Here is a 278,903-nt window from a genome sequence, read left to right as displayed (position 1 = left end):
TAACCGATTGAATTATTAAATGTGGAGCATTATTATAAAGATTAACATCCCTGTCAATTAACATGTGAAAGAAAGTATGGATGGGGATTTTTTTAAGGAAATAAAGTACGCATGATTATTCCTGAGGACAGGTACTTTTCTCTATGTTGATTATGTCATACTCTAAATAGCATGAACCGAGTGGAATAAATTGGGGTTTTTTTAATTTATTTAATTTTTACTTTTTGTTTGAGAATGCTAATGTTGAAAAGAAAAGAACGTGGGAATTGAAATTGGGTATGAAAAAAAGATTGATTTGAAACATCAACATCATTCCATTATTGATGAAATTATTCAAGAAAAGAGATCCCCACCGAGCATTGATTAGTGGGGTTATTTTGAATTTAAATGTTGTATGATGAAGAAATGTATGCATAAATGGTAGAGTCCTGTTGTATAAGTTAGGATGTAGGCGAGCATGTGGAGATGGGGTACTTTTGAGTCTGTCCCTAAAGAAATAGGTGTATTTAATTATTCTATACATTAAATAATTATTATTTATAAAATATTATATTGTGGAAATTTGAAGAGGCACTAGGGCCACTCCTAGGGTGCAAGTTGTATGATATTACAATACGTGAGGCGAGGAAACCCCACAGTGACTTACACTCTTCACCATAATATGTATATTCCAAAACCTCCTTCATTTTCTTATCTTACCCAAACGCTCCTCACATGCCCTAGCCCAGGCCCACCACTTCCTACCTCCCAACTCTCCTTTTTTAGATCTTTAGACCAACACCAATTTTTCTATATCTATTTTTTATTTTCTTATATATATATATATATATATTTTTAAAACATTCAAATTCAAATATAATTTCACCTCCAAAAACTTCTCTGTCAGATCACATTTATATTCTGTTTACTTATTATGTTATAGTTTCATCATGTGTTTAATGAATGTCAAATCTAAAATAACAATAAATTAAATAATTACCATGGTAATAATAATATCCATGATTTTTCACTATTTAATCAATCATTTTGAAAATACAAGAAAAATTTATTAAATGTGATTATTCAAAAAATTATCAAAAAGTTTACCTAACAAATAATTTCAAACTTTTTTTTTATCTGATTTCTTCTTTTATACAAAGTAAACACTTGAATGATTGACTTTTTTTTTATCTTCCCTTGTTTTTTTTTTATGATCAGATTTCTTAGTCATGATTACTTTTATAAAAACAATTTAAGAATATCATTCCAGAGGGAACTACAGATTAATAAAATAATATGACTAATAAACAACACTCGAGGTTTTGAAGAGAAAACATAGCACAAACTCTGGCATAAATAAATTATACACACGTACTAAAGATACGCAACGAGGAAATTAATATATTTATTACTATAACAGAAAAATAATAGATTATCCATTATGAAAATAAGTTTAACTATTTGTCTTCATCAATCATACTGTTAAGTGAGTTTTTAATCCTGATTAACAATAGATATACGTCACTTTCAGTGCACATGGGACGATGTAAATTGAAAAAACTAGATAATGAACTACAATAATTAATAGATATACATTTTATTTCTCTTTTGTTTCATTTTTTTCTCTGCTATACATTAACACTCTGATAAATTTATATTACTAGTTAACGTATTATGGTCCTCTTCCTCTCTTTTTCTTTAAATGAAAAAAATATAATAACAAGGCCACTCTTAAATAAACTTGTTTGTTTTTAGAACCAAAACAATACAGAAATTTATATTAAACCAAGTTGGACAAAACAGGACATCAAATATTGAAAACACAAAAATACTAAAACCGATAAAAAAAGTATTAATACGAAAATAAGTGTTATATATATATATATATATATATATATATATATATATATTATATAACTTAAGTGTGTGTGTTTTATATATTATATTGGATTGTTAGAATTTTACTAAGGATTATTTTTCAGTTCTCTCAAATCTAGAAGCATGTCTTCAAGTAATTATAAAAATATTACATTATTTTTCATCAAATAAATGTGTGCATTTGGTGTAACGAGAAAAATGTAGAAAATACAAACAGAAAAAAATAGCCAGATAAATGGATATTTTAAAATTAGTTAAGGGAAAACATTTACTAAACCAGATGTATAAAGAAAAAGAATAAAGAAGCATGTACCTCCATTTTGTCTTATATATATAAAAATTGTTCTTTTAAGCACTTTCTTTTTACTTTGGGAAAAATAAGATTGTTGTGGGCCTCAACTAAACTTGTTCATTACGTGAGGAAGGGAACCAAATGGTAAAAGCACATTATTCCACACTTTTCACTCCGTTTTTTTCCTCTATTTTCAACTGTAGAAATACCCTTTTACGGCTTACTGCTCTTTATTATAAGACTAAAGTAAAATAAAACACTAAGGAAATAAATAGAATTAATTATTCTTTTGTTTAATTATTCACAATTTTAATATAAAATAAATAATAATAATAATTTACTTCTAATTGGTATAAAAACATTTTATTTTATTTATTTATTTATTTATTTTAATCTTTTACTCGTCTAAACAAGTGAATACTTTTTTTATAAAGAACTTTTAACTCTTATTTTCATCTATAGTAAACAAGTCTTCTTTTGAACTCTATATTTCTATTTTCTTTACTTCATTCATAAATTATATAAAGCATTATAATTTGTTTAGCAGGTTAAAGATAAAGAAGAAAAGGAAAAGAGAGAAATTAAAAGATTATTGTTGATTCAATGAAGAAATATTTTTTTTTAAAATTACATTAAAATAATATACTTTATGTCTTTAACTGGCTATGATGTTCCATCATTGCTTAAGAATAGTTTATTCAGTAATCCTCGCTTTGTTATAAGGATTCATTACGATTATATGGTATGATATTTGTTCCACCAAGTACATTAAATCAATTTATCTGAATAAAGAATACGCTACAATACATAACTATTAACATTGAAGATAGTAGGAGTAGTAATGCAATCCATTAATGACAATAATTTAAATATAACCTTTTAAATTTATTTTCATTCATAGACAATAATTTCTTAATTTGAAAAATAGCAATAAGAAAACACAATTGAAAAACATCAATATCAACAAATGAAAGAAAATTTCAGTGAGTACATATTTTAATGAACCAAGAATAAAATATAACCTTATTTTATAAAAAACAAGGAGCTTTAACTAATTTATATGTGTAAATGTCATAACACCAACTATCATTCCATATATTAATACAATCACCCTTATTCAGTGTTTAAAAAATGTTTTCAAAAACAAAATCATATGCTTAAGAAATCGAATATGCTTGAGTTGAGTCAAAATCATTTTTTCATGAGCAAACTTTCAAATTAAACATAATAGATAGACTTTGTTTTCTAACTAAATATTAATATTCCACAAACCACCATCCATAATATAATTACACAAGATAGAGTGAACAATCTTTATTTTTTATATCTTTAATCTAAACAAAATTTCAATTTCATTGTTCCATCTGCATACAAAACTTAATAGGTCATCTGTAAATAAAAAAACGACAAGTAAATCCAAACGATAAGACAATAAATCATTTTTTTATTTAATTAAAAAAATTCAATTTCTATTTAATTTAAATAAGTTTAAGATATTTATAGAATAAACTATACCATTTTAATTTAAGTCCTGTAAAAATATTTAGTTATGTATGATTTTTATAAATTTTATTTTGCTCCGTGTACTTATTTTTTACATATAATACAATATGCACGTTATACCTTTCATTAATATTTCGTATTATATGAGATATATTTCAACTTAAAAATACATTATATGGAAACATAAAATAAAAGACATAATGAAAAATATTTAACTTGTTAGGTCAAGAATTAATAGATACCATAAACAAATAAATCATGTGAGGACATAAATCTCATCTCAACTCTTTATTTTATCTGTACTTCTTATGCTGTTATTTTGATTTTAATTCAGTCGATTTCTCTTTTATCTATAAAATCTAACACACCAACCAAAGAGAGGTTGAAAAGTGTATATACAAAAAAGTTGAATTTTCATTATATAGCATTTTATTATATGTTTTTATTGAGAGTTGTATTTTTGTTTTGGTTTTTAAAGATTGGATGGTTGTTGAGATAGGGAAATAGAGTGAAGTACACTGCAATGCAAAGCCTCGGCTACAGCTCTACCACCATAGGTGGGACTACTCTTGTCAGGGGAATCACAACTAATTATAATTTCAATTTTTCTCTTCCACATTTATTCACACAATAATTTTCAAATTTACTATTATTAATGCATTCTTTTGTATTTTGCAATACAATCCTATCAACATCTAAAAACAATACTTATCTCAAATATTATCAAAATCATCTTCTAAGTAAAAAACCGGTTTCTTTCCAAACGTAGAAATAAATTTTATATATTTTAATAGAAATCATTTCCATTCACATCACTGGAAAAATCTGAGTTCTAAGAAAAAAAATGATTTTTTCAAAGTATAACATTTGAAAATGATTTATTTATTTTCTTCAATTGGAAAAACAAGAGTTAAGAGGGGCAAAGTTTATTGACAATTTCTTGAATTTGTGATAGATGTACCATGTTCGGCTGTGTGACGCTCATACGGTCAATCAAATTCTACCTTTCTCTTTCTTTTTCATTCAGAATCTTACAGAGAATATAAAAATACAATTTTCTTTTGCTATTCTTTGATCATGGTCAATGCATGTCAATGTGATATAGTCAAAATTTCAATTATACCTATGTTAAGTGATGATATTATTTTGATAATATTTAAAATTTGTTAGATATAAGGTTTAACGTAAAATTGAACAGGTGTAGTGTTTAATTGAATGAAAGCATTTTTTATTGATGTTGAGAAATGAAAAAAAAAAGAGAAAAACATTAAAAGTAAATGAAAAAGTTGTACTAAGTTGTGTGATCTTATAAATAGATTGACAGTTGATAATTTATGATATGACGTTGTATTTTCCATTTTATTGGGTTGAGTTGGCCCACCCTGGAATCTGAGTTTTTCACCGAATTGGTTTGAGGAACTGGTCCCTCCCAGTGGCTGTGGCACTTGTATTGTTATGTTGTTAAATTTTTCTGAGAAACAGAATATGTCGTTTTCAATGGTCTGGTTGAGCTTTTGCAGTCATCAGAATTATAATTATTAATTTGTGTGTTGTGGAACTTGAGTAGTCTACGTCACACGCATGTCTCACTACCACCTATGATCATAGTCTCTGTCTCCCTCCCTTCTTTCTAACCCATGGACCATGCAAACAAATTATTCATTGCTATCTCTTCTTTTCTTTTCTATTTTTCATTTTCTTACACATTCTCTTCATCCTCCTCGATAAACTAACTCCATGCATATGCATATGCTTAACTCTTAAAAGAAAAAACTCTCTCTCTCTCTCTCTCTCTCTCTCTCCATCTGCACAATGCAAAATCACTTTTAAAACTTCGAAATGTAGGTCACTTCCATGGTCCATTTAGCCCAAACTCAAACCCACAACACCCACCAGGCCCATAATGAGTACCACTAGAGAACCAACTCGGTGTAAAAGGAGTTCATTTCGTTTTTATAACTAATAATGCAGTATTGTGTTTTTTTTTAATAAATGCCTTATTTTAAGGTGTGTATAAATAAAAAAAATAAAATAAAAATCAACACCAGTGTTTTTTCAAGACCCGTTTGGTGAGAGTTTGGCTATATTAATGAAGATTTATATAATATTTCTAACATCTTTCGTATTATTAAACTTATACATAACTTCACACAAAGGTATATGATAAGAACTGTTTTTTTTCTTCTAAAACATAAAGCTGGAGCGCGAATATAAACAAAATCTCGTATATATAAAACGAGATATTAACCTCAGTTTATATACACAAGATATTTTTTTATTAAAATTTTTTCAAACTGTATCAAAACTAAGAGTAATAATATCATGACACACTTTTACATTCATTTGACACAGATTACAAAGATAAAATGATAAAAAAATATAAACTTTTGTATTATTTTAAGAAAGAAGAGAATAAAAAGTAAGTAAATATAATATCAAAGGAATATAAAATATTTAGACGTATTAAAAAATCTTTACTCCAAAGATAAATATGTGAAAACTTAATTCAAAACTGATAATATCCTGGTGCACCTTTTAAATAACGTAGTGTTGATTTAATACGAACAACAATTATATTTTATTAAGGGAACTGCGTGAATCTGTTATCTAAATATCACATATTTAAGGAAGAAAATAATTTACCAATGGTGAGATGGTATATGTAAAACTTAAGCTTAACACAAGTTGTACAGTAAGACGCAGCAGACAGGCTAATCTATTTCCATTTTTGGCCAAACACAAGAAAAAAGTTGCAGAATTTGCATACATCATTTATGATGGCAGTTTTCTTATTGAATTGCGTGCAAGCAAGAAAGTCAGTGGCGCTAATCACTTGCCACAGAATGAGGCATCCAGCAGCTCCCACACGCTAATGTCATTCACAATTACAAGTCAAAAATATAACTTTGCTTGTAAGACAAATATTCTTGCTTTTTCATCACACTAATTACAGTTATTAAAGAAAAAACACTTAATTGCGTGTATAAGTTTAGATTAGGAGTGGACAAAATACATATTTAAAAGCACAATATTTTAACTATTTGATGTTTCTAATTAAACACCTATAATTAACTTGTATATTTACTCTCTTTTTTTCATTTCACTTTTACTATATTCTTCATTTATCTCTTTTTATTTTTCATCACATCCTTTTTTTTTGTGTCTCTCAATCTTGTGAAACTTAACCAATTTTGTATCATTGAAAAGCTTATAATTTTAAAAAAAAACTTAAACTAAAAGATCTATAAATTCTTTTAAAATATTAAACAAAAGTTTGTAATCTTACTTAAAAGAATTATATGAGAAAATTCACAATTTTTTGTACAAGGGAATTTAGATTTTTCTTTTGGCAGAAAAATTGTATAAAAAGATTTTGCAGTTTGATTAAATTGATTTGATACATCTCATTGAATTTATGTGTCATTGGTTGAAAGCATAGGGGTAGTCCTTCACAAGTTAAAGCCCCTCTTTGGCATCTGAATCTGGGTTCCCTGAGACACATTAGGGTGCAATGGCCTTGCATTAGAGTCAAGATAATTGAGGACAAGCACCATGGCCAGTGAGGAAATAAACATAGGTATTGGTCCAAAGAACCAAAGTAGGAAATCAAGAGCAAAATAGAGGGCTCGAAGACCGAGTGACCAGAAATCACCTCCCCTTATGACAGCTATTTCCACACTACTCACAGGGACAAAACTATCTGGAGTGCTTATCAAATAGTTTGCATGAACAAAATGTCTTGTTGATTGAACAAAGCTTGAGAAAGCTAGAAGGAAGCATGTTAGCAGGCAAATGTACTTGATAGTAATGGTTGTTGGTCTAGTGTCACCATAGATCAATTGACGCTGGAAGAAAATGTTGGAAGTGTTGCCAATCCAAGCTCCAATAAGTGAACTTAGAGTCAAAGAGACTGAGGCCAAGAATGTAGCAGCTGTGGTGTTTGATTGAATTACAGACAGAGCCGTGCTAACATCCCTTTTGTCTGCCTGATCATTACAATGTTAAAACAATGAAAATAATCACAAGGGTTTTCAATCAAATAAAGAAAAGGGTCATAAGGATTAATAACTTGCCTGCATAATTCTTTCAACCCAGATTCTTTTGTCATTGTTCTCAAATCCCATGACTGTGGTGTGAGGCTGATTGATATATTTGTAAAGCAGGAAGAGGTGATAAGCAAACATGATTAGCAAACCTGAAGGGACCAAAATTAAATCCAGGTACTCCTTATGGAACTTCATGATTAGCAAACCTGATTGAGGAATGGTGGAGGATTGAAGTTTTATTACCAAAATCTTCAGCTATAAACTACAAAACTAGGAGGAATTCCTTGGTGTCATCCTTCCAATAATTAACTAGGATTATTGACCTTTCGTGATTTGACAACCTATGGCAACTTGATAAATTTTCCAACCTTATCTTATAGCGAATTATTGATTAGTACAACACCAATGAATGGAAGAAAGAAAATGGGTTAGGGGAAACAGAAGCTGTTGCCAAGAAGAAACAGATTTGGTACTCCAAAATGTTGGAACCTGAAAGGGACAAACAATTGACCTTAACAAGGGTAACCTAAATAGCTGAGGCAAAATACAATATGTTCTTAAATTAAATATATTATTACCGGTATATATTGTATAATATATATATATATATATATATATATATATATATATATATATATATATATATATATATGTATATATATATATATGTATATATATATATATATATATATGTATGTATATTAGATTACTAACTTCAATTATTTTTCGCGAGATTAACTTCATTAATTATTTTTCTTTTTTCAGAATAACTTCATCAATTCCTCTACGTAGGTGGTATTTGCAATTTTTTTAAACGCGGGCAAAAAAATTTACTTTACTTAAATTAAGAATGGAGTGGTTAAAAAACTGGGTAAAATAATTTTGAATAACACTGTATCCTATATAAATAGTAAAAGCATTTAATTATGCTATAATAGAATACACGATTGATTTTATTTTCTGTTAAGGGAGAATTCATTATAAAGAAATTACATACATGTTAGCCGAGTCTCTCTCACATAAAAGATTAACTTCATTTTCAATCAAAAATTTAAAAAGAAAAAGGAATTTATTAGTTTTTTTTTATATAATATTTAACTCTCTTGTTTTGACGTGACTTAACTCACTTAAATTTTCTTGTATATATTAATTAATTAATAAATCAAGTAGCCCTTGTCGAAACCTCAATCAATTCACTCATACGTTAATTATAGAATTTTAATACAAATTCAATCGTTCCCGGTAAATCTTCCGGGGATATTTAAAATAATCCGTGAGAAAGGATGCAGTAGAGGAAGGGAGACGGAAGACACTGACATTCCAACATTTGATTCATCAACCATATGCTATTTGCAGGAACGGCTTAGCAAGACACAACAAACTGGAGTTGGCTTTGCACACAAGCACAATTGGCATGATTATGTTACACATACATTGTCGTTCACATTTTACGTAGTTCTAATAATTTCTTATCAGGATGTACATGCCAATGGGACAAAGAGAGTTGTAAAGAGGTTGTCCATGAACTGAGCAACAGTCTCAGGAGATCAAAACTGAAGTTCAGTTTAAAAACAAAGAAGTCTCAGTACAACTCTTGTAAGACATTTGGCAGTGACATTCAGCAAAAGGTGAAACTCTTGATTTATGAGTTCATGCCAAAGAGAAGCTTGGTCTACCTTATTTTGGCTCTTTTTCTTAACCATTCTAATTCATGGTTGTCTTTTGACAACTACAATCATGTACATTTCGAGCTAAACTTCGATGTTATTGACATCTCAGATGATGTAGCAGCAAATTAATAGATCGGACTACAGCTTCGAAATTATTAGAAGGATAGCCCATGACCTAGTTTTAAAGAAAAGCAAAGTCTTTTGGATTTCTTTTTATAACTCAGTCGGAAGCCTTCCGTCTAACCAAGCCATGCAAATTAAGTCCATTCATCTTAGCAGCGAGAATAAAATCATTCTGGGTCAGCCCACCTGCATAAACACGGATTCATATATGGATATAAACAAATGAATTACGATGTAAAAAATCAAGAAAATTAGGACTAGATTACACCGAAAAGGAAACTTGGGACAAAGTTAAACAGCGTTGGAAAGAAGCAATGATATTGTCCAAGCTAAAGTGTACTATACATGATATCTAATAATTTCTTATCAGGATGTACATGCCAATGGGACAAAGAGAGTTGTAAAGAGGTTGTCCATGAACTGAGCAACAGTCTCAGGAGATCAAAACTGAAGTTCAGTTTAAAAACAAAGAAGTCTCAGTACAACTCTTGTAAGACATTTGGCAGTGACATTCAGCAAAAGGTGAAACTCTTGATTTATGAGTTCATGCCAAAGAGAAGCTTGGTCTACCTTATTTTGGCTCTTTTTCTTAACCATTCTAATTCATGGTTGTCTTTTGACAACTACAATCATGTACATTTCGAGCTAAACTTCGATGTTATTGACATCTCAGATGATGTAGCAGCAAATTAATAGATCGGACTACAGCTTCGAAATTATTAGAAGGATAGCCCATGACCTAGTTTTAAAGAAAAGCAAAGTCTTTTGGATTTCTTTTTATAACTCAGTCGGAAGCCTTCCGTCTAACCAAGCCATGCAAATTAAGTCCATTCATCTTAGCAGCGAGAATAAAATCATTCTGGGTCAGCCCACCTGCATAAACACGGATTCATATATGGATATAAACAAATGAATTACGATGTAAAAAATCAAGAAAATTAGGACTAGATTACACCGAAAAGGAAACTTGGGACAAAGTTAAACAGCGTTGGAAAGAAGCAATGATATTGTCCAAGCTAAAGTGTACTATACATGCTCTACTAATATTACAGATGCAAGTTGAATATGTATGTGGCGAAGCCCTTTTATTAAAAGAATTTCAAGATATGTAAGCTTATAGGCAACTAAGAAAATGTAATATGGCCAAACAAAACGACTATATGATGAAGTAATTACGTGTTTAATTAAAGTTTTAACTTGCATGGATACACAAACAAACACACCCAGAGAAAGAGAATATTTGTATTTTCAAAATTTCTCTCGAGTTAACCTAAAGATAAAACGTAAGACAACCACTCCTCGTCTGCACTTCTTTTCCTTGCAGTATCACAATACTACTATGTTGGAGGTGGAGGCTACTCGACGGATCGTGTGACAAACATAAAATCCAAATGTAATTTTAAAGGTAGCCAAGGAGCATACAGTTTTTCCTTCTCTCCAAATAGGTAGAAAATAAAAATTATTGGCTTTCCAGAGAAGCAAATTAGTAACATCGCAACCAGGAATTATTTTCTTTTCTTTAACCCTTAAATATATCGGTTAAAATGTACTCTATATAGAGCTTAATTTGATACATGGTGCATATGACAAATAAATAGGAATCAATCTGGACAAAAATCATATCACTGGTAGCCAGCGTTGTGCCTGTGCCGCGGGTTTCATTAAATATATCTTCATTACACTGGGTTCCAATTGTTTAGAAGTATTACATATCAGGTCATAGAAAGAAAAAATTAAAGAATCAAAGAAAAGATTAATGAGTTTTGAGAGAGAAAGGTGAAAATGATTTCATCCATACTCTGATTAGCGACTAAAAGACATTTAGACATTCAGTGAACCTAACAAACTGCTAAAAACATTTAGCTGTATCAAACTGTCTAAAAAAATGACTAAGCTACCCGTAACGGTCACTCTCAAATTGAATGTTTCGAAGGAAGAAACAGCGAGTTTAGACATGAAATGACCACACTGAGACTTGGACATAGCTTTGCGGAGAAAATCAGCTACTTGAAATTGAGAGGGAAGATGAATGACCCTCACTGCTGTATAACTTTTTCAAGAACAAAGTGAAGATCCAATTCAAAGTTTTTAGTGCAAGAATGGAGTGTAGGAGCTTAAATAGCAACTTGCAGTTCAGTTAGAAGGGACTGAAACCACAATAGATCAGTGGTTACGGCAGCAAGGCAGCTGTATCCAGCCTAAGTGCTGCTGCAAGACATAACAAATTGCTTCTTAGAAGACCAGGATACCAGATTGAGCCAAAGAAAATAAAATAACCTGTGAAGATTTCTAGTCATGAGAATGGTCAGAGTCACAGAATGCTTGAAACTGCAGGTCATGAGATTTAGGAAGACCACACGAATACATGAATTGGCATACTTTGTAACACAAAACAATAAGTCAGGTCAAGTGATAGTAACATATTCGAAAGCACCATCTATAGTTCAGTAAATAGAAGGACTGGGTTACTTATATTAAGCTGTAAGCTTGTTGAGGCAAATGAAAAATGTTTTGGTCTGAGATAGTATTAGACCAAAGGAACTACCTCAATAATACCCTAGTGTAAAGACCCAAAGGTACTTTGTTGTGAATTTCGAAAGGAGCTGAGATAAATTGACAGATTTCAGAACTGGAATTTACAGTTACAATCTTGTCAACATAAAATGAGTGTCATGAATGTAGAGATGGATAGGATGAAAAGAAAAGGGTCACTCTTGGCTGCAATAAAAGCCAAAAGAATGAAGAGCACAAAACAGTTCTTGAAAACAAGATCCAGAGACTTGTTTTAGCCTATAGATATAGAGAGCTTTTCATTATAGGTCAGTCTTGCCTAAACAAAATCTTCTAATATTATATTTCTCAGAAACCAGAATTGATTAAATAATTTGAACAATGACATATTCATACCCACGGAATGTGTCCAAATCTCTATGGTAACATTATTCCAGCCAACAAGATGAAGATCAGGATGATGACCTACATAATAAAACATCATTGTTAAACTTTCTATTTCTCTCATAACATCAATACATTCGGGAGTAGAGGAGGAGGGAAGTAGAAAGCGGCAGAAAATAATACCTTCAGCTTCAGCAAGATCACCTATTATCCTGAAAAATTCCAATCCTTTGGTAAAAGTCTTCACTTTCCATGATCTCCTCAATTTCAATACACCATCCTCGTTTACCAAATCCCAATCGACAACCTGATCACTTAATGTTAATAACAAATACATTGATACTTAATTGACGTAAGTTGAATCAAGGTGTTAAATAGTGCGCCAAAGCGTTGTAGCGGGGAGGTCGTAGCTGACCAAATAACGAGCTGAATAGAGGCGTTGATTAAAAAAGACCTCTAAACGTATGAATGCATTAATTTTGAGAAATTTTTATCATTTTTGAAACATATGCACACAAAGTGTACATTATATGAAATTTGTGAAATCAAGTTCAAAGTAACGGGTATCCAATAATCCCATAGCGTTTTCGAGTTGAACATTTTTAACAACACAATCTACACAAACCTGTGGAAGCAGAGTGCGTGCTTCATCCTGGGTCATGGGCTGCAAGTCCTTTGTATTGCAGGGTGCACACTTCTTAGCTGACAAGTCTGAAATAAAAAAGCAAAAATTGATGATCGGAACGTGTTATTATGAAACGCCTAAAGGGTAAGTTATATAAGTAGATAGAGCAGGCAAACACACCTTTGTTGGTAATGCAAAATGTAGCGGTTGTGAGAGGTGAAGAGGCTCCATGACAAATTTCAGAATTCATTCTAAACGCAACAGAGTGAAATCAGAGCATGTAGAACACATTGTTAAAAAACGAAGAAAGAGATTCAGATGAAATTACCCTCTCCGTGTGTATGAATAATAGATTTGGGAAAAGGGTTGTAATGATAACTTGGCGGCGGCAACAGATAAAGGTAGAAGAGGGTGGCGAAGAAGAAGAAGAAGGCGATTCATTTGGTAGAAGCAGCACAGAGGCTCAATACGAAGTTTTCAGTTCCATCCTCTTACGTTTTCAGGGCGTAGGCGTTCAGAAAGCAATTCAGTTGTTTCACATTTTCTGTTTTTATTTCCTCTTTTGCCCTCTCTCAGAAGGAATAAGTACAAGAAAAAAAAGTAATGAAGGAAGTACCGTTTTTGCCCCCCTGAAAATATTATCTCATTGGGCTTTGTGATTATTTCAGTAACATGAACAAAACTTCCAGATAGGTTTTATCTCAACTCAAGACTAAATAATAAATAAAACGGGAAGTGTAAATGTATTTTCTTAAGAAAAAAACGAAATTTGTAACGTTATTTTAATTATTTTGGTTATAATATGAAATACGATGTTATCTTTTAGTAGAAAATGTTCTCAAAATAAATCATAATTTATTTTAATTTTTAATAATTTTTATATTGTATGTTAGTATAAACTTAATTAAGGAAAAGAACATGACTTAAAAGATTAAGTTGGCAACGAAAAAAACCTTAAGAAATTAAAGTGTTACAACAAAATTTTAAATAACAAATTAGAAAACACCTCTGAATTTTAAGAACGCTATCAGTAAAAAAATAGCACACTTTTCTAACAATTTCTAATACTTACGTAGCTATTTATTTAATGTTTTTCTCTCCTAATTTTATGAGCAGCGGTACTTTGATACAAGAAACTTTGATACAAGAAAACAATAAACACGACACGGCTAAATAATAATATTTTAATTATAATTATATATTATTTTTTTAATTTAAAATCATAATTATATTATTAAAAATCGTGTCAAGAAATTTTTTTAAAGCCGTATTAAACTAACTTTTACTAATTTTATATATGTTTTGATAAACTATAACGAATTGTCTTAAAAGAAATATATTTCTAGTGTCTAATAATACAATAAACGTTTCAAAAATCAGCTTTTAGAAAGTATTATAACATTATAGATTTTCGTTTTTGGAATGTTATAAAATTAAGAGAAAACTGTCGAAATTACAAATTATTAAATCTGTTGATAATTATAAGAATTAGTTTAAAAACTTATAAAAAATAATCCAAAACTCGTGAAAAAATAATAATTAGTTTAAAAATCATATATATTTATGATGAGATAATAATATACGAGAGAAATTTTCTTATCTGTAGCATATTTCCTCCATTTATATCAGTATGTTGTTTAGATCAACCACAGATGAAGCCTGTGTTGTTTTCAATTTCATGTGCAGTGATCAATCCTATCATACACAACTTTTGACTAGTCCGTGCCTTCAGAATGTAGGCCCTAAGGTTTGTTCGATCGTTCTTAAAACAGTCAGTGGAGTAAAAGAAGTTGAGACTTAGTCAAAATAATACAACTCTGCCATGAAATTAAGCTTTCACACCCACAAAGAAAAGAGAGAGAAAATACTGAGTTTCAATTAAACATAGTTACACACTGCAACCAAACATAGCTAAGTAGAGTTGTCACATCACAATTGAGAAGATCAGCAGAAACTAGGACACAACAGTGCAACATATGAATACAGATTATCAGAGTAATTCAAGGATAAACTTCAATGAGTGATCTCATACCAAAGATGTTTGTTATCTTGTAATGACTGAATCCAGCTTCCAAGAAGAGTTTCTCCCATTCTTTTTCTTCTCTCTCTCTCCCCGTGACCACAACCATCGTAATCATATCAAAAAACAGCTTTGCTTCTGTTAATTCATGATTTTCATTCTTTTGACCAACTACTATGTCTATGATAATTACTTTCCCTGTCTTCCCCTTCTTTGAAACAGCTTCTTTGCATTTCTTCAGTACCTTAATGCATTCTTCATCACTATAAGCATGCAACACTAACTGCGACATGCATATTAACCAACTTAAAATATCTTCAAATCCAACTTAACATATGGTTTTGTAAAGATGAACAAGTTGCATACCTTGAGAAGAACCGCATCTGCTGGAGGAATGGACTGAAACATGTCACCTCCAACAAACTTCAAATTGGTACTGTCAGGCAAATTTTCAACAACATGTGGAAGATCAAGCACGGTCCATTGCAAATTAGGCAGTGACTCACAAACGATCCTACCCACACCTCCTTTACCGCCACCAACATCAACCAAGGAATTCAGTCCCTCAAAAACAGATTTACAGTTTTTCATAACCAAATTCACCATCCCGGAATCACTGACCATTGCTTCATTGAAGAGGCCGTTAAACTCTTGGTTTTGACTCAAATACTCCCAGAAACTCATCCCAAACGCAGTGTCACAGGGTGTGGTCTCGTTTCTGTGAAACCACTCTGGCAATGATTCTGATGAGTGAACTATAGCTGGATGAAACATTGCTCGAACAAAAGGAGACAAGGTTGGAACGTTGTCTTTAAGGAGTAGCCTTGAAGAAGGTGTGAGATCATACCCCACTTCTTCTTTATCATCTTTCACAACCTTGGTTGTTGCAAAGAAGCCAGCATGCACCAGCAAGCGCATGAGTCTATATACATGACCAGATTTTGTTGGTTGAATCTGAAGTGCCAAGACCAACTCAGAGAGAGTAATAGGTTTGCCATTCTTGAAGATTGCGTCTGGTATTCCCAAGTTAACTGCACTTTTGAGGCACATGGAAGCAACGAAACTGTAAGTATACTTGTATAAATGAGTCTGAGCCTGAAACAACTCTTCAACATCCATCTTTTCCAGAATTCTTTGCTTGGCTAAAAATCCTTATGCTTTTATGAGAAAATACATGAAATTTGTGGTCTGAATCAATTGACTGTTGGTTTCTAGTATTCATGATGTATTTGACTTCTGTGACATCTAGAAAAGAAAAAAAAAATGTTGCTTTCTTTTGTTTTTATCTCTTTGAATTCTCTATCTAGAATAGCGAAAAGATTGTCACTCTCTTCGCTCATATTTGAGTCATGGAGATTAAAAAAGGGTGTATTAACACTTAATATACATTTAAAAAATGAAAATAATAAATTTATAGAATATGTAAAAGAAAAATAAAAACAGAAAAAATACATAATAAATATAAATAAAATTAAAATATCTATCAATATTTTCCTTTAATTTTTTTCGTTGTTGTTTTATGACTATCTTTCTGAGTCACTTCTTACTTTCCTATAAATAGAACAAGTGTCCATGGAAAATCTAGAATAAATAATTTCTACCAAATTAAATTAATTCCAACAAACTCCGGTCGAACTAGTTTGGTGTTAGTGTAACACCCAAATAATTTAAAGGGTATTACTAGTAGTAAAGACTAAATTAATTTGATATCTGATATAAGCAATCAAACTTTATTTCAATTCTTCCAAAGTACAATTCCAAACTTACAAACTTTAAACATTATAGTCTTCACCACTTAACATAAATTCGAAATTAAACTTATAAGTCTTACACAACATATTTTTCCACTGCAAATTTATTCTTTTTACAAAAATCCCTGAAAGTTTTTCCCCGCATCTCTCTCATCATCTCTAAGCTTTTTCAACCGCATCTGCAACATTATTTGCTCACATATAACATGAGTTATATGATCATAGCACAAACAAATAAGGGTAAGCCAACCATATCATACAATCATTAAACTTACTTATAATATAAATGTTTCAATCATGTATTTCCGCAATTTATAAATACCATTATCCCGATGTCATTAATCCATTTTTTTTAACTTCTTCAAAATCCTCTTTCTCATATTCATAAACCTTACAAGTATACCATGCTTACTCACAAAGCCTTATGGTCAGACCGCTCTCTGCCTGCTTCCTTAAGCCTTACCTGTATACTATGTCTTACTTTCTGAAGCCTTATGGCCAGACCTCTCTCTGCCTGCTTTTATAAAACTTACGAATCATATATTTATGTCAAAGCCTTATGGTCATACCACTTTCTGCCTGCTTTCATAAACCTCGGGTGTTACTTTGCTCATATCAAGCTCTTATGGTATAAACCGAACATGCTACTCCCAGTAGTAAACATCATTTCATAAGTAATGATTTCTTATATTCACTCCAACATTTCATAAAATCAACAATTCAAATCCTCTTATCCACCTAACTCAATCATGTTCATTCTTTAATCATAAATTGACAATAACCCGTTTTGGTGTCAATAAATTAAACATATTGCCAGATATCATACTTCATATTATAAACTCATTTTTTCCCATAACGAGTATAACTCAACATATTTTCACCAATCAAAGGTCATAGATCAGCCAAAATATATCAACATATCTTAGGAACTACATATTAAAGTTTGGGCTCAATGTAACGATAAATGAAATATATATGAAGTTTTTACCATGATAACTTAAGAACAAAAATATAGTGTTCATCATACTTTTCAAAATTTCGAAATTTATTTCTCAACACATAGACTTCTAATTACAAATCCGAACGGTCAAATTATAGTAATATATCTTAGGAATCATACATCAAATTTTCAGGTTGATCTAACGTTCAAATAAAACAAAATCTATATTTTACCGAGAGGACTCAGTAACACAATAACGGAGTAATTAATTTACTCAAACATGTAGAACTTATTTCTCCAAGTACACACTCTTAATTAATGATCCGAACGGTCCAAATGAAAAAAATAGGTCTTAGGATTCATATATTAAAATTTTAGCTAAATCCAACGGTAAAAACAATTAAAAGGAATGTTTTACCACAATAACTCGAAAATTATAATCATGAAAACTAAATTTACACAAGTGAATAGATAACTACCATTATCAAAATTTTAACATGTTCATAACTCATATTCATGATCATAATATGTATAAATATCATATGTAAGAAAGGATTAGCTCCCCTACCATCAAAATAATCTTAATATAAAAATTCAGGGGAAACAAGAAGTTGAATCTGGCAGAGCCGGTTAGACAACTTCCCATCCTTCCAGAAAGATGCAATAAAAAAAATAGATAAAACAATAAAATTTCTGGGGAAACAAGAAGTTGAATCTGGCAGAGCCGGTTAGACAACTTCTCATCCTTCCAAAAATACAATATAAATAAGAAATAAAAGGTCTGGGAAACAAGAAGTTGAATCTGGCAGAGCCGGTTAGACAACTTCTCGTCCTTCCAAAAATGTAAAGAGATAAGGAACAATAAGAGCTCTGCGGAAACAAGAAGTTGAACCTGGCAGAGCCGGTTAGACAACTTCTCGTCCTTCCAACAATACAAAAGAAACAAATAAATGTTATGAGTAACAATAACGTACAATTAGCATAACATAATCAATATCACGTTTTACAACTATCAAACTTGGTCTCATCACAGAAATATGTTCTCATTCAAAATTCAAGATTATCCAGAAATAAAATACTCCATATTCAAGATTTAAGATTAGACAAAAGCAAAGTATTGTATACTCAAGATTCAAGAGTAGCTTCCCTTACTTGATTCTCCCTCCTTTCTGAATGAAGAACACTTTTTCAGAAGCTCTCGCTACCTTCTCTGCAACTCAGATTATATTCCTAATATCTCCTTATTTTTTACAAAAGTCTTACTCAATTTCGCTCTCATCCTCTAAAACTTCATTTTTCACCCCTTTTTATAGTTGAAGTTAGGGGTTACTGTAGTAGTATTGTAGCAGTACTGTAGCAGTACTGTAGCTGTACTACAAGTACTGTAGCTGTACTACTATTCACTGTAGCAGTACTGTAGCTTGTACTACATTTTTCCTGTAGCAGTACTGTAGCAACACATGATTCACGAAATATTTTTACTGTAGCACTGTACATATTTTACTGTAGCACTGTACATATTTTACTGTAGCATTTATACATAAAATTATTTTTTTATTTCAAAAATATCTACTATCTTAATTTCAACAAATTTCAAGGGTCTTACAGTTAGTAATAAAAGTGTTCTTAACTGCGTCGGCGTTAGAATAAATGTATTTTTTAATACTGAATAGATAAAGTTCTTTTTCCAAAACTAAATTAAAATTCATAGAAAATAACTTTCGCAAAGAAAAATATTTTTTCATCAAGAAAATATAAATATCAGTCATTTTGTTTTGCAGCTCTCAATCACACAGCTAAAAATGAAAAATAAACTTATGCGGTTAGATATAGACTTTGATCTTAAACTATTGTCTATAGTTACGTGAATATTTCAAAAAATATCACTGTATAATTATAGGTTTCGTTTTTTCTTAGAAGCGAAACATAATAGACAATATCAAATCTTGTTTTTGTATTATTGAATATCAACTCGTTAAAAATGTGATTGCATCATTAAAAACTTTATTTCTTTAAAAAATGTCATAGTACCCATGCGGTCATGATTTAAATAAACTTTGATTATCTCAAAGTATTGTTTATAGTTATGTAAATATTTTAAAAAATTATATTGCATAATTATAAGCTTTGTTTTTTTAGAAGCGAAACCTGTTAGACAATATTAAATCTTATTTTTTCATTATTGAATGTCAACTCGTCACATTAATAAAATTTGTAATATTCAGTTAGATTATGTATGACTAGAACAAATTTATTAAATGAAGTGTAATTAGATATACCAAGTGTATAACTTTTTATTGTAAAAATTAATAAATAGTTTTCTATAGTAATTTCTAATAATTACATAATCGTTTTAAAAATTATCTTTTAGAAGGTATTAAAATTATAGATTTTTGAAATGTTATTAAAATTATGTGAAAATAGGTTAGGAATCATAGTATAAAACAATTGTATGCAATCTTCAAACACTACAAATTATTAATTTTGTTGATGCTTATAATAATTAGTTTAAAATCTTAAATAATTTATTTGAAAATTCGTGAAAAAATAATTAATTTAAAAATTATATGAATAGATAAATACTCATCAAGTATTGGTATACTTTATTTTTAGCATAGTAAAGAAAATTAAAGTATTTTTGGTTTTTAAGCTGGTATCCAGCCAAGTTCGACTAATATGAAGAAATGATCAGTAGAAAAATATTAAAAATAAGAGTTAGTTTGAGATTTGTTATCGTGATTGAATGAGTCTTTTGGTTTTATCAAGAACTTGATAGTTGAATATCAGGGTTTGCGATTTTTTTGAAAAAAAATTGTATAGAAAGATTTTATGTTTTTGCTAAAAGAATTGCACAAGATAGTTTACAGTTTTTGGGAGAAAAATTACCGTATAACTTAGTTAAAAAAAAATGAATAATTGATTTAACAGCTGTCATAAAAATTCATTAAGTTCTTTGTCGGGTGTATGGAGGATTAGAACAGTGTTGTATTATTAGAATTTTGTTGGAAAAAATTATATAAGAAGGTCTGTAACTGTTGTTAGAAAAAAATGTATAGAAAAGTTTCCACTCTTTTGCAAAAAAAATGTTTATAATTTTTTTTTTAGAAAAATTATATGTTAAGTAATAATGTTTTTAAGATTAATTACATATTAATATTAATTTTTTCTCTCTTTGTGATAATTAGTAAAAATAAAAGAGATTTACAGTTTTTGATAACCAAATTCACCATCTCGTAATCACCGATGACCTATTCATTTCACTAAAATGTGATTTAAGACTTAAAAAAACTTTTGCACATTCTTATCACATATTTTCATGCCAATTTTTTTTTTATCGTTCACGAGGTCTATTGGTTTCATATGAAACTAATAATTAACTTGTTAGTTTCTTAACAAAAAAACATTATAACAAATTTATTTATTTTTAAATATATTTTTATTGACATTTTGATACATTATTACTAGTGTAACCGACCTTCTAAAATATGTAATAATGCAAATTCTGTATAATTTAGATACTTGAATATGAAATAACGAGAGTTTGATTTTTGAGTTTGCATTTGCAGAGGGGTGAGGGGAAGCAAAGAGTGCGCGAAGTGTGAATAATCAACGAAATGCTGCCATTGACTTGAACGCGTTGCGTTCTTGCTCTTCAAGAAAACCAACACCTTAAAACAACTCCAATAGTATTTAGCATTTGGTGTGTGTATGATTCATCGTTTGATTTGAATTGATTAGGTTAAAGTTTAGGTATGGTGCTCCCACTTTTGAAACTCGGAACGCTGGCATTGAAAACCCTAAGCAAACCCGTCGCTAGTAGATTGAAGCAGCAGGCGGCTTTTCACCCCAGGTTTCGCCAACTCATCGTTAACATGGCTCAGGTTCCTTACATTCCCTCCAAATTTAATTCTTAATCAACTTTCCCACTCATTCGTTCTTCAGTTATTGATTTACGATTTTGGGGATCAGACAAATCATCAAATCACCACGAGGATGCAACGGCGCATCTATGGTCACGCCACCGATGTTGAGATTCGGCCCTTGAATGAGGAAAAGGCTGTTCAGGCTGCGGTTGACCTTATCGGAGAACTCTTTGTCTTCTCGGTCAGTGATTTTAATCTTGCATTTTTCTAAACAGTTTGTAGCTATTATGATGTTCAATTTACCCATGATTTCACTCTGGAAACAGAGTTTTGATCAATTTTTGTTGATTACTTGTGTTGAGTTGCCCATTTTATGAACATTCTCAGAAGTATGAATCTATTAGTATTCTTTTGTTCTGTTTTCACAAAATACAGAATAGTTGTTCAGTCAAGTATTGAATTATATGTTAATTCTATTTCTTCGAATAGGATTGTTATTCCAACAAAGTGATTTTAAGTTTAACTCCACCATACAAATTGACTGTCTGTAGAAATGGGATCACCAACACCTCTCTCTTGATTACAATTACAGAGACATTTTGAACGTGAGATATCATCTTAAAAAGTGGATTTAGACTTAACTTAATCTTACAAAACTGAGATGAGATTTGCACTACTTGTATACCAATACCATAATTTGTCATATCTGTAACGAGTTCTCCAACAGTTCTAAATTTGGAATTTGGAGCGTCCAATATTGGTATGCTCATTTTTACTTGTGTTTGAGTTGAGATTACAAGGCTTTTGGAATTTAGCAAAACTCTAGAATTTGATATAGGTACTATGATACTTTGTTTTGATGATTTTCAGAGGGACAAACCCAATTATGCTATGCAGAAAAGCTATAAGAACAATTGATACAAGTTGTCGACTTTCAATTTAGTGCTACTTTGTTCTCAGTTGTTGGATTATATTGAGTTATGACTGTTCCCCCAAAAATAAAAGGGGTCGAGTAATGTCTGTTCAATATTCAGATAAATGGTTAAAAGAATTGCATCTAATTTTAGAGAATGGCAGAAAATGGTTACAGGAAGTATTCCAAAAGAAGACATGTAGGCAGAGAGGAAGAAGAGAGGATTTATAGATATAGGAAATTGATTACTGAAGTATTTTTTTAATAATAATTAAACAAAGATTCTTACAAACTTGAAATAAGAATGTGCTCATGATCAAAGGGCCAGATAAAATGCTTCTGAGTTGTGATCTTTCAAGCTAAATGTTTTCATCTTAGTTTAAAGATTCTTTCTCTAGAATTCTGCTTTGCAAACCAGAGCATTATAAATAGTCTTTTAAGGACACAAGACCTTTGGGGCTCGTTTTTGGTTAGTTATCTTGTTAAAACAAGCAAAGATCACGATGATCACCACTACAACAAAACAAAAAGAAACCCTGTTGTTGGGAATATTTTTCCTCTCAAACACAGGATAGGAGTACGTGAATAATTTTGTTATGTTAATAATATGTACTCTCAGGTATTGCATTTATTGTTTGCTGATTTGGCTATGTACTATACTCATAGGTTGCAGGAGTTCTCTTGATCTTTGAGGTACAAAGAAGTTCTAGATCTGAGGCAAGAAAGGAGGAGCTACGAAAACAAGAGCTTGAGGTAATTTCAAATAATAATCTCATGCAAATAGTTTTAACATTATGTGATTCCTTTGGTTTCAAATATGTCAAGTTCACTTTTTCTTAATTTAAGTTGCTATTTATTTATTTTAGTCTTTTTTTTTCAAATTATTTTATTCTTTTGTTTATGTCATTTCGCCCTATTTTTAATTTCCTATCATGGTTCCTGAGTTCATATGCTAAACATATTGCATGTTTTATCTGCTTCCTTTTTCCAATATAAAGGAGGATTTTATACCAATACCATATCATCTTGTGATATTATAGTTCTTTGCTTGATCACGGTTTTTACTGAAATCAAACAACTTGATCAAATTGAATACATGATTAATTTCATCTAGTGGTGTTGCTATTATTGAAGAATTATTCCCACTTTATGCTGAAGATTTTAAAAAGAAGCTAGTGGCTTGTGTATTCTCATGTTTAGTTTTAACTTAATAATAATTAATCTTTCAGATAAACAACTAACAATTGCTGGTATTTCAAACCTATCTGTTTACTTATATAACCTAGGTAGGAGCAGCTGAACTGTTTCACCAATATCACTTTGTGAGTCATAATAAAAGTTCTAGAGGGCTGAGAGGAACCTATGATAGGTTACTATACACAGGTTTCCATATTTGAAGATGTCTAGATACACAATTTCAAACTTCTCATTTTTTTATTGATTCAAATCCTACATTTCTCTGTTGGTGCGTCTATCATTCTTGCCCAAAGGTTGCCTTAATGTCTCGTGATGTGTATTTTATTTAAAAGCTTTATTTGGCATGGCTAAGTCGACAGTCATTCTAAACTTGAGAAGGATGTTCATAAGTGGCTTGTACTAGGCCTTTTTGTGAAAACTCTAAAAGAGGACAATATCAATGTTGGAGTGGATATTCTGAAAAGTCTGAATTGTATAAAACAAGGATAGTTTTTTTGGCTAAGCAGTTTATTTATTTCAATAATTCACGGCAATTTGTCCTTCGTCTTGCTCTAGAATATACAACCACGCTAAACTCATTGTATTCACTGACATTGGTCCCAATTCAGGCTAACTGGAAGAAGTTATTTAATTGTCAAAATTTCATATTTAACATTCTCTAAACGTTTGTTTTACTTTAGGCTGTGAGGCAAAAAAATGAGAACTTGGCAGAAGAAGTGGAACTTCTTAAGCAAAGAATTCAAGAACTGGAACAGATGGCCAGGGGACGAGGACTGACTGGCATTCTAAACTTCAGACAAGGTAATACAGAAATTGGAAAGGCGGAGAAAATTGCTTGAGCTGATGTTCTGATAAACAGAATAATTATTTATGACATTTTTTTCATTCGTCTTCGCGATGAATGTCAAGCTTAATCTCTGATTCATTTGAGGGTCTCTTCAAGAGGAGCCTATTTTTTAAACATTCATTTGCTTCTAATGAAAGAGTTCAATTATCTTGCTTTGTTGGGGATAACTCGCAGATTGAAATTGTATTGTCCCAAATAAGTGGCAGATAATTCATAGAGACTAAGAGGTGACGCACTCAATTGAGCATAAAATGTGTCATCTCAAATATACCCTTTGCCTTCTCAATCCACTTGTTATTATTCTTTAAAAAGAAAAGAACATTCGCTCTTCATGAATTCACTTTCTCTCATTCACCACAAATGATCAATTGACCTTTTAGCTGTGGTGTGTTTGGATTTATCTGCAAAATGACAAGGACATCATCATGTCCTGATTAGTTTAAACATGCTGTAGTGTTAGAATTATTGTATTTGTATTTAGATGTGAGTTGTGAGTGTGCTGTATGTGAGTGTGTGTGAGGTGTGTACCACTCACTTACTCCTATAAGTATAGGATTAAGTGAAGGGGTGTAATAGGTAAGAGAATCATTTCATTCAATACAATACCATTTTCACATGGTATCAGAGCAGGTTCTCTGATCTACCTCTAGGGTCTCTACTGTCTGCCGGCGGCCGGCCGCCATGGCCGCCGGCAGCCCCTACAGTTTCCGGTGACAGCCCTCAAATTCCATTTTCTCTTCTTCTCTGCGCACCCGTTCAGACCGAGTGTGCCACTGCTGTCGCCGCCACTTTCCGCTGCCATCGCTGCTGACTCCGTCGCCACCGCCGCCGCCGCTGCCGCCGCCGCCGCCGGCCACCGTCACAGTTTCGACGGGTGACCATCGGATCTGGACCGTCTCCTTGAGCGACGGCCAACCCTACCGGAGACAGGACCAGAATCCTCCGAACGCGCCGCCACGGAGCTCTTCTTTCCGGCCAGTCCGCCGCCGGCCGTCACCGTTTCGACCGGTGACCAGCAGATCTGGAGCGTCTCCTCGAGCGACGGCCAACCCCGCCAGAGACAACACCAGATTCCTCTCAACGCGCCTCCACGCGGCTCCTCTTTCCGGTAGATCTCGGACGCGTATAGCCACGCGCCGCCTTGTCGCCGGCCACCGTCACCGTTCCGACCAGCGACCACTGGATCTGGCTCGCCTCTTCACGCGACGACCAACCCCACCGGTGCCGGCGTCCGAAACCTCCGCACCAGCTGTCACGCGCCGCTTCTTCTCGGCCAGTCTCGGCCGCGTGTTCTGCACGCGCCGCCTTCCCGGTGCCGGAGTTTCCCCGCGACACCTCCATAGCCGTCGTCGGAGCTCCCTCTCTTTGTTTCGACCATCAGAGCAGCCGTTGCTGCCATCTTCGTCTCTGCCGTTGGTGTCCAGGCGCCGTTTTGCAACTGTCCGACGCCGTGTGCCGCTGACCAGGCGCCGTTTGCCACTGTCCAGTCATTGTTTGCCGCTGTCCGCGCCGTCTGCTGCTGTCCAGGTGCCGTTTCCGCTGTCCGCGCGGTCTGTCGCTGTCCGCGCGGTATGCCGCTGTCCACGCGCCGTTTTTCTGCTTTCCGATACCGTTTGTCGCTGTCCAGGCCCCTTTTGACCACTGTCCAGCCACTATTGACCGCTGTCCAGGTGCCGTTTCCGCTGTCCAGCGCCGTTTTGTCGTTGTCCAAGCGAAGTTTGCCGATGTTCTTGCACTATTTGCTGCTGTTCGGCACAGCCGCGGTTCGGTGCTAGAGTTAGCCCGATCTTCTTGCACAGTTTGCCGCTGTTCGGTGCTAGAGTTAGCCCGATCTTCTTGTGATACACTGCTACGTATCACCACTTGGGAGTTGTCCAGCAAAGAATTTTGGACCTCCAATTTGGATCTTTGATGCCTTTGTTTCAGTATTATAGCTTAATATTTTGTTTCTATTTTTAGTGGTCCAGCAACTGTGATATTCCACATTTCCGCCGTTCACACTAAGGGGGAGTACGTTTCCAAGACACTGCAAGTCACATGTATATGGGTGTAGTCCCTGCAGTTTTGTAGATTTCAGCTACTACTGTTGATCCCGTCACCCAGCCATCATTGATGAGGATTTAGTGTAGTCCCTGCAGTTTTGTAGCTCTTAGCTTTCAGCTACCACTGTTGATCCCGTCACTCATCCATCATTGATTGGAGAATCAGTCCTTGCAGTTTGTCATTGGCCACCAATGCTTTCCTTCATCCACTTTTGAAGTTGAAGTTTCACAAGCTGCTGTTGTCCATCTATGTTTGCCTCACACTCTTGAAGACAAATCATCTAGTTCAACACCGAGTTCATCTATTCCAAGCTTAGTACATACAATATGTATGCTCTAGCTTGAGGGGGAGTGTTAGAATTATTGTATTTGTATTTAGATGTGAGTTGTGAGTGTGCTGTATGTGAGTGTGTGTGAGGTGTGTACCACTCACTTACTCCTATAAGTATAGGATTAAGTGAAGGGGTGTAATAGGTAAGAGAATCATTTCATTCAATACAATACCATTTTCACATGTAGAATTTATTTCAGCAATATATATGTGTTCGAGTTGAAGTTTGGTGACAAGATACACATCCAATGCATTTGATTGTCAAATTGATTGCGAGCACAACCACCCACTCCACTATACCCTCTTCTATCAATGTTTGGTTTGGGAAAATAGAGGGTTATGGACATGACATGTGGATGGATGGTCCGACCGAATGATAAACCATGGGATGCAGGTGGATATGGTATCCATTCAGCAGTGCCCCTGTAAAGCTCTTCCATTAAGAGAGGCATCAAAACAGGAATATGTTGGACGGTAGTGGAGGAGCACTTTATTCTTTCCTTACCCTCATTTCTTTCACCCATTCACCCAATCGAAGATTTTCGTCTTAATTTGTATTATTTGCCAAGAAAAGAGGAATCTCTGTTTTGTCTTTAATTTTTTGTACAGTTTGCCATTCTTCTCTCCCTTTTTATACCATATCCTTGAAACCAATAGTTGCAGGAAATTAAAAAACATTATGAAAAACCAACGGGGAAATTTGAATAAAGAATAAAAAGGAAAACTTGTTTGGTGAGCCAATTCCCTTTTCATTAATGAGACCAAAAGTCCTTTTATTCTTCATACGTTAATTATTATTGTTGTACACAAAAAGAAGTTTGATTTACGTTGTTGCATATGTTTTTCATGACTCGCGACTAAGAAAATAAAGCAATATATAAATCCGTTAATTGCATCAACTTGGTAACAATCAATTTATGGACCACTTTCTGTATGATCTATGCTATCTAACTTGGTGAGTGACAATATTGGGGTAGTTATGGGACAACGACATCCCGTATAGCAAGAGAAAAACATCTTTTTGTACCTTTAAAAGGTCCTTTTTAATTTTACGGTAAGCATTATGTTTTATATTAATTTTGGAAAAATATGTTTTACGTTTTTATAAAATTTCAAATAAATCAAATACTTTATCCCATTTTTTTTTTATTATAGTCGTTTCTTTAAAATTTTAACATGTCTTTTTTGGATGGAAAGTTAGTGATGACTTTGACATGCAAACTTTGTTGTTAAAGTGAATTTGGTTAGAAGAAAATCTAATACTAACGGTAAATTTTTAATATATTGTTATTATTAATAAAATTATACAAAATGTGCAAAATTTTGTAGATCTAAATATATATTTAATGTTTCGAAGGAAAAAAAAATAATACAATTTTTTAAATAACGTATTTAATATTTTAAGAATTTTACATGGATTCAAGACGTTATTATCCTAAATTTTATACTTCTTTTTGTTATGTTATTTTTTGCGACAATTGATACCGTTTTACTTATTAATAAATTTTTTAATATATGTAACATAGTAGTACTTGTCAATAACTATTATGACTATTTGGCACCAAATTATTAGCCTAGTTCCATTAGTACAATTGAAATATATTAAAAATATATCACAAGGTAAATATCTTTACCATATCTTCCTAAAAAAGTATATCTTAGTTTAAATAAAAGATGTGCAAATTATATTTCTGAATCCAGCTCATGGATAGAAAAATTTATGAAAGTTTTTCCTTTGTAACTATAAAAATACAAAATAATGGAGGTTATAACCGTTATTTTGGGTAAGACATTGGGTATATTTAATATTATATATTCAGCAACATATATTCCTCCATCTTCAATTCACTGTAACTGCAATGTCCCTATGCTTTTTTCTGTTTTGTGATTATCCCCTTTCACACGCTGATCTCATCAGTTGAGAGAGGGAGGAAAATGGAGTTTCTCTCTCTTCTCCCTTTCCATCTCTTTATATGAGTTTCTCACCTTAAATCTTATTCTGAAGTGAGAGAGTATTGAACCTTAAGAGTTCTATCTTTAATAGAAAATTTGGAGTCTCAGGTGAGTGTGCATGAATTTTCTTTTTCTGAATCGGGTCTGGGTCTCTTGGCTGAAACTGCGACCATGACATTGGTTGGTTTTGCTTTCCAGCATTTAGTTGTGTATTCCTGTTCATTCGTACTAATAGTCTTTTTGCTTTGGAGATTGATATTGTTTTATGATGCCTTGTTCAATGTTTTTTTATTGGTTTTGATTAATCTTTTTTATTTCCTTATTTCCAATTGTTCAAGTTGTTTCTAGATAATTTTGATTATTTGATCTCTATTTATGCTTTTGTTTTCATCAGAATATGAGCTCGTGATCCTGCCATTTTGATTTTAGTTAATAAATTGAAAATGGGGGGTGAATCCTTTACTATGATTTGATTTAACTTTGTGATGTGGATGTTAGAATCTTGGTTTTAGAATCTCTGGACTTTTGGGGTGGGGTGTGTGAGCTGGAATATGCTCCTGATCAATGACAGTGATCATGATAAACTTGGAAGTTGTTTGCATCTTTTAATTTTCTCTCTTTCTCCGGTTTTTGTGTGGTAGACTGAAACTTGGTTATATAGGTGATCTCAGGGTCTTAAAGGAAGGAATTGAAGTTTTGTGATGAAGAAAATTTCCAAGAGCAGCTGCAAGTCCGCATCACACAGGCTCTTTAAAGACAAGGCAAGAAACCATGTTGATGATCTACAGGTCATGTTCTTGGATCTGCAGTTTGCCAGAAAGGAGAGCCGAACGATTGATGTGGCACTCCTTGAGGAGCAACTCCATCAAATGCTTCGTGAGTGGAAGGCCGAGCTCAATGAGCCTTCTCCAGCTTCTTCTCTGCAACAAGTAAGTTTTTCCAATTGTGAATTTGTGGCTGACACGTGTGAACTTTGAATGACAATATTCATGGTGAGGAATGATGAGTTGTTGTATGGTTGACTATAGGGTGGTAGTCTTGGTTCATTCTCGACCGATGTCTATAGGCTATTGCAGCTCTGTGAGGAGGAAGATGATGCCACTAGTCCATTAGTTGCACCTAAGCCTGAACCTAATGATCAGACTATGCAGCCTGGAGCTAGGGTGATAGTTCAAGAGGTGTGTGTCCTCTTCCTTTTGGGATCATTCATCCATTTTGGCCATAATTCATTTATTTTTAGCCTTATTTAAAATTTGTAGATAGAATAGTGTGTGCTTCAGAATGGTTGATCTCTTCTAAGGCAAAGTAAAAATAAAAGATTATAACTTGACATCTTCTCCTTCACGTGGTAGGCTTTTCTTTTAATGTATTTTTCTAATATTCCCTTTTCAAATGACAGAAGAGTGGCTTTGATTATTTAGTCCTTTGTTAGAATTAAGACAGTTCACCCCTAGAACTCTAAGTCCAATTTTCGTTCGTATAGTACTACGCTTTCAATGCCTGTCCGCATTTTGGCTATCGGCCATAGTTGTCATGAATTTCTTGGGTTAACTGAAATCAGGGCCAGCATGAACAAGAATTTCTATTACTTAAAGAATGCAAACACTCCGCAGTAGGAGTTCCCAACATGGAAGCTAACAACTTGGACGGACCTGCTTTAGAACTTCATCAATTTGAATTCAATAAGGACTTGGATCACAGCTTTTATGCCGGTACAGGATTTTGTGAGGAAGGTGGTGTTCCTCATATATCTAGCTATCTTCCAAGTGCGTGTCCTCCTCCTTCTGCTTTCTTAGGTCCAAAATGCGCACTTTGGGACTGTCCAAGACCTGTTCAAGGGTTGGACTGGTGTCAAGATTATTGCAGTAGCTTTCATGCTGCTCTTGCTTTAAATGAAGGACCACCAGGCATGACCCCAGTTCTAAGACCTGGGGGAATTGGACTCAAGGATAATTTACTTTTCGCAGCTCTTAGTGCAAAGGCACACGGAAAAGTTGTTGGCATCCCAGAATGTGAGGGAGCAGCAACTGCAAAATCTCCATGGAATGCACCTGGTAATTTAAAGTTGATGTCTCATTATCACAAACAATTTACTTAGGATCACCAATCGTGTATATCATTCCATCATAACATTATATATGATAAGATTGTTGACTCTTGAAATGATTGGTCTAAAGACTATGTGCAATATCAATATAAAGAGTTTTTTCGAAGTCATTCTGTCAAAAATAGCCATGTATATTAAGTTTGTTGATTATTATAGTTACCTTGAAAGTCATGTCCCACATGATTTCTGATTGATTGGCCATGCAACAACACTTTACACTCTCAACTCAAAAACTAAATTGTATTTTAAAGGTTATATACTTTGTGTGATTTGTGACGCTGCAAAAAAAAGTTGAGAATAACATTGCTGTTGTTAAGTACTTAAATAATTTCTTATTCGCTTGCAGAACTCTTTGATATTTGTGTCCTGGAGGGTGAGACTATTAGGGAGTGGCTTTTCTTTGATAAGCCTAGAAGGGCTTTTGAGAGTGGGAACAGAAAGCAGAGGTCCCTGCCGGATTACAGCGGGCGTGGATGGCATGAATCTAGAAAACAAGTGATGAATGAGTTTGGAGGGCTGAAGAGATCCTATTACATGGACCCTCAGCCTCTGAACCTTTTTGAGTGGCACCTTTACGAGTATGAAATTAGCATGTGTGATGCATGTGCCTTATATCGGTTAGAACTTAAGCTTGTTGATGGGAAAAAGAGCTCAAAGGCAAAGATAGTAACAGGTGATTCGGTTGCTGATCTGCAGAAGCACATGGGAAGCCTCTCTGCTGAGTTTCCCGATAGTAACAAACGGTCTGCCAAAGGTAGTAGAACCAAGCTTGGCATAGGAGGTGGTGTTTATTCAGCTTCTAACAGAGCTGCTCTACTAAATGCACCTTATCAATACGGCTTAACTGCACCATATGACTTTGTTGTTGACAACACAAGTGACTATATGTGACATCATTGATCTTACATAACTTTGCCTTTTTTTTTCCTTTTTCTTCTTAGGAACAACAAGACAAGGGGGTTTTTTTTCCTTGTCAAAACATTGTGAATAGTTCATTCTCACAGGAGTACTGCATTATAGAGGCTGCTGGATACAAAATTCTAACTTGGAAAGATCACCAACAATTGGTGAGTGCTAGAAATCATCAGCACAGCGTTGCAGTAATTCAGTATGGAAGAATTAGATGCAGTCTGCAGGACAGACTTTCTAGGGCACATAACATTGGCTATGTAATAATGTTTCTTTCCCTTGATGAAAATCTATCTTTAACTCAGAAAGGGAAAATTAATCTCCAAAAGTCGACATAGATAATCATCTGCTTTGTTTTATATGTCCTTGCTACAAAGTGACTTCTATCTCTACATACAGCATTGGGCATCTGATATGGTTGTGATTGTTGCAAATATAGTAATTATATTTTCAGTTTCTCAAATTTATTTACTTTTATTCTTATAATGTTGGTCATCAACTGTTTAGGAGTATTTATGTATGTACTTATTGGAAGTGCACTTTACAAGCATGCTAAAAATTATTTAGGGATTTAGGTTGGTCTTCCTTTGGGATAAGCACAATACGAGTCTCCAGAAGTAATAGCTACTGCAATAATTTTATCTTAATAACTATTTTCACTTCAATTGCATATATAAAGGGTAATATTTTTTAATATGCATTGACAATAGAAATAATTAAACCAAACATCTTACATGAACTTGAAAAACCTGACTGAAAGAATCGATTTTGGGTGAGCTAACATATATATATATATATATATATATATATAAAGACATGGAAAGAAAATATGTATCAAATCAAAACCTGATATCGAACAAATCATTATTTGGAGTTAAAAAGTCCAAACTATAAATGCTGTGAAGCCGAATACTAATTACAACAAGGGTATGATACACATTTGCGACAATTTGTTTTTTCAAATTTAAAATATGATACATATATAAAATATTGATGAATAAAGAAATTTGATCATTTCTTTTTTAATTCGTGAAAATAATTCTGAAACCTTTTCCCAGAACGTTTCTCTTAAAATGTCTAAAATAAAAGGTAAAAGAATTCATATATTAAAAATTTTATTAAAAAATCAGAATTTGATGTAAAATAATTTAAAAAATATATTTGCAAGTTTTCAATGATATGAATTACCAATAACCTTTCAAAACAAAATGAAACAAAGAATTATTTTTCTCTTATTTACACATAATCAAAACACCCAATACAAAAAAAAATTAAACTTTGTGACTCAACATTTTCCGACAGGTCAAAATTATGTTTGTAACCTCTTCCTAATTCTCAAAATCATGTTAATAATATATAGTGACGTTCAGTCCAAATAAAAAAAAGATTAATATAGAATTAAGCACATAAATGTCACACACACCAACACATTCATTTAATTAACTCATGCACTGATATTTTTATCTCAAATGTGTCTGGTATTTTTATATAAAACATTTCCGTATAAAATAGTTTAGAATACATGCTAAAAGAAGATTTTTATAAATGGATAAGATCCCACTAAAAAAAGATTTTATAAACTACTTTTAACTATAAAAAATCTAACAGGAAACACTTGTCACTTGAGATAGTATAATTAGTGATTGTTGTTCCTTATCTCACTAATAAATGAGAAGTTCCTCACTAGAAAATTATATAAAGTAAGGTACAAAGACCATAAAAACTGTTTAAACTCACATCCACACCCAATAAAGTATGAATGAAAGAAACATGCAAGAAAACATACTCTACTCGTTGTATATATCAAATAATCAATTTTAACTTAATTTTTATGTTGTTGTATATTAAATGATTAACCTTAAATAAGATTTTAGATTATTGAGAGATTTCTTATATCTTCAAAACACACGTAAAACATAAGGTTTTTGTAATTTATAGCCACCTTAGAACAAATCACAAGAACTCACAGAGTACAACATTCCATAACTCAACATGTGTAAGTTTATTAACACAAATTATAATAGACATCATACCATTCACTTCTAACATTTCAAGATATATATTTTTGCATGCATACACACACATTCGGAAGTTTACATATGAAAACTCATCACTACATCTTTTAAGTTTTTTATTTTACCTTGTTTATTTTCTTTTATATATGAAAAGTCATCCCTACATCTTTTAAGTCTTTTAAGTTTTTTTATTTTATCTTGCTTATTTTCTTTTATACTTTTATGATCTTTATAGAATTTAAATGTAATATATAGATTTATATTGACTATATCAAGAATATTAGTATCTTATTTTGAAATTTAATACAATATCTACTTTTATATTGACCTTAAACCTAGTTTAATTAGTTATTATTTCTAGAATAATAAAGAATATAAATTTTATTTTAATTCTCGCAGTTTAGCCTCTGATCACTAATAGTAACATAACTGAGTCATAAATATCGTTTCTGAATCAAACAAGCATCATCAGTTAGATAACATTTAGAGTTATAAATTTTATGAAGATCGATTTTTCTAATATTGTACAAAAACATGTTTAAATATATCATAATTAAGCGAAATACATTCTCCACCCATGATCGAAGATACACCCATAAAAAGATCTCCAGTAAAATTCATCTCTAATATCTTGAACACTATATATAACTTTCTACAAGCCCTAATTAATATATTCAATTAATTATCAAACCCCCACCCACAATTACAATTTAATGAAATATGACCAACTCTTAGTGTCCTAGTCCATAAAATATACACACACAAAAATTAAGTAAAAGAGTTCTTTTATTTCTTTTATTGAAAAGGGTGAGTAGGAATTCATTAACTTTTATTGAATCCAAATCCAAGTCCATCAAGCTACATATTAGCCCCAGTCTTCCAAGTCATTCCAAAGGGCCTAAATTACACACTTTAGATATGCAACCAGCATACATCTTTACATATTACAAACTATCTTCCAATCAAGGTGACTTCATCTAAACAGGACAATTATTCCCATGCTCTTGAACATAATATTACAGAACTCAATTATTACCAGTGCTCACATCAGGAACTGACTAAATACAGGTTGGAAATGTAAAATAGGCCAGTTACTCCGTCAGGATCAGCGATCGGAACATAGCTAAGCATCATCATCCACAGTGTTCACCCTTTCACATTCATCAATCCACTCACTGTATCTGCATAATTGGAAACAAAATACTTGAGTCAGGAATGACACTGTACACAGGAATGGAGATAGAGAAATGTTTCCCGCATATTGATTTAACTTACATGTCTATTGGCTCTGATAAAGCTGCAAACACGAAAAAAATAGTTACTAACTACATTTGTAATGTGTATGGTCTCCGCAGATACATACAATTGTGTCAACATTTCAAATCTCATCAAAGAAAAGGACATGCATTTTTTTTAAATTGAGTATGAAGAGGGAAGTTCACTTCATTTTCTTCCGGAAATAACCACAAAGAAGAACGTTATAAGCGGAGTTAAATTTATCCAGAATGTTCTGCCCAAAACTACCAAAAATGACAATTCACCATCGGTAGGAACAAATTATTTTCTTCTCTTCTTGCATTTAAAGAATGTGATGGGGAAGAGGTCTAATGTGTGAATAAGGGATTTTACAATATAGACAACCCTGTTTTGTTGTGGTATGTAAGTGTAGGAATGTTGGAAAGTGGTACCTTGTGTAAAAGAATCTCACATAGAAAAAGAATTTCCCTTCGATTGTCAACCCAAATATTGGCTATAGTGGTATTAAATTGGGTTTTGACAAAAGAGAAAATTGGCAAGAAGATGTTGGGTTTCACTTTTATGGTGTATGAAAAAAACCCAAGTAAAGAGAGAAAAGTCATCCACAATAGTCAAAAAATACCTAGCACCAGAAAGAGAAGGAATTTTATATGATCCCCAAATATCACAATATTCAAAAAGGGTTAATGGAAGAAAATGAAGTATTTGGAAAAGGAAGTTGTGTCTGTTACACAAGAGTACAAACATCACAAGTTTTATTTGACTCTAAAGAGAGATTTAACAAAGTTTTAGACATGAAGTCTAATCTAGATGGAGATAGATGTCCTAGTCGTCGATGCCATAAGGTAGAAGAAGTGTTTAAAGGAGATGACTAGGTAGAAGAAGTGTTTAAAGGAAATGACCGTGACATGAACTGCTATCGATTGAATGGGAGTTTGCAACTTATTTGATGTCATTGCAACCAAGTCATAGAGTCCGCCTTGTTGTTTACCCAAACCATTTGTCATCTTCATCATCAAATCCTACAAAATACACCCAGAAGGAAAAAAGGTTGTTGAATAATTTAAATCTCTTGTGACTCAACTTGCTGACATCAAATCTACTTTGTAAGATGGCACCCAAAGCACATTTTTTAAATAAACAATTGCACTCAAAGGTAAAGTTCCAGTAGAGATAATTGGAGCCTATCACCATTTGGCATAACAATTGGTGGTAAACAAGTGTTTTCTTTATTGTTGACAAGGTTGGTGAAAATAATGAGATCGGTGAACCCACTATCAATTATAAGTTTGGGTGGTGACAAACCTAAAGAAACATTGGCATTGTTGGCCTTAGGGTTATTTAACTTAGATGATTCATTACCCCATATAATAGACAACATCGATTGGAATTGTAATTCAGTTAATCCATTCATTGCAGACTGCATCTGTTGCATTATCGGATTCACTGTGACAATATTAACTGAAGATTGACTACTACCATTGTGCTTAGAATAAGCATTCTTAGTTGCTCCATGCTTTGGGTGTTCAGAAGGATAATCATGTAACTTCCAGCCTGTTTCTTTTGTATGATCTCTATCACAATGAGAACAATGTAATGACTTTCGGTGAGATGAATTAGGACAAGAAGAAGGGCCTTGTTTGCATTAAACAACAAGGTCTGCTGGTTTTGAACAACCATGGTTGAAGCTTCTATTGAGTCAAGTGTGGTGCCCAAATGTCACTGTTTTTCTTCTTGAATGATTGAAGAATAAGCTTGTGTAACATCAGGCAATGGATTCATTAAGAGAAGTTAGCCACAAATAGCACTATAAGAGTCATTCAACTCCATAAGAAACTGCAGCAATTTGCACCTTTTATTATGTACCCCACAAGTGCAGGTTGCATTACTATAGGAGCCTAACTTCCATAAATTTTTTAACTTCGTGTAATAGGCTTCGACTATCATTTGATCTTGAGCCAAACAGCAATGACTTTCTCAATCTGAAAAATCCAATATCAGGTGTTAAAGAATTAGAGATCCAAGATAACACCATGTCATTGCATTTTTTCCATGTTGTATATTCTTCTGGTTTGGCCCCGGCAGAAGGTGCCTTGAGTGTTCCATCAACAAAACCCAATTTGGATTTTGCATTCAAAGAGATGACCATGGCTCTACACGAAGTTGAATAGTTGTCTCCATCTAGAGATTTGGAAACAAGGACCATTCTAAGATGATCATAATGATGGAGAGAATAAGAACTATTGGAATTTGGTGCATTTCCATAGTTAGCCATGGAAACAAGGACAGGGAAAAAAAGGAATGTTTGAACAGAGGATTGTTCCTGCTCTGATACCATGTAAAAAGAGGACAAATATTGAATGAAAATATCAGAAATATATACAAGAAGAGAGAGTATCCATAATTATTCTATTTTATTCCTATAATTATACTAATATGTTCCTCTAATAATGCAAGACTATTCCTGTAAATAAGTTATTTTAATACAGACAATTATAACAATATCTTCTCTCAATAATCTTAGGAATAATCTTGGGATATCATTTATTTTTTAACAATCATCAATGTCACTAATGCCAAACACGGACCATTGATACAAACCTGTGATGGTAGTGCTAAAGCTCTCTTGGCATATTCCACAAGTAGCTTCCCCGATCAAATTCTTCATGTCACTGACAAAAGAAATCCAAAGATGAGCTCCAAACCAATAAGTAAGATCCATCTATATCATGATCATATCCCTTACAAGTAATAAGAAGTGCTTACATGCGGCATTCAACACTGCTGCCATGATTGCAGAAAGGGCAGCTGAAGACAGTATCAAGCTTATCCATTCTTTTCTTTGGAGCAGGCTTTGCCTTTGCCTTCCTTTTCCCCATAGCTTAACCCTGCTTCCAAAATAAAAATAAAAACAATACAGTGAAATGAAAACTTCTCCAGATTCCACAGTTTGAAAATACATATATGACTCATTAGGAAAAACAACCACAGAACCACAAAAAAGTTAAACTTTTCCAGCAATCAACCCAGGGAGCAAATCTTTTTTCCTGTTTTTCAAGGTCGAACACAAATTATAAACCTATAGATAAAATTGATTTGAAACCTATCAAAATTTGATCAGACGCATAAAAAAAAGAAAAAAATAATATCTAAAGGATTCTTTCTTAAAGAAAAAAAAATAATATCTAAAGGATTCTCTCTTGAATCGGCGACATAAAAACTCAGTAAGGCATTGGTTTAGATGAATTTAAAAATAAAAAAAATTGTTACCCTAATGAAAAGAAACACAAAATCTTCGGCAAGTTTCTTAAGCAACCAAACAACATAAAGAATAAAGGGAAATCAATCCACATAAAAGACTAAAGACTAAGGGAACCAAAAAAATTGAAGGGAAAAGAAAGAACAAGAAATACCTTGACGGAACGGAACCCTAGAGAGGATGCGTGAGAGACAGAACAATGGTGAAAGAGGGAGAAAAAGTAAAAACCAAATGCATTGAACCTCTTTCTTCCTTATATATATATATAACATTCAGTCGGTCCACTACATGTAGGTATGGAAAATTCCATTACATGTCTCTTTTATATGGTCACATTAATACAAATACTGTTATTCGTCATGATTATTGTCAAATATTTCTTAGTATTAGTAGTATTAGTTTGGTCACTTCTCATTATATAATTTTTTTTATGGTAAATTATATCATTAATACTTTTATTATTATTTTTATTATGTTATTATTAGTATAAACATTTGCTAGTGTATTATTATTATTATAAAATGTCTTTATTTTTTATGATGATAAAAAATAATAATAATATTATTATTAATATAATTAATTAAATCTAAATAATTTTTATTTATTGTATAGCTAGTTTTATAATTAAAAAAATCATTTAATTTAGAAAAAGAAAATCATGGTTAAATTTAATGAAAAGCTACTTAAAATTGATAAAATAATCATTTTAGTTTAAAAAATATTATTTAAAGAGCAACCAATATGAATACTAAAGAGGAAAATCTTTTATACATAGACTAGAGAAAATACACTATTCACTTTTTTATAATAGAAAATAATAAAATTATAATTATAAAAATAGATATAAATAATTTTTACATTTTTAAATTTTAATTACTTTTTATTTATTTTAAATTTGATTTTATTTATTTAATTTTAAAATGTAGTTAAATTTAAAAAATAAACAGTTTAGTTTAAAAATTTTATTAAATTTAAACAAAATGATAACTTGAAAAATAAAAGTAAACACAAAAAAGATAATTCCTTTTTTATATAAGTATAAATAAGTATAAATATAGATTAAAATATACTTATAAAAATTAATAGAAAACATAATTATAAAACTTAAATGAAAAATTTGGTAATAATAATGTGGGCACCAAAAATATTATCAAATAATTAAAAAATCAATTATTTTTATATATAACTAGTGAAAGGTCCATGTGTATGTTTTTCTACCCTAAAAGTAATAATAAAATTTTTATAATTATAAAAGTATATTTAAATAATTTTTATATTTTACTGTATTTTATTTTAGATTTTTTTAATAATTTTATTGTAAATATTAATTTTAGTTTAGAAAATACTTAAGTTTTAGAAAAAAACGGTTAATTAGAAAAAAATAGTTAATCTTAAAATAAAAAATTAGTAAAATAATTATTTTAATTTAAAAAAAAAATTGTAAACCAATACACCCAAAAAGATAATTTTCTTTATATAATAATATAGATTGTAGAAGATTATTATTACTATCATACGATAATTAATACGACAATTACCAATATCTTAACTAATATTTCCACTGCTATTATTATTTTATTATCCTTTCCTAGGGTACATCAAATATTATATAAAATTAATATTTATCTTGTTATCATACTATCATATTCTTTTTCTCTTTAATGTGAAGTATTAATAATTATTTTCATAACCTTTATGATTAATTTCATATTTATTATTATTTTTTATTGAAGTATGTTAATACAACCATAATTAATAATATTGTACTAAATAACAAAAGAATATATATATATATATATATATATATATATATATATATATATATATATATATAACTCCTAAACTAAATTTTAAGTTTTTAAAAAACTAATTATATAACATTCTAATTATCTGTTATCAGTTATAATATTATATAACTGGAGTAAACTATATACAAATACATATATGTGTATAAACATAATAATTATAATAATTAAAAAAAACATATACAGATGTCAATCAAATTATATTTCCACAGTAAAAGTTATTATAACAAATTACACTTGAATAACTTCTATCTAAGAATAATCAAATATTTAACCATGTTTCAATTATTCAAATTATTTTGTCATTGATATTTTTCAAATACCTTATGACATATCTAACAAAACATTAAAAATTCATCTTTAAAATTATTTTTTTATTATTTGCTGCACCGATATATAATAATACGCTGGACAAATTTATTATTTTCTCACCACTTTGATGTTTTGATTTACGTGATTTAGATTATAATGAGACTATATTCTTTTCACGATAAACTTTGTTTTTAATATTATAACTCTGTGGATTACGGTATAATCTCAAATACTTCTCATCACACACTTATTAAAGAACCATTATACCATAAAAAGATCGATACATTATAATCTAGTTATCTTCTTGAACTATATCAATATAAAAACACAAATTTCACCAATACATGATACAACACTTCTCAATTCTTCCGTCAGTAGGTTTTTTTTATAACAGATGCTAATACAACTTTAGTTTTCATTTGAATTTTGTTTTTACTTTTTATAATAAAGTCGTGGTTTTTATAAATACTTTATCATAACTTTACTCTTTTAATATTTAAGATTTTAATTAATTTCATTTAATATAGTTATTTATATTAGTATAATTAATAATTGAAAAAAAATTATTAGAATAAGACTAAATTAATTCTATAACTCTTACATGATATAAAAAATTTAATAGAGTGGAAAAATAAATATTACAAAGTGATACATAGTAGACAATTTCTTAATGTGAATTTTGTTATGACAGCAAAAGTATTTTTTTTTTTCATTCTCAATTAATTAATATGCTTTAGGTTTTGAATAAAGTTGAAACCAGTACAGGTTGATCAATAATCATACTTTCATACATAATGAAATTGAATTTTGTAAGTTTTGTAAATATTTTCTGTACATAAGGTCAACAAATATTACTAGTTGTAAGTGTCAATAAGAACAAATTACAATAACATGAGGATATGGTTTGAAAATTTTCATAATCACACTCTCACTCATTTAACTTAATTACATATGACATTAGTCTATAAGACAATTAGGCATTCATTATCTCCTAGTCATCAAACACAAATTGTTGATCATACCAGTAGACATGACACACGATCTAAATATATTCATCTTTATTTATTATTTTGATTGTAACGATGATAAGATAATTCATCTTCTAAGTTATAAAACACGAGTTATGTTAATGTGTTGCATATTTTGAATAATATTTGAAAGAATCAAATCAATACTTCTTTCAACAATTGCAAAGGCTAAAGAAAATATGTTGCAATAATTAAAACATTTAGTGCAAGGTTTAAAAGTCCATGTCAACACAGGCTCAAAATGTAACAAGAGGTGTCTTGTACACCATGACAATAATCAGAAAATCAATACTTTACAATTGTTCTAAAGCTTCATTTGTCTCTCCTTCAACAATTATGAATACCATAGAAAATGTGTTGTAATAATTAAAAACTTAACTATGGTCAAATTGACGATAATATTAAACAACAACTTATCATGTCAATTGCAAAAACATCACAATTATCTATCCAATATAAAATACAAATAAAATTTAAAAGATAACATAGAAGGTCACCTGCTACTCTAATTCCTACAAAATAAATATTTATATTATGATTATTATTTGATAACATTTTTTCATTTTAGATATTCTAATTCAAATATTTTAAATTTTCCTCAATTTTTTTAAATATAAATCTCTACAAATTATTCGATTAAAATTTTAAAAAGTAAAAAGATACAATAAAGTATCTATCAAACTGTTCAATTAATTAAATAAAAACAATAAATAAATATCATTCTTACAAATTAAACATAACAGAATAAAATAAAAATAAAATCAGAATTTGTTTTGTGTTAAAAAAACTTCAAATGAAACTAAAGTTGATAAGCAAACATGACTTCAACTATAATAGAACAAAAAAACCTTCTTAGACGAAGCAATGACACATATGAGGACTTCATTAAAAAAAACAAAGCTGAAGTTATGTTCTCTCGTACAACTTCAACTGTGTAATAGAAAAACAAAAATTATAACCAAAGTCATATGCATGTACCACGACTTCACTAATACAACTTTATGTAAGACAAAATTATTCTCACGCTAAACCTGAAATCGTTTTAGGTGATATGATTTTACACTCAAAAAAATCATATTATGAGAGGAGTCACGACTTCACTCAATCTTGTATTATTTAAAAAATTTACTCTTTCATTGTATAATTATGAAAGCAAAATGATTCTTTTGACAAATAATTTTTTTTTCTACATGGATTGAAATCTACATACACTGACAACATATTTTTATAAAAACACATAACTCCAAACTTCAAAATTTTAGAAATTTTTTAAAAGGAAACAAAACATTAGAAGACATTTTTATGATAAAATAACAAATGAACATTCACATTATATTTATAAATTTGTCATTTTTTATCTATCCTGCAATTTATTTAGAAGGAAAAGCAAAATGTCTTATCACCATGATCCATCCTCCATTTTTTTTCCTTCGTTATTTTTGGACATTAAATAAAATAACCATTGCAAAAGAGATTGAAATATCACGAGTTGATTAAGACAAATTATATTATGCAACAAATTTACGGGTGTTTATTTCTGCACCCCACTTTTTTTCGTTTTGCACTCCCATAAAACTTGTAATCCCAAAAATATCCTTTATTAAAATTGTAATAAAAGTCCCTACACCACCTTGGTTTTAATTATTTTTCAGATTCGATGTTATGTTCTAGATCAGTAAGTAAATGTTTCCAAAACACTCAATTCAATTCGAGAAGTACAAAAAAATATATTATGAATTGGATATTTCGAAAAGTATTTCCAAATTTAAAAATATCTTCATATTTTTAAATCTATAAATATCTTTCAAAATACTCTTCCTAAAATTTTCTTTTGTATTTCATAATGCATTTCGTAAAAATGAATCCAAAACATTAAAAAATGTGATTTCAAATCCAAAATACGGAATTGAAATCAAGCTGCAAACCACTGAATCTGGTATGTTACCTAAACATAGATGAAGAAGAAGAACATTGAGGTGCAAGTTAGGGTTTTAAATTTGAAATCCGAAAAATGTGAGGGGGTGGGTCCATGAGTGAGTTTATTAAGAGAGAGAAAAGTTAAAAAAAATTACCTACTAAGATAATTTTTTTTTTCTAGAACTTTTTGAAAAATTAGAGGTGCAGAAAGAAGCTTGTTAGAGATGTTGGGAGAAACACTCATTTTGTTTGGGCCAAGGGGATCCAACTTCTGAAGACGTGGCCCAATAGTCCATTCCGTAGTATTACGTGAATCACGATAAGAGGGAAAAGAGACGACGACCATCGTCACTGACGCGATGACAATGGCAATGGCCGCTTCCTCACTGTTTTCACCTGTTCTTCCCCACACCGAATTCTCATCAACTCTGCACTTCACCAAATCCAAAAATTCTATCTTTTCCCTCTCTTGCTCTTCTCCCAAAAGCATTCCGGTGACGGAACAGCAAGTGCTCCAAGCCATAGCGGACTCCGACGGCAAGAACCTCCCATGCGTCAGAACCTACGAAAACGACCTGTCTCAGCTCACTGTCGTCGGAATCGTCGATTTCCAGCAAGCTTTGACTGCGTCGGCCGCCGACGGCGGACAAGTTGCCTCCGACCACATCGACGCCGGCTTGGAGGCCATGGTCGTCGAAACTGTGTTCCCTGTTCCTTCAAGCGACCGCGCCACTGTCTCCACTCGGCTGGTTCGTTCAGTCTTATTTTCTGCACTTCGTTTCGTGAAATTTGAAAAGGGGAGAGATAAATGTTTTGTCAGAAAGAAATGAACAGTGGTTTCTGTCAAAGAACACTGTTATTTTCTTTTGGATTTTATTAATCGATTTGTGTTTTAAAAAACTGTGTATTGTGTGTTCTGTTTCGTGCAATTGGTGCGCGTAGGAGAGAGCATGACTCAATTGGAAATGAAACTCTGTTCGTTACAGCATAATGTGATGGTTGTACTTAGGTTCCGTGACTTGGTCATAATTGTCTACAAAAGAGAAAAGCAAAGAAGGCAAGACCAATAATTTATCTCCCAAGGTAAAATCAGCTTATGTAGTTCAACTTGTAGATAAGTTAGACGATATAACGTCTATATATGTTTAGTGCAAAGTTCATTTGAGTCTGGTTGGACAAATTTCTCCACAAACACTTATTGAGAGAAAGATAAGAAGAAAAAAATGAAATGAGTTTTTTCATAAGTTAAAGTTAGCGCATGCTTTAGTTGAAAATGAGAAGTTAAAGAAGTTATATGGGAGGGCTTCTATAAATTAACTAATACATAATTTTAGTTTATGGAGAGAGAATCTTTTCATTTTTCTTTTTATATTTTTCTCCTAGAAGTGCTTTTGGAGAAATATTTTCAAACACTCATGTTACTTTCTTATTTTATTCTTCTACAAGCATTTAAGGAAAAATTTATCCAGAAATAGACAAAATTTTGTATATATCGAGCAACGAGTGCATCAGGGATGAAACCGGGCGTATGTTATATCACCATTGTAAAGCACAGTTGGTATTCACCAGAGGTTTCTTAAGCATGCAGATCCTGTGTATAGCAAAGATTTTGTTTGGAGATGTAATAGAACCCAATTCAGCGATCTCTACCTCTTGGGGAATTAGTCTCAGCTTGTGGCCATGGAGATACCTTTCTTTAAGCAAAAAAAGTAGTAAATGTTGTAACCAGGAAACTGTGATGTGGACATGTTTGAGGTGCTTATATATGTTAAGCTTCAATTGCGGGATATTTTTTGTTTTTTTGAAATGTTTTGGTGTGAATTATGTATGTTGTCTTTGGTGGGAGCTTGTGGGAATGAAATTTGAGGATTGAATTTCAAAGCTTGTTGTTTTGACAGTTCTTACCTGCTAGGAAAGTCAAAGAAAAAGCTGCTAAGCTCAGGAAGTCTTTTCCTAGAGATGTATTTTCTGGCTCTGGGTCTAAGAATGTACTTGCTATGACCTTTCGGCAAGTAGTTTTGCAGCAGATTTGGAGCTATGACCTGAATGTCTTTCAACCAGGAGAGGAACGGAAGATGGAGGATCTTGAAACACCAAGAGAGGTTTGTAAATTATCGTTTCTTTGGAATCTTTTAAGTTTTGGTATATCTGTTCCTTTTGTAAATTGTAATGTCATATTATAATGTCTGTACTGCAGGTGGACCTGATACTGATGTGTTGAGTTCTTTTATGCATTTCATATGAGCAGGTTCCTGCATCTTTTTCTCTCAGCTCATCTAATGACTATCTTATCTCTGTGCTTGCGGAAGCTATTTGCATGTCTGCACTTCAAAGCACTCAATCACAATTTCTTGATAAAACACTAGGTGGTAATAGAAGTGGCTTCATTCACTGGTTTCGAAAACCTGAAAGTGTTCAGTCAAAAGATTCAGCAGTTATTTTATCCAGATTATTTGAAGACGAGATAGTTGAAAATGCTCGGAGTCTACTGGATAATTATAATTCAATGAAGGATGGCTTCAAGACTGTGAAAATCAAATCGGGGCATTGGTGGAGGCCATCATGTTATGAAAAGTTAGAGAAAATTGGTGGTTCTGGTTTCAGTGCTTGGGCAAGTGAGTATGTACCTGCATATCGGTTAGAAATTGACACCAAGATAATGGGAGATGCCAAAATTGAAGGCTGGAAGAAGTCTGCAGCAGGGAATAGGTGGGAAGTTGTTTTGACCCACTCCCAAATGGTATTGTTTCTTTTCCTTATTTTTAGTGTTTATTTTTATTTTTAAATATAGGGACTCTAGTCTCTGCTATTTAAGAAAACTTTAGCAGTGGGCTTTATTTTTTCTTCAGTTTTATTAAAAAGACGGGAAAAGAGGATTGTAACATCTTTCGCTCAATATACTTGTTTGAGTGGTGGGTAGCCTCCTCCCATCTCGCTTCAAGTTGTTAGATAGACAAAGGATAGTAAGTCTTAGCCACTTAAAACCAGGCCGTTGGCTAAAATTGAACCGAAGGGGTCAAAGTAAGTTCTTACAATATATCACATAAAAACCACTAAAACCTAAGTATACCTTCATCAGAATTTTCTCTTTAAATTATTATTCTTTTAAATCCAACTGCAACAATTTGTTGGGAAAAGAAAAGTAATAGGCAAACAAACACAAGCAAAGAATTACAAATGGTTAAAATTAAATATCGAAGAAAAGTTGAAAAGAGTGAAAGGGAGGGAAACTGAGAACCCGTCAGTCTCTTTACAACCGACAACATTTGATTCTATAAGATTTAGTTGATATATAGAGGAACATGGACAATTAGTTGATCCTTGTTCAGACTTTTAAATTATATAAAGGGATTTCTAATAAGACGCATGGACAAGAAAGTTCTATATAGACGGGGCCCTTTACTTCTGCCAATTTCTGTTTTCTTTGCTAAGTTTGAGTATGGTGTCTTTAGTTCAATACTTATCACTGTTTATTGCAAATACATCTTCAGTATAGAAAGGGTTGTTCTTGGGTGGTTTTAAGTTTGTCGTAACCGTGTCATTAATATCATGCATAGATGTAATCAGTTATAAGTTGAACAAAATTGCAGGTTCAGTTGGCTGAAACTCTAGATATCTACTATGTAGATCCTTATTCACTACCTGATAAGCAATTATCCTGTGGTATGGCTGCTAAGTTTGCCAATGTGCCCAATAAAACGGTAATCTATTGTACCTTTTTCTTCTTAAAATTCTCCAATTTATCATTTACAAGACTTGACCTTTTGTGTTATGTTAAAATCTATTGGAACTCTCTGGGTTTTGTCTCTGCCAAACTTGCCAAAGGGTTCAATAAAAGGGTAACAAATTGTTGGAGAGTAAAAAGAAACTACATGATAATGTCTTTCTATATATAAAGTTACTCTTCCAATAACATCCTTGTTCAATATCATGCAGAGTGTTCCAATTGTGAACAGGAGAATATATTGTTTTCCAATTCCTGTATTTTTTTTTTAAAAAAGAACCATATTTAGTGGCTTCCATTTTTGAGGACCAAAAGAAGGAAATGTCATATTTTCTTTATAGGAAGAACTGTTGAAACTTAACCAATTAATGATGCTGAAGATATAGTTTTCTTGTACGCATATATAAACAAGTAAACAAGGATAGTTCACATTGATTTTTTTTTTCCTGTTAGTTATATTTTATGCTTACTAATTCGTTTTTTGAATGATTGTCAAACAGAGTACACTATTTAATTGATTTTTATTTATTTATTTTTGTGTAGGGGAATTCTTTTCCTAAATTGTTGTCAGTCACCCTTGCAAGTGGTATATTTCTTGTAGCAATTAGTGTTTTCGGTCAATTTTGTTTGCCTTGGTTATGCAAGGAAAGGAAACAATCAGTAGAATATAGATCTCTCCCATCATCTGATGTCAAGGTTTCAGTGCATGACTTTTTGGATGCAACAAAGGTGTGCAATCTATCATTTTCTTTTTCTTATATTATTTTATGTATTTATATATAGCCTGCATACCATGTTTGACACAATGAAAACACAGAATGAAAAAAGACTTGTCATTGGAAATCGATTGATCTCTATAAGTTACAATATTGAAAAGCCGTCGGCATTTTTCCACTGGCTTTGTGCCCTATTGTTATATTTGAAACTGTTTACGTTCCAATATTGCAACACTGAATCTTTACTACAAAGGTTGTAGGCAATTTTTTAGCTATTTTCTGAGTTTCTCCTAGCATATTGGTATTGTTTATACATCTTTCTAAGAATCCCTTCTTTGGATCTCTTTCATGGATAGTTGGGAGAGTATTGCGTGTTAGCTATTACTAAAGTAAAAAGCACTTTTGGCTGGTCGGATGAAATTAAGGTTGAAGATGATTTTGGTGTCTGGATTGGAGAATTGCCAGCTTACTTGAGAGTTGAAGGTGTTGATACTCTTTCTACTTCTTCAGAGAATATAAACGCAGATGCAAAAGTGTCCATACAGGACATTGCCAGTTACCAGGTACCCCAGAATTTCTGAGTATTATAATTAATAATCTTCTCCTTTGGCTTGCATGTTTTTTAGTTCAAAGGCATGACTAATGATTAGAATTTAATTTCATTAACTACTGGGGTCTCCTGAACACGGAGGAATAATTGCGTTATGTCATGTTTGGTTTGTATTATTCAATCTAGTCTTGATATTTGCAATTTTGTCTAGAAACCCTTCATACTGCATTAATTGATGTTTTTCCCATGCAATTGTTTGAAATTTAGGTGGTTTTCTCAAGCGAGGGGAAGATAGTTGGCTTTCAACCTTTGAGCCGGGTGGCTGTCAATCATTGGGCTGCTAATCCTTTAGCAAAGGAGCTGTATAGAGGAAAAAGGCTTTCCCCAAGTAAATATCAGTCGCTCTTCTTACTTTATGTTTAAGCCTAACCTGCTATTGAAGCGCTAACCGTTCTCCTGGATTTTCCGAAGCAGGTATCATTGAACCAGGTCTCAAGGTGTCCCTCCCAGAAAAGGTTATCGTAGTAGAGTTATTGATGTCGATAAATCCAGATGCATATTTTGCTCTAGCCAGGCCATTCCGGTGATCTTTTCTTGGTGTAGTTGTAATGTTAGATAGGTAGGCCTACTGGTTGACTAACCGATCCGAACATTGTAGTTAACGTTATATTTCCCAATGTGAAATTTTTGAGGCATTAGAAGCTGTGCCCTGAGTTTTTTTAGTTTTTTTTTTTTTTAAATTAGACATTCTGAATATTTTAGCATTTTGTTTGCGTTAAATTGAAAAGAAACCCCACCACGTTGTTTCAAAATAGTTCATAAACCCTTTCTGAATATGAATATACTTGGCATACCATTTGTGCATTGATTGACTGACACAAGATATAGGCAAATATGATAGAAATTAAGAGGTGAAGATATTAAAGAAAATCAGAAAGTGAACCATTGTTGGGATGAGCGGAAATGAAGAAGGGTAAAAATTGAAAAAATCTGTTTGGTTAAATAACTAGAAGACTGTTGACAAAAAAAATGAAGATAATGTAGATATAAGTATTTTAACCTTAATGTAAGGAAAAAAAATGAGGGAAATTGAGGGTAAAAATAACGTCGATGTTGTATCAATTATGTGAAATTGATTTTTTTTTATTTGTTTTTATTACTCGATTTCCATGAACTCTATCTTCTACTTTTGACTAAAACAGGCACATCATAATGGCTGATATCGTTACCATTCGTGTGGTATTGATTTCTGAGTTCCTGACCATTAGACGTCCTTTGTTCTGTTTTAGAAGCTTTTACAGCATCTTTGTTTAGTAGCAGTCTTTTTGTAGTTTTGCTGATTTTTGAACTTTTATGCAGCAATACAGATTCTGTAAATTAAACCAAAAAAAAATGTCAGTTTATCTGAACTAGACTTTGTAGTAATTTGATTTTAAGTTGAGTAGAATTGATTTTGAATTAACTGTTTAATATGCGAGTATAAATGATTTTAAATCATGTACACTTTTTTAATAACATTTTTAGACGATTTTTAACTTATTTATACATTTTTTTTGGGTTTAACATATTAATATTAATTTTTTTTAGACTCATGTTGTATCTTTAAATTTGATAAAAAATCTCGAGCAAATTCTTAGCATGACTAAGATTTTACTATCATGTCATTGACATAGATGTTTACGCTTCTTTCTATATGATCTTGAAAGATCTTACTCATTAAGCACTTATAGGTTGTATTTGCATTCTTTTATATCCCGAATAAGTATTTAGAAAATTCAACACTTGGCGGTCTGACGCTTCATTTACATATCGAAGAAAAAAATATGCATCCTTAGAACATGTTTTGCTCAAATAAACGAAGTCACTACAGATTGACCATTAACCACTCAACTTCTTCATCAGGACAACGTTGGAAAACCAAAAAGTGTACTCACATTTCAGATGAATCCTCTTTCGTTCAACTTTTTTCACAATTAGAAGTATTATTAAATTATTTTGTGTTTTTATATTAAAATTTTAAAAGAGTAAAAAGAAACGATGAAAAATAGACCAGTGTTATAATCGATTAAAATAAACTAGGCCTTGTAGTTCTCGAGAGATCAGTGGGAATATCATAGATTGAATTATTTGAAATATATATATATATATATATATATATATATATATATATATATATATATATATATATTTCCGTTAAGACAATAAATGTTAATAAATAAATAAAAAGTTACTTACCTGAAGTGAACAAAGAATTGCGGAATATAAAAGTTATTTTTACGATTTATATTTTCATTTATATTAGTTTTAGAACTAAATTGAAACCGAGTATACTTTTAACTACTGAATTAACCATTCTATCAAAATATTATGTAAGTATTTATACATTCCTTAAAAATATTGAAGTTGTGTTTTCATTGCAATAAGTTCTCTTATTTTTCCGATTAAATGCTAATTTTTAAAAATTAAATAATTTCACATTAACAATAATAGTTCCATATAAATGTATTACTAATGAAAGCAAGTTTGACCTCCGTACATAGGAAAAACACTTTAGGATTTGGGAATAATAATTTAGGAGATTTTTTTTTAAAAAAAACTAAGGTGTTATTAAGTGAATTATTTATACACTTTAAAGTAGAACACTTTGAAAAGAAAAATAAAATAATGTTAAAAATATGGATATTGTCGTTAAAAATAAAATAATGTTAGTGCGACACAAACATAATTTTCTAATGGAGAAATGATGGACAATCCGTTGCATTCATGTTCGACAGGGGAAAAATCGTGTCTATACTTACATCATAGTTAGGTGATGTTTGATATACGGAATCTTTTATTTTCAAACAAATCACTTTCACGTGAAGGAGATCATTAGAAATATGATTCCTAGAAAAAATATATTATAAAATGGTATTATTTATACTCCTTAGATTTTACCTTTTCTTTAAAATCTTTAAATGAAAATAATAGTACTAAGTAAACCGATATTTTTTATTTATTTTTAAGAAAGAATTATATTTGATATGTGGTTAGACATAAAATGTTACTAGTGGAAGTTTTAATCTTAATTAAGATCTAAAAAGCCAAGTACAATGCCATAGCAGATGATGAATATGAGGTTTCAACCAAAGCACAACAAAACCTTGATTTTAAAGAACCATGTAAGTGATATTACACCTATATAATTGCATACAGGGCAATAGATAACTCGAATTTTTGCACGTCACTACATATTTGGTTTGTTATTCTATTTTCCTCACTTATTATTGGAACTGGCTTGGTAACAATAAGAGCTAAGAGTCTTATGAGAGAATAAATATTGATGATATATTCTTTTGGTGCATAAGCTGAATTCGACTTGACAGTGTACAAAAATCATATTCTGCTGCAGGAAACTTATCCTACCATATAAATGACACAAAATCCATATTTTCCTCCATTGTCAATCATGGGATGTTATGCAAGATTAAAGTATGGTAATTCTTAACCTTCTCTAAAACTTCTAAACAGACACAGATAATGCCAGATAATAGAGAGCCGATCAAAGAACAAATTAAAATAGGCATATTGCAGATGGTTGTTTCAGACAAGATTTATACTAAGAAACTAAACAATCACTAGATACCGTTGTTCAATTCAAACTAGCAATTTCACCCTTCAACATAAGCATCAGGCTAACCTAGTGCCCAGCAATAAATTTCCTCGTAATATGCAAAAGAGTCGACAAAGATCTCTAGTTTGAATTTGCATTAATAAACCCACAAGCAAATATCAACTGCTAAAGACATCACATGATATGAAACATTTCTGCAGATTAACTAGACATGTTGAATGCTACAAAAGAACCTGATTGAGAGTATACCACCAATATACCTGTTATTCTCTTCCAAAATGAAAAGCCAAAGTTCCTTCTGCCCACTGAAATTGTTATTTTTCATTGGCCGCTTGATTTTCTAGACCAAAGCGGCGTCTGAACTTAGCAATCTGTCCTAAACTCTCGGCCATTTGACGCTTAGCCCGGAAGTGGTAGACTTTTCCAACAGGGTGTATCTTTGTCATCATCACATGCATCAACCTACCTGTTTGTGTAACGTAGGATATCCATTGCTTCTGTGGATGAACACCCTTTTTCATCTTCTTCCAATCTGCAACCTCACCACCTGCAAACACATTTCATCAAACATTTTATATGCAAAGGTCAGATAATTGAAAGACCATGAATGTAAAATCGACAATAACTCACAGGGTAAAGATACAGAAGTCTAAAAAGTCAGCAAATTTTTTGGCAACCACCACCACCTTCAAATTTAAAAATACAAATTCCCCCTTTTCATGTAAAATTACAATTAAACCAAAAAAACCGAACTTCTAAATCAATTTAAAGAGAAAAGTTTTTGCACTTACTAGGTAAAGAAATTCAATTCAATTCCCGAGCTTCGATGCTTGTTGGAATCGATTCACTGATAGAGTCGCAGAAAGAGAGAAGAAGGGGCTTTAGGGTTTAGGTTGAAGATCATGGTTCTGTAGCTATTGGGCCCAAATGGCCCATTTAGATTAACCAAAATAAAAAATTGAGTGTTTCATCCTACACCTCCAACATCTCATCCTGCACCTTTAAAAATTCCAATTTTAACCTTCTGACATCCTACACCTCCAACCTTTTTAAAAATTTCATTTTTATCTTTCTTCTCTTTCTACTTAAAAGACATTTTATTTTCTTCTCTTTTTTATTAAAGACACTCTACACCACCTTAATAATAATTCTAATTTAATTTAAAATTTAAATATTATTTAATATAATTTTATATTTTAATAATTATTAAAATATGATTCATATTATAATAATAACTATATTAAAAAAATAAAAATAAAATAATTAAAATAAAAAAAAATAATAATAATAATATAAAATTTGACTTAATATATTCAAATATATTAAATTATATTAAAATATTAAAATAAATTAAACAATTATTAAATTGTAAATAAAAACAAAAAATTTTAAAAATTTGTTATCGAAAATCAGTTTTGCTTTTTATTTAAAATTTAATCAATATTTAATTTAATTAAAGTTATAGCATTATTTATTATATTTTTATATCTTAATAATTATTAAAATATGATTTATATTTTTATAATAGTTTTATTAAAAAATAAAAGTAATAATAACTAAAATAAGAGTAAAAGTAATAAAAGTAAAAATTATATTAAAAATTACATTTAATATATTTAAATATATTAAATCATATCAAAATATTAAATTAAATTAAATAATTATTAAAATTTAAATAAAAAATAAAATTTTAGAAACGTTAGTCGGATTTTGACGTGCGATAAATTTATAATCGGATATGGATATCCGATAAATAAATTTTTCTAAAATTTTGATTTTTATTTCAATTTAATAATTATTTAATTTATTTTAATATTTTAATATAATTTAATATAATTAAATATATTAAATGTGATTTTTAATATTATTTTAGTTATTTTTATTTTTAATTTTTAATAAAACTATTATAAAAATATAAATTATATTTTAATAATTATTAAAATATAAAAATATAATAAATAATGCTATAATATTTAGTTAAAATAAATATTGATTAAATTTTAAATAAAAAACAAAACTGATTTTCGATAACAAGTTTTTAAAATTTTTTGTTTTTATTTAGAATTTAATAATTGTTTAATTTATTTTAATATTTTAATATAATTTAATATATTTAAATATATTAAGTCAAATTTTATATTATTATTATTTTATTTTTATTTTTATTTTTATGATTTTATTCTTATTTTTTTAATATAGTTATTATTGTAATATAAATCATATTTTAATAATTATTAAAATATAAAATTATATTAAATAATATTTAAATTTTAAATTAAATTAGAATTATTATTAAGGTGGTGTAGAGTGTCTTTAATAGAAAAAGAAAAGAAAATAAAATGTCTTTTAAGTAGAAAGAGAAAAAAGATAAAAATGAAATTTTTAAAAAGGTTGGAGGTACAGGATGTCAGAAGGTTAAAATTGGAATTTTTGGAGGTGTAGGATGAGATGTTGGAGGTGTAGGATGAAACACTCTAAAAAATTCTATCAATGGGTCAACTCCTATATTTTCTCAAAAAAAAAAAAAGATTACGGACCTAAAAATAAGGCAAGCGGACAAAAAATTAAAATAAATAAAAAGTCAATAGTTTAAATTCGTATTTTTAATATATATAATATCTTACATAATTTATGTGGAGTTTAACTAGGGTTTTTGGAATTTGGAATAAAGGGGGAGAGTGCATCTTCCTTTTGTTGTTGTCAAACTTTAATCTCATAATATAGCAGAAGGAAGAAGAATTTGATTCGAAAATTGTAGCGTAGCGTGGGTGCAATTGAACGATAAGATGGGAAGAGGAAAATACAAAAGCAAGCCCACCGGTCGCCGCCAGTTCTCCACCCCGGAAGATCTCCGTGAGTCCCTTTTCCCTTTTCCTGCAAAAAGATTACGCCTTTGGCCCTTAAAGTGGAATTTTTATAACCTTGATGAAATAGTTATTTTTTGTTGTGAAATATGCTTGTGAACTATTAGGGGTTATTTTCTTGTTGTTTTTATGTAGAGCGGGATGTGGGTGGTGCATGAATGTTTTGATGTGGAAATGGAATTTGTTGGGATTGTTAGATCTGGAGAGACTCCCCGGTTGGGTACTCTGGATATCTGTTTTTGTTTGAAATGAATTTCTATTACTGTTCATTTGTTTGGATTAATAACTGTTGAGTACCGTGCTGCTTGGTTTGATTTTCCCCATAAACTTTGAAGTGACTACAGCTGTAAATAAACGCGAGTCAGGGCCTTTGATGATCAGGGAAAATTGTATGTCTATATGATGGAGAGGGAACGGTAACCACTGTTTCATGAATGCTAATGGAGAAAATAAGTACTAATGACCGTTTTAATTTGCTGAGATTGTCATTTTTGGTGTGTTTCAGTGAGTTTATATTTGGGCCACTCCAAATGAGGAAATTGTCACTCTCCTTATTGTGGACTATAACTTGCAGATATCTTTGTGGAGTTGTCTTGCGATTTCGTTTTCTTTTTAGATTTTGTTGAATTTGCATTTATGAAGTGGATATTGTGAAGAAAAGGTTTGGATCGTAGATGTGGAACTGAGACATCGGGCAGATAAAGGATTTTATCTTAGAAAGCTCTAGAATTTTGCACTGTTTGAGGGTTTGCATAATACTTGCAGTTGAAGAAATTGATATTAGTTGAACCCTGTGATTGCTTGTAAAATAATATCTCAGTTCAATACCATGCGCTTTTTGTTTCTAGTATCTTTTTTGTATGGGGTAGTCACATATTATCGCATGCTGGGAAATTAAATGCTTTATTGTTGGGATTTACTGTCATTGTATTTATGCTCCAGTATGCTAATATTTTGTGGAGGCATCACTAGTTTTTAAATTCTATTCCAATTCCTTTATTTTGAAACTTTGCTGAAAATATTCTTGTTGATGCCACCGCTCTTTTGGCCCCCTACCCCTCATAAAAAAAGAAACAGAAAAATGATATTTCGTAATGATAGACTAAGAAAACACCTTCAGAAACTTAAATTTTGTTTTTGACTACTGCAGTTGCTGGAACCTCTAACCGGCCTCGAACTTTTAAACAGGTTTTCTTCTGCATCCATTCCTCTTCATTTTGCACCTCTCTCTCATAGCACAGACACATGTGATCACTAGCACACTAATGTTTTTCTTTCCGTAGACCATCTATGGCAACAATTAATTTTTATATATACATGATATGAATTAATTTGTTCTCCATGTTCTTTATAACTTTTTTTTTCATAATCTTTACAACTTATTAGAAAGAAGCTGAACACGTAGAGGAAGAATCTGAGGAAGCATCTGGGGATGAATCTGGAGAAGAATCTGAAGAAGAATCTTCGGTTAGTATTTTGCAGCAATTACTAATATAGATGGATTGAATTTTTAATTTTTTTAAGCGAGGACTTGTTTCTTTATATGATCTGCTGCCATCCTAACTATGTTAACTTCATCGATATGTAATATATGCAGAAGAAAAAAGGAACTCAAGGGATTATTGAGATTGAAAATCCTAACTTGGTAAAGCCAAAGAGTGTGAAGGCCAGAGATGTTGATGTGAGTTCAATTTTCTGTTTTCGGTCTTCCCATGTAGACATTTTTCTGGAAGTTGGAAGAATAATGCTATTTTCTTGTGTTACAGGTTGGAAAAACAACAGAACTTTCAAGGCGTGAAAGGTTAGCTACTTTTGCCTTTTGTTTATACCATTTGAAAATTAACCGCAAAGTCAAAAAACGTTAGAATTAAGTTGAAAAGGGATAGGGTTTTGACTACTGGTCATTAACTCAGAATGTAAACTAAACTTATTATGACATAAAGCCACAAGACGAACACTCCAATATTGCAACAAAAACATCCCAAGCCTCCATCATTGATCTTTAACAGGGCCCCAACAGATAACCTCCCTAAGCCACCACCCCAAGTGAAATAAGAGATAATAATGAGCATAGTATTTCAGGGATATATAGCTGTTAACAAACAGAATAGTGATGAGCTTGAACTGAAAGCCCAATTCACTGAGAGCAGAGTAAATGCTTCCCTTGAAGTTGAAACAAGAGAGAAAACAGAGATATGGATTCAAAATGAAGTAAAAATATGGGAGAAAAGCCATTACCATGATGTGGAGTAGAGTAGATTTGGGGAACTCCTAACTCACTTTCTCACTTCCACATTGTACAACCTGACCTGCAGGGCAGTTTACAGAATATCAGGAATATCTCGATTTCATAATCTTCCCTAGTGATCTTGCTACGAATCCACAATTCCACCACCCTGTATGTAATGGAACACAGAAGGGAGACAAAACTTGTAGTATTGTATAATTCTTAGTATCATCAATGAGTGTATTGCTTATTATTAAACAGGGTGCAGAACATTATTACGTCTAGTTGTTTCAATTCCTATCTTTGTGGGAATATTGAAAGTGAAACTTCTGAAACATTTTTTCTTAACATATTTAAATTTCACATCTGTTTTCAGAGAGGAGCTGGAGAAACAGAGAGCCCATGAGCGCTACATGAGGCTGCAAGAGCAAGGGAAAACAGAACAAGCAAAGAAAGATTTAGGTACCAGTAGCATTTGAAACAGTCAACGATTGTTTCTGAAAGATTCGTTCGTCCTTTTCTGTTTAAGTTCTTGTCTTTGATTGTTGGTATTATCATTAATTTTATTATGACTTATGTAAACTATTGATTGATATGGTACTTTGTGAGCTCTATGAGTTCTGTAAAATAAAATATGCTTTGCAGATTGAAGTGGTTGTTTTGTGAGGGCTATTGTATTGTTTCCCAATGATTTATGGTTAGTTTGTCTGTCTTGTAGAACGTTTAGCTCTTATACGTCAGCAAAGGGCAGAGGCTGCTAAAAAGAGAGAAGAAGAGAAAGCTGGTTAGCTCTTAAGTCTCTGAATACTGTTTCTTCTGCTAACTCTATTTCGATATCCAAAAGCTTGAAACTAATAAGTAAATTTGTTTCAGCTAAAGAGCAGAAGAAGGCTGAAGCGCGAAAGTAGAGAATGTAATGAGGCCAACTGTACTCCAATTAGTTGGAGGAATATGTCAGCAAATTCCTCTTGCTACACTTCAACATTATGTCCATTTACCTTTTTATATTGTTATTACCATACCAATCTGGTAACATGTAATGCAATTATTTTCCTATTCTGTGGTTTAAAATCGTGATTATACATATATAGACTTCTTAAATGTTACCTAATCACAGCTGAGTTAATTACTTTTGTTGCATTCTTTTAGTCCTAACAACACTTGAGCTTTTCATCAACTACACACAGAGCTGTGTTTTTTCACTCTCAAAAAAGCCTTCATTCGTGGTCCTCTTACATGTTCTTTGTAAATTTTGAGCTGGCAACTTAAATGCCCTTTTAAATAAAAGTGAATCAAAACGCAAAGGTCTTCGGTCAGTGAAGTAATTTTTGTTAAGGATATGTCTATCCTTCTCCAATGCAAATTAAGTTACTATTTCGAAACAGTTGGATCCAGATGCTTAATTTGAGTAGTCTTTGGAGTGCGGAGAAAAAAACTGGGCCATAAACTGTTCAGCATTCATTGGAAAAAAATACAATCAGTTTCCTCTCTTCTATCTATATTCTTAGTTCCTTGCCCTGTTACACATTGAGTCAATTGTTCCCACCTGCAACACCAAATAATTTGCTTGCTTGCAATGATACGGTTCTGCAAGTATGGGAGAATTCCGTTCAAAGAGCACATGAAATCATGAACAACCTTCTCAATCTAAGGTGATTTGTTAATTCAAACTCCGACCTTATTATTAATCAATTGTCATGGCCTGTTTTTGTTTTTTTTACCATTTTTCCAACTAAAATACTTACCAACTAACACTTATTTATAATTTTAATAACTTGTTTTTGTTAGAAGAGCCATTGCTTTTCCAATACTTTTTTGTTTAAATATGATTTTCGTTGTAAAATTGGAATTTATTTTTATTTACATTTTGGTATTTAAACTTTAAAAATAAATGATATATTTTTAGAATCTTACGACGTTGCAAACTGACACAAAGTTTGAATATCAAAATTTGAAACATCAAATTTAAATTTTAAATTAAAGTTTAGGAATTAAAAATATATTTAACCTAATATTTTTCATAATAATATTATTTATTTGTAGATTTAATATTATTTTTATAATATTTTTTACAATGAAGATAATTTTAATGATATATCATAATATACTATTTTTATTTATTATAATTTTAATAGTTTTCTTTATATTTGAAAGTTGTACTATCATTTTAGTAAGGTTGCTCTCACAAATAATACAAGACTTTCATCTCTGGTACACTTTAAATTATTTAACATTTGACTTGAAAATTATTTTGGATGTAAAATAATGGAAGACGACCACCATATTATGCAATGAATTTTTGTGGATACCTTGTAACAAACTGATAAAGAACCATTTACATTCTCAAAGAAGTAATACGGTTGTTGTAACTTGGGCGTTCCACGTACTAGTGCATTAAAAAACATTTTTTATTTTTATTTTATTCTTTCTAATACAAAATATTATAATAGTACATTTTATAATTATTTTGAGAATTTAATATTATATTTTATCTGTGAGAGGTGATATTATCTTTTTGAAATATTATGTGTTAAATAATGACCTGATATAAAGAAGAAAAGAAAATGGGCGTTGCTTCCTCCGTCATCACCTCTAACTCTTTCCACCTCTCGAATTTATTTATTTCTAAAACTATCCTTCTTTTATTAAATACGTGAGAGATGTGGTGGGGTGCAGCTGCTACACAAGTGAATAAGTGAATAAAATTAAGATTTTAAAATATATTAAAAAATCTTAAATAGTAAAAGTAAAAAAGTTTTAACCTAAGCATACAATTGGAATTAAAATAATATGGGAAAACGGAGGAAGCAGGGAGCAACACCCAGAGAAAATAGGGGATGAAAATGGCCCAATTTAGTGGGCCTAGTAAATTTCCCTCAGTGGACATTGTTCGAAGTCCAAATTATAAGAACTGAATCGGGCTACCACAGTTAATCGGGTTTTGCGGGTTTTATTTGAATCTCTTTTGGTCCTACAGTTTCGTGGGATCTATATTGTTCAGAACTTCAAATTCAAATTAACTCTGCAGTTTGTGCGCGCAATGGAGGTTCTCTACACGAAGCTCTATGACAAGTACACCGAAGTCAAGGTAATTTTCTTCTGCAATTCACCTTTCTTTCATCACCAACTAGAAACAGGTTATCAGGCGTTTTTACTGATTCTTTGTATTATTTCTCCTTTTAGACTAAGAAATTATCTGATTTGGAACACCTTAACGAAGAACAACAGCTTAAATTCATCAATTGCTTGTCCGGTACGTTTCTTCTCCATCCATTGTTTCCTTTCCCCGTCACTTCTTTCTCCCTGAAACAACCAACGAGTTGTGAATTTCGAGTGTTGCAGCTGCAGAAGAGGTCATAGAGCATTTGAAGACCGAGAAGGAAGAGCTTCTTGGACAAGTCAATGACTTGAGAGTCGAGCTCGCTTCGCTAAGGTATGTTTCCCATATTGAATTTTTTTCAATTTTTTTTTTGGATTTCTTTCGTTTGTTTACGAAATGTGTACGTCAGGGCTGCCAAAGACAACCAGTTAGCGGACTATCAGATGCTTTTGATGGAGGAAAGCCACAAAAGTGAGACTCTCCGTCCTCTCTCTGCTTCTTCAAATTAAATTTAACTGCTTGTTAAGTAATTGTAGTACACGTTTTTCTTTTTCTTTTATTTCATGATGCAGACGGGTATTAATAATACCAGTGTAGTTGTTGAAAATAACACTTTTTACATTGTCCTTAATTATCGTATGTTTTCCTGTGTTGGAGATCTCATATAGGCTAGAGATAAGACCACAAACCTCACCTTGCCGAGTCAATCTTGTAGAGTTGAATTAGACTTAAGTCATTAGACTATATTCTAGTCGAGATTTAAGCCTATCATGTCATGCACTATCAAGCCCTTCTCGATTCCCATGCTCAATATTCTCAGTGTGAGGAGTGTGTTGAAATCCCACACCAATTAGAGATAGGCCAAATTATAGTATATATGTTGGGTGAAACCTCACCTTACTGAATTGGTCTTGTAAAGTTGAGTAACGTTGTTTTAGCATATTGCTTTGAGTCTGGAACTTCTCTAATTACTTTTCATAATTTTCTGATTAATTCCTCGTTTGAAATAGAAAACAAGGTTTGTTGTTTACCACCATGTGGTTAATCTTTTGCTTTGCAACTTTTGTGGGAATCTATATTCAATGTTGGAGTTTGATGGTGATTCTAATTCATCTTTTGTGAATTTAAGTTCATCATTCTGTTTCCTTATGTCTATCCTTAAATGTATGTCTATTTCATTTATTCTTCTCTATTAATGATTTGGGTGTGAACTTTTGGAAGATAAAGCTCTTTCTGAAGAAGTGGAGAAATTGCAGCAGCTTCGCCAGGAAGGAGCATCTCATGATTTAAATAATAGCAGTAGGATCATAGCTGTAGATGATCAGTTTAAGGATAACTCTAACAGATCATCTGTAAGAATGACTAGAAAACGTAAAAAACAGAATGCTTTGAAGGACGAAGCAAGGTTTATATCTTTTGAAAACGATCAAGTTAATTCCGTTGAGAGAGAGTCAATGCACAATGCCTGCAAGGAGACAGCATCTGGAACGGTGAGCATTTAGAGCCTTAAAAATGGAATACACACTCACATATGTATGTATATGTATATGTAAGTGTGTTTATTTTTTTATGAATGAATAATCACACACACACATGCATTCTGTACGAATTTAATTTGTTTGAGTGCAAAATGTAATCACCATAATATGCTGACATTTTGTTGTGAAATAGCCGTTGGAGTGTTGTAGCGAGGCTAATGTTCAATCAGGTTGGTGTTAGCAATTGTTGTTCATGCTTTATGTGTGAATTCTTTGGCTGGAATTTTGGGGTATATTATATATCCTTCATTGCATTTTACAGGCATTGATTTACAGGAAACTGGCCATGGTGACCGGCTTATTCCAGTTCTTTTTGAATATGCACTGGGAATGAAGTTTTCCACTTACTGTCAAACTGGACGGATATGCCTTTCTGCACTGCATCTATCAAGTGGTAATTAATAATTTTGGATTAAATGATTTCGTATATGATGTTTGAGTTACAGTTAGTTGGAATGTGAACAATAAATATGCTTAACTATAAGGTTTCTATCTAGATATAGTTTTTGGAATTCTGTTGTTTGATAGTCAATATATATGATAACGAAGGATAGGATAAGAGAGACAGACAAAAGTAGAAAAGGAAGCAAACATGATTAGCTCTTATTCTATAAGTGTGTAAGCACACTAAATAACCAAATACACAGAAATACAAATTACGTGAAAATAACAAAAATACCCTTATAAAAAGGTACAAGTAGGGAGGGAAGGTAACTGTCTCTTTATTTATTATTTTTAAATAAAAATGTCATGAAAATGGATACACAGATAATAGATGCTCATTGGGCCTAGAAACGGTGTGAAGAGATCAAGTGAAGGGTGAAGATACTGAAGAGCAGGTGATTTTAGGTGTTGAATAGAGTTTGAGACTCTCTTTTGCAAAGAGCAGTAGACAGTCTAATGCTTGATCATCTATAGGTATGAGGATATACAAGATTTGTATTAAGTCCACTAGAACCAATCACAATTACAACTCTAAGTACACAATATCACTCTTAACAAACTCAAGTTGATAAAGTCACTCCTAGATATCAGATCCTAATATCTTCCTATGATTAAGAATTACAAGTATTCTTTATAGTCACTTTTGACTGGAAAACAATAGTAAAGGGTAAGGAAAGGAATAACTCTCAGAGAGAAGATAACTATAAAAGGGCTCCTTACAGAAAATAAATTCACAAAGTGAAAGATATTACAATGATTTTCTCACTACTAGACAGAACTACAATATTAGCAGAATGAGTATGAACAATAGGCTTGTAAGATTGTTGTGTGTTGCAGTTGTGTCTTCTGCATTCGCCATTCATGTCTTTTATAGGCTCTCAAGAGTATGTATGTGCTAGAACAATCTGTACCTCTGACAGGTCTTAACAGGGGTCTTAACAGATAATTTGCACATTATTTGTACCTTAAGACAGAGAATGGGGCTGACCTAACAAGATGTTACGGGATACCTTTGCCAGTTAAATTTTCCTTCCATCTCACAATTTATCTTTAAATATAAAATATTTATTTCCTCTGGGCTGGGTGGCGGTGGTAAACAAACAATAGTGAGTTTTAGAAAGTAGTTGATTTTATATGGGAATTCAATTTATTTTATTTTATTCTCAGTTCAGTAAGACCTTTGTTTCATATGTTGATCTCATTCTTTGACAAAGCTGCTTTTGGTCTCATTTTTTCAGAGTATTATTGCGGCTTGTTCTTTAAATAAAGTTGTTGCCATTTAACATTTCGCAGAATGCAGATAAGTAAATTCTTGATTAACAACTTATTTCTTGTATTGCAACAATGATAGGCTACTCCTTTAGTTTATCATGGATTTGCAAAGCCCCCGAAGAGGAAGCAGAGCTGATGTACCATGTTTTATCTCTCGGTACATTTGAAAGAGTGGCGCCAGAATGGATGAAAGAGGACATCGTGTTCAGCCCTAGCATGTGCCCCATATTCTTTGAAAGGGTATCTCGTGTTATAAAGTTGAACCACTAACTTTTTTTACCATTAATTCCATTTCCGCCCTCCCGCATTCTTTTACTGTACATATTTCCTGTTTAATTTTCATTTGCAGAATATTAAGTTATGCTGTACGATTGAACTTGCTTGTTTCTCCCAAAACCCATTTCATATGTCATCTGCAAAAAGAATTTGTAAAAGGTATTCGGAAGAGCATTTTTACATGCTTGTTAAAATTGTAATTACCAGACATTTATTTGTTAAAATTGTGATTACAAGACATCGTTTTTCTTTAATGATAAATGTGTTGTGTACTTTTTGAATGCACGAATGCCTTTTTCGAAAATACTAAGCAGCTTAACTTTGTTATTGACTTTTTGGATGCATGGCTGTCCCAGGCATTTTGACTTACCTAACGTTTTATCTGCCTGAGTGATATTTCCCTTTCAAAACTACCGACTTCCTCAGTGATGATTGATTTAACTGGTTGTGATATTGGCTTGGAGCATATTCGGCTAGAGGGGGGAAGTATTACTATATTATTTACTTAAACCATTACATTATTTAAAATTAATTTGGTTGCACAATATTTAATTTGATTTACTGTGGTAGAAGTTAATATCTTTTTGGTTAATTGATGTAAGATCTCTAAATGACACAATACTTGACTATATACCAGGGTGCTTTGAATAGCTGGTGCATTTATGTAGGTTTAGTTTATTTTTAGAAGAATGTTGCTAAATGTATCAAGCAACCCACATGGATGGATCTTTATGTGACCTTGATAGAAAGTGTTACTAAGGACAGGAAAAAGGTCCACACTGCAGCTTGGGAGGAGGTTTGCCAACCCAAATCTTCAGTAGGATTGGGAATTAAACTTTCACATGAAAATGAATACTTCCTTTCTTATGAAAGACAAGATGGGATATTTGTGTGAAACAGGAGTTACCCAGGGTGAATATTATTAGAAGTAAATATTTTTTCTGGAGATTCATCTTTGCTTCCGGTTAGAGAGAAGAAGAATGCTTGGAATTTGCAAATGTTGGTTATTTTGAGATTAACAATACTTTGAGGTTCGTGATTGGTAAAAACATCTAGTTTGGACAGACCTGTGGCTGTCAAATGAGGGAAAGCTGGTAAATGATAAACATTACAATTCTGGTATGATTAGTTTCAATGCAAACTGTGCTGATTAGAAGGGATGTTGATACCTGAATTTCATTTCTCATATCCTCCGATTAGTAGATTATCCATAAAATTTGGCCTGTGTTTACCCCTTGGGGTAATATCCATTTTGGCCTGTATAACTGGTATCTACTTTGTAGCTTCAGCTTATGAAAGCATAAGGGCTAACCGCTTAACACCCCAGATGCAGCATTTTCAATCTTATCGGACAGTGAGAAAGCCTTGTGGAAATTGATTACAAATGTGTTACTAGCCAATGATCTCAGATCAGGCCTTGAATCCCAATTTGTCCAAAAGGTAGCAACTCTGCTGAAACTTCCCTTCACGTGTTCAGAAATTGAATCTTTCTTAGGTCCTTGTGGAAAATTGGGTGGCACATAAGATTGCGGCATGCACGTCTTATTAAGTAGTAAATGGAATGTACTTTTGATGTTACAATAAATGTTTCGTGGAGAATGAGAAATGATCGATCTTATTATCGTGAATAAGAATATTCTGTTCACGAGGCTCTGGTATATTAAGAAAGCTATGTTGGATATCTCTCTGGCCAAGCAAATGAAGTGTGGAAGACTCAAAGCTCATTACACAGCATCGAGATCAATCATACTAGCTGGCCTTGCTCAGCACTCTCTTGGGGATCATGTTCATTCCTTAGTTTAGTCTTTCTCTCTTCCTGCCAGTTAGGTTTTGTGATACCCTACATCCACTGGCTGAGAAAAAAGATGTAAGTATCAAATCTTTAGAGATAAATAAAATATAAAGCCTTAGTAGACCGTCTTCAACAATTCAATTTAATATTTATCTTGGTGCAGTCAAGAATTTGCCATTTGTTCGACGAATACATGCCACTTTAAAATGTGGTATTAATGTATTGTCGTGGGCGTTCATTATTGAAAATCATAGAACACTAATGAAACCTCAGGTTGCTGGCCGGTAATAGGAACGAAGGCCGGCATGTATAAATAGTTTGGAAGAAAAGAGTCACATGGTTGTATTCAATTCAATGAATAGCTAGCTGCTATTGATGATGACGATGGATTATTAATTAATAGCAAAATGTTATTTAATAGATTTTCCTTCAATGAATCCGCGATCCCATGAAGATTTGCGGTTTGTTGGAGTTATAATCTTAGCTGATTGTTTCATTAAAATGATGTTTCTCTGACATCAAGCCCTCTTTGAACGTTACTGCATAATCTTTTAACAACTGAGTTGTACTATTTTTTTGACGTTTGCTCTTAGTGTATTCAAGTCACCTAATAATCGATTTTGATACTATACCACTGAGGGAATCTCTGATAAAAAGAAACACTAGACTACACTCAATATAAAAACTTTAAAATATTAGCTTTAGGATCACTTATATGTTTCCATTTTCATCTTATTATTATTATTTTGTGAATAAACACTCATCTTCTATATAAAAAGATAGATAAGTCTCCCCTTGTCATCTGTGTTTGCTATACATGCATTTTTTTTTCTCTATTATTGAAAAGCAGATATGTAACGGATTTATGGGTTATTTAGATCAAGACAGAATAAAATATAACTAAAATGAAGTTTACCTAATTTCACTTTATCAAATGCCTTTACTTTCTTTCTTGACCTTGGAAGTTAAGTGATTATTTCCGGAAAAAAAATTACTGAATCCGTTCCCTCAAATAACGACTTTCATATTTTAACATTATTACTTTTAATTATACCTTAATTGTAATGAAATATTAAGAGTATAACAAATAAATAAATATAAAATAGTAGAATATGATTTAATAAATATGAAAGACTAGAACATGATATACTATTAAAAATACTATCATTGTAAAAAGTTGTTAAGAAAACTAGCACTAAATAATAGTTCTGCAAAAAAAATGTCAATAAATTTAAAAAACATTACAGAAATATATAATAATATTCTAACCTAAACATAATTGAAACTGGTAATATTAAAATATGAATATGAAATATGTTTATTAACAATTAGCATTAATCATTTGCAAAATCCCTTAGACAACGTGTTTCATATTCTTCAATTTTAGTTCCTTTTCCATAGTTTCATATTTCTAGAATTACTTCTCGATATTCTTGAGAAGTTATCATATAATTAATTAGGTCATCTTGAGATTTATCTTACCGTAGACAAACAACGCAGAAAAACTAATTCTTTCAATAGTTTATTCTTAAATAACTGGGAAAAAAAATATTTATATCACTGATATATTTTAATTAAATTTATAATTATTTACAATATCCTCTCAAAATCCTATTTTTATAAAAAACAATAATGATTTACTAAGATAACTTAAGTCAAGTTTAACAAATAATGGACACCAACAAAAGTAATAATATTCATATACACATACATATCCATCAAATTCAATAGTAATTACATTAATACAGAAGGTCAATTGCGATACGGAAATTTGGATAAACGGCATCACATTAAAAATATTACATGTGTTCATGTTGTCAATGGGATAAACATCGTGTTTACGCTGTATAAATTACTTAGTCCTTGTGTCTGACTAAAACAGATTTATCAGAAACGAAATAATATCTCTGAGAAATCAATAGAATACACAAGTAAACATGGGAAATACACATTACGAATAAATCAAACTCTTGAATCAAAATCGTTCCCGAGAAAAAAATTATAAGAACACGGCTCCTAATATATAATTTAGATAATTTATTAAAGAATTGAGAGAATTTTTTATCCTTATAATTTATACAACGAGTGAGTTTAGTTTAATACTTAATTTCTCATTCAAAACCCTCATCTCTTTAATTGTACTTTTCTTTTACTTCTATCATTTTCACTTTTTTCTCAAATATTTTTTCCTCTTTATTATACTTCTAATTCATACATAGGATCAGTTTTACAACAGCAGCTCTGAATTATTTCCTTTAAGGCAGAGAAGCACAAGGATATCTGATCAAACCCAAGATATCAAATCTCAAGCACCAAACCAAGTGAACAATGACAGTCTGGTTGTTGTTATCACTCATTTTATTCTCCCAACAATATATATTAGACAAAATTAAAGACAGATATCATATTATTGGAAGAATAATGGCCAAAATTACAAATATATTAGACTATAATTTTTCATGTTTTTAAAAAAGGTAAGAAAAAATTTAATATTTTTAAGTTAAAAAAATGGGAATTGGATGGGTAAAGCAACTTGCAGAATTTATTTAGTAAATTCAGAGAAGAATCTACTTAAATTATATAAAGTTAAAAACTGGGTCACAAGTGGTTTATAGAAGAGAAAACAAAAAAATTGGAGAGGTTTAAAAAATAGGTTACTAGGTTTGACCGCCTCCTAACCCAACAAGTTTGTAAGAATTAAGAATTGATATTACCGTCAAAATAAAACAGAAGACCACTTATAGAATTAATTAAATTATTAGATTAGGTTTACACAACACAACTAATGCCCTTGTTTTCCCTCCTGTTACACCCTGTCTCTTTCCATAGCTAACCAATAACCAAAACTCACAAAAGTCAACTTTCCCACTTTCTTCCACGAATTAGGGTTCTAAATTTAATTCAATTCCATTACATAAACATGCCATATTCTTTAGATTATATTTCTGTTTAATTTGTCACACTTCATTTGAATGGGAGAAAAATAATATCTAAAAACCAACTTGGAAGTAGCCATGACAATTTGACAAAAATGTTTTTTATAAGATTTTTGGTAACTTTTCCAAGTTGGATATCTATACATATTTTACTATTCGATTTTGCATCTAAAAGTCGTCCCCTCAAAAGCTCCAACGGTGAAACTCCTTTAATTTGAATTGAACCATTACATGTAATAAAACCTTTATTTTCAATGTTTTGCATAAATGTACATCTAAAACCTAAATTCGAAATCCATGTCAAATAATTTTGTTCCAATCTATGATTCTTTGTTTTATCTGTGCAACATTGTTTTCCCATATAATATTATACAATCTCAAGTGTACATAAGAAATAGCACCGTTTTATTTCTCAGCTAACCTATAAGACTATGTGACAGCTATCATAGTTTAAAAAACATTAATTTTTGTTGCCATAAAAAACAGAAAACCTACGTTTAACTGTTAGAATTTGTTGGAGTACAAGACTGCATCTTTCTCCTGCCTCCTTAGATTCCCAATCCAATTATGACATAATAAGACTATATAGTTTCTAAGCAAAATTTTTACACTGTCAAAACATTGCTATGTTCGTTAGACAGATATACCTTGTATAGCAATAACTCTAAAAGCTATAGTAAAAATGTTTTTTAATTAATATATGGTAAAATATTTGTATTTACGTTATATATATATATATATATATCTTCGTGACATTGATAAAAATGTATCCATTAGCTCAAACAATTCTTTCTTCCCCTACAAAACATGAAATTACGATTTTATTTAAAAAAATAATATCTAATTTTTCTTAGATTAATAAATTTTTTTATAGTTTTTCATTTGTGAAGCTTTTTAAAGACAAATTTAATAATGATAATAATGAAAAAACATTATTATTGTCACCGTTATCAATTTAATACATTATTAGTGCCACCATTATATTTTCATGGACGGCAACTTTGGTAGCGACTTGTTTTATAGTGCAATACCATTTAATTTTGGTTTTGTAATGAATCAAGAAGCTGAAGAGGTGTTTGTGGATGAAGCAAGACCCTATTCTGAAGGCAATCTACTGTACTAAAAACATGCATGAATCTGTTCCTTGTTCATTCCCTCTTTGCATCATATTTAAACTAGTACAAACTACCTCGACTTTTTAGCTATATTTAATGTTGAAAGGGTGCTGATTGAAGCAGTAAAATAAGGCATTCTCTTGGTGGTTGTTTATTCCATCACTTCATCTTTTCTTGAAGCTTTCTTCCTTAGAATATTTGGCGATAGACTCTATCCAAAGTTCCTTTATGTTTTGTTCCATTCTTGTATAAATATATTTAAGAATGTGATGAAAGTTGGTGATGATGATGATGATGATGGTTGGTGGCCACCGTGTGTCAATATTTTATTTTTATGTTTTGGGACTTAATCCCATTCTAACCGTTGAAAAATGAATGCAAAAGTCATTGACTAAGTAAAATGTATTAGTTAACCTTAGCCATCTCGAGGCCGCGTTTGGTCTTCCATCGTTTGTTGATTCAGTTTTGTCATCCTATGAAGCCTTTGCTTTCTCATTAAACCATGATTGCTATAGATTGATCTTCTTTGGTTATTGGTCATCATTGCTTCCACCCAAAACTTTCATCATTCCATTTCTGATCCAACACAAGAGAAACATTGAGTAATGGACCAACGGCATAAAGTGATTCTTCTTCAGCTGCTTCTTTTCCAAGTTCTGCTTGTTGCATCGCAGACAGACAGTCGAGATTGTAAGTTCAATTCTACTTTTTTCGCGTTTTGCACTGTCTTTGACATCTCATGAAAAAAGTGAGGAATATTATCTAACTTTTTTGGGGGGCGTTCTTCCATATGCCGAGAAGTGGCTAAACTCTTAAAAGTTTGAAACTTTGCCTCAGTTCTATGCGAAGAGCACATCACAAATTACAGTGGACACAAGACAGAGAAATTAAATATGTAGAAAAAGGCTGTACAATTTTTTTTTCAACCAAACGTGAAATAAGATGGATGGTGAGATGGAGAGCGAGGAAAAAAATTAACTTTAAAACGGTGTTTAAAGAATTTACTGAAGGAATAATATAATTCAAGAAAATACTGATATTGGGTTGTCTTGTCTTCTCTCAATCTGAATGTGATGTGAGAAAAAGATTGTTTGCTTTATGTATTAAAATTAAAAACATTTCGGTGTGATATTCATTTGATTTCTGAAGTAGGAGAAGGATTTGACTACAAAGGTTGCTTTCTATAGTATTCACTTTTCATGGTAAATTGTGGTCTAAAGCATGTGCAATCACTGAGAGAGGAGATAGATTAATGAACACTAGGAATTTATGTAGTTTAGTTCGAAAATTCAATTTCCTTTTGACAATTTTTAATGTAAATGGTATGGCTGTAGATTCTGCACTAAATTCCCTTGCACAATCCTGGAGTAACAAGCCACAAAGTTGGGTGGGTCAAGATCCTTGCAGTGGCTGGGATGGAATTCGTTGCAGCAATACAAGAATTACCCAATTGTTAGTTCTTGGGTTCTTTAGCTTTTCCAAATTGATATATATGAAAGCTTGTATCATACATTCTATTCTTTAAATATAAAATATATCTGAATTGATTGCTATTATTTTCAGGAGAGTTCCAGGCTTGAATATCGGTGGCCAACTGTCTTCGGCAATTGAGTCTTTATCCGAACTAGATACTCTGTGCGTACTTCTTATACAAGTTGAACAGCCATTGAACTGATACCATTATGCCTGTGTTTCTGAACTGGTGGTGATTTGTTGAATAACATTCTTCTAAACTGAACTTATTGTTGGATACTTCACCGTAGTCAAAATTGAAGTATATGAATCCAATACAATTCTTATTTTACTAACTGGTTTTTAGAACTGAATTAGATTCAAAGTTATATTTAAAGTGAAAACGGTATATGTTGTTTCTCTGGAAGCTCACATAATAATATGTTGTTTCTGTTCATGTAGGGATCTTTCTTACAACACGCGTTTGACGGGAACAATTCCAGAAGCAATTGGAAATATGAAAAACCTAAAATCCCTGTAAGTTAGGCAGTTTATTTTCAATCAAATGATTCTTATACAGACCGAAATTTTCCCTTACAAAATTTAGGATGATTTTTTAACTCTCCCTCTTTAACTGTTTTTCAGATCATTGGTTGGTTGTGGTTTCTCTGGTCCGATTCCGGATTCAATAGGGTCTCTAACGCAGCTGACCTTTCTGTAAGGATTTCTTCCATCTTAACAATTGTGCTCATTCCTTTAGGAGAAGGTTTACTTGCATAAAGAAAATATTAAAGTTCATCTTATTATTCGATTGTATCCAAAAATGATGCTTCATATAAAAATATGGAACATGTTATGCTAGGTGTGCAGCCTTGATATAATGTTCAGTTCCTAAAAGTATCTAACTTTGTCTCGAAGTTTAATGTTACTTTAATGGACTAATTCATGGTAAATTATGTGTTGCTTTTCATGCAGAGCATTGAACTCTAACAGGTTCAGTGGAAATATACCACGCTCCCTTGGCAATCTAACAAATATCAATTGGCTTGATCTTGCTGAAAACGAGCTTGAAGGGACTATCCCTGTCTCTGATGACCATGGACGACCAGGCCTTGACCTGCTCCTTAAGGCACAACACTTGTATGTCAATTCTCACTGTTAATTTTCACTTCATATCAACACATAACGTGGTTGGATATTTTCCAGTTCCCTGAATGACCTAACATCATGTTCACTGATTGCAGTCATATGGGGAGCAATAAGCTCTCTGGTACAATACCAGAAAAACTTTTCAACTCCAGTATGATTCTGGAACACGTGTAAGCTTCATTACATCTTGTACAATTTCTACTTTTACAACTATATAATGGAGAGTTAAGATGACTTAAGTGAATTTTCCTAAGAGGACTTAGAGTCTATTTAATTTAGATTTTTATATAACTAATTTTGGATCGTGGTTTAGACAATCATTCAAATTAATTTCAGGCACCTATTATATATTATAATGTGTCATGAAATATTGTCTATGGTTATAAACCAACTGGACTCTTAATCACCCCTTGTACTCTTTTTGCCAGGCTTTTTGACCACAATCAACTAGAGGGCAGTGTTCCTAGTTCCATTAGTTCTGTGGGGACATTGGAAGTTCTGTAAGTATATTTTAGACCGTGTCCAATGGCTACGTTCACAAAACTATGCTATCTATGACTTTCTCTTTGACTTCTTTTATTTATATTTAATATTTTCTTTGGATCGCAGGCGCTTAGACAAGAATGGATTAACAGGGGGCGTGCCGGCAAACTTAAACAGACTCGGAAAACTAAGCGAAATGTAAGAAAATTAAAGAAACATGCACTATTTAACTTCATGTTTATATGCAAAAATGTCTAAGTTTTCCTAAAGAATAAACTTTGCTAAGGCGTGGCATGGACTTTATTTTTGCAGCTATTTATCTCACAATAAGCTAAATGGAAGTCTGCCTGATTTTACTGGAATGAATAGTCTCACATACGTGTAAGTACAAAATAGTGACACTTTTATTCAATTTATTTCAACAAAAGTTTAACTCAGTTTGTAAACTTTAATCATGTTGACAAAAAATATTTTCTCTGCACTCAAATTATACAACAGCATTCTACACTTGAGCATATGATTCATACATGATATAATGATTTTTTACTTTGCGTCTTTTATGGAAAACTATCTGCAGGGACATGAGCGACAATGCTTTCAATGCCTCTAATGTACCTTCATGGGTTTCAAGTCTGCCAGAACTGACAACAGTGTATGTTGTTCATTGTTGCTTCCCACATTACGTGTTTCTGATTCTTTCCAATGACATTACTTCTTGAATAAGATGCTCTGTGAAAAAAAAAATAGAAACAGGATTTCATTTTAGCCGTGAAGAAAACGAATGACATGTTCCTAAAAAGTTATGCTTGTGCAAATAATGATTATGATTATTGAAATATGTAACAGGATACTTGGGCAGAACCAGCTCGGTGGCATGCTAAATCTCAGTAGCTATAGCAAAAGTCTGCAACTCATAAATTTGGAGAGTAATGACATAACAGAGATTGAACCGCGAAACAATCTACCAAGTTTTGAAATAAGGCAAGCCTCATGATATCCTTTTTTCTCTATAAAAAAATGTTCAGTCATTTGCATGGATTCAAAACTGAGGCGGTTGTTTTATGCTTTTGCAGACTAGCTAACAACCCAGTTTGTCGTGAAAGTGGATCTTCTGAGAATAGTTACTGCAAAGAAGCAGTACGAAATCCCTCGTCTTATTCAACACCACCAAATAATTGTTCTCTTCCACCTTGCAGTTCTGATCAGATTGCCAGCCCAAATTGTATATGTGCATATCCCTATACTGGACTTCTTATATCGAGAGCTCTTAGTTTCTCAAACTTCAGTGACGCAAGTTACTATAGGGAGCTTGAGCAGTCTCTGATGGATACTTTCCGAAACCAAAGCATTCCAGTGGATTCAGTTGCTCTTAGTAACCCCATGATAAATTCTACTTCTGATAACTTTGAATTGACTCTTCAATGCTTCCCCTCGCAAAGCGATCGTTTCAATTCAACTGGAGTTTTAACCATTGCTTTTCTGCTTAGTAACCAAATTTATAAGCCCCCAGAGTTCTTCTCCCCATACGTCTTCAAGGGTGCTAATTATGATTACACAGGAGGTGAGATGAACTAGAAATACTGAACGCCTTGTCAGTCCTATTTTACGGTGCCCTTTCTCCCTCTAACTCTCATTCTTTACGTCAATTAGGAGAACCAAATGGATCAAAGTCATCACATACCGGGGTTATTGTTGGTGCTGTAGTTGCTGTTGTGGTCTTTATTGTACTGGCATCCCTTGCAGGGATGTATGCCATTCGCCAGAAAAGAAGAGCAGAAAGATCTGCAGGGTTGAACCCTTTTGGTAAGCGTGATTGCTGCAGCCTTGACTGAATTTTGTTCCTTGCAAGGACTTCACAAGTAGTCTTTTATTTATTCGTTGTCATCATAAATGCAGCTAATTGGGATCAGAATAAGAATAGTGGCACTGCTCCTCAGTTGAAAGGAGGACGATGGTTTTCTTTTGATGACCTAAGGAAGTACACCAACAACTTCTCAGAAACCAATACTATTGGATCTGGAGGCTATGGACAGGTTTTTTCTAATGGCATCTAGTGACTTTCCTTTTTTTATTTATTTAAAAACATCTTATTGGACATATTTTCACTCTAGGTGTCGGAAATAACCAAGTATTTTCCCAAATAGTTATCTTCTTGTTTACTTATCTGCAAGATCTAATTAGTCCTCTTTCTCAAGGTTTACCAAGGAACACTTCCCTCTGGGGAGTTGGTTGCTATCAAACGGGCTGCAAAAGAATCTATGCAGGGTGCTGTTGAGTTTAAAACCGAGATTGAACTTCTATCAAGGGTCCATCACAAGAATCTCGTTAGTCTTGTGGGTTTCTGTTTTGAGAAGGGTGAACAAATGCTGGTGTATGAGTACATTCCCAATGGCACTTTAATGGATAGTCTCTCAGGTACTTTCAATTCCTTCACCACTTCGGATATTCCGTGCTGTATGACACTCAAATGTATGATGGGGATGACGTGACTACAAATTTTCATCTGTTAATTTATATTTCATTTCTTGACTATTAACAGTAGACTACTCATTTGCCCATTTCATTATGAATCACCACAGTTGGTCTTTGTGCCAACAGTTTAGCATTCGGTGGTCAATTTTAAGCCTCGTCTAACCAGTTTCAATTACCAGATCAGAAAGAAATCATTCATAATAAACTGGACCTGTTAAGATCCTGATTTTAATTCAAACTTAGAGATAAATAACAGTGAACTTAATCCAATTTGAAGACTAGAAATCAGTGTCACGGAGACTGATAAGAATTTACTGCGTTACCTTCTGCTGAACTGCAACTATTTACAACCTAAGGATTTGGGCTTTTGTTACACGAATATACTGTTATAACAACCAATTAAAAAATTCAATTAAGCCAAAGTCCATCAAGTTGCCTGTTTCATTACTTAACTAATTTTCTTCATTTGACTTTACCAATACAGGAAAGTCTGGGATCTGGATGGATTGGATAAGGAGACTTAAAGTAGCATTAGGTGCAGCCAGGGGTCTAGCTTATCTTCATGAACTTGCTAACCCACCAATCATACACAGGGACATCAAATCTGGCAATATCTTACTTGATCATCACCTCAATGCAAAAGTTGCTGATTTTGGTCTCTCCAAACTTCTTGTTGATAGTGAAAGGGGCCATGTCACTACTCAAGTCAAAGGGACAATGGTTTGTATAGAATGCTTTCACTCCTACTTTATGAAGCTGCACACATCTTAGTTTAGAATAGATAATAAATTTATAAGTTGCGAAACTTTTAATAGTTTGAATGCTTCTCCAAAAGAAGTGAGGGTTGTTTCCACTTTTATATTTTATTTTGGCCATGTCTTTTAGTTGATGTTGGATGTCCAATAACCACCTTTAAAATTTCAGTCATAAAATCAGCCTTTGCTTCACAGTCTAAACAATTTCTCACAGGGAAATAAAGTAAACAAGTTTTTGAGATGATGTCAGGAAAAGCTTAGGCACAAGACAATTATTACACCTTCACCTCTCTTGTGTTTTCAGGTTGATGATGACTTTTTCTAAAGTGTGATTGGCATAATGCTTAGAAAATAAGCAAACTTGACACCTTTTAGAGAATGTATCATTTCAATAAAGTAGAAATCGAATCAATAATTTGCGGGGAGTTAGCTTTAAACTTAAAATTTATCAGAGGTATATCTGATGCAAGCTTATTTCCTTGTTATTCTCCCAGGGATACTTGGATCCTGAATATTACATGACCCAGCAGTTGACAGAAAAGAGTGATGTATATAGCTATGGAGTGCTAATGCTGGAACTAGCAACAGCAAGAAGGCCAATAGAGCAAGGAAAGTATATTGTAAGAGAAGTAATGAGGGTAATGGACACTTCAAAAGATTTATACAACCTTCATTCCATTCTAGATCCAACCATAATGAAAACAAAACCAAAAGGTTTAGAAAAGTTTGTAACGTTGGCAATGAGGTGTGTCAAAGAATATGCAGCTGAGAGGCCTACAATGGCTGAGGTTGTAAAAGAGATTGAGAGCATAATCGAGCTTGTTGGATTGAACCCGAATTCTGAATCAGCTACAACATCAGAAACTTACGAGGAAGCAGGTGGAGGAAATGCCCAACATCCTTACAGGGAAGAAGATTTTAGCTATAGTGGAATGTTTCCATCAACAAGGGTAGAACCTCAATAGGCTTCGGTATATTTTTCTTTTGTAATTTTTTCCTCTCTCCAGATCCATTGCCTGAGATCTGCTGGTGCCAATTTTGGATTCGAATCCTTATATAGCAGGTGCTTTACAAAAACTTGCTTTGTAGAGAATGAAGGTTCAAGTTGAATTTTTAAATTGATTCTTGGAAGCTTGTATTTATATCTTTGTTCTTGTCATGTAACATAGTTTGTGAATTGTGAATTGCAGTAATATTTGAATGAATGTAAGTATTGAAGTATGATATTCAACAACAGCACACATCTGTTTTTCTTTCCTTTTTTCAGCAATTTCATTACTGTGAACAAAACTCAAATTGATGCAGGAAGAACTCACCTTGTTTAAAAACAAGTTCATTTCAGTACCTCGTGATTTAATCTTCTCTCTCAAAATTTCTTTCATTTTTCATGTTTCAAATGGTGTAATATTTAAGTCATTAATTTGGTCGGAAAAAAATTGCTTACAGAAACAGTAATTTATTAACCAAACCATTACATTACCTTATCTATTTAATGTGAAATTGTCTAGCTTCTTTCAAGTAAAAGTGGCTTAAATAATTTAATCAAAAATCAATTGGGGCAATTAATACGTACTAGAATCTTACTAATAATTTGAATGAAAGTGTTAAGTTAATTAAATATTAAATAAAATATAATTAATAAATGTGTTTACAGATGGAAAAAAAATAAATCGATTTGACTACTTGAGAAATATTAGAATCAGAATCACATCAATCGTGAGAGACTGAAAGTATAATCTAATCGTAAAATAAAAATAATGAATAACTTATTATACACACACTTAATATTAATTTTTGTGCTTAACATTCAAAACTACTCAATATCGGAAAGTATTTGATTAATTTTTTTTAATTGAATATACATACAAAATATTTTATTTATAATAAAAATAATAAAGATTAAGACCAAAATATAAATAATAATAATAAATTAACTAAAGATAATATATTTAATAATGATATTATTAAATTTTAAACCTAATTTAATATCATAAAATTGATTTATAAATTAAATTTGTATTTATTTATAATTTTATTTTTAGTCAAGTGAAATTTTTAACATACCTCTTATATTAAAATATATGCAATTTGTACGTGGAATCAAATATTAATGAACACTCTTTGTATCAAAATATATACTGTATGTGAAATCAAATATTAATGAGTGACCAAAAAGTAAATAAAAAAATATGTCTAATAAATAATAAATTTTGATAGATATAATATTTAATTATATATAATGATTAAATATCATGTTAAATAATGTAATATAAGTTATATGTAAAATTAATCTCTTTTATATTAAATATACATCTATAATATTTTATTTATAATAAAAAAATATGAAATAAATCTTAAATACAAATTAGAAGAAGATAATATATATGAAAAATTCTTTTTTAACAACTATTTTAGAATCGGTGTTACGCTCTTGATTAATCTGTTTTAAATATATAGATCAATAAAATAATAATAAGTAATCTATTGTTAAGAAATTATTAAAAAAAATTGTTAAGATAACCATATATATATATATATATATATATATATATATATAAAAGAAAAAGAAACTACGAAGGTAAATGCTTTTTATGTTTCACGGTTTGAAGTTGAGATTATCTATGATGTAAAGTGCATTTGAGACGCAAAGTGAAAGGAAAACATTGGAGTCACACCACAAGATGACTGAGAATGAACCAAAAACGCATCACCCTTCTCCTTCTCCTCCTTCTTCAGGTGGGATTCCCACTTCTAGCGATGATGGTCCAAAAAAGTTTTCGGGGCTGAAGAGCCATATCAACCCACCAGAGAAAGAGATTCCAGATGCTGCCACTCTGAGGGATCAATGGAGGTATGCCATCAGGCAGTACAGTAAATGGTACTCTCACGCTTGGGGCACTGCCATTCTTGCTGGCACTGCCTTCTTTGCCCTTGGCTGGATCATCAAGGGAGAAAATCCCATACCCTCTTTCAACACCAACAACCCCTCCTCCTCTCAGAACGACAAAGACAACAATACTTCCCCATGACGTCCCTTACCTGCTTTTCAGGTCACTTCTCGACTTCCGTAAATTTTCTGTTTCAAGCTCTCATTTTATTTTTCATTCTTCTTCGTGTGCTTTTTTAGGACCCCTTTAATTTTATTTTTTAATTGATATTTTGGATGTTGGGAATTGTCGATAGAAGCTGAATTGGGAGAGTGGGAAAATTATTACAGTTTCTCTTTTAATCTGCTTCCATGGTTCAATTACGAGGGTTTTTGGTTGAATTAGCTCTACTGGTGTGATGTTAGGGCTAGTGAATTTGTGTAATACTTTGATGGCACTAAAGTGTTGATTTTCCCCTATTGTCGGTAGAAAGTGAATTCGGAGTCATGTCCGCCAATGCTTCTGATTTAAAGTGTCACTAGTCGTGGTTTTTTGTTGTGGTCTATGGAGATAAAGGTTGTAACTGATGTTAAAAACTCAAATCCAGTTATTCAAGAAAGCTTTTTGTTTATGACACTGTATTGATTGATGAACTATTGCACCTTAGCTCTCATGGGTGTAATACTGTTGCAAACATGTCCCTCGAAGAGTATCCTGCGGTTTCTAGCTTTATCCATCAATCACCATAACATATAACATTGTCGCTTAATTAAAGATGGCTTTGGAAGATTTCATTCTTTAGCCATGCTTGGTTAGACTTAAATTTAGCTAGTGAGAAATGATTGTGTATAAGGCAATAAAAAAGCCTAAAACACTTCTCTTCGCCCTTTTGGTGCATTAATGAAATGACTGTGTTGTACGCTATTTTGCTATCTCCTTTAGAAACTTTCTCTACTTTGTGTTTTGTGTGTTACATGGATTGAGTTTTGTGTTTTGCTCCTCTGATGTTTCCGGGGTCTTTTGAAATGCAAATTTTTCATCATATTCTGACACTTTTAATGTACAATATCACATAATTTGCAGACTGTAGTCAATTTTGTTTCCTGTTATTCTTGGGCTGATTGAACTTGGCGGCATATTGTTTGCTGCATATATATTCTGGCTGGAATTGAGCTCAATTATTAATATTTCATAAATATTTTCATACTTTTAGTACAACTGTTTATCCCTCTGATGAAATCTGTATGAACTGTTACGTGTATCCTTGGAGCAAGTTTTTGGTACTTCTATACGTACTCCCTTTGTAGTATTATTATTCTTAATTGGCCACTTTTTTTTTTTTTTATTTCTACGCATACAATTAAAATAGGATTACATGTTAGGAGTGTTAAAAGATTTGCCCTTGTTTAACAGGTACGTTATAGAATAGAATGGAATAATGAACAGGAGAAATTGATAGACCATTGTTCTTCCTGTCTTACTGGATTATGACAGTCTTCACCTCACTAGGCGTGTCCCATTTTAACCAAATGTTCGAATTGAAAACAGTTGTTCAATTAGAAGCCTGAAATACAGTGAATAAGAATTCAGATTGATGAATCGATAATGCAGGGAAATTTTGGGTTTTCGCTTCCTTGCTTTCATGTTCATTAGATTAACTGCTCTTTGCATTCATAAAACAAATTTGTCGACATCTTCCCAATATCACATCCTTCATTTGTTCATGAAAACATCCAACTGCAGGCACCAATCACTGGAATCAAGCCACGCAAGAACCGCATTTAGTTAGCAATACCCTGACACCTTGCTTCCAATGGTCTAATAAGGAAGTTTGATGTTTATAATCACGTCTCTTATTTTGCTTCTCTTAAAGTAGTTTTTGCCCGTTTTGATATGGATGTAAGGCAAAAGATTATGTATATTGAAATGCTTTAGGCATGTAATTAATGTGAGGAAAAAGATTGTGCATATTCAATGCTTCATCCCGATTTGAAATTTACGGGTGATTATGGTCTGATTACTGCGAGGTTTTTGGAGGAGAGATTTGACGTTTAAGAGTTTTGTACAAATTTATATATAAGAAATTAGAATATTATTTTCAACCTAAAATCTTAAAGAAATAGGTTTATGGATTCTTATGCTTATTATATGTTGTTCAATTCGGAATACATTTGGATTCAGGATTAGGTAATCCAGTAATGCATTTTTTGTTTTGTACTACTCTAGAGTACAAAAATTGAGAGGGTGTCAACTTGAAATTATGGAGGTGCAGGAAGAAATGGCCTTCTTGCAAGCCTTGTAACCTGAAAAATCCGGTTCAACTTTAAGTTTTGAAGAAACAATGTGCAAATCACATTACTTGAAAATCATTTCCATCGTTGCTGCTACTGCGGGGGAAAAAAAAAAGAGGAAGAGAAAAACTTGTTTCAAAAGCTCTTTTAGAAACACATTTCATGTAGGAGTGTTACGAAAACTTGTTCTATATATGTTTCGAAAAATTTGTTTCAGAAATTTTATTCTCGAATGTATTTCAAGCGTTTCGAAAATCTCATTTTAGAAATCATATTTAAAAAATTTCAGAAAATTTGTTCCGAAAAATTTTCGGATGTCATTTTTCAGGGGGTGCGTGAAGAAATTGGGGGTGTAGCAAATAAAATCCCTTGAAAATTCAGAATTTAACTTCGAAAAAATGTCAAGATAAATTTGGAAAGCTGAATCTGCAGTCATAGATAAGATAATACCTTAATGAATCAACAACCAAAATAGGCATAAAGGAAAATATAAGTGCATGTTTCCTTAACATTTGACACTCAATGAACAGATTTCTCTACTTAGCAAAGTAGAAAGTTGAGATTGCAATTTTCTCTGGACAACCATTTTTAAGGCTGGACTCTACATAGGTTTAAAGTAAAAATACAGAGGCTTTTGCTGCATGGTCAAGTAGAACAGCATCCATTCTGCTTCTCATCTGATACATAATAATAACGAGACCCAACATTTATGGTCTGTCCTTTTGGTAATGCTGCTGGATCATCGCCGATTTCAAGGGCTTTCGTGCTTACAACATGGTAGATCTGTGTGAGCAGTTCTGTGAAGGCATTTTCAACGTTCGTGGAGTCGAGGGCAGAGGTTTCCATGAAAAAAGTTCTTTCCCGTGCTGCAAAAGTTCTAGCATCTTCGGCGGAAACGGCTCGCAGATGGTTCAAGTCTGCTTTGTTCCCAACAACCATAACAACAATTTTGTTATCCGTGTGATCTCTGAGCTCCTTGAACCATCTCTCCACATTCTCAAATGTAGCATGCCTGGTAACATCATATACTAACAGTGCACCAACAGCTCCTCGATAATATGCACTTGTGATCGATCGGTACCTGAGTAAAGAAAAATTAAATAAAGTTGCCTTACTTTAAAATTTCATCAGCAATGTCTAACTGTTCATCATGTTGCTATACATTTTCGCAACCCAATACAAATTTTTACAATGGAAAAAATCTTCAATGCAAGAACTTCATAAGTCATTTAGATATAAGAAGCTAATTTAGAGCCCAATGATAACACCGTAACAGAGATATAATAATCCCTTCGCAAACCCCAGGATGTAAAAGAGAAGTTCATAAAAGTATTCACCTTTCCTGGCCAGCAGTGTCCCAAATCTGAGCTTTGAGAACCTTATCATCCACCCTAATGCTTCTGGTTGCAAACTCAACCCCAATCGTAGACTTTGATAGAACGCAGAATTCATTCTTGGTGAACCTCGACAAAATGTTGGATTTTCCAACGCCAGAGTCCCCAATCAGAACAATCTTGAATAGGTAATCGTAATCCTCATCGGCTCTATACGTCCCCATTAGCACTACACGCAAACCCTTTTTTCTCTTTGGGGTTTGCTGCAGACTAAATCAAGGGAAAATAAACTGATTTTGGTACGCCCCTTCTATCAGATATTCAAATGGGTTGCGGCGAATCTATATTTATTATCAAAGAAAGATACTTTGTTTTAAAATCCAGATTTGCAACAACTATTGGTAACAAGATCATTGTTGCGAAGCTGGAAATGTGGGTTTCTTTCTTGGCAGATTGTTTAAAGGGAATGATGACAGTCTGGTTAACTGTAAAATGACAAACACAATTAACTCCATTTTTCCAACTGTTTTTTTTTAATCCTAGTTGCTACACTGTCATTCTTATATTAATTTCTTTTTATCTGTAGACCGTTTTGTTTAAATAGTATTTTTCTCTATTTTGATGACTAATTTGCTGTCAAACTTTTAATGGAAAAAAAGTGTCTTTTTATCATCTTCAATGACAGAGTTATATAAGTGCATGAATATGATTAGTTAATTGTTTTATATTATATAAGAGTTTATATGGTCAAATAATCTCATCATTCAATTTAATTTAAATAGATTAAATTGAGATTTTACTCAATCTCATCCAATATTTTAAGAATTATGTATTGGACGAGTTTTGTAAATTGAATTCAAGCTTTAACTTAAGTAGACCAAAATTATGAAATAATAATAATAAAAATAATAATCACATTTTTATATTATTTTATTGATTAAATGACTGTTTAAAAATGTTAAATAATGTAATCCACTTTTTAAAAATTATTCCAAAATAACGAAAAATATTTTAAAAATACAAATTTTAGAAAAAATAAATAAAAATAATTATTACTCAATTGACCTCAGAATTTTTTTTCATTAGATTCAATGATAAGTTTGTCTAAATTCACCTCAATTTAACTTGTATACTCCTTGTTATAGAGAAATGTTTGTCTCATGAAAATGCAATTGATATAGTATTTTTCAAGTTTTTTTTAATATAAACAAATTAAAGGACAAATTATAGTAAAATAACGATGATAACAAAGTGAATAAAAAGTTTGTTACTTAAGCATTGTAAAGATGATATACAAGTTTTAAATTTTTCAGTTAAATAAATTTTTAATTAGATAGGTTACAATTGAGCTCGTTTATCCTATTAAACAGTCAAATAACTAAATATTTTTTAATACATAATCAAATAACTTAATAGTGTTACAACGAAAAGCAGAACATTTTTTTTTTCATTTATTTATATAAGAGTAATTTTACAACTTCTTTGTTAATCATACTTCATTCTTATAAACAAATGTAAATATGTTATACTATAGGCATATAAATCTATGGACTAATATACTTTTAGCCTCTTCAAATATGCTTTTATATAGAAATATGCCTTTGCAAAAAGTTACTACATTAAAATAAAATGTCACAAAAGAGTGTTTTTATTATAGATTACCAATTTTAGACTAAGTAAAGCATATCAAACAACACACCATCATGATCATACTCAAAAAAAATTTAACAGTTATTCAATCAACAAATTCAGTAATTTCAATCAATCACACACTGTCAAGCATGCACACACAATTCTAACTATATCAGAATTTGAGAATAATAATATTTAATTTCCCTTATTTATTAGAAGCTCAAATTGTACTATGAAATCTAGAATAACTCTATCAACTCATGGAACTCTATCTTTTCCTATAAACCAGAAAATAATGATCAGGACATATTGTTAATACCATTGATTAGTATAGATTCTTATAAAAGACTCATATGACACATGCAATAGAACATTACTCACATACATGAAAAAATGTACAAACTCACGAAAAAAGCCTAAACTATCTTACTCTTTTACAAGAACTGGTAAGATAAATTTAAAGACTTTGTCTCAATGATCACTTAGACACTCCCTGATCTTTAGACAAATGAACAATGAATGAGAAGACTTAGAAAGATGGTATAAAATCCTTAGAAAAGAGTTTTAAAGAGATAATATTTTTTTAGATAATGAAACTTGTTAATTGAAATTTTACTTATGCTTTGAACTTTTAATATTAAAATAAGTGAGTCTCATTATTTAGAACATCTTATTACGTTATGAGAAGATTCGAGAGTAAATTGTGTAATTTTTTTTTGGAGATTTGGAGATGATTGAGAATGGATTTAAAAGTAAAATTTGTGAAAAATTATGTAAAATTTTACTGATGTGATATATTGAAAAAAATATTTTAATAGATAGAACTTAAAAATTACCAAATTGTCCTTAATAATATTTATGAATAACATTTTTTTGTTTAAAATAATTTTAAATAGTAAAAAAAAATATTTAATACAATTTTTTTAAATGAATTTTTTTTTTGTTTAAATAATATTTTTTCTTACAATATAATTTAGCCATATGAGACAGTAAACACTGTTTTAATAGAAATCGAAATGAAACTATATTCAATATAAACTTAATTTCAGTTTTGTTGACGTACAAAACATGGCAACGTAATTAACCAAATTTCCAACTGTGACTTATACATATCCTGATATTGAGTTAAGACAGTGCACATAAGGGATTCTTGATAACTACATATTACTTTCATAACCATGAATAAATAATATTAAAATACACAATCCAAGTATTTTAATATATATAGGAGAAATGAGGCACCTTGCATCCCTCCGTATTTTAATATATATATTGATGGATGAATTCAAGTTAGAACCACAATAAATCAAAGCATAGAAAGGAGTTTCTTATCTCAAAGAATGAGAGACAAAATCAGACAAATAATATGCTCATAATCCACAACAAAGATAAAGTGCGACAGCAGAAGACAACGAGAAGAACCCAAGAGTACTACTTATGTCAGAATAAGCTAGCATAGAAAGGTAACAATTGGAGCTTTTTATTGAAATTCAATCAACTAATAAACAAAAGAGAGTTTTATATTCTAAATTTCAAGAATACAACTTCATATATCATTTAGAACCAAAGTAAGAAATTATGTTTTTGAAAATGTTTTTCACCATCAAATTATAAATTACAGTAAAACATTTTTTATTAATAGAATGAAGAATCTCTCTCAACTCATCTAAATCAATTTTCCTTTACTATAATTTGAATAATTTGTTTGCTCAAACTGGACTCAAATTGACCAATGTAAAACCATAAATTATGAATTTACTTTGGATTTTTCACTCCCAACACGATCTTGCTTTTACATACTGCTGCTAATTTTTATACAAAGGTATCGTATATCTGAAAGAGATGCGTCACCACTTTGATTCCAAATTTAACTCCTTTGAAATAAAAAGAAAATATATAAAGTAAAAGGTAAAATCTTACCATTCACTGGAATAAAAATAACTATTTTGAATATATAATACACACATACTCTCATTTTATTATTTTTCATGATAATATCTAATTTTGGGATTTTTTTTGTCTAATAAATCAGAAATTAATGTCTCAACATAGTCTATATTTGAATTTTCTTTTCAAAATAGTACAGTTTTTAATAAAAAAATTGATATATTATTCACGATATTTATTCAAATAACATTGTTTACTTTTCATGATCATAATCAGAATTTGATGAAATTCTTATCATTGTCCGTAAAATTTTTACAAATGACGCATTATTTATAATATTTATTAAAAGAGTACTGTTTACTACTTTTGATCAAAAGTTGGTTCAAGCCTTTATGCTTAACCCAGCATATTCTTTTGAATATAATACATAGAGAGATATTTACCTCTGGTGAATCATCTGTATTGGACTGGTGTAAAATTAGGTTTTTGGGTTGATGTGTTGGACATGAAGTGATGTTAGGATCATTTTGAAGGATTGAGATTTGAGTTTTTATAATATGGGTTGATGTTTTAGTGAACCAAAATATTATATGAAAAAATGGACGTCCTAAAATAGGGATAACACTTTATTCCATGGCAATTTTATCATAAGATGAGAAATTATATGTTTAATTACGTAGTGTAGTAAAGCATTTATGAGATGATATTATTAAACAAGTGATGATAAGAAAGGAAAGAAAAATCTTCATGACTGGCTTTTAAGATATACGTACGAGTGTTTTTGAAGAAGAAGAAAGCAGTCGAGGGATGAAGTTAAAAAGTGATAGCAAGTTCCAAGCAAAGTGATGATTGAGTCCAAAGAGAGAGGAGTTTAAGATGAAGTTGAAGAAATGAATGGAAGGGAGACGAAGAATCGAATCAGAGTGAGTGAAGTGAAGGAAGCAAAGTGACTGTTTGTTTACCTAACACCCTGGTATGGTTGGGGATATAGCTGCACCAAGTACAACATAAAGTCACTCTTTTCTTCATATTAGGCTCCACCACACACCAATATGCTCATTTCTGTACCATATCCAAACCAAACATCACCTCCATGTTACCATCACAAACTCTATCTCTGCCACCCAAAAGCTCTCACATGCTTCTTCTTATAATTTCCTCAACCATGCTTCCTAATCAAACTAAACACACACAATCAGAAATACCGTTCACATCACACTAGCAAAGTAGCCACAAGTCATCGTGCTAATCATTACAACTTTGTGATCATCATTCAATTCAGTTCATTCGTATACCATACAGAAATACATAGATATGCAGGAAATTGACATAGCATAGCATAAGATTAGATGATATATAGGAGAAAAGATAGGAAGAAAAGAAAAGGGATGTTGGGGTGTGACATAGCATAGCATAGCGTAGCGTAGCATAGCATAATGAGGAAGATTAATTGGAGGTGAAGAAAGAGAGAGAGAGTGGAGTGCAGAGACATATCGAAATCGGTGTGTCAAATCGAGGCATCAAAACATGAGAGGAAACACTGTTGTGTTGGAAGAACACGTAAACCAATCTGTGACTGTACAAGCTCTGAGTTGTGACCTCTCGTCAACAACCACTCTCCTGTTAATTTGATGAGATGTGCTTCAATATACATATTATAGGAAGAAAGAAAAGAACAGTGAGTGAGTTGAAGACATGTTTTTGCAGTGTTTGTAGGTTCTTTCTTGGTTAGGTAGGTGGGTGGAGACAAAATTCAATTTGGCAGTTTGTGTGAAAACGTTGGTAGCATTCCGTTTCGGGTCAGACCTTTCTGATTCGTGTAAACAAGATGCGCTTTTATATGCCATACACTCAGCTTACCTCCTTTTTTCCAAGACCAACCATTTTTTCTTCTAAAATCAATAGTATTATAATACATTTTTACGTTCGTTTAATACTGAGTATAAAAATAAAATAGTTATAAAAATATAAATTTTTGTATACTTTTGAAAAAAAAAAATAAGAATAATATCAAATGTGTCAAAGAATCTTGGCACAAATATCTCCGAGTATCTCCAAATACTTTTCCCCTACTCATAAACTTACATGTTTAATGCTCTTTCTTTATCATAAACTCTACATGTATTCTATAGTTTAAACATTTGCCTAACTTCGTACCTCAAGTAAATTTATAAAAACAAATACATGATAATTTACTTTTTGAGATATATAAATATTTTAGCACGCTAAATAATTGGAGAGATTTTAAGAAAAAATAAAGCTATACTTCTTAATATATTTTTTGGTGAATTTATATTTTTTATCAATTTTTTTCTCAAACATTAACATAATTACCAGAGAAAGAAAAAAATCATTAACTAAACTTTATGTTTCTTTTCTTTCTTTAAAAGATCTTTATGAGTTCGGGTTTTGCTTATTTATCATGCGAGTTTCTGTTTCTTTTCTATCTTTTAAAGATTTTTATGAGTTTCGATGCAAGAGAAAGTATTTGTTAATGTGGATGAATTTAATTATATATTTTAAATTATTTTAATATTATATTAAGAAATAAATTATAAATTTAATTTAACTTGTGATTTGTGTGATAAGATTTATATCTAAATTGATTTTATCTTTAATTAATTTAGGATTTTAAACTATTTTAAAATATTTTTTATCTTAACTATTGGACATATGATTATATTTCCAAAATTGTTTAAAATTACACTACAACGGTCTTGAATTCCCATAGAAAAAAAGTATCATAGAACTGATAAAACAACTTCATGGTTTAAAACATTCAAATTAAGAAATCATTATTTCCCAATCTTAGAAAAGAAGAGACTTCTGCTAACACATAGACAGGGTAGGACTCAATGAAAAGAAAAAAAGAAAAATCTAATATTAGGCAAACAAATTTCCATTATCAATTAATAAAAAAAATTATTGACGAGACTTTAAAAGTAATTTTTATAAAACTAATATAAACTTAACAAAATTGTAATTAAATAACAGTATAAAAATAATTAACTTTGTAATATATATATATATATATATATATATATACCTCTTTTATTTTAATAAAGTGTCATTATTGGAATAGATTAGCATTGTCAAAATGATTTAAAATATAATTTTATTGACGTATATATCTTTCTTTCTCAATTCTTGAACGATTTCAGAGTCAGGCTACCAAACTTAACAGTTGTTCATAGTTCTCATTTGCATTAAACCACTGTCGAGAGCATTCGTGATTTTTATGAAAGGAAACTGAATCTAGGACTTTGTTCATTCTTTAAGGGAAGGTAATTAATTTCTGTGCTAACTTTCTAGCAAAAACTAGCCCTGGAGTTTCTCAGTTGGAATCTCCACCGTTGTGCTAATCTTTTTGAGATTGTAATCCATTTCATTTGCTATTTCTTCTCTACAATTACCCAAATATTCTAAGTCAAAATAGATAAGCACAAAAAGACGACTCACTATATCAATCCAAAATCCTGAAATGCCATTTTGTAATTTAGGAAATAAACTCTCAAATTAAGTAGTCTTCAAGAAATTACAACTTATTGGCCAAATTAAATGAAATTCTTGTTATAATAAAAGATTTAATATTTGACCAAAAAATTCAAAAGTTCCAAGTTGTAAACAATTATGGAATAAAGTTAAATGCAAGGAAAAACACCACTGTACTTGGAAATAAACATTTTTCTTCCATTTCAAAATTAGTGAGTTTTCCTTGACTAACGAAAGAGCCCGTGGACCTTAAATATGCCTATGGCAACGATAATTCCAAACAAAACCAGTTTTGTATTTTCGTGAGATGTAACATGTTAGTCCAAAAAAGCTGCGTCATGAACTAATAATTGTAACTTCTTGATTATTCACACGCAACCCCCAAGCAAAAACGTATCAGAACATCACCATCTATCTCAACACTTGTTCAAATTCTAATAGTTAACTGTATCGTCTATGCAGATTAAACCATACGGTTCCTTACTTCATTTTCGGATCACCAGTAACTTTTTCTGATTGTCAATAATAGCATAAGGAGTAAAACACATCAATAACAATAACCCAAATATAACATGATATATAGGTATTAACCATGATTTGCTTTAAACTAAATTAGGAGAAAAGTTACACATGATCAGGTCAACAAAGTCATAACATCCATACTTTAACTCATAAAGCAGTGTCTAGAAACCCCTATTAATAACCCTAATAGTAATACACACGTAGAGATAGATAAGAACAGAAAAAAAGGACAGAACGATCGAAACAGACAGAAAAAACACCATATCTAAAACCTTTCCCATGCATCATCATTTAGCTTTCTCTTCCTATATCTGCATAATGATGAAATATATATGTCAATGATAATAATAATAATAAAAAAGTTATGATCACATAAAATGAAGAAAAAGTTATTGCAACAGAAGCAGGTCTAATGTGCGCACCAAATAATAACATGCACCATGCTGGAGTGAATGAAGAGTGACACCCCATTGGTTTGTTAGCACAGGTTGACCAGTGGCGTGGATGAGCACAGCATCATCTCCAAAAGCTTCACGCACATTGAAAGGACCCACCGCTACCTCGAATGCCACATCGTTAATGAACACCGTTGATCTCGCCGCAGCAGCTGGATCTCCCATGCCTGTGATACACACAGATATCTCTCATGTGCAAGTCGAAACACAAGCTACCACAAGTCAACTATAGGCTAAGGCCAATTAAAGCCATGCACACGTGACCCAAAATCCATGCTACCCATCATCTTCAACCTAATCATTTTAAAACTTACATATATTTTTTTATCTTATCAATCCATTTATTCTGTATTTTCCTCTTTTTTTCTCCTTTTATATAAAACATTTTACAAAAGATACTCTTCTTACTCCTGTGGTACACACTACTCATCCTGTCATCCATAACTATTCTTTTATATATATTGAAAGTAACAAGCAACCAAGCTCCATTAAGAATGTCACACTGTATATTTGTTACCCAGTGGTTCAGGGCATGGGGAAAAATGAATTGTTCAAGTCATTTCTGCAAATCGTAATGCAAACCAAATTTAATAATGAACTAACTTGTAGTAATGTTATGTTCTCTTTCTGATACCTTTTTTTTTCATTAATTTTTCGTGTTTTAAACTAATTTTTGAAAACATAAAAATAATTTTTTCATACTGTATTAAAAGAAATATATCCAAAGAGAATGAAAAATTCTAAATAAAATTACCTTGAACTTGAGCAATGACGGGGGATAGAACAGTGGTGGTTGAGGTAGTGATTGGAGGTACAGCTGAGGCAGTAGTAGGAGCTGTTGTTGTGGGAGTGACACAGAAATTAAACAGTGAGGGCTGGTGCATTATTTTCAGACTCTTGTCTTGTTCCAGATCTTTCTTTGAAGCAGCACCACCGTGGCCTACGATTTCACTGAGCAAGAGACTGGTGCAAGGACCAACGTTGTGTTGAGGAGGTGACTGAAGTTGAACAACATTGGACAGCTCCGAGAAGCAAAACCCTTGAGATGCCACCGTACTAGGTGGTACTCCCTGCCCATGATGTTGCACTGGGAAGAAGAAACCCCCAGTTTGTGCGGCAGCAGCAGCAGGTGGGGGTGGAAGCATGGAAGACTCGTTGTGAGTCTGAAAATAGGTCTGGTTCACAGAAGTAGTCGGAGAATTAGGTACCACATCGGTGACGTTAGAGAATCCGATGGAAAATACCTTGGTAGGTATTAATTCTTTTGGAGAGGATTTCTCAGATGAGGAAGACGAGGATGATGGTGCAGTGATTTGAGGGAGAGATGTGGGGTTTTGTTGAGCTTCAAGGTTCTGGTTTTTCGTGTTTTGGAGATGGCGAAGCTTGTGTTTGCTCCTTGATTTGCGGTTCTGAAACCAATAGAATACGTTTGCATCACCCACTTGGCCATACTCTTGTAACTGTGCCCTTATCTTTCTTATTTCATCCCTAGGAGGATTCACCATTCCTGAGTTGAATATAGCTTCCAGAATCCGAATTTGCTCAGGTTTTGGATTCCACCTTGGCTTTGGCTCCGGACTTCTCTCTTCACAACCCGTACCTGTAGTGGTAAAGAAAGAAACAAACAAAAAGAATAGGGAAAATAAAACACATAATGTTAAGAAATTTACACATAAAATTAAATAACAATGTAAATCATGATATCTACCAATATTTTATGTATATAAAGAATATGAAAATCAACTTGGAAGTAAAAGCGAAGTGCATGATACATATATTTCTGGGTTGTAAATGTTGTAACGTAAGAGGGTATTATGATAGGTAAAGTGATTGAACTTTGGGTTCAGAATGGGAAAGGGTTTTGAAAGTGTGGCAAACCTGAAGTGTAAGGGCTTCTGTGGCAACCAGTTGAGATGAGGGAGGAGTTGATGTCATGCTGCCATTGGTGGTGAGGGTTGCAGGGCTTAGACTTGAACATGCTCGGCCAGTGTCTGTTAGAAGAAGCCATGATGATGGTGGAAAAATACTGAAGTGAAAGTTATTAGATATGAAAAACGGCCAACAAGAAGAGAAAAAAAAATCCAGAGGCAGCAGTAGTTTTTGTTGGTGTTGCTTTTGGGTCTGAACTGAACTCAAAGGGCCAACACAACGTGGCTTCTTATATAGGGTCTTCACCTACCCTAGCCTGTGTGTAACTGTGCATCTCACCGATGTTATGATAATGTTAATATAAGAGGTTGGGATCTAGTACAAAGAAAAGGTACAAAATTATTCACATATATCGGAAGTTAACACAATAAAATGAAAGAAAAAAGGGTATTAAAGAAAATATATAAAAAAGGAGGAAAGGGAAAGAGGAATCGGGTGTGAGAAAGATGAACTAGAAAGGAAAGGGAAATAAATAAAAGGGAATGACGAGTACCATGTATCCCATCCCCTGCTATATAGGTAGCTTTTGCATAGAAAGAACTTTTGCATTAATAGTGTGAAGAAAAAAAGGGTTTAGTGAGTGTGGAGGTTCTTTAAAGTACAAGGAAATTCCCCCGGACGAGAAGCAAATGGAACATGGAAAGGAATAGATGCTGGGGACTTAATTAGGAATCTTGTTGTCTGAGAGATGACAGGGAAAAGGGTCTTAATGCTAGGGCTTTCATGAGTGAGAGAGAAGGGTAAGGGGAAGGGTGGGCTTCTGATCACTTTGTCTCTTTCTTTTACCACATTTCTTTGGGGGAAAGGAAAGGAGAGTGTTGGTGACTTGGGAGTGCTAGCAGTGTATTAATAATGACTGGGGGAAGAAATAAGTGTTGGATTATTCTAATGGAAGAGGTTGTTGTGGAAATAAATTCGCTGTTTCAAAGTCAAGAACCTTATACCATCTTCTCTTTGATTGGAAAGCGGTGGTGGCTTAGTAATTGCAACCTTTTACGCTTATTCTTGCCAAACAATGGATCAAGAGCTTTGGATTGACTCGAGGGACCATATTTATCGTCATTTTTACATTTTTTTTTCAATTATATGAATTCTTTTCCAACTCTTCGATTACACACCCAGAACAACATCCAACCCAACTTCATCCAACAAATTACTACATTAATTATCAATTCAAACTATTAAGAATTTCTCTTTGAGTTTTTTTATACTCTTCATTGCTCCTATTTAATTCTGAAAAAAATAAATATCCAGAAGTGACTTTTAACTTTTATAAATTTAGTTTCTAAAATATTGATTCTATTCTACAGAAGATTAATCACTTTGTAATTGAACTATTTCTGAATTTTCTTTCAAATTTAATTTAAAAACAAACACTTTCGGAACTAAATTTCAGAAAGTCTAGTTCTTGATTTAGGAGGAACAAAAATGAACAATGACTTGAAAATTTTGGAGAAAGAATCTTATACATACCCCTCTTTTTTAAATAAGAATAAGTTTGAAATATAAGAACAAGAGATAATTCCATTTAATTAGAAAAGGAAGGTATTATAATAAACTCGTTTCTGATATATGTATCAGACATAATTCATTTCGTTTATAAAACTAATCAGCCATTTAAGATTGAATTTGAGGTGGTCCGTTTTTAACAAGATATCAGAAACCTTGTTCAAGATATAATTAATAAAACCAAAATTGAAAGACACATCCAAACTGAATGGATCTAAAACTTATAAAATGTCTAGAAAAATAAGTAAAATCTATGACTTGATATTATAAATTAAAAAAAAACAAATCGATTAAACTTACACGAGTGTGAGAGAACAAATTGACATATTAAAACAGGTTTATAAACAAAGATAATAAAATTAATGTATGAAAACATTTGTAAAGAAATAATTAAATTACTTCACTCATCCGGTCTAGACAAGACCATTCACAATTCTACAATAACGGCTTTCAATACGCAAAACTATATCAGGGGTTCAGTGCTTTCTGATAGTTTAGCAACAGTAATGCATTTCCTGTTATCCAATTATCACTGTCTTCTCATATACGTCCTCATCTTAAACAGTCTACTCATAAAATCTACCAATACTTTCCCAACAACATATACAAGTATCCAAAATTTCATTGCAGTTTTTGAGTCACTGTTTTCTAATTAATCCTATTCAAATTTGCACTGTCCATTTTTTCATACAAGTAAAGAAAAGTAACTCATGAAATATGCTGTATAAATAAAAACATATCCACTGGAGTGAACATATCAGGACCAAACACAACCAAAAGGAGAGAGAACACGTGACAGATGTGATATGACGTAGACTAGAAAAAATGTCCAGATTTCATATTGGTTTGTCCAAATTCAAAATATATAGTAAGAATATTCGAAAATAAACACATTTAATTTGTTAGATTCTAAGATAACATGGTCGTCGAGAAGCAAAGCAACAAGAAAATAAGTAAATGTGAAGCAGAAAGTACACCAACAAACAAGAAACAACAAAGAACAAATAGTACGTAATTAGATTGATGAATTTAAATATTGAAAGAAGGTGTGTTATATATCACAGCACGTAAAAAGTTTGTATTTTTTGAATAGATGGCTATGACGAGTATAGTTGTGGTTTGACTATGGGAATGAGTGAATGGGTTTGGTTGTGCTGTGTGGTAGAAAAAGAAGGAAATATGATACAAGGTTGCGATTCAGCTGTCATTCTGAATGACCACACACTGCCTTCGGAAGATGCATGCATAGGTAGGTTGAGACCCTATATATACTCTTTCTTCTCTTTATGCAAATCCTGCCATGGAAATGGAATAGACTGTCAAGAAAACAATCACCACGACTATGAAATCATACATATTGCTTCTCTCTTCTCTTTCTTTTTCTTTCTTATCATGGAAACCAGATTCATTAACTTACCCTCAACTAAACTTCACCCTTTAATCAATACATATACTATTCACTCAGGACGTCATATTAATCATTAGGCAAAATGTGTTTGAATAAAACTCTCAAATGTGTTCTTAAGAATTCTATAATTCATATTTTTTAATTTCAAGACACCAGAAAGAAAAGTTCGTCACTTTGAAAGTCAAAATGATTTTTACCTATCCACCTATCACCATCAAACTTACACTGTTACATTTCTGCATCAGATTATTTCCTATGTTTGTCTGGACTATCATCAACACTTTTAAATCACCTTCTTTTTTCTTTTTTTTTTTTAAGAAACTTATTATATAGTGCAGGAGTTCAAATTGGCATAAATTATATCTTTCAAACAGATGTTATATTTTCTCCTTTTCTTTGTTACTTAAACAAAGATTATGTAGTATATGTAAATATAGAAATGTTGTACTCTAATTAATATCGTAAATGAAAACATATAGTTTTAACTTTCTATCTCAGTTAGATAATGAGAATATCCTTGTTCTCCTTGATTTATAAGTACATTTCACGTCGCAACTAGTTAGCAGAATTCTTTCAACTATTCTAAATTACATTTTTTAACTATATTTTTCAGTTTACACCCATACATCTCTGTCTGCATATTAATTTCTAAAGTAAATTTTAGTAGTCTTTTTAAGTTGTCAAGTATTAAAAAAAACACGTATTATAATTTAAATTGTTTATCGTAAATCTAAAATATATTTTATAATTTTAAAAATCTGTTTATTATAAACTTAAAGCATAATGTTATATATGTACTACTGACATTTATTTATTATGAATTTTAATTCCATATAAATAAATATTTATCCTCGAGAATACTTGTCCAATTACATCCTTTAACCCCGTCTTCTGACAAACCAGTGCCTTTAAAATCTAAAGTGAAGATAATCAGTTTACCGAAAAACGACTAGTACTCTTTGTCATAGATCAATTAGTATATATAAACAAATATCTTAAACTTTGCTTTTGGTTGTACTTTTTGATTAATTGGAAGTTCTGATTCTAACTCGGTCTAGCTCCCAGTACAACCACATTTGATCTGTCTTTATCTGTATGAATTAGAACAACATAAACCAGTGCGAACTAAAGGCATCCACGTTCGTGTATGTTGTAAAAATATTATTTAAAAAATACTGTGCTTATAACTAGCTAGTGTAATCCCATAAACGAACTGACATTCAAACAAGTTTAAGTAACATAGGAAAGTGGATACAAGCTTACCCAAACAGAACGAAATTGGTTTAGTTAGTTCCTTGGTGTTATGAATTTTTGTAGTTGGGTGATTCATTGCAGAATCTGATTTCATGCAAGGAAGAAAATGGCATTGAACAAGCTAGCTGAAAGGCATAATATATAAAGATGTTGAGGGATTAGGGATAAAGAAGGGATATAGGTGTGGCATTATTATGTATGTGAGTGAGAATGGCATGCATTAAATATAAAAGTTAGATGAGCAGAAAGTAAGAAAAAGTATATATTTTCTTAGTATCTACATAAATCTTTTGATAGGTTCTGACATATGAAAGGGGCAGGGGACCATGCATGGCGAAGTCTCTTTTGTTTCTGTGAATCTCTGATCTCTCTCATGGCTCTCTGTTTGGGGGAGACAGACAGGAAACTAGGCAGAAAATTGGGACTACAATCGCATCAAACAACTTTAGCAACTGAAGTAGACCTTCCTGAGAGGTAGCATTACTATAGTTGTTCTTGATTAGTGTAGTGGCTCCAACTTTTGGAACCCCATTTGGCGTTTTGGCCATAACTCCACTAAAACTTTTTTATTTATTAATATAAACCTAGCAAAGTGCAAAACGTGCGCAAGCAAGCGTACCCTGTGAGCAATTATGAAGCAAAATGAAGCTATATATATATAGTAAGTATATCCGTACCATATTCCATATAGATAGAGGCATTGCAGAATGCAGATACCCCATTCCTTACCTGCTATTTTTCTCTATAATGGCATTAATTATATCTCTTTGATTTGCACTTGTAGTTGTAGGGGTTGATTCTCTGCACCAGTGTCCACGTATGTATGTATGTATGTATCTATCTATCTACATATTAATTTATTGCTTTCCTTTCTAATCATCTTTCCCTTTTTCTGTTCCCACCGTTCTGTCTGCACCAAAAATGAGATGAAAATCAGTAAGTAATCTCTTCCTGGACCACCTCTGTAGCTCTCTAACTTGTGTTGAAGTCTCCTCTCTCTGACAACTCACTGTTCTGATGGGAGCTGTGTTACAAAAAGCTTCCTCCGTGTACCTTTCTTACTGCTGGGATAACCATGTTTATAGTTTCAGTATCACACAAATACACCTTCTAAATGATTGGAGACAAACTTTCAACTTCGCAACTCACTCATTATTATTATTATTATTATTATTATATCTCCTTCCCACCTCCAACAATTAACCCAATCGCTTCTAATTAACACCAAGTTATGCATTCTTTTGGTATAGCAAAAAGGCTGAAAACAAAATACGGTGCTTTATTTAGTCAGACAAAAAGGGAAACACTGTTAAATTTGTATGCAAAATGACACAAACATGGTTAAGAAAGAAAACAATAGGAAAAGGGAAAAATAAAGATAACTTAGTTTTTTCATAAAAGAAAAAAAGGAAAAATCATTGCCCACACTCTTCTGTTATGTAGGCCTACCTCTGTTTGTGGAGAGATAAATGACCACAAGTATTATAACATTATAAACTAAAAATTAAAAAACACCAACAAAAATAAAACATGGTAAAAAAATGACACAAAACAATAATTGATATATGCCACAAAAACATGTTTTAATTTCCCCAGTCAATAGCATAAAATAAAAACGAAAAATAGGAATTGCATTTTTGGGAGAAGAAGCGTACAATGTAGAGGGAAAGAAAGCGTCCCATGTTCCCCACGTTTCTACCATAACATGTTATGCGAATAGACAGGAGAGATATACTATTTTTTACGTATGATTTGTCCATATAAATATTATATCATGTAATACAAAACTTTAAGGTTTATGGATAACATTTTATTCATATGTCACTGATTTTTTTTCATTTTTAGGAATATTCATCTCATGCTTGAATTACTAATGTATTCATTCACACATGAAAAATATAAAATAAGATATTAAATAACCATTGTATAAAAGTTAAATATTATGTATCTTAGAAATAAGTTATGAAATTAAGGACTAAATAAAAGTTAATATGAGTTTTTTAATTTTTAATATTTTAATAATTTAAACTTATGTGTTGTGAAATAATTACTTAATCGAGAATAAATGATAAATAGATTTGGACGTGTCGTCATAGTTAAAATATCAAAAATTATAATAATATTTAACATGAATCTATTGAAGATGATTATTAGAGCATATATAAGAACTGAGATAAAACAAATATGTGTACAACATCTTCGTCTAGTATCTAATTTAAAAAATCAAATATTATTTATATTTACACTATTTTCTATTCAAATAAAAACTAATTCAAACATTATCTATGAAAGTAATTCATTTGTCGTTCCTGAGAGAAAGAGTAAGGTTTTAGATTTGTGAAAATCAAAAATGGGCGGTCTTAGATAAAAGGCATGCAAATGGACCCCTTTTCAGGTTGAACCCATTAAGCTTGTAGTGTAGTTTCATTAAAGTTCTCAAACCAAACTCTTTTGGAACTTTATTTTTCTGAATTTTGAGCATTTATTATATTTTATCAACTGTGCCTTTTTAATTTATATAACTAAATTTAAATGTGCATATAAGAGATTAAAACCACCTGACATAATTTTATATTTTTTTAATAATTTTTTATTATGCCAATTAATATAATATATAAATATTAAATAGAATTCAAAGTGTTAATTGACGTGATAAGAAGGAGATATTTAATAAAATTTTCAATTATTATTAAACTTCTTCACTTTTCTGTGGCCGTTATTTGTAATTGTTTTTTCTTTTTCACTTTTTTGTGGCCATTATTTGTAATTGTTTTTTCTTTTTTCTTTTATGGTGTGTTTACTTTAGAGGAAGGATTTGGAGGAGAGTGAGTGAATGAATTTGAGAAGATTTGAAGGTGAGTTAATTGTTGTTTATTTGAGTGAATTTGAAGATAATTGAAAATGGATTTGGAAGTAGATTTGGAAGTAAAGTTTCTGAGAATTAGTGTAGGATTTGATTGATGTGACAGATAAAAAAAATTTGTTCAATTGATAGAAATTGAAAATTACCAAAATGTCTCTACTTATTAAAGTAATATAAAATGATAATAATTGTTAATGTTATATTTAATTGTAAAAATGTTTATAAAGATTAAAAAATTAACACAAATTATTAAAATTAATTTTTAAAATGTAAAAAAATTATAATTTAGTAAAATAAATTTATTTTTAAATGTAATATTTTTTGTAATATAATTTACTACCAAGTGGTATGATTTTATTTAATTGTAAAAATGTAAAGAAATTGCAATTTAATTATTTCTTTTAAACTTCACCCAAAAAATAATAATTGCAAATAAACTTCACTTACATAAAACACCATTATAACAATTTTATTAGACTCAAATATAAATTTTTGAATTATAAAAATGCATAATTTATAACAGTTAACGAAAAATAAGTTGAAGTATTGTTTGGGGTTTGTTTTCTTCACTCCTAAACTAACGATGAAAAAAAACAGATTAATTGGATGATGGAACAATTTTATGAGTGGTGAAAGAGGTGTATGAATATGTGATTTACTGGTGCTGTGCTGGAATACGTGTGGAACAGTGAAAATTGAATGAGGGCAAACGAGATTATTCATCAAAAGTTGTTTTAAATCCGTACAAATGCACGCAAAGAGTGAAGATTGAAATTTTTACTAATCCTGCAAATCAGCGCAGTGCATCGCTTCTGAATCAATGAAAACCAATGCAATTTATTTTGTAATTCCGTCTTCACAGATCTAAATAAACAGTAGTATCTATTCATGTGAATACAATTTTAATAATGAGACAATGAATTCTGTTTTACTTTTAATGATTTATTATTCTCTCTTTTCTTTTACATTTGTTTTAATTCTGGGGAAATTTTCTTCTATTTTTATTTTTGTTGTATCTTTTAAACTTTAAATAATTTTCATATTCATTTACTATGTAGATGAAAAAAAAGGTAAAATAAGAAATTAGTTAACTATTTAATTCAAATAAAAAAATTGTTATTTTAATGTTTGTTTAACTTGTAAATATTATTTTAAAAGAAGCACTTAGATTTCCTTTGAATGAAAAAGTCTAATTGAAAAATATAATTGAAAATTGGTTAAAATGAAATTAAAATCCAATATGACTTTTACGTTGGATTTTGTTGTAACCATAGTTTGTTTATGTCTAGAGCTAAATTTTTTTATTGTTTTATTTATATCTAATTTGTAAAACATTTTTCAATAATTAGATACCATTAAATAGCAAATATATTTCATCATGTAAATATGTAAAAAGGATAGAACACAAGAGATATGAAAGATTGTCTATTACATAAAAATAACTACAAAAAATTTAGATACATTACTTCCAATTCCAATAAAATTGAGTTTAGCTACTCATATACATCTATAACACTGGAGTGGAATACTTCAACCTTCACCTGCATTCTAACATAAAAAAAATATTTTTTTGGTAAACTTTCGACACTTTAAAGGATCATAAAAAAAAATGTCTTCTCACTGGATCACCAAATCTTCCCACTGTGTGAGAGGTAAATTTTCAAATACTTGATTTTTTCCAGTTCGCTGAACCTTTTAATGACATTTTTAGAATTAGATCATTTAGATGGTCTAAATTTAATCAAATAGACATATAATACATTATTTCATATATCAGTATATTGTATATTTAAGCAGGTTAGGACCCACACACTCTTCTCCATCCCAATATGTTTATGTTTGAAGTAACCCTCTTTCTTTATTTATATGTAATTCAACCCATATTTTCGTATGCATGCACGGTGTACACACTTGCTTAAATCAAAAGATTAAGACATTTTATGTTTCTTCAAATGGTTTTAAACCTACGCATATTTAATATAAACCCAACTGCACTTAACAATCTTGTATTGTTTCGTGTAGCCCATCGTTTGTGCATTTTATTAGTTAATTTAATCCCTCGTGTAGTTTTATTTTGACAGAGACCAAGTTAGTGGACAATAATAAAAAACGAACAACTAAATTTATCTCATCGTAATAATATAAATGTCCAATTTTAGTCTGACACGAACTAACGACTTTTAAATCAGCGACTACAACAAACCTCTTTTCATGATTCTTTTTTCATTATTAAATTATTTCGATATTTAAGGATAGGTATTTTATTGGCTTGAAGACCTACTTATTTTGTAGATTCTGTTTCTGATTTGACTCCAAAATTAATGGTCCGAAATACTTTAATTTGACATTTTAAAATGCCTTTGTACATATTGGTGAAATTTAAAAAATCTGAATTCAATATATATTCAAACTAACTACCTTTGTTCAGTCTTTCCCCTCATGCTCCACTGGGTTAAACATTTTTTCAGGCTCCTAGTCCAACTTTGAAGAACTGCAACCAGAACCCAACTTTGAATTGATTACGTTCAGAAAGAGAAAAGCCTTTGAAGACTTTTTATAATCAAACAAATTCAATATCAAACTTTGGTTTGTCTTCCTCTCAATACTGTTCTATAAACACCCAACAATAACATCAATAAACCAAACATGAATGAGTGTGAAATAGGAAAAGTTGTCGTACATAAAAAAAATGATAAATTTGTACATTACTTTCTTTTCAACACCCATGCTTATATTTTCTAATAAAAAAATACACGAGTTAAACGAAAAAGTTATTTTTCTTAACGTCATAGGTGTTCTCCACTTATATTTTTTATTTTAAGCCCTCCAAAGAAAGATAAGAGAAGAATGTTCTGACTGGGTGACCACTGTAACATGTTATTTAATGATATACTAAAAAGCTTCGTTAATTATTTTTCTACCTAAAATATCTTGTAAACAAAAGTCCTTACAAAGTCAAAGATTTAATGGGCACCAAACTATTCATATAAAAAAAAGTGATTTAGAAAAAAAAGAAAAAAGAAAAAAGAAAAGTAGCTGAAAAGTCAGAAACAAAGACTAGTATAAGACTTCTAGTAACTGAGGGACCCACCTATTTTATCTACATACCCTTTCATATGATGCTTACGTCATATACAATGGAATTTTTCCAAATGTTCCAGAAAGCCTACGTCATCAAAGAGAAGATGACGGCACAGGTGACGTCATTACCAAATTGGAATGAGTTTGGAATATGTTGAGCTGTCATGGCTCCTTTTCTTTGCCATCGCTTTCCCTTTAAATTGCGAAATTACCCCTCCCGATTTTGAGGTTTTTTCATTTACGTTTTCTGCCGAGAAATTGATTGAGCTTCAATTTTGTAAAGTTGGATGACCTTTATTCTCGTAAAATAACTTTACCAACTCAGTATAACTTAACTTAAATTTAATATAACTATTATATTTAAAATTTAATAATTAAATCGTTATTTTATTAATTTATCTGTTTTGTTTCTGTTATTGTTAAGAAAAATGCTTTTATATAATCTGCTAATCTTAACTTAATCAATGACTCAAAAGATGTCTCGATCATGATTTTGATACCGTGTGCCAGATGGACATATTGGGGCTTGATCGATTTTCCAGATAAAATTGTTATGTCATTAATACAAAATTCTTATTAGTCAAATACGTTTTACACACTATAATGTATTATAATAGTCTTTTCCGATTAGTTAAACAGTGAAAAAACAATTTGGCACTCTCTCCAAAAGGATCATTATTATAGTTGAAAATTAGCTGCCCAAAGCGAAATTCCACCATCCGTTAATATTTAATTTATGGTTTTATCTCGTGTTACTTTTTTCATCAGTTATGAATATACATTATAAAAATTGTCGTGTTACTTACACATTGATACTATTTAATTATAATATTAGCATTGTTTATTACCACCATAATAAAAAAATATTCTTTTAACAACTTTTCTTTAACAGTGATTGATCAATTTCAAATAATTTAAAAAAAGATAAATTCAAACAGAACAATAAAATAATAACATGTGCTGTTATCAAAAAATTATTAAAAAAGTTATCAACATTCCAATAAAAAAAGTATACATGTAAAAGAATACATTAATTATCAACTTATTATCTAATATGTCAACACAATTTGTTAATATCTGATGAAAAATTAGAAAAGAAAATGAAATTATATATCTATAATTTTGTAAAGAATTTATTTACTCCTGTAAAATTTCAAAACCAAAATCACACTGTTACAAACAATAGAGTAAAATTTCAATGGAACCTTCACAATAATATAGCTGCTGCTTATATGAAAGACATTAAAAAAAGGAAAAGCTCCAAATAGAGCGATTAGATTGGCAGTCAAAGGTTGTAAATTTTCTGTCAAAGATCTGGTTCTCTTTACATGCCTAAACCTTAACAACCGAAAAGGTAACATCACACTAAATTGTCTATTCATTCATTTAAGAAAAGCTGGTATTAATCATCCGTACAAGACTTTGTGTTATACTGTATGGATGGGTTTCCACGAAAAATATAGCAGTTTGTAAATGTTCTATAGCGGTAAATAAACATCAAGAATGAGATCGTTTATGTGGATTCGTTGTTAAGAGAACTGCGAATCAGTTGTGGTTGTATGTGTTCAGAGAAAAAAATTATGAACTTATTTATAATTTATTTTTATTTATATAAAATTTCATCCAAGGCAAAATAGAAGTACTTAAGCTTTCAAAATAGAAACGAACAATAATGATTGTTGCGGCCAACTCCGAAAGCTATTTGTCTTCACTCTCATATTCAATTATCGAAGCAACCCACAAACACTATAAATGTGTGGAATAATTAAGTGGAAGAAATATTATTGAATAATAATTATGCAAATTAATTTTGAAGGGAAGAAGTGCAATATTGTAATTAAGAAGTAGAAGTGATGGCGATAGTAGGGCAAGGGCACGAGGGAAAGAGGAAGTAGGAAAGAAAGTGAGTCCCAAAACCCTTTCTCATCTGCCACAAAATATTCTATGCCTTCGCCTTTTCCCATTTATTCCATAGATATATGCCAAGTCCAAAACCACTTGACACACCTTTGCCAACTTCTCCTCTCTTCAAAAACCAGACAAACGCAGAGGAAACAAAAACAGAGACTCGCTCAAACAAACATGGGAACCAACAAAAACTACGAGGAACAGAGCAGGCTCTCCTTTTCTCAATTCCAAACAGAGTTCTTACCCTTCAACGAGAACGACCCTCAGGACATGGTCATATACCAAGTTCTCAACGAGGCCAATGCTCTCTCCAACACATTCCACCCTCACCAACGACTCCACCAACCGCAATTGGGCCTCGAGCCCACCAGAAACATCGCCAAAAAACACTACAGAGGAGTTCGCCGCCGACCCTGGGGGAAGTACGCCGCCGAGATTCGGGACTCCGCACGCCACGGCGCCAGAATATGGCTCGGCACCTTCCAGACCGCCGAAGAGGCCGCCATGGCTTACGACCGCGCCGCCTTCAAGATGAGAGGCGCCAAGGCTTTGCTGAATTTCCCAGCCGAAATCGTGGCTGCGGCCTCGGAGTCATCGTTCAATAATAATAATAATAATAATAATAACAACGATGCTGTTTCTGATTGTAGTGGTGGAAGCTCTTGCACCACGAACAATTCCACTCAGGTAAATGGGTCTCGGTCAGAAAGCACAAGTAGCACTAGTTAGGGGTTGCACAAATGTAGAAATTTATTTTTATTTTTTCTTTCTGGAATGGGTTGGTTTATCATGGTTTGGTTTAATTATTACCACTACAAATTATTTGTATCTGTCTGTCATTACTGGAAGACAATAATTAATTAATTAATTAATTAATTAATTAATTAAATAGATACCATGATCGTGAACGGGTTCAGTTCATATGGTTCTGGATTAAGTGGTCCTTTGTTTTTACCTTTGCTATGGGTTTCAGAGTGTGTATAAAGATTGTTTGAAGTGATTGGAAAGTGAGCACGTATATATCATCACAGTCACTTGTAGTGCTGCTTTTGTTAATTGCTCCTAAAAGCCCCGTTTCAATCGATGTTGCATTGCACTGCCTTTTCTTAAATATCGGATTATTATTTTATTATATTGCCAAAATGAAAACCACTGTTATCTAACTTAATCACAGTCAAGGAAAATTTGTTTTCCGTTTCTCCACGTGGATCTCCTGCTTTGAATTTCAATTCTATCCAACAAAAATGGTGTAACTCTCCAAGACAATTTCATCACGGCTTCAAATGCTCCTAAGGAAACGTATATGGTAGTTTGTCATGAATTAAATGTTCTTTTTTCGCTAATTGGAAAGGTAAGGTGTCAAAATGCGTATTTATTTAGATATACATTGAAACTGTGTAATTAAAAAAATGGAGAACCAAATTCTCTGAATTATGTAGTCTCATATATATATTATTATAACGCATTGGAAAATGTATTTTTACATCTTGTAAAGTATCAATTCAATATGTCTTCGTATAGTTTAAAAAATATGTTTGAATATAGAGATATTAATTATGTTTGGAATGTATTTTAGTTCGTTTTTAGTTTTATTTAATATATAAAAAGGCTTTTTGGAACCCTCTTTTATGCAGGTTGTAAGTAATAGATTTAGTACGAATGAAGTCACGCTTAATTTTGTACTTGTGTTACAGATAAGTTATATTATGTTTTTTTTTATATCTTTAATTAATTTATATAGACTTATTATAACGTTACTTATTGACTTGTTATTTATCTACTAAATTTGATTAATTTTATTTTTATTGTATTATGTTTTGGATTAAATTTTATAAAATGTTATGTTATTTGTTATCCAGATTGATACTTTAAAATTATATCTTTTTTTAAAAAGTTAGATTTTTCAAAAATTTTAATGTTTAATTTAATTCAACTCGTTCGGGACTGAATTGAGCTTAATTGAATTTAATATAACAAACTATAAAAATTCAACTAAATCTAATATGATATTCTTTAGTGGATTGAACAATGAGTATATATATATATATATATATATATATATATATATATATATATATATATATATATATATATATATATATATATAAATCTTGATTAACTCAACTCAACCTTAAATCACTCCAAATAATTTGAAGGTTTAAACATATTGTAATTAATAATTAAAATGCATTAGAAAGTGAATTAAGAAGGGTGTTTCTTTGTAATGGCGTGGCGGATATGATTCATCGAGAATCCATAAATTAATAAATTATATAGAAAGAAGAATGTTTAAAAGCGTTGGAAGATAAAATAAAGGCTGAAGTTTTGTTTGTGTTTGCATGATGACGAGGAAATAGTAAAAGCTACTTTTATTTTGACACCTAACAAAATTTTAGACATACTCTACATTTAATATTTTATTTTTTAATTTTTTTATAAATATAAAATCGAATTTTTTTAATAACTAAAATTTCTCTAAAACGAGTTTTCAAATGGTAAACCTAATGTGAAAAAAACATTTTACAAAAGTAAAGTGGGTCATGTTGGTTGGTTCTTCATTTAAATGAAAGACAGTGCACGGGCCTCAGGCCTTAGGCCTTACACAGTCCAATTCCAATCACTTTTTCTGTTTATATATTTCTTCTGCCCACCTTTACCATTTCTTCCTTTTTTTCTTCTTCAATAAACTTCGATTCAATAAAATAAAATAATACAAAATAAAGTCTATATTCATTTATGTCCATTAATATGAATAATATGACTCAGTTTGATTGGTATGCGACCATTCTTGCGTGAACTTGTTATGCAAGAGCTTAAATCACAGCCAAACAAATTTAGAATATAGTTTTGAGCTAACAAGGAAACAAACATCAAGTGGAAAAACTCTGTATAGATCAATCGTTATCATCTTAAACATTTTTTCTGCCAAACCATTAGGTTTTAAGTTTGATGCCAAATACAGCAAAAGATATGCAAAATATGACAGAAATAATGACTATAATATTTCTGCATATGAATGTGACCACCAAAGACTAATGAACAGTATGAATCAATGTCAAAAAGAGGACAGCAAACTGTCCAAGTAATCACTTCCTAGATCCTGAAATACAAAAACACCTAGTTCATTTTCTACCATGCATTCCAACTTTTTTCTTGCAGGTTCTTCATTCATCGTATCATCATCAAACACTTCCCTCTTCCTAGACTTGATCAAACTTTCCTTCTTGTCACATCCTAAAGCCTTTGCAACCCTCTCAAGTGGGAAATTAAGGTATGCCTTTGGACCCCTAATCCTCAAAGCGGCCTTGTCATAAGCCAAAGCAGCTTCTTCAGCTGTTTCAAATGTTCCAAGCCAAACTCTTGCACCTTTCTTCGATGAGTCTCTTATCTCTGCAGCATATTTACCCCAAGGTCTTCTCCTAACTCCTCTGTACTGTTTTCTAACTTCCTTCTCCATTCTCACACCACCTTCCACCTTGTTATTACATTCACCAGCACTTCCAATTTCAATGTTGTTATCGCTACAGTATTCTGTATTGCTTGTGTTAGGTAGAACAATACCATCTAAAACTTCTTCCCAGAAATCAGCTCCCATTGATATCCACCTCCCTAAACTTGGAAGTCTTTGTAGAATTTCCATGGACCCTTCTCTTCCATCAAGGTGAGGAAGTTCTTCCCAAGAGTTACAAGACTCTGCAGCGTCACCTTTTCTTCCATCTGCTTTATCGCTGCTCATAATTTTGGCCCATACATTCTCAAGAATCCCTTCAGAAGTTGCACCGTGATTACTATGAATATCCATGTTGGTAATGAAGGGGGTGTGTGATATTATGGGTGAAGATATATAAAGCAAAACATGCAATGCGAAAAGGCTGTTTGACAGCTCATGAGATTTGCTTAATTGCTTTAATATGATAAATGAATGGAAACCCAATTGGAAAACTTGAGCATTAATGCATTTACCAGCTATTTTCAAGGAGGATTTCAGGATTTTCAACACCATGACACGCTTAATGAAAATGAAAACTTTAGTTTATTGCTTTCTTATTGACTTGTGTACTTGTTCAATCATTTGGGACTTCATCCATTGCTGATTTTGTATACTTTGTGCGTTGTATTGGAATGCGTTCCTTATATTCATGGATAAAACATTACGAAACAGAGAGGCATAAGCATTTGAAAGCTGGCAAGGGTTGACTTTGTTGCCTTTTGCTGAGGTTGGAAGCATTGTAAGTTTGGTTGAACAAATTTAATGTTTTCTCAGTCAAACCAATATGGTTGCTCCAATCTAGTTCACAAGGGATACAAATTAAACAAAGAATACCAAAAGGCTCGATGTGGCAAATAGTAACACTGGTCCTTCTATTGAAATCATGACATAATTTACCAAAAATTGCTCCATATCAGGGAAAAAGTAAAGGGATGAAATGAAATGGCTAAGTCATTTCTAAGTATATATTTAACTTTGACAACATGATGTCCATTGCAAAATCAGTGTCTTTTTTTAATATATAAGACTTAAATTATTAAGAATCTAATTTATGAGAAAAGTGGTTGAAAATAATAAATCTGTCTTAAATTTGTTGTTTTCAAAAGGTGGCGTGAAGGAATCCACGACGAGAAATTCTTGGGGCGTAAGAATAGGAAGTTTATTAGGGAAGTGATGGATTAATGGAAGGTTGATTAAAATAAACAACACGAAACCATGCACACGGTTGGGCCTTAAAAAATTGCTCTTCATTCCATGAACCAAACGCCGCAGGTGTTTTCCAGATTTCTGTGTTTGCTTAAACAATTTTCTCATTGCGGGATTTCACATTACAAGAGTGTTTCATCTAAACTCCAACATTATATTTTTAACTTTATAACATTTAATCCTTATCTTGCACCTTCAACTTTCTTAAAAATTTCATTTTTAACTTTAAAAATATCTTTTTATTTTCTTCTTTTTCTTATTAAAAACACTTTACACCACCAAAATAATAATTAAATTTAAAATTTAAATATTATTTAATATAATTTTATATTTTAATAATTATTAAAATATGATTTATATTATAATACTAGTTATATTAAAAGTATAAAAATAAAATAATTAAAATAAAAATAATAACAATAAAAATAAAATTATATTAAATAAAATATTTAATATATTTAAATATATTAAATTATAATAAAAAACTAAAATAAATTAAATAATTATTAAAATTTAAATAAAAATAAAAATTTAAAAACAATTATTTACTTAAAATCAAATAAATTTATATTAAATAAAACATTTAAATACATTTAAATTATATTAAAATATTAAATTAAAATAAATAATTTTGAAAATTTAAATAAAAAATAAATTTTTAAAAACATTTATTCATCGGATATGGATATCCGAAGGGTTAAATATGTTTTTAGTCTCTTAACTATCAAGCGATTTTGTTTTTCGTCCCTATTTCAAACTTTGTACGATTTAATCCCTCACCTTAAGGAAATCATAATTTTTGGTCCTCCAAAACAAACGGCGTTAAAAATCAGGTGAGGTGGATAACGGTGCTGTGCCACGTGATATTTTCATGCTTCTCTCCTCTCGACCTCTTTGATATTCAGCCGCTCAACACTCAAAATGCTTAAACACTCATCCAGAGCGTCCCTCTGAACATCTGCTTCTCTCCCTTCTCACCGACACTGTCTCTTTCCTTACATCTTCGTCACCGTCCACCGAAGATCTGAACATCAAGCTTCCTTATAGACCCTTTGAAGACCAGGAAAAATATCTCTCCTCCCTCCAAGAAAAAGAAAAACATATACCACGAATGTATATTACTTGCGGATGGTGATACTAAGGTCAATGATGCCTTTTCCTTGTTGAATAAATTTCCAATATAATAAATGTGTTTGGCATTCCTGTAATTATATTTGTCATTATGAGGAAAGGGCGGAAAAGGGATTTGGGGTTACCTTGCCTTTGTGGCAGGAAAAGAGGAAGAATCTATAGAAACATAAACAAATTGAAAGAAAAGCTGGAAAGGTAAGGGGGAGAAAATTCATCAAGTAATTATTGTCTTCTATTATCTTGTTAGTGATTCTGATATGTAATTGGGTTCCATCCGGATGTCTCTGTAAATGGTTTCCTTGCCGTCTCCACCAACCGATGTGGTGTTGAAGAATAGTACAGTGGTGGCATGGGAAGATAGGGACGGGAGGAGGGTTGAGAGGTTGGATTCGTAGGTGCTGTTTGGAGCGAAGGTTTTGTTGCTTGAACAACTGTGATTCAGGTAGTAAATTTCAATGGCGTTGTAATATGCGTGAATGGGTTTCTTCTCTGGAGCACGATTTAGGGTTGAGTTTTGTCATGGTTGGCGATGGCGGCTTGCACGAGAGGTTGGTGGTGGCGGGCTTGCGTGAGGAAGGTGGTGGTGAGGAGGAGAGAAGGAGAAGAGGGTGGTGAATAATGGCACACCCGTGGTACAAGATTACTGGGAAAGCTGGTATCATGTGTGGCAGACCGTTAGCCACGTCAGATTAAATTTAACGCCGTTTGTTTTGGAGGACCAAAAATTATGATTTCCTTAAGGTGAGGGATTAAATCGTACAAAGTTTGAAATAGGGACGAAAAACAAAATCGCTTGATAGTTGAGGGACTAAAAACATATTTAATCCATATCCGAAATATTACTTATCGGATATCTGTATCGATTAACATATCTTTTCAAAATTTTGTTTTTTTTTAACTTTAATAATTATTGAAATTAATTTAATATTTTAATACAATTTAATATATTTAAATACATTATATATGAAATATTATTTTTATTTTTATTGTTATTATTCTTATTTTTATTATTATTATTTTAATTCTTTTAATAAAATTATTATAAAAATATAAATCATATGTTAATAATTATTAAAATATAAAAATATAATAAATAATATTATAATTTTTATTTAAATTCAAAATTTGGTAAATTTTAAATAAAAAGCAAAATTGTTAGCGTAATTTTAATATCTGATAAACAAGTTTTTAACATTTTGGTTTTTAATTAAAATTTAATAATTATTTAATTTAATTTAATATTTTAATATATTTATATTAAATCAAATTTATTATTACTATTTATTTTTATTATTTTATTTTTATGTTTTTAATATAACTATTATTATAATATAAATCATATTTTAATAATTATTAAAATATTAAATTATATTAAATAATATTTAAATTTTAAATTAAATTAAATTAAATTATTATTAAAGTGGTGAATAATGCTTTTAATAAGAAAGAAAAGAAAATGAAAAAATATTTATTAAAGTTGAAATAAAAATTTTAGAAAAATTGGAGGTGTAGGATGAGATGTTAGAAGGTTAAAAATGTAAGTTTTGGAGGTGCAGGGTGAGATATTGAAGGTGTAGGATAAAACACTCTAATATTAATGCCTATCTCAATTGCTAATGGACTTGGGCTGGGCTTGTCATGTGTCGGCCCTTTGTATCTCTACCCAGTGGGAAACAGCTGTTATTCCTGAACCTCTATAATTTAACACTTTACTTTTTAGTTAGGATTTTCATTATGAGTTCCTGAACCTCTAAACATAAAGATTGTATGTCTATAAATGAAAATGTAACATTACTTATATTTTGATAGAAAATAGAAAAAGAAAGAAAGAGAGAAATAAATAAATAATATTTTGAATAAAATTATATTAATAAATTTTTATTATTATTTTATTTTATTCCACTATTTGTATTTCACAATTTTTACTATAAAAAATATAAGAAAGTATATATATATATATATATATGTTATTCTATTTTATTTTATCGAAATTAAATTTTTGTAATGTTTTTTTATTTATTCTACATATTGATATGTGTATTATTTATTATTTCTTTTAAATTTTAGATATTATTTAGAATATTTAACTTAAATTAAGTTCATTATAAAAAAATTATAATTATTTTATAAAGAATAAAACTTGTTGTAATATCCCATTTTTAATAGTATAATTCTATTAAAATAAAACGTTACATAAAAAATAATAAAACAATTATATAAAATTAAAGCTTCCACAAGGACAAGATCTATACTTATAGTACCATCTTACTTCTCATCTATAATACCCTTACCTCTCATTGGAGTAACTGAAAAGAACGTTTTCCTAAGCTCACAACATTTAGGTGATCATCACAAAAGAGAAACATACATAGAGATAGACAACACAAAAGCAAGGGTAAACTATTGTACAAATAAAGCATGATATAATAATTAACAATTTACAACATTCAAGAACGAGAATTTTATACAACCCCAAGACCACTAAACTCACTTATCCGGATGTGATGCTGATATAGACTACTGAAAGCATGCACTCATAGTAGTATTTATACTCTACAGAGTTATAAACAAAGGCAACTCAACCTACTACCCATGAGGTAAATCTTCCACTCATAAAACCTAGAGGGCTAGGGTAAAGACCTACTGTCATTCTCTCTGTCACCCTATTCAACTTTACATGAGTTAATGGTTGGTAGAATATTAGGATTACCCTTTTAATACAGCCTCTCTATCAAGCATGTGTCACAACTTGCCTGAATGTAGAATCTCTCCTTGAAATTCTTACATAACACATTTTTCTCATTCTCATATCACATTTCACATATATACAAAGTACTGAGAACAATAGCAAGAAAACAGGTTAATATAACTCATAAACCAAGAAACTAGAAAGACACTTTAAAATCACAACTTTGGAAGAATTGATGTCAATGCAAAGTTGAAACCAGAGAGTTCCACAACTTAGCCGTTAATGTTTTCACAACCTGTGGATTTGTCTTGAGAGAAACAAATTAAAAACCAACAAGTTCAACAACTAAGTTGTGAAGTACAAGAGGTATGAAAACAACAGATTTAAAATATTAATTCCTAATATATATATGAAAACGAATAAGCTTCTCTTACCTCACATCGACGATACAAAGCTCTAAGAACATCTTGATTATTTCTCGCACAAGAATTTTTAGAAACACCACCAAATTGAAAAAGGAAAAAGTCCTTAGGACGATAGATTTACCAAGAAGCTCAAAGAACAACACAAGACACATGCAATGGAAACTTTCATGCATTGACTAGATGAAAGAGCGAAGAGCAAAAAGGAGTTGAAACTTACTTGCTTTATTGCAGAAACTGATAGGATAGGAATGTAAACCTCGTAGCCTGGTCCTTCCTGATCGTCAAAGAGATGACTCAGGAATTAGAACTCTTAGACAAAAGGTAGAAAACTCTAGAAAGGTGGTTTGTTAAAGATGACATGTTTTAAACCATTTAATATTAAAATATTCAAGTCTCACTATTTTTAAACTATCACCACTTTTAAAATATCATTTTCTGGGATTTTATACATGTTAGTTTATATATAAAATACTAATAATAATAATAATAATTATTATTATTATTATATATATTAAAAATATTTGTTTTATAAATTTTGAAAGGTTAAATATGTTTTATTTTCTTAACTTTTATATGAAATAAGATTCCGTTCCTATCTTAAATTTTGAATAATTTTTATTTTTAAATCTTACTAATAAATAAATATAATTTTGATGACTACCAATTTTTGTTAATTTCGTTTGATCATAAGAATTAAATTAATTTATGAATAAAGTTTAAAATAAAAATATTCATAAAAATTAAAAAATTAAAAAAATATTTCATTTTAAATAATAAAAGAAGACTTATAGTTGTTATAGTTATTAGTATGTTGAGACATGTCTCTAACCCCGAAATTCCTAAATTTTAGAGATTAAATAAGGCGAATCAGAATAGTGGATTAAAAATTTCAACTCGTTTCATTAAATTTTGATTGATTGATGGGGTAGCTTGCTTACATGGTATTTAGTAACTATCATACAAGTATAATAATAAAAAATTATAAACATTATTTTATTTACAAATTAAAGAATATTTTAAAAGAATTAATACAAGGTAGTTTTTAAAAATCAATTTTAAAAGAATACCTCTCTTGTTCTCATTTTAAAGGACAGACGTCTCTTTCAAGTGGCAACGTTTATATATGTTCCACACACATTTTCCGGCTCATAAAAGTTATACAAGGAGATAAACAATGGTACACTGTTTTATTTATTTCTTCTCTCGTTTAATCTTTCTCGCGGGTCACATGAGTTGTTGGGTCAATGGGTATCTCTATTAATTTTTGATGTACATAAGACAACAAGGTAACATACCTAATTATTTTTTCCACCTTTCTCTCTCTCTTTGCCTCCAATAATTTTCCACCTTATATACCACAATTCATTCTTTTGCAATATCATTTCTTTCAACATTTGCAAATTCAGTATTGTCGTCCAATATTTGTGTTTTATGACTAAAGACATTGCTCAATCCTATCTAACTATTCTTCAAATCGTCCTTTTGCCAGAACATTTTTATATATAAAAGCTCTGTGATCTGTCTCCACCTATTTGTCACTATGATATGCTTGATTAAAATAACACCGGTAGTTAAGAGGTTGTAACATTATTAACCGAAGGAATGGTTTTTTGATTTGATTTCTCAACCAAAGCACACAATAAATTCATATGAAAAAAGTTACAGAAAACATCATATTTCACAGGGTTATTTTGGTCATGAATGTAGTTGTACTTCACCAATAACTCTATATATTAAGAGCCATTGATCTCACTCTTGCAAGTTCCAAGTCCATATTTCAAAAAAAGTTCAAACACATCTTCGGCTCTCATCGGTTGGCATGGGAACTTGTGATACACACTTTTTTCTGTCTCTTATGCAGATTTTCATTCCGTGCTTGCTATGTATCATGGCCAAAGTTGAAGCTTTAAACGTAACAATCTCAGGCTTTTATGTGTTTGGAGACTCCACGGTAGACCCTGGAAACAATAACTACATCAAAACACCTTTCAAGAGCAATTTTCCACCTTATGGATTGGATTTTTCCAACCAGGTTCCAACAGGGAGATTTACCAATGGGAAGCTTGCCACCGATTACATCGGTAATTACTTATCATATTTTCATGTTCATCATACTCACTCATATATATATAGTAATAAACTTAATAACTTACACTGTGTGATGAACATTATGCTGATGTGTGTAAAATCCACTGCAGTTTCATACACAGGTCTGAAGAAAGAGCTTCTTCCACCTTATCTGGATCCAAGCCTCACCAATGTGGAAGAGCTAATGACAGGAGTCAGTTTTGCCTCTGCCGGTTCTGGCTTTGACCCACTTACACCAACCATCACTGTATTTCTCTTTCTTTCTTTGTATGAGTTATATTGCTGGCCCAAAAATAGTCTCTACTCCTTTCTCTGTCTCGATCTGATTTGGAAAATCATCAATATATATATATTTCCTCATAACCAATGCTAAAAGAGATAAGTGAACACGTGATACATTATATGAAGTGGTAAGAGGAAAATAGAAAAAAAATTACTACAGTTAACCAGGTGTCTGATATACTGAAATGTGTATATATTCCTGTTAGTTTGCATAACAGAGAAAGTAGCATTTTGCATGTTTATGCATCTCTATATGTGTTTGGTACGAAACTCATAAGGTGAAATTCTGTATTAATTTCAGAATGTAATTCCAATAGAAAAGCAGTTGGAATATTTCAGAGAATGCAAAAAGAGGATGGAGGATGCGATGGGGAAGCAAAGAATTGAAGATCATGTGAAGAAGGCTGCGTACTTCATCAGTGCTGGTACAAATGATTTCGTTCTTAATTATTTTTCTCTACCAGTACGAAGAAAGAGCTACACTCTCCAAGAGTATCAAAACTTCTTAATCCAACGCATCACAGATTTTATACAGGTCAGTTCAATTTCTCCCATGATTTAGCATCCATCGTTAATCTCTTCTTTACGGTTACATTAACTTAATTTTTAAAGAACAGCAAAGCAAGAAGTTTCATAAACCATTTCTGAAGGTTAATTAGAATGCATGTTGAGTGTAATTCATAATCCAATGATCATATATTGTCTTGTATGGTTAAACTACTGACATTTGTAATAATTAATTTAATAACAAGTATGAGTATGTAAATTAGTTTTTAATTTTTAATTGGTTGATAATATAAAATAATTACACTGTGAAATGTGGTTGAACCGGATATTTTTTGTTGTTGATGAGAGTGGACTGGTAAAATTGAATTGCTCTCCATCAATCACCTGCTATTCTTCCTCTTTTTGGAAATGTTTGGTTGGCATCAAATGTCTTACACTTGCTCGATTCTACTGACAAATGATAAAGAGAGAAAAGAGAATGTTTCAGTGGAAGCAAAAAGAAATGTCAAAATGAAAAGACGTGAAAACATAGTAACTTTTGTTGCATGTGGAGAAAGGCATGCTGAAAATTGTAATATAAGTCCGAAAGATGAAACTTTCTAAGTGCAAAAGACAAATTAAAAGTGTTTTTTTTTTTATCATTGTAGGTGGAAAGCATTAACCTTGATCTAACAGTGGTTTGAATATACTGATTAAGAAATTGACAGTAGATAAATTGGATGATTTTTTATATTTAAAATTGTTTGACAGTATATTCTGAAAACATTCTTCTGGTGTAGCCGAGTAATAAAAGTTTTTGACAGCTTATTTGGAGCAATTGAATAGGTTTGGATATTTTAAGAAGAGGAAGGAAAGTGAATAGTGAAGAAGGTAGTTTTATGAAAGAAAAAGAATGAGTAATAAGTAAAAGTAGAAAGAGGAACAAAAAGAGAGTGAGAGAGAATTGAATGGTAACGAAGAAAGAGGCTAGCTGGATATGAACATTAATAAAGACTGAACCCCACAAACCCTATAAAACACCTTAATTACAATAACAAACAGATAAATAAAACACTGAAACAAATTGCTTCTTTTAATGTTCACAAATGTTTGGCGGATACTGCTTCGTGTGTTCAAACTAATTAAGACACAAACAAATCATTTAATTCTTTTTTAATGTAATTTTCCATTCTTTTTTAATATAATTAAGAATGAATAAGAAAGTAATTGTGAAAGAAAATAAATCAGGAAGTTTCTACAAAAACTAAATTCATAATTCTCTTAGAGTATATGCACTTATACAAAAATCATAATATGTTTATTTTTTTAATTCAATTAAAATTCCTTTTTTTTTACTTTGTTTGTTCTACTTTTCTCATTCTTTTTAAAATACTAAAAGATTTATAAAATATTTATTCTTTTCATTTGTTAATATTTTTACCAGTAAAACGTAAAATATTGGAAAAACTTATAAAAGTTTGGAGAAAAGGATAACGATTTTTTTCATTAAAACAGATAAGATTTTCCACTTTTCTTGACACTGACATCCATACATGAAAGGTCTAATTTGTCCCGTTTTGTATTGGGCTGGTTAAGGTCACACCAAATTATTTATATAAGATTTATGGAATACAAATGTTTTTGGTTCATCCCATATTATTACATGTATTTGCAGATAGATCGAGTTGCCCAAATTTACAAAAATGAATAGAGTAAGTTATTGATCTTTTCTAATTTTAAATTTAAGTATCTAAAAAAATAGAATTTAGTGTGTAAGTATATGGTCAATAAAGAAACTTATAACTAATTACTATAACAAAATAAATAAATATACTGTAAGAAAATATATTAACGTAATTATTATTTAAATTTATAATTGTAAATGTATATAGTATTAATAAAATAATATATAAAGAATAAAATAATATTTAAAAAATAAACAATTGTATATAGTAATTATAATAAAAAGAATTAAAAAGAAAAACAAAAATATACTATCACATGTGTTCACTTATTGATCCGTGCAAACTAATTGATGTATACAGCTGGGTCGACTTAAATTTTCAATTTATCTCACGTTTTTTAATTGGACTTTGAACCCTGCTCCGATTTATGATTTATTTAAAAATAAGTTTTATTGTATAAAAACTGAATTGTTATTGTCACACGTGTGATTTGGCTAAAAGTGAAGATTTGGAATGACAGGTTTGAATCTCGCTCCTTTGCAAAACTCTGTATTGCTATAATTTGAACTAAAATGATACAACATTTTAGGGTAATTTTGGTTTTATAATTATTAGAATGGTATAGTTTTAAAAATGAAAAAGTGTTGTGAACTTAATATGATTTTATTAAGAGAGAAACATGTGTTAACTTGATGCAAATTTAACTTACTAAAGTAAAGTTATATCAAATTTACATGATTTTAATTAATTTTTTTTAAATTATAATACATTCAAATCATATCAAACTGATAAAATTTTAGTTTATATCATTACACTAAAATCGTATTAAATAAGCACAACTTCAATTAAAATTTAAAAATAATTATAACAACCGAAAGGTATGATTTATTTATAATGAATATAAAAAGAAGCCATATCAAATTTATAAAACTTGTATTTTTATTTGTTTTTTAAAAATTTATACTATTTTTATAATTTTAAAAACAAAATTACATCATTTTTATAGATTTTGTGATAACAATGTCTCTATTTTATTAGAGAAAATTAAACTGTAAGAATAATATTAAGACATTATGCTATTAAAATATTGTTTGAAAAATAAAATACACTCTTTTTGTTTTTAAAATTTTTATTTTTTTCATGACAATAAATACATACATAAGATAATTCAATTTAGGTGAAATAATAAAAATATAAATAATAGAATAATGATTATTATTTTCCTGAATTTTATAAATAACAATTAAAGTGAAAAATAGAAAGAAAGTACTATTTAACAAATTTGTAATTGAGGAATTAGATATATTTCTGTTTATTTAATTCACTGTATGCATACCTGACCACCAACACCAACCCTTCAACTGTGCTATCTGACTTTCGGTACACATATTAATTAACGATGATGTACCTTACAAAAACGTTATTCCCTAAAAACCTAAAAACCTAAAAACCCACGTGTCCATGTTTTTTTCACTTTCGTGTATTGTTATGTATGAAATTTTTTCAGCTAGAAATAATTATAGATATTGCTTTTACAGTAATTATTCCAAAGGTAAAATTCTCCTGCATCCATCTAAAATAATCATAAATCTAAAAATATGATTTGATCTAGTATTAAAATAAAATCCGATAAATTGTTTAATTGGTGAAAAAATTGTTCAGAATTTGTTGGCAGAAGGTGGTAGAAAGATTGTAGTAGCTGGAATACCTCCAATGGGATGTCTACCGTTGATGATCACCATGAATTCTCCCGATGCCTTGTTCCAACGTGATTGCATTGAGAAATACTCTTCTATCGCAAGAGATTACAATCTGCTCCTTCAACAAGAATTACGCAAAATGCAATTGCACCTTATAAATTCCTCTGCTTCAAATGCTAAGATCTATTATGTCGACATATATAAACCCATTGCGGATATGATCCAATCTCGTAAGAGATTTGGTTAGTAATAATACCTTTTTCTTCTCTTCTCTCTGTGAGGAAATATTAGTCATGAATTCACTGATAATAATTTAGTTTTGTTTGAATTTGGTAGGATTTGAAGAGGTTGACAGTGGGTGCTGTGGAAGTGGGTTGATCGAAGCATCGATATTGTGTAACAAGATTTCAGATGTGTGTGTTGATCCATCAAAGTACGTATTCTGGGATTCGATTCACCCAACTCAGAAGGCATATCACAACATCTTCTTGAGCAGCATCTCTACCATTGACTTCATCATCAATAACTAGAATAACTTAATAGCTTTAGGTATCATCTATTTCTTGTTAACTCTTGCAAATCTACTCAATTATGTAAGTAGTAGTAAGATTACAAATTTAGAAGTTCCTAAGATTTGAATTCAAAATGTTTGAAAGAATTAAAAACTTATATGGTATTGATCAGGTTGGATTTCATAAATTCCCTGTTATATATTTTTATTTTCCTTAACAAAAAGTGAAGAATGCATATCATCACATGTGTGTGAAGTATGATAATTTAATAATTATGGTATTTATTAATTTATTTTTGTTTCAGAATCTGGAATTTGATCCTGAAATAAGTTGGCATAATTAAGTGAAGTTAAGAAGTGAAGTACTATTTCCAAAGCTAACGCTGAAAAGGGAGAACTCATTAATTTGACGTTATCACGTAAGACAACAACAGCTAGGAAGGAGGACCACACTGAGGCATCAAATTCTTATACTGAATTCAAGTTTTTGGCTTTATATAAAAGTGGTTTATATAAAATTATGAAAGCATTTATTTACAGTTCTGATGAAATAATATCTTATCTCTATCTCATCTTATAAAATATTTTCTCCATTTTTTTTTAGTTTTCGGGTTTTAATAAAAAAATGTTTTTTAATGATATTAATATGGTGTGATTAATAGCACTTTATTGTTGGTGCTGTTTTCGGTAGGGACCTATCGTCCCGGGGCCTGGGCTTCCTGACACACAGGCCCATTTCAATGCAGAAAAAAAATGTAACCCCATGTATGTGCCAACAAAATTAAATGCAAAAAAAAGTTGTAAAGTAGGAGTCAATGGAATCAAAGCAAAAGAATGCTAGAAAGCTACAAGCTACAAGTGTAAGAGTTTGTTAGGTAAGAAATTTTAGTTTGTTTTTTTACTAGTTCGAAAACATGTTGGACGATATCAGTAATGATTTATAAATAAACTTTTTTTTATGTAAATGCAGTATTGTTGAAATACTAATGGTTGAAATAGTATTTTAGTTTTATTTTTTTTAAAAAAATTGATTAGTATTTATTATATTTGATTTTTGTCCTATCTAAACATTGTAGGATTTTATTATTCATTTTTTCTATTTTTGGTTTCAATTATTGTGCTATTATTTCCTTTATCTATTTTATCATTTTAGCAGTGCATTTCAAAATATTCTTAGATTTTCATTTTCGTGTATTGGTAATATAAATTTTTTACACTCTCAATTAATTGAAATTTATTTTTAGATCAAATTAGTAATTTTTTTTATCTTGTGATTTATTATAAATGAAGCATATATATTCTTAACATTATTAATGTATTTTAATTAAATTTCCATACTTATACATAGAAAAGGATGTGAATTCTCTAGTGAAAGCAAAGGAGAAGTATTCTTTTTAAAATATGAACATATTAAAGGGGCTTGGATTTTACTATCACATCCATTTTATTGTTCAAGTTCGCATTTCAAGTTTTTATAAAAATATTTTCTAACAAAAAAACAAAAAAGGTTTATTGTGTATGTCAAAGTTAAATACCATAATTAAATAATAAAAATATACTTGTGGTGCATATTTGAACCTGATATATCTAGATGTACGATAAAGTATGTTTATTATTTATATTTCACAAAGTTTACCGTGATATAAAACGGAAATTTCATCAAGAATATTTTTGTTATTTCGCAAAGTGTAACATTAATTTGGCCTTAACCCACCAAGAGGGAAGCTCAATAAATTTAATATTTGATGGAAATGATTAATTTAATCATAGTTAATGTTAAATACATTTTAAAAATAAGATGAGTTTACAATAAATCTTATTTTACAAATTGATTTTAATTTTGTAAAATAAAATAAAATTTATTTGAAAATAATATTAAAATCAATTAATACTAATATGATGTGTAATTTGTTGTTATTATCTAATATTCATGCGTTGACAACATGAAAAATTATATAAGTAAGTAATTTGTAAGGTTAAATTAAGTTTAAATTCATTTTTTTAAGAGTTAGATAGATTATCAATAAATATTAAGTTAATAAATTTGCATGATTAACTGAGTTAGATACATATGCATGGGACTAAATAGTAAATCATGCACTTCGTTTCTCCTCTTTGATTTTCGGTCATTTCCGACCCTTTTTTTTTCCAAAACTTTCTAATTCATGATGCTAGATGAATTTTCAAACTTTCAAGACTCATCTTCTGTTTAGAGATGATGCGAGATTTCTTATACTTAATCCTTGTTAACAAAATCTGGTTACATGATCTGTGAATCAGAAAGAATCCATCACTATTGCACTAACCAAGACCTCTTGAATTTCTGACACAAGGTCACATTAAACCACGAAAGATGACGTTCGATACCAAGTACACTTCTGCCTTTGTAAATCAAAAAGGAAAATGTTATTTGGACAACAAAAGTTTGACACAATTTTGACAACGGCGACGTGGCAGCTGTGCATTGGCTCAGTGAACCGGGGTGAGGGGTATTTTGGGTTTTTTCTGGTTTGTTTTCAATTCACTGAGCCAATGCACAGCTGCCACGTCGCCGTTGTCAAAATTGTGTCAAACTTTTGTTGTCCAAATAACATTTTCCAATCAAAAATTGCTTTCAGATTCAGTGACACAAACAAGAAGATAAGTATCACCAACTAAACCTTCCCCTTTGGCAACTCTTGAGCTTCTTACTTTCCCAAATATTGCTGCTGAAAGTATTTTCCATACACAGTGAAACAGTACTCAAGAAGGAGCCTTAAGCCATGAACCTAACTTAGTTCAGTTTTCCAACTATATGTGACACTTTCCAACGTTGTGTCAGGTTAAACCGCACTCCAATAATTGAAGCATGCTTTGTAGTAAGACGTTCCCATGCTCAAACTCCTAACTCACATTGATTTCATTGTTTCATTGTTATCATCAAAGCCAACAACTAAGAATGAAGACCCTTCTGGACCCTACCCTAAACTTTTCTGTGTTTTAGGCTTTTCATCAAAGTCACACCTAATTAATAACTCAAAATAATAATATTTTAATTATATTTTATAATATCTGACTGGTAATTTTAAGATTTATAGAGATATAGATCTTTGACTAGTATATTTTTTGCATGGTTACATAAGTTAATTATCAACACTCGTAGGAATATTATATGGTTGTATTATATTTCTAAAACGAAAAATCAAATAACAAATATTTCTTCTAAGATTTAATATAACAAAATTAATTGTAAACTAAATTACATTGCGCGGCCTGCAGTTTCAAATTGAATAGTTTATTTGAAACCACAGGGGGTCTTTTTGAACATTGATGTTTGACACAGGCATCATATATATAAATAGACATCACTGTCAAAAGAAATTAGTAACAAAAGATGCAATGGCCTCTTCAGCTATTAACTTGTACATTTTCTGCGTTGGATGAACAGCATCCCAGAATACATATTTGTCTGCATCCGAACAACTATTCACCCCTTTGCATGAATCTCCATATTCTATTGTCCCTGTTCCAACACATCCTTTCGAACCTTCGACAAATCCTGCACTCAACCAACAAGAGGAAAGTACATGAAAGAAAGAACTCGGTCACGCTTAGTAAAACAAAAAAAGCATTATTTTATAGGTCATAGATGACAAGCATTTGCGATTAAAAGTAACTTCAAAAGGGACATAATTCACGACTAACCATATTTTTTAGGATTGGTGACTGCACGTTGGATCATGTCATAAACATCAACCAAAGCAGTTCTTAAGCCCAGCTTTGTCTTCAGGATGTTTAATTGCTGTAATAATTTTGCATTGAATGCATGAGCAACACTATTTAAACTTTTATCACAGCCTTCCGCACTTCTAAGTGTCTTGATAAGTGGAATGCATCCCAGAGGGAGGACTCCTACAATGATTACCCTCCTTGCCCCAAGTCTATGCATTTCCTGTAACCAGCAAGTATATATTAACTCATACTTCGAATGTTCCGTTTCGAACACTCAATGTAAATATATATATATATAATCTTAAATTTTAATAATTCAAAAAATATTTTTTTTTTCTAAATTCTTAATTGAAAGGTATTGTTTTGTTAGTGAGACATTGAATAGTTTTGAATAATAGGTTTCTTCCGTTATTACAAAGAGAAGATAAAAAGATTGAAAGGGACGGACCCTTGAACATGAAACTTATCGGAAAGGGATAAGCATGTTAAACTATTTGAGACTGACTGATTTTTCGATAGTTAAGGAAGGATATTTCGACAAGTAATGTTTAACCAATAAAAACCCTACGAAAAATATAATACGATGCCTACTATTTTGTTCTTATTTTCTTATGCTACATAAGTTAATTAATTCCATTAGACTTATATAGTTTTGTTTATCCTCGTGTTAAACTGCTAACCTCACATGATAGGCCAGAAATGAATGTGGTGTGATTGATAGCACTTTATTGTTGGTGTTATTTTCTGTGGGATTATCACCCCGGGGCCTAGAGTTTCCTACATATATGGTCCATCCAATGCAAGAAAATATAATATCTCTGCACCAACAAAATTAAATGCAAAACTGTGAAGTAGTGCAGAGATATTAAAGTCATGCAATTAAGTTCCTAGCCTCAGAGAACTGCATTTGATCATCTGATAAAATCAAACAAAAATCATATTTAAATAGAAATAATTTTGAATTATTTTATTTTTTAATTATATTTAAATTATAAAAACCAAAATTCTAGATCCAAAACCAAACCGTATGAATTCAAAGAATTTAACGAACAGTTTCTTAGTTCTATTTTTTTATCAGTTGGGAAGTATGATTTAAAAATATTAATAGTATTTGGCCAAAACAATCTCAGTTGTTACTAATTATTTTTGAAACGTTAATTCAAACAGTATTTTAGTTTATATTTTTTAGTTTTTATATTTATTTTCTGTTTATTCTTAAAACATTGATTAAAACTATAGAGTTTATAATCCTTTATAAATTTGATATGGCTTTATTATTTATTTTACATACAATTAGTTTTTTAATAATGACTTACGTTGCGTATTTTAATTGTTATACAATCATTCCTGACATTTATGTTTACCAGTTACTTTGATAAACATCAGTAAATTAATAAGGTAACTTCACAGTTTCATCTATGTAAAGTTTTGGATTTCAATTTTGGAGGAACTTTTTAAATAATTTTAACATGGATAAAATGCAAGAATTGATTGTATAGATGGAGAAAGAGTGAACCTTAACGTCCTTGGCGAAGCGAGAGAGCAAGAAATTCTCGAATTCTTCCAAGCTGAATTGCTTAGGGCGTGTAGGTTCCAAGAAATAATTCTGAAGGAAATCGTTTGTACCCATACTGATAATATACAAGGCATTTCTTGTAATGAATTCTGCTCTTTCTTCGCCCACCTCTCTTCTCAAATGGATCTTGTAATGCGCAAAATACTCCAATTGTTTTGAAACAGACAAAACATTCTGCACCACACCACAGTTAGCTAACTAATCACAAAAACATTCAAATACCTATTATCAAGTTTTTCACAGAATTATGTACCGAAACTTCTGCTGTGTAATCATCAAAACCTGTGGCTGCTGATGCAAAACTGACACCATACTCAAGATCTTCCGGCTTCAAATTAGGGTCCAGAAACGGTGGAATCACCTTTCTATACCCCACTGCTTCAGCTGCACATGTGTTAAATGGAAACACTAATACTCAGTAATTACATACAATAAAATAGGCTTCTTCTAACATCATATAAAAAAACACTTAGAAACATGCGACTTGAATACAATGTTTTAATTGTATTTTTAATATATTAGGTTGGAGAAACTCATGCTCTGAGATCAATGTTTTAATTGTACCAGTCATGTTGTGCTTACGTCTTTTTAGATTAAAGCTTCTGAACTTCCATTTACCATATCAGGGTTAAGTCCTAAGATATTTTTGGATGGTTTTAGTGTACTATGATATAAAATGAGAATGATACATGGTCATTTTTTGAGACTGTAAAAAAAAATAATATAAATATGAATATAATAAAAGATACATGATAAGATGTGAATGAGGAGAGTATTGAATTGATGTTTGTATTAAAAAAAGGTATTCATAGATCATTTAACCAATATAGAAATGAATAGCTCTGATGATCTTATTCATCAGCGGCGTATTAATAGCATATCAGGTGTCTTCACCTAACAGCCTATTTTTTTGACATGGTATGGAAAACCTTTATGACAAGTAATCTAAAATTCTATCCTTGTCATTATTCTTTTAACTAAAGCTTGTTGAATTTCAGGTATGGTAGGCAAGTCAAGTCGGTGCATTATTTGTTCATATGTTTTCTTTTTTTAGGTAATTTTGTGAGGACTAAGAAACTCATTTTCTTCTCCGTTATAACTTGTTTCTTTCTGAAAGTAACTTATTATGGTGACTTAATAATTAATCTTTTAGTAAAACCAATTCAAGGGTTAGGTTTTTCAAATATTACAGACAAACTCATATAAGAAACTTTCAACTCATTGAATTGTCAATAGCATCAAACAAGAAAATAGAAATATAAAAAGAAAAGAAAAAGGGAATTGAATATTTTTACCAACAAAGTCTGTTGCAAGTCTTCCATTGCTAAACCGTCCTGTTGGGCGGCTGTCAAAGAAGTCCTTGCCGTAGGGAAGAAAGTTGCTTTTCATTGTGGTGTGAAGGGCATTGTTGTTGCCAGAATCAACACTTGAATCTCCAAAAACCAGTATGCAAGACACATTATACTTTGAAGCCACTTGTCTCACTAGAGGAATTTCCGCAGCAAGTGAATAGAATGGAATTGTGGCCAGTATCATGATTTTCACTACCAAGTACTCCATTGCCTCACCAAGGCCTTGAAATTACAACTGCAACTGCTGAGAGTTCTGAAATGGGGACCCTTTTTCCCAACAGTGAGAAGTTAAACACGAGCATTGAACAATGCCATGCATCTTTATTTAAATGCAGCACGTAAGGATCCTGTATGGTGAGTGGTTGCTGGAGCATTTAAAAAACGGTCCCTAAATTAATTACAGCATTTAAGGCTTAAAACTACTACTCCCTCTCCTGGCCTCCACTTTAATTGGAGAAGGAGAACACAGCAATGAACTGTACTTCGTTAGCTCCAAAAGTAACTCTGAGAGAGACTTCTTACAAAAATATCATGTGCATTGGTCCACTTTTGTTTCCTTCACTGTACCAAAATCAACTCTCCATCATATTTTATTAACTTCTAATTTATATATCATTATATTCATAATTACCTCGTATACCTTTGTCTGTTGGAACATGATAGTATAACATGTAATCAATATTCTTCAGGTCTAGATGTTTAGATAAAGAAGAAATAGAACACATATAATTACTAATAATGTTAACAATCATCTCGAGGTTTTTTCCATTACATTGAAAATAATAAAACTATCTTTTTTTTAACAATTTTACTAAAATAATCTCTTTCTTTTAAATAAATATATATTACTCTGATTGAGAAAGAAAGAATAATTAATTTAAAAAATAAGTTAGGAATTAAAAAAATATTGATTTCATTGAAATGTACAAAATAACAATAGATTTAAACATTTCTAGAAAACTAAAAGTATATCATCGTGAGATGGAAAAGTTCTTTTGTTATAATTCTTATTTTATTTTTCTTTCTTAAAAAAATGTCTAAGTTGAGTACACTTATCCACATTAATTTTGGTGTTATTCCTGATCAATAGAATTGTTAAAATACACTTTATTTCTTTATTTCTTTATATATATATTTCGATGTTTTAAAATATATTAAAAAAATTATATATTGAATATTGTATTTTGAAGACTATAGTAGAGAGTCCATGTAAGTCCCTAATTTTATAATTTGTTTAGCACTTAGAGTTCAATTAGGTCTCTCACTAACTAATTGAAACTTGTTTTCATACTTATAAAATCTTGCGTTGAATTAGAAAAATAAGACCATTGATTTGAAAGAAGTTTAAAAAGGAAAATATAAAAGTTTGAGTTTCAGTATAAAAAGAAGAATATGAGAATGAGAGATGTATTTGAGGTTGAGTTAAATGTTAGTAATTATTTTCAACATCATGTTATTTTAACAGCGTTTTTCAATCCTCTTATCCCTTTCATTCTATTTTTAAGTATTTTTAGATTCTATTTTGAAAACTAAAATTATAATATTTTTTACTTTAATAAAATGTTTACAAGAATTTTTATTTTAATATTTTTCTTTTTATAGTATAATAAATATACTAATTAGAAAATAAGTGAAGAAAATATAAATAATAAAAAATAATCAATTTTATTTTAAATTTGTAAAAATAACAGTTAAATAAATTACTTTTTTCAAGTTACTTTTACCTTGTTTGCTCAAATAAAATTAGATTTACCTTTGTTTTACTCAAATTTCCGCATGTTGTTCACTCAACATTTTGTGTAAGAGTCAAAATTGATTTACTCAGTTGAGTTTGATTTGTAAAACAATTAAATATTTAAATCTGACTTATTCTTTTAAGTAAATTTAATTAAATTTTGAACTCAAGTTTATTAGTTTTATTTTTTTTTTATAGATGATTATCACGATTCTTTTTTGTATCATCAATATAGTATTTAAAAAATATTGTAATATCATACAATTGTTTAATAAAAAAAATATGTAACATATAGTACGTGAAATTTAAAAAAATTATATGACTAATTTTTTTTATAACTTATTATATGAAAATTATAACAACCCATTTATAGCATTTTATTAATTACTAATAAAAGAGAAATTACATCATTATATTATGGCATGAGTATAAACAAAATCCGTAAGATAATGTAAATTATCTACCTGTGAATAAAATCACAATAGTATTTTAAAAAGAAATCAACTGAAATCAAAATTAGTATATCAAAATATAAGCTCTATTATACAAAATTTATAAACGGATATTAATTATTGCTCCTCCAAATCAACCTACATTATAGACTTAAAATTTTGTACAATGATATGTATAAATATATGCAGGAAAAAAATTTACAGGTTATTCAATTGACCCTTCTTTGGAACTCGTTATTATGTTCTAAATTAGTAATTGATATAAAAATATGTATTTAAACTGTACTATTAAGTTAATGACTCAAACATCAATATCTTTAAACAATTTCTCACTAAATTATCACATTTCAATATATATCAAACAACAACAAACCAAAACCTCCAAATTTTACATATTTAACACACTTTACTTAATCAATTTCACTAATTGTACTTAAAAATTCAAAAACATTAATGTCCAACCAGAACCATTTACTTAAGCAATTATACAATGTCAAATTAAACTAACTTTCCTTAACCCTCTTAACAAAAACCTAGACTCTTATTCTTACAACAACTCTAAAAACACAAACAAACTTTTTGATTTAATGATCTAACATATATTTGAAATTATAGAAGATAAAAAAAATTCGAGAAAGTTTGTTAGTGCCACATGCAACCCCTTTGCTCACATGCACGCCAATTACAATAATTCTCAATAAATAAAATAAAAAAACTAATTCAAAATTTTAGAAAGAAGTAAAAGGATTCCTAAAGAGATATTCTAAGGAAATCTAAATATTCATAAATTTAACGAATAGTTAATGAGTGAAATCTAAATATTCATAAATGGTTTTATTCGTAAACAGGTATCATCAATTTTATTTTTTTCCGTAAAAAATATAAATTGATGTTATGGAATTTAATAGCACTGACTACCTCCTGGGGCCTGCAATGAATGAATGCAGTTAGTTGGTTTCTCTAATGTAAATAGATTCATCCATGTTGCTTTTATTCAATAGCATCTCCAATTTAACACATCTAAAATATCACTTCAAATATCTTCTATATACACAATTGTTATTTAATTTCGTAATGCAAAAAGTCATTTAATTTTTATTAATTTAATGTCCATATAAAATAATTATAAACATGTCAACAATCGAAACTTGAAAATAGAATATTTAAAACATTTTAAAAAAAGACATGAAACAAATTACGACGTATCTTTTGAAAGTTTCATATCGACTTATATAAGACTAAATTATAATATATAAGTAAGATCCAAATTTTATTTTATAAACCGATTTGTGAAGTTGAATTAGACTTAAAATCATTTTTTAATATTATAATATTTACATTCTTATGTAAATAAAGAAAAAAAATGTTTTAGCCTAAAATTGTTATTATTGTAGCTACATATAGTCCAGGTTTTGATACAAGTATTTACTAAAACAATTTAATGGAAGGATCACACTGTACATCTCACCCAACATATTATTTAATATATTCATAACTTTGAACTTAAAATTATAAAATAACTCATAATTAAATTATTTTCTCATATTTGTTGTTATATTTGAACTAAATTGGATATTTTTTGTTTACTATGTTGTTATTAAGATGTTCACCATTCAATTAAAACGTTAGTTATAATTGTACTTCTTTTACAGAAGTAACTATGTACTTATAGAATTCAACATCAATGTTGCAACTAACATCCAATGTTTGGAGTTAAATTTGAATATTTATACCAAAAGAAGTTATAACTCAACTAGTTTTATGCTAGTTCAATAACTGAATTATATATTTTAAATAAACGGCTAAAGCCAATTTTTTTGTAATAAAAAATATATTACTAAAAGTTTTTTTTTTATTAAAAAGGAGTTGTTTTTGCACATTTTTCAACAATAACATAAAAATCCATTTTGTGGTAGAAGATGGTTTAGTTTAAATAACGAGTGTGAATTATTGTACATTCGTAATATTTGTGTTCATTTTTTACAAGTAAAAGTTACTTCTTTCATATAATAAATTTAAATAAGTTATACACAAGTTATTTAATTTGTGCAACTAATTATCATTACGTTAAGCAATGAGATCAAAGAAAAGTTAATTAAGAACATATTTTTATAGAAGAAAACACACACATATTTTACTGCTATATATCTATTCAAAGTTCAAACTATCTCAATAGTCTTTTTTATACAAACTTTAACTTAGGTGTTACAGAAAAATAAATCTATAAAATTAAGTCGTACAGACTCCATAATTGAATCAATGATTTAGTTAAGTTGTACAAGTGTCTATATGCAAAGATTAAAATAGTTTTCCATTTTGTCTTAGTATAAAATATTTTTAACGAAGGTGCTCGTAACAATAAAATTACATAATTTTATTAATTTAAAGAAAATTTTCAATTAAAATAATTAACTTTATGAAAGTACTAATTCGAAAAATAAAAAACTAGAAATTGTTAAACTAACGAAAGAAAACGAATTTATTAATTTTAATAAGTAAATCATGTACCAAGTGTTCCGTTGTAGTCTAGTTGGTCAGGATATTCGGCTCTCACCCGAAAGACCCGGGTTCAAGTCCCGGCAACGGAAGTGTTAATCCTTTTTAACAAATCATTAATTGTTTCAATGATAGATTTTGTTTTTAGTTTTTTCTTAATAGATAAGTGATTTATTTTATTTTACTAATTATTACATCTTTCCAACAGAGGAAGTATTCATATATTATTCTGATAATTTTTTTCTCATATAGTTTTATCATGTAATGTCATGTGAATCTTTTTTATAAGTGAAATGAACAGCATGTATCGATGTCAACACTTACAGCTTGTGTACACCAATTATAGAATTCCATTTGACAATTGATGATGATGTTGTTTTTCCACCAAAAAACGTGGCTATAGTGTTAGCAGCTTTTCAGAAATTGGGATTCATTCAGCATTGGACTTTCTTGCATATAATTGCCCTAGTCAACATTTTAGAGAGCTACTAATCGTCCATTGAAATTTTGAAATGAACAAGAAAAAGTAGAAGAACAGTTCAACTTGACAATGATTTTTATATTAATGGCCTTGAATTATTTTAGAGTTAAGGAATTAAATGAAATGCGATTATAAAAGGCAAAATTTACACTGTAATCAAAATATTAAAACTTTTACCACATGTATTATTTATAGAATATTATTGATAATACATGATAAATAAATATTTGTAGATATATTTTTAAATATAAAAAATTTACATTTTTTTATAAGTATATTATTTTTATAATAGATGTGAAATAAAAACATGTCATTTTATCCTTATCCGAAATAAATAGACAGAGCGAAAGAAAACATTAAAAGGTTGTGCCAGAATTGTGAGAGGTTGCATCAACCATGAGATTTTATGAAGTTAATGAAAGAGTTTCACATGGAAGAGGGTCCATCTGAAGAAACAGACCAGGCGCCACTACCTCCAGCTCACACCCACCAAATCATTCTCAGTTTGATCAACAACTTCACTCTGCACAACTCTCTTTCTGCACACAAATTCATTTTGCAATATTAATTTTTCATACTTGTTGTTGGGATGTCCCTCTCTAGCATTCATTCACACACCTTTTCTTTTCTATTTTTAACACCAAAAATTTATATATCACACCCAACTTGTTCCAGCATACACACGTAATTTTCTAGCCGTCCCATTATTCACCGATACTTCTTTAAAAAGTTTTTTTTTTTTAAATATAGGTACTCAGTATCAAGGATGTATGATAAAAAAACCTCTGAATTTCAATCAAGTTATCTAAAAAGTATTCTTAAGTATTTTTTTAGTATCCGTTAAAACAAATTTAATTCCACAAATATATAAATAAATTATAACAGAATCTTCCATTTTTTTTTTAAAAATTTTGTCAAGATTTTCACTTTGATTACTTGATACATATATTATATGATCTTTGACAAACTTTCCTGTAAGCACTGATATACAAGCCGAGAATAGCAAGTTTGACCACGAAAAATATGTAAAGAACTTGAAGAAACCAAAGGAGAAATACTGGTATGATATCATGTTATATCAATCTATTACATCTATACAGTTTCGAAGTTGCAAATATTGGTGGGAAGACTATTCTTCATTCACTCCATCACTTTCTTCTTAGAAAATTCTTACTCCTTCATTAACCACTTCAATTTGAGAGAATATAAATTAGAAAATGTTTTATCGTCTTGATTAATTAATATTTGTCCTCCCTCTATATATGTATAATTATGCGCTTATTATATTACATGAACAATATCTTATTTTAAAATAGAACTTTTAAGCAAGAAATAAATTAATTCCTTAATAACCTTTTAAATCTATTTTTGTATATAGATTAACTCCGTAGCCAGACACATATTTTAAATAAATTATAATATTGAGTATAAGTTAATAATAGTAAAAACAATACCACTAATAAATAATTAAATGAACCAGTCATTACACTTAAAAGACTTTTTGAATAGCTTAAATTCTAACCTTTTTATCAAATAAAAATTTATAAAAGTCTTGTGGTTTATTTAGGGGCTGTTTGAAAACACAAATTAAGCCATTACCGTAGCCAATTGTTTTCAACTATTGTTTCTAAGAAAAATATAACCATTAACAGTTGTCACGCTGAAATTATAAACTGTTTCCTTGTAGGTCACATCTTCCCTCTGACGAGGTGCTTTCGCAGCAATATAATTAAACTCCGGGGCCAAAACTTGTCGGAAATTAGGTACAACGAACTAGTAAGTAATCACAGCAAAAAGTGTTGAAAACGTCAGTTATAAATCATGAGCTTATTTGGATACCTAGAAATATTTCTTATAATTACTTATTAAAAAAAATTAATAAAAGAAAAAACCTTTCTGATTAGTATAAAAATAGACCCTTGGCATATGGCCACTGGATCTCAAAACAGGTAACCGATTAGTAGTCATCTGATATAGTATTAGTTTGTTTTGTCCAAAAATGATTCTTTAAGGCAGGAGGGACAGGGACAATCGAACTCTAAGGCATTCTTTAAACTAAATAATGTTACAAAATGGGATCACTGCATTGGGGGAGACAAAACTTCAAATACAATGAACAAAACTATAATGCCTTACAATTTGATCATTAATTCAACCTCAATTTCGTAAAGCCAGATCGGTCACTGATTAAGACTCTGTTGCATCAACGGTATTCCTGGATTATGTGAATTGTTAATGAAATTCTAAAAACAGAAAGGACAAACATCTCAGGTTCAGAATTAAAGTAACATCATCAACTTACTTGGATGTTTGTGAATCAAGCTGCATGGTGACTGGTCCATCATTGACCAGATTTACCTGCTCCCCATTACAAATGAGAGGATTGTTAACACAGACATCATTACAAATTGTCAATCAACTAAGAGACCTGCACGGTGATTGAGTGGCATATTTTTTACCTTCATCATTGCTCCAAATACACCATCTGCATTTCAAATTGAAAGGAGCTTAAGATAGGGTTTCACCAGATCTTGTATGAATAAATACAAAGCAACAAATACAACTAAAACTCCCAGCAACAAACACAAAGACACATAAAGAAACTAATTATTAGGCCAAGGGAATCAAATTGTACAGCCAGCATGATCTTAGGTATTCAGAAAATTATGTTTTACTATAATTTAATTAGCCATCAGCATAAAGACTTGACTGTTATAACGATGATAAGAATGAATGAGGGAATTGGACATTGCATGTCAAACAAATTTCTGAATTAACAATAACTTCATTTAATAGAGTGCACGAAAAGATTCTACTGTAATTCGTCTTGATGACCAATACACAACCTGTTAATATTAGTTCCACTGCTTTGTCATGGAAGAGAGAAAAGTTAAAATAATTAATGGCAAGTTCATAAATACCCTGAATCCTTGCAAAGGAAAACGTGTACGACATTTCAATCCAACTCACTATATGTACTATTGTACATTCTATAGCATGCTATATTAAGTTCTAACCACATTAAATACTTAAAAGTTGTAACCTGTATATTTAATATATTAATGGAAAAAAAACGAATAGCTATTTCAATTTATCACTGAAAGATGAGACAAAACAACGAATGAGAGTGAATTGCAAGAAGGTAATTTTTAGGGTTTGGTAATGCATATATGTTTTGAATGCACTTTAAATCTATAAAAAAATTGAACAAATAGCGTGAAATTTCATCGGCAAAATTAGTTGAAAGAAGAAAAAAGTATTCTGTTTATTGACATTCGTGATTCATTCCCTAAAGCGCCCTAGACGTAGATTTTTATAAGCTCTTTCAATTGAAATAAAATTCATTAAAACATACAATGTCAATTGCTTAAAAGTGATCTTACCTAATAAGATCTATTTCAACTGGAATAAAATCCTTATAAAACTCTTGCAGTATAGGTATTATTTTATAATTTAAAAAAAAAACTTAACACGTGAGGATATTATTTAAAAAAAAAAAACTTAATGTGGAAAGATAATACAAGCATATCATCACTATATGAAGGGAAAATTGATAATGTAACATGTATTTACAAACCATGTATGTTATGTATATGTTGTTAGTATACTCCTTTAAGAATTACCATAATCAATTCCACATACCAATGATCTAGGAAAGCTGCAAAAAGGATTAAAGCAATTTTTAAATAAATATATATTTTTCTCTCTCTTTATTTTTCCAACCATACAACTTCCCAATTATATTTTCACTCAATTCTTTTCCTATTTTCTTTCTACCAGAGAAGAAATCGCATTTTCTTTCTCTGTTCAAATAAAAGTAAAAGTCATTTTAACAATTATTTCTAATTAATTAACCAACTAATATTGTTTAAAATGACGGAAATTAAATTCCATAAACTAACATATTAATTACAAAAGGAGAAGAGAAAGTATCAAGAAACGTATAGATACCATACCCTTGATTGCGTCAGAATTATAGGCGCTTCTAAACCTGTCAACCAAAGAGGCATAGAATGGTTTGGCTCTCTGAGGCGCCATCGCAACGTGAAAATCCGGCTTGTTACCCTTCAAGAATCCATACAACGTAAACTGACTCACTGTTAAAAAGACAAAATCAATAAATAAATCATTAGTCAGCAAATAAATAAGTAAATTTTTACATTCCATAACTGAGATTGAAAATGCTAGCACGGATCACTCACTCACCCAACAAAACCTGATAATTTTTCTGCATCACGCTGTGGTCCCACGCTTTACCCGAATTTTCATTAGGGAACAGTCTCATATTCAAGACCTTTCGGCATCTGTTAAAAGAGCAAAACTAATTTGAGTAACGGGAATTTGAAATTGGAATGAAAGGGGCGAAGAAATGAAGATGACATGTAATCGGCGTCCGCCTCGGAATCGGTGTCGTGGATTCCGACGAGGACTAGAAGGCCGGGGCCAATCTCGGAGACTATGCGGCCTTCGACCTCGACGGAGGCAGAGGCCACGCGCTGAACCACCGCTCGCATTGCCTTCACTGTTTTTCTTCTCACTCTGGCGCTCCCAATTCGTATTCCTCTGCTTACGCCTCCTGCTCCCACACGTGGAACCCTACACCTAAACGGCCACACCAATTGCAGTTCCATCTTTTATCTATCTTGTTGGGTTAATTTTTTTCCTATGCTTAAATATTTTTCCTTTTTATTACGTGTATTTATTTTCAGTATTTGGTCCAATTTTACAAAATTTATAATTTTTGTTTCTATTTTTTAATTTAGTATTTTTTTTATTACACTTACTTTTAGCCTCTGATTTTTTTAAATTTTTTTTAATTTGTTAGTATTTAATTGCTACCAATTTTAGTCATATAAAAAAATGATAAATATTATGTATTTTCTTTCAGTTGTATCATATATAATTTATCTTTACCATTAATCCGAAAATTATATGTTCTAGTTACACAGACTTTTGCTCCTTCTGTAAACATAATTTTCCGGGAATGTTAGCATCTCTGCAGTGGAGTATCTTAATTAATAATTTTGAAACTAAAATAATGTATTTAAGTTAAGTCTAATTTTAATGTCTAATGTTTATATAAGAGAATTTATTTTCTACCAATTATAAAATAGTTCCCCCACTTTTATTTTGTACACAAAAAAATAATATAGAACAATTATATTTTATTTAATTACCATCAACACTAAGATTTAATTCTTGTTTTAAAGGAAAAATTTCGAAAATAATAGATCTGGTGAGAGGAATAGGGCTGAAAAGAAACTCCGGCACTGAACGTATCTTTCATACATATTGATGAAGTTCGTAACTATGGCTACATTTTTGGTAGTCTCAGTTAGAATAGTCGCCAACGCAGCTTCTTGAACGATTCTTTTTACCACATTGGGAGAATTAAAGAGCCAGTTATGAACTATCGAAGTTGTTATTCGAGAAAAGTCTATTTACATGTTGCCAATTCACGAGGCACTCACATATGTTTTGCTAACAGAAAATGTTTAAAAGTAAAAGAAAAAGCAACTACTTTGAAGTGTTGGTGATTCCTATGTCTGTGTTGTCATGTGTAACCCTGGTGATGGAGAAGGGAGCATTGAATTTTCAGGCACTGGGGAACCGGTCATGCTCTCGTGACCCTGTCTGGAAGAAAATCAGTAACAACCTGTGTCCGTGTCTCTCTTGAATTATTGATCTTTTTGTTGTAAATCTGCTTTACATGTGCAATCACCTTTTCCCACACATTTTGATAATCTGGGGTGTCATTGCCTTCTGGTGCCACGCGTTGGCGTTGCTGAGTTGATTTTACCAGAGATTGGATGGTTGATAGTAGCAGACAAATGGTGGAAGTAGCACCAGAGATGACATATAAAATCCATAAACTTCTTAGCTTCAAACTTTCCGGGTTGTTGGTGTCGGAGGTCGTGTTGGAGCACTTGCCGGAGCTAATCAACCACTTCTCCTCCAACCTCTTCAGCTCTGCATTCTCTGACATATGTAATATAGCTTTTGACACATCTCTGGCCACCGGCGATCCTTTCTGGAACATCTGTGCTAAGTTATTTGAAAACTGTCATAACTGGAAGAGTAATACTAGATAGACATCCATAAAAAAATTTACTCTATATTTTGACTGAGTTAGATGGTTATAAAGATAATTATGTGCAATTGTCTCTTAAAATCTAATGGGAAAAGTCTGATTCTCTAACATTTTTCAAATAGAAAACCATAGCTCAAGCAACAAAGAAAAACTGCATAAACACTCACACTAAGAAATTGAATTCGTGTAATGATGAATGGAATGAAATGAAATGAAATGCACTAGTATTATCACTTACAAAGCCCAGTCCTCCAAATCTGGTTCTGGGAGTGGAACCGGTGTATTTGTTACAGTATTCAGTGATGAATACCTTTTCGTATGGGAGTTCAAGAAAGGCAGCTGCTATGCTGTTATTTTGAAAAAAACCATCATACGTGTATTCGTCAGTGATATTTTTTATGTTCCCAGGCGGGAACCCTTCTACTTTCTCTAGGAACGACCTAACAAATGAGTCACCATCGCAACCAATTGTCTTGTTGTTCCTCTTCAACAGCTGAATATCTGGGACATTCAGTTCCAGTTGTTTAACCGTGAGCATTGAAGAAAGGTTAGCAGTGTAGGATGAGTTAAGGATCAGAACTAGCAAGAGCCATGAGACCATCACGATGCGAGTTAAGTTGCTCTGCATTTTTTCCCCTGCATGACGAAAATCACCACTACTTGAGTTTAACTCATTACTGGTTCTCATGCTTAATTCTATTGAAAATAAAAATTGCTTGGAACTCTAACGTTGATACTCACTGTGAGCGAAAAACAAAGAGGAGAAGGTAAACCAAAGAGCTGTGCTGATTTGGCTGCCCCAATTGCCATGAAACTCGGGATTGAATTCCCTCTCAAGGTACCAAACTGCTAACATTGTGTAAATCAAGATGCCACCCGTAACCATCCACATTTCCCAGGTAAAGGGCTTTGTGAACATCCATGCCGACTCTTTAGACTTTGATGGAACTACCATTGTCAACCCTGATTCTGCATATGGCACTGTAAAATCCACATACTGCATTCTTTCTTCTAGTATGGTCATGTCCCCAACTACGGCATCATAACTCTTCCATCATTATTTAACCAAGGGGCAACAAAAAAAAGTAGTCCAAATCAATAAAGCAGGGACGAAATGATACTCTAAATTTAAAATAACGAAGTAGTATTTAGTACAAATTATAATTATGACGACCAACCAAATTTTCAATTGAAATGCAGTTTAGCCAAATTGGAGCAATATGATATCTTACAAAATGATAAGAATGTCACTTCAAAGAAAAGTAGAAAACTAAAGATGATGAAAGAAATAATATTAGTCTGTCTATCGGAGTTCGGAAAAATGGAAAGAATTTAATACCTTGTTATAGACAAGCTGAACCAAATCATTATAGGTTCCATCAATAGGATAATAATCGTATGGCAAGTCATACCCCAAAAGGTCGAGCACACCCTGAAAAATATCGATACAAAATCCACTATATGTTGCAGGAGCGCCCTCATGTTCATAATCAACCTTGACAAACTTGGAAAAAGAGGTTCTGCTTCGGACTGCAATTTTCATAGGATTTTGTTTAGTAGGCATATTCCAGCCTTTTGGATCCCTTTTCAGATTCCCAGGCCACCGAACAGCACTGAAACATTCTGTATTACCAGCGCCAGAATGTCCACCTTTTCCTGTAGGGAGGTCTTTGGTGAACCCATATTGTTCACTCCAAAAGCATAGTTCCTTGTAACTCTTCCCGGCCACATTTACCATCCTTAAAATAGAAGTCTGCTGGAGTTTCCCGTCTTCGAATTGAATACGACCGCTTAAACCGAGAAAACTGCTACGCAGTATTTCTCCAAGTAAATTCTTTGGGCTCCTAGTGTTTCTATTGGTCATTCTGTCTACTGCTTGGGTCACAATTTTAATGCCATCATAAGCTTGCAATGCATAAAATCCGGGGTAGCGGTTATCTTCCTCGACATTCTTGGACCAAAATGTTCTCCAGAATTCAGCCTCAAAATCTCGGTACTCGGGGCTCATTTCGGAGTAGTACGTTTTGATTCCTAAAGCTCCATCCATATAGGAAATAGCAGACTTGTTGACAGAGTCCAGCACATTTGTTATGCTCTCTGGAAGTATCCATGCTGATTCTGTGTCCACGAATCCCATTTTTGAGGCTTCTTTAAACAAATGGATAGCCATTTCTAATGAAGATCTCAGCACAATGAAAACGCGAGATTGGGTTTGCAACAACTTCAACAGTTTTTCACGTATAAACCCTCCTGGTTCATGCAGAGAAGAAATAGGTGGAAGAACTAAGTGATAATCAATCGATGAACTCACATCCCGGAGGGCCTCAGATAGCAGTGCTAGCATGCCATAGTCACCTCCATATGCATCATCTTCATAGATAGCTACTACTCTCTGCCAACCAAAAGCTGTCACTATATCTACAATGCATTTGATATATGATAAATCACTCCTAGTCATTCTCACCAAAAAAGGCCACCTATTACTCATCAACGGCGGGGTAACGGTGGGTTCTGCAAATGCTATAATAGGAACTTGAGTTTGGCTTCCTATTTCAGCCACTAGAGCTGCTTCTGACCATCTGTGCATCCCGATAATCACTTCCACCTTTTGCTTATCAATCATCTCTTCAGCTGCAAGAAAGGGTCTCAAATTCTTCAGTGTACATATTTAAGGAAAGGCAACCTGTGTTTTTAACTCTCGTCAAAGCTAATTTTTGTTCCTGCATTCTAATAATAATCATTTTGGTTCTCACATTTCCAAAACAAGATGGGTTCGTCCTTGGTTAAGTCAAAATGAAGTACACAAGATCAGAAAAAAAAATCCACCACCTTTTATAAATAGAGACTAAATCACCAATTTAAAATAGAAAGACTAAAACAAATTTTGATTGAACCTTGAAGAATCTAAAATAGATTTTTCCCTTTGAAAAAGTTTACCCGAAGGCATATAAAGTTGAAATTTTTACTTGGCCAACGGTAGATATACTAACCAAGAGTGATGGCTTTAAGAGGATTGTCGGTGGAGTTCCGGAAATAGAGAGCCAACTTGTAGGTCTTTGAAGTGCTATTGTAACTTCGAGCTGCAATGTCCATGGCCATTTGCTGTTCTTTCCCAATGCGAGAATTCACATCAATGATTGCCCCAACAGATATAACTTGGTTGTCTATTGTTGTAGCTTCATCTTGGTAGCCATTAATAAGAACAAGGGAGATGAGTACATAAAAGAAGAGAAAATTCATTATTATTCCTTGAGGATTAGTTGAAAGGAAATGCATTTTGCTTCTATATGTTTTGCTCACATGATATATTAACCTTTAGCTGAAAATTTGGGGTGTAGGCTGCCTCGGTCTTATTACATATCATATATAAGTGAAAATTCGAGGAAAAGAAGGCAGTAAGCAGCGAAATTATTAGTACTTGAATGCTAAGAATTCTGGTGGGGACCTGGAAAATCTTTGACAGTTACAGGGATGTTGACTCCATACATAAAGACAAATATAAGAATCTTGTCACCAAAATAAGGAAGGGATATTCGTGTAGTTCCAACTTGCGTGGAAGAATTGGTGAGGAGGACTAGCTTGTAGATAGGATTAGTCTTGTATTTGGACAAACCTGGTAGAAAACAAAATAAAGGAAAGTTTGTATCAATACCATATAGCAGCAAGCAGAAGTTGCAGATCGAAATATATGATTAGTTTGAGTTAAACTACTTTCATTCCAAATGTGAATCCACTGTTCAATCATGCCCAACACTCTTTCGTCCTAACATGTCAGATAACAAGGGTAATGAACATTAGTGAAACACATGCTAATGGTGTTTGACTTCTTGAATTGCTAGAGTTGTCTTTTGATGAATTATAGTTACAGAAATCATGTTTTTTCTAGATGATAATAATAAAAGAGAAAAGAATGATACTATCAGTATTACACAGAAATTTGATCATGCTTCAAAGTTATGTAGAGTCTATGCTTGTTTTAAGGATTTCTACCATAGCAATTATGTAGTTGGAATCATGATTTAACAAATTTTATACTTCTTTGTTATGATTGTAAGACACCGTTTGTAAATTGTGATAATGGTAATTATGAATTACTAAGATGACATCACTTTCCTTTTTATATATTAATATTCTTTATTTATATAAATTATTTTATAATTTTTTTTAATGTATTCATGTTTACATCCTAAATCTAAAAAAAGTGTTATTTAGAAATTTATATAGTCAAGAATTTAAGTTTGAACTCCCTACATTGAGTAATAATAGCTAAGATGAATAACATATAAAAATCATAAATCCATTATCTAAATTTTTTTAATAAAAGTATTAAGAAGTGGGCTTTAAGCCTAACTCAACCTAACAAAATCAATTTGTAATAAAAGGTTTGCACCCAACTTATATATTATAATTTAGTCTTATTTTTAGTCGATGTGTGACTTCCAACCCATTCCTTCACGTCGAGGTATAGACATCTCGAGCGTGACAGTAGAAATGGATGGTTCGATAGTGGCCCGACGGGTGGAATAGAAATGCCCAATAAACAAGAAATATCGCTAGGATAATGATTCTAATACTATATTAAGAAGTGGACTTTATGCCTAATTCTCTAGTCAACGTGGGACTTAAAAAAATACTCTAAAAGTGTGGTTTTAAAGTTTCCATGTTGAGGATTGGACGGAGCACGCAGGAATTTTTTATTTTGAATGATCGAAGGCGTCCAATACACTCCAAACAGATACCGACAGAACATTCATATCCACTAGTTTGCAAGAGTAGACTTGTAGAAACGTAGAATACGTTGGGATAATTGTTCTGATTTTCGGAGAAACATGAGATGTAACATTTGCCAAAAGACATTTCTTGGAAGGAGTAAGTCGGATGGGACCTAGAACATGTGGACAACAAGAGCAGTTCACCCCAAACTTAAAATCAGCTTTACCTCCACCACAAAACAGACATACCAAGCAAATCAGAAGTCGGTCTTCGCCCATACAGCATTTACCATTTAACATTTAGCATTTGACATTTAGAGTATGACATTATAAGATTTGGACTCCCTTGGATGCAGGGAAATGGGAATTTAATTATGTTGGCCAACGTAACTACTACAAATATGAAAAGTCAGGTAATATAAAATATTACAAAATATATAACTGAAATTGAAATATTAAAACATGATGTGTGGCAATGATTCTGCTGCAATATCACCTTATGTTTTCCGTGGACTTTCGCAATGGACTTTGTTATAGTACTTACAGAATAAAAACTATATGTTTTTCTACTATTGTTTATACACATTCTAAAGCATACAAAATAAATTAAAATCCAGTCAATCTTGTATCTTATAATTATTTTAAATTCATTATTCTGAAAAACTCTAATGCATTTTTTTGTTACTAAACTAACATTTTTACAATAATTTAAAACAGAAGGAAACATTGTTTCCACCACTAGAGATTACAGAAAAGTTGGGTACAGGCTTCTGAAAGCATTTATGATATTCTTTTGTACCATTATTATTTGTCATTTTAATACTTCTATATTTAAAACTAATTTTGTAACCTATTAGAAAAATAAATTGCATGTAGGTATTTTATCAAGCCTTAACTGAAGCAGAATTTGATAAGAGAAAATCTTGAAAGATTATTGTTGTTATTCTCACTAATATCAACTTCCGTGACCATTTACACTGAACTAAACCATAACAGTCAAGACATGCTTTTGGAAAATAAGCTTCCGGAAAACATGTTCGAAGATTTTCAATTTCACGTTTCACATATATCAACATTTTGAATTATTTTAGAAATATCATTTTATAATGAAATATTAATGATAGAATAATGCAGAATAATTAATGTTAAAAAACAGTTTCAAATTACATATTTTGGAATTTTCATTCCGAAATATACGTTTTCCCTCTTTCAGAATATGTAATTCAAAAACATTTTAATATATTTTAAGTTGTATATTTCAAAATTTTAAAAGTCATCTATGTCATTACATTGTAATGGGAGCGTGGTTAAAGAAAATATACAGAATTTAGAAAACAATTCTTACCTCATGTATCTATTACGTGGATTGTTATTTTCTTTATCTACTTTTATTGTAAAGCAATAAAATAGTTGTCCAATAGAATGAAACTTTTCTTAAACACAAAAAACTATGTTGCTTTCTCAACGTCCACTCTTGGAGCAATGAAGAAAAAAATCTCTTGCTAGTCAGTTATTTCGTGAAATTCTTTGAAATTAAACCTCAGAAGACATGTAAGACAATGTTTATGGAAAAAACACCGCCACTACCTTAAGTCCATAACTAAACATTAGATGCTAGACATGAAGATTGAATTATGTTCACGTGTTTATGAAATAAGGTTATTTCTCAACCGTGTCACATCATTCTAGTAATCTGCAACTTATGTTTGGCTGCTGACAGACAGCACCAAGCAGATGGTGCATATGAAAGCACACATGACATAGAGAATCCAGAAGTTGGGGAGGGTCAGGCCCTCAGTTTCTGGAGAACGGTTTGAGTTTGAGCATTGCGGAGGAGTCAACCATTGCTCTTCCAAAGATTTTAGTTTTCCATTTTCTGCTAGTTCTAAAATGGCTTCAGAGAACTCTTTAGCCATGGGAGATCCTTTTTGAAATACCTGCATATATTAGCAAAACCAATTTTCAGTTCAATGTCTAACAAGTTTGATATGTTAGAATGAGTAATGAGATGTGAGTCTTGTCTTCCCATAAACCACTCTACTTTCTCATTTCTCTCCAATGTGGGACTTAAACTCACACTTGGATTCCAACAATCTCCCCCTCAAGGGTCTTTAACCACGAGTTAGCCCTCTATATCGCCGTTCATCTTAACGGGTCACAAATCTCCCCCTCAAGGGTCTTTAACCACGAGTTAGCCCTCTATATCGCCGTTCATCTTAACGGGTCACACAGACTTTCGATATAGGGGTCATTACCCTCGTCAAACCGGGAAGTCAATGAGTAATGAGATGTGAGTCCAACCTTATAAGTAGTTGACACCACTCTTCACCCAAAACCTTAAGGCAATGAGTTAATGTGTCTTCCCACTTATAAACCACTCTACTTTCTCATTTCTCTCCAATGTGGGACTTAAACTCACACTTGGATTCCAACATGATATCATAGTATGGAACAGAACTTGAGGGTGAAAAATGCATGACTAAGGTTGGAGACGGAGTTGTAAGCACTTACAAAGCCAAGTCCTCCAAATTTATAGGCAGCTGTAATTGCAGTGTAATCCCTGGGGTACTTGTTCAAGAAAACCCTCTCATACGGGCTTTCAAAAAAGAGAGCATGCATTTTTTTGCTTTTGAATTTATCTACAATGTCATGTTCTCCATGAACGTTTATTATTTGATTTGGATGGAACTTATACACATCTATCATGTAGTTCTTTACAAAGGAACTGCGGTTTTCACAGCCAACTGAGAAATTGTTTTGCTTTAGCCACTCAATATCTCTTCGTGACCATCGTTTGACAGTTAGCATTGAGGAAAAGTTGGCAGTGTAGCTTGAGTTTATAACAAACACAAGAAAAAGCCATGCAGCAACTGCTACTCGTGCAGAGTTGCTTCTTATTCTCTCCCCTGAGGCACATTGAAGAAAAAATCTAGAAATCACTAATCATATAACGAAAAAGAATGTGATAGAGTTTTCATTATTTGCATATTTATACTTACTGTGAGCAAAAAATAGAGAAGAAAAGGCAAACCACAGTGTGGTGCTGATCTGATTTTCCAATGGACCACCAAAATCTGGATTGAACTCATGCTCCAGGAACCATACGGTGAACGTTGTGTAGATGAGAATGCAAATAGTAGCAAGCCACATTTCCCAGCTAAAGGGTTGCATAAACAACCACATCGATCCTTCAGTCTCTATTGGAAATATAACTGATAAGCTCGAATCAGTGTATGGTTGAGTGAACGACACATCCTTTGATCGGTTGGCGAGTATTGTTAAATCTCCGACAATAGCATGGTGGGACTGCAGTTATTCAATTTTCTATGAGGGTTCTGTGTTAATCAATTGGTCATGAAACAAATAATCACGAAAGTCTAAAAGGAGGACACAATTTAAACTTCAAAGAATACTAGAAAGCATTTTGTGTTGAGAAATTTGAACAATAGGCATTACCTTGTTTATTACATTCAGTAGAAGTTTATCATAGGATTCATTGAAGGACTCAAATACATAGGGAATGTCACCATACTTGTAACTCAGAATTTTTATTGTCTCGAGGAAAAGACGAATACAGAAACCATCATATTTCTTTGGAGGGTCTTCCTTCAGGAAATTTTCGAAAGCAGGGTTTATAGGAATTGCCACTTTTAAAGGTTCTGCGTAAGTCGGCAGTTTCCATCCCTTAGGAGCAGTAGAAGTTAGGCCTCCTGGCCAAACCACTGGACCAAGTGAGATATTTGTAGCATAATCACCTTTTGTTTCTCTGTCTTTCAGTATTTTAAGAGATTTACCGAACTTCAATTTCGGGGTCCAAAAATCTAATTCCTTGTATTCCTTGTTAACCACGTTTATCACTCTCAACACCGGAGTGTTGAATAGATGACCATCTTTGAATCTTATATTACCACTTAAACCATTGAAATCGCTAGATAACAATTTTTCCAAGAACACCATTGAATTACTAGATTTCCCATTCATTCTCTCCAAGGCCTTTGTGATTAATGTAACGCTATCATAAGCTTGTAATGCATCTGATCCTGGTTTTGCATGCTCAGGTTGGAAATCATCCTGCAATTGCTTATAAGAAAGAGAACTTGTAGAATAATAGGCTTTGATTCCTAAAGCACCTTCCATAGAGGACAAAACAGATTTGTTTGCAAAGTCTAACATACTTGTGATTCCCTCGTTCATTATCCAAGCTGAATCTTTCCCCAACAATCCAATTTTCTTAGCTTCTCTGAACAAATGGGTTATCATTGGGAATGTTGCTTGAAGTACAACAAAAACACGAGATTGCAGTGGCAAAAGCTCAAGCAATTCGTTCAGAACAAACCCTTTCGGATCAGATAAAGAAGTGAACGATGGAAGAACTAACCGGTTCTCTATCTGTGAGTCACCCTTTTGGAGAGCCTCAGAGAAGAGGCTTAACATTCCAGAATCACCACTGTAAGGGTTGTCTTCGTATATAGCTATAACCTTCCGCCAATTGAACTCATGGATAATATCTGCAATGCAGTTTATTTGTGCAGCCTGATCTTTTGCCATTTGAATCAGAAAGGGCCAACGATGTTGCATTGAATCAGGAGGGATCATTGGGGGAGAAGAAAATGAAATAATTGGAATTTGAGCACTGTTTCCCTGGTCAGCAACTAGAGTTGCTTCTTGCCATGTCCCCATGACAAGAATGACTTCAACTTTTTTCTTAATGATTAGTTCTTCAGCTGGAAAGCAGAAGAAGGAATATATCTTATACGTGATTAAGTGAAAAGAAGTTTAACACCGAAAAATTCATCATCAAATAGTGCTCACCAGATGAAGCTGCTTGTAATGGAATTCCACCAGAGTCGCGGAAGAAAAGTTTTATATAGTGGTTCTGTGAATCATTGTTGAAACGTTGAGCTGCAATTTGCATGGCCATTCTCTGTTGTTCTCCTGTCTTTGAATTGACATCAATGAGCACGCCAACAATTGTATTTTGGAAACTGTAGGCAACCTGAGCGCCAATGAAGAGAAGCAAAATTGTTAGAAAATGCCGAAGCAAAACATTTGATACTGCTTTGGAAGTTTGGGTATGAAAATTCATGTTGGCTACTGACACAAATTAAGTATCTTCAGTGTTGTTATATTTATGTAATGAAATACAGAGTGTAGGGGCTGGCTATGAAAACCTCGTAAAACCTCTTTTGTGATAATTATAACACAAGTTAAAACTGGGTGGCAGAAAAAGTTTACATCTAGGCATGCTATTGGTTGGGAAGTCGAAAATTTTCTACCAAGCCCTTTGCTCATAAATACGAAATACGAATCTTCAAACATCCTCGTCATTCAAGATACTTTGAAGTAAGAGTTATGAGTGCATTCTCCTATTATAAAGGCAAATTTTAAAAACGGGGGTATTTTACCACGTATTTTATATAAATTGGGTAGTTAGACTTTTTTTTCTTTATTTTTTTTTACATATTTAGAGTAAGTACGTAGAGTTACGATGACTTTTCAATTTAACTCGTCATGAATTTTAGGACTTTTTCATAAAATTTTGAAAAAAAATGTTCTTTTAAGGAATATAGCTAGAATGGATGACTATTTTCAATTTGAATCAAAGTCGTCATGATTTATAACAATTTTAATTGTTTGAAAAAAAGTTTAATAAATTGAAGTTGTTATAAATTACGACGATTTTTTTTTAATTTGAAATTCATTAAAAGTTCTAATGACTTTTTCATAAATTTTTGAAAATGTAAAATTGTTATGATCCATGATAATCACCTATGACCATTTCTAATTAAAACCAAAGTCATCATGTATGATAATTTCAGTTGTTTGAGAAAAAATTCAATATAACTGACGGTCTCATGCAACTTTAGTTCATTATAAATAGAAAATTGTTACCAATTGTAAAAACTTTAATTCAAATTAATAAATAGAAAATTATTACCAATTATAAAAACTTTAATTCAAATTAATAATCGTCATGAGTTCTAATAATTTTCACTCAACGAATTTATAAATAAGTTATTATAAATAACGATGATTTCACTTTTTTATAATTTTAGGACAAAATTGTTAAGATTCATGATGACTTCAATTAAAAAACTTTAGGAGTCATGCCAATTTATCAAAAATTTGTAAAACCTTTTATAATTTACCAAATACAGTATCTAGCTTTGAAAATTTGGTCACATTATAAATACAAAGTATATGCCTTTATACTTTATAACTTTTAGGAGTAAGTTAGACGTTAATTACGTGAGTAGAACTCTTCAGCCTCATACATAATACTTGTAATTTTTTTTTTAAATATGGAAAATATCTTATTTTCAAACAACTCTCTCTCGGTTTTTCTCTATCTTTTTATCATTTTGTTTTGAGTTTCTTTATGTGAAAGTTTTGCAACATTTATTTTTGTAGGAAAATGATATTAGTAGCTCAAATATGGGAGCAGATCATGTTAAAAATTTAAATATAAATTAAAAGTCTTAACATTAAATGAAAAAAAAAGTTGACTAACATGTAAAAAGAAAGACATGATAACATTAAATTTTGCAGTTATATTAAAAATAATGTGTATTTTCTAATATGACCAACTAATGTTTCGTTGGTAATAAATCTCCTACAAAAGTTAGATGAATTAAATCAGATTCAAATTGTAAATAGAAAGATTTACATTCGGTCTATAAATCATAATTTTTCCTTAGGGATAAAAATATAATAAAGAAGTAATCAATATGCTGAAGAAATATACAACAACATAAGAATAAAAAAAAAGAGGGATTTGAAGAAAAAAAAAGAGATAAAGATTTAAGTCTAGAGAAGACAAGAAAATATTATGTTTTGTTGACGGGAGCAAGGAGCATTTCGAGAGGAGGTGAGAGAAGTTGCTTGGAAAGTTACGTAAGTTACGAAAGTTTTGAAGTTAGGTGTGTTTTAAAACTCCCTAATTAATTATTGACTTTAAATGTTCTTTCCACTTTGTCCTAATAGGGACCGATTTACTTCTAAAAAGCATGGATAGAAATTATTGGCCCTAGTCGAAAAATGAGATTTAATAACGATGACGGTTCTAATTCAACTGAATCGAGCGTAGATTTCTTTCCATGGTAACGAGGAAGGGAAAATTAGAAAATTAAATTTATATGCTTCACGAAGACACTTTGCCTCTACAGTAGATTCATCTCAGGCAAGTTTTAGACAAACTAGGCTTAGCCATATTAGTGAAGGAAAGGACAATGTTGAAACAATGGACTTTTCTGAACATTATTCATTTACATATGTACTTGTTAACTGTCACTTTATTAAGATATTTTTAACTTTCCATCTGAAAATAAATCTAACATTTATTTAAGTTGTTTTTAGCTCATCTCATGAAAATAAAAAGCTTTCGTTAAGCTATATAATTTTTTTTTTATATATCTCGTATAAGCTTATGAAAATTCATTATAAGACATGTTTTGCAAATAAATTTGTTCGTCTTGTATTTATAAAACTTATATTTAGAAAATATATAATTAAAATATAATTTAAGTTAACTCATGTGATACATTTTAAAATTAGAATCAAAACTATTATTTATTTAAACGTGACTAGACAAAAACAATATATCTGTGTTCTATTTCTTTTTAAAAAGTTTCATTGTATTTTCGGGTTAAGTTGAAGTATAATTTGTATTATTATAGTGTCCTAAGTAAATTTCAAAATAATTTTGACGTTTATTTTTTTTATATTACGTTTAATTCATATAATTAGTTTGTTTTGTAATTTTTTATATTAACATAAAATCAAAGTGAAAAAAAATAAATAAAATGGATAAAATTAAACCAATTCTAGAATAAACTTATATTAGTAGTTGAGACTTGAATCGTACAAGCAAATTCATTGCAAAGAAAACCTTAAGTATTAAATATGAAGCTAAGTGATGAAGACTTTGGTATATGAAATGTGACATTTACCAGTTGAACCCAAAACGTACAGCTTAAGTCTTAAAAAAGACAGTTTGGAAAGATTTGAAATAAAATCTTTGTGGTTCAAGTGCCAAAGCTAAAATTGAGCATTGCTCTAAATAGATTATAAATATAGATGTCATGTCCTCGTTCTATGCATTGAATAGAGGATCAAATATGTAGTAGTAGAGAAGGAATGAGTTTGTATCTAAATGTTGTTGGGGTTGCATTGCAATATTCTATGAGTAGATGAACTATCTATTGTCAAGGTTAGATGTAATCAATTCTAATTGTTTGTATTTCTACTTGGATATTTATTTGTACTTTTATTATATTTGTTTGTGAATTAGTTTGTGCTTGTTGTTGAATGAACTGATTACTCATCTTATTTCACTTACTTGAGATTGAGTGGAAATTGGCTCCAAGTTGTGGTCTAACTAATTATCCTCAAAGTTTTATATACAAGGAATATATGTAAGGCTCTAATTGATTAGAGTCTTGATCTTAATGTAAGTGATTCATTTAAGCAGTTATTGAAGAATCATATTCAAGTTTGATGATCTTAGGCTCTAGGTGTCAAAAGTTGATATAGAGTTACATTTAAATAGCACTTCCAAGACAATGAATGATTTGTCTAAGTATATAAGTAAGATGAATAGTTGTGCATTGGAAGAGGATGAGATGAAATCTACTTATAACCTCCACTCCACTCAATCTATATAATATATACTATTATAAACATTTTTCAAATATAAAAACCTAAAAAACAAACTACCAATATATTTGTTAAATCCTTATGAAGATGTACCTTCCATTTGATTATACTACAAATACCTTATGCACTTGTCAATAGGTCATATAATTAAATAAATCTCTTAAAATATGACAATGTGTGATGTTAGGAATTTTGGAACTTAAACCTAATAAACATAAAAATCACAATCCAAGTTTACTCTCATCACTAACCCTACATAATATTCTAAAAATTCAAAAATAAAAATTATAAACTTTTAGTCAATATGTTTTTTTATAATTTTTTTCTTACGAGTATAAAATATTTATTATTTTGTTAATGATTTATATTTGCGGTATAAAGATCCCTCTTTCTTATATTTTTTTTTATTTACATGACTTAAATATAAAAATTTGCTCAAGACATTTGAGTATAGTTCTACTCAAATTAAGAATTAATTGGTATAGTTTCTATATAATTATGGCATTCTGTTGGTAAAAAAAAGTTTACCACAGAAATCTTCACCATCAAATAATTTGTTTGAAGTTATATACTGTAAAAATAATAGAACGTCTTTCAGACATTTGTTTCAGAAAAATGATGAATACTTTTAGCCAATTCAATCATCATTCGGGCCGCGCTTGGGCCGAATGTATTTGGGCCCTCTGATGTAAAATGATCCAGGAGTAGATTTTTACTTTGAAGGATCGGGGGATTGGCCGTGCTTTGGGGTGGTGAACAATTGAACATGTCGCAGTTCTGGAAACCAGGGACGGAGAGGCCACAGGGTCGCGTAGTCGACGATGAAGAAGGTGGTCTTCTCTTCTTGTTTGGTTCTCACCATTCCTCTTCCGCAAAACATGGCTACGCCAGCATCGAGAAGCAACGCCAGCGATTGCCTGTGTTCAAGTACCGCACCGCCATTCTCTACCTTGTCGAGACTCACGCCACCACCATCATCGTTGGCGAAACCGGCAGCGGAAAAACCACTCAAATTCCTCAGGTCACCTTCCTCCAAATTCAAATTCTAATTCTAATTCTAATTCTTATTCACACTACTCACAATTTGAACTGCATTTCAGTACCTGAAAGAAGCAGGTTGGGCCACCGGTGGCAGACTCATTGCTTGCACTCAACCTAGAAGACTTGCCGTTCAGGTCACAACTCTTTTTAATTACAAGTCAATTATTCTTCAATTCATCATTCACGTAACTCTCTCATCTCTTTTGCGTTTAACAGGCTGTTGCTTCCAGAGTTGCCGAAGAGATGGGAGTAAAGCTCGGTGAAGAAGTTGGCTACACGATAAGGTTTGAAGATGTAACGAAACCGGTGAGCATCTCTCTTCAATTATCTTTTATTTGCATCTTATGTTGTCAGGCTTACTTTTACTCACATTCACACACACACACACACACACATGTGTGTGTGTCTGTATATAATATGCTGATAGAATAAGAGAGTTGCTTGGATAGTGACGAGTGGAGTGGTTCCGTCGTTTATTTTCGTTTTGTGGCAGGACAGGATGTAACGGTACTTAAATTTTTAACTGATGGAGTGCTCCTAAGGGAAATGATGGACGATCCTCTTTTGACCAAATATAGGTATTTGTTATCCCTCGTCTTGGGTGGAATGGACTTCAAATGTTTACACTCATAAATTACCTTTATAATTTTTCTTAAAGTGATACATTATATCTACACTGTACACAACTGGCGAAAAAGACATCAAAGAACCTGGATGAGCATGGACTAGGGAAACTGTGGTTGTATGATGGCAGTGTAGCATTCTTATCTTTATGTGCTGTTTTAAAACTTCGAGACTAATAATGTTTTTTTCCTTCTTTGTGAAGTTGCCATCAGATTTAGAGAACCTTTCTTCTGGTCCTTGTGTATCTTTGGGGGCTCTTGTGTACCTTTGGGGGCCATCAGATTGTAACCCTCCCCAGACTGATATTTTTTTTTTAATTAAATAAAATTAAAGCCGAGTTGCCACAGAACTTTTCAGGGTAGACCAGTCTAGCTTTTATACAAAACAAGTAATTAACTTTTGAGACTTTCAATGTTGTCCATGCAAACATTACTTATTAAATGGTTATATAAATGGTGTTATTTTTACATGTTTTGTGGCTGTGGGAGATAGCAAAGACTTATAGTTGTTTCTATGAAAGAATGCGATATTCCAAATTCATTTTCCTGTTCTGTACTCCTTTTACCCTGACCTTTGTGAATACTTGTTTCAGTGTTATAATGGTGGATGAGGCTCATGAAAGATCAATATCAACAGACATTTTGCTTGGACTATTGAAAAAGGTTTTAAATGGAGGGGCTATCCATATGTATAAGAATAAAATGCTGTTCATTTTGTAGTAGTTAAAAATAGTTTCATTATATTTACAATTTTTCAATCTAATAATTTGTATGAATTCTGTTTCTACTTTCCTAGATTCAACGTCGTCGACTAGAGTTGCGGTTGATTATCTCATCTGCTACTATTGAAGCAAAGTCGATGTCTGACTTCTTCCAAATGAGGTTTTCTTCTACCCTTGCTAAGTTTCAATTGTTCAGACTTTTACTTACGCATCAACATTTTCCTGGAAGCTTTGTTCGTAGAACCTGTCTTCATAAAAATGTCACATGATTTTTTTTAGGAAAATAGCTGATCTGATTGTAAGATTCACCTTAATCGTAAAAATCCTACAAAAAGAAAAAGGTTTCTCTATTAGAGTCCAAATTATCCATACACGTATACACCTGTGTCTGTTGGCATTAAGTTGTTTGTAATGCTAATACTGTTAGTTAGATAAACACATGGAACAGAGAGACACAAAAGAAAGGGAGGAAAACAAAGAATTTGTATAGTATCATTGCTATGAAGAACAGTACAACTGTTTATATGCACCAAGAGAAGAAATATAATTCCAATACAGCTGTTACAACTAACAACACAAAACGGCTGTAATTGACCTAAATAGCTTTGACTGTTTTCTCATCTGATAAATATTCTTTCAAAGAAATGACTTTGTGATGCTGGATCATTGTCTAACCAGTAGTTTCAAACTATCACTCATTAATTCACTTCCTCTCCGCTGCACCTACAAAAGCACACTATATATGTAACCTATACAATATAATATTATCTGGTATATATCACCACAGTACTAAGATGTTTAAAATTGAAAGTGTTGTGAGCTTTTGTGCTGAACATTCAGATATTGATTGCCACCCGAAAAAGCAGCCACTTACTCAACAATGTGTTCTATTAACAGAAAGAAGCGCCGAGAGACTGAAAACAAGGATCATGGACCACAAGTGGAACCTGCAATCTTGTCAGTTGAGGTACTATTTAGTAGTAAAACTCCTGCTTTTGTGTCTACTGTTTTCAGAGTGAATTTCTTTGAAGAAAAACACGGGCACACTTAAGGTTACTTGAATCTGTAGCATATTACAATGAACATCTGGTAGCACATAATGACCACCTATTACAATGATTAATATGAAACCATTATACAACACTTCAAAGAAAAGGATGATTCTGTCTTGTTAACGTTTGATTCAATCCAAACTACAAAACAACAATAAAACATAAGGAAGTTTGAACTTGCAGTGAGATATTTGAGTGCTGCAACTTGTGATGAGAGCTTGGGTGTGTTTGTGTCTTACAACCCACACAGAGATAAGGAGAGATGTATTGAAATTACAGTGAGTGAAAGAGATTAAATAGGGGGATTAATTTCACAAATGTGGTTAGGAGCGGTAGTTTTTTCTTTATTGGTAAAGGGAAAGTTATTCTAATTTTTGGTCAAAATGGGTGCGGGTGTATTTTGACCTTATAAGGAACAAAAAATTTGAGCTTCAAATTTGTATTTTTTGGAGTGAAGCATGTTAAGGGTTACAAAACTGGTTTGCAATCCCGACCATCAAACTAACCTAGAAAGGCAGTAGCCAGAAGTTCCAGTCTGCTGCAAGTTGGAATCTTTAATGACAAAACTGGCAATTTATCAATCTACAGTAGATGAAAACTCAGAAACAAGGGAGAAGATCATGATAGCCTTACATGTCAAACTGTGATTTTGACTACAATGGTTATTATTGTTTAATTTTTCCTGCCTGTTCATATTATCACCCTTGTTTTTTTGTTTTCCATTTTATATTAATTTGACAAAGCAACAACTTTTCAGAAACTGAACTACACTATAATTTGGAAATGCTTTAATTAAGTGGGGCATTACTATGACTGTGGTTTCCAGGTTAAAGTTTTCATCATACAAATACATCATGCTTTATGATTTTCAGGGTAGAGGATTCAATGTACAAATTAATTATGCTGAGGAACCTGTCCAAGACTACGTTCAGGCTGCTGTTTCAACGACACTCTTGATCCATGAGCGGGTATTTTAATCTCTTATAATGAGATGGGATACAACTAATGCATTTTATATTTGAGGCATTTCAATCACTTCAGTTTAGTTACATGTTTTGGTGCTGAGTGATTACATTAGACTTGATCATGGATTTTAAAATATGAGTGTTTATTTGATACATATCATAGTAACTGTAATAGAAATTTTTGCAGTCCTCCAACAGCAACATACAAATAAATTCTAGACATTCCTGCTGTTGCTGAAGTAAGCAGAAAATCATATTTATCTAAATAGTTAAAACAACAGCAAAATGGACTGAAATTATGGTTTTGATCTTTTTTGTTATAGAGAGAATTGCTTGTACTTGTGTGATCTGTACACACACGAGTACTACTATTTATAATGAAGAAGAGATATAACAATAAGGAATCAAATCAATGCCTAATAATGGGAAATATTTGGTAAGACATTTCCTTGTCAAGTTATATCATATCTTCCTATTAAATGTAATTAAATTATAAAGTAAAGATAAAAGAAGGGAAAGAGAACAATAAATCAGATACCATGTAGAGAATACTGCTTGTAATTGTGGGATCTGTATACACAACAAGTACTCTTATTTATGATGAAGTAGAGATATAATAATAAGGAACAAAATGAATACTTAATAATGTGATAAAATCATATGATATCATATCTCCCTATTTAATGTAATAAAATCACATATCTAATACTTATCTTTCCTTAGGAGTCGGCAGGAGACGTTCTAGTGTTCCTTACTGGCCAAGATGACATCGATGCAGCTGTTCAGTTACTCACTGACCAAGTTCAAACTACTGGAAAACACTCTTCTGGTACATACTCGAATAGTTATGATTTTTGGACTGCTTTTTGTTGTCTTGAACTACTAAACAACACTTTTTTTTAAAACATCATTGACAGTATGTATAAATTTTTTTCCATACATAATGAAAAAATGATTTCATATTTTTTGTCTTCAATGAGATGCATCTAATGCATGGAATTTTCCTTTGTTCCAGGATTAATTGTTTTGCCTCTGTATTCAGGGCTTCCACGTGCTGATCAGGTTAGAAATACATCCGTGTGTTTTATGTTTATTTATTTTAATTTTAATGTGGTAATATTTGTTTTACATTCTCTCAGGAGTTAGTGTTTTCTCCAGCTCCTCGTGGAAAGAGGAAAGTAGTAATTTCTACTAATATAGCAGAAACATCACTCACATTAGAGGTATCATCCCATTCACAATAAGTTTGACTATGTCTATGGGTTAGAGATGAGTCCTCCTTATTATTTCTTATTTTTCTAATCATGCAGGGAATTGTCTATGTTGTTGACAGTGGGTTTTCTAAACAGCGGTTCTACAATCCGGTAATCACTTTTTGTTATTTCTATTGAAGAGATACAGTAATGAGCCCTGTAATGATTATTTCTTGTTTGGTTTATAAATGTAACATTTGGTCTATCTTTACTTATATTCAAGTTTCTTTTTTGCTTTCCAGTTTTTAGTTAACATTGTTCCACTGCAGAGGCATTATCCTCATTTTCTACATGGGCCTTTGTATTTTCTCAAAATGTTAGAGAAGTTTCATCAATTTTAATGTCACTTATTGTCTTTTTTTAAATTTTATACAAGTTGTTGTTGGTTTATGAAGGATTTAAAACATTAAAATTTTCAATATTTATTGGGTTGACAGTTTCCTAGTCATGGTACTCTGTGAATTTTAAATTAACATTAATTTTGTATTTTCTTCATTATTTCAGTTTATTAGAATTTTCCTAGTCATTGTGGTTGATTCTAGCTGCCATCCTAGTAATTTTATACCATTCCCTTCACTCTTGTTTTCCACCTTACGCTGATTTCTTAGATGTCTTCAACTGTAATTTTCTTTCATGCTTTGTAACAGATTTCTGATATTGAAAATCTGGTTGTGGCTCCAATATCTAGGGCTTCTGCTAGACAAAGAGCTGGTAGGGCTGGGCGAGTTCGACCTGGAAAGTGTTACAGGTGTTGTTTCAGCCATGTAATAAAAATGTTTTACTTACAAAATATGATTTGTTATTCTACTTGCCTGTCGCTTCGGAGATAAGAGATTGACTCTTATTTCGAGTTATCTTGGAAAGAACCAAAATTATTTACATGTAGAATAATTTGTTTCATGTTATGGATGGATTTTTGCTTATGATTAGCTCATGGAAGGTGACCCTGTTGATCTATAAACATCTTTTGATCTGTGTAATGACAGCATGCTTTACAACATTCACCTTTTAAAACATTCTTTATATGAATTTATGCTGCTGAGAACAAGTATGCTCCTCTTTTACTTCATTTGACAAGTTATAGAAGAAAAAGGCAAAATTTCATGGCAATTTCTGTAAAACAGAAAAGTTTCTAGTTTTACTTTTTCAGTTTGTTTATTTGATTTGATTTAAGCACAATGCATTCATTTTGAAGAGCTATGTTTTCCCCTACATTTTCTCTGATTACAGTTTCTCTATGGCCCTTTGCTGTTATACGGGGATTTTCAGTTCTGATATGCAAAGAGATCCAGCAGCCCCGATGTATCTTTTTTCCTTTTTTTTATTGTTTGGAGGATATCTTATCTTGTCCACTCTGTTGCCATACCCTTCCTGTTTCTTTACACACACCCCACCGTTTTCTAATAAGTATTCTATTTGTGAAGTTAGTATTCTTCAATTTCATGGTGTAATAAAGGTCATTGTGTTTTATTGATGCATTTTTTTAATGCTTTATCCTGTTATGTTATATGTCCTATTTAGCATGCCAACATCTCAAATTGTGTAATTTGTATTTTGTATTGATGTTAATTGTCACAACCATTCACTGTGCACATGAATGCAATCAGGCTATACACAGAAGAATATTTTCTTAACCACATGCCTAATGCGGGAATTCCAGAGATACAGCGATCAAATATGGTCTCCTGCGTAATCCAGGTTAATAATCGATTAATTTCAAAGAAGCAAGTATGTCTAGCGTGTTTTATTCTTTTCCAGGCGTGGGAACTTTTTTATCGGGATAATATTTTTCTGATCCATACAATGAGGACTAGTGATAAGTTGCATCACTGCTATTTTGATTTATCTTCAATTTGTTTGAATTTAATAAATTATTATCATACGAGTATCTGCGCCGTATATTGGTATTTCAATTAAAATAATCAAGATTAGTCAGAGAGGGAAAGATGAAGTTGCGTTAGAAACTTCACCATTTTTGACAATTCATTTTATCAACTCTTGCAAAGAATATGATGCACCTTTATTTTTTCCCTGCCTAGTGTATTTACTTACCAACACTTTTTATTGTCTGGTCTTTTTAACTTCGTGTCAACAATCCTATATGCCAAAGCCACAGACAGATGAAGGAGGTCAGGAACATAATTCCTGGTTTTAGTACCACAAACTTGCATATCACATCTGCGCTACATACTTTTGGGATGAGCCAGTGGCTAATTTTTAAGGGGGATTCCTCTTCCAATATGGAAAAGATTGAATTACTTCGTTGTATTTTTAGCCTCCGCCTATTGGTTGTGCATCACGTTTCTCAAATAAAACTTCTCCTTTTTATCCACAAGAAAAGCATAGTAGGATAATGTTTAGTGAAATGGATTGCCCAGTCATCTCTTATTTTTCTGATATTACTGACATAATTTCATTGAAAGTTGTTACCAGAATAATGCTTCTTGGAATAGTGTGTGTTCTAGATGAAGTTGATGATTGATTCTAAAATTAATTACTTTATACTTTTTTCTGATGATTTCCAGCTAAAGGCCTTGGGGATTGATAATATCTTGGGCTTTGACTGGCCAGCATCTCCATCTGCTGAAGCAATGATCCGAGCACTAGAAGTTCTCTACTCACTTGGTATATTGGATGATGATGCTAAGCTGACTTCACCAACTGGATTTCAAGTTGCTGAGATTCCACTTGTAAATTTCTCTTACGAAAAAATCATGTTTGATTAATTTGTTAAATGCTTCATCTCTGTTTATAGAATAATAAAGACTCGTTTTATCACCATGGACCCAGGGTTAGTTTAAGTACACTGGACACTTAGAGTTGTTTGTTGATCAGGATAAAGAAAATGATACAATAAGGTAATCATATCCAATATTTTAGTTTGAGCTGACAGGATAGGGTAACCTTATGCTATCATGTTCATTAGAGGTGTCAAAATGAGTTCCAACTCGTAAGCCAACCTGGTTCATCGTAGGTTTGAAAAAAATTCTATTATTTTAAATATGGGTCAAACTGAACCCCACGGTTAAATGGATTTGCACCGGGTTAAAGGTGGGTTGACCTGTAATCCACCACCAAGAACCCTTTATTAATCTTTTACCATATTTTCATAAGTTTTTTATTATAATTATTTACCACTAATTATGTAGGTTGACAATTTGATCCTTTTAAATACTATACTATGCTAGAATGTTGTTTAATAATATTTGAATAATTTAGATGTTTAATTTATTTTTTTGACAAGTTATGTAGGTTGACATTTTAATTTTCAACTACTATCTTTGTAATAATGTTTGGTGAAACCGGTGAACACTTTGTTTATACTGCTATAAAAATGTAAATCAAGTTAATTCAATTTTATTACACTACAATAAATATATAAAATAAATAAGAAGAACAAAATATTTTTAAGTGAGTCAACCCACCAACTCACCAACCTGTGATGGGTTAAGTTGACTTAATTTTAACTCAACTCACCAACCTGTGATGGGTTAAGTTAACTTATTTTTAACTCAATCCATAGTGAGCTAACCCATGTGAGTCGGGTTGACTCACTTCGACACCCTTAATTAGTCCAAATATTGGGGGTGGGGATAGCTGGGTTAAGAGTAGAATAAGTTCATAGCATATCCAGATATATTTCTTACAATTTCACTTAGGTGTGTTTAATGGGATGTAATCCTTGCTAGGATCCGATGGTCTCAAAAATGATAATAGCTTCCAGTCAACTTGGGTGTTCAGAGGAGATAATCACCATTGCTGCTGTTCTTTCCGTCCAAGTAAATCTTTTTGCCCTAGTCATTGCTATTGTTTTGTAAACAAATTTAATACATTTTTGTTAAAATCTTTTATTTTTTTGCTGAAGTTGGGAAATGTTAAAATGAAATCTATCTGTATATCATCTCAAAAGTATAGTTAAACATTAATGTATAGAGTAGTTGACCTTAATTTCAAAAATCTATGTATATAGTCCATCTGGATCTCAGGGAGAGGGATACAAAAGGAATCTGATGAAGCAAAATTGAGATTTGCTGCTGCGGAGGTAATTTAACTTAAGTTTTCCCCACTCTTGCTGTTTATAGCCATAATTTCCTTTACGTTGTTATGTGCTAAACTTCTTATGATTCTTCATTAAACTCCTCATTCATTGTGTAACATGATTGTTTTTCTGTAACAATATGATGGATGAGCTATATCTTTTATTCATATATTTATATCTTTTGATAATTGGTACAATTACAGGGTGACCATGTAACGTTCCTTAATGTATACAAGGGGTTTCATCAATCTGGTAAATCTTCACAGTGGTGTCACAAGAACTATGTAAACTATCATGCCATGGTGTGTATGTTTAGCAATTTTTCACAATATAGTCCATGCACTCGTTTCCTTTCCAATATTGATGTTGACATGGCTGCTTAAATTTCACAGAGAAAGGTTCTTGAAGTTAGAGAGCAACTCAAAAGAATTGCAAAGAGGATAGGACTAGTCTTGAAATCTTGTGAGAGTGATATGCAGGTTGGTTTTCTTCTTTTATACTTATGGTTTTGATTATTTTAAAAAAGACTGGATTCAATATTCTCTTGATTTATTGTCTGTTGGGTGGTCAAATAGTCAAATTTAATGAAATCTCTGCCCTAGTGTAATCATTATTTCATTGATCCTGTTTCATTATTTGGTTTTCCACCCTATTACATCAAGGACTTGTTAAAAAATTGCTTATGTATAAGTTGTTTTAATAATTGAAAGAAAAATAAGGGTAAACTTTTTTCTATTGAACCATAAGTTGCTTTCATAAGCTACCATTGAGAACTGTTGAAACAAGCTAAAAACAACTTTTCATAAACACGTACGCAAGTCCATGTCATGAGATAACTCCAGAAGAGAAGATTTAATTATGTTGTTGCATTTACTTTTACAGTTAGTGAGAAAAGCTGTCATCGCCGGGTTTTTTGCAAATGCGTGTCATCTAGAGGTGAGATATTTCTTGGCACAATAAAATGCATGATTTTATCATTCATTTCTTTATATATATTAGCAAATTTTGCCACAAATTGTTGTAAAACAGATAATTTAACTTTCCTTAAATTTTATGTTTATGTAAGGCATACAGTCATGATGGGATGTATAAGACGTTAAGAGGATCACAGGAGGTTTATATTCACCCGTCGTCAGTGCTATTCAGGTCCGTACAAATTCTATGAACGTTATGTATGTGCAGGTTTTATTTAGACTGTAAAAGTTGTGAAATATTCAAATCCCAATCCAATAGTCTCTACTGTAACGTGATTTTTATACATATCATTTTCCTTTTTCGGTAGTAATGAAAGATCAATATCTAAACACACTTTGTTATTTTTGCAGAGTAAATCCAAAATGGGTTATTTACCATTCTCTTGTATCAACTGATCGACAATACATGCGTAATGTCTTAACTATAGACCCCTCGTGTTTAATGGATGCTGCTCCTCACTTCTACAAGTTGCAACAATCTAATCATCTCCTTTTTTAATTGATTTCTGTTTTGCACACTCAACGTGTTTGAGATGAAGGAAAGAAACGTTTATGTATGGAGTGTTTTAGTTCATGTAGGATACATTAACCACTATATACGAAGTTTTGCTTCAAGTTAATGAATGAGGTTTCAGTTCAGGTAGGACACATTAGGATTTTCATTACTTGATGTAAATGTGATATCTTCAAGTTTATTTGAACACGTGATATTTATTAATTATTATGTTGAGTAGAGTTTAGTGTTCACTAATTATAGAGATTATTCTTGATTTTAAAACTAGTATCAAGGAAATATTCAAATTATTTTATTTTAATTTAAATTGTAATTCAATTATTTGGATTTGGGTCTATAAAACCCAAACCATTATTTTAAGATATAGATTTGAATTTATAATAAATTATATAATTTAGTATTAGTAATATTATAGGAGTAAAAATATGGATTTATAGATTTTTTTTCCGTTGTCTGTATGTGATAATAAAAAAAGAACATGATATATATATATGGAGGGTTTAAATTTAAGGTTTTAATTTATTTTTATCATAATTAAAGTAAATTTATTTGACTAAATTCAATTTCCCATTGTTCAAAAAAAATTATTTAATTATATTTTGAATAATTTATTATTTCATTCAAGTTTTCTGTATTATATTTATAATTAATTTTTTGAGATATTTGTTAGAAGTATTATTTAAGTCAAAATATAATAAAAAACTTTTACATTCAAGTATAGGTTTTTTTACTAATTTATTCAAATGTTATATAAAAATTTATCAAATAGTCAAATAGTAGATTTGTCAACTGGCACATTGATGTATGAATAAACTGATATTTAGATTACATGATAGTATATTCATCATAACAATTATTGAGTTTAACGGTCATCTGATAGATTACCGTTATATAATTTGTTTAAAAACTGTTATAAAAAAATATACCTTTCAAATATATAAGATTTTCTCTTTGTATACATTATTGTGATTTAAAATATATAACAGTAATGGTTAGAATAAAATGATTTAATATTATTATTGTTAATTGTTACAAGTTTTAGTTTTCTTTATAACTATATAATTGAAACAATTCTACTTCAAACCTTTGTATTCACACAAATAGTGGAGAATTTTAACCGAATGTAGTAAGATAGGACTTTGTTCCTTAAATGTAAAAAATATCAATTATTTGAGAATGTAGATGAAGATTCAAAAATTAGTATAGAGAAAAATTATTAGGTATAAAATTTCCACCATAAAAGGGCTTAATATTCAGTTATGGTAATTTGAAACACATGTTGCATTGCCCCCACCTCCTCGTCTTCTATCCCTGTAACCCCATCCCCTATTTTTGTTCTATTATTATAATACGGCAATAATGAAGATAAAAACATCACTAAAAATAATAGTTATATTAATAAAATCATAATAATATAAAAGGATAGTAATATTTGTACTAGTGCACTTGTTCATAGACATGTATTGGCATTTACTGTAGTCTCAGATTGTTGAACTCTGTAAAGTTATGTACCATGTCAGAGTCAAGTCCACTAAATTTTGAGAAGACTTTACAAACCCTACTGCTTCAAACACACTCTACCTATCCAAATTCAATTTCTTCTTCCAACTTTTTAGACCTTCCTTTCTGTAGAAAGCTGGGTTCTTTCATAAACTGACACCATAGTGGAATTCGTCAAGTTACACAAATCAATTCATTGATAATGTCATCAACTCTTTCTGATGCTCATATACAGAGCGCAAATACTTATGTTTTTCATTAAGAATGACTTGTGTAAAAATAATTTATATCAAAAACTATATAAAAATACAAAACACACGTGAACATCCAAACCAAAAATTCAACCATGTGAGCACAAGGTATTATTTAAATTTCCAAAACTCTTCTTTAAACTTTCATTTTGAAGTAACTTCTTAAGCTACAATTTCGACAAACATAACTTAAACGACTGTAACGTCAAAAAGACTGAACAACTGAAATTAAGTTAAATGAAAATTCCATGCAAAGCAGCATCTCTTGATTTTATGAATCAAACGGTATGCATAGTCTTCCACGCAAACTATCTAATGAAAATCCTATGACAAGTATGCATATCCCGGGTAAATTCTTCTCCAACCATTACCCGGAAACTGTTCTCTTTTCTTCACTTGATGCTATTGTTGGACTCAAACTGAAAAACTGGCGCATACTCATCTGAGCTTGCTAGTCTTTGAGATTTGCAAACACAAATTCAGAGCTTCAAGTTCAGATCAATGCCAAATCTTCCTGCTTCACGTCCCCCAAGATTTTCCCCTCGCATTTTGTCTGTCATCTCTGAGTCCTCCACTTCTAAGAAGTTATAGAAAGGTCTACGATTTGGTTCGCTTGATTCTGAATGTTGGCATGAGTCTAGTTTATCCTTAAAAAGAGAAGCAACCATATTCACCAAGCCAAACAAAAGATTAAATAATATTGGACATTCTAAAATAGCTTGCAACTTACTTCACAAACATGGCCGGGTAGCGCATTCCCCTTTGAAATAACACCTGAAAACAAATGCATGGGAGGTGAAGGAACTTCAGGAGTTACAACTGGAGGGAAATTTGCATGACCAGGAACTGTCATGTCAGAATTGAACCTTGTGTTACTAAGCTCCAAAGTGCTGCCCCATTTGGCATCCCTGAGAAAGACAAGAGTTGGTAAGACAACAAGATAACCTAAGAATTTTGGCAAAAGCAGGGGATGACATAAGGAGTCATTACTTATAGCACTCCTTGGTGGAATTGAAACCACTGGCACCATGACTATCATTTATGGAGGATTGATGATGTCTATTGTAATATGAAAAACTTGGAAGAACATGGAAGTTCGATGGCGGAATCAGAGAGTTTTCCAGGGTTGAAGAGTGAGATCGCTTCATGCCAACCTACAAAACATATTGGATGTCAACATAAAAGTGCAATATTCTGATTACATCTGAGGTGAACTGAGAAATCCTCACTTTGCAGCATTGTTACATGCATTCCCTATATAAAATTAAATTTCATTCATGATAGCCGATCGGAACGTATATCATGATGTCAAAAGGTATACAACTTCTTTATTTTCAAGAGTTTATCATAAAAGTACTTATCTATGAATTGCTCTTACAACAAAAAAGAAAAAACATGCTTATGACCTCAATAGCTTATAAATAAGCTCCACATGCACCAAATTACTGCCATAAGAAATCTGCTTTCCAGATCTGTCAAAATTTATGCATCATGCTTGATAAAGCCATGCAAATAAAATTTTAGCAATTTGTCAAATATTCTGAAAAACTCAAAAGTAAGAAAGCAATCAAGCTAGGACTCATACCATATACTGTGAAATTCAACTTTTAATCAATTTCACGTCTATTTACTGATTGAGGCCATCTAAAGTACTCTATAAACAACCCAACATGTGTGATTTTAAATGTTTTTCACTCAAGTTCAACGCCCAATCCACTGTGAGTAGAATTGACGGCATCCGAAAGCAAAAATAATGTACAACTAATGCAAGCATAATCTGGTAGATAAAACCGAGTTATCCAGATACAAAAATTGAAGGTAAATGACTCCAGTCTATTATTTTGTTTATAATTTAATATAAATGTTGCTTACTAGAAATGATTACTTTTTGTTCTTCTGGCACTCTAGACATGTAATTGTAACACAAACTTTGGTTTGAAGGAAGCTCTGGTTGATTTTGAGGGCCGATTGTTGAGGTCCCACGGGGATTTGTCTGCATAGAAATCAAAAGCATATCCTGTGAGAATTTACTTACACACACATATATATAAAATGACAAAAAAAGATATAAAGAAGGCCTGAGAAAGTAAAAATTTACCATAGAAGTAATAGGTGCAGAGTAGTGATTGTTTATGTGCTGATTTTTTGGATAAGGCCAGTCACCAGATAAATTCCTGGAAGGGGAACTGGCAGAATCATATCGATTTCCATCAATCGGTTCATTCATGTTCAAATTAGACTTACATGAATTAAGATTCAAGGGAAAGAATTCTTTTTCAGGAGAAACAAGACCAGATCCACCACTTCTTTCTAGTGATCCACATTTACCGTACATAGATGTACTGGCTGGGAGTGTAGTGGGACCTAAATGATCAAATATTGGGGCAGAAGAAACATTAGTAGCCAAATTGCTTGAGAGAGAAGAAGGTGGAGTAGCTTTTGTTGTAGTCGAAGGTTGCAATGGATGGAAGTTTAAAGACGAAGAAGCACGAGACACAAAAGATGGAAATCCCTCTGAATCTCCCTTTTCAGTAGTTATGTCTACGCCTCCTTGCTCTCTCAGGATCTTCTCAAGTTCGGCCACACCAGGTCCTCTTTTTGGCACTCTGGGACGTTTCTGCGGTTTCTTTAAACCAGAACTCCAGATGCTACTAACAACATTCACACCAGTCCCACATCCACAAACACTGTTGCAAGAATTGCTGCACATATTCAACTTCTATATGGATTATGCACTGCCTCTGTCTTCTCTCCTCCTACTGCAATTTCAGCCATGCAAATGCATCTGATCTCATAATGCGAAATCCGAACCAATCAAAATATATTTAAACACATTTGAGAGATATAGAGAATTCAAAAAAGATCCAAATCATCCATGCAAGGATCACAGAATATAATCCACAAAGGGCAAATAAAAAATATTCATTGAAGAACAGATAGCGATACACATGGAAAGAAAATCTCGAGTATACAGGAAATGTGGTTACTACCTTGGGGTGCAATAATTAAGAACAGTAAACATTTTCGTCGTCTTCAAAAGGAAAATCTTAGTATACAGTTAGTAATGGCTAAAGATGTTTCCGGATTTTCTCATACCTTTTGAATGTCGAAGAGAAAACAAATTTGAAAGCGAGGAAATCCATGCATTCGTCAAAATCTTTCTTGCATTCTCGGTTTCCTCGCTCTTGTTTTTCTCCCTTACTCTGCTTTGTCTTTTTAACAGGAAAGTTAAGCTTTTGGGGATTTTTCAGTGAAATTTCTAGTACTGCTAAATGCACGTAAAAACCTCACTTTGCTGTATTTTTCATAGTTCGTTATTGCGTGCAATTTATAGTTTTTTTTCATGGACCTTTCTCATAATTGTTTCCTTCTTTGTCAGATAAACTTCCCATTTGATTTTTAATTTTATTTATTCAGCTAAGATTTCAAGTTTCTGTTCAGTATTACCGTGATTACCATACTAATTAAATCTTTAAAACACTAATCCTAAAAAAGTTCAAATATAATCAATCAATAGTCACAGGCTTTTTATTAACTTCAGATCTTGCAGTAACTAACTTCAGATCTTGATTATACTTTATTCTCTCAAATTTTCCGTAATTTTTTTCTTTAAATTTAGATTTAACCTTTTCAGTTATGGGATTTAAGAAAATCTTTATTTATCCTCTTCGAAACAAACATTATTTCTTAATATTATAATAAGGAAACGCACAGGGTGTTTGGTAATAATATTTAAAAGTAAAGTAATTTGTCAAAGAATTATTAATTATTATAGGATGTAAGGAAAGTATTTAAAGACGTTTTATTACCAAAAGATACCTATTTTTATTGCTAAATATTTTCTAGATACTGCGAAAATAATGCCAAAAATATTTAACTGATATGTTATTAGATTTGGCTGATTGAAAAATATACAAAGTATAAATAACAGATTGATCAGAAAGTTAATAGTTAAGATCTTAAAATTCAATTGATATATTTTTCATATGCTCATATATTTGGTTATAATTTCATGTATGGATTTTCTTCTACACATAGCTAATATTCGAATGAACTGTTATTATTACATTTTGTTTTATAAATTCTATAAGTTTTCTTTTAATTTAAAAAAATCGCGTAATCAAATAATAAATGCTATGTGAAATATACAAAAAAAATATTACTAATTAATATCTTTCTAGATTTTACTCATTAAAAAGTATAATTTCAGTAGAAAATGTAAAAGTAAAAATAAGTTATATACTATATATGATTTTTTAAACCAAATAAATAACAATTCTAATTGTTACTAATAGTTGACGCAAATCCTCTTCAAAACCTTCTTTTCTAGCAAAATTAATACTTTTTCTGTATTTATAATTTGTCTAGAGTTTTGTTTTGTACAACTTTTGGTTAGTTTTCTTGCTTTTTTGTTATTTTTTTATTTTTAAAATAATATTAGTTTGAAAACGAAATTTAAAGAAATTTATTTCAAAATTAAATTGAGTTAAAATTTCTATTATTAATTTAGTTTTAAATATTTTTAAAATTTATAAATATATTAGTAAGATAAAGTTTGTTTCAATAATTAAATATATTTATTATTGATTAGTATATTATTGTGAGAGAGTGAGTAGTGTATATTTGTATAATTGTATAAATATAAATACCGTATAGTTTAATTACATATGTAATTCTCAAGGTCATCCATATTAGTTAATTCTAAAAATAAAGTTTTCAAACTATCTATGTTAAATCAACAGCGATTATTTGCTTTCAAAATTCTGCGAGTTCTTTTCTTTACTTCGAATAGTTCGTGTAACCAATATGTAAAATAAAATACTAAAGTTACTAATATATTTCTAAATTTGCCTCAGAAAAATATAAATTTTGAAGGGTAAAGTATAAATAATAATAATTTATTATAAAAATAATAGTTAAGATCTTAACAATCACTTAATATATGGTATAGGTGAATATAATTCATTATAATTTTAACTATGTGATATTGAACTCAAACGTTATTATTACTTTTGGTTTTCTAAATTCTGTGAGTTATGTTTTAATTTAGCTAATAAAATAATAAATTTATGTGGAAAATATATTAAAACCATTATTAATTAACATCTTCCTAGATCGGTTCATTAAGAAATATATCTTCAGGACAAAAATATAAAAATAATAATAATTAATTCGAAAAGGTTTAAATACTAACAATCACTTTATATAATTTATACGAGGATATACTTTTAATAATCTAAATATCAATATTTAAATCAATTTATTGACATTGTTTCTAAATTATTTTAGATTCGTGTTATTTAATTGATTTCACGTAATCAGATAATAAAAGTTGTGAAAAAAATAGAAATATTTTACGTATATCCTTCTAGATTTGACTCATGAAAAGTACATTTAAAGTAAAATATAAATAAAAAAATCGATGAAAAAAAATTAATAATGAAAGATCTAACTATCACTCTAATAATTAGAAAAACTATTTTAAACAATAATATATTTATATGCCATTATTTCAGAATTTTTTAAAAGTTCTTGTGAAAGTATTTTAAGAGTTGTTATAATTTTTATTAAGTAAGTAATTCTAGAAAATAAAATAAAATATTTTCCTATAAGTTAAAATTAATTTATATACAAAAAATGAAAAATAAAAATTATAAGAAAAATTTTCTACAAAAGTTAACTTATGTATAATTTTTTCCCAATTTTAACTTAAAATTAAGGCCTAAACTACATATTAGTAATCATTTAAATTTCTTCTTTATTTTTTATTTTATTCAAATATATTTTTTAATTTAAATGCAACAACTGGTTAAAAAATTTATTTATCAACTACCTCAGTTCAAAGTGCGTGTATATTTGATATTTTACCTATTTATTTTTTAATCCATTATTTGTTATTTTTGGTCTCTTAAGTATGGTTAGTGGGTAGGCTATAATAATAGGTGAAAAGTAAGATATAGGATGTAACTTCATTAAGAAAGTTGTGTAATCTTCAATCTCGTAGCCCTAAAATCTTGCATCTTTAAAGCAATAATAGTTTTAAATACCACACAAAGTAACTCATCTAGGTCGCAAAACCATCTTTAAATTAACCTAATAATGATGCTTTTTTCTATTTAAGCAAAATCTCTATAAAAATCCATTCTAAGAATAATATATATGTATGTAATTTGAGAAATTTTTGCAAGAAAGATACGACATGGATGAAATCTTCCCTCATTATTTAAAGATCATTCTCGTTTTATCATAATTAATAACCCTTATTTATTTGTAAAAGAAATACAATTATGGATGAAGTTCTCTTTGAAAAATATTAAAATAGTATCCATTGATACCTCCAAATGAAGTTAAATTGTGGTCTTGCTCTAAATCTGATGTACAAGTTAAGGAATTGTCATTTTCATTATCTTCTCATATACATGTGATAATAAAATGGAAGAGGTTAAATAAGAAAATGAGTAATGAATGATATTCCATCCCAGATCATTTTTGGTATCAATGATATTTAATATTTTAAGTTTGTTTCAACAATTTTTTTAGAGTATTAAGAAAGTAGAATCCTAACAAATAAGAACATTTATATATTATTTTATTTTACTAATTTTTTATAGTTTTCTAGAATGTAATTGTGCCTCAGAAGTTAAAGATGGTTGGTAAAACAATTTCTTTTTCACCAACGTCCAACCATCCACTAAAAGCGGACTCCATTATAAAATGTAATGCACCCCACAACGGAGATCATATTTCTTCCTTCATTGTGTTGTTTCTTTCCTACTTCACTGTGGTATTTCACTTTGTCATTGTGGTGTCCATGCTTGTTGTTGGAGCTCATGGTTATTTGCTATGTCACTGTGCGTAGCAGCTTCCTATAATAATATTAATTAGTTTATTAAATATAAATAAATTAAGGGTTAAATATGTTTTTGGTTCCTTAACTTTCAGCGAAAATTGGAATTAGTCTCTCTTCAATTTTATTAACTTTATTTGATGTTTCAAACGCATTTCTTAGTGAACATTGAAGCAAAGTGTAAACAACTCAAATGCTATCATGAAACGCACTTGAAACATCAAATAAACCAAACAAAATTTAGCTAAAAGGACTAAATTCATACATTTCTAAAGTTTGGGACTAAATTAGGGCAAAGTTTTAAAGAGGGACCAATTCCAATTTTCGCTGAAAGTTAACGGACTAAAAACATATTTAACCCATAAATTAAATAAAAAAATTCGTAATTTATTACAAATAAAAATCTACAAACAAGATTAACATTAACTATAATTCAATTATTTTTTTTCTTTTATTACCAAAAACAATTTTAAAAAAAAAATAAATTAATTACATGTAAATATATTTTAAGTATAATATTACATAAATAAATCTAACAAAATAACTAAATTAATTATATAAAAAAATTAAATACATAAATATATTCTATAAATAAAGCTAAAAAAATTAAACTAATAAACGAAAAAAAGTAAACACTAAAACCCGAAGGCCAAAACGGATGTGGAAGATCCATTTGGCCTTCAACGGATGTGAATATCCGTGACAGATGTTAACATTTTCGTTGAAGGCCAAACGAATCTTTCATATTTGTTTTGACTTTTTGGTCACAGTGATTTTATGGACACAATAGACAACATACAATATCATAGCACACAACATACCAAAATCACAGCACAAAGAAACCTAAATAACAAACCAAACAAAATGAAAAGAAAGCTCAAACCAGAAAATGAAAATCAATACAAAACTAACCTGGATTGAAGAGAGGAAATCAAGCACAAACTACACTCCTCTTCGCGAACCCACCACCTAAGTCACAATGGAAGCAAGGACACAAACACGGAAGAGAAAATAATGGAGGGAGACGAAACAAAACTCACAAAAAGGGAGAGGAAGATGACGAGAGTGGGAAGAAGAGAGAATAAGAGAAATGAGGTTATGTGATTGTGGGGGTGTGGGGTAAGCGACACAATGGAAGGGGGAGAAGAGAAGATTAGGGTTTTAGATTAAATAAGGTAAAAGTGAAAAAAAATTACTTAAGGTTATTTTTGGAATAAAAGAAATTGAAGAGAAGGGTGTGGTGGTGTAGAGAGTAGTCTCGTGTCTCATTGATCTTGTGTTTACCTAATAAATCTTCTCAAAAACTCATAAATGATATTAGAGTTGATAATTTGTCTAAACAATCAATTCAAATAAGTATAACACGAGTCAAGAATATAAATGTGAAAATTCCTTGTAAGTTTTTCTAATAAAGATTTTAAACAAGTGTATTTCGTTGTCATAATAAAAACATTGGTATAAGAATGTCATTATTAAAATACTCGAAGTTAGAAATGTTTAAAGTATATAATTACTTAAAGACTCACATTTTATATAAGAAACTATTGAAAATTCAAATAAATCTAAGTCATAAAAATAAAAAATTAAACAATAAATAAGATTAAAAACCCATAAACTCAATATCTTGCGATTTTGAATTCGATGTAGATTAAAAACCATGAATTGTATGTCTTTCATAAATCTTTTCAATATTTATTATAATAGAAAATGCGAGATTGATGTCCGTGAATTTCAAAATCTTTATGTACACCTCAAGGTTTTTTCAAGTGTTGATTTTGCGATTAACATAAGAATCTTACACATATGACTAAAATAATTCAAAACATAATGTAATTTATACTCCCACAGACAGTTAAAATAAGACTAACCTATCAAACTTAAAATAACATTATTTATATAGTTTATCCCTCAAACAATAAACAGAAATACATAGAAATCACAGATAGATAAACAATCCAACACCCCATAACCGAACCAAGATATATTAGAAAATAACAATACAAGAAAGTAGTTAATTCAGTGTCTTCCTATATCTATTGTAGATTCATCACAACTGTGACTCCTCCCCGATCTTTCCCTGTTACTAACCATCCTATGGAAAGATCCTATTCTCAAACCCGAACACCCCACTTTCTCCATTTCATTTCCATCTTGCAGCTCATCACCGCCCACAACAGGTGGTGCTGTGGGTTGGACATGTTCTTCTTCCGGTGACACCTTTGGGTCAACCACAGTGCGGCAAATTGGGCACGTGGTGTTAGAATTAAACCATTTATCAACACAATCAACATGAAAAATGTGCTTACAATTTGGTAGCACTCTAGTGATTGCATCCTCCATAACAGTGGCCAGGCAAACCGAACACTCTATCACTTCACCTCGCTTGAACTGTTCCGTTTGGTTGTAGAATAGTTTAGGCAGAGACGCTATGATGGAAGTTTGAAGTCCAGGGTTGCGTGGCTCCACAGAACTGACATCAATCGGTGCAATCTGAGTGGTGATCTGGTGTAGAAGGTCGTTTTGGCGTCTCCTTTGTTGGCGTCTGATGAAATATTTGACACTAAAATGGACGATGATGATTATTGAGATCACAGCAAATAAAGAGATAGCTGCTGCTAGCATCACCTTTAGGCCTACACTGAGCGATTCGTCGTCGTCATGCTTGTCTTTGGAACCCATGCTTCTTTGATTTTGTGGAGATATGGTTTGGGTTAATTGATGGTGTTTATGTGGAACACATTCCACGGTTTGAAATGAAATTATTGGTGAGGAAAAAGAAATTTTGAAACACGAAAACTGGAACCGTTTCCTTTGAATTTTAAATCTTTCTCCGTCAATCTTATTGACTTTGCCACAACAAATTGTTTTCTTCGGTGTTTCGAGTAATTGGTCTATAGGGACAACTCTAGACTTCTAGCTACATTACACACTAAATTTCAATCAAGAAAATTATTTTTACTTTTTGAATTATTCTTCACTTCAAAAAAATTAAAACAAAAAAAAAACTGATATAGCTGAATTCTCGTGTATATCAATTGAGAAGTTAGATTCCTGTTAAAATAATGGTCAACCTTAATATTTGTCCTCTAATGAAAATTAGGAGAGTTAAATCTTGATTAAATAGTTGGCATTTTGTGTGCTTTTAAGTAAAAACAATTAATATTAATTATCCTCGATCTTTTTTTTTATTTAGAAGCAAAAGTTTAATTTAAATTAAGATCATAAATTAGATTATCAGTAAGACCTGGCAGTTGTTACACATCCAAAAATATATTAAGTAACTTGGAAGAAAAGTAACAACTTCATCTAATGTAGTCAACGACTCACTTTAAAAAAAAATGAAATTCTCTATTTATTTTAAATTATATGTTCTAACCTTAATTAAAATATATTTTACAGACACACTAACCTTTAATGATTGGAAATTCATCATAATTGAATGCAAACGATTCGAACTTAGAAGGCCAATTATGATAATTAAATTGAACAATCAGTCACATCACGCGTATAGCAGAAAAAGTATAATTAAATACAGAGTAACACTATACTAACACATATTAGCATTCTTTTGAAATGTATTATTGTGATAAAATAATCATTAAAATAATTTTTTGTATTTGTAAAAAAAAATAAAGAAAAAAAATAATAAAAATTAATGTCAAATGATAAAAATTGTGTTTGTCAAAGTATTTATTCTTAAATATAAGAGATATATTGAATTAGAAAAGTATGTAAAATGATTTAATTTGTATTAATTTTTGATAGATTGTGAAAACCAGAGAAAACAAGCATAAAATCACATTTACTTCATTTAAAAAATAAATAAAGAAAGTTAATTGGAAAGAAAAAATAAAAAGACAAATATCATATTTTCTAATAGAAAGATATGAAATGATGAGGATTTGTTATATTTAAAACTGAAGTTAATTAATGGTAGAGGTATTTTGTGAATAAAGGGTGTACTGTGATGTCTGTTTCTAGGGCCACTTAAGCAATGCAAAAAACAAAGAAATTTCAAAGTGAGAGGTCTATAATAGATAACCTTCTTATGAAAGTAGTGCATAAAGTTTTCTAAGTTGAAAAAAAGTAATAGTGTCACCATTAAGTCATTACAACATGCTCCAATTTCCAACCAGAACGAAAGTAGGTATGAATATAATATTCATCAAATGCCATTTTATTTATTGAAAAATGTAATTAATTTTTTTTATCACAATTTTTAATAAAACAATTTAAATAATATTTGTTTGACTAAAATTTATATTTTTCAGTGATAATATTTTTTTTTCATTCTCATTAAAGTGTTTTTAAAAATAGACATGCATATGAACATAATTAACAAGAATAAGTAACAAATAATAATGTAAACAATAGTATAAAATTTATATTGTAGAATATAAGTTTTTAGTAAAAACACGAACGAAGTATGAGACCTTAAAATTCAAATAAAATTGTGACTGGACTGTAAAAGTAGTATTTGCACAATAAATAAAAAATCGATAAGATTAATTAATTTTAAATTCCTGTTTGTAAAACACGCTAACAAAATGGTCCCGTAGCTCAGTTGGTTAGAGCGCTGGTCTTATGAGCCGGAGGTCGCGAGTTCGAGCCTCGCCGGGACCAGTTTTTTCTTTTTTATGTTTTTTAATTTTGGTTCCTATCTGGCATGAGTTGATTTTTCACCAACGGCCGCCAACCTTCCACGTTGGAGCCTTAATTTAAGGATCTAATAGACTTGCCTGTACCAGATGATCCCACAACAATTCTCTCTGTCTATCTGTTTTGCCGCTACCATATATACATATACTAATAATCTTCAATAATATAAAATAAATCCCACCAAGTAGTGCGAGCGAATTCCTGAATTTTTATTTGATATATATATATATATATATATATATATATATATATATATATATATATATAGCTGGATAAAATAATTGTAATAAAAGAAATTGAATAAAAGAGGCAAGAAAGCAAAGAAAGCAAAGCGTGAAGATGAAAACATTGGAGAATTTGTTGTGGTGTCATTTTAGGATTCATTGTCGAGTTCTCGAAAAATCCAACCAACTATGTATGCCATATTACAATAATATCTGTGTGGACCTGTCTAGGGCAATAGGGCAATAGCGCAAGACTACCCTCACCTCATCATCTTCATGTATTCGTCGGTAGTCGCTTTCACATACATAAAGTCTTTTCCTTTTTTATATTTATTTCATTTTTGGACTTACATTCATCTTTCACTCACCTTATACGTTATGAGAGAATTAAAGCTGGTATTGGGCCATGGCAATCCACATTTCACACCCACCTTTTATTCTTTTGCTCCCTCTCTCTCTCTTCTTTTTCTCCTTTTCTTCCTCTTTACTTCTACACTAATATATCATTTTCCCCAACCCCCATTGCTCCGTTGCCACTTCAGGAAACAAAAGGGGTCTCCTTTCGAACTTCTCTGGTACGTATGTCAGTCTCGCCCCACTTGCATTTTTCTTTCTTTTTTTGTCATGCGGGGAAACCCATTTCAGTGTTCATTTTGGACATATTCCCCGTTTGTTTTCCAGAGGTTGAGTTCTTGATCTATGTTTTTTATGTGCTCTTTTTGGTATATCACATTATCAGTTTCTTTTTATTTCTCTTGTAAGTTTCGCTTACATGGCTCGTATTATTTCTGGGAATGCAAAAAAGAGTTCTTTTTTCTTTTTCTTTTTTTAACAATTCGTACAGCATGTCTTATATTTTCATTACATTTAGATTCAATATGTGGAATTTACTGCTTTCTTTTTGTAGTGTCTGGAATTGTGTGTAAGCTTTTCTGATCGTAGTGTGATTTCCGTTCCGATCCATACTATGCTATATTTGTGACATAATCTTTCACTGGTTGAATATAATATATGCATTGGACTTTATTACAAACAACGTACACGCGAAATTCCCTTATCAAGCTTCTAAATCGTGTATTTTTACATATATACTAATGTTTAGAAGTCTAAGTATCTAACTGTATAAGGCCTTCGCTTATCTTGTTAGTCGGGTTTGTTTTGTGTGAATCTCTTATAATTAAGAACAACATGCTAAATGTGTATTAATGGAGGGTGAGATAAGATGCTAATGTTTGATATATTCACAGGGTTTATCTTATTTTGAAATAAGTTACTTCACATCAAGAATGGGTTCAGGCTATTGGTTTAAGACAATAATTAGCTTAAGAAAATCAAAACAAGGCAGATCAAAGAAAGCAAAGGTACAATGTACTTCCTATCACTTGCAATCTTTTTTTTCTAATCCTTGTAGGGATTAAATTGCAGAATGTCAATATGTTGATTTTAAACCTCTGTATCTCCGTTATTTTCCTAAACTATTGAATTAATGAGTTTTGGTGCCCCTTTATCTTAAATTATTTACCACATGATATCGAGATAAGCCTTTTTGTAATTGCAGTTCTCATTTCATAAAGGATAAAACTGTAGTAAGTTGGCTCTAAACCCAGTCGGGGTCTATTTGGAAGAACTTATTTACGTATTTGGATTTATTTTGATATAAGTACTTTTATAAGTTTAACTCTTTAGGAGTGCTTATGAAAATAACTTATTATTATCATTTAGTTGTTACGAAAATGAATCTTAAGTCCTTTTCTATGATTTAAATGAGTAGCATATTGTCCAGTACTTTGTTGCTATAAATTAGTTAGTTTAGAAGCCTTCTATAAACTATAAGGTCTGACTGCAATACACACACCTCCAAGTTGATGTGGTTATTTTTTAAACAGTATTTTATCTGAGTTTGGAATGATCATGCGTATGATGTACAGTAATGTTGTTTACAAAAACTTAATTGCTTTGTTTACGTTAGGCTGTAGAAATTCCATTTTTGTTATCAAGTATTTCAAGATATTTTCCATGAACCATTGTAACCAGAATATTTCTATCTGTCTGCCCACATTTTGGGACAGGGTATCTTAGCTCAAGAGAAACTAAATGCATCAAAGTCAAACAATTATACCGGGAAAGAGTCTAGTGATTTAGCAAATGGTATTAAAAGTGAAAACCTTGTCTCAGCTGGGGTGTCAGTTGAAACTATTGCTGCAACAAGGATCCAGACTGCATTCCGAGCTTATAAGGTTTGTTCAGTTGAAAAATTTGCATCTTTAGTAATCATACTTCTGTATATATTGTTTCTTTTTTCCATTGTCGATGCTTATGTACTAGTGTACCGTTATTGTATTTCTTGTATGCCAGATTTCTGAGAACATCAAAGGGGTGTATGATTACTGAGTTTTTGTTTACAGAAAAACAAAAATATTGCAGAGTGTACATAATACTGTGGAATTAAATCACAATGATTGCCCACACTAGTGGTATCATTCAAGCTATATCTACTGCATTGCATGATGTGAAGGACATTGCAAAATGTCATTAAATCAAATCTGCTGTGTTCTTAATTTGATGAATTAAGTGCTAAAGAATTTAATGAATACGTTAGGATGGCAAGGGTTCAATGGACCCTTTTTCACGCTTTCACAAAAACTAAAATGTTTGTTACATCGGAGATTAATTTCTTTTCATATTGTTCCGTGCAAATTGGATTTTGTAGATTCTCCTATTGTTTATGAGCGAAGAGTGACATTTTATCTGTGTCTTGACACCTTTTTCCTTTTCATAAAATATAACTGCATGATATAATTCTTCAAAACAAACATGAATTGGTAAATCTTTTACTATCCTCTTAAAATCAACTCTTGATGATTTTTGTCTTAATGTGCTTGCTGATGATTATTATTAGAGTATTTCAGATGTAGGTTTGTGACTATATTTCAAACATGTGTTAGTATATTTGACTAGTGTTTATTTTGCAACTCTGACTTTTAAACTGTCCAGGCTAGAAAGGCTTTACGGCGCGTGAAAGGATTTTCAAAACTGAAGATCTTAACAGAGGGTTTCTCTGTTAAAAAGCAAGCCAGTACAGCTATAACATACCTTCACTCATGGAGCAAGATTCAAGCCGAGATCAGAGATCGTCGAATATGTATGGTAACAGAAGACAGGATCAGGAGGAAGAAACTAGAGTCTCAACTAAAACTGGAAGCAAAGCTTCATGATCTGGAGGTAATCTTTAACTTGCCGTCATTTTCTTAAGTTTGTTTCAATCTTAATTTTTTTTTAAAAAGCCATTTTTGTGAACCTAAAAGTTTCTCGTACCCACAGAGCTTAGATCGATCTTCTAACACCATGTTTAAGTGAAAAGTTACCCGTCAACTGTCACATCATGTTGGTTAAAAAATGTCATATCTACTTCCAATGCTACCACTAACTGAATCTGAATTTTTATCTGTTTATTTGATGAAGAGCCTGTTGACGTATTTTAGCTATCTCGATTATTTCATAGTGCTGAGAAATTATTAGTTGTGTCTCTACTTTTCTGGGAAATTTTTTCTCTTCCTCGAGTGTTGCCTTCTGTATGCACTTTTTGCTTTAAGTTAAATTGCAAAGTGAAATATTTATAGAACATTACTTAACATTACCATCAAGTTTACACTGGACAAATATTTCACTAGATACATAATATTATTTGAACTTAATTCAGTCAGTCTTGTTCTGAGCACTAGATAGCATAAATTACAGGTTGAATGGTCTGGTGGTCCTGCAACCATGGAGGAAATCCTTGGAAAGATACATCAGAGGGAAGAAGCAGCAGTTAAGCGCGAAAGAGCCATGGCATATGCCTTTTCCCATCAGGTAGGTTTCTGAGTCTTGGGAATGTCTCAATATCTTTTATTCCCTTATCCAACTGATAATGACATGCATATACTATGAATCACATATCAGTGGAGGGCCAACTCTAGTCAGAGCCAACTGCTAGGTAGTTATGAACTTAGCAAGGCTAATTGGGGTTGGAGCTGGAAGGAACGGTGGGTTGCTGCTCGGCCTTGGGAAAGCCGCATCTCCGGCTTATCTGTCACCCCAGAGAAAACTCAACATAAGCAGCCAAGTAAGGTTCATAAGGATAAGAACACACCACCAAAAACTCCTGTATCAGTTAAACCTTCTTTAGCCATTGCAAAAGGGACTCCTCCTTCTGCCAATGCAAAAGGCAATTCAAAAGCTAGGAGATTGTCTTATCCACCGACTGCGGAGAAAACTGTGGTTCAAGGAGTGCAATGAATGAGCAATTTGTTCTTGACATGGTGGCAAAGATAAAGCACAATTTTTAAGTATCAAGCTTTTTTGATAACTTGAGTGGAACTGAGTCAAATTGATTTTAAATTGGTTACAATCCATAAAAGGTAAACCAGAAAGCCAACTTATTTATTTATTGGATTGCTTCCAATTGTGCATACGAGTGTGACAGAAATTCAAACCACTGCAGAGAATGTGTCAACAGACCTGTTGTGGGTGTGATTTGTTGATTGCTTCTGTTTAATTTCTTCTTTTCAACCTTGTATATTCAACGAAGAGACAGATTGTAGATAGAACAATATATCTATTCTTTTTCCTTTTATGTTGTTATAGAAAATTTCCAATATGTGATCATGCTGTTTGACTTCCGCTTGGTTTATGATTACCATTTTCATATGGCTTATGCAACTTGCTACTGTTTCTGTTCCATTTATACTTATATGTTACAGAACTAATACACACAGACACATCTTATATTTTTTCCATGGTACTTACTATCCTTTTTCCAATGCTATATTACTACCGGGCTCAATTATAAGCAAGATTAAATATTTTCACATTGATCATGAATATAATTGTTTTTGTTCAATAAGGTGGTGGTACCTTTAATAAATTAATATCAAACATTGACAATGGTGATTAGGTTTGAAGATAAAAATATTTTTGAAACAATAATATTAAATAGAGTTTAGGAAATCAAAACTTGTTTATATGTAAGTCCACCAAACATTACTTCTAATTTTGTTTGTACTTTATTTTGGAGGCATTAGTTGCTTTACATTAGCACACCATCGTTAAGAAAACATTAATCATTAAGATTGTAATATGACTAAAATATCATAATTTAAAGTAATAGTTTTTCAAAATTCATTTTAATATACATATTAATATAATTGAAAAGGCATTATAAATGTTATTTTGAATTTATAAAATAACTATAATTTTGGAACCGCAAGAGTGTAATTAATCACGCATGTTATGTCTGGTTAATTTATTTTAGAGAAATGGGTAGTTTTTGAAATTGTCTGAGAAGGTGATAAAATAAGTAATTGTTAATTTAAAATAAGATTAAATAGAGATATAGTAATGGAGGGTCGAAAATAATTGCAGAACAACGCCTCCATGATAGTGGTGGTTGGAAAGAGTACCTAATTAGCTGGAGTAGGCGAAGGTGATGAATTAATTATGGTTGATAATTCTCATCACCTACTTCCTCACTCAATCTTACCAATAATCTTCTCTCAAACTACTCTTAAATGTTTCTTTTTGTTAAAACAGCTTTCAAAACACTCTAAAAAGTATCCCTATCCCTAAAATATATTAATCTCACTGTCAAATATGATTATTTATTATAATTATTTTGGACGACTCACTCTTTCAATCCGAACAAAGTTTAGTGTTTAAATGGAAAATTTTCAATCTTTTTAGAGTTTAAAATACCTGAAGAATGTAATTATTTAAATTGTATTTTTTTAAATTAAAACGATTTCAATTATTTTTTGGATAAAGTACTCACAATTCCAGTGGTATGGCAAATTTGTTTTTAAAAGAAATAAGATTTAATATAAACTTTACATAAAATACTCAAATTTCAAATTATAGAAACGAATGTTAGTGGATTTTTTCAATATTATAGATTAAAGTGGTTGTTTTATAAAATCATGAAAAAAATACAAAGACTTAAGCTAATCTTAGAGCCATAGGGCCGAGCAGGCAATAGCCCAGGGCCCAGTAATCCTTCTCCCCTCCGAAAGGTTTTTTTCTGTTTCTTTTAGTTTTCGAAATTTTATTATTTTATGGCCCGTTTCATACGGCAAAGTTTATTGGTGCAACTAGCAGATCACACGAACACATTTTTGCTCGGTATTAATACTCATAACATGTGTCACGAGTAGGGATGGCAAAAAAATCCGCGACGGATAGTTGGTACCTGCGGATATTTACTATCCGCGGGTTGCGGGTAGCGGGTTTTTTAATACCCGCTTATAAACGGGTCGGGTGCGGGTATTATACTATCCGTATCCACGGATATCCGCTACCCGCAAAAAATAAAAATAAAAATTTAATTTATATTTTATTAAGTTAAATTTAATTAAAATTAACATTAATTTATATTTTATAAAGTTAAATATAATTAAAATTAAATTTTAATTTATATTTAATTTAATATATATTATATTTTATATATTTTTTGTAATTTTATTTAAATTTTATTATAATATTTTATAAAAATATATTTTTTTTAAATATTTATGGGATATCCACGGGTATCCACGGATATCCGCGGGTTTTAAAATATCTGCGGATATTTTTTAAGCGGATATCCGTGCGGGTAGCGGGTCGGGTAACGGGTGGATTTTTTTTTTGTCGGGTCGCGTTGCGGGTAGGCACTATCCGTACCCGACCCGATCCGTTGCCATCCCTAGTCACGAGTGTTGTTTGTGAATGAAAAATATTATTTTAATTTAGGAATTCACGTTTAATATATTTTTTTAAAATTTTAAATAACTCATGCTTATGAAATTATATTAAAAATAGTATTTTTTTTTATAAATAACTTTTATGGTAGTTTTTATCTATTATTTTTATAGTAACAAATACAATGAAGTTAATTTGTTTTTCATATACACAAAAATCACATGTACAGAGAGTATCTTAAAGTAATATCATTCTTTCAAATAGACTCTACATCTTATTTTTTAAATTATTACTAATTGAACAAAATTAAAACAAGAGAAACAAATCGAAATGACAATTGAATTCAAGGGTTAAATTCAAATTAAAATAACTACTAAATATGATTTACACGGTGACAAATTAATTAATTATTGTAATTTCTAATTGAAAACGAATTAATTTGAGTAAAGTATGTTTCTAATTTCAAACTTTGCCGTGAAATTAAAATAATTTTGATACAATTTGATTAGTTATTATGATCTAATTTTGTTAAATTTATTTAATATGTCAAATAATATTTTATATTTATGTTTAATACGTATACATAATTTTATTAATCTAGAACACTATTTAACACGTAAAAATAATTAAAATTACTCAATAAAAAATGATTATGTCTATTTTTTTTAAAGTTTATGTATTAAAATGTTTCAAAATTTGAGACATAAATAAATTTTGATGTTTAAACACTACAAACATATTTATTATCTTTTTTTTTACTACAAATATATATCTAATTAAAGTATTCTCTCACTTAAAATATCTCTAATTAGTATAATCCAATATACTCACGTGGTAGTTAGATTCAAGTAGACCTTTTATGCACAGTTTAACTCACTTTTTGTGGTTCCTCATCCAAGTTTTATTCTATAATTTTAAAAATATACACATAGGTATCTAAGTTTATGTGCTAAATAGTAGTAAGTCATTTAACATTATAGAAAAATATTTTAAAAAACAATTGCAAGGTGGTCAAACTTTTTTTAAGAAAATTATACACGAAATTAAGTTTAATTTATATATATCTTCTAACCATTCTCATTAAGTACTTAGACAAAATGTGTCCAAGCAAAAAGGAAATTGAAATAAAGAAGTTCTTCCAACCACACATTTCCTATTTAAAGAATGGAATCCCATTTAATTTGGTGGTTCAATTGTTGAAAGACTGACACAGTACATTAGAAATAATTAGTGATTAAATAAAATTTGGATAAGTGGTAAAATAATGAAATGAAATCCTGAGAGATCTGCATTAAAAACCGGCATTTTGGATATGGACTCGTAACTGACCCTTGATGCGAGACAGTACCAAAGAGGAACAATATAATCTTAATACCTAACAAGATCAATAAATATTCACTACATTTCAAATTCCTTCACCACCTGTCAATTCATTGCATTAAACATTTTTCCATTTCTGATCTTTCATTGCCTGAAAAGGGCCAAGCTTAACATACTTTCACACACACTTTCTCCCTCAAAAATTGCACTTGCCTTAACTCCTTCTTACCTCATTACGTATTTATCTATTAAATTCATTAGTGTAAAAATAACGTCATGTCTTTAACCACTGAACCTTAAAAATGTAAGTGACATCTTGATAAATAAATGCAATTATTAGAGTTCGTTTAAAATTATAATTGGACTTGAATTTGTTATATTGGATAAATTTTGTGAAAACGTCAGATATTAAAATATTAGTGAATTTAATAAAAATTTGAGCGAAAGATTGAAAATTCATTCACTTTATCTTAGACCCTCTTTTCAAACTTTTCTTTTCTGGAAAGAAGTTTGACGATCACCATCACATATAATATTTCTTTCATTTGTTACAAATGCATATTGATTAACTACTTTAGGTATTACTTTTGTTTTTTTGATCGATTTTTCTTAGTGTTCTTGTTCTTCATAGGCGCATTTTGTTTTCTCTTGATAACATTTTATTTCGACGAACTCACCTTTAGAAAGTTAGTTTTTGTTTTCGTTTTGAAGAACTTATTTGTTGAACTTGTTTATTTTTTTGTTGAACTTGTTTGTTGTTGTTGTTTGGTTGAACCTGTTTGTTGTTGTTAGTTTGATTGAACTTGTGTGTGTTGTTTATTATTGTTGTTTGTTGTTAATACTACACTAGTTCATAATTCATGCTTTATAAAATACCAAAAAACTGAAATTTGTTAGTTTTACTTTTCAGAATGTCGTAATGATCACAATTAATTTAAAAAAAACAAAAAGAATTGATTAAAATTCGACTTCGACGTTAATGTTTGCCGATGTAGCGTCGACCTCGAATCTCAAAGACCGAAAAACACTACGCAGTGTTTTTGTACCAATGCGAGACGTTAGATTCCGACAATTACAACGTTAAACACACATTCATTGAAAATCTTAATAGAAAATCTGATAGAACTTTACAAAATAATCATTTATTTAAAGCCTAAACATATCAGTATCTAATACAGGTCAGTGAAGTGTCTAATCTTTCAAAGCCTTTATATCTAATAAAACTACGATAACCGTATAAGTATGTTAAATATAGAAACATGTCGCGGTGTGAGATATATGCATTGTATCCCAATTAGTGCAGGAAAACATAAACATAAACATGAACCTGTATTTTTGACAGGAAACTGGAGAGACAAGTTATTCAATGTTGGTTGTTAGAGATAAAGAATGAAGATGGTTAATGTGGTAGGAGTAGGACCAGAAAGATGCAGCCATTCATATGGTTTCAAGGACATTAATATTTGTTGCCAAAAACAGGTATTCCTTCACATCATTCAATCATAGAACCTGTACCATTCTACCATCTACCCCATTTTCATTAACTTCTACTAGTTCAAATATCACTACGACATGATATATTTGTAGTATGGCCTTGTATTACCATTCGTGACTTGTATTGTGAGAAGATAGTTTTTCTCTCCCAAGTTCATGGATTGTTCAAACTCCAATGGAGGATCAAAGAGGCTTCTGGACTTGGCGCAAAGGCTCCGCCTTTACAAGCCCCCAATATTCCCTGAAGATATTTTGGATGACATCATGGAAGACAAGGTTGTCTCAGAAGTGAGTTACTCAGAATCAACCACCTCAATGGCTCAAAACACAGAAGAATTCAGATACAAGAGAGCTGCTGTTTTGATCTGCATCTATGAAGGAGATGCCGGGGATCTCAGAGTGGTACTCACCAAGCGCTCTTCCATGCTCTCCACTTACTCGGGTCAGTTCAATTTCATACAAGTGCTTTGTCCTTTTTTTTTAAAAAAAAATGATAGATTACTATCATATAATTGTAACTACATTTGCAATGTGGTTGTTCTGCTGTGATAACAAAGATCTTGGTGTCTTTTAAATTTTTGATGACATGTTTGAAATCTTTTTCCCCCTCCCTTCATATTTAGGCTCTGTGAATGAATCAGTAGGGAATGTAATGAGGGTTGTGTGTATTGCATGTTGTTTTGCAGGTGAAGTGGCCTTGCCTGGTGGGAAAGCGGAGGAGGGTGACAAGGATGATAAGGACACGGCAAAAAGAGAGGCAATGGAGGAAATTGGGTTGGACCCTGAACTTGTCGATGTCGTTACTGTTCTTGAACCATTTTTCTCTAAGGTATAGACTCTTTTTCACACATCTACTTGTTGGAGTAACTGATATTATGCAGAATTCTGAAGCATCATATCACATGATCTTGAGTGGTTATACATTTCTTGATTCACAAATGAACATTGATTAATCTAAAACTATTGATAAAGTTTCCTCTAAGTGAAAGTTAACCCTTTTTTTAATCCTTTGGTAGTACCTGATGAGAGTGGTTCCTGTGATTGGCATTCTTCATGACAAAAAGGCATTCAAAGCTGTTCTGAATCCTGCGGAAGTAGAAGCTGTGTTTGATGCACCTTTAGAAATGTTCCTCAAGGTTGAGTCTTAGTTTTATTTGTGTGTGATGTATGTTTTACTTTGTATTGATGTAGAAGTTGATGTGAATCAGGATGAAAATAGGAGTGAGGAGAAGATGGAATGGATGGGAGAGAATTATCTGATACATTTGTTTGACTACGAAATGGAGCATAAAAAATATCTGATATGGGGTTTAACGGCTGGGATCTTAATAAGGGCAGCATCAGTTGTGTACCAACGACCACCAGCTTTCATGGAGCACAATCCTAAATTCAAGCTTCATCAAGTCATTTAACTCTGTAACGCACTCAATTTACCTCTTAACAATTGTTCACCCATCACTACTACACATTTCCAGATTAACTCTTTAAATGTATCCCAACACTTGCAGAATGCCATCAATAAGTTACAATTGTTTACTTCAAAGAATGCATCAAGAATATTTACAAACATTTACTCAGTAAAACTTGTTCAGCAGAATATCTAGCATTTTTTTTTATTGAAAGCTATTAAGTTAAATGAAAATCAATAAATGAATTTTGAAACTCATAATGTACGAGAGACTGAAATTTTAGTATTTCGCTCCATTATCACATAATAAAAAGAAAAACTTATATTGATTAATTTAAATTGGAGTAATATTTTAGTAATTAGTTTGCATCTTAATTTAATTAAATTTATTATTTAAGACTTTAAATATTATAAAATTAAAAAATATATTTTTATTTACATTTGGAGTCTCCATCATTTTACTTTTCTAAATTATAAGATATTTAAAATTAACAATTTTTTATTTCACAATCATAAAATTCTCATGCAATTTTATAATCATTTTAAATAAATACAACTATTTAAGAATTTATAACTACCCACATGTCCTGAGTTTAAAGCTAATATCTCGAAATGATGTACTTTTTATTGGATGCATATTGTCAAATTATTCCAGACTAAGCACTCTTAACCATGAAGTTCTTATGGGTTAGGCTACCAAAGAGCAAATGCATTTTCTGGTGATATGAGTAGCCAAATCAATCCGTTTAAGCTATCATTCAACTGTATAGTCCCATACCTATACAGTCTCTAGATTCCTCTTTTTCTGGTGTATGTTCGATTTGTCCATGTGCTCCTTCCACGGAAAGCCTGCCAAGAGTCGCTCCTTGTCAGTGCCCCTTGCACTTCGTGTCTCTTGCACCAGCGATCACTCTCCGCCCTCATCAGTGTCCGGATGTCACACATATTAATTTAAAATTTATATTTGGTATTTATTTCACTTGTCATACAATTAACTAATATTTATATTTGTTTTGTTAATTGTATGATATTTAAAGTTTATAAATAATAATTAAAATAATTATAAAACGTAAAAAGTTAATTAAATTGGGATGTAAACTATATCCTAAAATATATTACTCTATTGCATCCTCTCCATTAAGATTAGATGATATAATTGCTATCAATATCAAAATAAGGCAAAAAGAATTAACAAAATTTAAATGTATCAATATCAACTTTAAATATATAATGACAAATTAATTCAATAGGGTCACGTAATCAAATCAGAATGAACTGCCAACTCGTCAAAAGCATTTTACAAGACACCAACCACAGTGCATACAGACACAACAAATTTCTATTGTTATTTATCTATAGAGTCCTTTTCATGCATCATCACCCATTTTATCACAGTCTGTAAATAAATATAAAGGTTATATTCATTTAAGTGTATTCTCTCTCTAGCTTTTACACTACTTCTACAAACATCACATTATGTGGAAAACTTTTATGGACTTTAGTTCAAGATGTGTGGGGACTTGAGAAGATTGCATTTGGATATACTTCTGCTCAAAAATTCCCATAACTGTTAATATTTATCTATTACAAGGTTAATTATATTTTAGTTTTTAAACTTTTTTTAATGTATAATTTTTTTAATTGTAGTATAAATTGTAATTATTTTTTAATTAATTTGGTTATAACAGGTTTCTTTGTTATCATAAAAGGTGTTACTATTATAATTGTGAAACAGAGGTGGGAGGGAAGAGGAGAATGAGTTCAAAGAGAGCTTCTTCCAGATTACAGGCTTTGATTAATCACATCCAATGTTCGTATTCCGCGCCGACGAACCCCGACATTTTGGATAAACCCATCGTTTTGAAGAAGAGAGCGGCGGTTCTGATATGTGTCTTCGAAGGCGGCGATGGAAGTCTGCGAGTGATCCTCACCAAGCGCTCTTCCTCTCTCTCAACCCACTCCGGTCTTTCCTTCACTCTTTGCAATCGATGTTGTTCTGTTTTTCTATTCCATTTCGAGTTTTACCTCACTGTAATATCAGCAGGTGAAGTGGCTTTGCCAGGTGGCAAGAGGGAAGAAGGTGATGCTGACGATGTACAAACAGCGTTAAGAGAGGCCAAAGAGGAAATTGGCTTGGACCCTTCTCTTGTTTCTGTCATTACTCCTCTCCAACCCTGGCATACAAGGGTATATTTCTCTCTGCTTTTCATTTTTTTCATCTTCCATTGCATCTAACTTCATTTGCTTCGGTTTAGGTTATCATACTCTGACACATCATTTTTAATCGCCAGTTAAAGGACAAAAATTAAAAATAATATCTTTCTGGATTAAGCAAAATTGAAAATGACATGTAATTAAATGTTTTTAGGTGCAGAGACAATTTGTGACTATGGCATCGTATGAGTAATGAAATGTTTCAAAAACATGGAATGTAGTTTATCAGTAGATATTTCAATCCAATTGTGTCGATCCATTTCTTAGATTCAGGTTATTAACCACCTTCCTGCCCCCAAGTTCCAACCTTGTTGGATTCAGGGTTTTAATTCTGGGAAAAACTTGCTTCCTTTAAACCCAAGATTCCTAATCAGATGAGTTAAGTCCTGCAATTCTAGAGTATGCTATTATTTTACTATTTTGTAGTATAGTGCTACTATATTCCCTAAGACTTGCGTTTGTATCGAATTATTATCTGCCGAGCTAATATCAGATGGACCTTACTAAGGTTAAAGCTTCTTCAATTATGCCCAGTTTGGTTGACTTTTACCCTATGGGATATCTTCAATTATAACACTCTATTATTGAGACTTTTTCAAGCATGAATGCAGAGTTTGTATTAATTTGTAAGTCCTGGCGAAAAAAATAGATGAGATAGCTTTTTAAAAAGTTGAGATGAATTAGTTGGTTTTAATGTGAGAAGTTTGATTCGACTTTACATTTTTAATTCATTCTATTTTCTTCTCCTGAATACTCAAATTTATCCAAGTGTCCACATAAATAAAGAAATCTAGTTAGTTTTTTTTTTACAGTATTGGCAAACACACAATCCAGATTTAGAGGCACACATTAATTATTTTAAGTAATTGAAAATACCTTTGAACCTTAGATTTTTGCATAATTCATTACCCTTACAAAGCAGTTTTTAAGTACAGTATGGTGTAACCATAGTACCTGTGCTTGGAGTACTGTCCGACAAGGATGCATTTTCACCAATTTTAAATTCAGCTGAAGTAGAAGAAATATTTGATGTTCCATTGGAGATGTTCCTCAAGGTTTGTTCTACTGTAACTGTTCTTTTATATACTTATTTTTACGGTTGGAAAATTTGGGGCACGTTCTGGCATAAAGGCAAATGAACTTAATTTCTGACATCATGGTTTAATGCAGAATGATAACAGAAGAGCTGAAGAAAGAGAATGGATGGAGGAGAAGTATCTTTTGCATTATTTTGATTATGAGTTTGGGAACAAGAAGTATGTGATATGGGCTATAACTGCTTCAATCTTAATTGGAACGGCTACTCTTCTACTTCAGCGGTTCCCTGATTTTCTAGAACAGAGGCCTACAATATGGGGAGGGATGACTGAAGGTGACAAACTCATGCTGAAGAATATTTCTAATTCCAAATAAGGAACTTATGCATAAATAAATTAATATTTAGAAGTTATTTCATATTAACTTCTCTGAAATCTATCTTTTATCCCACTCATGAGTTAATTTTAGTTTATGGAGAAATTATTGTTGTTTTTAACTCTTACTTGTCTCTTCTATTAGGTTCGTATAGTAACGACTGATATGTGTGTTAGATGGATGCTTAATAATATGTTTCATTGGGAATTTTTTAGCCAGTTTATATACATCGCATGTTTTTCTAAAGCATAGTGAATTTATGCATATAGTTGGACCATGGTTCGGATATTAATCTTACACACACTAAAGGAAACTTGGATATGTAATTAATTGTATTTACAAATCAGTGACAATTGTATTTTATGACGACTACTCAGTTTATATTATAAAGTGGAAAAAAAGAAAAAGTTGGTTAGCCTTGTGTAGTTTCTTTCTTCTGGTTTTCAATGTTGCGTCAGTCTGCATTATAGCAAATTGTTCACGCAACTAATGTGGATTGTGGAATGTGTTGAGCGTCTTTTATATATATATATAGAATTTTCTTGTAAAAATTTGTAGAATTGGGTTAAAGACATGGATTTTAGTTAACACGGAAGCAACCAGTTCTAGGTTTTAATTAGTTTATTAGCGAGCCCATTTTATACTCACCTCATTCAGTAAAACCACGTCCATCAATCAAGTAAATGCAGAAGCTGTTCATTTAGGTTCTGCGTGATGCTATATGAAGAGTTACTTGGAGTGCATTTTGCGTAAATAAATTGAAGGCAGCATTGTTTTTTAAAATTTATATTTCATTTATGAGATCTTGAGCAAATGCAAAGCATTATAGACGCAGTTCGTGATGAACCTATTTCCAATGCAAAAATTGTCTATATGGCACGGTGGGTGAATTTCAGTCAACAGCAAACGAGACCACATAGGTTAAGAGAACGCATAAGCAAAAATACCTTCCTAATTATTTATTCGGTGTTTCTCATAAATTAAAAGGTAAAATGTAGTAACCTTTGCAATGAAACTCAAAATATGAAGGAATCCAAAAAGATTTTAAGAAAAAAAGTAACTTTTAATATATTTTTTTTCAAATTTATTCTAATATAGGAATCACAGTCTGGAAACCCCTAGCTTGTTAAAGGACTACAAATACAGTAGAAAAATAGTGAATGACTCTTACACTTAATAAACTCGGATTTTCCTGTATAAGAGGAATTCATGAATCTTACTAATGTTTAAGGACAATGAAAATCCTCTCAGGAAAGGAAATGTAAAATGTAAACAGTCGCTGAATACCGCAGCATAAAGACCGTGTTATAACTACGCCTCTCAGCTGAAAACCTCGTAAAATTTCTCAGTGACAAGTAAACCTGAGTCTATTGACTCCAAGGGATCCTTTCTAAGACGGTGTCTCAAGCAGTTGGGAATAACAGTAGCAATATCCTCTGCACTTACTGTGTCTCTTCCCTTCAGTGCAGCAAGAGCTTTTGCAGCCCTGTTTGTTACGATGTCTCCTCTTAGTCCATCCACATTCAACTCTGCACACACCTTGGAGATTTTCACCTTGAGATCTTGATCAATTTGAACAGAAGAAAGAACACTCCTTGCTGAGGATATTTGGTCCTGGAGCTTCTCTTGCTCTGCTTTGTACGAATCACGAAACTCCTTTGGGCTCTTGTCAAATCGACCTCTCTCCTCCACAATCTTAACTCTCAGCTCAGCATCCCTGACAGTTCCAACTTGAGCATGCATTCCAAACCTATCCAACAGCTGGGGCCGGAGCTCCCCTTCTTCAGGATTGCCCGAGCCAATTAGGATAAAGCGTGCAGGATGTGAGATAGAAATTCCCTCTCTCTCCACTGTGTTCCATCCTGATGCAGCAGAATCCAACAACACATCTACCAAGTGATCATCCAAAAGGTTAACTTCATCAACATATAGGATTCCCCTATTAGCTTTGGCCAGTAGTCCAGGCTCAAATGCCTTCACACCCTCAGTCAAAGCTTTCTCAATGTCAATTGTTCCACACACTCTATCTTCTGTAGCTCCCAATGGCAAATCAACCATGTTAATTTTCGTCAATACCACAGAAAGATCCTCTCCTTGTAGTACACGCTCTCTCACTTCAACACCCATGAATTCTGGATCTTCCGGGTCTGAGTTATAGGGGTCACCAGCAACAACCTTGATTTCGGGAAGTAAATCAACCAATGACCGAACCGTTGTGGATTTCCCTGTTCCCCTGTCCCCCATAATCATCACGCCTCCAATCTTAGGATCAATCACATTAAGGAGAAGACAGAGTTTCATCTCATCCTGTCCAACTATGGCAGCAAACGGGTATACTGGTCTTTGGCTTTCTTTAGCAGCAGTACTCTGATTCTGAATATGAAAAGTTTACTGAGTTGGGTTCTTGTAAAATGCATACACACACAATCCTTAGTTTCCACGAAGTCTAGCACTAATTTTGAAAGTAAAAAACATAAATAGGCTAGGTATTTCAACATAGTATACATTCAAGTATGAGCTCGTTTTTATTCCTCTCATTTTCACCTTGCAATTTTCCAACAATCAACCATACTCTAAATGTACATGCGTGTAAGAGTAACAGAAACCATATAAACTTTAAAGGAAAAAGAAAAAAGAAAAAATAACGTACGCACTAACAGGTAAATACTATTATTCATTTAATGTAATGTTAACTTTTATAGTAAGTATCTAATTGATCAACAATGGATGATTTCTGTTTGACAAAAATATTTTACACTCACAGTGCATGGTCATTAAACTAAAGAAAAATATCACAATACGGTCTAAAAGTCTGCCTTCAACCCAAAATCTGTTTAAAAATCATTTGGAATCCTCAATGATCAACACACATCCACAAAAGAGTGGAAATCTTTACAATAACTAATCTAGAGTACAGCCATTATAACCATCTAATGCAATCCAAAACATAAATAAAGACTCAGAAAGAACATCCAGACCTCAAAAACCGAATATCGTACCAACCTGTTCTACAGAGTTAACTTCAGTGGCAACACTGGCAACTGAGAACTGAGACCTTCCCTTCATGCCGTGGATTCCAATTCCTCCATAAAACTTCCGCCCATAGCTCTGCCCTGCAAATTCTCAACCACTCAACTTAGATTCAACCACAAGAACCCACAATTCATTTCCAGCTACAAACTCCGCAAGGAAAACAAATTCACAAATTTGGCAGAGCAAAATAACATATACGAAAGGGGTCTGCCGTACTCCCTCCAACAACATATTGAAGGCAAAAAACACAGTTTGCAAAGCAATGTACCTGAGGTTAGAGAGAGAGAGTGAACGGAAGGCTTGGAAGAAGAAGAAGAAGAGAAATAGCGTGAAGGCAGAAGAGCAATTGAAGAAGTGCCCAACGTGGACGCCATAGGCGGAGAAGAGAAGGAGTGTATGTGCTCTGCTCTACGAGGCTGTTTGTTTGTTTTGTCCTTTATTCACCAATCATAGCAGATGGCATGCCTCCTATTGGCCTCCCAGCCTTTGGATAAGAAGATAGATAGATTTCATTCTTTTCTCTCTCTTCTTCTTCTTCTTCTTTTAATTAAAACAAAAATAACTCAATTAAATTAATAATTCCTCCAAGTTTACAAAAAAATTTTAAAAGACCACGTACTCCTACATTACATTTTTATTAAGGCCCAAAATAACCAGATCAATTCCAAACCATGCTCTTAAATTAAATGGTTATGTGTATTTTTGTTAATAGTAAATAGACTCTGATACGAATATTGCGGTAAATTATTTACTTTAAGACAAAGGTTTTATTTTACTTTGAAATCCTATCATGGTAGTTATTTTTTACATTATTTTAAAACTTTCTTTTGCAAGTTATTATATTATTTTGTTAAATGTTTTTTTTTTCAATTTTTTTTTAATAATGAAGTCTTGTTATATTTATCTTTATACCTTTTTAATCTGAATTTTAATTAATATAATTAATTAAATTAATATGATTATTACCTTTTTATTCTTAAAACTAAAAATCATGTACAAGACACGGATCTTGGATATAAAATAAAACCTTCATCATACCATAACATAAACATGTTTCAAGAAGATTTTGTATAACTCTTAAACTTTCTATATGTGACTGGGCCAGTGGTCTTGGGTAGTGGAAAAGACTTGCATGGCTTGTCTGAAAGCTGGTAATGCAGAGTGTCTCAAAGTGACCAAAACTTTGAAGCCCTCTATATTCTGAGAAGAGGCAGTTGAATAAGGCAAAAAGAAGCAAGGCTCAACACTCCCAAGCAGGTTCCTTCCAAGCGGCAAAACAGTAACTGGGCCTCCCCACCCAAAGTCCACAGCTGAGTGGCCCAAATGCCTCCAATCAGTGAACCCACTCACATCTCTTCCTGCTGTGATCCCATCACCAAAATGCAGCTCCTGATAATCTATGTAGGACCGCACATACTCATCGCTCACATTGCTTTTACTCTTTCTTATTAGCTCTGCAGTTTCCCAGATGGGTCTCTCTGTCAACTCCTTCGCACTCAACACTACGTACATTGGCACACAACCATTGCCCCAATACCCACCAGGGAGTGCTGGCTTTACCAATCTCCGTATGTTGATTGAGTATGCAAACTTCACCTTCTCCTCCCCCTGAATTCCAGAGGCCATCACCCTGTCTCGCCAAGTACAATGGTCACAAACAATGTTCGTATAATCATCAAAATTTAAAATGCTAATACTACCTTCCAATTCTACTTATAAATGGCTAATTCTAAACCACACGGCCAATTCAAAAGACAACCTTTTCCGCTGTTTAATCCACCCACGTTATTAGAAACAACAGACAATTCAACCAAAAACAATGTAAGGGACAGAAGAAAAGTTGTGTATCTACTCCTTCACTGGAAATATCACACTATGCTATTTCTTCTTTTTCTGATGTAAGAGTAAAATGAACTCAACTGTTGCAGATGTTAACTCTTAAGAATTATTGTGACACTTACTTGGCTCTCCAAATGTAGGCACCGAGAGCCTCAAAAACGGTGAAGTTGAACCCGGATTGCTCCAACAAGGATCTCTTCAACATGTGCAAGCACTCATCCTTCACGTGAAAGCACTCTCTCGCAACCCCGCCAACGCCCTCCTCGTACGGCAGAACTCCTTTTTCCAAACGCAGAAACTCATCGATCAACGGTGAATCCACTCTTGGCGGCTTTCTGGGACCCAATAGCCTATCACGCTCCCACACCGTCTCCACCGTCATCCGCGTGGCCCCGCGCGCCAGCTCCGCCACCGCGTTGAAGAACAGCGTGCCCCCCATGCCGTCGCATAGCGCATGGTGCATGGCGGCGCCAAGGACGAACCCGCCGCACGCGAAGACCGTCACCTGGAGTATGCAGGGGTGCTCCAGCCCCTCCTCGGGACCCGGGTCGGGCACCAACTGCTCCACGAGAGGCGAGGCCGGGTCGTCCAGGTGGTTGACGGAGTGGAGAGTGAAATCGGCGGCGGCGCGGACGAGGGGGATGCCCTGGGCAGCGGCACACCAGAGTTCCAGACGGTGGGGGGAGGTTGGGCGGCGGCGTAGTGTGGCGGCGAGGGGGTAGAATTGGGTGAGGGCGTTGGAGAGGGAGGAGGAGATGACGTTGAAGGGGTCGAGGGAGGTAGGTGAAGCGGTTGAAGTGTACACGCGGAGGTAGCGAAAGGTGAGGTAAAGGTTGGGGTCGGTGTCGAGGTGGGAGAGAGGGAGTGAGTGGTCCTGAAGGAAGGGAGGCTGAGAAGGGATTACGACAATGCGCTCTAAGGTTTTGATCCTTTCCATGCTTAATGTCTGATCTTGTTTATGTTCTTGTTTCTGAGTATGATGCTATGTTCCATTCTTGCTTTTGTTTCTGCTTCTTTTATGGGTGAGCTTTTGGAGTTTGGATCCACTGCTCCAACCAGAAACAAAGCATGGTTAACGCAGTTAATGATATCACGTCAACAGAATACCTATAATTAAAAGAATGGTGATATTTTTTTAAGTTTTTTTAAATATAAAATTGACATTTCAAGTTTCTTAAATATTATAATTTATGAATTTTTCAAATCTAAAAATCCTCCATAATTATAATTTAATCTGTAAACCTTAGGCTGGAATTGTAAGAGGAATGAAAGAAAATATGGGACGTGGAGCATGCTGCATCCCATGTTCTCACCAAACACACTACACACCAACTCCACATGGTATAATCATATCATTCAGCTATTCTAAGCATATGTTCAATTCATACAAATTATAACACGTACTTTTTAAAAAGAAATTATTTATAAATAATAAATGAGTCCTCAACTATGGGCCAATTTAATGTGTGCGTGTTTTGATTGTTTGGGTACATAAACTGAAAACAGTAATACCAGTACGACAACATAATAGAACCAAATAAACATATAATACTATTGAATCCAATGAAATAAGGGACAATATTACATCTTAGATGATAACTATACCAACTTTTCTAGACATCCCTTTTCTTTCACATAGCTAAATTAAAGTTAGATATCTAAGTCGAATTTATGCAAATCAATCGTAAAACAGGTCCATAAATTTATAAATGTATCCATTTTTATAAAAAATAATAGTTGTATTAAAAAATAAAAGTAATTTCACTTTTTAAAACCATATATTTATATTAAATTTTATATATTAATAATTATACTGTTTAGAATTACCTAAAACTTGAATCCAAATATAAATATACACAACTTGTCTATGAACCAATCTAAACACATGTGATATCTATTTTATTTTGGAATTGTTAAAAAAATTTGGAACACACAACAAAGTTATTGAGTTTAGGAATTGGACTCGAGACTCTTTAGTAAGGGATTTTTATTTTATTAACATATTATTATGATTTAGAAGATATTTTATTAATATATTCTTATGATTTCATTTAGAATATATTGTATCTTATTATTATTATATTTTAAAGTAATTATTATATTTTTGGATTTAAGAATTGTGATGTAAAACCTTAGAAGGTGTAAATTTACAAATCCAAGACTTAGAAACTTGAAATTTTTTGGCTTAAAGTACAGTTAACTGTAAATCAATTACTCACTCTTTATTTATTTTCCAATTTAGAATCTCAAAGAACAATAATATTATTTTAGAATTAAAATTAATTTAAATATTCTAATTAAAATTTTAAAAACACATATTTTAATATTTTTTTAACTTTTTAAACAAACCAAAATTAAATATTAACCCGCTCGACTGCACCAAAAAATTACAATCCATTTTTTTTAAATGGATTAACTCAAACAAAACTTTTTGAATGGTATATCGAATCAGAACGAACCATGTCGTCCCCATTTCACAGCTCTTAAAGCAAATCACCATAGGATATGCTGTTATTGGTCAAGCAAATCAGCAACTCTCTCACCGTACTCACCCACTATTTTAAATGCCTCGGACATGTTTGATTTTTGAAATGATAGTGCAAAAAAGGATTGACTAAACAAATAATAAAAGTTATTTTACATTTATTTCTTCAAAATCGAATATTCTCCTATACTTTCTTCTTTTCTTTTTCAGTTTTTTGGTTGGGATTTTAAATTTTTTGGAAAGGTATCTGATATTTTGACAGATAAGTTAATTTGATTTTAGATTCAATCTTATACTAAATGTTTGTGAAAAAAATCTAAACTATTTTATTTTGGACTCTTATTTATGGATCTTTATCTTTTTCAAACTTAATCGGGACCAAATAATTTAATAACCATTATTTTGTAAGTTAATTGAAATTAATATTTTAATTAAAGTATTTTTTTATTTGTCAATTGTCGATTTTAGTTAATATGTTACCTGTACGAATAAACAACTATTATTAGTTTTGAGATATGTTCAGTTTCAAGGAGTGATGATTCTGAAAAGATATTTTGTTTGTATTGTAATATATTATTTTGGTACGTGAGGTCGAGGTTAATCATTCTCCAAGCTTAGTTTAATTCTTTGCACATAATTCTTTGCACAAGTCACTGTTTGTCTTTCACTTTTGCTCGATAGTATTGAGATATTACTCGTAAAAGGTAATTTGATGACAAAATCACTAAATACATATTAAATATAATCCATCTATCTCAACCTCTCTAAAACTTATATTTATATATTTTAGAATGAATATCTGAAATTTATATTTATATATTTTAGAATGAATTTCATATTAGTGTCGATCTAATTACGATCCAATCAGTAATGATCGAACTTTGGTGTAAAATAATTATTCTTAGCCATAATTCTCGTTTAAGATCATTTGTTTTATATTGTTCAATCGACCAATTTGCTAGGTTTTTTTGACTGATAAGACCGTCCAGTCAGTAAGTATAAATATTGTTGGGTATTATGTACCGTATGGGTCGGACGGCCGTAAAGCCACCCCACAACTAAATATGTCGAACGATCAATAAGATCCAGACACAGTTAAACTAATTAAGCATAGCAGAAGTCTTGACTCGTACCATACGGCCGAAATGATCGTCCGGTCTGAGTCCCTAAATAGGTTACACCACAGGAATTAAGGTAAGTAATAATTAAAAGTGTTGGACTGAGATTGGGTCGTGATTAAGGTTTCACTAATCTTGGGCTCATGCCCAGAAACTATAAATATAGGTCAAAAGTAAAAAGTAAGTAATCGCATTTACTGTACATTTATTACTATTGAATTGAGCTACCGAACGGATAACTTACTCACTTTAGCATCAGAGAACTTTTGGCCGGTGGATTGAAGACGAAGATTTGGATAGAAGACCAGACGATCAGAGCAAATTGTGTAGGTGTTGGAATGGATAACTTACTCACTTTAGCATCAGAGAACTTTTGGCCGGTGGATTGGAGACGAAGATTTGGATAGAAGACCGGACGATCAGAGCAAATTGTGTAGATATTGGAAGTGACTCGATCTCACAACCGAAACAGTTTAGAAAATAATTTATTTTTATGTAAAAATAAAAGAGTACACATATTTTTACTTTTAATATGCAAGAGTGATATAATTTTTTGACTCTACAAAATCAACTCTTTACGTAACTGAGGGAAAAATAAAGTACTAGCATCACTTGCTTTTTTTTATGTCTCTTTCTTTCTCAAGTGAATACCAATGACCAAAGAGAAAAATTTAACTTTTTTAGCTTATGAAAGGAATGATGAAATCTTCACACTTAAGAATCTCGTATATATGCTTTTTAACACGAGAACAGTCTCTTGTGACAGTTACGGATTTATGGTATCATGGTTGCATTTTGATAATGTCCAAAGGCATGTTTGGAAAGTTAGATAGGATGATAAATGACAAAGAATAGGAAATTTTTGGAAGTCTGCAGGGGTCATCCAGAGCCAATAGAAATGAACAAGTGAAGAATAGAACTAGAATTTGGTTGTGTCCAAGTATTCACCCAGTCATCAAACTACCAAACGCCATCTTCACTGGAGGGCAACGCAACAAAATTATTTGAGATGAGTTTGAGAACTTGGAATTTTCCTCAACCCATACTAAAATATACCTCTCAATTTCCCTCACACCTTCTAATGTCTACACTCTTTCTCACTATATATACTCACTACCTCTGCATCGCTTCTCACATTCTCACTCAGACATTTTATCATACACATTGTTCATTACGTCAACATGTTCAAATCCAAACCCTGCTTCTTCTGCCTTATGTTTCTGCTCCTCTTATTATCCACCTCTGAATCCCGTCCTCTCCAAACTCCACCTACCTTCAAAAGGTTTCCAGCTCAACTTTCAGGCAACCGAGCCCAGGCCCGTTCTAGTGTGAGCCTCGTCTTCTCCGAATTTGAAGAAAGCCCACGTAAGCCTGGGAGACTTGCCCCTGAAGGCCCAGACCCAAAGCACCATTGATCAGCTCCGGGAGTTTAGTCATTGCGGAATTGTCTTAATGTCTGGGTTGCCACTTGTTAAAGGAGAGAAATCGTTTTGTTGCTCTGCATATTTAATAATTTAAGTTTTACTAAAAAAAAATTTACACAATATGTGTAATCATTTACGGGTGCATTTAGGTATATCACATGTTTTAATAACTATAGTTTGAGTTCCTTAAGTGCTGTAAACGTATAATTTCAGTTTCTATATTGCAATCATAGTCAATTAAATTCTCAAGTCTTCTTCTAATTTACGATTACCTTTTACCATCTTGATTTCTTAATAATGGATAATCTCTTATGCATAAGACTAAATAGAATAATGTAGTAGAGGTACCACATAATACATTTAATAAACTTCATTAGAATAAGCTTTAATATTACACTATAAAGTGAATGTAAATCTAATTTATTTTCACAACAATAATTTATAAAGTAAAAAGTATCCAATATATTATAAATTAATGTTATTTCTGCTCCATGTATATCTTAACCACCTCTTTTATTGTCTACTGATTTTGGTAGCAACTATTAAGGTAATAATTAAAACATTCATTTTATTTCATAATTATTTATATATAATGATTTTTGAACGGTATATGTTTTTATAGTTTGCTAACCGCACTAAGTGCACAGGTAATAAAAATTTGAGTTTAAGTATCAAAATCTAAAATATTAATATAAGAAGATTTGAAATATGTACGATAAGTGAAAATCATAAATCACTGCACTACCAAATAATCAAACATCAATTGATTTTAATTAAAATTATATGATTTAATTATTCAGTAGGTATGTAAACAAGATTTATTGTAGATACTGAACAATATTTAAGTCAAATTCACATAATAAAAATGTAATACTATAGTATATATTATACTTATTTTTGTTATATAGTGTAGAGTTGACATTCACTGATATAAAAATAATTTTTTAAGTCTCTCAATTTAAATATATTTATAAATAAACAGATTTAAAAATATGTATGACATTTTTATAAATAAAAAACAATTATTTAAGTTTTTTAATCTAAAAATAAATTTAAATAGTTATTTTTTAAGTTTGTTGCTAAGTAATATACTTAAATAATCACTTTTTAAGTCTCTTGATTAACAAACAGACTTAAATAAATATATTTTAACATCTGTTAATTTATTAAGAGATTTAAATTAATGTTTTCAAATCTGTTAATTCTCCAAAAATTTAAATTAATGTTTTAACTTTTTTAATTTTCACAATTTTCACATTCCATATACATATTTGCACAATACATTATTAATTCTTTCCGAGACACAACAGAGTTACAAGCTCTATATTCGATGTATGAGTTCTATATTCTATTTTAACAACGACATTTACTTCTAACAGTGATCAGTACAAACTTAAAAAACTGAAAATAACATATTTAAAAAACTATTTTTCAATAGTAATTTAAACTAATTTTATTAAATATTGAATAAAGTTACGATGGAACACCAACACCACTCACTGCATGGGATTAAATTTAGTAAACTAAAACTATACAATCATAATATATAAGATTAGAAGAAGAAAAAAAAGCCAAAATATCATACGCATTTTGCACCCAAAGAAGGCTAAAAGAAGTTATGATGTATATTTATATAAGATGACGAGAGAAAGAAAATGGCAAATGAATCGAAATAGCGCCTAGTCAAACTTTTCAAACGACAAAGCGTTTTTTGTCCTAAAGGAAAAATTTAGAAAGTTAATTGTAATGGTGTGTAGCGTGGTGATGAAGGATGATGATATACATTAGCACAAGAACGATGATTGCATGATGCATGAGCGTATATGATATTTACAAAGATGACTTTATATGCTTTAACATGATCTATGCTAATTAATTTGCCATCTTTTTGACGAAGCATGAATTTAATTATATATGTCATGATTATCTAGTACAACTATGTATCAATATCTAATCCAATCAGAATGGGTTCAACAACCCACTTTACCCCTTTCAACCAAAGGTACAACCCCACGAATGTGTAAGAAATCAATTCAAAATTTTAATATTTGAAGTTTCCACTTACGGTTTTATCCATTTTTTTTATTTTAAGTATATTAAGATAATATTGTTAGAGTTAATTACTGAAATATTAGTTGCTTTAAAATTTATAAATTTTATTATAATTTTGTTTTTAAAAGAGGTATAAGGAAATTGAAAGAAAAAAATTCTAATTAAATTGATAGTAACATCGATTCTTAATTAAACGAAGTATTGAGACTTGGGAGTTTTTGTTCTGAGATAAGCGTGAATGTTTTTTTAACCCTAAATTGAAACTTATTTCATAAGACTCAATGGTTTCATATTGTTTAGTAATTAACATCGATATTAATATAAATATATATTTCTCTTTTAACTTGTGAGATATTTCTTTAAAATAAATCTATAACAAACTTCATATTTCAAATAAAATAATACCTCAGCATTCTAACGAAGTTATCTAAATGTATATATTTTAAATTTTAAATAACTAATATATTAAGTTATTAATTCTATTTTAATTTTGTGGTCATAAATCCATTTTTCATCATATTCATAAGCTCAAGTCCAAAGGTCTGAGTCTGATCATAAAATAAAAGGAGATAAGGTTATCAAAGGGTCGAATAATAAATGTTTAGGTGTTATGTCATTAAAGAAAATAACTAAAATAAATGTTTTAAAGAGAATATATATATATATATATATATATATATATATATATATATATATATATATATATATATTCTATCAGCTAACCTTTTTCATTTTCTATCTTTTCTAATAATAGATAGATAGATAAACAATGTAAGTTAAAGAGAAAAATGATACAAGCAATATTCCAATTTAGATGTGTCTCTATACTAATTGGTTAGAATAAATTTAAATATGAAAAATATTTTCAAAAATAAAGTTGAAAATTATTTTTAGTCAAATTTATATATTTAAGTATAGTATTTAACGATTGTATAAGTTAAAATATTTAAATACTAAGTAACTTATTTTATTTAAATGTATATACTTTAAATTTTAAATAACTAATATATTGTGTTATTAATTCTATTTTACCTTTGTAGTGATAAGCTAGTTGTTTATCATACTCATATCCGAATGGGTTATTAGGTCCGAGTCTGATCATAAAATAAAAGATAGCAAGGTAGTCAAAGGGCGGGATAATAATGTTTAGGTGTTATTCTATTAAAAGAATTAATTGAATGTAAAGGTTTTAAAAAAGATAAAATTTGTTAGGAAAATGGTCAAATAATAAATGTTAGGTGTTATCCTATTAAAATAATTAATTGAATGTAAATGTTTTAAAAAGGATAAAATTTGTTAAGAAAAGGTAGGAAATAAAACGTTATGTTGATAATAATATATATATATATATATATATATATATAGACAAGATAAGTAAAAGAGAAAAAGTATATTAGGAACACTTCAATTTAGATGTTTCCGTAGTTCTTGGCTGGAACAAATTTAAATATGAAAAATATTTTAAAATATAAAAAATAAAAAATTATTTTTAGTCAAATTTATACTTTTAAGTATAGTATTTAATTATTGTATAATTTAAAAGATTTTACAATTAAATAAGTAACTCATATTTCTAAAAATGAAAATATATTTGTGAAAATTTTAAAATATATAAATAAAGTATGAAAACGAATTTTAATATGGATTTTAGCTGGATAATTATATATCCATCCCATTATTTCTCAGTTTAAAAGTTTGAATAATACTCATATACTTACTTTACTAATTAGGATAAGTATTTATTGAAAATTTTATGTAGGCTAACAATAAACCAAATTAAAAATATATAAATAATACAAATCTCAACGTAAAATCAAATTTAAAATTTACTTTTTAATCATATTAACCATTAAAATTAAGGTATGTTTAGATTAATGAGAAAAATGTCTAAAGAGACTAACTAGTGAAATTATCCACGACCTTGCTATTGTTTCATGAGCAAAAGTTAAATTACTTTATAAAAAATTTAATAATTTAAATTCTTATTAACAAAAAAGCTTATTTTAAAACATGTTTTTTAAAGTCAAAAAGTCATACTTTAGTTCAATTTTATTTACAAAACAAACTCTTAACAGTTTTATTTTAGTCAAATAGCACAAATTCCCGATGAGACTCATTTGACCTTAATGAACTACTGTCTCCATGGTCATTTTCAAATGGTTCTATTTCATGTGAATTCTGAGGCCTAGAAAGTATCCAGCATTATAAAAACACTTGATATATATTCGGTCATTCACATACAAGCCAAGAAAATGAAAAACCCCTACATAAAAAAGAAAAAAAGACATCTGACACGGCAACAGTAGACATTATCCAACAGAGAATAGCTACAACAAAAGGACGATCAAAATAGTATGGGTGATACTGTACTAACACATCTTTCCATGACAACAAAAGCACCATAACCCTTCTGTAATACATCATTCTGTTACTCCAGAAATGCCTTCAGGGGGTCATTAGGGTCAATATCAGCAATAAGTGGGAGATCAACTGGTATAGATTCCTGACTCAACCCTTCGTCTCTTAGCTTTTTTATTACTTCCTCAAAAACAACATCATTGCCACTTTCAGTGAGATGCAAACCATCACTGCATTTCAATCGCCAAAACCAAATCAAACATATAATCACACATCACTCTTCGCTTCATAATTGTACAAAACTAAAATGAAAAAACGTACGACTTTTCTCAGACCTTAGATAATCTTTTTTCCGGTGTTGCATTTTGTTCCAGAGATCAACCACAGGTATTCCACATTCTCCAGCCACCGCAATGCATGCTCTAGCATACTCACCAGCTGCTTCATTTGTCCTTTCAGAAAGACCCTGTGGATTTTCTACATACGGATGTCTACAATACATATATACAAATTACCTTATCCGTGTTTAACCTCCAGTGTATACTGTATTTCTAACTAATCCATATAAATGAAGAACAAAGGTATAAAACATTACCTACAACGTAATTCCTCATCGATTGGAGGAGGAGTTATGAGGAGCACCAAAGTTGTGGGCCATCGCTTCTGCATTTTAAAGGAAAACTTGGCAATATTTTATTTTAATATTTACTTGTTGAAACGGGTATGTATTGATGGAACAGGCACATGTATTCATGTTACCAACATTGAATTGAAATTTATAACCTTGTCCTCGTCTACCTGGTCAAGAAAAAGCTATATATGGTATTGAAAAAAAATAAAATAGGAAGGCTTATTTTCACACGTAATTTGGATTAAAATGCCTCTTATAGTTCAATGTGAAAGCAAGGACAGATACATCGTTAGTTTATTGCTTTACACATCTACACATCATATCACTTTAGAGGAATTAAATTCTTATTACTTGTACTCCATTACTAGCATCTACTTTTCTCTACAACATCCTTTCAAACTTTTGCAGATGAATATAGTCCATACGTTCATTCTACACATGTATCTTTCCATTAAACTAAAAATACTCATATCATACAACAAGTGTAAGCATTCATTAGACTTGCGCAGGACTCAATAACCTTCCTCTTGAATGTGGGAGGACAAATAATCACAGATTTAACTCTTTATAGTTTTAAACAATTTTCACAAAAACATATAATCTAATTTTATTAACTATTTTTTTATAAATTAAAAAAACCAGTTGCGTTGGGTGAAGATTAATGGAGACTATAGACATACATGATGTGTTTTTTCAATAAAGATGTCATCTTTCTTTGACCCAATTCATCTATTTTAAAATAACAGTCACGATTCCACATCCAAACCCAAAATCGAAAGCAAATTGTTAATTAAAAGACTTAAGTGTGAAGCGTTGGTACTAACTAACTTTTGGTAGGAGATGATATCTTAGTCCTTAAGGAGATGCATCAAATTCTTGCAGTCCTAAATGCGGGTCTTCCACGTAATCCTATCTAACATTCATACCTAACAGCTCATAGTCGACCAAGCAGAATAATATAATTGCATGGGAGCCAAAGAAAAGACACGAGAAAGAAGACACGGAAGGGTTCAGGTCGTGAAAACAATGGTAGGCTCCTTTCAACTAACCCTTCCCAGTTTCCCCAAAAGAAAACCAATAAAAAAGTGGACCTTTACACAAAGGTCTCGTGCAAACTCCATTCCCATGGGAGAAGAAAAAATGCATAAAAAGCAAAGGAGGGTCCCTTTTGACAGGCTAACATGGTCAAGTGGCAAACAAAACCAAACACACTTCCCATTCCCACGGCGATGCACGTGTGAGAGCTGAAACCACCTCTCATTTCTCAATTCTCATTCAGTTCTGAAACCCCACAACACAACCTCCCAAATATGCATATATATGTATATAATATATAAATTTGACCACCCAAGACAAACAAAATCATCATAACATTCTACCCCACCAAACCTCAAATAATTAACCCTTCTGCGGCATGCAACATACACAACGCTTATCAACCCGCAAGAGTCAAAAGGCTAAACTAAAATAAATAAATAATAAAAAAAAACTTTTCACATCTGTTAAAAACAGTGTCACTGCGCCAGTGATCATTTTCTGGGTTTCAACAGCCTACAACTTTTCCCTAATCATTTAATCTAAAACGCTAGGACTGTAATTTACCTTGAAGAAGGAAACAATGGAGTGAAGGTTCCGCTTGTATTCATGGAGAGGCACGTGCTGAAAAGCAGAACATCTATCAGGAAGGCAAGCGTCGTTGGCCCCAAAGAAAACCGTCACAGCAATCGGCGCTGTCACTGTTCCACCGTCACCGACCTGTGACGCCGGGAAAACCCTCTCCAACACCTTCAACGCCCACCGCGTGTTGTAGCCGCTGTAACCTCTCAGAACAACATCAGCCTGAACAACAACCAACCCCATTTGCAAGAAAGTAAAAACTTTACCTTGAAATGTTCAAACCAACAAAAAAAGAAAATGAAAGAACAGGGTTGGTTGGTTAAGGGTGTAGAAGGGATACCGTGCGAGCGAAATGGTGGGCGAGAGAAGCCCCCCATCCACCTGGTGAGAAAGAGTCTTCGGTGATCGAATCACCAAAGAGGTAAATCTTTGGCCTTGTCATGTTTTTTGGTGAGAGGGACAGAGGTGTATGGTGGGTGCAGGCGAAGAAGAAGTGAGTAGTGAGTGGAGGACGCAGATTGGATTACGTTTGGGGTGCTACGATGTTGATGCATTTGCGATTAAATAAAGCTGACAATGGTTTTTTTTAGGTTTTGGTGGAAAAAGGCTGCAAATATTTAAATGCACCCAATTCATTGCATTGCACTAAAAAGGCATGTGGTGACAGAGACACTGCCAGGGGCGGCGAGCGACAGGGACAGATGGGGCTCCAGCACTTCACATTTTCTTTTTTAACTCCACGTATAACAAAAAGTATGACTGATTGGTTTGGGTCCGATTCGGATATAACATCAACAATCTAACATAATTCAAATATAACACTTAAATTTAATCGGACTATTTTACTTATTGGGTCATTTGGACAGACATAGTTTCAAATACTGTTATTCGAATTTAAACCAATAACACTGAGATAGGAAAAAAACATTCAAAGTCACCTGTGGAAACCCAGTCCGCTTGCAATTACTGCTACTTTGTTGTAAGTCTAAACTAAAACAGAGAAAATTTCCCAAAAACAGAACAAAGCGTGAAACTCCCAGCTCCAAAAACAACAAAACAAAATCCAGAAAACATCTGTCAACCCCCTATTTTTTTCTTTAAAAACTACTAAAGAAACAGCAAAATCACAGTACAAGAACCAATGATAAACAGTAAATAAAGTTCAAGCAATTTTGTGAACAAAGAAGAAGGAGACAGAGGTATGGGTTGGTCTTTTCAGTACCAAATCCAGAGCTTCCTTCAAAGCAGCATGCAAGACTTCTTCTTTTTCAATCATCTCAGCCAAACTCGATCCTCAACACTTAAGATGAGAGCTTTTGATGGATATCACACACCCAAAAAAACCACACAAAGAAGACAACAATAAAAAGCGTAACAGTGTAACAACCTCCGAAGAAAAAATTCCCTTTCAACAACCAAAGTCTCGCATTTGGCAGAGGGAAGCGACATTTGAAGAAATAAGGGTTTGCTGTGTGTGTAGACAACTGTAACAACTACACGGGTTTCTGTAAAAAAAATTAAACTCTTAAGGTTTCATCATATGTAAAAATATAACTTATGTTTTCATATTTAAAAATTATAACATTAAAAAAATTTATATATATATAAATTATAACTTATGTTTTCATATTTATAACAGTAAAACCTACAAACATTAATATATATATATATATATATATATATATATATATATATATATATATATATATATATATATATACCGCATCAGGTCGGATTTAAACGAAATTTTAATTTAAAATCTGGACTCGATCATTAATATCCGTTTTATCCACGTTAATTTTTCATATTTATCCAAATTCAAAAATACTCGACTGTTCAGTTAATTTCTTTTTCTTTTAGACATTTCGATTTCAATAGGGTGGTTTTTTTTCTCAACCCTAAGAAAAAGACAAGGAAAGGTAAAGAGTAATTATAATTTTCTTTTATTTGTAAGATAAATAATACACTATTCTATATTTTAAGATGGTTGGGAATGAGAATATCGTTCAAGGTACATTATCAGTGTTTGATTGAAAGGGTTTTGATGATTCGAAGATAAAGATGGTAGTTGTTTTTGGATTGAAGATGTAGCGAATATGGTTATGATTGAGATTGAAGATCCTATAAACAAAGTTACGGAAGAAGCTAAGAAACACTTCAAAAATCTTCAAAAGCTAGACAATAAGACCATATTCCTTATCTACCAATGTGTTGGATCAAAAGTCTTCAACAAGATTTCCAAGATAGCAACAACGAACGGATGCTCTGGGAGATTTTGTTAGACATATGGAGACAAAGATAAGAACAAGGTCTTATAAACCTTGAGAATAAAGTTTAAGTTTCTTATCATGGATGAGAATGAAACCATTCTTGACTAATTTGATAAGGTTCAAGAACACGTTAATGCAACGAGGGCCTGCAGAGATACAATTACTAACTAGCAAATTGTTGATAAAATACTGAGAACTTTGCCACAGGTTTGATCACGTTGCAGTGGCAATTGAAGAAACAAAAGACTTGGAGGAAATGGAGGTAAAGGATTTGCAATACTTTCTTGAAGGGCGTGAATTTAAAATTAATGAAAGGAGGCATAACTCAAAAACATGTTTTCCAATCCAGTGTTGTCCAAAGTGGAAAAGGCAGCAAATCAAAAGGGAAGAAACCTTTTAATAAGAAAAAGCAAGAGGAGAACAAAAGTGATACTCACAAAAGTAAGAAAGATCACAAGAAGCAACAGAATAGCTCCAAAGATGATAAAGAATGGAAGTTTGACAATAGAAAGGTGATTTGCAACTGTCAGAAGTATGACCACTATGCATGTGAATGTTGGGATGGTGTAGCAAGATGCAGGAAATGGACATGCCAAAAGACAAGGGGACTGCTAGAGGAAAATGAAAGGCAGAGATATCAAGAGTTTTGACTTTGGCTAAGGGGTAAAGTTGGTAATTTTTAACTTAGGAGTGTGTCAAGTAAAACGGGGGTGCTGAAAGAAAAGCTCAAAAGCTAGAGAAGTCCAGCCCAATCAACAAGCTGGGCTAAGTAAACAATTGGGCCGCTAACAAATTTACCAAATGGCCCGTTCTCTCCTCTTCTCCGCACAAGCAGCAGAAAACTGCTCTTACTATTCTCCGCGGCGAAGGCGAAGGCATCAGAACACCACCGCGCACCCAAAAGGTTTATTCTAACCTTAGTACTCCTTTTTCTCCTTTCCTCATTTGTGCATAAACAGAACAAAACCTCATCAGCCAACATTCATTTCACGCTCAATTATTTAATTTAAATTTCTCTAAATTCAGCTCAATTCTAGCAAATAATCGTTATATTGATTTCAGGGATCGCTATGCTGGGAAAGACGAGGAAGGTTTCGACGCGTGGCGAGGCCGTGGCAGCGAACTACGCGTTTGGCCCTGCAGAAGATGACGTAATCATCAAACACCGGCTTCTAACGCGCACGACGACCACCAGGGGCGACCCTCCCTTGAAGAAGCTTCAAAAGAAGTTCACGTCGTTTGTCTCCGAGGTTGATAAAGACGAAAACAACTACAACGACTGCGAAAAACTCGCCAGAGCCTTCTTGCAGGAGCTGACGACCTTCGAGATTCCGCTTCTGAAGAGCAAGGCGATTGTGGAGGCCAACGTTAGGGAGAAGGAGAATTTCAACGAGTTGAAGGAGGAGATGAATCGCCAGATCCTGCAGGCGCAGGCCGACATTGAGGATCTGAAAAAGCAGCTGGAGGAGAGCAAGGTCGAGAGGCGGCACAAAGAGGAGTGCGAGGCTATTAGGAAGTTGATTGCGTTGCAGCCACCCAGGTCGGAGACAATGAAGGTTATTTCGGAGTTGGAGAAGGAAATTGCGGCGCTGGATACGGAGAACACGGCTGGTTCCAGGTTGTTGGAGCTCAGGAAGAAGCAATTTGCATTGTTGTTACATGTGGTATGTGTAATTTTGAACTCTGCTTAAAGCTTATGCTGTTATCATATAATGTCATTGTTGGGGAATTTTGCTTCGGTGAATTATTGGGCCTGTGTAGATAGATACTTGATCCTGATATATTAGGGCTAGAGAATGCAACCAATGTGCTTATAATGAGAAGGGATCGTAGTGGTGCTCTAAGTATGGAATAAAACTTGATGGATGGCATGCCGTTTCGAAAATTGAACACCCTCTAGATTTGTGTGATATTTAGAATTTGATTCAAATGATATCAATATTTAGATTCAACCACTGACATATATGAAAAACTGCAGTCACATTGAAATGTATCTTTTTGCCATGCAATTTAATTGTCATCACGTACTCACAAGGTGCGAGTGGTATCTAAGAAATTGCATGCTGTTTTTGGTGGTGAAAAGAGGTCGTGTACATTGTAACGCTTGTAATTTGGGTCTAGTTATTTTTAGAGATAGAGTTCGTCTTGCAAGTGAGGAGAAAAGTGAAGAAATATAAAAGTGAAGAGAAAAGAAGTAGCAAAAAAGATGCAAAAACAGATATAGAGAACATTGAATAAACTGAAAAATAAACAAAGCTTTTGGGGTAAGAAGTTGATATTTGCCTTGAGCTCACCTTTAAGACATTTATACAAAAGGAGGTCTGAAATGGGAATGGCGTGCCACTAGTGACTAGGTTTAGAGTGGATGGTTGGGGGAAGACGGATGAACTAGTAAATGGACTGCTGGCAAAATGAGAGCGAAGGAACAATGTTGGAAGACTTGTCAAAGGGAGGGTGTGAGGAGGGGATTGGGTAGGAGGGGGGAGTTGGCTATGGAGGTGAGGGTAGTTAGACAAGACTTCCCTTGTATCTGGTGAAGCCTTTGGGCCTCTGTTTGGGTTATGTTTTCTTACAGTTTTCTGCATTTGAATTTCAATAACCAGAGGACCACCTCTGCATTTCAAGCAGCTTGTCCCCGAATTATTATTGCTTGATTTCAGTCTGTAACAGAAGTAGAAGTAGAAGTTGTGAGATGTTAACCCGATGACCAAAACATGGAACTTATTTGTGCGCTTTTTTAGAACTTAGAAAAGTAAAGAGAAACAAGAGAATCAAGGTTTGAAATACACTTGAAAGGGTAACTTGAGCTAACAAAGCTGTATTTTATGGTTATTTCAGTGGGGGCATGCAACATTTACATTGGTGATTATGATGAAAATTGTATAATCGTATAAGTACATCAGTGGCTCTGGACTGGAAAAAGTTGCAATTTTAAAATTTATCGTGTAAAATTGCTTTGAAACTCATAAAGTTGTTGTCTTGTAAAATGTGATAATGAAATCATTCTGCAGTATTTTTTCCTTGAAGTTTTTTACCAGGGACTTCAGAATTAACATATTTCAATTTCCCTGATTGCCCTTGCTATTAAATTGTGACCATGTGATTTTCTCCAAAAGGGACTCATGTGATGCATTTTGAAAAAGAGTTCCAATCTCGCACTCCCATCCTGATTCTTTTATGTTATTGTGTGTTTGATAGGATGGGGAAAGAAAATTAAAAGGGTTAAAAGTTTTTATAGGTTAAAAATAGAATATTATATATATAATAATTATTCTACATTTTAATTCCCTAAAGTTAGATGATGATATTTGTAGGGTAGTTGTTGATATCTTTTAGGCTGTGTATACTCCTCCGTACGTATTATAAAAGGAATGAAAAATATCAGTGTTCATCTTTTATCTTTTCTACAGTTTTAATGACAGTGTTTTAGCTATTTTAAAATAGTGTAGCCATTAGCTTCGTAACAGTGTTGTGTCATGACAAGTGCTAATCTTTGTTAGCAGTGCAAACTAAAACACTTGTATTGAAAGAGTCTGTAGAGTTTCTGCGAAGCTCTTTGGTTCAAGGATATCTTCATATATTATTGTGTATTTTCTATTCGCCTATAATTTCCCATGTCAAATAACTTTGTTCTTCAGTCTATTCTGTCTCTCATAGGCTATATATATCTTATGAATTATAGCCATCACTGGGACAGGTGAAATATCTTGTTTAATATTGTAATTGTTAACTGCAGATTAAGACAAAGCTATGGTTAGTGATATTGTATGTGACTGTTGATGATAATATTTATCCTGCTTTCTATCCTTCTTGCAGGTGGATGAGTTGCAAAACACAATTGAGGAAGAGCAGAAGAGCCTAGTTGAGGAGATGAGAATGGCAACCGAGGAGCTTAAGAATGGGCTGGAGGACACAAGTGGGGCGGAAGCAATGGCAATTGACCAGTAACTAAATCGAACTTCAATCTTCCTGTTGTAACATTTCTTACATTTCAGCCTTGATTTTTGTACCCACAGTCATTAGGAACCATATGTAAATGAAAATGAAACATCAATATTATTTTGCTTATGCTTAGACCTTAGTAATACTAAATGCATTTTTTATATTAGAAAGAAAAAGTAATACTCAGTGCATTTTGTTTGGATTTTTCTATCAAAATTTGTGTAGCCATTCCTTCGCTGTAGTTGGGATTTTTTCCATTCCTTCGGCAAAAGAAAGTAATGCATAATTTTGTATGGCGTACCACTCTCAAAACCATACAGACTGGGGTTTGACAATTATTAAAAAAAAAAAGGAAATAATTATGGTAGATACTGCTGATGAAGTATTGAAAATTTGTATTTTTATGTTATAAGATAAATGTTAGAAATATAATATTGAAAATTTCTATTTGTATGTAATAAACTTTTTATTACACACTTAGAAATATAATATTTAAAAATTATTTTGAGAAAATAAAGATAAAATAACATAAACAAATAGAAGATATTGTTTTTCATTTTCTTTTCAATTTGTATTTTCAAATGTTTTGCACCTTACATCACCTTCCTCCCCGACCCCAAAATATCAAACGAACCTCGTTTGATTGTATTCTAAAAGATAAAAATCAGTCTTTAGAATTAGAAATAAAACTAAAGTGTTTGGTATCAAATCTTATAAATAATTTTCTATTTAAAACATAGCAGGTTCAAGGGATGTTTACTAAACGTAGAGGAAGGGTAAACATGCAAATAAGTACTTTAAGCGAATAAGTACTTTAATTTATTCATTAAACTAGTTATTAAGCAAATAAGTACTTTAATTTGTTCATTAAACTAGTTATTTAAAAATGTAAAATGTGTTTACTCATGAAAATATTTTTGTGAAAAAATTATTTGTCATGTAACGAATAATATATTGTCTCAACTACTATTAATCAGTTAAATGAAAATTTAAATAACTTTTATGAGATTCTAAGTTCAAACTATATAATTAATATTTATAATACAAACAATAATATTTTAAATTGCCATCCTGTTAATAAATTTTAAAAATTAATATAATACCACTTTAAAAATTTTAAACAATCAATTTGGTAATTATTGTCTGATAAATGTGATAATACATTAAGTTTTACATGATAAAATTAATAAAAAAAAGTATAAGTTTTTTCTTGAATTTATTTTTATTCGAACTAATATACTTCTAATAATGAGGAGAATTTATATGTACTTTTTTATATTATATTAACTAACACTCAAATTTTCGTCTAATTCTAAAATTGAGATTTTTTTTTTAATTTCTAAAATACATATTTATGTACTTTATATTTTTAATAAAGTGACTTTTTATAACTTTTAAATAGTCATACATCCTTATTTTAAATAAAGGGTATTATTTTATATTAAATAAGTTCTATTTAATTTAAATTTTAATTCAAATTACTTTTCTTTATTCTCATAACCATTTTTTCTTTTGTAAACATTATACTTAGTGCATAAAAAAATATTTTTTAAGTAAAATGTTCTTCCGTTTTCATCCTTCATCCTCTGTATCTTTAATCTCTCCCTTCTTTCATTAAAATTCCCCTCTCCCCCTCTGTTTTCCTACTTTTACAAAGAAAACTTCGCTTAACAAGGATTTCGTGAACCTGTGAATACTAGAAATAGTTTACTATGTTCCATTGTATTTTCAACGCAGAGTTTGCTTAACTTGGCTCTGGCAATGTCAATGAAAGGATGAACAATGGAATATTCAGACCCTTCTGCTCGTCACGTGCCTTCTGCACTTCGCTCATCTCACCCCATCGACCATTTCCTCAAAACCATGACTTTGCTTCTCCCTCTACTTTATTATCCACTGCTCTGCAGCATTACATTAATTCCGACACTCCTACCCACGGCCAAAAGATCCATTCTCGCATTCTAAAATCTGGGTTTGTTCCAAACACCAATATTTCCATCAAGCTACTTATTTTATACCTGAAATGCAACTGTTTGAGATATGCACGACAGATGTTTGATGATTTGCGGGACCGAAGTTTATCTGCTTATAATTATATGATTAGTGGCTATATCAAACAATGTAAGGTTGAAGAGTCTCTTGGTTTGGTGCGTAGGCTTTTAGTGTCTGGTGAGAAGCCTGATGGGTTTACTTTTTCTATGATTTTAAAGGCGTCTACTTCTGGGTGTAATATTGCCTTGCTTGGTGATCTAGGTAGAATAGTGCATACCCAGATCCTCAAATCTGATGTTGAGAGAGATGAAGTTCTTTGTACTGCACTGATCGACTCTTATGTGAAGAATGGGAGGATTGCTTACGCTAGGACTGTATTTGATGTGATGTCAGAGAAGAACGTGGTATGCTCTACATCCCTCATCTCTGGTTACATGAATCAAGGGTCTTTTGAAGATGCTGAACGTATATTTAAGAAAACTTTGGACAGGGATGTGGTAGTATTTAATGCGATGATAGAAGGCTACAGCAAGACATCCGAATATGCGAGGAGATCTCTTGAAGTTTACATTGATATGCAACGGTTGAACTTTAGGCCAAATGTTTCTACATTTGCTAGTGTAATTGGTGCCTGTTCCATGCTTGCAGCATTCGAAATTGGGCAACAAGTACAAAGTCAGCTCATAAAGACTCCATTTTATGCTGACATTAAACTGGGAAGTGCCCTTATAGACATGTATTCAAAGTGTGGAAGAGTCTCAGATGCTCTAAGTGTTTTTTACCACATGCGTGTGAAGAACGTGTTTTCGTGGACATCTATGATTGATGGATACGGGAAGAATGGATTCCCTGATGAAGCACTTGAGCTATTTGGAAAGATGCAAAAAGAATATGGCATTGTACCCAATTATGTGACATGCCTTAGTGCTCTCTCAGCTTGTGCACATGCGGGACTCGTGGACAAGGGCTGGGAGATCTTTCACAGGATGGAGAATGAATACCTGGTAAAGCCAGGGATGGAGCATCATGCGTGCATGGTTGATTTGTTAGGACGAGCAGGAAGGCTGAATCAGGCTTGGGAATTTGTCATGAGGATACCCGAGAGACCGAATTCGGATGTGTGGGCTGCTCTACTTAGTTCTTGCAGACTCCACGGTAATATAGAGATGGCAAAATTAGCTGCAAATGAACTTTTTAAGCTGAATGCTACTGGAAGACCAGGGGCATATGTTGCACTATCTAATACTTTGGCAGATGCTGGCAAATGGGAAAGTGTAACTGAGCTTAGAGAAATAATGAAGGAGAGAGGTATATCCAAGGACACTGGCCGAAGTTGGGTAGGAGCTGATAATGTCTTTTAGTTCATATAAAAGGAGCAAAGATGCACTACGGCATTTTTCTGTTAAACGAGATCATCCCTCTTGATTGCTTCTCGTTTACTCATGTCTTCTTGTGCTTCTGACAATAATACAAAGCATTTAAAGAAAAAATAAAACAATGTGTTTGATGAAGTGGATTGGCCATGGTGGCTTTTGAGAAGTTGCAGAAAGTATGTTTCTAGGGAAGGTAAATTCCAATTGACCAAAAAGAAGAAAAACACAACGCAGTTGCTGACTATTTTTAGCAAGGTTGAAATCATACCCGACTGCTTAGAAGAGATAACGTGATTTTTTTGGCTTGGATGTAGCTATACATTAATAAATTCTTAACTTAAACAAAATAATTCGATTCACAAATAGAATACATTACGATTATCTTTTTAGTTCAAATCTCATGTTCGTTTCCAAGACCTATATACGAAGAAAATAAACAAAAATAAAAATAAAAACAAAAGAAATACAAAGATTTAATGGCTGACTTAATCAGAGTCCCTTGGTAAGAAATAGACTGGTATCAAAGCTCACAGTATCTTATTAATGTAAAGATTCATCTGTGTTGTATCTTTATATAATTTTGTCTTTTTTTTCTTAAAAAATAAAAAGAGAAATGTTACACAATAAAAAGGCAACACAAGTTTGTTTCCTGTCTGTTTCAAAAGTAATGTATTAAAATAGTAGTAGTTGACACCCAGCGCATCCCATCATCATCCATTAAATCAACCAAATGTCGAAAACATCCCTCATTTTAGAAATCAATTACTTTTTGTAATATATCTTTAAAGAAAAATAAAAAAAAATGTAATTTAAATTACTTTTAAAAAGAACTTAATACTCATAAGAAAAAAGAAAACAAGTATATTCATCTTTGTAGTCCAAAAATGAAAGTATTTAGGAGGTACAAAATATGAATAAGTTTTATCTCAAACTGCACTTCCGATAAAAATTTTAAAAGAGTACTACATTTATTTAAATCGAAAAAATATTTTAAAAGAATGAATTTTCTTTTATGTTATTTAACTTATATTTTTAACCGCCACATAACCATTTAATCACAACAGAATACTTACTAATAATATTTTCAATTTGAAAAAAAAAATCACGAACACAGAATGCTTTACTTTTATACTTGTTTGTACGAATAGTTTATGTATGTTTCAGGGCTTGTAATTGTTTGAAGAAATGTGTGAATGAAATTGCAGACATGTTGGATGTGGTATTTATCTTGATTGAGGTGATAACGCCCCAAGTTCAACACATCACTGAATGATTCAATCTTAGCATGGCGACGCAGACAGGCCTCACAGTCAACTATTTGAAACTGCCACGTTTAATTACTTTCCCAATAAAATACAACAAGAACGTTGAATAATGGAGTTTTGGTATGGCAATCAACCCTACTCTTTAGCCATAGGATCAGTGCAGGTGGCTAACCGGCACCTAACTACGCGTTTCTGTTGTGCACTTCTTTCTCTTCTATGCTCTACTCCATGTTGCATTCGCCTTCTGGATAAGATATAAGCTTCAATATATATATTAAGCATATGAATGAGAAGATGAATTAAGAAGATATATATTAATTATCGAAGCATGTGCTGCTGCTCTGAAGACTGTAAATGCAGGCCACTTGGGTTTCTGTTGGGCCTGCCTTTTGCCTTCTTGTCTCTTTTGATCTCCCTTGTGGGTGTGATTGTTTGGATTGTTGGGTAAGCTTCTCTTCTTTCTCTGCTAAGTTCTGAATTTGATAATCTATGATGAAAGTTTGAAAATAGCCTCTTGATTTTCATTCTTTGAAGGTTGATTTTGACGTGCATATGTCCTTGTTGTCTTTGCGTGACCATCATAGTAGAGTTTGCTCTGGCGCTCATCAAGGCTCCTATTGTGGTGATGGAGTGGTTCATCTCCAAGATTCCATGTTAAAATAATCTTTTTACTTTCATCTTAAAATAATGGTTTGGTAGATTGTCTTTTCATTAATTATGTCCATATATGTATATGATCATAATTTTCTGATTGATTATGTCATTACAACAACCCCTTCTATGCTTTGTTCAACCTACATAATCCTACTTAACAGTTTTATCAAATTCAATCTATCTCTCTTCTATATCATTATTATAAGGAAAAATAAAATAAATACATTTATATGCACTGTATTAGAAAGTTTATACTATATATTATTATAGATCATATACTGTTCGACGACGCATGCTAGCCTTTTAAATTTTAATAGACTGTCATTAATTAACTAAGATTTTTTACATTGTTAATAAATAAAAGTCCCTTAAATACTTGCAATTAAGATTTTATTTGCATCGAAATTGGGTCTCCGTATCTGTAATTTCGCATCTATCATAACATTTTTTATACTTTAGTACAAGGTCACGAGTATACTCTTTTGAATAAAATAATAAATGATTGAGTGTTAATGAGTTGGCAGTCACCTAAAAAAATAATGCACTGATGAGGAGCACTCGGAATATAATTATTTTTCTTTGTTAAACATTTTTTTTATATTTTTTGTTTTGCTATTATTTATATTATTGAGAATTCAATTTTAAAATAATATAAATTTAATATTTTTACAGTCAAATTTTAAAAAATATTATAATTATATAAATTTAAAATGAAATATCAAATAACAATTACATATTATTAAAATTTTAGGATAGTTATATTTTTTATTATGTTTGTAAATGTTGGGAAAGAAAATATTTTTTGATATTTGAATGAAATTTAGCAATATTAAATATGTTAAAATATTAAGAGAGAAAATAAAAAAATATGAACCAGAATAAAATTTATTTAAATAAAATAAAATTAAAAATTAAAAAAAGAATATAAGATACATTTTTTAGATTAGCTAATTAGAGAATGGTTTACATAATGGAATATTCAAAATTATTATTGTATGATAAAAATAAACACAAATGATCAAAAAGTGTATTTAAGACATGATTAATCTAAACAAAAATCTTGTAATGAAAAATGTGTAATTAAAATTATAGATACAGAGAAAATATCTTTTAGATTAAAATGAACTTACTGTATGAGTCTAACAATCTATATAGATAATAAAAAATTGTGTAGAAAAATAAAATTTATTGAAATCAAATAAAAAATAAAAAAAATCATAAAAATACATTTTTTAAATTACTTAATAAATTAAAGACAAAAAAAAAGTATTTACACATCTATCATCTCAATTTAATATATATATATATATATATTACTTATATCCATGTCGAATTAATTTAATTTTTTTTCATAAAATTCAAAACTATTCTATACAAAATCCACAAAACCCCATTTATTTTCCTAGTTTATGTGTTCTGTTACTTAGATATATCAAAACTCATAATAATATATTACTATTTATATTATTATAATATAAGCGTCAAAAATTCTTTTTGAAATATTTTTGTCGAGAAATTTGAAGCAATATATAAATTAAAATTAATATTTAATTTAAGAAAGAATAAATCGATGATTGCAAGTGTGCTGTGCATCGCGTTCCGAATGAAGTCAATCTGTGAACAGCGATGGATTACAATTGCAGTGGTAACTGCAACATTTGTTTTGGCTACTTCGTATTCAGAATCACCACCGTTATTAGCGACCTCCATCTTCAGTTTCGGCGATTCTCTTGCTGACACTGGCAACTTGTATCTCGCTTCCTACCACCCTTCTGAAGACTGCTTCCTTCCTCCCTACGGTGAAACCTTCTTCCACCATGTCTCTGGACGTTGCTCCGATGGCCGCCTCATCATCGATTTCATCGGTTCCGTTTCTCTGTTTCTCTCACTCCTACTTTTAATTTTTCATTTCAAGTATAATCAAATTAGAATAGATGTAAAAAAAATCTATCTATTAGCTAGATCATCCATAGATCTGTTATCTTCTGTGAGATGAATGTGTTGTAAAGCATAAGTATATTTGAATTCAAATGTTTGAGTGAATGACAGTTACTGATGAACTTATAAATTGGGTTTTGTAGATTAAGTTCAAACATAAATGGAAAAAAATAATTTAAATGAATGAAGGTAGCTTTATTTGTTTGTTATTTGCAGCCGAGGCATTGGGACTTCCATTGGTGAAAGCTTATAAGGAAAAGAAGAATGCGGAGGGAGGAACCAATTTTGCTGTGATTGGAGCCACGGCTTTAGAGCCGAGCTTTTTTAAACAGAGGGGCATTTCTCTTCCAACAAATTATTCTCTGACAGATCAATTGAATTGGTTCAAGGAATTGCTTCCTTCTCTCTGCAATAATTTAACAGGCAAGTTATCCATTTTTTTTCTCTCTCGTCTATCCACACAACCACTACCTTACACACTTATTTAATCCAATGTCTTTTACTATGAAAAATATTAAATTTTACTTACTTTTTATTTATTTTTTTCTTAAAAAATATAAAATTGACCATTTTATATCTTTTGTATTCTATGTCTAATGAATATAAAAAACCCATTTTTGTGATCAACTTAAAAAAACAATGATCCATCTAATAACGTTCTTAAAAAAAACATCCAATAACATTCTTAAAAAAATAAGGATCAGCTTTATACATAGGTTTAATTATTGATATGTGTTTATGAAGGAGAGCAATTCCTTAAGATATTAATTGTAATATTAAACTTGTTGACTTTTTTGAGTTTATGTGAGGCTTTTTAATTAAATAATAAATTACTAAAATTTAAGAATTTTATATATCTATTATATTCTACGAAAAGATGAGCATATGCGCTTGTAGAAAAGAAAGACACATATAGACCCATTCCCTGAAAGAGTAAAGATTATTTAACACATTTAAATTTTTTACATTAATTTAATACTGTTTTTATTTACTTTTTACTCTCTTCTTTTTTAAAACAATATAAAAATTTATACTTTTATGATCATTTTACTCATGTAATCTGTATCAAATGAATGTAAAAGTATATCATAGTATCGTTATTTTCTCCTAAAACTCCAATGTAATTCCACGATTGATATAACTCTAACAATATCAAAAGGTTTAATTTTACAGATTGTCACGAAGTTTTGGGGAACTCATTATTTCTTATGGGAGAAATAGGAGGAAATGATCTAAATTATCTTTTCTTTCAACAAAAGAGCATAGCAGATGTTAAAACGTATGTTCCATATGTGATCAATGCAATAGCTTCAGCTATCCATGTAAGTTTGTTTGTTTTTTTTTTTTCATTTAGTAAACCTTTAATTCGTTTTTCTGCAATTACATATATATGGTATCACATTAATAATTCATAATATCTCGCCACCAAATTAATATTTTCTAACATTACGATTTCATTATCATCACTTTGATTCTCTATTTAACATAGGATGAGATGAGAAAATGATATATTTTATTTGTATAGTTTAATTGGGTGAGATCTTTTTTTTTCAAGATTAAAGTAATGACAAGAGAAAAATTTGAGGTATAGAGTTTTTGGAGTATTAAGGTGGTAACATAATAAGAATTTCATTTTCTTTTATTTTGCAGTATCTCGCTAAATATTTTTGTTATAACTTTAAAAGATACCTAAAACCTTTTTGTCACTTGGTTTACAGGAGTTAATTGGTGTAGGAGCTCGCACACTAATTGTTCCAGGAAATTTACCAATTGGATGTAGTGTAATATATTTAACAATTTATGAGACCTTAGATAAGAAGCAGTATGACCAAAGTGGGTGTTTGAAGTGGTTAAATGAGTTTGCTGAATATTACAATCATGAACTCCAAAGTGAATTAGAAAGGCTTCGGACACTTCATCCTCATGCCAATATCATCTATGGTGATTATTACAATGCTGCATTGCCTTTATATCGTGATCCCAAAAAGTTTGGTAATCATCTAAATTCTCATTGTAATTCAGTGCATATTTGCTTTAAATAATCTTTCCATAACGCATATTCATACTTCATCATAACAAATTACTTCATACATATAATATTGTGATTCATACTTTGATTCCTATGCAGGATTTATTGGTCTTAAAGCTTGTTGTGGAAAGGGGGGTCCATACAATTTCAATAACTTAGTAAAATGTGGTGATCCAAGTGTGACTGTTTGTGATGATCCTTCCAAGCATATTGGTTGGGATGGAATTCATTTAACTGAAGCTGCATATAAATTAATTGCTCAAGGATTTATAAAAGGACAACATTCTCAACCTCGATTTAGTTCGTTGGGTTTGCCTAACGAAAATTTTGGTTATTTCAATAGCTGAATTATTTTTTCTTTTATTTTAAAGTGAGACAAGTTCAATGTAGCTCTCGTAATATGAATATTGTTCACACATGTATATTTTATGACTATAGTTATCAATCTTACAACTGCTGTCTTTATGATACTGATGTCAACAGTTTTATTTACAGAATTAAAAAAAAATATTGAGTCATGATAAAAACATTTCAGTAGAAATGTACAAATCATTACTGTAAAAACAATTTATTATGTCGATTATAATTTACAAGACATAAGACATAATCAAAGTTGTAATTATTATAAAACTTCGGTTATTATTAAAACCTATATAGAAAGTTTAAAGGATGACAATTTTGTAATAAATTATACGATTGTTTATACTAGTTAAACATAGAATGTAGAGAAAAAAATAGGAGGGTGATATTTATATTAGAAGACTTTGCATACTATTTTGTCACTATAAATCAGCGTATGATATTTAATTTTTTAGAATCAAATTTTAAATAAAAAATTATAATTATATACATTTAAAAAAAATAACAATTACAAATAATTAAAAATTTAGGATAATCATAACTTCTATTATTTTTGGAAATATTGAGAAAGAAAATATTTTACTGGAGTAAACTTATCAATATTAAATGACTTAAAATATTAAAAGAGAAAATGAAAAATTATGTTGCACAATAAAAATTATTTAAACTAAACAAAAATAATAACCAAATAAAGAATAGAAGATGATTTTTTAATTAGTTAATTATGTAATGGTTTACATAATTGAATATTCAAAATTATTCCCGTGTGATAAAAATAAACTCAAATTATAAAAAAGTGTATTTTAGACATGAATTAATTTAAATAAAATATTGTAATGAAAAATGTGTAATTAAAGAAAGATCGTGTAGAAAAAAATATTGAAATAAAATGAAGCATAAAAAATCAAATCCAAAAAGTACATTTTTTAAATTACTTAATAAACACAAATACAAAGACAAAACAAAGTATTTACACATCCACAATCTCAAATTTTTTTTTTAAATATTACTTACATCCTGCCTACCTAATTTAAGTTTTTTTCATAAAGATCAAAACTATTTTATACAAAATCTACAAAGGCCCAGTTGTTTTCCTAGTTTTAGTTCTGTTACTTAATAATATATTACTATTTATATTATTATTATTATAATATACGCGTCAAACAATTATTTTACTTGTGAAATATTTTTGTAGGCAAATTTGAAGCCATATATAAAGTAAAATTTTTGTAGGCAAATTTGAAGCCATATATAAAGTAAAAGTAATATTTAATTGGTTTAATGTCTTAATAGATCTTTATTTTTACTAGAATTTTAAATAGGTCTCTTTCTTTTTCAACGTCTTAATTGAGTCCTGTGGAATTGAATCAAATAGGACCTTTCCGTCAATTTGAAATGAGGCCGTTAAGAAGAATATGTTGACAGTGTCAGTATACCTTCTTAACGGCGTCATTTCAATTTGACGGTAAGGTCCTATTTAATTCAATTTTATAAAAATTAGGACTCAATTGAGATTCCGAAAAAGAAAGGGACCTATTTAAAATTCTGGGTGAAAATAAGAACGTATTCAAACATTAAACCTATTTAATTTAAGAAAAATTGACGATTGCAAGTGTGATTTGTGGTGTGTATCGCATTCCGAATGAAGTCAATCTGCAAACAGCGATGGATTACAATTGCAGTGGTAACTGCAACATTTGTGTTAGCTACTTCATATTCAGAATCACCACCGTTATTAGCGGTGCCGCCATACCCATTCACCTCCATCTTCAGTTTCGGCGATTCTCTTGCTGACACCGGCAATTTCTATTTTGACAGCCCTTCTCATCGCTGCTTCCAACCACCCTACGGTGAAACGTTCTTCCACCATGTCTCTGGACGCTGCTCCGATGGCCGCCTCATCATCGATTTCATCGGTTCCGTTTCTCTGTTTCTCTCACTCCTACTTTTAATTTTTCATTTCAAGTATAATCAAATTAGAATAGATGTAAAAAAATCTATCTATTAGCTAGATCATCCATAGATCTGTTATCTTCTGTGCGATGAATGTGTTGTAAAGCATAAGTATATTTGAATTCAAATGTTTGAGTGAATGACAGTTACTGATGAACTTATAAATTGGGTTTTGTAGATTAAGTTCAAACATAAATGGAAAAAAATAATTTAAATGAATGAAGGTAGCTTTGTTTGTTTGTTATCTGCAGCGGAGGCATTGGGACTTCCATTGGTGAAAGCTTATAAGGAAAAGAAGGATGCGGAGGGAGGAACCAATTTTGCTGTGATTGGAGCCACGGCTTTAGAGCCGAGCTTTTTCGAACAGAGGGGCATTTCTCTTCCAACCAATCATTCTCTGACAGATCAATTGAATTGGTTCAAGGAACTGCTTCCTTCTCTCTGCAATTATTCCACAGGCAAGTTCTCCCTTTTTTTCTCTCTCATCTCTCTACACAACCACTACTCTACACACCTGTCTTTTTCCTATTGGCGGTGATGGATATTAGTCAGCAAAGATCAACTTTAAAAAAGAAAACCCATCCAATAACGTTCTTAAAAACACAGCAATAAAACGTACATGTTGAATTTTGTTATCCGTAAACATAACTAAGCGAGATATTATTTATTTTTGTGGTTCAATAATATTAAAACTGTATCTTTTAATATGCATTATAATCTTTTAAAAAAGAAAGATGTATATAAATAATAATGTTTTGCTTTATAAACCACGTAGAATTTGTGGATGTAATAGAACACTTAAGTTAAATATAATTTATTTTACTCCAATAGAGATAATGTCTAACAATATTTTTTAGTCATCTCATCAAATGTTGATGATTATTCACTCTCGACTCAATATTAATTTTTTTAATAGTATTGTAATTAAGGATGAAAAAAAATAGTTCCGACGAATATTCATGGTACAATTTAGTTATTTATTTGTTAATGAGACGGACAAAGAAATTATGGTATTGGACTCACATGTACATCTTATTTATTAATAAATTTTATTTTTTGTGGCTTTTTTATAAATGAAGTGATCATCTTATTTATTAATAAATTTTATTTTGTATTTTTTTTATAAATGAAGTGATCAAATGAAATTATTAACTAAAGAAACATAAATTATTGAATAATGTTAATAAGTGGACTTTAAGTCTAATTCAACCTCACAAAACTGGTTTGTATTGCATCTACTTTTACACTTTAAGTTAATCACGTATATATTCTAAATTAAGTGAGCTTAAATCTTACCTATAAGTCGATTTTGTGGGATTGAATTAGGTTTAATGTTCACTCCTTAACTGATAATAATTTAGATTTAATTTCATTTTTTTTATACTAATGAAATGAAAAAAAAAATTTAAAAAGATTATTTTTTAAAAATTTATATGTTGGGGAAACACGTTTAAATTTGTTTTTTTATAAGAATAAATTTATTTTTATTTATATTTTAATGTGTATTTTGATTTAAAATGTATTTAAAAAAATTAATTTTTGTTATCTAAATTTATATTTCAACAATTTATTATTAAATGATTTTGTTTAAACTTTGTAATAAATAAAACAAAAAAATATTTATAAGCATCATAGATATTTATTAGTATAAAAAAATTCACCAATATTCTTTGATAAATACCCAACAAATAATGGAAGGATTTTTTCAAATAGGATATGTAGCAAATACAACTATGCAACCCTTATTAATCTTAGATATCTTTTCGAGCTTAATAAAGACGAGAGTGTTAATCTGAGTCAACTCGAATATATAAGTTGATTTATCATAGGTTAAACTAAAAATAAATTAACTTAATTCGACCCACATGTTTTATATTTTTTTAATTTATTTTATATATTTATTATATTATAATCAAAGTGAATTGATTGAAAATTAAAATGTTGATTTATATAACTTGACCAACAGATAAATTAAACATCTAATCCATTAAAAAATTCTTGAAGAAAAGTTATATTATCAAAAAAATCAAATTTTTATCCCACAATAGTAAATAATTATAATAAAAAAACTTGTAAAAAATGATACAAAATTAATAAAGGAATATTATTGTTAAGTTATGGATTAATCCACCTTCAACTTGACTTAAAATCCCTTTAACCCACAAATTAAATTAGCCAAATTCAATTTGATCCTTATATTAAAAAAAAATTAACTTTTTTTCAATCCAACTAGGTTCAAATTAGTGAATTTGACTTATGGATTGGAACCTATTTTAATATCTCTAAAATAAAACATAAAATTTCATCAAATTTTATGAATGCACACAAAATATTAATAACTCAATAATATTTTTCTTATTTTAAACCACATACATACTAATAAATAAATATTCAACTTCCTTTTTCATCACATCTATCATTCTCTTTGTACAATTTTTTTTTCTTATCTTTCTTATTCAAATTCTATAATAATAATAGTCGTTTTTTCTTTTACTAATTTACAAACACAGTACACAAAATGTTAAAGCATAACCAAGTTTCTAAGTCAATATTAAGTGTGATTTTATGTAATTTTTTTAAAAGTCATAGCTTTATACATGTAGGATTAATTATTGATCTGTGTTTACGAAGAAGGAGAGCATTCTTTGAGATATTTTTTGTAATATTAAACTTGTTGACATTTACGAGTTTATGTGAGACCTGTTTAATTAAATAATAAATTATTAAAATTTAATAATTTTATATAAAAGAGGAAAGAAATAAATAAACTACATAAAAAGTTAACGTACAAGTGCCTTTGTCACAAATAAAAAATATATTTACTTTGGTGTATTTCTCAAGTTTTACATAAAAGTTTTTATATAACTAAATAAAAAACAATATCTCACAATAATAAAAAATATGAAATATGAAATTAAATTAAGTTCCACAGTCTTCACAGTGCTTTGTAGAAAAGGAAGAAAAAGATATAAATCTATTCCTAAAACTGCAATGTAATTACACGAGATATAACTCTAACAATATCAAACGGTTTAATTTTACAGATTGTCGTGAAGTTTTGGGAAACTCATTATTTCTTGTGGGAGAAATAGGAGGAAATGATCTAAGTTATCTTTTATTTCAACAAAAGAGCATAGCAGATGTTAAAACGTATGTTCCATATGTGATCAATGCAATAGCTTCAGCTATCCATGTAAGTTTGTTTGTTTGTTTTTTCATTTAATAAACCTTTAATTCGTTTTTCTGCAATTACATATGTCATCACTTTAATCTTTCATAATATCTCGTCACCAAATTAATATTTCTAACATTACGATTTTATTATCATCACTTTGATTCTCTATTTAACATAGGATGAGATGAGAAAATGATATATTTTATTTGTATAGTTTAATTGGGTGAGATCTTTTTTTTTTCAAGATTAAAGTAATGACAAGAGAAAATTTTGAGGTCTAGAGTTTTTGGAGTATTAAGGTGGTAACATAATAAGAATTTCATTTTCTTTTATTTTGCAGTATCTCGCTAAACATTTTTTGTACAGTTTTAAAAGATACTTAAAACCTTTTGTCTTGCTTTACAGGAGTTAATTGGTGTAGGGGCTCGCACACTAATTGTTCCAGGAAATTTACCACGTGGATGTAGTGTAATACATTTAACAATTTATGAGACCTTAGATAAGACGCAATATGACCAAAGTGGGTGTTTGAAGTGGTTAAATGAGTTTGCTGAATATTACAATCATGAGCTCCAAAGTGAATTAGACAAGCTTCGAACACTTCATCCTCATGTCAATATCATCTATGGTGATTATTACAATGCTGCATTGCCTTTATATAGTGACCCCAAAAAGTTTGGTAATCATCTCAATTCTCATTGTAATTCAGTGCATGTTTGCTTTAAATAATGTTTCCATAATGCATATTCATACTTCATCATAACAAATTACTTCATACAAATAATACTGTGATTTATACTTTAATTTCCTATGCAGGATTTATTGGTCTTAAAGCTTGTTGTGGAAAGGGGGGTCCATACAATTTCAATGAATTAGTAAAATGTGGTGATCCAAGTGTGAATGTTTGTGATGATCCTTCTAAGTATATTGCATGGGATGGAATTCATTTAACTGAAGCTGCATATAAATTAATTGCTCAAAACTTTATAAAAGGACAACATTCACAACCTCAATTTAGTTCGTTGTGTTTGCCTAATGAAAATTTTGGTTATTTTAATGGCTGAATTATTTTTTTCTTTTGTTTTAAAGAGTGTGAGACAAGTTCAAATGTAGCTCCCATAATATAAATAGTGGTCACACATGTATCTTTTAGGACTATCAATCTTACAACTGTTATCTCTACGATATTGAAGTCAAAAGTTTTATTTTCAGAACTAAAAAATGTTGATTCATGATAAAAACATTTAAGTGGAAATGTACAGATCATTAATGTAGAAATGAGTTTTTATGATGATTTATTTTATCAATTATAATTCCTACAATATAATAAATGATGAAGTGACATTATAATTATGATAAGACTTTATACATGGATTATCACTAGAACTTATATAAAAAGTTTAAACAATGTTAATTTTGTAATAAATTATAAAATTTTCTATACGAGTTAAACTTATATCCGATAAAAAAATGGGAGGATGACATTTATATTAAAAGACTTTACATACTAATTTATCACTATAACTAATATATAATATTTAATCTTTTTTAAAGTCATTTCGTGTTTTACTTTCATTCTCTTCCTTGTCTTTTTTTCCATCATGAACTTAAATATGTTTCTATCAAAGAATATAACTTAATTTTGGATCACAAACAAAACAATGGTGAAAACGTTACAAATAGAAAAAATGTATAAACTAATGTAGACTAAAGAAGTAAAAGAGTCTGGATATTTCCATCAACTTCTTAAATCGATTCATCCCGAATTGTTGGATCATGCTTATTATTTTTTTCTTATCAGTGTATTAATTTAAATTATGTATTTCTTACGACAAAATTTTCACAAGTTACGGATGAGATAATCGGAGAGTATTTGAATCGCTCCATTCTTTTAACAATAGAAACCAAGTGACTTAAAAATTAAAACAGACGAATTAAAAGTTTTTAAATACGATCTTCTTACATTAAATTTAATTGGACTTAGAAAATTTAAGAGATCATTACACTTTAAAAAAAAATTACCCATACATTTGTTTATAAATTATATGTTGTTATTAAATATATTTTAATTCAAAAATATATAAAAATTAATAAAGGGTTAAATATGATTTTAGTCTCTCAACTATCAAGCGATTTTAGTTTTCGTTCTTCTTTCATACATTTTGATTCTTAAGCTTAAGGAAACTATAATTTTTAGTCTTTCATGACTAACGACATTAATTTTTTTCTTAGGTGGCTACATCATTTTTCTATTTTCTGAAAATCCTTCCCTGCATCTTCACGTCGAGCTTCTCTCCCTCCCTCTCCCTCCGTCTCCGGGTGGCAAACTGTCTCCCTCTACACCGACCAGACCGGCACCAACATCTCACACTCTGTCTCCATCGCTGGCGAGGACCCACCGCACTCACCGAGATCGGTAATCTATCACCGGATGAAAATGTTGACCTTGAAACCAAGCTCTGAACAAAATCACCTTTGCTTCTGTTGAGTTGTTCACGACTCCGATCTCGACGGCTCTATGTTTTTTGTTGTAGGTTTTTTGCCATATTTGTTGATCCGATGGGAAGGTGATCGATAAGAGGGAGGCAAAGACCGAGCGAATGTCGAAGTATATACCAAATTTTTTTGGTTGATGAGTATTTTCGATTTGTTTTTGAATTTGGTGAAACGTTGGTGGTGATTGTAAGTGGTTCAAGGGTTTTTATGCATTTTTGATCTATGGCTTCGGAAGTAGTTCCATCTTTCAAGGATTTGTTGAAATGTTGCAATTGTGGATGTGGTTGCTCCATGTTGGCTTAATCTTCGGGGCTTTGGATTCGATCTGTTAAACGGAAGCATGATGAGTTCAAAACGGATGGTCAACTGGCCATGCCGACGTTTGCAAAGGTCGAAATTGAGAATGAATGTGTGGCCTTGCGTATGATGGTCAGTATGCAACACAAAACCATTCAGGTAAAATATTACTAAACCGAGGATACTTCAGGTAAAAATATTACTAAAATATGATAATATATTTACTGGAAACGTACTTATTCCTAGGAGGTTGACGATGGGTTTCACTTTCACATCTAATTATGATATGAAGGCACATATTACTGAAATATATATATGAAATAAGAAAACCGCACAAAAAGGTTGACAGTGATGGAGTTTTATATAAATGTTGAAACAAAAAGCAAGAGGTGAAATGATGCGTCATTAATTTAAAGTATTCAGAGTAACAATAATTTTATTTGTTCATGCAATTCATACCTTTGCATTGTAGCAGTAGGTGGGTAGTTGAGGGTAGCGGTAAGTGTTCTGATATATATACATTTTTTATCTGACTAATTTAGAAAAATCATTTTTCAAATGGGCCTAATAGTGAAAGCAACAGAGGAACTGAAGGAGTGCGTGTCGCGCTTCTAAAGGGCCCTTTAGAATCCTAAATGATGATCTCAAATTAATTAAGTAATTAAGGAAATAGGAAAGAATGAGGAAGGTTTCAGCCATTAAAACACTTCAGGAGGTTTTGGTTTTCCTTTTTGAAACAGTGGGCGGTTTCAACCATTAAAAATTCTGCTTAATTTTTTTGACTTGTTAATCTATTCACACACTTCTTCAAAAGAGAGAAGATACACAGCAGAAAATGGGGAATGTTAGATTTCTCAGAATGAAAAAGAAGCAGCCCAAAATAAATCAAGCTACCTGCTTCATAAAGTTGGTCACCTTGCTTACAGAAAAGTGTATAGGAAAAGCAATTCTTTGGGTTAGTGATTGACTTTTTGAATACTTCGATGAATGTTTGAGAAATCTTTAATTCTTCATATTCAGTGTATATTAGTTTAGGAACAAACTCTAACAGGATGATTCAATAAACAGAGGATATCGACGGCGAGAGAGTGGTCGATGGAGAGAAGAAGGTCTTTGCTTGTTTGAGTGATGAGGTTTTAATGGCAAGGTCACCATGATTGTTGGCGGTAGCAAGAAGAGAGAGGGCTTAGTTCCTGGTAGAAGCGGTCATGGGTGAAGAATAGAAACGTGCACACAACTAAAATAAAATATGTGATCACACGTGTGGTTAAATGTTAACCACCTCGAATCAAATTTAATGATGTTGGTTTGGTGGAGGAAAATTTATAGTTTGTTTAAAATTAATTAAAGTGTATCTTGAAAGAAAAACAAAATCTAAAATTATTAGATGACACATGCAAACCTTTTTTAAATATTAATAGACTACCATTAATTAACTGCCAAGATCTTTTTACATTGTTACTAAATAAAAGTCCCATAAATACTTTTATACCGACAGGTCCTCCCGACACATAAACCGAGCGAGCGGTTAGCCCAATATCGTCCACCTAGGTCACAATCAAGACCGCACGTCCGAGCTAGGACTGACCTTTGACCAACTGTACATAGAACGAGCGGTCTTCCAAGATCGTCTTCATCCGGTCGGCTAGCAATAATATGCAGGCCCTGTATTAACGAGTACATAACAAGACGATCGTCAGTAAGCGGTCGTCAACCTCCAAGACAGGACGATCCTGTCATCATGAAAGATAATGTCATTGAGGCATTCGCCGGGCACACGTCAATCGCCCTCAATAGCGATCGTCTTAACAGCGATCGTCCGACACCAAGATAAGCGATCGACAGAGTCCAAGGCAAAACGATTCTGTCATCCTCCCAAGGTCGCCTATCTAGGCGGGGACAAAACCCCTTCGTATAATAAAATTATGCTCGGGCTTAGGGGACTTATGTACCGTCCGGTCCTCCCTATTCATGAACCGAACGTCCACCCAGGTGGGCAATCAGGACCGAGCGTCCAGTGTATATACGGTTGAACACTAATGACTCATTAAAGCCCTCAACGAAGATTAAGGTATGATTGGGCCGTTTTCAGGCCCACAAAAGGTAAAAGCCCATTACAATCAGTATAAATAAAGGTTCCAGGTATGAGTTCTGGACAGATTGCTTACAATGCAACATATACATGCATTACAGACCACTTGGTCACGTTACTACAACCAGGACTTGAAGACGAGAGCCCATTCGGCCCTTCCCAACGCGTCCAGCCCTCAGCCAAGAGCAAGTGAAAAGGCGTCCGTCCGATCCGTAACATGGGATATCATCCGTCCGGCAGTCTTTATCGTTTGTGAGTGTTTTAACAGGGTCCCCCAGATCCGATCGAAAATTTTTTAATTAAAATTTTATTTGCTTTGAAATTTGATCTCCCTCTCTTGCAATTTCGGATCTATAATGATATATTTACACTTTAGTACAAGATTACTAGTTTGCTCTTTTCAATACAACATTAAATGCTTGCGTTTTAATTAGGTGAGAGAGTCACCTAAATAATAATGCACCAACGAGGAGCATTACAAACTATAGTTATTTTTCTTTTAAAGAAAAAAAAATTGTATTTGGTTTCTCTTCCATTAATAAGTATAAAATTTATGTTTTGTTATTATTTATATTATTGAGTGTAACGACCTTTACTAATATTATGAAGAGAAGCATATATATTTATATCAAAAGCAAAAGGATAACAGTTTGTAAAATTATCTATAGTCATCCAACTCTTAGAAAGATTTCAGGAGTATTTCAAAATTTATAAAAAATAAGACAAATATCAATATATTAACATCATAATTTTTGGACTATTTATGTGAAGATCCTTTTTCCATTAGTCCTAAGCTACTAGTCTCCAATTTCGATATAAAGACAAAACAAAGTATTTACATATCCACAATCTAAATTTAAAAAAAAAACATATTACTTACATCATGTCTAACTAATTTAAATTTGTTCATAAAAATCAAAACTATTTTATACAAAATCTACAAAGGCCCATTTGTTTTCCTAGTTTATTAGTTCTGTTACTTAATAATATATTACTATTTATATTATTATTATAATATAATCGTCAAAGAATTATTTTACATGTGAAATATTTTTATCGGCAAATTTGAACCAATACATAAATTAAAGTTAATATTTAATTTAAGAAAGAATATAAATTGAGGTTCGCAGGGTGTAATGTGGTGCAGCGCATTCAGGATGAGGTTAATCTGTAAACAGGTATGGATTACACTCGCAGTGGTAACTGCAGCATTTATGATAGCTACTTCAAATTCAGAATCACCACCGTTATCAGTGGCGTCGCCATGCTCATTCACCTCCATCTTCAGTTTTGGAGATTCTCTTGCTGACACTGGCAATTTCTATTTTGAGCGCCCTTCTCATCACTGCTTCCAACCACCCTACGGTGAAACCTTCTTTCACCATGTCTCTGGACGCTGCTCCGATGGCCGCCTCATCATCGATTTCATCGGTTCGGTTTCTCTTTTTCTCTCACTCCTTTTAATTTTTAATTTCAAGTATAGTCAAATTAAAATATATAAAACATCTATCTATTAATTAGGTCATCCATAAGTGTGTTATCTTCTGTGAGATGAGTGTGTGGTTGAGCATAATTATATTTGAATTATAATGTTTAAGTGAATGACAGTGATGGACATATAAATTGGGTTTTGTAGATTATGTACAAACATAAATGGAAAACAATAATTAAAATCAATGAAGGTAGCTTTATTGGTTTGTTATTTGCAGCTGAGTCATTGGGACTTCCATTGGTGAAAGCTTATAAGGAAAAGAAGAACGCGGAGGGAGGAACCAATTTTGCTGTGAGTGGAGCCACGGCTTTGGAGGCAAGGTTCTTTGAACAGAGGGGCTTTTCTATCCAAACCAATAATTCTCTGACAGTTCAATTGAATTGGTTCAAGGAATTGCTTCCTTCTCTCTGCAATAATTCCTCAGGCAAGTTCTCCATTTTTTTCTCTCTCATCTCTCTACACAACCACTACCTTACAAACTTATCTTCTTCAATGCTTTGTCCTTGCTTTTTCCTATTGGTTGTGATAGATATTAGTCGGGAAAGGATCAACTTAAGAATATTATATTAGCTAAAACTTAAATAAAAATAAATAAATAAAATTTAAGTTCTAAAATAAATTTTTTAAAAATTTCTTATAAGAAAATTGATTGTTTATTTTTATGTCAAGTATTATTTTCTCTAAAATATAATTTTTTATATCAAAATTTATAATTTAGTGATAAATATAACGTTATAATACTTTTAATATATCACATTAATTCATTCAATTTTTTTATGAAAATTTCTTTGATTTTTGCATTTTAGAACATTAATATTTGATTTCATATTTTTTTTATTTATGTCAAATGATATTTTTAAATAAAATAAAATAAAATAGACATAACCAAGAAGTTTCTAAGTCAACATTAAGTGTCATTTTAAGTAACTATTTTTAAAAGCTATAGTTCCATACATTTAGGTTTCTTGGTGTGTTTATGAAGATGGTGAGCAGCGTATTATTTAAGATATACATATTTTTTTATATTAAGCTTTACATTTATGAATTTATGCAAGGCATATTTAATTAAAGATTAAGTAATAAATTACTAAAAAGTTCACAGTTTTATATACTTATTATATTCTACAAAAAAAGATGAGGAGATGTTTGTGCAAAGTGAAGTGAGAGATATAGATTCGTCCCCTAAAATTCCAACATAATTTCACAATTGATGTAACTCTAAAAATATCAAAGAGTAAATAAAGGTTTAATCTTGCAGATTGTTCTGAAGTTTTTGGGAACTCGTTATTTGTTATGGGTGAAATTGGAGGAAACGATTTCAATTTCCCTTTGTTTCGTCAAAAGAACATACCAGAGATTAGAACATATGTTCCATATGTAATCAATGCAATAACTTCAGCTATTCATGTAAGTTTTTTATTTTATTTTTTTAGTTAGTAAACCTTTAATTCTTCTTCTGCAATTACATATGTTATCACTTTAATAACCTAAAATATCTTGTCACCAAATTAATATTTCTAACATTACGATTCACCACTTTGATTCTCTATTCAAACGTAGGGTGAGATGATAAAATGATATATTTTATTTATATAGATTCGTTTAGTGAGATTTATTTTTAAAAAAATTAAAAGTAATGACAAGAGAAAAATTTGAGGACTAGAGTTTTTGTAGTATTACGGTGGTAACATATGCATATTTACATTTTCTTGTTTTACATTATCTCGCTGAACATTTTTATTTTAACTTCAAAGCATACCTAAAACCTTTTGTACTTTATTTTATAGGAGTTAATTGATGCAGGGGCTCGAACACTAATTGTTCCAGGAAATTTGCCAATTGGATGTAGTGTTATTTATTTAAGAATTTATGAGACCCTAGATAAAGAGCAGTATGACCAGAGTGGGTGTTTGAAGTGGTTAAATGAGTTTGCTGAATATTACAATCATGAGCTCCAGAGTGAATTAGACAAGCTTAGAACACTTCATCCTCATGCCAATATCATTTATGCTGATTATTACAATGCTGCATTGCGTTTATATCGTGACCCCACAAAGTTTGGTAATCTTCTGAATTCTCATTGTAATTTTTTTGTATGTTTGCTAAATAATGTTCCATAACGCAGCTTCATACTTCATTATAACAAATTACTTCATACATGTAACATTATGATTTGTACTTTGATTCCTACGCAGGATTTATGAGTATTAATTGTTGTTGTGGAAAGGGAGATCCATACAATTTCTGTGGCACTGAAAGCTTCAATGTTTGTGATGATCCTTCCAAGTATATTGGATGGGATGGATTGCATTTAACCGAAGCTGCATATAAATTAATCGCGCAAGCTTTTATAGAAGGACCATATTCTCAACCTCAATTTAGTTCGTTGTGTTTGCCCAATGCAAACTTTGGTCATTTCAATTATTGAACTATTTTTTCTTTGTTTGAAAGGAAGTGAGACGAGTTCATTGTATCTCTTTGTGATATATAATATTCTACAAACTTATTTTTATTATTCTATAAACTCATTCTTACCCAAAATTATTCTTGCACCTAATATGAGTGTGAAATCGAAATTATGACGAGACTATGAACCAAAAAGAAAATAGTTTAAAATAGATTTTGAAATAACTACTTGTCAATACTTAATTTAACATGGGTGAAATAATTTTATTTTAAAAAAAGTACATAAAAAATATTGTGAAGTTAATTTTTTAGAAATATAAACATAAATTAGAAATTAATTATTGAAAATAATTAAACAATGAAAATAATAAATAAAAAACAAAAAGAAATAAAAAAAAAGAATAAAATCACAGTTTTTCACTTTTCTCTTCTTTTAATGGATTAATTAACTCAATATATTTTTACTTTCTCATTATCTTTTTTTTTTCTCCACACTTTATTTTTCACGTCACTTTTTCCATCATCTTCCACGTTACCTATTTTTTTTTGATAATGATACTTTTATAATATTTTTTGACAACATTTTAACATCATCTACGTATCATTTTGTGATTGTTCCAAAACTATTTCATAATCAATAATAATAATCATAAACACCAACATGGATCAATCACATAATGACACGTAGATAGTATTAAAATGCTGTGAAAGTATGATTATCCTTTTTTTATATAATTTTTCTATTCACTTATTTCTTTTATTATTTGTACCCCTCGGTTATAACAACAGATCAAAATGATCTTAAAAATAAAAGAGACGAGTTACAAGTTTTTAAATTCAAACATGTTACATTGAGTTTTGCTAAATTTAGGAAAAATTCAAGAGATCGTTATACTTTAAAAAACTAATTTACTCATAATTTGTTTATAAATTATATGTTTAATTATTAAATATATTTTAATACAAACAATATTTAAAAATTTATAAATATTAAAAGCTTACAAAATATATATAAATAACAATACATGTGGATTAAATTTCAACAAAATAAAAGAAGAATGTTAATAAATGACAAAGATTTAGATGGGAAACAAACTCTATTGAGTCTCGTTCCAGGTGAAGAATGAACTAAAAAAATATTACCAATGTCACATTCTAGTTCTTAAATAAGGTTTGGACAAATTTATGTTGTGAATAAGGACTACTTAAATTTATGTATCTACGGTTCTTTCATGCCCGTCTTTCCAGACATCGTGTTTCCGTGGTCGTCTTCTCAGATCGACTTTCTAGGTTGTCTATTGTTTTTTCAGGATGTCTTCTCAAGTCGTTTTTCATAACGTTTTTCTAGGATGTCCTCCCAAGTTGTCCTTTCAGACCGTTCTTCTATGGTCGTTCACCTAGGTCGTGTCAAGTGGTAATGATTCATCAAGTCCTTAATGCAAATTAAGGTGTGATTGGACCGTCATTAGACCAATGAAACACAACTAGTATAAATAAAGGTCTCAGGTATGATTTTAGGATTACGATGCATAATGTATGCATTACTTGCTATGACAAATCATTCGGTTATATTACTAACTTGAGCGTTGGAGTGCTTTGACAAGTACTCACCCACGGTTTGAACAAGGAAAAAGAAGAACGATCACTTACATGGAAGACCACTAGGAAGTTTTTCCGGTCTTAAAAACAACTTGTATTGCTTTGAGTAAGGGACTTCGATCCTATACCCGAAACACATTATAATTTATTATTTTGTTAATTTAAAAATTTTCTGATTAGGACAACTAATATGTATAATTGACTGAGATATGATATCCAAATCAATCTGTTAAAATAATTCAATCTTTATTTAAAAATTGTTTTTCAAGTCAGAATTTTATAAGATCTAATTATCACAACTTTAATGTAGCTTAGGAAGAATCCTTGTCACATCATTTAAGCCTTTGTCTGTTTAGAAGTTTATTATCATTTCGTTCTTTGACCAATAATGCGCCACAAATGTTTAGTTTTGATTGAAAATAAAGGCGTGAGGCAAATTCAATAATACCCTGTTCAAAAGTAAAGTTTTATGATGAAATTTCCAACTTCTTTACCAAAAACAAAGGAACAATATGGGCGAAAAGAAAAGAAACTAGCAGAAGATTTTTAATATAAATGGATTTTTAATTATGCAGACAAAGACAATGTTCCTTATTCTAGAACGTGATCAATATATTCTGATTCAAACTCAGGGTTTTCTTTTCCACTGTTTTGTATTGGTTGGATGACCTTAACTTGTAGTAGCACAGGTACATACATACCTTAAATAAACCAATAAGAAATTGAACAACACTGCATAAAATCAACACTGTCACACAATAATGTCACAAAAAAAGACAGTGTTCAAAAGGCAAAGTTATTTTATAGCAAGTTGCTTATATCATTGCCATTCGCGCAGTGTTTTTTTATGGATGAATTACAAGACATACCATTTTAAAACAAAAAGAAAGTGGTTTTGTGTGGAACTGTGGCAGGGTTGTCTGTTTTTGAAACCTGCAAAGAAATGGCACATGGTTTAAGAAAGCCCTTCATCATAAAACCCTCGCTCGCTCCACACTCACAAAAACCGCTTATACGATCACTTCAGAACCGAAACCTCCCAAACATGGAAAGCGCCACTAAAGTTGGAGCGGCAGCTCAAACCACCTCTGCTTCCCCCTCCTTCGACGGCACGCTCGGCCGCCACTTGGCTCGCCGCCTCGTTGAGATAGGCGTCAGGGACGTCTTCTCCGTCCCCGGCGACTTCAACTTGACCCTGCTCGACCACCTCATTGCCGAGCCCAGCCTCAACCTCGTCGGCTGTTGCAACGAGCTCAACGCCGGCTATGCCGCCGACGGCTACGCGCGTGCCAGGGGCGTCGGTGCTTGCGTCGTCACCTTCACCGTCGGTGGACTCAGCGTCCTCAACGCCATTGCCGGAGCTTACAGCGAAAATTTACCGGTGATTTGCGTCGTCGGAGGACCCAACTCGAACGACTACGGCACCAACAGGATCCTCCACCACACCATCGGGTTACCCGATTTCTCCCAAGAGCTTCGGTGCTTTCAAAGCGTCACGTGTTTTCAGGTGAGAGAAGAGTGCGTCTTTTGGTTTTGGTTTTTGATTTTTGAGGCTTTGAATGGAATTGAACTATCTTTGATTAGTATGAGTGTTTATGATTCTTCAGGCAGTAGTGAATAACTTGGACGACGCGCATGAACTAATTGACACTGCGATTTCTACTGCTTTAAAGGAAAGCAAGCCTGTTTATATCAGCATCAGTTGTAATCTTCCTGGAATTCCTCATCCAACTTTTGCTAGAGACCCCGTTCCATTCTTTCTTGCACCCAAGTACGCTTTTCTTCGCTTTTCTAATCACTTTTCAACAACAAGAAAAAACATTTTCGTTAAATTGCTATTAAGAAAGTTAATATAAACACAACCGATGAAACAAAAAATTTATTCCTAATAAATTTGAAAATGGTGAGAATAAATTTTTAGTTATAGATAAAAACGTAATATTCAAAACCCGCATTCTCAGTGACCCTTGCCATGCCATCCCTATTTGTTTGTGACTAGATGACCCTATTGTCCGCATATAGTCTTTTTATTTTTCCCATAACAAGTATTAAAAATTTATATGTATATATGCGGTGAGGCAAATTCCAGACGACCAATGTTTGTTCTTGCATCGACATTTGGCAATAAGTTAATGGTGGAAAAAAATATTTTTTTATGTAGGACAAGTAATCAAGAAGGATTAGAAGCTGCAGTGGAAGCGACTGCTGCTTTACTGAACAAAGCTGTGAAGCCAGTGATTGTGGCTGGACCAAAATTAAGGGTTGCGAAGGCACAAAAGGCCTTTCTGGAGTTTGCAGAAGCTAGTGGATATCCAATAGCTGTTATGCCATCGGGAAAGGGACTTGTACCAGAGCATCATCCTCATTTCATTGGTACATATTGGGGTGCTGTCAGTACTAGCTACTGTGGAGAGATAGTGGAGTCGGCCGATGCTTATGTTTTTGTTGGCCCCATCTTCAATGACTATAGCTCCGTTGGATACTCATTATTGATAAAGAAGGAGAAAGCCATAATAGTGCAGTCTAATCGGGTGACCATTGGCAATGGTCTTTCCTTTGGCTGGGTTTTCATGGCTGATTTCTTAACTGCATTGGCTAAAAAAGTGAAAACAAACACCACAGCTGTGGAGAATTACCGACGTATCTATGTCCCTCCCGGCATTCCTCTGAAGCGAGAGCAGGATGAACCTCTAAGAGTTAATGTTCTATTCAAACACATTCAAGTAAGTCTATTCATAAGCTCCTTCTAATTTGATATCAAGTGATTCTGTGGCAGGAATTTGAGCTAGAGTTCTCTTCCTGTTACTTTGGTCTAAACTAGAATTTCAGTCAAAACCTTTGCTTCGTTTTTATACTAAAGAACAAGATAGCGCACACTTGGTGTTACTTATTTATTTGAAAATCGTTATCATTTTCTTGCTTACTAGCGGTTTTTAGGTCCAGTAGTTTTCTTCGTCTATCATGGTGGTAACTGCATGATTACTCAACCAGACTCATGCTAAAATTTGTAAAACTGTCTTCGTAAGTAGCTTCATGGTTTGTATGTATCCGTTAATTGTGTGAATCAGTAGTTTGAAGCATTCCACAAAACGGGGAACATAGCAATTTCAGATGATTCTCGTAACATTGCTAAATATGCAACATTATTTGCATGGTTTCAATCGGATTAAAACATTCAATCTTTCCCTTATAGTCCATTGATTGAATCTGTTGAACAGGACATGCTTAGCGGAGATACTGCTGTAATAGCGGAAACTGGAGACTCGTGGTTCAACTGTCAGAAGCTCCGTCTGCCTGAGAAATGCGGGTGAGAGTCGTTTACTATGACTGCATCGAGCAATGTGCTAATTGCAACCATTATATTGCTGGAACTAACACTATCAATTTGAATTCCTTCTTTCAGGTATGAATTTCAGATGCAGTATGGATCCATTGGTTGGTCAGTTGGTGCTACTCTTGGATATGCACAAGCTGCGACAGACAAGCGTGTAATTGCTTGCATTGGTGATGGCAGTTTTCAGGTAACAGCACAGGATATTTCAACAATGATTCGATGCGGACAAAAGAGCATAATTTTTCTCATTAATAATGGAGGTTATACCATCGAAGTTGAGATTCATGATGGCCCCTACAATGTGATCAAGAATTGGGACTACACTCGTTTTGTTGAAGCCATCCATAATGGACAAGGCAAATGCTGGGTTGCCAAGGTTAGCATAAAATTTGAATAATCACAACGTTTGATCTTTATAAATATGTTTAATTTGGTTTCAGCCCTCAAAATTTTTTAAACAAATTATACTTACACTGCTGAAATTTCGTAAATTGCATAAACTTCCTTGCTTTTTAACATTTGGAGCAACCTTCCTTACTGTAAAATAGAACAGGGACTCTGTTTTTCAAGCAATCAAGAGGAGTTAGTGCAAATTGTGCAATGTATAAAAAGTGTCATTGTAATGTTTCTTTTTTCAAAGGAGATTAGTGTCCGGGTAGAAAAAATAACACGGAGAGTTGACACAATCTCACAAAACCTGAGAGTGACAGTGTAATTTATATAATTTCTTTTATTAGTTTTGATCCTTGTAAATTTTAATTTTTTCTATAAACTGGGGTAATTGAAAGGGAATAATGCTTTGTGGAACCACTGATCTTTCTTTAATATACTATGCTAATTATGATCTATAGTTGGTATCATTAAAGGGAAAGAGCACCCTTGTTTTGTACTTTGTAAGCATATAGTCCCCAAATATGACTGTATTCAAAACTTAGATATAATAAAATAAGGAAGTAAGAGTCCGTTTGAAAACGAACATCGTTTCAAGCCTTTAGATTTTGTTAATTACTTCACAAGAAAAAGAGTTACTTCGGAATTTCCATTTATAAATTGTTGGTGTAGGTACGAACAGAGGATGATCTGACAGAAGCAATTAGAATAGCTAGTGGAGAAAAGAAAGAATCACTATGTTTTATTGAAGTTTTTGTACACAAAGATGATACCAGCAAAGAACTGCTGGAATGGGGATCCCGTGTTGCTGCTGCTAACAGCCGTCCTCCAAATCCCCAGTAGAAATTTCGTTTCTAATTATCGCCTTGTTATGATCTGTGTATTTTGTTAAATAAACTTTTGCTAGATCATAATTTTCAGAGAAAAGTCTTAACTATGATGTTGAAATAAATTTGTTTTCCAGATTTGTATATGGATTCTTCTGCTGTTGTAAATAAACACCAACTATTGTTGCGTTATAATGAGATATTGTGCAATGGAATTGTTCACGAATGAAAAGAGATATAGCCATTGTATGTAAACTCCTAATTATTAATTCCTTATTTAAGCTATCATTGATTTTATTTAAATAAGTTTTTAGCCGATTTTTTCGATATTTTTATTAGATTGTAAGTTTGCTGAACTATTGCAATTGGAAATTAATTTACATTGGTTTACCCATTTTTCTTTTGAATTGGTGATCCGGCTCTGCGTAAGTTTGTTTCTGAAAAATGATAATTTTTATTTTGATTCTTCATTCTTACGTTTTCTTGTATTTAAATAGTTATAAAATAATATTTTACTATTTTCAAATTTTCTTATTTGTACTTTTTCTGAATCGGGAAAAAGAAAAAAATGGTAACATTTTAAAATAGAACAAAGCATTGTGTTAAAGTAGACAAGTTTTGCATATTATTTTACATTTTAGTTAACGGTGAAAAAGAAATAAAAATGACATCTAACCAAAAAAAAGGAACATATATGCCTCCCTCAGGTTGATAGCATTTTTTTTCTTCTAAAAGATCGGCCGAACATGATTTCGCAAATGTTTGAAAATCACAAAATCATACTAGTCAAATATTCTTTCAAGAAGAACAGACTATTTAATATATAATCTCCCTTAAACTTGAGATGCATTTAAAAATTTTATGCAGGTGTTAATTAATTACGTGACAGAAGATTTAGAAAATACCGATAATTATTTTAACTATGAAAAAGTATAAATAAACTGATGTTTTTATTGGATAGACAGCATATCTATTCCGATGAGGTCAGTTTGCCAAGAACGACGAATTACAGTTGCAAGAACAGTAGCATCGCTTTTGTTTCTCTTTTCTTCTTTTTTTTTTTTTTTTGCAGCAGTAGTGAATAATCTTTCATAAAATCTTGTCGGCAATGACCATAGTAGAAGTTAAATCGTACGTGCTTCATGTCATCAATGCAATATCTTCAATAAGCAAAATAAGTTTCTAATTTTCTTTAACCAAATTAATTTCAATTTTCCAATAAAATTGCACATGAGTTTAGCTCAAAATACGTTTAAATTATTTCACATAATATTCAATTTTATGTATAATATATATAATGATATTAATCTTCTGGTCCCAAATTATTCTCACACAAAAGTTGTTTGGGTATTTTACATGTACCTCCAAGGGTTTTATCATGCACATCTAGTTTCCACAAATGTTTTTATAATTAATGAGGTTGGTCAGAATTAAATTTTTTTATCGAATTAAGTGGTTGAGTGATTGAGTGGAGCATTGAATGAGGGCGAAAGTTTATATATCTCTTTCATTCCTGCATCCCTTTCATTTCTTCATTGTTTCCTTCACTGGTTTCATCTTCTGTGGTCTTTGAAAGAGATTTGAGAAAGATTTTTCGTTAAGAAGTATTCAAGGCAAGTGGCAGAGGTGCTGTTGTGGTGGTGATTGTCATTAGAACTGGAAAAGAATTTTTTTTTAAGCTTCTCACGTCAAACAAATGTATAAATTCGGTATAAAACTCTCAACTCTTAATCGGATATTGAAATCGAATAATAAATCAATTGGATATCGAAATCCGATTAGATGTCAAAACTCGATTTATTATTCTTCGAATATCAAATTCTCCTTTTATCGAATTTTGATTTCCGATAAAAAGCGGATTTCCACGTTATGATTTTGTCGCATTTCAACGTCCGATAATATTTTGCTTCATTGTATACAATATAGTTTATAGATTGTCATATAAGAATGTTTTGCTTATTTGTATACGGTATAGATTTTCATATAATAATAAGGAAATCATAAGTAGATTTTGAAGAGTAGTTTTATATACATTCTGAAACATTTATAACAATAATAAAATCAATGGATGAGTGAGATTTTTTAAATGCATATGGCTTTCAAAATTTGTAATTCAATATTTATTAAATTTTAATGATTTATTAAGTCTTTGAATTTATAACTTTTTTTAATTGAATTAATAGTATTAATTTTCAAAACTTTTTATACAAAAATTATTGACATGGCTTTCCAAATTTTTAATTCCAAATTTAATAAATTTTAAAGGCAATCAATTATAAAGGCTTAAACATGGCTTTTGAAATTTTTAATTTAATATTTAAGAAATTTTAATGATTTATTAAGTCTTTCAACTTATAATTTTTTTAATTCATTTTATAAATGATTTATTAATATTTATTTTTTTTTTACATTCATAATTCATTACTATATTATTACAAATAAAAAAATTTAAATTCTCTAAAATTAAAATAAATATTAAATATTTACAAACGAAATTATTTAATTCAGAATAAATATAAATAACTCAAATATTTATATAAGTAATTAATTAATTATAATAAAACAAATTAATTAAAATAAAAAAATTACAAAACAAATAAAACATAAAATAATTCAAAACAGCAAAATTTAATCAAAATATAAATAAATAATTAATTATAATATATATATATATATATATATATATATATATATATATATATATATATATATATATATATATATATAGATAAAGAAAGCAAAAGAAGTGAGGAGAGAAAAAGTAGTAAAGAGAGAGAAAACTGTTAAGAACGGTCAAAGATTCTTTTCATTTCATTAATAATTAATAATATTTTAATTGGGGTATAACAATAATTTTTGAAAAATTTGGAGGTGTAACATAAAATTTTTGAAGGGACAGATGAAATACTCAAGTTATTTTTCTTTATTTCTTCTAAGATTTGTTGTCAAGTTAGTGGTTATTTTTTTTATCATCAATTTAATCCTTTATTTTAAGTTATTTGATACACTACTTAATTAACAAATTTTTACCGACAAAAAAAAATATCAATAAAATAGAATTTGTAGACAAAAAAAATAATCAGTAAAATAAAATTCATAGATAAATTTTATCAATAAATTTGAAAATTTTAATTATTAATAAATATTATCAATTGATTAAATTTGTCAATAGTACAACATTTTTATTATTAATAAATAATTTTGTTTGTAAAATTTATTAATAAAATGAGAGTTAAAATTATTACTTTAATTTTAAATTAATAAAATTTGTGGATAATTATTTATTTTAAAAATTTATCTATAATTAAATCATTTCAATTTTGTTGATATTTTCATCTATTAATTTATTGATAATATGAAAGTTAAAGAAGAAAAATAAAACTGAATTGCAATTATTGTTTCTGTTCCACCTAATACTACAACGACCATTATCTACCTTTCACTTCTCTCTTATGGTTGTTCACTCTTGTCACTTCTCATTCACTCATCTGGTTTAGTTACACTTACAATAATTTTGTTGTGCATTTCCTTTTCCTCTCGTAGCCTTAAGGGATGTAAAAAAAATCTGCTCGTGGATAACATTTGTAACAAATAATTACTATTCGTGAATATTTATTATCTGTAAATTATTGGTAGTGAATATTTTAATATTCATATAAAAATGGGTAAGATGTGAGTATTATACTATTTGTACAGACATTCGTTATCTGTAAAAAATAAAAATTTAATTTATATTTTATTAAGTTAAATTTAATTAAAATTAATTTATATTTTATAAAATTAAATTTAAATAAAAACACAAAAGATACAATATAAATGACGTGACTAACAAAAGGTCCCCCTTCTGCTTTTAGCATACGTTTTTGCAGTTAAAAAACACATCATCAAACGGTGTCCCTTTTATGTTTTAATTTGGTGTTTTGTTGAATGCATTTTATGGGGAGAAATCTTATAGCTCCAAAAATAGGTTCCGTATTTTATAAATTAATCATAAAATCTTTCAAAGCATAAATTAATCGCAAAAATAGTTTAATTTCATAAAACATAAAATTAATCTCATATCATTCGTTAGTTTTGTATTTTCAAAGCATAACTTTTTTTTTGATTTAATGTCTTAATAGATCCCTATTTTTGTTCAAATAGGTCCCTTTATCTTTTGGCCTCTCCTTATTTTTGTTAATTTGATGCAAATAAATCATTTTCGTCAATTTCATCAAACGGCGTTAATGAATGTGTGACGTGGCCTTACACGTGTCAATACTGTCCTCAGGCCACGTCACACATTCATTAACGCGTTTGATGAAATTGACGGAAAGGATTTATTTGCATCAAATTAACAAAAATAAGGATCCAATTGAGACGCCAAAAAATAAAGAGACCTATTTCAAATTCTGAACAAAAATAGGGACCTATTGAAACATTAAACTTTTTTTTAAAATTATCGTTTATAGACAATGTCGCATCATTTGCTTTATAGAAAATTTAATTAATGATAAATTTTGATAACTAACACAGTTTAAATTAAAGAATGGCCTATGTGCTTTTCATATATTTTACTATTATATTTTTATAAGTACCGGAAACGACCTATATAACAAGCAGTCGAATGTTTTATAAACCACGTCATATAATTACATTCTTTTCAAAAATATCATCATTTGTTGCCAACCTAATACATTGGTAAACTGTTTAAAACTTTTATAATAGTAAGAAAAGACAAAGAAATTTAAACAGTAAAATTCACATACTAAAATTTTCTATTACATCTCATTTTCATATAATTGTACATGTAGAGATGCCAAAAAGAAAAAAATAAATTTCACAAAAATACTCAAGAGAATTACTTCTTATACGTATACGTTGACAGTTAAACAATTATTGTTTAACTACATTTACTAAAAAATGTTGAAAAATATTTTTTATCTACCTAATTTTTTTACATTTATTTAATATTATCATTTTCTTTTATTGAAAAAATAAAAATATTCACATTTTTATAATCATTTTATTTTTATACTATATATCAAATAAATATAAAAATGTGTCATGATCCTATTCTTCTCATATATTTAATTTTGTTTAGTTGCCAAAAAAAATCTTACAAAAAAGAAAAAGAAAAAAAAGTAGGCATGAAAATATTCATAAAAAATAATCTTAAACTATATAAATTTGGTATTCAAATAACCGAGTTTAAACAAGAAAATATCAAGTTAAAGATGACGTGTGAAGCTATTTTAATCGCAGTCATGATTATGTGAGAGAAAGCGTGACCAAGTTATATAAATATATGTTTGGGAATGAATGGGGAAGATAGAATTCCAATGAGGCGAGTTAGGATTATAGTGATAGCATTTATGCTGCTAACTTCTTTTTCTTTAACCTCTTCAACATCAGAATCATGCCCTTACTCCTCCATATTCAGCTTCGGTGATTCCCTCGCCGACACCGGCAACCTCTATCTCAGCTCACCACCGCTTTCCGACAACTGCTTCTTACCTCCTTACGGTGAAACCTTCTTTCACAATGTCACAGGACGCTGCTCCGATGGTCGTCTCATCATCGATTTCATCGGTAACACTTCCCTTTTTCCATCGCCTTTCATCTTAATAATTCCTTTCATATTATACTTGGAGAACATAGATAAAAGAAAAAACATGATAAAGCATTTTCTTGTAACTTAAAAATAGTTTATACACAATTTTTTTAAGTAAACAGGTTTTATCAATTAATTATTAAAATAATTTAGATAATTAATTTTGTTGAAATGCTAAAAGGAATTCACTTTTGTACGGGAGAGTGTCTAATCGGAATGCACATGTTACTGAACAATACGAACCATACGTTGAAACTTTTGGATTACTTGAATATAACACGTTGAAAACGCTTGGAAAAGTTTGTGGTGGTGCGAGAGTGATCCGAGTTGGAATGAATAGTTAGGACTTAATAAAATAATTCAACGTCTCTTTCATTGCAATCTGTAAAATTTTATATTAATGTCTTCTTCCTCGATAAATGGATATGTATTTGTGCCGTGTTAGGTGGCCAGGGTTTTCATGGCTAACCACCTTATTTCTTTTTATACATAAATATTATATTTGAGATGTTTTTTATTGTTGTTGTTGTTGTATAGCTGAGTTTCTTGGGATTCCATCGGTGAAACCGTATCTGGAAAAGAAGAATATTGGTGGTGGATGGAGTTGGAAAGACGGAGGAGCCAATTTTGCAGTTGCAGGAGCGACGGCGATGGACTCAACCTTCTTTCAACAGAGAGGCATTCCTGTCAATACCAATTATTCTTTGTCAGTTCAACTCACTTGGTTTAAGGAACTGCTTTCTACTCTTTGCAATTCTTCTTCCCAAAGTAAGTTTTTCTGTTACTCTTACTCAACCAATCAGCCTTCATCCAACTTTAAGAGAATCTCGCACAATTTATTATATGTATGATTTATCTCATATTTTTTATTGAAATTAAATACGTGTAAGGTGTTCGCGACAATTTCTCATCCAGTTATCATTACTTTTGTCAAAAAAAATCGAAGTTCATGCATGTAGAGCAGTTTACAAGATGTAAAATTGTCTTAATGCAGTAATATGTTATGGATATACAGACATAATTTAGTGGGAAATGCTTCATCCATGCTTCTTTACCACTTTCTATATTATTACTTTTGTATCACGTAATGTCTTTTATATTCTACATGCATGTGGAGGAAAACACAAGTGTATAGAAAGGAAAGACAGTTATTGTTTCATGACATCCAACAAGATCATAATTCATTTTGTTATTATTGATTTTTAATTAATGTTTAATCTTGCAGGTTGCCATGAAGAGGTTAAGAACTCATTATTTCTTGTGGGTGAAATAGGTGGAAACGATTTCAATCATCCTTTGGTTGTAGGAAAGAGCATAGCAGAAGTTAAATCGTATGTGCCTAATGTCATCAATACAGTATCTTCAATAACCAAAGTAAGATTCTAATTTGCTTTAACCAAATTAATTTCAATTTTGCAATAAAATTGCACATGAGTTTGGCTCAAAATACGTTAATTGTTTAAATTATTTCACATAATATTCAATTTTATGTATAACATATATATATATATATATATATATATATATATATATATATATATATATATATATATAATCACGTCAATCTTCGAAAAAATTTGGTCCCCAAATTATTCTCACAAAAAAGTTATTTTTCTTTACTTCTTCTGAGATGTGTTGTGAAGTTATAGGTTAAAAAAATCTTTATCATCAATTTAATCCTTTATTTTAAGTATGTGGTTCACTACAAAATAATATTATATTATTAACAAAATTTTATCGACAAAAAGATAAATTATTAATAAAATAGAATTTGTAGACAAAAAAAATTTATCGCGGTAAAATAGTATTTGTCAATAAATTTTACCAATAAATTTGAGGATTTTAATTACAGGTAAATATTTTCAGTAGAAATGCAACATTTTTATTATTGATAAATAATTTTCTTTGTAAATTTTCTTTTTTAAAATAAGCGTCAAAGTTATTCTTTTTATATATAATTTGTAAAATTTGTTTATAATTACTTATTTTGAAATCTGTAGTTGAAATCTTGAAAATCTACTAGTAATTAAAGTTTTTAAAATTTGTTTCATCGATAAATTCGTTAGAAAAATGGGAGTCCATTTCTCTATCAAATTTGATTATAACTGTGTTTTATAAATTAAAAGGAGATAAATGATAAGAAGAAGAAAATAAAAATAATGAGGAAAAAAGGGTAGAGGAGGCGATGATAACAATTACAATGTTGAGATTGAGGCACCGATAGAAGAGAAGGAAGATGAATGGAGAAGAATGAAATGGAGGAACTAATGATGGGAAGCATAGTTGTAATGACAACCACAATGACGAATAATAACGACTGACCAACATTAGTAGGAGGAGAGCGAGGAAGAAGGAGAAAAAGAGAAAGAATAAAGAAAGAAGATAATAAAGAGAAAATGACCAAATCGTGATATTTATGAAAAAAAATTATTATTAATTATCAACAAATATTTATCGATGAATTTTACAGATAAAATAATATTCAACTTTAATCACCGATACATATCGATGGTATTTATCAACGAATTGTTTACCTTTGATAATTACTAATAAATTTCTTGATATGTTTTATAACTTATCAATTTATATTTTATCGACAAATTTTTAATCGTCATTAGACCGTTAATAATTTTACTTTATTAACAAATTTTTGTGGTTACAAACTCAAATTTTTGTTGTAGTACGTCAATTAGTACAATGATAGATTCTTTGTATGAAAAACTATTGAATGCATTGGCGTAAAATTATGCAATTTGCTTAATTTGTTGATTTTTTTAAAGCGGTAATAGCATATGTAACTCCGAGGAATTAACTAAAGTCTTTTATTTATTTTTGCTTTATAATTTCTAACTTATATTTTCTATTTTAGCTTGTAATTATTTTTTCCTTTACAGGAGTTGATTGGTTTAGGGGCTCGCACGCTCATGGTTCCTGGGATTTTCCCTTTTGGATGTAGAGTAATATATTTAACAATTTATGAAACCAAAGTTGAGAAGCAATATGACAAATTTGGATGCTTGAAGTGGTTAAACGAGTTTGCTGAATATTACAACCATGAACTCCAAATTGAATTAAATAAGCTTCGAGCTCTTCATCCTCACGTTAATATTATCTATGTTGATTATTACAATGCTGCAATGACTTTATATCGTCGTCCTGCAAAATTTGGTAATTCATTCTTCCCAATTCTTACTGATAGAAGTTTATTCAAAAATATGTTTCTTCATGCATTCATACTTGAGCACAGCACATTTATCTTTGTTTGATATACTTTGGTAACAAATTGAAGGAATATTTGAAGAAATGAAAGTGGTTAGATAATGCATCTTCATACTTCATGAAAGCAAATGATATAGTTTTGATTGGTATGCAGGACTTATTGCTCTTAAAGCATGTTGTGGAAAGGGAGGTCCATACAATTTCAATGTATCAATACAGTGTGGTGATCCAGGCGTGAATGCTTGTGATGATCCTTCTAAGTATATTGGATGGGATGGAAAACATTTATCTGAAGCTGCTTATAAATTAATCGCTCAAGCTTTTATAAAAGGGCCATATTCTTTCCCTCAGTTTAGTTCCCTGTGTTTGACTAATGTAAATTATGGTTATACACGTACCTTTTAAGTATTTTGTTATGGTTTATATAGTATCAAAACTTTTATTTGTTCAATAAAAGGTAATGATAAAAAAAATCATTGTAAATCTGATTAATTAATTTTTTTTATGCATTAACTACTGTTTTGTAGTATTAGTCTCTGTGGGTATTTTATTCATCTGACATTCATATTACTATTAACATTTTAATTAGGTTAAATCACTTCTCCAGTATTATTAATTTTTCTTAAATAGGTCCTTTTCTTGTGTTTTTTAATTGGATTTCTAAAAATGAAAAATTAAAATAATCGACTTCCTATTATTAAATTGAGTTAACGGTTAACTCTTTCAGAACTGTCAGACGTGAAATATTTTTAATACCTAGCATAAAAGGAGGTCTTACATAAAATATTTTCTCATTCCAATTGGAAAAAAAATAAAAAAATAACTATTTAAGAAAACCTAACAGATATAGGAACTTCGGTTTAACCTTTAAATTACTGTTATTAAAGGAGCATTTATAATAATAAATACATTGAATCTAGACAGTAATAAATAAAAACATATTCATACCGAAATATTTCCTAAACATTAAGTTAAATAGGGAAGAATGAAGTGAAGATTGAAAATTTGAACGTTTTAGCTTTGAGGTATATTTGCTAATTAGAACAATATTTAAATATTTTCCTTAAACCCACACAAAAAAAGTAAACATATCTAGCACGATTTTTAATGAGAAATTTGTTGTGATCTCATATAAAATGAGTGGTGATATGTTGACACCAAATAAAAAAACTCACCTATCAGTTGAAAAGAATATTATTTTAATAGTATTTATTTTATTTTTAATTTAAAAATTTAATATACATTATTATATTATTTAAGTGGATTGTTAAGTGAGATTATTATTTTTAAAAGGGTGTGAAATCATTATTTTTCATAAAAAATATTAAAATCACTTTGAGAAATAATGACTCCGATTGTTGAAGAAATTAAGAATACTGCTAATGCTAATGTATGTGTACCATCTTGGTAAGTGGAATCCGATCCAAAGCTTGAACTGAAACCAAAGAAAGATATCATATATAACATATATGGTGGAAATGTTATGAAAGTTTGATGTGGAGTTGATCCTTACAATACAATGATATTTCCAAAGTGTGGGGTGGTTGCTTGTGATGATCCATCACAGTATGCTAGCTGGGATGGTTATCATATGACCGAGGCTGGATATAGATGGATCCTACACTATTATTATCACTTGTTTCAGACATTAAATTTTAAGTTTTCAATGGATTTGTTTTTAATATTTCTTTAAAAAGATTTTTTATTATAAGAGATATTTTATATATATAAATTCATATTCATCTTTTATTTTTATTTAATATAAAACTTTGTTGTATTCAACAAAACCATCATAAACATTATATAAAACTTTGTTGTAACAAAACCATCATAAACATTATATAAAATTTTGTTTGTATCCAACAAAACCATCATAAACATTTAATAATTATCTATGAAAAACTTGGATCTCTTTATGGAAGAGAACGTGGTGGGACCACTCAGTCCTACTTGCAATAATAATGACCCTTCACTTAGCACCTCCAACATGTCTAATGGATGCTTTTCTGTAAATATTAATTAATGCTGCCTCTAGCTTAGATTTTCACCATTTTTTATTAATTTATTCTTTTCGACATTATTTTTTTATTTATTCATGTCTAGTGTGATATAAATAAAAATGTTTTAGTTTTTACATAAAACAGTTTTTGTTTTCTTCATTTTTCGTCCATAGTTAAAGTGAACATAAAGTTTGTCTTGAATCAATATCCATTACTTTTTTTTTCTTTACAAGCTATTCGATCAAAGTGTAATTATATTTGTACAATTGAATTAACACAAAACAATGGACTGGTCCTTACATGGATTTATGGATTCGTTGTTTTGGTTTATATTTTATATTTTATTTCTTTTTTTAAATCATCTAAATACTTTTACAGATAAATTGTAACAAGACCAAATAAATCTTAACTCAAAGAATACTTTCTATGTGAAAATTTCAAGTTAAAACAAATTTTCCTTTAATGATATCAAAGTATACTATTTATTTTTTATCACATTATTCTTTAAACTTATTAAAAATAGTATAAAATTTTAAAATATGTTTTTCACCTCATTGAATAAGATATTGTTTAGTTTTACTTACTATTTATTTAATCTGTAAAATTTTTAATTTTTTTATCATTACTTATAAAATTTTATAATTTATATTAAAGTTAAGACATATTTATGTTGCTAATAAAATTCACATGCTAATATCTGCCATATGTTTCCCAAATCTTAAATTTACTTTGACCTTTTAAGTGAATGAATACCACAAATAGATCCTCGGATGCCTACTTCAATGAATTTAGTTGGCCGTACTTCTTATTGAGTGGGTGAAATTAAGTGTATTTGGATGTTTTTGTTTTGTTTATGGGCCAGCTTTGCCCTTTTCCTGCACGTTCTTCCATCTTCTCCATTAATTTTTACTTAATCAAATCTTTAATTGATCTACATTTATATCAGTTAATTAGCGTAAATTATCATTAATTCATTTTTTAATATAAAATGACTATTCATAATAGTTTATGTTTATACAATGGTGTACTTTTTTATATAGTTGGTATATTAACCATTAACTCAAATCCAATTATATATATATATATATATATATATATATATATATATATATATATATATATATATATATATATATATATATATATATATATATATATATATATATATATATTAAAAGTCACATGTTATAGTGAGAATTACGATTTGAGTCTCTAGTTTATGGGTTGATTTGTTAGAATCATATCAATACATGTATTTGGATGGTCAAGTATAGCATGAATAATTGTATATGTTAGGATTTGTTGATATGATTATTTATATATGTTATATTATTCTTTTTGGTACATTAGCTTATATTTTCATTTGTTTGTATTATCTTTTTATTTGTAATTATCACCTTAATTGTGTGAACAGATGAATATATTATTACTAATTCTTTGTAGGATGAGGACAATGCAGTAACATATTTTGGATAAAATTTTATTATGTATATATATGACTTTCTATACTCAATACACACCAATGTGAATGATTGTAATACAATAGTTATATAGTTATTTCTTCTATTTATTGATTATTACATTTATAATATTTTATTTAAGAAGGGACTTTACAAGAAATTTGTTTCCTAAATAAAACTTTTCTCATTGATCATGTGAAATATATATATATATATATATGGGTTTGCTAACGCGCGTACGCCTGTTTTTTAGTTGGTACATTTTAGCAATATATACTGGGTTTTAGTAGACAAAAATACCCTTATATAACATAGATTCTAAGTTTTAAGGTTAAGGGTATTTTAATAATTTTCATTCTCAAAACTAAAAAAAGAAACCCCTAAACCCTTGTTCACATCCCTCATTCCTCTCAACTCTTTCTCTTTCATCTCTCTCGTTCCAACATTTTCTTTGTCATCCTATGGTAGCCACAACTGGAAAAAATCAGAAACACTGACGGTTAAACAATCTTACAAAAAATGATTTTATAATGAGTTTTTCATTTTATAATTTTTGTCTTATCTAATTTTATCCAATTTTCACAAGCATAAAGGAATTGGTAATTGACCTGGAGAAAATCAGAAATACTCGCTTTTAAACAATTTTTTACAAAAAATGATTTTATAATGAGTTTTCATTTTATAATTTTTGTCTTATCTAATTTTATCTAATTTTCACAAGCATAATGACATCAAAAGAATTGGTAATTGACCTGGAAAAAAAAATCAGAAACACTCATTGTTAAACAATTTCTTACAAAAAATTTATTTTATAATGAATTTTCATTTTATAATTTTTGTGGTATATAACTTTATCTAAAGCATAATGACATCCGAAGGAATTGGTAATTGGCCTGGAGGGTTTTTTTAGAGATGATTATTCAATATATGTAGATGATGAAATTAGAGAGGTTAGTGAAGATGATGAAATTGAAGAGATCTTGAATGAACCTTTGCCTGAAGGTGAATATGTCAATGACTCAACTCTTTACAAAAGCAAATTGTTTAACTGATTTTTTCAATTGAGACTACAGTAAGGAGGAGAGAGAAAAGGTTGGAGTGTGAGATATGAAAGAGAAAGGGTTGAGAGGAATGAGAGAGATGAGCAAGAGTTTGGGGGTTTCTATTTTTTAGTTTTGAGAATGAAAACTATTGCAATACCCTTAACCTTAAAACTTAGAATTAATGATATATAAGGGTATTTTTGTCAACTAAAATCCGGTACACATTGCTAAAATGTACCAATTGAAAAATAAGCATACACGCGTTAGCAAACCCCATATATACATATACATATATATACATATACATATATATACATATACATATATATACATATACATATATATACATATACATATATATATATATATATATGAGTATTTTAGTTTTATAATGGATAAAGCTTTGTAAATATTAAATGTTAGCGATTTAGAACAGTGAGCTTATTCTTATGTTTTTTTATATAATGTGGTCGTAGAAGAAATTAAATTTTGAGTTGTACACAATACACTACAAAGATATACCATTTTAATGGTTTTTTTTCATTACCGACGGTGTTGGAAGTCCCACATTGACTAGAGATAAAGTCAAATTATAATATATAAGTAGGGTGCAAACTTACAAGCTAGTTTTGTGAAGTTGAGTTAGACTTAAACTCCACTTCTTAACATGGTATTAGAGCCATGATTACAACCTATCATAGAGTCCTACGTGGGTATTTCTGTTACAAACCGATTTCGTGGGATTGAGTTAGGTTTAAAGCCCACTTTCTAATAGGCGGTATAATCCTTGATAAATACATTTCTTGGGGTTGGGAAAACCACTTGGAAAACACCGTTGAAAACTGTAATCATGGATTACATAATTGGAGTAATTGGGGTTTTGCCAATCGCCGACAATGTAAATAATTTAAATTTTTTAATTATTCAAATGATTTGATTATAATAAAAAATGTATTTTTTTGTTATTATTATTTCTATTATTTACAATTTATTTTATATAATATTTAACTTTCTATAAATTTCGTTACTGTATCTTTTCTAACCAATATAAAAAGGTTTTTCTATACGAATGGAATACAATATTTTATATACATTTTGGTTTGCGTCCTCAGTACTATTTGGATCTATATTTTTTTTATGTATGTATCTTCGATTTTACGTACCGAAAAGGATACCACAAATGTCATCTTTATTAATTTCTTTTTATTATTATATATAAAAAAGCTTTAGGGTGATAAACATTTTAGGGTTTCTGAAAATAAAGATCAGTGGGTAAGGAAATTGAGAAAATATACTAAATTCACAACATCTCCATGTTCCTTAGAAATGCCAAAAATATTGGGAATATCTAGCAAAGCTTAATTTCCATTACATTAAATCCACCATCATCAAGGTTGGCATGGAAATTTATTTTATTTACAAGATACTTTTGGAACGGTGGATCCAATCTTCCCATTAGCAATATTCTTACAAAAAGCATAGGTATGTTGGGAAAATTTTGAAAAGACAATGTAAATTTGATCGAATGTAACGTTGAAACAACCACATGAGCTACAATTTAAGTTAATTGCCTTTTCATTTGTGGAAGTTCCGTTGAATCCTCTATAAGTCACTTCACTTACCTGCTCTGCATCATTTTCCTGTTACTACAATTATTTCAAATCAAAATTGAACTAATTAATGCTGAAATCACATATCATAATAATAATAATGTGAATGCAGATTCAAGTTTATACCACTTCACTTGGAGTTTAATGTTGTAGTACTGGTCTATAAACCAAAATTTATGACTTGTATATAGATATGTTGACACTTTAAGATTCATTAGTTATCTATAACATGTTTGACCATAAAAAGGAAAGAGATGCAAACACTATAAGATTAGACCAAATTCATGCAAAAGTCGATATAATGTCAAATCCATTTCTAAAAAAAATCTAAAATAGCTTATTAAATAGAAGAAAGTAAATAATGGCACCAAATAAATTTCGATCTAGTATTAATACCTAGGTTTGTTCAAATATCATGCCTTTATTAATTCCTTTTCCTAAAAATATGAGAAAATTTAAAAGAGTAATGATTCATGGACACTAAAAATGTACATTGACACTTAGTATACATTTATAAAATTCTGACTGGTTTTTGTTGTGATTCCTTTGATGTTTTGAAAAATAAGGTTGGTGGAATGGAGTTGTGGAAAGATGATGATGAGATGAATGCTGAGACAGAAGAAAGTGTAAGTCACTTTAGTATCAAAGTAAGGTTGAATCCTTTTGAGTTGGAGGGTAGTCATCATCATGGTGACCAGTTTAACATGGCATCTCCAAATTCACTTCCTAATTAACATTCTATATGAAATGGGTGACATGCCTTACCAACAAAATGAACTTTCTATGCCACCGTACTTTTGATTTGTTAGAAGTGTTTTGCGTAATTGAATAGTCTTTTGTCCTTAATAATGGAGCTTATACAATTGAATTTGTGTGGCGATGGTGAATAAAATGTGATCAAGAACTGGGGAATAACAATGGGTAAAAATGGTATTCCAAATGTTAGTTTAATTTATAATTAATTTGCTTTCAGAAGTCGTTGGAGTTTGGTACCAAAGAAAAGTCCTATCTGTATGTTCGGTTCATGACCCAAGCAAAACAATGGTAGCACCCACTGTTCCATACAAAAAGATCCCTCCTTTCTCTTTTAGAACTGTTACAATGGGTCATCCGGCTCGATCCGACCCGGTTTATCACGGGTTGATCACTTAGTGAGTTAACTCAATTCACCTCGTTTATTAGCGAGTCAGAAAAATTCGAACCCGACCCGATCCACCACAGATTGATGGGTAAACAGGTTCGCTTACTGACTCACTTAATTAGAATTTTTTTTAAATAAAAAAATTACTATCTTTCTATAATTTAAATCTAAACAATTTTCATTCTCAAATTTCACTCATGAGTGTTTAATTAATTTTGTAAATAAGGAACTTAAATAATTTTTTCAAACAAAAACAAAATAATAAATATTTTTTATAAAATTAAAATTAAATTTTAATAAAATAAAATTAGGTATGTGGGTTGGTGGGCCAACCCGCCCTACCACAGGTTCAACCAGCATGAGCCGGGTTGAAATCTGACTCACATAAAAAAATATAATTTTTTCAAACCCAACCCGACTTAAACTCGTGGTGGACCGAGTTGACCCACGAATTATGACCCATTTTGACATCTCTATCTTTTAGTATACACTTTTGCAGTCAAAAAACACACAACATCATCAAACAATGTCCCTTTTATGTTTTAATTTGTGTCTTTTGTTGAATGCATTTCATCGGGACAATACTTATAGCTTTAAAAATAGGTTCTGTCATTTATAAATTAATTATAAATTTTTTCAAATCTTAAATTAATCGAAAATATAGTTTAATTTTATAAATCATAAAATTAATCTCATAACATTATTTAAAACGTCACATTCGTTAGTTCTGTATTTTCAAAGCATAACTTCTTTTTAATTATCGTGGTTTATAAGCAATGTCTCAATTTTCTTTATAGAAAATTTAATTAATGTGATAAATTTTGATAAGTAACATTGTTTAAATTAAAGAATGTCCCATGTGCTTTTGATATATTTTACTATTATATTTTTATAAGTACTGGAAATGACCTATGTGGTGAGTACATATTCTACTCTCACATTTATCTGTACGTAAATATATTAGAAAGCGGTCTATGTTTATAAACGACGTCATATAATTACATTCTTTTAAAAAATAACATCATCTGTTGCCAACCTAATACATTGGTAAACTGTTTAAATTTTTTAAAATAGTAATAAAAGACAAAGAAATTTAAACAGTAAAATTCACATACTAAAATCTTCTATTACATCTCATTTTCATATAATTGTACATGCAGAGATGCCAAAGAAAAAGTAAAATGCACAAAAATACTCAAGAGAAGCGTTACTTCTTATACGTTGCGACAGTTAAACAATTATTGGTACTCAAATAACCGAGTTTAAACAAGAAAATATTGAGTTAAAGATGACGTGTAAAGCTATTTTAATCGCAGTCTTGATTATGGAGAGAGAAACTGTGACCAAGTTATATAAATATATGTTGGCAGAGAATGGGGAAGATAGAATTCCAATGAGGCTACTTAGGATTATAGTGGTAGCAGTTATGCTGATAACTTCTTTTTCTTTAACCTCTTCAAAATCAGAATCATGCCCTTACTCCTTCATATTCAGCTTCGGTGATTCCCTCGCCGACACCGGCAACCTCTATCTCAGCTCACCACCGCTTTCCGACAACTGCTTCCTCCCTCCTTACGGTGAAACCTTCTTTCACAATGTCACAGGACGCTGCTCCGATGGTCGTCTCATCATCGATTTCATCGGTAACACTTCCCTTTTTCCATCGCCTTTCATCTAATAATTCCTTTCAAATTATACTTGGAGAACATAGATAGAAGAAAAAACATGATAAAGCATTTTCTTGTAACTTAAAAGTAGTTTATACACATTTTTTTTAAAGTAAACAGGTTTTATCAATTAATTATTAAAATAATTTAGATAATTAATTTTGTTGAAATACTAAAAGGAAGTCACTTTTGTGCGGGAGAGTGTATAATCGGAATGCATGTCACTGAACAATACGTTGAAACTTTTGGATATTTTTGAGTATAACACGTGGAACACGCTTGGGAAAACTTATGTGGTGCGAGAGTCATCCGAGTAGGAATGAATAGTTAGGGCGCATTCAAATAATTGAACGTCTCTTTCTTTACAACTGTAAATATTAATGTGTTTTTCTTGGATAAATGGATATGTATCGTACTTGTGCCGTGTTAGGAGGCCAGGGTTTTCATGGCTAACCACCTTATTTCTTTTTATACATAAATATTATATTTGAGATGCGTTTTGTTGTTGTTGCGGTGGTGTTGTATAGCTGAGTTTCTTGGAATTCCATCGTTGAAACCGTATCTGGAAAAGAGGAATATTGGTGGATGGAGTTGGAAAGACGGAGGAGCCAATTTTGCAGTTTCAGGAGCCACGGCGATGGACTCAACCTTTTTTCAACAAAGAGGCATTCCTGTCAAAACCAACTATTCTTTGTCAGTTCAATTGACTTGGTTTAAGGAACTGCTTTCTACTCTTTGCAATTCTTCTTCCCAAAGTAAGTTTTTTCTATTATTCTTACTCAATCAATCACCCTTCACTCAACTTTTAAGTAGGCCGTTTACTTTGGAGGATTAATTTTGAGAAACTCGTTGAATGAATTTGAGAAAATTTCAAAATGAAATAATTGTTGTTTATTTAAAGATGAATTAATTATTGTTTATTTGAGTTGATTTGAAGGTTAATGAGAGTAAATTTATAAGTAAAATCTGTAAAAATTATTATAAGATTTAACTAATGTGATAAATAAAAAACATTGTTTAATTAATAAAAATTAAATATTACTAAAATAGTTAATAAAGTAATATAAAATATAATTGTTATTATTTATATTATTATTATTATTACTATTATTATTATTACTATTACTATTATTATTTTTATTATCATTATTATTATAATAATAATAAAAGGAAAAAATATGAAAATTATAAAATACAGCAAAGATAAATTTGAAATTTGGTTTAAATCCTTCCCAATCATCTCATTTCTAAGATGATTGAAAATACCATCAATCCCGCAATTCCCTTCTTTTCTTTTGCTTTTACCCTAATCTTTGCAAGCGAACACAAAGGATCCTTGTTTTCCATCTTTACTATTCTGTGTGGATAGTACTTTCTATTCAAGTGAACATACCTCAAGAGAATCTCATACAATTTATTATATATATAATTTATCACATACTTTTTGTTGAAATTAAATACGTGTAAGGTGTTTGCGACAATTTCTCATCCAGTTATCATTGCTTCTGTTAAAAAATTCGAAGTTCATGCATGTAGAACAACACGTGAGCAGTTTACAAGATGTAAAATTGTCTTAATGCAAATATGTTATTGATATAGACATAATTTAGTGGGAAATGCTTCATCCATGCTTCTTTATCACTTTCTATCACGTAATGTTTTTTTTCTTCTGTCACTTTCTTGAGTGTTGAAAAGGAATAAGACATTCATTAATTATATATTAACGTGTGTTTCTGTTTTAGTAAATTTTTAATCCATAATCTTTTGTTCTTCTTAGTAAGAAATGGTTTTTAAATATCATAAAATTTATATTTATTTATATTATAAATTTATTTTTTTTATTTTTTTTAACATACTTTTTTTTTATGTCAAAGATATATATATTTCGTGTAAAACTAAATATTAATAATGATTTTGTAGATTTTAAGTTTAATTTAACTTTTTAAAAACTAATTTTTAAATAATTTTTATATCCACTTATATGATATAAACGAATCTTCTCATCAACTTTATTATCTCACATTTATATATATAATTAAATTTCTATGTTTGGAACAAATATTATTAATCTCTTTAAAAAGATCATACATACAAAGATTTCTTTTTGTGCTTAAAATGACATAGTTTTACAACGACTTTGATCAGCATATTCTTGAAAACATGTTTTAACATTAAACTAAACTTATTAAATAATGTGTGAAATAATGTATGAGCAAGACTCCCTCTTTTGATTCATCTTAATATTACAAAAATAATAATAAATATTTTTTTGCACAGAGAAAAGGAAAAAGGTTTAAAATCAGAGCCCACAGAAACAACTAAAATTCTTCTCCCCACTATGTGGATTTTAACAAGATAAACGGGTTATAAAGAATGTCTAATAAGGTTTTGATAATATTTTTCATAATTATATATTTTTATATTCTACGTGATGTGGAGGAAAACACAAGTGTATAGAAAGGAAAGACGGAGTTATTGTTTCATGTCCCGAACATCCAACAAGATAATAATTCATTTTGTTATTATTGATTTTTAATTAAGGTTTAATCTTGCAGGTTGCAGTGAAGAGGTTAAGAACTCATTATTTCTTGTGGGTGAAATAGGTGGAAACGATTTCAATCATCCTTTGCTTGTAGGAAAGAGCATAGCAGAAGTTAAATCGTATGTGCCTAATGTCATCAATACAATATCTTCAATAACCAAAGTAAGATTCTAATTTTCTTTAACCAAATTAATTTCAATTTTGAAATAAAACTGCACATGAGTTTGGCTCGAAATACGTTAGTTGTTTAAATTATTTAACATAATGTTCAATTTTATGTATAATATATATATATATATATATATATATATATATATATATATATATATATATATATATATATATAACACATTAATCTTTTAAAGATTTTGGTCCCCAAATTATTCTCACAAAAAAAAAGTTGTTTTTCTTTACTTCTTCTAAGATTTGTTTTCAAGTGGTTAAAAAAATCTTTATCATCAATTTAATCCTTTATTTTAAGTATTTGGTATACTACAAGAAAATATTATATTATTAACAAAATTTTATCAATAAAAAATAAATTGTCAGTAAAATAGGATTTGCATACAGAAAAAAAAATTCATGGGTAAAATAGAATTTACAGATAAATTTTACTAATAAATTTGAGGATTTTAATTATCGGTAAATATTGTTAATAGATTAAATTTGTTCATAATGCAACATTTTTATTATTAATAAATAATTTTGTCTGTAAAATTTATTGGTAAAATGAGTGTTAAAGTTACTATTTTAACTTTGAATTATTAAAAGTTGTTAATAATTACTGATTTTGAAATCGGTTAGTAGTTGAAATTTTGAAAATACACCGATAATTGAAATTTTAAAAATTTGTTAGTAATTCCATTTGATAAATCTATTCTAAAACGGGAGTTAATTTTTTTTTTTGCCAAATTTAACGTAAAGTGTGTTATAAATTAAAAAGACATGAGTGGGAAGAAGGAGGGAAAAAAGAAAGAAAAAAAAATAACGTGGAAAGAAGACCAAATCATAATATTTACAGACGAATTTGTTTTTATTAATTATTGACTGATATTTATCATGAATTTTGTAAATAAAAAAAATATTTATCAGTAATTACCTACTTATATTTATTGATGATAATTATTAATTAATTTTTGACATTCGATGATTGTGGATAGATTTCTCACATTTTATTGACAAATTTTTAACTGTCGTTAATAATATTCAAAAAAAATTGTAGTTATCTATGGATTTTATCCATCAAAAATCTAGTTTTTCTTGTAGCCGATGAATTAATACAATGGTAGATTCTTTTTGTATGGTAAAACTATGGAATGCATCAATCAAAATGGTGTAAAATTATGCAATTTATCTAATTTGACGATTTCTTATATTTGAATCGGTGATAGCATATGTAATTCCAAGGAATTAACTAAATATTTTTATTTGTTTTTGTGTTATAATTTCTAACTAATATTTTCCATTTTATATTTTAATTATCTTTTTCCCTTACAGGAGTTAATTGGTTTAGGGGCTTACACGCTCATGGTTCCTGGGAATTTCCCTATTGGATGTAGTGCAAATTTTTTAACAATTTATGAAACCAAAGCGGAGGAGCAATATGACAAATTTGGATGTTTGAAGTGGTTAAACGAGTTTACTGAATATTACAACCATAAGCTCCAAATTGAATTAAATAAGCTTCAAGCTCTTCATCCTCACGTTAATATTATCTATGTTGATTATTACAATGCTGCAATGACTTTATATCGTCATCCTGCAAAATTTGGTAATTCATTCTTCCCAATTCTCACTGAAAGAAGTTTATTCAAAAATATGTTTCTTCATGCATTATTCATACTTGACCAAAGCACATTTATCTTTGTTTTATATACTCTGATAACAAATTGAGGGAAGATTTGAACAAAAGAAAGTGATTTTTATTCATTGTTAGCCCTAATTCTCGATTGGAGGGGACATCAAAATCTTTTATCCCTTTCATCCTATGGAAAGACAGAGAGAAAGAAAAAGATTTTGATTTTTAGTATCTTTTATACTTTTATTTATCTTGACACATTTACTTAAAATCTCTTGTCAGGAAGACTTTCGATACAAATACTATTATTGTTATTCGAGTCTAATCATATAAGAAATTGATATCATTCTCAATCTAAAATCTTAAGACAATGGGTTAATAAATCTTTATATTTGTATAATATTTTCTTTTTTCATATTTATCCAATGTAAAAGTTAGATTCTGACGAATAAATAATGCATCTTCATCCTTAATCAAAGTAAATGATATACTATTGATTGGTATGCAGGATTTATTGGTCTTAAAGCCTGTTGTGGAAAGGGAGGTCCATACAATTTCAATGCATCAATAAAGTGTGGCGATCCAGGCGTGAATGCTTGTGATGATCCTTCAAAGTATATTGGATGGGATGGAAAACATTTAACTGAAGCTGCATATAAATTAATTGTTCAAGCTTTTATAAAAGGGACATACTCTCTCCCTCAGTTTAATTCACCGTGTTTAACTAATGCAAATTTTGGTTATACACGTACCTTTTAAGTATTTAATTATGGTTTATATGATATAAAACTGTTATTTGTTCAATAAAAATATTTGGATAAATGATAAATAAAGCATTGCAAATGTTGATTAATTAAATCCTTTTATACATTAAATATTGTTTGTAGTATTAAGACTGAGGATCGATCATATTGGTCTCTGTGGGTATTTTATTCATCCGACATTCATACACATTTAATTCATCTATCTGACACATTAACACATTTAAATTACTCTTACGATTATTAAAGAAGCATTTATAACAATAAATACATTGAATCTAGACAATAAAAAAAAATTCATATCGAAATATTTCCTAAACATTAAGTAAAACATGGAAGAATGAAGAAAATATGAAAACATTGACCGTTTTAATTTTGAGGTATATTTGCTGATTAGAACAATATTTAAATATGTTCCTTAAACCCACACAAAAAAAAAATTAAATAAACAAGTAAACATATCTAGCACCATTTTTAACGAAAAATTTGACGTGATCTCATAATGTAAACATATCTAGTATAACGTAAAAAATATATGTATTACATTATGGATTTTGGATGAGAACAAAAAAAAAGCAGTATGATTTGTTTTCACGTAAAAAGTAAAGTAGCGATACACTGAACTAAAGTGATAAGAAATTTATTAAAACAAAAAAACAAAAAAATCCAATAAAATTTAGTGACTAAAATTATATTAAAACCTAAAACATTATAGTTATTTTTTAATAACCAGCATTAGTATAAATTACTAATAGTTAGAATGGTCGAGTGAAAATAACATTCCTTAACACGTTTTCTATTACACACATGGCAATTAGATGTGATATTATTATTGGAAAGTGAAGAGCAGATCACGCGATGATCAGGCGTCAGCATGGCTTGGTCCGTTAAAATTTGGTCTCTCCGACGTGTGGTGCTGCTGCTACCACTGCTACTGTTTCTTCCTATAAATGTCACTGCTTGCTACTCCTCACTCTTCAGCTTCGGAGATTCCCTCACTGATACCGGTAACTTGAATTTCATTTCCCCTCCCCAGAGTCCCAATTGCTTGCTCCCTCCTTACGGACAAACCCACTTTCATCGCCCCACTGGACGATGTTCCGATGGACGCCTTATCCTCGATTTCATCGGTACTGAAAAAATTCCACCATACCCACTTGCTTTTTCTATCAATTTCTCCGTTTAAAATTCACTTTTTCTTTCTGTTTCTCGTGCAGCTCACTCTCTGGGGCTCCCGTATTTGAAACCGTATCTGGGTTACAAGAATGGAGCGCTTAAACGGGGAAATACTGAGCAGGGAATGAACTTTGCGGTGGCCGGGGCCTCGGCCTTGGACGGGAGTTTCTTTGAAGAAAAGGGGTTCGCTGTTGATGCCACCGCAAACTTTTCTCTGAGGGTTCAGTTAGACTGGTTCAAGGAATTGCTGCCTTCGCTCTGCGGTTCTTCTTACAGTGAAGTTATATTTTCTTTCCTTTTGTTGCACTAGTAAGCTAATCCCTTACAATTTACTAGTTTTGAAAACGAAATTTAATTATTTGTTCACATAATTATGTAGTAATTTTTTATTGAATGTATAAAGTTTGATACTTTTTAATTAATTTCTTTTACATGTATTGAAAACTTCATGTAAAGTAAAAGTGTTTTTTTTTGTTATTCAATATAGATTTTTCACATATAATGAAAATTGTTAATTTTAAAAATAATTGGTTTGAACATTCATATAGAAACTGATGGTCAATACTTATATACAGTTTCCCGAATGGTGTTGGTATTGTTCTCATATTAAAAATGGAGTTTTACATATGTAATCTTCATACTTTTTATATATCTAGATTATTGAGATGAAAGTCTGATTTTAATCGGGAAATAATATAAACAAAACCTCTATTTGAGTTTTGTCTCACAGGAATTTTTAATTGTTTGAAACTTTTAAATTACTTGCAACGATGATGTACTAATGTTAAACTTATGTATAAATATGACGTCTCAAAGATCCGTCCAAACGGAATGAAATATGAATTTCGATTGATGTCAAGGAGAAGGGTCGACTGATGAATTGATTTCAACAAGTTTGATTTAATACCAGTACTCGGTAGGTCAGCCCAGCAGCGTATAGTATTTACATAATTAAGATTTTTCATGTCTCTATTTATTTAATGGAATGCTTTTCCATAAATAACTACTTAAAGATCCTCTAATCAAGTGTAGTAGTCTATAGTAACTATTCAACGCAGAAGGATAAAGAGTTCACTAAATGAAGCTTAAAATCTGATAAGCAAGGATTCCTCTCTCCTAGCTATTTCCAACGGCATATGGGATTTCATTGTTGCAGGCTGCAAAAAAGTTATTGGCAACTCCTTATTTATTGTGGGAGAGATTGGAGGCAATGATTATGGCTATCCTTTGTCTGAAACAACCGCATTTGGAGATCTTGTGCCTTACATACCCCAAGTAGTATCTGTGATCACCTCAGTGATCAGGGTAAGAATTTGATTCAATTGTTTAGTAGGCATTCTGACATCTTTTCAATTTGCAATTAATGAATCCATAGTCTATGGGGAGTAAAATACGTGGAAGGAAGAGAGAGATTTGAGGAAAGGAAATTGAAAGAGGAAGAAACAAAAGTTGAAAAGATGTTGGTTTGAAATAAAAGTTGTCGAGTGAAATAGAAAGCTGGGATGAATTTTGTTGAGTATTTAGAAAACTTTTCAGAAAATGAGCTTTTACTTATTTCTTGGAAAGGGAAACGTTATTGAAAAACAGGCTACTGCATATCTTTGAATGACTAATAACTGGCAATCAGATCACTGCTTCTTAGAAATTACTCTGTATTTAAAAAAGCTCTATTTCATCCCATACAACAACTTCGTTTTGTTGCATTCTTCCAAAGGTGAGAGATAGTTATCATTTTGTTTTGTAAAGAAGCCAAGGATTTGTGATTTCTTTTCTCTTTCTAGTTTTAATTCATTGGTCAGTTATCGATTGGTTTATTAATTCATGCAGGAGTTGATTGATTTAGGGGCTGTAACACTTATGGTTCCTGGAATGTTGCCACTTGGATGCAATTCTGCATATTTAACAAGATTTGCGACCACAGATGAAGATGAGTATGACCAAGTTGGCTGTCTGAAGTGGTTAAACACGTTTCATGAATACCACAATGAGCTGCTCCAGATTGAACTAAATCAGCTTCGAGGGCTATATCCTCACACCAATATTATTTATGCAGATTATTTCAACGCTGCATTGCAGCTCTACAAATCTCCAGAACAATTTGGTATATCTATTCTCTTAGCTCTGTCATGTCAACCTTTGTGGCTTGCAAGTAAGAAGAAAAATCAGTCATATAAATCCATGTTCCCTTAGCCAGTAGTAATAATTAACATAAGTTTCACATTTAATACAGGACCACAGTATCCAATATTCTACAATTAGAGTTTTATTTCATTAACATATACCGATATGTATAATGTAAACTTTGGTTGTGATAAAATTCTAATCTTGATAAGAGAACATTATAAGAAACACTTAACCAAAATGTATTTAAGTTTTGTTGTTAGGATATTTGAGAGTGGGATTAAGCATGGCCTCTTGTTCTGAAAGAGTGATACTGAGATTTTCTTTAATGTTATTATTACAGGGTTTGGTGGAAATGTTCTGAAAGTTTGTTGTGGAGTTGATGGCCCTTACAATTACAATGAGATTACCAAGTGTGGGGACGGAGGGGTGGTTGCTTGTGATGATCCATCACAGTATGTTAGCTGGGATGGCTATCATATGACCGAGGCTGCATATAGATGGATTGCCATAGGTTTAGTAGATGGATCCTACACCATTCCTAAATTTAATGTCTCTTGTTTCACACATCAAACCATCATAGATATTTAATAATTATCTATGAAAAACTTGGATCTCTTTATGGAAGAGAACGTGGTAGTACCACTCAGTCCTACTTGCAATAATAATGACCCTTCACTTGGCACCTCCACAATGTCAAAATTCATGTATAATGCATGCTTTTCTATAAATATTAATTAATGCTGCCTCTAGCTAAAATTTTCACCATTTACTTTTATTTATTTACTTATTTTTTTCGACATTATTTTTTAATCTATTCGTGTCTAATGTGATATAAATAAAAATGTTTTAGTTTTAACATAAAACAGTTTTTGTTTTCTTCATTTTCCGTCCTTAGTTAAAGTGAACATAAAGTTTGCCTTGAATCAATATCCATTACTTTTTTTTTCTTTACAGGCTATTCAATTAAAGTGTACTAACATTTGTATAATTGATTAAATCATAGTACGTGGACTGACACAAAACAATGGAATGGTCCTTACATGGTTTCCGGGATTCGTTGTTTTGGTTTATATTTTATGAATTATTTTTTCTTTTTTTATATCATCTAAATACTTTTTACAGATAAATTGTAACAACACCAATCAAACCTTAACTCAAAGAATACTTTCGATGTGAAAATTTCAAGTTAAACAAATTTTCCTTTAATGATATCAAAGTATGCTTTTTATTTTGTTTATGGACCAACTTTGTCCTTTTTCTCTAACTTCTTCCATCTTCTCAATTAATTTTTAATTAATCAAATCTTTAATTGATCTACATTTATATGCGTTAATTAACTTAAATTATCATTAATACATTTTTAATATAAAATTACTACTCATAATAGTTTATGTTTATACGATATTGTATTTTTTATATCGTTGACTGAAATCTTTACTAAATCACATAATATAGTATCTACAATCTAAGACTTACGTTATAAGAACTTCAAAAAATTCTAGAAATTAATTTATATACCGTACACTTTTTACTTAATTTTCTAGATGGTTTTAATAATTCTGGAAATGATCAATTCCAATTCCAATAGTTTCTAAAATACTTATTTTCTTGAATTTTTTATAAATTTGCATCCTGTTTAAGGAAACTCTATATTGTGGCTCGAATGTAAAATATTGGCTAAAATTCAAGTTAACTAGACGTTAGTTAAAAGATGAAGGACATATATAACCAGAATAGTTTTGTATACGTTGAATAGTCAACTATGGTCATATCGTCCTCTGTTGCTCACCGTCGAAATTAATCCGAATCTAATAATGTCCAACCACTTACAACTCGTTACTTTTTTCCTTAATAGTTGACATATAGTACATCACAGATATGAATGAGAAAGATTAGAAAAATACGTGAGAATATTTAAAGCTCAACTGCATTAGTGACTCATATAACTTTCCCTCATAATTGTATGCTCTACTTATATTTGTGTTATTTCTCAACAACGTTAACAGAAACACTATGAACATCTATAGTTTTTTGGTCGTTGCCTCCTTAACCTTTGGTTTCCACGAGAAAGTTGTTTCAAGTCGAAACCTTAGCCCATATAATGCAATTTTCAATTTTGGTGACTCTTTAAGTGACACGGGCAATCTCCTTGCTTCTGGAGCCTTGTCATTCCCAGTCATAGGAAAGTTTCCCTATGGTAAAACCTTCTTTAATCGCTCAACCGGTCGTTGCTCAGATGGACGACTAGTAATTGATTTCATAGGTACGTGCTGTGTAATTCTGTATATAACCACCATGACTTGCTTCTGGTAATACTCACTTGTCATCATGATTTTTGAATTTTTGTAGCTGAGGCATATAAGTTGCAATATTTACTACCTTATCTGGCATTAACCAAAGACCAAAATATCCATCCTGGAGTAAATTTTGCCGTTGCTGGAGCCACAGCACTTGATACAAAATTCTTCATTGAAGCCGGGCTTGGAAAATTTCTTTGGACAAATAATTCATTGAACATTCAGCTTGGCTGGTTTAAGAAACTTAAACCCTCCCTTTGCACCAGTAAACTAGGTAACATGAAAACCAAAGAAAACACTTGCATGTGTTTTTCTTATGATGTTTCCACAATAAAACATGTATTTTATTATTGTCCCCTTATATGTCACAGATTGTGATACCTACTTCGAACGCTCTCTCTTTGTGGTGGGGGAGATTGGTGGTAATGATTATAACTATGCTGCCATTGCTGGAAATATTACTCAACTTCAAGCTACCGTTCCTCCTGTCGTTGAAGCGATAAAAACGGCCATCAATGTAATCTTATATCAAACTAAGTCCATTATTCTTGAGAAACGTGGTTGATAACAGTATGAGTACACTCTATTCCATCGATTGATTTCACTTTCCTCCCTTATTTTGATAGGAATTGATAGCTGAAGGAGCAAGGGAGTTGTTGGTGCCGGGGAATTTGCCAATTGGGTGCTCTGCGCTATACCTGACTTTATTCAGAAGCGAGAACAAGGAGAACTATGATGGAAATGGATGCTTGAAATCTTTCAATGGTTTTGCAGAGTACCATAACAAGGAGCTCAAGCTAGCTCTGAAGACACTAAGGCAAATGAATCCTCATGCAAGGATACTGTACGCAGATTATTACGGCGCTGCCAAACGGTTCTTCCATGCACCAGGACACTATGGTTAGCTCTTTTGAAATATGAAACAGTTTTATATTATCAACTAATCTTAAATTATGTTAAAGATAATGATATTTCGTATGAACAAGATCGTCATCGTACATGATTTAAAAATGATTTATCATGCCGTGCTATCATTTTGAAATTTGGTGGATTTGGTTGGAGAAATTTATTTTGTAATTATTAAGAGTCACCTAAATTTGTATGAGTTGATTGAATATACAGGGTTTTCTAGTGGGGCGTTGAGAGCGTGCTGTGGAGCACCTGGGCCATACAACTTCAATATCTCAGCAAGGTGTGGTCACATTGGTTCAAAGGTATGTGCAGATCCATCCACACATGCAAACTGGGATGGAATTCATTTGACAGAAGCAGCATATAAGTACATCGCCAAAGGTCTAATTTACGGTCCATTCTCATATCCTCCCCTCAAGACCTCTCCCTACAAGATAGCCTAGTGCTGATAAAACTACCAAAAAATCTCTCACAATGACCTCCTAATAAGAAATTTTCAGTTGTTTATGGCATAACTATTGTCTGAGTTCCAATACAAGGCTCTTTCAATGCCAATTCTTTGTTCACTGTCAACTGTACCATTGACTTCGGCTCCTCTTTATGTTTGGATGGTGAATTTAGGGATCAAAGAAATTGAGATGACAGTTAGGTTGCTTGATGCAGATCGTGTTTCGTTTTGTATTAAGAATCTTGAGATTTTAGTTTACTTCTACTCTCTCATAGATTTGATTATTAATACATAAATATCACAATGTTCTAAAATTTCTGTTTGACTAAAAATTATCAAAAGTAACATTCTGTTTCAATTGAATAGTTTATATAAAGTTTTATCATGCTTTCCAGATAAAATGATTTAAACATATATACACAGTTATTTAAGTATCATGGTATTCCGATTTAAAATGTTAACAGAGATATATTAGCATTTAAAATAAAATAAATCAATTCAATGAACTTGAGGGGGTTTCGTGATTTGATTTTTAGGAAATAATTTGTAAAATCTTTGCCAAACTCAGTGTTGCGGTGAAAACACATTTGGGGGCCAAGCCCATTTTAGTAGTATAATATATGAATGTTTCTTCCTGTATCACCTCACATTTTTCTCAGCATCCAACATTTTAAAAGTAACTTTGTTTTCACCAAATTTCAACTTGGAAATCTTTCAAAGAATTTAGAAATTTGTTGAATAATTTTTTCTTTAACAAATTTTAAAATTCATTAAAAAAAGAAATAAATTATAGAATTTTTAAAATATTAAAGATAGTTTTAGAATTTTTAAAAATTATGGAGGTGCAAAAAGAAATGTAGGATTGTGCAGGAAAAAACACTCCTAATCTATTCGCTGAACTGGACCAGCCGAATATTATATATGGACCCGTAAAGCCCAAAAGTAATGGTAAGTTTTTCAAATAGCTTCTCGAGTGATTAAAATACGAGTTTTGCCTATTATGCAATATTGCTATGAACAAATTTATCCTATCAATAAATCATACAAATTCTTTGTATGAATTTCAAAGTATTTATTATAAAAAAATAATAAATAAATTATAGAGTGCTTTGACATTGAATGATAATATAAAAATGTTTTACGTTTTTCATTTTCATTTTTATTAAGGAAAACAAAATTCACATACTCTCCATAAACTAAAAAAATCATTACTACTGTGTTAAAAACTGAATCGATAAAAAAAATAATAAAATCTAGAATCAAACTAAACAAAACCACTTGCTTTATTTAGATATATAACAGTTATAACACTGTAATATACATACATATATATCTTAAATGTTATTTTATAATTTTATATATGTATATTTAAGTTGTATTGTAATTTTGAAATACAAAAATTATATAATCTTTTAAAAAATAAAAGATAACATCGAATTATGAATATAACAATAGTTCGTATTTCTCTATTTAACCATTTTTTTCATCATAAAATGTATAATAATAATTACTTTAAGTTTGACAATCTTCATATAAAAAGAGGTTTTAAAATTTTATAATAATAAAAAACACAAAAATCAATTCAAACAAAAAATAATAAAACGTTGATTTTTGGTTTACTTCTGATTTTATATTTACTTTAAATATATATTGCTTTTGAATCAAAAGATTGATTGTTCGTAGTCTGCTTCCCGATCACAAACGACATAATTTTCTTATAAATATAAATGACAGAGAGCAGAGTTTTTTCTTACACTATAGTAAACAAATCCAATTATCAAATAATATTTTCTCCAATCGACAACAAACGAAATCAAGGCATTCTCGATTCTGAATTATGGATCAAAAGTCATCATCCTCATGATCCAAGAGCTTCCAGGAACCATCATTTTGTTGAACCATACCCTTATTTTTTTCCACCCTCCACGAAACGGGAACAAGCAATTCATCTTTGAGAGCATCCAAGGTCTTGTTAACAAGTGCGATATCACGATTAACCTCAAGTTTGAACCCTCCTTTGCTTCCTTGTGTTCCCGCCACACCATGCAAGTAACCCTCCAAATTATGCCAACTGAGTGGGTTCCCAGGACTCTTCAAGTACATTGATTTTCGGGTATCGATCTTCAACTCCTCACCTACATCCGAATACCCCACAAGGGGGTAGTTTGGGACAATGTCTAACTCGTTTCGAATGCGTATGGCTGTCAAATCTTTGTAGCCGGAGAAAACCTTCCGAAAGTTGCTATCACCAACTCTTGGGCAGGCAAACACAACGGCAGTGACTGGGGAAGCCTTGATAGAAGGATCACCTGGTTTGTTGTAACCATTCGCAACAATGTCCACCGCACTAAGGGTTGCAATTGCAGCACCTAAACTGTGACCGGTTATAGTTATGCTTATTTCTTCATTCTTATATAGCTCCACCAGCCTTCTCACCTCGCTTAGGACCTAATCATCCACATAAAAAAAAATGTTATTCTGTATCCCTTTCTTAAGTTTACTCAAACGATCGATAATCAGTGAGTTTTATCTTTCTTTGAATGGCAAGATTCAATCATTAGTTATAGATTTTGTCACCGTCTTTTCATTGAAGCAACAAGATGAAAAATAGATAGATTGAAGTTTTATGGCAGATAACACGATATGAAAGGATAATACCTGACTTCTGGCACTGCTCTTATTAAAGGGAGAACGTGGATCCTCTGAGGTGTAAATGGAGTACCAACCCTGATGCACTTTGGGATCAGTGTTGTTACCAAAAACTTGAGGAGCAGAAACCAAAACAAACTCCAGATCATCAACCCATTCCAAGGTCTTCACGGTGCCTCTCCATGCGATCACGATGTCCCTTCTCCCTAACGCGGCTTTCCCTTCATCAGTCGCCACTGCAACATAACCTATCCAATTTGATTCCCTGCTCCAAGCCTCTCTGGAAAACGACTTTACGATGAAAGCTTCGGGGAGATCGATTTCTGAAGTTGCATACAGAAACTTGGTCGCGGAATACGTGAAGGGGTTGCCATTCGTCAAACCAACTTTGGAGAAGAAATTCCTCTTGGCATATCTGCTGCTTCCGGCATACTTTGATGCTTTCTCCGATATGAAAGCATCGTATGCCGCTTGAGCCATTTCACCGTAGTGTATTATGTAGCGGCGAAGATCGATGTCCAGAGGGTCCATCAGCCCCCTCCAGTGAGTTTGCCCACTGAGCTGTCGCCATTTTTTTGCCATGCTGCTATCCATCTTCTTCTTCGCACCGATGCACCTTTTCATCAACGCTGCTACCGACGGTTTCTTACGTTGAACAAGACAGAACTTCGCCTTCATATCTTCGATCCTAAAATGACTTTGGAAAATGGATAAATATGAAACCCCCTTCGCTTTATTCGGGGCCGTTAAATTTCTTGTAAAAGTGTATAATATAAGGTTCAGATATGATAAAAATTTGTCTTCACAGGGAATATATATATATATATATATATATATATATTTTTTTTTTTTTTTTAAAATAATAAGTATTTTTATGTTGAAAACAATGATGACGTTAAGTGACATAGAAACAAAGTTCCTTTCTTCTTAGAATTGAGATTTGGCATTATGTTAATTAAACGGACCCAATCATGGATTGATTATTTCGCAATTTCAAAAGCAAAAGCAAAAGCAAAGGTTTCAGGCATTTGAAGGTCATCCAAATGGCTGTGAAAGTCATGTTATGTACTCTGCAAGCTTGCCTTCAAAGACCATTCCTGAGTTGCAGTGTAAAGTTTTGTCTCACGTGTTTTTAATAAAAAATTTAATGCTACTATCTATATTAACTATTTTTTTAAAGGAATTATTTTTTAATTTCTTCATTTAATAATAACTGTTGTTTAATTTTCTCTCACTCGTTAAAAGTAAAAATAAATAAACATATTACTTTTAAAATAATTTTAATATAGTAATCTTACTTTTTTCAGTAAATGTATTATTTTGACAAACAGGTTAATTAATTCGACATCAGTTTAAGAAAAAAATATTTTTCATTGAAATGTCTCTCGTTCGCTTGGAGAGATTCATAAAAGAATTAATTTGATGACAATTTAAAAAGAAAAACAATTGAGGATTTATGCAAATATCAGAATATAATTTAATTAGAATTTTGATTATGAGGCTAAACAGCAGCCGGAAGTATTGTTGGCCAAAGAAACATTACAGTGATTATTTTGCCCTCATACTTAATACTTTCGATGTAGTTTAAAGTTTTTCACATAAGAATAATCATAACTATGTGACTTTATTAAACTAATCCGATTCTCTCCGTTGGTTTACTAAAACAGGTACGATAATAAATTCATAAACAATTTAAGAATAAAAGATTAATATTTTATAGAAAATAGAGAATATCAATCAATTTTAAATTGATTTTAAAAAAGAGTAAAATCGTGGTCATTTTGAGATAAAGACAGTATCTTTTTGTTGAGATGTTAAAAAGATGTTATAGAGATAATTCCATACTCTATGATATGGTTAAAATCATATAAAATGTTTAAAGAAAAGTTTTATGATTAATGATGTAGTTGTAATTATAATATATGATTGTGATTTTTAGTTGATTGGTTAAGAGCAATGATTTATTGATGTCTATTAATGGAAATTGTTGACTTCTAAGTTACCTGTTTTAAACAGTTGGCACATAGAAGTTGAGGAAGGCAGGTATTTGGTGCTCATTGGTTGGATGCTTTGCGTAACTTGTAAATAAAAATTTTAAGTTTCAAAGTGGCAAAGCTAAGTAATGAAAAAGAAAGGGAGTGCCATGCTTCTAACTAACGGCTGTTTCATGCCTGGGGAAGACGTTACCAACGAAATTTGGTTTTAGAATCTGCTTAGACAAATATATTAATTATTTCATTTTTCCCTTTAATTATTCTTTTCATTTTGACATTATTTCACTGAATTATTTTATTCTTGAAACTTGAGTGGGAAAAGGTCATATTCAACAAAAGTGGGGAATATAAAAGAGGGGGGAGTATGAAGAGAAAATAACAAGGGTGTGAGTAACAACTACTCAATTCCTCACTTGGGTTGGAATTTTTATCCGACAGAAGCTGCTTGTTTCTCTATGCACCTCCAAATGTTTCTTTCTGCATTTCCAATTTTCGAAAATAGCTCAATAAATAAGGTTACATGCATGAAACCTATATTCTAATTTGCTGAATTTAACAAATTTCGAAAAGTCTCGAATTTTGTTGAAGATTTTAACTAATTTTAAAATCCGTTTAAACTTTTAATAAATTTTGAAATTTATTAAAAAAAATATTTCAATAAATCTCAAAATTTTTTGAAGTTCTTAAAAAAAAGTCTTTTAATAAATTTTAAAATCTATTGAAACACAAAATGAAGGGTAGAGTTTTTTAAATTGTAGAGAAAAAAATTAAAAAAATATATACTTTAAATTATTTCTTTTACAAAAGGTAGTTTTGAGATTTAAAAAAAATGGAGATACAGAAAGAAATAGTTGGGGATGGAGGGAGTAATGTCCGTTCAAGTATTGAACTTCTCTAAATACAAGGCCTATGCCCTGTTCAATTTAGTAGACTTGATTCGTACCTATTGCATCAAATTAGTAGAATTTTATCTTCTTTGCAATTTGTTATTACCTAATATAAAAACTAGAGTTAAATATGTTTTTAATCCCTAAACTATCAAGCGAATTTATTTTTAGTCCCTCTTTCAAAGTAAATTAAGGTTTTTTTGAAGGAGGAGGACTAAAATGTATCTTACTTTGAAAGAGGGACTAAAAATAAATTTGCTTGATAGTTTAGAGACTAAAATCATATTTAACCCTAAAAACTAATTCAACATTATGCATTAAATCTGTTTACTTATTTTTTTTTCTTCTCCCGTGCTACTCAAATCAAATTTAGACAGATTTCAAATAATTAATATCAATTGATCTTAACTTATGTAGACATTAATAATACATACTCTCTGTATATGTGATCTTAAAGGTTATATATTTGAATTTTAATATACCATATGAAATCAGAAATCGATTCGTAAAATTTTCTATAATTTATTCCCTATTCCATCTTCAATTTCTTTTTCTTTTATTTTAACCCGCCAATAA

At 31.1% G+C, this 278,903-nt stretch overlaps 41 protein-coding genes, 1 long non-coding RNA gene, 2 other non-coding genes and 2 pseudogenes across 61 annotated transcripts; 26 read left to right on the top strand and 20 right to left on the bottom strand.

Annotated features, from left to right (window-relative positions):
* Positions 1-6,990: 6,990 nt before the first annotated feature.
* LOC124833206 (spastin, putative (Protein of unknown function, DUF599)) lies at positions 6,991-8,173 on the bottom strand. The gene is made up of 2 exons (XM_088091981.1): positions 7,722-8,173; positions 6,991-7,634 (listed from the first exon to the last, which is right to left on the bottom strand). Exons 1-2 carry the CDS (start codon positions 7,891-7,893, stop codon positions 7,102-7,104), a joined length of 705 nt encoding a protein of 234 aa, XP_087948107.1. The 5' UTR covers positions 7,894-8,173; the 3' UTR covers positions 6,991-7,101.
* A 907-nt stretch (positions 8,174-9,080) lies between these two features.
* LOC124833200 (pterin-4-alpha-carbinolamine dehydratase 2, mitochondrial-like) lies at positions 9,081-13,543 on the bottom strand. Its single transcript, XM_047307616.2, has 6 exons — positions 13,340-13,543; positions 13,192-13,262; positions 13,012-13,097; positions 12,570-12,693; positions 12,399-12,467; positions 9,081-10,364 (listed from the first exon to the last, which is right to left on the bottom strand). Exons 1-6 carry the CDS (start codon positions 13,450-13,452, stop codon positions 10,276-10,278), a joined length of 552 nt encoding a protein of 183 aa, XP_047163572.1. The 5' UTR covers positions 13,453-13,543; the 3' UTR covers positions 9,081-10,275.
* A 1,269-nt stretch (positions 13,544-14,812) lies between these two features.
* LOC124833179 (isoflavone 4'-O-methyltransferase-like) lies at positions 14,813-16,279 on the bottom strand. Its single transcript, XM_047307583.2, has 2 exons — positions 15,398-16,279; positions 14,813-15,314 (listed from the first exon to the last, which is right to left on the bottom strand). The coding sequence occupies exons 1-2, from the start codon at positions 16,148-16,150 to the stop codon at positions 15,012-15,014; spliced, it is 1,056 nt and encodes a 351-aa protein (XP_047163539.1). The 5' UTR covers positions 16,151-16,279; the 3' UTR covers positions 14,813-15,011.
* A 4,966-nt stretch (positions 16,280-21,245) lies between these two features.
* Positions 21,246-24,697, top strand: LOC124833180 (Optic atrophy 3 protein (OPA3)). Its single transcript, XM_047307585.2, has 4 exons — positions 21,246-21,603; positions 21,692-21,826; positions 23,165-23,251; positions 24,376-24,697. Exons 1-4 carry the CDS (start codon positions 21,475-21,477, stop codon positions 24,532-24,534), a joined length of 510 nt encoding a protein of 169 aa, XP_047163541.1. The 5' UTR covers positions 21,246-21,474; the 3' UTR covers positions 24,535-24,697.
* LOC148198839 (uncharacterized) lies at positions 24,560-27,605 on the bottom strand. The gene is made up of 2 exons (XR_015786620.1): positions 27,098-27,605; positions 24,560-24,990 (listed from the first exon to the last, which is right to left on the bottom strand). It is a non-coding gene; the product is annotated as an uncharacterized LOC148198839 (long non-coding RNA).
* A 1,155-nt stretch (positions 27,606-28,760) lies between these two features.
* On the top strand, positions 28,761-32,110 carry VOZ1 (vascular plant one zinc finger protein). 4 transcript variants are annotated; one of them, XM_088092039.1, is made up of 6 exons: positions 28,761-28,976; positions 29,530-29,797; positions 29,897-30,046; positions 30,430-30,922; positions 31,322-31,729; positions 31,917-32,110. In XM_088092039.1, exons 2-6 carry the CDS (start codon positions 29,570-29,572, stop codon positions 31,964-31,966), a joined length of 1,329 nt encoding a protein of 442 aa, XP_087948165.1. In that variant the 5' UTR covers positions 28,761-28,976; positions 29,530-29,569; the 3' UTR covers positions 31,967-32,110. The 4 variants fall into 4 exon arrangements, with proteins under 4 accessions (XP_087948165.1, XP_047163582.1, XP_087948167.1 ...); XM_047307626.2 differs by having other exon boundaries at positions 28,762-29,048; positions 31,322-32,060; XM_047307625.2 differs by having other exon boundaries at positions 28,763-28,976; positions 31,322-32,060.
* Positions 32,111-34,707: 2,597 nt separating this feature from the next.
* On the bottom strand, positions 34,708-38,728 carry LOC124833214 (transcription elongation factor-like protein). Its single transcript, XM_047307634.2, has 5 exons — positions 38,570-38,728; positions 37,923-38,044; positions 37,758-37,828; positions 35,175-35,196; positions 34,708-35,080 (listed from the first exon to the last, which is right to left on the bottom strand). Exons 2-5 carry the CDS (start codon positions 38,033-38,035, stop codon positions 35,023-35,025), a joined length of 264 nt encoding a protein of 87 aa, XP_047163590.1. The 5' UTR covers positions 38,036-38,044; positions 38,570-38,728; the 3' UTR covers positions 34,708-35,022.
* On the bottom strand, positions 35,203-37,751 carry LOC148198838 (uncharacterized; annotated as a pseudogene).
* A 5,081-nt stretch (positions 38,729-43,809) lies between the features above and the next one.
* Positions 43,810-49,331, top strand: LOC124833187 (deneddylase). 3 transcript variants are annotated; one of them, XM_088116671.1, is made up of 8 exons: positions 43,810-44,226; positions 45,376-45,579; positions 45,726-46,217; positions 47,068-47,178; positions 47,745-47,930; positions 48,274-48,480; positions 48,735-48,855; positions 48,939-49,331. In XM_088116671.1, the coding sequence occupies exons 1-8, from the start codon at positions 43,837-43,839 to the stop codon at positions 49,052-49,054; spliced, it is 1,827 nt and encodes a 608-aa protein (XP_087972797.1). In that variant the 5' UTR covers positions 43,810-43,836; the 3' UTR covers positions 49,055-49,331. The 3 variants fall into 3 exon arrangements, with proteins under 3 accessions (XP_087972797.1, XP_047163553.1, XP_087972796.1); XM_047307597.2 differs by having other exon boundaries at positions 43,819-44,226; positions 48,942-49,331; XM_088116670.1 differs by having other exon boundaries at positions 43,892-44,226; positions 45,395-45,579.
* A 2,679-nt stretch (positions 49,332-52,010) lies between these two features.
* On the bottom strand, positions 52,011-53,027 carry LOC124833165 (Ribosomal protein L31). Of its 2 annotated transcripts, XM_088091612.1 has the most exons (3): positions 52,872-52,964; positions 52,711-52,766; positions 52,011-52,627 (listed from the first exon to the last, which is right to left on the bottom strand). In XM_088091612.1, the coding sequence occupies exon 3, from the start codon at positions 52,599-52,601 to the stop codon at positions 52,395-52,397; it is 207 nt and encodes a 68-aa protein (XP_087947738.1). In that variant the 5' UTR covers positions 52,602-52,627; positions 52,711-52,766; positions 52,872-52,964; the 3' UTR covers positions 52,011-52,394. The 2 variants fall into 2 exon arrangements, with proteins under 2 accessions (XP_087947738.1, XP_047163523.1); XM_047307567.2 differs by lacking the exon at positions 52,711-52,766 and having other exon boundaries at positions 52,872-53,027.
* Positions 53,028-54,723: 1,696 nt separating this feature from the next.
* On the top strand, positions 54,724-58,311 carry LOC124833201 (28 kDa heat/acid-stable phosphoprotein-like protein). Its single transcript, XM_047307618.2, has 8 exons — positions 54,724-54,933; positions 56,095-56,132; positions 56,331-56,411; positions 56,542-56,625; positions 56,711-56,745; positions 57,548-57,633; positions 57,890-57,955; positions 58,045-58,311. The coding sequence occupies exons 1-8, from the start codon at positions 54,867-54,869 to the stop codon at positions 58,077-58,079; spliced, it is 492 nt and encodes a 163-aa protein (XP_047163574.1). The 5' UTR covers positions 54,724-54,866; the 3' UTR covers positions 58,080-58,311.
* A 1,789-nt stretch (positions 58,312-60,100) lies between these two features.
* Positions 60,101-64,062, top strand: LOC124833167 (uncharacterized). 2 transcript variants are annotated; one of them, XM_088115246.1, is made up of 8 exons: positions 60,101-60,259; positions 60,355-60,424; positions 60,514-60,604; positions 60,681-60,742; positions 61,499-61,761; positions 61,943-61,979; positions 62,072-62,203; positions 63,605-64,062. In XM_088115246.1, the coding sequence occupies exons 1-8, from the start codon at positions 60,212-60,214 to the stop codon at positions 63,793-63,795; spliced, it is 894 nt and encodes a 297-aa protein (XP_087971372.1). In that variant the 5' UTR covers positions 60,101-60,211; the 3' UTR covers positions 63,796-64,062. The 2 variants fall into 2 exon arrangements, with proteins under 2 accessions (XP_087971372.1, XP_047163527.1); XM_047307571.2 differs by having other exon boundaries at positions 61,493-61,761.
* A 5,773-nt stretch (positions 64,063-69,835) lies between these two features.
* LOC124833222 (leucine-rich repeat receptor protein kinase HPCA1-like) lies at positions 69,836-77,194 on the top strand. Its single transcript, XM_047307643.2, has 18 exons — positions 69,836-70,334; positions 70,979-71,096; positions 71,208-71,279; positions 71,559-71,633; positions 71,742-71,813; positions 72,072-72,236; positions 72,341-72,415; positions 72,674-72,745; positions 72,855-72,926; positions 73,041-73,109; positions 73,306-73,380; positions 73,575-73,709; positions 73,802-74,289; positions 74,379-74,531; positions 74,625-74,761; positions 74,924-75,143; positions 75,685-75,920; positions 76,450-77,194. The coding sequence occupies exons 1-18, from the start codon at positions 70,250-70,252 to the stop codon at positions 76,918-76,920; spliced, it is 2,790 nt and encodes a 929-aa protein (XP_047163599.1). The 5' UTR covers positions 69,836-70,249; the 3' UTR covers positions 76,921-77,194.
* Positions 77,195-78,553: 1,359 nt separating this feature from the next.
* LOC148198837 (uncharacterized) lies at positions 78,554-80,790 on the top strand. 2 transcript variants are annotated; one of them, XM_088115311.1, is made up of 2 exons: positions 78,554-79,005; positions 80,236-80,454. In XM_088115311.1, exon 1 carries the CDS (start codon positions 78,637-78,639, stop codon positions 78,982-78,984), a length of 348 nt encoding a protein of 115 aa, XP_087971437.1. In that variant the 5' UTR covers positions 78,554-78,636; the 3' UTR covers positions 78,985-79,005; positions 80,236-80,454. The 2 variants fall into 2 exon arrangements, with proteins under 2 accessions (XP_087971437.1, XP_087971436.1); XM_088115310.1 differs by lacking the exon at positions 80,236-80,454 and adding an exon at positions 80,566-80,790 and having other exon boundaries at positions 78,559-79,005.
* A 750-nt stretch (positions 80,791-81,540) lies between these two features.
* LOC124833178 (ras-related protein RABA1f-like) lies at positions 81,541-82,909 on the bottom strand. The gene is made up of 2 exons (XM_047307582.2): positions 82,451-82,909; positions 81,541-82,194 (listed from the first exon to the last, which is right to left on the bottom strand). The coding sequence occupies exons 1-2, from the start codon at positions 82,669-82,671 to the stop codon at positions 81,759-81,761; spliced, it is 657 nt and encodes a 218-aa protein (XP_047163538.1). The 5' UTR covers positions 82,672-82,909; the 3' UTR covers positions 81,541-81,758.
* Positions 82,910-90,009: 7,100 nt separating this feature from the next.
* Positions 90,010-93,134, bottom strand: LOC124833177 (WUSCHEL-related homeobox 9). Of its 2 annotated transcripts, XM_088115334.1 has the most exons (5): positions 92,858-93,134; positions 92,314-92,679; positions 91,190-92,035; positions 90,403-90,602; positions 90,010-90,291 (listed from the first exon to the last, which is right to left on the bottom strand). In XM_088115334.1, exons 2-5 carry the CDS (start codon positions 92,441-92,443, stop codon positions 90,286-90,288), a joined length of 1,182 nt encoding a protein of 393 aa, XP_087971460.1. In that variant the 5' UTR covers positions 92,444-92,679; positions 92,858-93,134; the 3' UTR covers positions 90,010-90,285. The 2 variants fall into 2 exon arrangements, with proteins under 2 accessions (XP_087971460.1, XP_047163537.1); XM_047307581.2 differs by lacking the exon at positions 92,858-93,134 and having other exon boundaries at positions 92,314-92,750.
* An 11,218-nt stretch (positions 93,135-104,352) lies between these two features.
* On the top strand, positions 104,353-105,443 carry LOC124833195 (uncharacterized). The gene has a single exon (XM_047307611.2). It carries the CDS (start codon positions 104,424-104,426, stop codon positions 105,114-105,116), a length of 693 nt encoding a protein of 230 aa, XP_047163567.2. The 5' UTR covers positions 104,353-104,423; the 3' UTR covers positions 105,117-105,443.
* A 1,854-nt stretch (positions 105,444-107,297) lies between these two features.
* On the bottom strand, positions 107,298-108,234 carry LOC124833217 (Integrase-type DNA-binding superfamily protein). The gene has a single exon (XM_047307636.2). The coding sequence runs from the start codon at positions 108,187-108,189 to the stop codon at positions 107,443-107,445; it is 747 nt and encodes a 248-aa protein (XP_047163592.1). The 5' UTR covers positions 108,190-108,234; the 3' UTR covers positions 107,298-107,442.
* A 6,853-nt stretch (positions 108,235-115,087) lies between these two features.
* On the top strand, positions 115,088-120,866 carry LOC124833211 (GDSL esterase/lipase At5g45960). 2 transcript variants are annotated; one of them, XM_047307631.2, is made up of 6 exons: positions 115,088-115,409; positions 115,527-115,663; positions 116,000-116,233; positions 119,532-119,811; positions 119,906-120,118; positions 120,386-120,866. In XM_047307631.2, exons 1-5 carry the CDS (start codon positions 115,148-115,150, stop codon positions 120,097-120,099), a joined length of 1,107 nt encoding a protein of 368 aa, XP_047163587.1. In that variant the 5' UTR covers positions 115,088-115,147; the 3' UTR covers positions 120,100-120,118; positions 120,386-120,866. The 2 variants fall into 2 exon arrangements, with proteins under 2 accessions (XP_047163587.1, XP_047163586.1); XM_047307630.2 differs by lacking the exon at positions 120,386-120,866 and having other exon boundaries at positions 119,906-120,268.
* Positions 120,867-123,266: 2,400 nt separating this feature from the next.
* Positions 123,267-127,017, bottom strand: LOC124833226 (GDSL-like Lipase/Acylhydrolase superfamily protein). The gene is made up of 5 exons (XM_047307649.2): positions 126,663-127,017; positions 125,621-125,751; positions 125,308-125,541; positions 123,765-124,011; positions 123,267-123,618 (listed from the first exon to the last, which is right to left on the bottom strand). The coding sequence occupies exons 1-5, from the start codon at positions 126,925-126,927 to the stop codon at positions 123,431-123,433; spliced, it is 1,065 nt and encodes a 354-aa protein (XP_047163605.1). The 5' UTR covers positions 126,928-127,017; the 3' UTR covers positions 123,267-123,430.
* A 4,404-nt stretch (positions 127,018-131,421) lies between these two features.
* On the top strand, positions 131,422-131,494 carry TRNAE-CUC (transfer RNA glutamic acid (anticodon CUC)). The gene has a single exon. It is a non-coding gene; the product is annotated as a tRNA-Glu (tRNA).
* A 2,422-nt stretch (positions 131,495-133,916) lies between these two features.
* Positions 133,917-136,536, bottom strand: LOC124833196 (D-Tyr-tRNA(Tyr) deacylase family protein). The gene is made up of 6 exons (XM_047307612.2): positions 136,264-136,536; positions 136,090-136,187; positions 135,840-135,980; positions 134,343-134,368; positions 134,186-134,241; positions 133,917-134,098 (listed from the first exon to the last, which is right to left on the bottom strand). The coding sequence occupies exons 1-6, from the start codon at positions 136,512-136,514 to the stop codon at positions 134,071-134,073; spliced, it is 600 nt and encodes a 199-aa protein (XP_047163568.1). The 5' UTR covers positions 136,515-136,536; the 3' UTR covers positions 133,917-134,070.
* A 618-nt stretch (positions 136,537-137,154) lies between these two features.
* LOC124833212 (glutamate receptor 2.7-like) lies at positions 137,155-141,292 on the bottom strand (annotated as a pseudogene). The gene is made up of 5 exons (XR_015786654.1): positions 140,965-141,292; positions 139,314-140,605; positions 138,716-139,022; positions 138,213-138,610; positions 137,155-137,923 (listed from the first exon to the last, which is right to left on the bottom strand). The product of XR_015786654.1 is annotated as a glutamate receptor 2.7-like (transcript).
* Positions 141,293-144,134: 2,842 nt separating this feature from the next.
* LOC124833171 (glutamate receptor 2.7-like) lies at positions 144,135-147,772 on the bottom strand. The gene is made up of 5 exons (XM_088091755.1): positions 147,499-147,772; positions 146,143-147,410; positions 145,686-145,992; positions 145,198-145,592; positions 144,135-144,623 (listed from the first exon to the last, which is right to left on the bottom strand). The coding sequence occupies exons 1-5, from the start codon at positions 147,770-147,772 to the stop codon at positions 144,387-144,389; spliced, it is 2,481 nt and encodes an 826-aa protein (XP_087947881.1). The 3' UTR covers positions 144,135-144,386.
* A 4,292-nt stretch (positions 147,773-152,064) lies between these two features.
* LOC124833176 (RNA helicase family protein) lies at positions 152,065-162,745 on the top strand. 2 transcript variants are annotated; one of them, XM_088091602.1, is made up of 23 exons: positions 152,065-152,362; positions 152,442-152,516; positions 152,599-152,688; positions 152,881-152,960; positions 153,599-153,668; positions 153,802-153,887; positions 154,625-154,694; positions 155,652-155,747; positions 156,468-156,573; positions 156,760-156,806; positions 156,884-156,967; positions 157,055-157,108; positions 157,645-157,745; positions 158,228-158,299; positions 158,605-158,695; positions 159,523-159,687; positions 160,687-160,776; positions 160,968-161,039; positions 161,240-161,338; positions 161,429-161,515; positions 161,919-161,972; positions 162,103-162,182; positions 162,362-162,745. In XM_088091602.1, the coding sequence occupies exons 1-23, from the start codon at positions 152,108-152,110 to the stop codon at positions 162,507-162,509; spliced, it is 2,172 nt and encodes a 723-aa protein (XP_087947728.1). In that variant the 5' UTR covers positions 152,065-152,107; the 3' UTR covers positions 162,510-162,745. The 2 variants fall into 2 exon arrangements, with proteins under 2 accessions (XP_087947728.1, XP_047163536.2); XM_047307580.2 differs by lacking the exon at positions 158,228-158,299.
* A 1,637-nt stretch (positions 162,746-164,382) lies between these two features.
* Positions 164,383-167,551, bottom strand: LOC124833168 (uncharacterized). 2 transcript variants are annotated; one of them, XM_088091952.1, is made up of 6 exons: positions 167,372-167,551; positions 166,374-167,060; positions 166,161-166,268; positions 165,266-165,429; positions 165,006-165,183; positions 164,383-164,922 (listed from the first exon to the last, which is right to left on the bottom strand). In XM_088091952.1, the coding sequence occupies exons 2-6, from the start codon at positions 166,983-166,985 to the stop codon at positions 164,755-164,757; spliced, it is 1,230 nt and encodes a 409-aa protein (XP_087948078.1). In that variant the 5' UTR covers positions 166,986-167,060; positions 167,372-167,551; the 3' UTR covers positions 164,383-164,754. The 2 variants fall into 2 exon arrangements, with proteins under 2 accessions (XP_087948078.1, XP_087948079.1); XM_088091953.1 differs by having other exon boundaries at positions 166,374-167,034.
* Positions 167,552-172,991: 5,440 nt separating this feature from the next.
* Positions 172,992-173,935, bottom strand: LOC124833219 (RING-H2 finger protein ATL39-like). Its single transcript, XM_047307638.2, has one exon. The coding sequence runs from the start codon at positions 173,799-173,801 to the stop codon at positions 173,139-173,141; it is 663 nt and encodes a 220-aa protein (XP_047163594.1). The 5' UTR covers positions 173,802-173,935; the 3' UTR covers positions 172,992-173,138.
* Positions 173,936-175,671: 1,736 nt separating this feature from the next.
* On the top strand, positions 175,672-175,745 carry TRNAI-UAU (transfer RNA isoleucine (anticodon UAU)). Its single transcript has one exon. It is a non-coding gene; the product is annotated as a tRNA-Ile (tRNA).
* A 638-nt stretch (positions 175,746-176,383) lies between these two features.
* On the top strand, positions 176,384-180,666 carry IQD9 (IQ-domain 9). 3 transcript variants are annotated; one of them, XM_088091838.1, is made up of 6 exons: positions 176,384-176,584; positions 177,253-177,366; positions 178,075-178,242; positions 179,000-179,227; positions 179,744-179,857; positions 179,948-180,666. In XM_088091838.1, exons 1-6 carry the CDS (start codon positions 176,384-176,386, stop codon positions 180,281-180,283), a joined length of 1,161 nt encoding a protein of 386 aa, XP_087947964.1. In that variant the 3' UTR covers positions 180,284-180,666. The 3 variants fall into 3 exon arrangements, with proteins under 3 accessions (XP_087947964.1, XP_047163603.1, XP_047163604.1); XM_047307647.2 differs by having other exon boundaries at positions 176,447-176,580; XM_047307648.2 differs by lacking the exon at positions 176,384-176,584 and adding an exon at positions 176,615-176,688.
* Positions 180,667-185,504: 4,838 nt separating this feature from the next.
* Positions 185,505-187,113, top strand: LOC124833207 (nudix hydrolase 15, mitochondrial-like). Its single transcript, XM_047307623.2, has 4 exons — positions 185,505-185,972; positions 186,217-186,359; positions 186,547-186,666; positions 186,739-187,113. The coding sequence occupies exons 1-4, from the start codon at positions 185,687-185,689 to the stop codon at positions 186,940-186,942; spliced, it is 753 nt and encodes a 250-aa protein (XP_047163579.1). The 5' UTR covers positions 185,505-185,686; the 3' UTR covers positions 186,943-187,113.
* Positions 187,114-188,647: 1,534 nt separating this feature from the next.
* LOC124833175 (nudix hydrolase 15, mitochondrial-like) lies at positions 188,648-190,772 on the top strand. Of its 2 annotated transcripts, none has more exons than XM_088116812.1 (4): positions 188,648-188,901; positions 188,980-189,125; positions 190,088-190,207; positions 190,323-190,772. In XM_088116812.1, exons 1-4 carry the CDS (start codon positions 188,694-188,696, stop codon positions 190,563-190,565), a joined length of 717 nt encoding a protein of 238 aa, XP_087972938.1. In that variant the 5' UTR covers positions 188,648-188,693; the 3' UTR covers positions 190,566-190,772. The 2 variants fall into 2 exon arrangements, with proteins under 2 accessions (XP_087972938.1, XP_047163534.1); XM_047307578.2 differs by having other exon boundaries at positions 188,653-188,901; positions 188,983-189,125.
* Positions 190,773-191,607: 835 nt separating this feature from the next.
* On the bottom strand, positions 191,608-194,061 carry LOC124833174 (magnesium-chelatase subunit ChlI, chloroplastic). The gene is made up of 3 exons (XM_047307577.2): positions 193,867-194,061; positions 193,569-193,678; positions 191,608-192,938 (listed from the first exon to the last, which is right to left on the bottom strand). Exons 1-3 carry the CDS (start codon positions 193,970-193,972, stop codon positions 191,886-191,888), a joined length of 1,269 nt encoding a protein of 422 aa, XP_047163533.1. The 5' UTR covers positions 193,973-194,061; the 3' UTR covers positions 191,608-191,885.
* Positions 194,062-194,614: 553 nt separating this feature from the next.
* LOC124833173 (HXXXD-type acyl-transferase family protein) lies at positions 194,615-196,509 on the bottom strand. Its single transcript, XM_047307576.2, has 2 exons — positions 195,560-196,509; positions 194,615-195,228 (listed from the first exon to the last, which is right to left on the bottom strand). Exons 1-2 carry the CDS (start codon positions 196,372-196,374, stop codon positions 194,685-194,687), a joined length of 1,359 nt encoding a protein of 452 aa, XP_047163532.1. The 5' UTR covers positions 196,375-196,509; the 3' UTR covers positions 194,615-194,684.
* An 8,200-nt stretch (positions 196,510-204,709) lies between these two features.
* On the bottom strand, positions 204,710-208,510 carry LOC124833224 (SGNH hydrolase-type esterase superfamily protein). Of its 2 annotated transcripts, none has more exons than XM_088114858.1 (5): positions 207,463-208,510; positions 207,108-207,344; positions 205,470-205,555; positions 205,210-205,365; positions 204,710-205,104 (listed from the first exon to the last, which is right to left on the bottom strand). In XM_088114858.1, exons 1-5 carry the CDS (start codon positions 207,562-207,564, stop codon positions 204,945-204,947), a joined length of 741 nt encoding a protein of 246 aa, XP_087970984.1. In that variant the 5' UTR covers positions 207,565-208,510; the 3' UTR covers positions 204,710-204,944. The 2 variants fall into 2 exon arrangements, with proteins under 2 accessions (XP_087970984.1, XP_047163602.1); XM_047307646.2 differs by having other exon boundaries at positions 205,470-205,537; positions 207,463-208,027.
* Positions 208,511-210,206: 1,696 nt separating this feature from the next.
* On the top strand, positions 210,207-213,473 carry LOC124833215 (THO complex subunit 7A-like). The gene is made up of 3 exons (XM_047307635.2): positions 210,207-210,296; positions 210,455-211,056; positions 213,209-213,473. Exons 2-3 carry the CDS (start codon positions 210,463-210,465, stop codon positions 213,338-213,340), a joined length of 726 nt encoding a protein of 241 aa, XP_047163591.2. The 5' UTR covers positions 210,207-210,296; positions 210,455-210,462; the 3' UTR covers positions 213,341-213,473.
* A 1,400-nt stretch (positions 213,474-214,873) lies between these two features.
* LOC124833231 (Tetratricopeptide repeat (TPR)-like superfamily protein) lies at positions 214,874-217,088 on the top strand. Its single transcript, XM_047307653.2, has one exon. The coding sequence runs from the start codon at positions 215,110-215,112 to the stop codon at positions 216,685-216,687; it is 1,578 nt and encodes a 525-aa protein (XP_047163609.2). The 5' UTR covers positions 214,874-215,109; the 3' UTR covers positions 216,688-217,088.
* A 923-nt stretch (positions 217,089-218,011) lies between these two features.
* Positions 218,012-218,789, top strand: LOC124833218 (signaling peptide TAXIMIN 1-like). Its single transcript, XM_047307637.2, has 2 exons — positions 218,012-218,408; positions 218,499-218,789. Exons 1-2 carry the CDS (start codon positions 218,293-218,295, stop codon positions 218,620-218,622), a joined length of 240 nt encoding a protein of 79 aa, XP_047163593.1. The 5' UTR covers positions 218,012-218,292; the 3' UTR covers positions 218,623-218,789.
* A 1,387-nt stretch (positions 218,790-220,176) lies between these two features.
* Positions 220,177-223,053, top strand: LOC124833230 (GDSL esterase/lipase At1g28600-like). Its single transcript, XM_088115284.1, has 5 exons — positions 220,177-220,483; positions 220,773-220,979; positions 221,730-221,878; positions 222,275-222,548; positions 222,685-223,053. Exons 1-5 carry the CDS (start codon positions 220,189-220,191, stop codon positions 222,930-222,932), a joined length of 1,173 nt encoding a protein of 390 aa, XP_087971410.1. The 5' UTR covers positions 220,177-220,188; the 3' UTR covers positions 222,933-223,053.
* Positions 223,054-224,543: 1,490 nt separating this feature from the next.
* Positions 224,544-229,255, top strand: LOC124833229 (GDSL esterase/lipase At1g28590-like). Its single transcript, XM_047307651.2, has 5 exons — positions 224,544-224,861; positions 225,150-225,356; positions 227,943-228,091; positions 228,479-228,752; positions 228,890-229,255. The coding sequence occupies exons 1-5, from the start codon at positions 224,588-224,590 to the stop codon at positions 229,135-229,137; spliced, it is 1,152 nt and encodes a 383-aa protein (XP_047163607.2). The 5' UTR covers positions 224,544-224,587; the 3' UTR covers positions 229,138-229,255.
* A 4,824-nt stretch (positions 229,256-234,079) lies between these two features.
* On the top strand, positions 234,080-236,965 carry LOC124833198 (GDSL esterase/lipase At1g28600-like). Its single transcript, XM_047307614.2, has 5 exons — positions 234,080-234,389; positions 234,668-234,874; positions 235,709-235,857; positions 236,238-236,511; positions 236,646-236,965. Exons 1-5 carry the CDS (start codon positions 234,095-234,097, stop codon positions 236,876-236,878), a joined length of 1,158 nt encoding a protein of 385 aa, XP_047163570.2. The 5' UTR covers positions 234,080-234,094; the 3' UTR covers positions 236,879-236,965.
* A 2,344-nt stretch (positions 236,966-239,309) lies between these two features.
* On the top strand, positions 239,310-243,242 carry LOC124833185 (pyruvate decarboxylase 1). Its single transcript, XM_088091367.1, has 6 exons — positions 239,310-239,962; positions 240,063-240,226; positions 240,617-241,178; positions 241,674-241,762; positions 241,859-242,165; positions 242,852-243,242. The coding sequence occupies exons 1-6, from the start codon at positions 239,399-239,401 to the stop codon at positions 243,020-243,022; spliced, it is 1,857 nt and encodes a 618-aa protein (XP_087947493.1). The 5' UTR covers positions 239,310-239,398; the 3' UTR covers positions 243,023-243,242.
* A 5,037-nt stretch (positions 243,243-248,279) lies between these two features.
* LOC124833170 (GDSL esterase/lipase At1g28600-like) lies at positions 248,280-252,331 on the top strand. Its single transcript, XM_047307574.2, has 5 exons — positions 248,280-248,577; positions 249,137-249,367; positions 249,825-249,973; positions 251,494-251,767; positions 251,973-252,331. Exons 1-5 carry the CDS (start codon positions 248,304-248,306, stop codon positions 252,221-252,223), a joined length of 1,179 nt encoding a protein of 392 aa, XP_047163530.1. The 5' UTR covers positions 248,280-248,303; the 3' UTR covers positions 252,224-252,331.
* Positions 252,332-260,450: 8,119 nt separating this feature from the next.
* Positions 260,451-265,937, top strand: LOC124841011 (GDSL esterase/lipase At1g28590-like). Its single transcript, XM_047317173.2, has 5 exons — positions 260,451-260,715; positions 261,267-261,494; positions 263,295-263,443; positions 264,779-265,052; positions 265,588-265,937. The coding sequence occupies exons 1-5, from the start codon at positions 260,466-260,468 to the stop codon at positions 265,836-265,838; spliced, it is 1,152 nt and encodes a 383-aa protein (XP_047173129.2). The 5' UTR covers positions 260,451-260,465; the 3' UTR covers positions 265,839-265,937.
* Positions 265,938-266,659: 722 nt separating this feature from the next.
* On the top strand, positions 266,660-269,905 carry LOC124841021 (GDSL esterase/lipase At1g28600-like). Its single transcript, XM_047317187.2, has 5 exons — positions 266,660-266,970; positions 267,058-267,297; positions 268,173-268,321; positions 268,844-269,117; positions 269,481-269,905. The coding sequence occupies exons 1-5, from the start codon at positions 266,715-266,717 to the stop codon at positions 269,726-269,728; spliced, it is 1,167 nt and encodes a 388-aa protein (XP_047173143.1). The 5' UTR covers positions 266,660-266,714; the 3' UTR covers positions 269,729-269,905.
* A 1,223-nt stretch (positions 269,906-271,128) lies between these two features.
* Positions 271,129-273,055, top strand: LOC124841013 (GDSL esterase/lipase At5g45910-like). Its single transcript, XM_047317177.2, has 5 exons — positions 271,129-271,403; positions 271,490-271,711; positions 271,809-271,954; positions 272,064-272,337; positions 272,560-273,055. The coding sequence occupies exons 1-5, from the start codon at positions 271,154-271,156 to the stop codon at positions 272,790-272,792; spliced, it is 1,125 nt and encodes a 374-aa protein (XP_047173133.2). The 5' UTR covers positions 271,129-271,153; the 3' UTR covers positions 272,793-273,055.
* A 1,435-nt stretch (positions 273,056-274,490) lies between these two features.
* On the bottom strand, positions 274,491-276,209 carry DSEL (alpha/beta-Hydrolases superfamily protein). The gene is made up of 2 exons (XM_047317157.2): positions 275,456-276,209; positions 274,491-275,245 (listed from the first exon to the last, which is right to left on the bottom strand). Exons 1-2 carry the CDS (start codon positions 276,122-276,124, stop codon positions 274,640-274,642), a joined length of 1,275 nt encoding a protein of 424 aa, XP_047173113.1. The 5' UTR covers positions 276,125-276,209; the 3' UTR covers positions 274,491-274,639.
* Between the last annotated feature and the right edge of the window lie 2,694 nt (positions 276,210-278,903).

Source organism: Vigna umbellata, chromosome 5 (genome assembly GCF_029865625.1).
Source record: "Vigna umbellata cultivar VRB3 chromosome 5, Vumbellata_1.0, whole genome shotgun sequence".
Taxonomy (NCBI): Eukaryota; Viridiplantae; Streptophyta; class Magnoliopsida; order Fabales; family Fabaceae; genus Vigna; species Vigna umbellata.
Note: the sequence above shows the minus strand (reverse complement) of the source record. Positions and strands in the feature narration are given on the sequence as shown.

Excerpts from the sequence above, each read along its gene's own strand:
- LOC124833224 (XM_088114858.1), bottom strand. The coding sequence starts at position 207,564 with ATGACAAGGCCAAAGATTTACCTCTTTGGTGATTCGATCACCGAAGAC. Across the intron at positions 207,345-207,462 it reads CCCACCATTTCGCTCGCACG|GCTGATGTTGTTCTGAGAGG; the intron begins GTATCCCTTCTA and ends GTTGTTGTTCAG. Across the intron at positions 205,105-205,209 it reads CGGAAAAAAGATTATCTAAG|TGATGGTTTGCATCTCACTG; the intron begins GTCTGAGAAAAG and ends ATTGAAATGCAG.
- LOC124833171 (XM_088091755.1), bottom strand. The coding sequence starts at position 147,772 with ATGAATTTTCATACCCAAACTTCCAAAGCAGTATCAAATGTTTTGCTT. Across the intron at positions 145,593-145,685 it reads TTCTCTATTTTTTGCTCACA|GGGAGAGAATAAGAAGCAAC; the intron begins GTAAGTATAAAT and ends AATGTGCCTCAG. Across the intron at positions 144,624-145,197 it reads AATTTGGAGGACTTGGCTTT|GTATTTCAAAAAGGATCTCC; the intron begins GTAAGTGCTTAC and ends TAATATATGCAG.
- LOC124833226 (XM_047307649.2), bottom strand. The coding sequence starts at position 126,927 with ATGGAGTACTTGGTAGTGAAAATCATGATACTGGCCACAATTCCATTC. Across the intron at positions 125,542-125,620 it reads ATTACACAGCAGAAGTTTCG|AATGTTTTGTCTGTTTCAAA; the intron begins GTACATAATTCT and ends GGTGTGGTGCAG. Across the intron at positions 123,619-123,764 it reads CACCAATCCTAAAAAATATG|GATTTGTCGAAGGTTCGAAA; the intron begins GTTAGTCGTGAA and ends GGTTGAGTGCAG.
- LOC124841011 (XM_047317173.2), top strand. The coding sequence starts at position 260,466 with ATGAGGCTACTTAGGATTATAGTGGTAGCAGTTATGCTGATAACTTCT. Across the intron at positions 261,495-263,294 it reads TTGCAATTCTTCTTCCCAAA|GTTGCAGTGAAGAGGTTAAG; the intron begins GTAAGTTTTTTC and ends TTAATCTTGCAG. Across the intron at positions 263,444-264,778 it reads CAATATCTTCAATAACCAAA|GAGTTAATTGGTTTAGGGGC; the intron begins GTAAGATTCTAA and ends TTTCCCTTACAG.
- LOC124833176 (XM_088091602.1), top strand. The coding sequence starts at position 152,108 with ATGTCGCAGTTCTGGAAACCAGGGACGGAGAGGCCACAGGGTCGCGTA. Across the intron at positions 158,300-158,604 it reads AGAGATCCAGCAGCCCCGAT|GCTATACACAGAAGAATATT; the intron begins GTATCTTTTTTC and ends GAATGCAATCAG. Across the intron at positions 158,696-159,522 it reads TGGTCTCCTGCGTAATCCAG|CTAAAGGCCTTGGGGATTGA; the intron begins GTTAATAATCGA and ends GATGATTTCCAG.
- VOZ1 (XM_047307626.2), top strand. The coding sequence starts at position 29,570 with ATGAAGAAAATTTCCAAGAGCAGCTGCAAGTCCGCATCACACAGGCTC. Across the intron at positions 30,047-30,429 it reads CTAGGGTGATAGTTCAAGAG|GGCCAGCATGAACAAGAATT; the intron begins GTGTGTGTCCTC and ends AACTGAAATCAG. Across the intron at positions 30,923-31,321 it reads ATCTCCATGGAATGCACCTG|AACTCTTTGATATTTGTGTC; the intron begins GTAATTTAAAGT and ends ATTCGCTTGCAG.
- LOC124833229 (XM_047307651.2), top strand. The coding sequence starts at position 224,588 with ATGAAGTCAATCTGCAAACAGCGATGGATTACAATTGCAGTGGTAACT. Across the intron at positions 225,357-227,942 it reads TCTCTGCAATTATTCCACAG|ATTGTCGTGAAGTTTTGGGA; the intron begins GCAAGTTCTCCC and ends TTAATTTTACAG. Across the intron at positions 228,092-228,478 it reads CAATAGCTTCAGCTATCCAT|GAGTTAATTGGTGTAGGGGC; the intron begins GTAAGTTTGTTT and ends CTTGCTTTACAG.
- LOC124833185 (XM_088091367.1), top strand. The coding sequence starts at position 239,399 with ATGGCACATGGTTTAAGAAAGCCCTTCATCATAAAACCCTCGCTCGCT. Across the intron at positions 240,227-240,616 it reads CCATTCTTTCTTGCACCCAA|GACAAGTAATCAAGAAGGAT; the intron begins GTACGCTTTTCT and ends TTTTTTATGTAG. Across the intron at positions 241,179-241,673 it reads TTCTATTCAAACACATTCAA|GACATGCTTAGCGGAGATAC; the intron begins GTAAGTCTATTC and ends TCTGTTGAACAG.
- LOC124833198 (XM_047307614.2), top strand. The coding sequence starts at position 234,095 with ATGTGGTGCAGCGCATTCAGGATGAGGTTAATCTGTAAACAGGTATGG. Across the intron at positions 234,875-235,708 it reads TCTCTGCAATAATTCCTCAG|ATTGTTCTGAAGTTTTTGGG; the intron begins GCAAGTTCTCCA and ends TTAATCTTGCAG. Across the intron at positions 236,512-236,645 it reads TCGTGACCCCACAAAGTTTG|GATTTATGAGTATTAATTGT; the intron begins GTAATCTTCTGA and ends ATTCCTACGCAG.
- LOC124841013 (XM_047317177.2), top strand. The coding sequence starts at position 271,154 with ATGAACATCTATAGTTTTTTGGTCGTTGCCTCCTTAACCTTTGGTTTC. Across the intron at positions 271,404-271,489 it reads ACTAGTAATTGATTTCATAG|CTGAGGCATATAAGTTGCAA; the intron begins GTACGTGCTGTG and ends GAATTTTTGTAG. Across the intron at positions 271,712-271,808 it reads CCTTTGCACCAGTAAACTAG|ATTGTGATACCTACTTCGAA; the intron begins GTAACATGAAAA and ends TATATGTCACAG.
- LOC124833218 (XM_047307637.2), top strand. The coding sequence starts at position 218,293 with ATGTGCTGCTGCTCTGAAGACTGTAAATGCAGGCCACTTGGGTTTCTG. Across the intron at positions 218,409-218,498 it reads GTGATTGTTTGGATTGTTGG|GTTGATTTTGACGTGCATAT; the intron begins GTAAGCTTCTCT and ends CATTCTTTGAAG.
- LOC124833214 (XM_047307634.2), bottom strand. The coding sequence starts at position 38,035 with ATGGGGAAAAGGAAGGCAAAGGCAAAGCCTGCTCCAAAGAAAAGAATG. Across the intron at positions 35,197-37,757 it reads CTTTAGCACTACCATCACAG|CTTTATCAGAGCCAATAGAC; the intron begins GTTTGTATCAAT and ends TCGTGTTTGCAG. Across the intron at positions 35,081-35,174 it reads TTATCAGAGCCAATAGACAT|ATACAGTGAGTGGATTGATG; the intron begins GTAAGTTAAATC and ends CCAATTATGCAG.
- LOC124833179 (XM_047307583.2), bottom strand. The coding sequence starts at position 16,150 with ATGGATGTTGAAGAGTTGTTTCAGGCTCAGACTCATTTATACAAGTAT. Across the intron at positions 15,315-15,397 it reads CAGATGCGGTTCTTCTCAAG|TTAGTGTTGCATGCTTATAG; the intron begins GTATGCAACTTG and ends TGCATGTCGCAG.
- LOC124833168 (XM_088091952.1), bottom strand. The coding sequence starts at position 166,985 with ATGTGCAGCAATTCTTGCAACAGTGTTTGTGGATGTGGGACTGGTGTG. Across the intron at positions 165,430-166,160 it reads GAGTGCCAGAAGAACAAAAA|GTTGGCATGAAGCGATCTCA; the intron begins GTAATCATTTCT and ends TATGTTTTGTAG. Across the intron at positions 164,923-165,005 it reads TACCCGGCCATGTTTGTGAA|GATAAACTAGACTCATGCCA; the intron begins GTAAGTTGCAAG and ends TCTCTTTTTAAG.
- LOC124833180 (XM_047307585.2), top strand. The coding sequence starts at position 21,475 with ATGGTGCTCCCACTTTTGAAACTCGGAACGCTGGCATTGAAAACCCTA. Across the intron at positions 21,604-21,691 it reads TCATCGTTAACATGGCTCAG|ACAAATCATCAAATCACCAC; the intron begins GTTCCTTACATT and ends TTTGGGGATCAG. Across the intron at positions 21,827-23,164 it reads GAGAACTCTTTGTCTTCTCG|GTTGCAGGAGTTCTCTTGAT; the intron begins GTCAGTGATTTT and ends CTATACTCATAG.
- LOC124833187 (XM_088116671.1), top strand. The coding sequence starts at position 43,837 with ATGACAATGGCAATGGCCGCTTCCTCACTGTTTTCACCTGTTCTTCCC. Across the intron at positions 45,580-45,725 it reads ATCTTGAAACACCAAGAGAG|GTTCCTGCATCTTTTTCTCT; the intron begins GTTTGTAAATTA and ends TCATATGAGCAG. Across the intron at positions 48,481-48,734 it reads AGGACATTGCCAGTTACCAG|GTGGTTTTCTCAAGCGAGGG; the intron begins GTACCCCAGAAT and ends TTTGAAATTTAG.
- LOC124833175 (XM_088116812.1), top strand. The coding sequence starts at position 188,694 with ATGAGTTCAAAGAGAGCTTCTTCCAGATTACAGGCTTTGATTAATCAC. Across the intron at positions 188,902-188,979 it reads CTCTCTCTCAACCCACTCCG|CAGGTGAAGTGGCTTTGCCA; the intron begins GTCTTTCCTTCA and ends CTGTAATATCAG. Across the intron at positions 189,126-190,087 it reads TCCAACCCTGGCATACAAGG|TATGGTGTAACCATAGTACC; the intron begins GTATATTTCTCT and ends TTTTAAGTACAG.
- DSEL (XM_047317157.2), bottom strand. The coding sequence starts at position 276,124 with ATGAAGGCGAAGTTCTGTCTTGTTCAACGTAAGAAACCGTCGGTAGCA. Across the intron at positions 275,246-275,455 it reads AGAGCAGTGCCAGAAGTCAG|GTCCTAAGCGAGGTGAGAAG; the intron begins GTATTATCCTTT and ends GTGGATGATTAG.
- LOC124833178 (XM_047307582.2), bottom strand. The coding sequence starts at position 82,671 with ATGGGGACGTATAGAGCCGATGAGGATTACGATTACCTATTCAAGATT. Across the intron at positions 82,195-82,450 it reads GACACTGCTGGCCAGGAAAG|GTACCGATCGATCACAAGTG; the intron begins GTGAATACTTTT and ends TTCTTTACTCAG.
- LOC124833200 (XM_047307616.2), bottom strand. The coding sequence starts at position 13,452 with ATGAATCGCCTTCTTCTTCTTCTTCGCCACCCTCTTCTACCTTTATCT. Across the intron at positions 13,263-13,339 it reads TATTCATACACACGGAGAGG|AATGAATTCTGAAATTTGTC; the intron begins GTAATTTCATCT and ends TGTTGCGTTTAG. Across the intron at positions 10,365-12,398 it reads GATTTGGACACATTCCGTGG|GTGGGCTGACCCAGAATGAT; the intron begins GTATGAATATGT and ends GTGTTTATGCAG.
- LOC124833195 (XM_047307611.2), top strand. The coding sequence starts at position 104,424 with ATGCCTTCGCCTTTTCCCATTTATTCCATAGATATATGCCAAGTCCAA.
- LOC124833173 (XM_047307576.2), bottom strand. The coding sequence starts at position 196,374 with ATGGAAAGGATCAAAACCTTAGAGCGCATTGTCGTAATCCCTTCTCAG. Across the intron at positions 195,229-195,559 it reads GCCTACATTTGGAGAGCCAA|GGTGATGGCCTCTGGAATTC; the intron begins GTAAGTGTCACA and ends TTGGCGAGACAG.
- LOC124833231 (XM_047307653.2), top strand. The coding sequence starts at position 215,110 with ATGAACAATGGAATATTCAGACCCTTCTGCTCGTCACGTGCCTTCTGC.
- LOC124833196 (XM_047307612.2), bottom strand. The coding sequence starts at position 136,514 with ATGGAACTGCAATTGGTGTGGCCGTTTAGGTGTAGGGTTCCACGTGTG. Across the intron at positions 136,188-136,263 it reads GAGGCGGACGCCGATTACAT|ATGCCGAAAGGTCTTGAATA; the intron begins GTCATCTTCATT and ends CTCTTTTAACAG. Across the intron at positions 134,242-134,342 it reads TATTTGGAGCAATGATGAAG|GTAAATCTGGTCAATGATGG; the intron begins GTAAAAAATATG and ends AATGGGGAGCAG.
- LOC124833174 (XM_047307577.2), bottom strand. The coding sequence starts at position 193,972 with ATGGCGTCCACGTTGGGCACTTCTTCAATTGCTCTTCTGCCTTCACGC. Across the intron at positions 193,679-193,866 it reads CTCTCTCTCTCTAACCTCAG|GGCAGAGCTATGGGCGGAAG; the intron begins GTACATTGCTTT and ends GAGAATTTGCAG. Across the intron at positions 192,939-193,568 it reads AAGTTAACTCTGTAGAACAG|AATCAGAGTACTGCTGCTAA; the intron begins GTTGGTACGATA and ends TTTCATATTCAG.
- LOC124833170 (XM_047307574.2), top strand. The coding sequence starts at position 248,304 with ATGAATGGGGAAGATAGAATTCCAATGAGGCGAGTTAGGATTATAGTG. Across the intron at positions 248,578-249,136 it reads TCTCATCATCGATTTCATCG|CTGAGTTTCTTGGGATTCCA; the intron begins GTAACACTTCCC and ends GTTGTTGTATAG. Across the intron at positions 249,368-249,824 it reads TTGCAATTCTTCTTCCCAAA|GTTGCCATGAAGAGGTTAAG; the intron begins GTAAGTTTTTCT and ends TTAATCTTGCAG.
- LOC124833215 (XM_047307635.2), top strand. The coding sequence starts at position 210,463 with ATGCTGGGAAAGACGAGGAAGGTTTCGACGCGTGGCGAGGCCGTGGCA. Across the intron at positions 211,057-213,208 it reads TTGCATTGTTGTTACATGTG|GTGGATGAGTTGCAAAACAC; the intron begins GTATGTGTAATT and ends TCCTTCTTGCAG.
- LOC124833206 (XM_088091981.1), bottom strand. The coding sequence starts at position 7,893 with ATGAAGTTCCATAAGGAGTACCTGGATTTAATTTTGGTCCCTTCAGGT. Across the intron at positions 7,635-7,721 it reads TGAAAGAATTATGCAGGCAA|ACAAAAGGGATGTTAGCACG; the intron begins GTTATTAATCCT and ends ATGATCAGGCAG.
- LOC124833201 (XM_047307618.2), top strand. The coding sequence starts at position 54,867 with ATGGGAAGAGGAAAATACAAAAGCAAGCCCACCGGTCGCCGCCAGTTC. Across the intron at positions 56,412-56,541 it reads AATCTGAAGAAGAATCTTCG|AAGAAAAAAGGAACTCAAGG; the intron begins GTTAGTATTTTG and ends TAATATATGCAG. Across the intron at positions 56,746-57,547 it reads GAACTTTCAAGGCGTGAAAG|AGAGGAGCTGGAGAAACAGA; the intron begins GTTAGCTACTTT and ends ATCTGTTTTCAG.
- LOC124833222 (XM_047307643.2), top strand. The coding sequence starts at position 70,250 with ATGGACCAACGGCATAAAGTGATTCTTCTTCAGCTGCTTCTTTTCCAA. Across the intron at positions 72,746-72,854 it reads GTGGGGACATTGGAAGTTCT|GCGCTTAGACAAGAATGGAT; the intron begins GTAAGTATATTT and ends TTTGGATCGCAG. Across the intron at positions 72,927-73,040 it reads CTCGGAAAACTAAGCGAAAT|CTATTTATCTCACAATAAGC; the intron begins GTAAGAAAATTA and ends TTATTTTTGCAG.
- LOC124833167 (XM_047307571.2), top strand. The coding sequence starts at position 60,212 with ATGGAGGTTCTCTACACGAAGCTCTATGACAAGTACACCGAAGTCAAG. Across the intron at positions 61,980-62,071 it reads CGAGGCTAATGTTCAATCAG|GCATTGATTTACAGGAAACT; the intron begins GTTGGTGTTAGC and ends TGCATTTTACAG. Across the intron at positions 62,204-63,604 it reads TGCACTGCATCTATCAAGTG|GCTACTCCTTTAGTTTATCA; the intron begins GTAATTAATAAT and ends CAACAATGATAG.
- LOC124833207 (XM_047307623.2), top strand. The coding sequence starts at position 185,687 with ATGGATTGTTCAAACTCCAATGGAGGATCAAAGAGGCTTCTGGACTTG. Across the intron at positions 185,973-186,216 it reads CATGCTCTCCACTTACTCGG|GTGAAGTGGCCTTGCCTGGT; the intron begins GTCAGTTCAATT and ends GTTGTTTTGCAG. Across the intron at positions 186,360-186,546 it reads TTGAACCATTTTTCTCTAAG|TACCTGATGAGAGTGGTTCC; the intron begins GTATAGACTCTT and ends ATCCTTTGGTAG.
- LOC124833230 (XM_088115284.1), top strand. The coding sequence starts at position 220,189 with ATGATTGCAAGTGTGCTGTGCATCGCGTTCCGAATGAAGTCAATCTGT. Across the intron at positions 220,484-220,772 it reads CCTCATCATCGATTTCATCG|CCGAGGCATTGGGACTTCCA; the intron begins GTTCCGTTTCTC and ends TGTTATTTGCAG. Across the intron at positions 222,549-222,684 it reads TCGTGATCCCAAAAAGTTTG|GATTTATTGGTCTTAAAGCT; the intron begins GTAATCATCTAA and ends ATTCCTATGCAG.
- LOC124833177 (XM_088115334.1), bottom strand. The coding sequence starts at position 92,443 with ATGGCTTCTTCTAACAGACACTGGCCGAGCATGTTCAAGTCTAAGCCC. Across the intron at positions 92,036-92,313 it reads CAGAAGCCCTTACACTTCAG|GTACGGGTTGTGAAGAGAGA; the intron begins GTTTGCCACACT and ends TTACCACTACAG. Across the intron at positions 90,603-91,189 it reads CGTCATTGCTCAAGTTCAAG|GCATGGGAGATCCAGCTGCT; the intron begins GTAATTTTATTT and ends TGTGTATCACAG.
- LOC124833219 (XM_047307638.2), bottom strand. The coding sequence starts at position 173,801 with ATGGGTTCCAAAGACAAGCATGACGACGACGAATCGCTCAGTGTAGGC.
- LOC124833217 (XM_047307636.2), bottom strand. The coding sequence starts at position 108,189 with ATGGATATTCATAGTAATCACGGTGCAACTTCTGAAGGGATTCTTGAG.
- LOC124833211 (XM_047307631.2), top strand. The coding sequence starts at position 115,148 with ATGGGAACTTGTGATACACACTTTTTTCTGTCTCTTATGCAGATTTTC. Across the intron at positions 115,664-115,999 it reads CACTTACACCAACCATCACT|AATGTAATTCCAATAGAAAA; the intron begins GTATTTCTCTTT and ends TATTAATTTCAG. Across the intron at positions 116,234-119,531 it reads GCATCACAGATTTTATACAG|AATTTGTTGGCAGAAGGTGG; the intron begins GTCAGTTCAATT and ends AAAATTGTTCAG.
- IQD9 (XM_088091838.1), top strand. The coding sequence starts at position 176,384 with ATGAGAGAATTAAAGCTGGTATTGGGCCATGGCAATCCACATTTCACA. Across the intron at positions 176,585-177,252 it reads CTTTCGAACTTCTCTGGTAC|GGTTTATCTTATTTTGAAAT; the intron begins GTATGTCAGTCT and ends ATATATTCACAG. Across the intron at positions 177,367-178,074 it reads GCAGATCAAAGAAAGCAAAG|GGTATCTTAGCTCAAGAGAA; the intron begins GTACAATGTACT and ends ATTTTGGGACAG.
- LOC124841021 (XM_047317187.2), top strand. The coding sequence starts at position 266,715 with ATGGCTTGGTCCGTTAAAATTTGGTCTCTCCGACGTGTGGTGCTGCTG. Across the intron at positions 266,971-267,057 it reads CCTTATCCTCGATTTCATCG|CTCACTCTCTGGGGCTCCCG; the intron begins GTACTGAAAAAA and ends TTTCTCGTGCAG. Across the intron at positions 269,118-269,480 it reads CAAATCTCCAGAACAATTTG|GGTTTGGTGGAAATGTTCTG; the intron begins GTATATCTATTC and ends TTATTATTACAG.
- LOC124833165 (XM_047307567.2), bottom strand. The coding sequence starts at position 52,601 with ATGAAAAAGGGTGTTCATCCACAGAAGCAATGGATATCCTACGTTACA.
- LOC148198837 (XM_088115310.1), top strand. The coding sequence starts at position 78,637 with ATGACTGAGAATGAACCAAAAACGCATCACCCTTCTCCTTCTCCTCCT.